General features: G+C 41.2%; 8 protein-coding genes and 2 long non-coding RNA genes across 41 annotated transcripts; 4 read left to right on the top strand and 6 right to left on the bottom strand.

The window, feature by feature from the left end:
- The first annotated feature begins 22619 nt into the window (after window positions 1-22619).
- Window positions 22620-23724, top strand: LOC124111041. The gene is made up of 3 exons (XR_007219582.1): window positions 22620-22687; window positions 22880-22930; window positions 23552-23724. It is a non-coding gene; the product is annotated as an uncharacterized LOC124111041 (long non-coding RNA).
- A 7588-nt stretch (window positions 23725-31312) lies between these two features.
- Window positions 31313-60622, bottom strand: LOC124111074 (monocarboxylate transporter 14-like). 6 transcript variants are annotated; one of them, XM_048390680.1, is made up of 10 exons: window positions 60339-60622; window positions 49120-49422; window positions 38886-38948; window positions 38456-38567; window positions 37057-37118; window positions 35904-36114; window positions 35170-35313; window positions 33799-34614; window positions 32641-32691; window positions 31313-32196 (listed from the first exon to the last, which is right to left on the bottom strand). In XM_048390680.1, the coding sequence occupies exons 6-10, from the start codon at window positions 36100-36102 to the stop codon at window positions 32024-32026; spliced, it is 1383 nt and encodes a 460-aa protein (XP_048246637.1). In that variant the 5' UTR covers window positions 36103-36114; window positions 37057-37118; window positions 38456-38567; window positions 38886-38948; window positions 49120-49422; window positions 60339-60622; the 3' UTR covers window positions 31313-32023. The 6 variants fall into 6 exon arrangements, with proteins under 6 accessions (XP_048246637.1, XP_046326580.2, XP_046326587.2 ...); XM_046470624.2 differs by lacking the exon at window positions 37057-37118 and adding an exon at window positions 36680-36814; XM_046470631.2 differs by lacking the exon at window positions 37057-37118 and adding an exon at window positions 36680-36814 and having other exon boundaries at window positions 38456-38563.
- Window positions 60623-73679: 13057 nt separating this feature from the next.
- Window positions 73680-76933, bottom strand: LOC125377555. 23 transcript variants are annotated; one of them, XR_007219724.1, is made up of 5 exons: window positions 75547-76932; window positions 75047-75456; window positions 74992-75001; window positions 74617-74946; window positions 73680-74301 (listed from the first exon to the last, which is right to left on the bottom strand). It is a non-coding gene; the product is annotated as an uncharacterized LOC125377555 (long non-coding RNA). The 23 variants fall into 23 exon arrangements; XR_007219721.1 differs by having other exon boundaries at window positions 74617-74846; window positions 74947-75456; window positions 75547-76933; XR_007219728.1 differs by having other exon boundaries at window positions 74617-75136; window positions 75182-75456; window positions 75547-76933.
- Window positions 76934-77367: 434 nt separating this feature from the next.
- On the bottom strand, window positions 77368-128726 carry LOC124111075 (cyclic AMP receptor-like protein A). Of its 4 annotated transcripts, XR_007219707.1 has the most exons (16): window positions 128583-128726; window positions 113628-113680; window positions 112719-112773; window positions 112006-112062; window positions 111505-111516; window positions 106545-106605; window positions 105386-105473; window positions 104215-104304; window positions 103235-103270; window positions 100415-100493; window positions 98315-98362; window positions 97669-97751; window positions 97314-97390; window positions 94829-94899; window positions 90273-91653; window positions 83517-90230 (listed from the first exon to the last, which is right to left on the bottom strand). XR_007219707.1 is itself a non-coding variant. In XM_048391361.1 (15 exons), the coding sequence occupies exons 1-15, from the start codon at window positions 128673-128675 to the stop codon at window positions 81026-81028; spliced, it is 990 nt and encodes a 329-aa protein (XP_048247318.1). In that variant the 5' UTR covers window positions 128676-128726; the 3' UTR covers window positions 77368-81025. The 4 variants fall into 4 exon arrangements, 3 of the variants coding, with proteins under 3 accessions (XP_048247318.1, XP_048247316.1, XP_048247317.1); XM_048391361.1 differs by lacking the exons at window positions 83517-90230; window positions 90273-91653 and adding an exon at window positions 77368-81112; XM_048391359.1 differs by having other exon boundaries at window positions 83517-91653.
- A 3050-nt stretch (window positions 128727-131776) lies between these two features.
- On the top strand, window positions 131777-141598 carry LOC124111077 (29 kDa ribonucleoprotein, chloroplastic-like). Its single transcript, XM_046470644.2, has 3 exons — window positions 131777-131952; window positions 136430-136619; window positions 138776-141598. The coding sequence occupies exons 2-3, from the start codon at window positions 136482-136484 to the stop codon at window positions 139790-139792; spliced, it is 1155 nt and encodes a 384-aa protein (XP_046326600.2). The 5' UTR covers window positions 131777-131952; window positions 136430-136481; the 3' UTR covers window positions 139793-141598.
- A 21764-nt stretch (window positions 141599-163362) lies between these two features.
- On the bottom strand, window positions 163363-172830 carry LOC124128809 (reduced folate transporter-like). 2 transcript variants are annotated; one of them, XM_046492283.2, is made up of 6 exons: window positions 172745-172830; window positions 169478-169635; window positions 167496-168474; window positions 166054-166246; window positions 165354-165495; window positions 163363-163568 (listed from the first exon to the last, which is right to left on the bottom strand). In XM_046492283.2, exons 2-6 carry the CDS (start codon window positions 169613-169615, stop codon window positions 163431-163433), a joined length of 1590 nt encoding a protein of 529 aa, XP_046348239.2. In that variant the 5' UTR covers window positions 169616-169635; window positions 172745-172830; the 3' UTR covers window positions 163363-163430. The 2 variants fall into 2 exon arrangements, with proteins under 2 accessions (XP_046348239.2, XP_046348238.2); XM_046492282.2 differs by lacking the exon at window positions 172745-172830 and adding an exon at window positions 172513-172733.
- A 14310-nt stretch (window positions 172831-187140) lies between these two features.
- LOC124111055 (cysteine-rich venom protein Mr30-like) lies at window positions 187141-196167 on the top strand. Its single transcript, XM_046470596.2, has 9 exons — window positions 187141-187251; window positions 188949-188980; window positions 189371-189535; window positions 191167-191257; window positions 191814-191962; window positions 192900-192994; window positions 193995-194083; window positions 194497-194595; window positions 195987-196167. Exons 1-9 carry the CDS (start codon window positions 187188-187190, stop codon window positions 196094-196096), a joined length of 894 nt encoding a protein of 297 aa, XP_046326552.2. The 5' UTR covers window positions 187141-187187; the 3' UTR covers window positions 196097-196167.
- A 29330-nt stretch (window positions 196168-225497) lies between these two features.
- Window positions 225498-232386, bottom strand: LOC124111043 (ankyrin repeat domain-containing protein 50-like). Its single transcript, XM_046470590.2, has 2 exons — window positions 232288-232386; window positions 225498-227704 (listed from the first exon to the last, which is right to left on the bottom strand). Exons 1-2 carry the CDS (start codon window positions 232379-232381, stop codon window positions 226059-226061), a joined length of 1740 nt encoding a protein of 579 aa, XP_046326546.2. The 5' UTR covers window positions 232382-232386; the 3' UTR covers window positions 225498-226058.
- A 4064-nt stretch (window positions 232387-236450) lies between these two features.
- On the top strand, window positions 236451-241511 carry LOC124111056 (metalloreductase STEAP4-like). Its single transcript, XM_046470597.2, has 3 exons — window positions 236451-236660; window positions 237951-238069; window positions 239806-241511. Exon 3 carries the CDS (start codon window positions 239842-239844, stop codon window positions 241243-241245), a length of 1404 nt encoding a protein of 467 aa, XP_046326553.2. The 5' UTR covers window positions 236451-236660; window positions 237951-238069; window positions 239806-239841; the 3' UTR covers window positions 241246-241511.
- An 11293-nt stretch (window positions 241512-252804) lies between these two features.
- On the bottom strand, window positions 252805-262812 carry LOC124111079 (bcl-2-related ovarian killer protein homolog B-like). Its single transcript, XM_046470646.2, has 2 exons — window positions 261963-262812; window positions 252805-254384 (listed from the first exon to the last, which is right to left on the bottom strand). Exons 1-2 carry the CDS (start codon window positions 262605-262607, stop codon window positions 254247-254249), a joined length of 783 nt encoding a protein of 260 aa, XP_046326602.2. The 5' UTR covers window positions 262608-262812; the 3' UTR covers window positions 252805-254246.
- Window positions 262813-265036: the final 2224 nt, after the last annotated feature.

Here is a 265036-nt window from a genome sequence, read left to right as displayed (position 1 = left end):
TAATGAATTGATATTTTAAGGGACATATAGTTACATGTAGTCACATTATCTACTTTCTTTTCAACGCTAAACTCGTGGTACAAGTCAAAATAGGGAATATCATCAGACATCGTTTTTGTCACTGAAGCGTCAAATGTGGAGCGCATTCTAATTATCCGTCATTGAAAACGTTATATCCAGATAATGCTTCATTAATGTGTTTAGTAACGTATTGCGAACACGTGTAGGATGCGATATTATCACAAAACGAACACATTTCTAACTGGTAATTAAATATAATAAACGCTTCATCAACGGTCTACAGTAGTGAATGAAAACACTAGCAAAGCATAAGGAGCCATTGACATATCGTTTTTTATTCGTGAAAAGGATAAACGTCGAAATGTGTGTGACAGTTTGCGTACAGTATATATGATACACATACATGGAAAAATGACTCATAATGAATTTATCACACTCAAGTTATTGTGTGAGTTGGGTTCTACCGCCGCTTCGAAAAGTTTTCTCGTTATATCACGGCGTGTCAGCTTACTGTGGGAGGGAAACCCGAAGTGATGCAGGTCTCGGACGTTTACCACTTCGGTGAAACCCACGAGCACGGGTATGGTGCTGAAAACAAAAAATATAAACGGGACGAAGCGACTCGGCCAACCGTGCCAACCATCCCTCTTGAGATTGTATTCTGTGTATAAAACACTGGTTGATGAAAGTTACATCGATTATGATATGGGGGGGACAATACTTTTACGATACTTTAATCCCCTGGACGGAGCCTTCAATGATGTGAGTTGATAATAGCATCACACCAAATTTAAAAACAAGCATTTAACTATTCACATACATATTTAAAATGTATTATACAGACCGGTTTCTTTCAAGTTATTTAAGATGAGATGCCCGCTGACACGGGAAAAGACATCTCTCAGATTTACGCTTTGATAATGTGAATCCCTTGCGAAGTACCCGTCATGTATCTGTAATATGACGATATGTTTGCCCAGTGCCATATACTACTAATACCTACTATTTTAATGCATAAAATATATTTTGTGTACATACATAGAATCCAAGCACGTAGGTAAGAATGTGACGTACATTATTTGTACGTGAAATTCATCAGAAAAGCGAGATAATTATGTCCTCGTGAAAGTTAATGTTGTGTCTGAAACACTGTGTCTGGACGGGACGCTTGCGAATGTAAGTGTTTGTTACATTTTCAACAAAATTCAGGAATCACGCATATGATATAAAATGACAGCAGGCCTAGTACTGACAGACTGACACACAACTATAGGTACTTTGACAGATGTCAGTGCTGCAGTGTCTCAGTTGTAGATACAACCAACTTCCGCGGGACAGTTAGACTTTTGTACATGCAAAGATACATTGTTTTCGTTAAACGACCTACCCACGAGTTTTGCGTTGAAAAGAAAGTAGATAATGTGAATATATGTAACTATATGTCCCTTAAAATATCAAATCATTATTTATCTCACCACCTTGCACAACCCTTGAAGCTGCATAGACATATCTACTATTAATATTCTTCTGTGCGTGTGTAGGAATGCATATATACACAAAGTAAAAAGTTAAGCACACCCCTATTTCTGAACCATGACAAATGGCAAAAATCATGGCATGGGATGATTGCCCACAGGAGCTGGGCGATACCAATGTCATCGGATAGAACAAACATTTCACAACAAATAAAGAAGATATTGGTGCGTTGTGATTGAAATTTACTGCCAAAAACATCATGGTTAGTAACACAGGTACTGTTTTTGACCTACGACAATACCTAAAAAAGTATGGAGCTGCAGGATTAAGTAAACGAGTAACTTTTGATATGAAAATGTTCCTTAAAGTCTCTACTTGACATGACACGTGAAACAGATCAGTAGCGGGTATAACCGCCACGTGCTCGGATGACGCATTCCACCCTATATCTCATGCCTCCAGTCAGACGTTGGATCTGTTGATGGCTCAACAACAACCACTCCTGATGCAATGCTGCTTACAATTGGCGTAAATCTTGTACAGGAGGATCTCGTTCCTGTATGAGCCGCCCCAGAATATCCCAAACATGTTCAAGGGGGTTCAAATCTGGGCTCATTGCTGGCCAGGGAAGAGTCGTTATGACATTGGCCCTCATGTAATCCACGACTGCATGCGAACGATGCAGGTATTGTCATCCATGTACTGAGGTGGAGTAGGAAGAGGGTGGTTGTCAAAATGAGGAAAGACGACTGGCCTTAAAACGTCCCGGATGTTCTGACCCCCTGTTAGGTTTCCCCTTATGGTGACCAAATCCAACCTGCAGTCATGAAAGATACACCCTCAAACCATTACCGAGCCCCCGTCGTATGCAACAGTCGGTTTAATGTTCCTGGGATGTAGGACGTGTTCCAATTCCCCTAAACTCTAGTTCTTCCATCAGTGACGTGGAGCAGAAAGCGACTTTCGTCTGACCAATGAATGGATCAGTCTCCAAGTTCTCAGATTCCAGTTTTGTCGCACAATACACCATGCTAAACGAGCAGCTTTGTGGTGATCTCTCAACAAGGGACGTTTTATGACTCGTCTAGCTCTCAGTTCTGCTGCTTTCAGCCGGTTCCTGACGGTTCTGGTGCTGAAACGACGATTGGGCAACCACAGCTGTTTCAAACGAGAACTTGTTAAAAAGGGTTCTCGGCGTATGTGAAGAAGATGGTCCCTGTCTTCGCGATGTGTCGTCCCAGGAGGTCTTCCGGATCTGGGACGGTCCTTACATTAGCGATCTGAGCATGTTTCTCGACTTATCGGCATGGTCACACAATGTCATGAAATAACTGATTAAAGCCGAGCTTAAAAAAGCAATTTTAACGTTTGGATATACTGCTTTTAGATATACTAAAGGGTAGCATGCTGCATGGGCATACCACGCATGACTGATTACATCATCTCGAGAAAACATAATTCTTCTCGTAATTATATCTTTCATGATTGTTACAAATATTGGGACCAAACAAAAATGAAATATATCTGGGTGTGCTTAACCTTCTTCGTTGTGTGTATAATATGAAACTGTTATAGATAACGACTTATTTATTCTTTTCAACGTTTCAGGGCTACTTCTTCACCGACAGAAATAGTCAAGATAACTTCCTTAGTCAGTGAACTACACTTCCCACACTAACATGATAGATTTTACTAACAGCCAGTAAATATTTGCTAATTTGACTAGTAGTCGGCCTGTCATAGATTAGTACAATTTACTAATCGGTTAGTAGAGATCCATCTTTCCAAGAATCTTCTTCTCATTATTTACTAAGTGCAATATTATACATATATTATATATAATATGTATTGACTAAGCTTGTAGTGAGTTTTTTTCCCCTGGTAATTAGTCGTGATTTATAACGGGATGTTGTACATGGATACCTATGCCGGTAGTATTGTTTGTGTTTTGAGATGCATCTGTGTCAGTGTGGGTGTAGTGTGGCTACGTTTAAATTTGTTACAGGTAGTTGAGTGACAGTTTTCTTTTCAGTGTTGCCAAGTTTGCGGTGTAATTGAAATGTGTCTGCGTGTGAGGTTTCGGTTTGTCATTTATTGTATTTATTGGGTAGTGATGCATGTAGGATGTTATCTTCTTTGTGAGTTTGTAGGTGTGTAGTCCTTTGTGTAGGGGGGATAGGTAGGGACTTATTTTGAACTGCTTAAGTGTTTCTGGTCTTGTGTGTTTAGGTGTATATGTGTTATAAGTTGGTAAATTGTGTTGTGTTGTGCCCCAGCGCAGTAGTTTAGACTGATTTGGTCACGCCTGCTGGGGTGGGGGTAGAGCTTTAAAGTATTAGTAGATTGTTTAGGTACCAGTTCTTGTCCCCAACGCTATTTTTAGGGCTTTATATTAGATTAAATTTAATATCTTTATGTTTCTGAGTGAGTGTTGAGAACTGGAGCAGCGTTGTCCAGTTTGGCTTGTGTAAGTGTTTAAGCAGTTATGTTTAGCAGTGTGATAAGCCATTGGTCTCTTAGTGTTTTGAATAACCATTGGAATACCAATTTTGATTTAGTACGGGTTGAATTTGTGTTTGAGCTTGTGATATGTATGTAGATGTTGTCCAAAGTGAAATTCATAAGCGCTTTTGTCTGCACATACATTTTGGGAGACTAAGGGAAAATGTCAACAATCACTAAGTTAAAAAGTGACGGCGACAGGATGCTTCCTTGTTGGGTGCCATTGTGTAAAGGGGCTTTGCTACAGAGTGTATTGCTTGAGTTCATATGATCTCACTTTTCATGGTTTGGAGTACAGCTGCTTTGGACCTCATTAATAATGTTGTGTTTGAAAAGTTGGAACTTGAACCTGTTATTAATTATTCTACCATGAATTGGGAAATTACTCAATTCTGATTGGTCAATCAGAGGCTATTTAATCACAATAAACCCCCTCTGATTGAAACAGCTGGTTTGACGGCCGCATCACCGCGGAAGCTAACTACTAAAATAGTATTTAAGTCTTGTCGTTAGGCATTTTTATATAATTATATCTACAATTATAGGTTACAAAATGCAAAGTTGCAGTTACTACAATATTCAAAGGATGTGTGTCAATACATTTCGTGCAGAAAATACGACATAAATCTACAAAGAGAATGTATTTTAAGTTTTTGGGGCAACAGAGAGCTTGGGATTTGACGTTTTTTTCTATATAGGACTTTGACCTTATATCTTTTGCGTCACAATGACTGATATGACGCCATAACGGTGACGCGCGGTGGAGGACGAAAGCTTTGCAAAGCTTGCTTGGTTTTCATTAGGTGTGCCTACCTCATGTTAGTTTCCAAGTTGCCGTGCTAATATGCTTTCAATGCCTGTCATATGTTCGGGTGAAGTATTAACGTGTAAACAAACTGCCTGAGCACCATATTTTGTTTACAGTCTGTTGTCGGTAAATCTGTAATTCACATCGACAACCCACTCAAAACTCTGGACTCAACCCATATGCCGCTTCACTCAATATTTTTACATGCACTAAAGAGTTTGTATTTTATTTAGTCATGGTAGAATGGAGATAAACATACTGTGTTTTCAATGTAGAGCTAAGTTACCTGTAGATTTAACGGTGCTAAGTTAAACGTTTAAAACGTTCGGTTCCATATTCAATTTAGCACGGTTAACCTACAGGTAACCCAGCTCTACATTGAAAACACAGTATGTTTATCTCCTAATTGTTTCCCTATTTTTTACAGATGATGTGTGAGATGGGGCGGTAGGAATCAGGCGGTTAAACCTACAGGTAACCCAGCTCTACATTGAAAACACAGTATGTTTATCTCCTAATTGTTTCCCTATTTTTTACAGATGATGTGTGAGATGGGGCGGTAGGAATCAGGCGGTTAAACCCACAGGTAACCCAGCTCTACATTGAAAACACAGTATGTTTATCTCCTAATTGTTTCCCTATTTTTTACAGATGATGTGTGAGGTGGGGCGGTAGGAATCAGGCGGTTAAACCCACAGGTAACCCAGCTCTACATTGAAAACACAGTATGTTTATCTCCTAATTGTTTCCCTATTTTTACAGATGATGTGTGAGATGGGGCGGTAGGAATCAGGCGGTTAAACCTACAGGTAACCCAGCTCTACATTGAAAACACAGTATGTTTATCTCCTAATTGTTTCCCTATTTTTTACAGATGATGTGTGAGGTGGGGCGGTAGGAATCAGGCGGTTAAACCCACAGGTAACCCAGCTCTACATTGAAAACACAGTATGTTTATCTCCTAATTGTTTCCCTATTTTTTACAGATGATGTGTGAGGTGGGGCGGTAGGAATCAGGCGGTTAAACCCACAGGTAACCCAGCTCTACATTGAAAACACAGTATGTTTATCTCCTAATTGTTTCCCTATTTTTACAGATGATGTGTGAGATGGGGCGGTAGGAATCAGGCGGTTAAACCTACAGGTAACCCAGCTCTACATTGAAAACACAGTATGTTTATCTCCTAATTGTTTCCCTATTTTTTACAGATGATGTGTGAGGTGGGGCGGTAGGAATCAGGCGGTTAAACCCACAGGTAACCCAGCTCTACATTGAAAACACAGTATGTTTATCTCCTAATTGTTTCCCTATTTTTTACAGATGTGTGAGGTGGGGCGGTAGGAATCAGGCGGTTAAACCTACAGGTAACCCAGCTCTACATTGAAAACACAGTATGTTTATCTCCTAATTGTTTCCCTATTTTTTACAGATGATGTGTGAGGTGGGGCGGTAGGAATCAGGCGGTTAAACCCACAGGTAACCCAGCTCTACATTGAAAACACAGTATGTTTATCTCCTAATTGTTTCCCTATTTTTTACAGATGATGTGTGAGGTGGGGCGGTAGGAATCAGGCGGTTAAACCCACAGGTAACCCAGCTCTACATTGAAAACACAGTATGTTTATCTCCTAATTGTTTCCCTATTTTTTACAGATGTGTGAGGTGGGGCGGTAGGAATCAGGCGGTTAAACCTACAGGTAACCCAGCTCTACATTGAAAACACAGTATGTTTATCTCCTAATTGTTTCCCTATTTTTACAGATGATGTGTGAGGTGGGGCGGTAGGAATCAGGCGGTTAAACCCACAGGTAACCCAGCTCTACATTGAAAACACAGTATGTTTATCTCCTAATTGTTTCCCTATTTTTACAGATGATGTGTGAGGTGGGGCGGTAGGAATCAGGCGGTTAAACCTACAGGTAACCCAGCTCTACATTGAAAACACAGTATGTTTATCTCCTAATTGTTTCCCTATTTTTACAGATGATGTGTGAGATGGGGCGGTAGGTATCAGGCTTGAGTTATTTTTGTTGTTGGAATGAGTGAGTGAGGGAGCTGGGTTTAACGCCGCTTTTAACGTTATTCCAGTTATATCACGACGTGTTAACTTGATGTGGGAGGAAAGTGATGAAGGTCTCAGACGTTTACCACTTCGGTGAAACTCACGAGCACCGGTTTGGTGCTGACAAACCTAGAAACATAATCGGGGCGAACCGGAATTCGAACCCACAATAATAGGTTTCTGGCGTACCCATGGGACGCAACTCTGCACAGCGAATCGCGGCGCCTAAGACGACTGGGCCACCCGTGCCCCCGGCTGTTGTGATGCAGCTTGAGGCCGAGGTGTGTATTACGTTTGTGCAGTTTGTGTTAAATGTGTCATTGTTTATGGCGTGTATGTTTGTTGTGTCGACTTTGTTTCATAGTTTGGTGAACAGCTGCTAGTCTACTTTTTGGGGATATTAAATATATATAAATGTTTTTGTTTGTATACGTCAACGCATATTCATACAACTTATATTCTAGCAATGTTGCCATGGATTAATGTGTTCGTATGTGGATAAACGTGACTACCATACAGCGGACGCGAACATCTATACCTCTACAGACGACCAATGTATGAGTAGCATACATGCTGAACAGCGTTGGTTGGTTGTTTGTTTGTTGTTTAACGCCGTACTCAGCAATATCACAGCTATTTGACGGCGGTCTGTAAATAATCGAGTCTAGACCAGACAATCCAGTGATGGACATCACGAGCATCGATCCACGCTGAACATGGTATTGGACGTTGGAGCATGTAAGTATGTGTAGCAGTTGCCGCAGCATTACAGGTAGAGTTCAACAAGTGTGACAGATGTCTCTACTGTTACGTGTCTGCTCCAGATAGATCGGACAATGGGCGGTGTGGTAGCCTAGTTGTTAAAGTGTTTGCGTAACACGTTGAAGACCCGGATTCGATGTCTGGTGTCCCCCGCCGTGATTGTGCCGGAATATTGCTTAATGCGGCGTAAAACAATACGCATTCACTGTCTCACTCTGTTCAGCAAAGAGACATTTCTGAAAACGACCCGCCACATGCGTTTTGCGTTTATTGTAAGTCGTGAATTTGGATAAGGATCTTCACAGCTATCACGTAGTATTACCGTATCCTAATGGATCATTTAATGGCACATATATCAGCGAATGTAATAAATGCTGTTCATTAGACTGATTTTAATAAGCCATTGAAGCCCAGTGTCTGACTGACTGACTGTTTGTTGTTTAACGCCGCACTCAGCAATATTCCAGCTATATGACGGCGGTCTGTAAATAATCGAGTCTGGACCAGACAATCCAGTGATTGACATCATGAGCATCGATCCACGCAGTTGGGATACGATGACATGCATCAAACGCAGTCAACGTGCCTGACCACCCGATCCCGTTAGTCGCCTTTTACAACAAGCAGAGTCGCCTTTTACGGCAAGCACGGGCTGCTGAAGACCTATTCTAACCCGGATCGTCACGGGTCCAGCTATCACGTAGTATTACCGTATCCTTATGGATTATCTAGAGGCACATTCATCAGCGAATGCAATAAATGCGGTTCATTAGACAGATTTCAAAAATACCATTGAAGCCCAAAGTGCGCGTGTTTTGATTTATTTGGGCTATGCAGTTCTAATCTTGCCACCTATTTATCAAATTTACGGTACAGGAATTCTCTTAACACCCTTATTCGTTTTAGACTTGGCCTGAATGATCTAAAAATTAACACAGTGAGATTTTCATCTATTGAGAACTCGATACGATTATGCCCATTTTGTGACATTGTTGTCGAAGATGAATACCATTTCATGTTTATTTGCCCTTTATACGAAAATCTAAGAAACAAGTACTTACCGCAGTGTTCTCTATCTCATGTTAATGCTAAAAGATTGTCTTCATTACTGTCTTGCAAGGATCTTATAACACAACATCAACTGGCTTTGTACATACATAATGCTTTTTTGTTACGAAGTGAATTGTTACCTTGACTTTGTATTTTATAAAATATGTTATGTAACTCCGTTGTATATGGGCCTGTGGCCTTTCATACAATAAAGAATTGAATTGAACTGAATCTTGCCACTGCATTTATTCAATCTTCCATTTCCGTACTGAGGAGGCCACAGGCCTATAGTACATTCAGGGCAGTAGAGTCTATAACATAACATTTTCATTACATAATAAATGTGCATAGACAAATTGTGTAAAAGTAAGTACTTCGAATTGTTTAACCGAGGTCCTTTGTCGACAGATTTTAATGTCTATATGTATTGATGTCTAACTTGACTTAGTCACAATATGGGAATATTGCCGATGTGACTTTAAATCGTAACTCACTCACTCACACTGTTTAACCGAGATTTGAATTCAAAGAAATTTGGATTGACATGGTAATATTCAGGTACATACTTGGCCCTTGATGTTGCATAAAATTGGCATAAAAAGGAAGTGATATTCATCTTAAATGTCATTCCGGGCGCGCAATTGACAAATGCGTCTTCTCTTTTAAAATCTGTGTAAGGCCTAGTTTCATTAAATATATCATGTGAAAACCCGGAATGTTTTTACATTTAAACAAGATGAATATATTCGGGATATAAATCATTTTTCACCATTTTGTAAAAAATACATTTGTTTGATTCAGATACAGATTGAGACCAATTTTGTAAATATATATCTTTTAGCCTTTGTGTGAATGATCTAATGAAATAAGAATGATATTGTATATTTTGTTCACACCATACATAGCCATAACCACCGGAACAAAGCAAAACTTTTACGATTGTTACTCAATTTTTATCAAAGAGTAGCATCATATTATTAGATCCGATGCAGCGACTGGCTTGAAAGCGGAAGGTCGGTGGTTCGATCTCCTGGTTGCTTCATACAGATGTATCTTGTTCTTACTTGCCTGGAGCTCGGCATTAAAGGGGTTAAAACAAGGACTGGTCAGTGTTCGTGTCTGAGTGTGGTATCCAGGTTAAACTCCCGCATTGTATTTCACTGGGCTACATCCAGCAAGTACAAGCAGCCCCCCCCCCCCCCCCCCCCCCCCCCCCGACCGCGTCATACAAAGAGACGTTAAAAGATGGTACTTGTTGTTACCCTGTCTGGCGCTCGGCATTAAGGGGCTAAAACGAGGACTGGTCGGCTCGGAGTCAGTATACTGTGTCTGAGTGTGGTATTCATGTTAAACTGCGGCATGGTATCTCAGTGAGCTAGCACTATAAATCGGCATCAGTCTGGACTAGTACAAGCAGCCACACAAACCCACGTACCCATGTCGCTATATAAGTGCAATAATCTTGGACGTGACGTTAAAACCCCCTTTCACTTCACCTCAACTTACAAGCAGCCACAAGCACACACGTGCATGCACGTTGCTATACAAATGCACTAACGTTTTGACGCGACGTTCAGCGCTTTTATTACGAGTTATGTTCCTTACACCCATTTTGACAAGATACAAAGAGTAAACGTTATACGAGAATTCGCTCGCGCGGTACTGCGTCTACCTCCGACTATACAATGACGATATTGAATATTAAATTTCATGTCTGATGGTGTAAATGTGACTGTGAATATAAACCCGTTTTAAACACAGACACAGCTTATTTTGGTGTCATCCGAGACTGTTATGCCTACAAAAGAGACAGCAAACTTTGCCACTTTGTATCGCAACAAATTTGTTTATTCAACAGCTTTGCGGAATCTGTGAGCGAACAAAATACTTTTATCTGAACAGATATCCGATTGATGTGTATGATTATGTATAGTTTTATGCATTCGATCAATTGTAACTGTGCTCCTTTGGAGGGAGTTTGCTGTTGAAAAAGGCACAAAGAGCCAAACCACCCCAACGTAGATATCAACAATGTTTTGGTTGTTTGTTGTTTAACGCCCAAATAAATAAAACATTGTTAACAGAGTTACAATTGACTAGCTCTAAGTGTAGCGGAGTTATGCCCCCTTTCCTTTGTACATGGACTTTCCTCACTATCGTCCTTTGACGTCATTGAGGAAAATCGATTTTCATTGTTTATTGCAAGCAATTTTTGGTATACGTTTTGGTATTATATTTTTGTATGAAATCGTACTACAGAAAACAGGAGGTTCTAGCGAAATGGAAAGCCTTATCTGACATGTAAATTAGTTATTAGGTTTCCGATTAATAAATAATTCTAAAGTAAACAGAATCAGTGGATGAGTCGAGTTGACAATTGTGTATTGTCTGGAGGCAAGACAATGAGTCGGAGAATATGATAGATCGTATACATTTACTTTAGTGCTGAATATATTCCAGTGCTGACTGTATAGCCTTGGCTTCAGCGGTGAATATGGAGCTATCATCTGGTATTCCATGAATCTTTGATCCAACAACTGTGGCATTAGCAGTTTTACAACAACCCTTGGACTAATCAGTAAACATAGAGCTGGTAAGAATCATATTTGGATCTTAATTGGATTTATTCCTGTAGGAGGACTAATTGGTTTGTTAGTTCTACCTCCGCTTTGACTTGTTGCCAAGGAGGCGTAGACAACAGATGATATGGCGCCATAATATTTAGATCCTAAAAAGCTGCCATGATATGTGGCCTAATTGTGATCCCAAGAGGTGGAACAAGTTTGGGTTAGTTTGAATTCTTCATGAAGGGTGACAAAAGAAAAATATATGCTGGAGTAGACGGATTTGAGTGTAATTTAGTAATATGTTAACATGGGAGTTTAAGAAGGTATTATTTGAGGGAAGGTTCATCCGCCTCCATGCATTAACATAAGACGTCGTTTCGCTGATTCTATATCACAATTTTTCACCGACAGACAATTTCAGGTCCAAGTGGGTTCAACCCTGTCTGACCATTATAATCAGGATCGGGGTATCCCGCAAGGCAGTATTTTGTCTATCACACTATTATGTATCAAAACGTTTTAAGTGATTCAGTTGATGGATCATTTGTTTGTGGATCATTATAATATGTCTTGTCAGGGTAAAAGCATGCATACGATTGAGAGAAAACTGCAATTGTGTCTTAATAAAATACATAAATGTTGGGCTTGTCAAGGACCCAGGACAGGGACATCAGAAAACCCTTCTCCAAGTTTCTGTCTCAGTCTTGGAGCTTTCCGAACTTCTACTGGTAAATCGCCAATGATAATGCTGGGCTTAGGCAGCTGAATATATAAATTCTGATGATTGTCGAAGAGCTCATGAAGGTGGAATATATAAAGCGTAGGGCTGTGTATTGCCCCAAATTTCGTATTGTCATATATTGCCATATATTCCTCTGTACTGCTATATATTGTGAAAGCAAATTTGTTTAGTTCTGTCTACTGTTTAACATTCTTTAACCTCCATATTGAATCACAGTATCCATTGTGCAACCATAACATGTTTAGTTTATTTCAAAATGAAAAAGGGAAAACCAAAACATTCTTTGTTTTTTCATGTTCATGATAATTTTTTGATTAGTTAATAATTCATTGACACTCAAAGTAAGTAAACTCAAAAGAGTCAAAACAAAAATGCCTCTGCCTAAGGCTAATACTGAAAGAACATTCAGTGAAAACTCACAAATGTATTTGTGGCTGACTGGTTGTGCTGTTTGACTCAGTATTGCAAAAACTTAAAATGGCAAATTTAGAAATTTAAAGACAACCAACAAGTTGTGTGTTATGTGTGACTGTCTGTGTGACTCACTGACTGTGATACATGATCACACATCCACAATTTCTTCCTATAAGCTAAACGCATCCTTGATATCACTGAGTCTAGAGCAGTGATAAAGGTAAAAAAATAGACACAACACAATTAGCTGAACAAAAGCTGTGACGATGCATGAAAAAAAAGGTAGGAGAAGAGGACTCTGGTGTTTTGTCTGCAGTGACAGTCTTCTGGCTTCTGTCCACCGAGGTGAGAACATTGCTGGATGGTGCCTACGCATTGAAAACATTGCTGGATGGTGCCTACGCATTGAAAACATTGCTGGATAGTGCCTACGCATTGAAAACATTGCTGGATGGTGCCTACGCATTGAAAACATTGCTGGATGGTGCCTACGCATTGAAAACATTGCTCGTACTCCCCGCGTATTTTACACTGATATAACACTGACATAATGTCGTCAAACGTCGGCCTCGGCGTGTTTGTTGGTGACAACTTCAAAATCTACATGTTCCCTGTCCGCTATTTCTAAACAAATCAAGGTAACAACTAATGGTTTATCAAGAAGCTGTTCGCACAGTTTCATGACAATGACATCGTACGTAAAAAGATTGACAATATCAGTTATTGTGAGCGATTTCATTTGCAAACCAAATGATTGTCAAAATACCGGTATCGCAATACGTAATGGTTTTAGTTTCGTATTGCGGTTTAACTGTATACTGTGCTACCTTGATAAAGAGCACAATGTAAATGCAATATGCAAGTAAAGTCGGACAGCAACAGCTTGGTGAATAGTATGTCGTTAAACAGCACTATGAATTACGTCCTGCCTGACCAGGACAGTAGACCATCCAGTCGCTTTATCACCGGGAGGAGAAAATATATGGTAACAACTGTACTGTCGTCAGTCAAAAATATCATCATCGTCAAGATACATCTCTTTGAGACATTATGCTGACGGTTTAAGGTTTTGGACCAATAAATGAATATCATAAAAAGATCTTTCTAAGTCCTCTGCAATTTCAGTGGATCAAACTGGACGACTGAGGTACGAGGGCTCAATCTGTGACCTCTCACATAAACATGAGAAAGAGAGATTCCTTACACTGTCCTGTGAAGGAGTGACCTCCATCTCCAAAGGATCAAAAGAATTGTACACAGGTACCTCCAAAGGAGAGAGGGTCCTGACTTTTTTATGTCTATTGATTCTTTTTCTTTCTTTCTTTGACAAATGTACACAATGTCTGGTTCCACAGTGGCTGGTTCAGGCTGACTCGCAGTCTGATTGACAATTTGATTCTGAGTTTGTGTCTGAGTATCTGAAGTTGATGTCATACTGGGCTCAGTGATGGTGCTGGTAGTAACGGGCTTACTGACTTGACCCATGTCCTCTCAATAAGGCACATGGTAGATGCAGTTGAAACAGGACGAGAACCTACAGTAGAGTACGCTATGGTCGACGAAGGCTGGGATTGGCTGTCTACCAACTCTTTGGCATCAGCGAAAGAAAGTTTGATTTCACATTATTATTGGGGTTTGCCTGTGACAAACGGGGCAGAACTTGAAGAGGCCACATGTTTTTCACAACAGTTCGCACAATGGAAGTCCCTATCACAATGTATGCCATCATGGTTGCCACCACAACGATGACATGCCATTGAGTTCGTACTGGATATTGAGTCATGGCCTAATTGTTGGCATTTATAACATCGGAGAGGATTGTGAATATAGACCTCAGATATTAGAATATCCAGCTTTTACAGATTGAGGAGGAGTTGAACAAGCACAAGTAAACAATGTGTTCGTTTTGCTGATGACACCATCTTTTTTTGTTGTAAAGCGTTTAACTGATGTGACACATTGACTCTTCTGCTTCAGTTGCAATACTCTGTTCAGACATGTCATACAGGCGATGAGCTCTGTCCCACATAATGCCCTGACAAGAGTTCAGTGTTCTTTGAACAGACACAGTAACCTCAACCTGTGTGCGTGATATTGTTTATATTCACACAAGCTGCAGTCTGTTTCAAGTCTCTTTGTGAAGGACAAAGTTGTACATTCTCATATGTGCATTGGTTTACCTCTTGTTACAAAATTATTCTAATATCTACGTATTATCGAAAAGCGAAACACAAGCGATAGACATGTAATATCTACATTTATATTTATATGGTGCATGAACAGATGTTGTGATACAGTGGTCTCTATTCCGTATGCATAATCTGCATTATATTCTCACATTATAGTGATGTACATGTCAGATACATATACCAGTATATATTTTACCGTATTATCAGTGTAGAGTCTGGGGTAAGTAATGTACGTTATACAAGTATATTATCCTGCTAGTCCTAGGTGTACATTTGTTCACAAAGGGCCCTTTCTCATTATAACTGAGCATCATGAAGTATGATGTAGTGTCTTTGTGTATATACCTTGTAAAAACTGCAGTGTGTAGCACATGTCTTGATGTACTGTTCGTGAACAGCCTTAATCTATCCAATGTATTGACAAATGCGTCTTTGTGTACGGCCTCCAGGTATTTATTTATGTATTTCCTTTGTGCGAGAAGAAGATGGACACGCAAGTGGGTATAAATAAATTACATGCAATAAAACCAAGTATCGGTTACACCCACTTCGGTTGTAACTCCAGATTTGAAGAGGTCATATTAAGATGTCGTATTGGTCATTCTCGTTTTACTCATTAATATTTATTAAAATGTGAGGATCCTCAATTCTGCATCCCTTGTGATGAAAGAATCACGATCAAGCAAGTCCTGCTTGACTGTGTTGATTTTTCCATCACAGGGGATAATTATTTCAGTGTCAAAACAGTTAAGGACCCTTTTAGCAATATTAATTCACGTTTAATCATTAACTTTTTAAAGGTTATAGAACTAATTCACAAATTGTGATGTAAAAAGTCATGTATGTTATCAATCGGTAGTGTATGATTAGTGACTTAGATTGTTCATGGCTAAGCCCTCGACGGGGGTTGAAGTAGCGTAAAATTATTGTCCCCCTGAGAGGGTATGTAAGACCACCTCTTTCAAAGTATTTTTATACCTACCTCTCTTTTAACTGGAGAATATTTGTTTACTTTTAATCTCTGGCTAAACTTGCAACAATCGCCAGTAACTTGGGGAAGTGTAAATCCTGTTGGGGAACCATGTAGGTAGCAGAGGTACCGTAAGTACCCTTGGTCCCTAGTATATTGATTTTGCTGGCGATCTATAGCCCTATTTTTATACCGTGTCCTACCCCAATAATCAGATATTTTTAATGTTCTACAACTAGTTTTGTCTGAGATATATTGCTAGTTATTATACTGTCTTTGGTCGACAGTTTTTATAAATATTGTATAGCGTGTTCGAGTCACATTGTGGATGAAATATTGCCGACGTGATTTTCAATTGAACTCACTCACTCACTTTGTGCAAGGCGTTGTCTGTCTTGGTCCAGGCATTCACGTACAGTCCATGGTAAATATGCATTCGCATAGTGTACATGTAATATTTGTATATACTTGTATCTTGTCCGTATTATAGTTGTATACGAGTAATGCGTTTTTCATGTGTTGACATTTTCCTTGCAAAGAGATACCCAAGTGTCAATGGAATGTATATGTTATAGAAACCTAAGATCAGCCTGGCTATGTTTCCAGGTTTGTCAGTACCATACCTGCGATCATTGATTTCACAACTTACCTCCCTCGTCAAAATATTTCCCATGGCATAACTGGCATGGAATACTGTTCAAAACTGTTATATCAACTATAATGTGTCATGTGAGAGCCTTTGGTTCGAGACTTTCTCGTGCAGTGTCAGGGGTTTGAGAGCATCGCTCTATCTCACTATATATAGAGACGCATGCCTGATTGCGTCGCTCGGTGGTCCATCTGTACCACTAAGTCTCACAGTTCTTCAACCGAATCCTGACCGCTGGATATATTCCGAAGCAACGGTAAGAAACTCTAATCGTTCAAAACATACAAAGGAAAAAATCACCGCTGATTCATTTAGAGTAGGGACTCTTACCTGTGATCTCAAAGGTATATGCAGAAGAATGACAGATTTTGTGACTGCAAAATCCTTCCCGGATCCACACCAGTGGGGATTTTAGAAAGGCCTTTATATCTTCAAGCTTCCTTTATACTAAAAGAAACAGCTCAAGCAACAGTGAAGTGGTTTTCATAGACGCAGCGAAGCAATTAATACTGTTTGGCACTCTTGGTTTCTGAAAGAACGGAACGGCATTGTGGATATTGAGCAACACTTACTTTGAAATATCTGTGGAATGGGAACTAGCACCTAGTCTGGATGATTCAACCTTGAGGTGTGTGCGACAAGGAAGTATGTTCTCTGCTAAACTGTATGTAGTCTAAATCAGTTATCTCCACAGCAAAGAAACGCTCCTTGGTTCTGATCTCCATATCCCAGCACCAACACATGATATCTCACTCATCAGCCCAATCACATCCTATCTCCAATCGGACCCGTGAAGCTCCAAAGTAGAATATGTCTTCAGCAACCCATGCTTGCCGTAAAAGGCGACTAACGGGTTCGGGGGTCACTGACTTGGTTGATGCATGTTATCGATCCCAATTGCGTGGATCGAAGGTCATGATGTTTATCACTGGATTGTCTGGTCCAGACTTGATTATTTACAGACCGCCGTCATATAGCTGGAATATTGCTGAGTGCGTCTTGGCTGAATTACCTTTTTATCCCCCCGGCATATAATGCGGGGGGATATAGCGATCAGCCAGTCTGTCTGTCCGTCCGTCTGTCCGTCCTTTCCTTTTCTGGGGCAGAATTCGAAAACCGATCAGTGTATTTGATCGAAACTTGGCAAAGCTATCAGGCACATACTGAAGTGGTGCCTTTTGAAATTTTGGGATTTTTCTAATTTTTATTTTTTAAAATTTTTATGGAATGAAGTTGGACATAGGCTCAATTGGGGATTGGGTTCGTTTCCGGGGCAGAATTTGAAAACCATTCAGTGTATTTGATCGAAACTTGGCAAAGCTATCAGGCACATACTGAAGTGGTGCCTTTTGATATTTTTCTAATTTTAATTTTTTTTAATTTTATGGAATGAAGTTGGACATAGGCTCAATTGGGGATGGGGTTCGTTTCCGGGGCAGAATTTGAAAACCATTCAGTGTATTTGATCGAAACTTGGCAAAGCTATCAGGCACATACTGAAGTGGTGCCTTTTGATATTTTTCTAATTTTAATTTTTTTTAATTTTATGGAATGAAGTTGGACATAGGCTCAATTGGGGATTGGGTTCGTTTCCGGGGCAGAATTTGAAAACCATTCAGTGTATTTGATCGAAACTTGGCAAAGCTATCAGGCACATACTGAAGTGGTGCCTTTTGATATTTTTCTAATTTTAATTTTTTTTAATTTTATGGAATGAAGTTGGACATAGGCTCAATTGGGGATGGGGTTCGTTTCCGGGGCAGAATTCGAAAAACATTCAGTGTATTTGATCGAAACTTGGCAAAGCTATCAGGCACATACTGAAGTGGTGCCTTTTGATATTTTGGGATTTTCTAATTTTAATTTTTTTTAATTTTTATGGAATGAAGTTGGACATAGACTCAATTGGGGAACGGATTCGATTCCGGGCCAGAATTTTCGAAAACCATTCAGTTGGTTAACAATATATGCTTCTTAAAGAACATTCAACTCTTAACTCATTACATACAGAATTGCACATTTACTAGTGGTTACTTTACAGACAGCTGCCGGGGGGATATGTCATCTTTCTGATGACTCTTGTTTCATTTTGCCAATGCGAGCAGAAATTCCGATTCATATGCTGAAAGAACAGTCCAGCAGGAAGAGAAGCCAAAGTGATGCCTATGGGGATGCCTACTTCTGGCCTGAATGTCTGACGTCTAAATGTCACATAGATTTTATCATTGAGGAAGTCGAGCATCTTTCGTATTGTTTTCTCAGTACACCTCGGGTGGCATTTGCTTTCATTTTTTACAAACTGACCTGAACCTGTATATCTACCGGATATATAACTAAATCTAAGGTCAACACGTTTTGTAACAAAAGCCCCATGGATCAAGGAATGACGTGTTTTATTGAAAAATCAAATGTTTTGACAGAATTGAAAATGGTTCTTTTCTGAGATTGCAAATGTCAAGCAAATCCTTTATTTTTTCTAGAATCTAAATGGTATTCATTCCACTTGTCTCAAACACTTTCTGTGAATATAAATAAAGTTCTTCCCGGATTGTATTAAAGACTATTGTTAATTATTAAGACATGGGTTTGGTCACAGTGTTTATATCAACTATGTATATTTGACATTGTATACATTGTATATTTATCTGCTTTATCCTTGCATTTATCTATTTCTAGTATGCATTACCTTATTTCTTGTTGTGTATTGCGATACGTGGTGAAACACAGATGTTAACCCAAATATCGTATCGCACAGGAGGAAATGTACAAATGGTCGTATGATCAGTCAATTACATTCGAACGCATAGTTTTACTTTCCATGAGAAAAAGGCCCTACAATAGTTCAAACAAGTAACAGGCCCAAAATTATGTAAGTGAACACACGAATATTCCAATTAATAATAGAAAAAAGTCAGGTCGAAAAAGGGGTCGAATCACCCCTTGATGCTCTGCCTGCCTCCAAGAAACTGTCTCATCCCAAAACGTCTCGATCGATCAAACCTATCATGTTCATATATACAACAAGCATGAAGTATAGTATTATGCCATTCGGAAGCTCCACTCGCTAATGGTTCAATATTTACTGCCACTGAAAACAACTGGGGGCACGGGTGACCTAGTCGTCTAAGGCTGTGCAGAGTTGCGTCCCTTTGGCACGCCAGAAACCTATGATTGTGGGTTCGAATCCCGGTTCGCCCCGATTATGTTTCTAGGTTTGTCAGCACCATACCCGTGCTCGTGAGTTTCACCGTGGTAAACGTCTGAGACCTGCATCACTTCGGGCTTTCCTCCCACATCAAGCTGACACGCCACGATACAACTGTAATACTGTTAAAAGCGGCGTTAAACCCAACTCACTCACTAACTCACTGAAAACAACTACAAACATAGATTCTCTAAAATTCTTACATAACAATTATAACATTTAACAGATTCGGAATATTAAGCTTAATGTCTTTTTTCTTCTACAAGCAATACATATTGTATGTATATTTCCAGTAATAACTTAGGATGACGATTACATCAAAGAACATCGACAAAGGCTGGGCTTGGGTCATCCTGGTGAGTAGCTTCTCCTGCTTGTTTTTGAATGGCTTCATGTGCTATTCTGTGGGCGTCATCACCGAAGCATTGCTGGATGTATTTGATTGCGACCTGGCTGTTACTGCTGCCGTTGGATCGGCTGTCATCGGCGTCGAAAGCCTTTCAGGTTGGTATTGGTATACATTTGTATTAAAGGTCAATTTGAGCAGTAAAACGTATCCATTTAATCTGATGTTTAGGATTTACATGAAATAAAGTATCAGCAGACATTCTTAAACATTACACGTTGTGAGCCTTCATCCAAAACAGACCCGTGAAGATTCCGGGGTAGAATAGGTCTTCATCAACCCATGCTTGCCGTAAAAAGTGACTATGCTTGTCGTAAGAGGCGACTAACGGGATCGGGTGGTCAGGCTCGCTGACTTGGTTGATGCATGTCATCGATCCCAATTGCGTGGATCGATGCTCATGATGTCAATCACTGCATTGTCTGGTCCAGACTCAATTATTTACAGACCGCCGTCATATAGATGGAGTGCGGCGTTAAACAACAAACCAACCAACCAATCATCCAAAACAAAGCATGTCAGGTGAAGACTGATAACACGGCCACTCACAATTTTGCAATGCAATGCCTTTGATAATTCTGGAATAAACATAAGCTTGTCTCAGTTAGATAGCGAATATCCATTCGATATATGAATGTATGCATTTGACGAAGTCATGTGTTTCAGGGCCGTTTATCGGAATTGCCATCAACCTTTTAGGCTGTCGTACGTGTACACTATTTGGAGGTTTCGTGGCAATGCTTGGACTGGTTGGGGCATCACTTTCAAGTAACCTGCCATCAACGATGGGGACTCTTGGTATTGTGACAGGCATGTTGTTATGTGTTTAATGATGTCAAAATTATATACCCTGCACATGCAGGCATATGATCTACCACATGTCGTCATTCGATTCAACAGAATAGAATATGTCAACACAGTTTATTTTACTATAATTTAGGGGGGCACGGGTGGCCCAGTCGTCTAAGGCGCCGCGATTCGCTGTGCAGAGTTACGTCCCTTGGGCACGCAAGAAACCTATGATTGTGGGTTCGAATCCCGGTTCGCCCCGATTATGTTTCTAGGTTTGTCAGCACAATACCCGTGCTCGTGGGTTTCACCGAAGTGGTAAACGTCTAAAACCTGCACCACTTCGGGCTTTCCTCCCACAGTAAGCTGACACGCCGCGATATGACTGGAATACTGTTAAAAGCGCCGTTTAACCCAACTCACTCACTACTATAATTTATCTCTATCCCAAATATAGCGAGTAGGTCAGTTTGCATTGACATTGTTTTGAACAGTATACAGCTACATCACAACGTGTAAGCGACATGAGGGAGGTTTACACCTTAGACCCGTGAAGATCCTGGAAAGAATAGGTCTTCAGCAACCCATACTTGCCGTAAAAAGTGACTATGCTTGTCGTAAGAGGCGACTAACGGTCTCGGGTGGTCAGGCTCGCTGATGGATGTCATCGATCCCAATTGCGTGTGTCGATGCTCATGATACCAATCACTGGATTGTCTGGTCCAGACTCGATTATTTACAGACCGCCGTCATATAGCTGGAATATTGCTGCGTGCGGCGTTAAACAACTAACAAACAAACAAACCCTTTCGCGAAACCCATGATGACGGAAATGAGAACTTTCAGACTTCAAAATAGAGGCGGATCTAGGATTTGAACGCCAAAGATACATAACTCTGCAAAGAACCTTGCGGCGTCAATTGTGACCCTAGATACTTGCTGTCATAAACCAATCTGCAATGCACTCAATGTCTCAATGTAATATATCAAAACAAATATCCAATGTGAAAAGACAACCTTTGGTATAGATGTGCTTCGCATCATGATGACAAGTTGGTTTCCCTAGAAATCGCATTTTCTTTCAAACAATAAAACGAAACTATATGTAGACGTTTACTAGGTGGTGTGGCTGCGCTGCAGATGTATCAGTAGACACGAAATTAGATTAGAATATTATGTTAGATCATATTAATTCGTGAAACTTAATTATCTGATTTAAATACATATGCCACGCATCATGTTGGTGCTTCTGAGTTTCCTTACACTGTTAATTTTCTTAGGTATCGGATACGGCTTTGGTTTCTACCAGCGAATGTGATGGTCGGTTTGTATTTTGAGAAACTGCGCCCAATAGCAGCTGGAATAACGATGGCAGGAGCAGGTCTCGGAATGTTTGTTGGTCCGCCTCTCGTTCGCTACCTCATTGACAAGTACAGCCTTCAGGGAGCCTTTCTCGTCCTCGCAGGGATTGCCCTTCATTTCTGTGTATGTGGTTGTCTGATGAGACCTCTTAAAAAGGACAAAAGACTTTCAGGGGAAGCTATAACATGCATATCTTTCAGGAAAAGGTTATTGGATAAAATGAAGACCCGGATGGGTGGCAGATGCTCCTCCGGTGTGTGGAAGAACTATGGCTTTTTGATGTACATCTTCAGCATATACGGATGGAATTGTGCAGAGTCAGCAGTTTTGCTGCATCTTCCAAACTATTGTATACAACAGGGTTCATCAAAACAAGAAGCAGCTTTCTTGTTTACGATTATGGGCGTCACTAACGTGTTATCCAGACTCTTTACTGGGTTCGCGGCCAATGACGAAGGTGTGAGTAGCTTGATTCTCCACATGGGTCTTTTGGGCGTGGCTGCACTGTTCACATCACTCTTCCCTCTGTACTCTCACACATACGGTGGACAGGTCATGTATGTTGCTGCTTTGGGGATGTATATAGGAGGACCAAACACTCTTTTTACACCAATCGTGTTTCAGCTAGTGGATCAAGAGGATCTGGCATTAGCATTTGGAATGGTGTATTTCTCAGTTGGAATTGGATACATGTCTGGCCCTTCTATTGCAGGTAAAGATAAATATACTCCTAGAACATAACGAAGCACCACCCCATCCCCTGTCTTCAGGAAGGGATGAATTATAATCAATTACGCTGCACCACAAACGTTCATGTAACCCAAACTTTGTGACTACAACTTCAATATTAAGTTCAGTTAAATCAAGTATCTTTCAACCAGATAACCTTTGTCTTTCTATTTAGGAGCTATAGTTGATGGTGGAGCAACGTATACAGAAACTTATCTTTTTGCAGGTATGTGAGGTGAGGTGAGGTGAAATTGGGTTTAACGTCGCGTCCAAGATTATTGCACTTATATAGCGACGTGCATGCATTTGTGTGTGTGTCTGCTTGTACTAGAACGGACTGATGCCGATTTTATAGTGCTAGCCCACTGAGATACCATGCCGCAGTTTAACATGAATACCCCACTCAGACACAGTATACTGACTCCGTTTGCAGGTATGTAAACACATACGGCACAAAGTACAGGTTATGTGTAAATGTCTTCCCTTTTTCATCTCCCTCTGTCAAAATATACTCCGCAGTAAGTAACACTCCATTTTGTCATGCAAGCCCCTATCATTTTCCCTGAAGCTATACCATATATCTACTTAAATTGGAATGGCGTGAAACCCATTTCTGGTGTTCCCCCGCTGTGATGTCGCTGAAATATTGCTCAACTCGTAAAACCCAACTCACTCACTGTGATCAAAATGAAAAATAAATGTTACATCTGGACCAAATTTTGCCATGTCAACTGCAAATCTCTATCATTCACGTATCTCTAATTTCGACAATGGTCCAACAATTGTTAACCAACACCGTAATAGTTGCAAATACAGGCCTCCATCTCTGTCGTTGTTTTACTTGCAGCATCTATGTTCCTGCTGTCTAGTGTAATCATTATGGTCATACCACTGGTCCACAACAGGGATGTACACACTGTCTCGACGTTAAACCAGAAGATGTCTGCAACAAAGTTGGCAGAGGAGACTGGGGAGGAAACATGTGTGATGTATGGGTTGACAAGTTCCAGTTGATATTTGTCGATGAGTGAGTGACTATGGTTGTATGCCGCTTTTAACAATATTCCAGCAATATCACGGCGGGGGACACCACAAATGGGCTTCACACATTTACCCATGTGGGGAATCGAACCCGAGACTTCGGCGTGACGAGGGAACGCTTTAACCACTAGACTACCCCACCGCCCCTATATATGTCAATGACTAATATGACTATAATGTGAGTGAAGTGAAAGTCTAAGCGGCAATATTTCAGCCATATTGTGACGAGATAAATATATACATTCACAATAAATATAGTTATACTGTATAAAACATGTCGCCAAAGGACAGTACTATATTATCACAGATTTACGTTAAAATCAATTTGACAGCATATTGACAGAATAAACTAAAAGTGATGGTGTATTATTATTCCTTATTCCTATACTGTCAAATTTATTTTAACTAAAATCTGAAATAATAATGCATAGTTTCATACCCTTGAAGATTCCGGAGTAGAATAGGTTGAAACTTCAGCAACCTATGCTTGCCGTAAAAGGTGACTGCGTTAAACAACAAACGAACCAGTCATACCAGGAAACACTCTGGTACCTTCTCTGTGTGACAAGCAATACGATAATTTGATGTGAATTGAGATGTTTGTCATGAATACTATCGATTGACCCTTTACAAAGGTGGTTATGCCAGTATTACTATGTCAAGCTATCCGAATTATCACCAGACATCAGAGCCTAGGAATTGAGAATCGGGCAAGAGTCGCACGCTTTTCCTATTTCTTTTACGGCCGGAGGACGGTCAAGGCTCTGGTCGAGACTTTAAACTTGAATCAGCCATGTTCTGACCATCCACGTGGTCGTTCGTCACAACACTTACTTTTGCAGATTCGAGCGTTAAATGCGCCGATTATCCCATTGTCTTGTCCTCGACCTCTTATCAGGTCTCAGGCCTTGACGAAGAAGGGCTTCTGGGCAATCTCGCGAGATTCTCTTCGTTGCGAGAGTTTCCGACTTTTAATGGCCTGTTAATAAATGCTATGAAGAAGAGTTAGTGAGTGAATGACTTTTTAGAGTCACATCTAGGAAGAAGATATAAATAGCTTCGTATTACCTTCTTGCTTCTAGAGTATTCCAAGGGTGTACTACACATCATTATTTCTCCATTATGAGATGAAATTAATCTAATTGAATATTGAAATATGAAATATGAGCATGTTTTTACCAGCTTTTATGAATGAAAGCAAACTAATTGTTTTCATGTTTACATCTACGAACAATACTATTTGTTCTCAGGCCAGGCTGGTAATGGCAATGGCTGCCATGAAGTGATCGCTATTGCTCTGAATTACTTTCTTCTTGGGTTTACCACTATACAATTGGACACCATAATATTAAATTACTAACTTGTCCCATTTTAATTCATGTTTGCAGGAGTCTCTGCTAATTTAGGTGTATTAAAGATGTATCAAATATTCTCTCAAACATATCCATTTTTTAATTCCACGTACACAAATACCATATTATCTCTAGAAGATAATATTGCTGAATGGATAGCAGCTTCTCCGGTTCTAAAGGCACATGGAAGACCAGTGTAGGTCCGTCCCATCGTCATGGTCAATAACAGTTCCGGCTGATGCAACTCTTTTGCCTTTGTCTCGCATCCAAACCATCATCACATGGCCAGCTCGGAAGTAATATGTTGCGAGAGTCCGCGTAAAAAACGCCAATACATATTGAAGTCAATCCCGATAAATATTTACATTTACAATAATAATTTCACTGACTACTTATTTAATGACGTTGTGTTGGCCGTTCAAGATATACCCGTGAAGATCCGGGGTACAATAACTCTTCAGCGACCTATGCTTGACCTTAAAGGCGACTATTCTTGTCATTATTTCCCAATGCGTGGATCGATGCTCATGATGTCAATCACTGGATTATCTGGTCCAGACTCGATTATTTACAGACCGCCGTCATATCGCCGGAATAGTGCTGAGTGCGGGGTTAAGCATCACACAAACAAGATATACACACAAGTAGTTTGTGCAAGGTGAGGATCCTCCGTCCTGTGTCCCTTGTGATGAAAGATGAAAGAATCTTGACTGTGTCGATTTTTTCTTCACAAGGGATACCTATTTCAAAGTTTTATCTATAAAGGATCTTTTGAATACAAGTTCTCATTTAGTTGGTTTTTTTGTTGAAAGAAATCGAATTTTGATTTTGATTAATATATTGTTCATAAAATACAGGATATTTTATAATTGGCAGAATAAATGTTATAACTTAGATTGTTAGTGGCTGTATCCTCGAAGGCGGTTGAAGTAGTGTAAAATGATTGTCCACTGGATAGGGTATCTAAGACCAGGTCGTTCAAAGTAGATTTATTCTCATAACGTCCTTTAATCGTAGAATAATGTGTTAATAATAACCCAAATCAGAAGGGATGATGTAAATCCTGCTGGGGTCCATGCAGGTAGCAAAGGTACTGTATTAGTTGGTTGGTTGGTTTGTTGTTTTACGCCGCACTCAGCAATGTTCCAGCTATATGACGACGGTCTGTAAATAATCGAGTCTGGACCAGACAATCCAGTGATTCACATGGTCCCCAGTATGGTGATCTACCTTCAGAGGCTGGCGATCTATAGCCCTTTTTTATCATGTATTGTTATGTATAGTGCTATCCTTTTATGATTCCATAGTCTGGTCAAGACTCGATCATTTACAGACCGCCGTCATGTAGCTCGCACGGTGCTGGGTGCGGCGTTAACCCGCAAACAAACAAAAAACCTATGTGGAAGTGACCATTTCCTCACAGTACTATGAGCTGTTAACCCATCTGGTGAGCCTCATACAACAAGGTTCCAATTGTAATCAAGCAAATTGGCCATTACGCTTTGATTTGAAACAATGAAACATGATACTTTCAGAAATATCCAGGACCCTGTTCAGGTATTCACAACTCTGAAAAGTATATCTGTAAATCCACACATTCGTAAACTATGGTTTAGCGATGATTGCAAACAGGTTAGAAAGTATACGCGAACGGCAGAAACGTATTTCCGCTGACACCCTATAGTTAAATAATGTCAAGGTATGTATCCAAATTCAATTCATGTACACCTGTGTGAAGGTGTGGCATTTGATTCAAAGAAATAAAGGTCAGGGTTATAATTATTTTTCCAGTATTCAACATCTCAAAGATGGTCATGACATGTTAAAAGATAAATCTGACGTCGCAAATTGAATAGGTCAAACTGTAGCTAAACATTCTTCATTAAACAACTACGATCCTAAATACAAAAAACCAGTCAATTTTAATTTTGATAATGGTGAAGATTACAATGAAGTATGTTTTATTGAAGATCATGCCTTCAAACTTCAGAAGCCAAAACTTTTGAGAAATATGTTTCTTCCAAGTTTCGTCACCTTCTGTTTGCACGTGATTCAAGGTATCACAACAAAAATGTTCATGTTCATGTGAAGTCGGATCATCGTAGTCAGCTGCAAGCATAGTCACCTTTTACGGCAAGCATAGTCACCTTTTACGGCAAGCATAGTCACCTTTTACGGCAGCAAGCATAGTCACCTTTTACGGCAAGCATAGTCGCCTTTTACGGCAAGCATAGTCACCTTTTACGGCAAGCATAGTCACCTTTTACGGCAAGCATAGTCACCTTTTACGGCAAGCATAGTCACCTTTTACGGCAAGCATAGTCGCCTTTTACGGCAAGCATAGTCGCCTTTTACGGCAAGCATAGTCGCCTTTTACGGCAAGCATAGTCACCTTTTACGGCAAGCATAGTCGCCTTTTACGGCAAGCATAGTCGCCTTTTACGGCAAGCATTGTCGCCTTTTACGGCAAGCATTGTCACCTTTTACGGCAAGCATAGCCACCTTTTACGGCAAGCATAGTCGCCTTTTACGGCAAGCATAGTCACCTTTTACGGCAAGCATAGTCACCTTTTACGGCAAGCATAGTCGCCTTTTACGGCAAGCATTGTCGCCTTTTACGGCAAGCATAGTCACCTTTTACGGCAAGCATAGTCGCCTTTTACGGCAAGCATAGTCGCCTTTTACGGCAAGCATTGTCACCTTTTACGGCAAGCATAGTCGCCTTTTACGGCAAGCATTGTCGCCTTTTACGGCAAGCATAGTCGCCTTTTACGGCAAGCATAGTCGCCTTTTACGGCAAGCATAGTCACCTTTTTACGGCAAGCATAGTCACCTTTTACGGCAAGCATAGTCACCTTTTACGGCAAGCATAGTCGCCTTTTACGGCAAGCATAGTCACCTTTTACGGCAAGCATAGTCACCTTTTACGGCAAGCATAGTCGCCTTTTACGGCAAGCATAGTCACCTTTTACGGCAAGCATAGTCACCTTTTACGGCAAGCATAGTCGCCTTTTACTGCAAGCATAGTCGCCTTTTACGGCAAGCATAGTCGCCTTTTACGGCAAGCATGGGTTGCAGAAGACGAATTCTACCCGGAATCTTCCCAGACCCCTAATAAAGATGCATTCCATGATTCACTCGTGACACCTGTACTTGAAACATGTCTCCATGGCGATAACATCTATATCCATTCAAGCAAGCGTCCACCTGGTCATGAAGATCGTTTGTCTAGTGATATAGCATCCTATAAACATTTAGGAGTAAGAAGACGCCCATAAGTATGAACATATCAGTAATGTTTTTAAGAAAACTGGTCCTCTGTGTAATTGCTTGAGAAGTTAAGAATAACGCTGGACCAGGAAAATGCTAGAAATAAAGTATTTATCTTATTTTTTGGTAATCGATCATATCTCTAAAATATCGGATTATTGTACACGACAACAGGAAATAGTCTTTGATTTCATCTTGATGCCTTAAGACCAGGACCGCCTCCGTGGTCTAGAGGTAGAGCGTCCGCCCGGAGAGCGGAAGGTCCGGAGTTCGATCCCCGGCCGCGTCATACCAATAGACGTTAAAAGATGGTACTTGTTGTTACCCTATCTGGCGCTCGGCATTATGGGGCTAAAACAAGGAATGGTCGGCTCGGAGTCAGTATACTGTGTCTGCGTTGGGTATTCATGTTAAACTGCGGCATGGTATCCCAGTGAGCTAGCTCTTTAAATCGGCAGCGTCCGGTCTAGTACAAGCAGCCACACACACACCCAAGCATGCACGTCGCTATATAAGTGCAATAATCTTGGACGCGACGTTAAACCCCATTTCACCTCACCTTAAGACCAACATTGGGGTATAAACCATAGTAATTTATGTGTAGAAAGGTCTACAGCCTCTTAAGAACGTAAGAGAAATAAAAAAAACTATGTTTATATTGCAAAAAATAAATGATGAACAATACTGCCTCAAAATATCTATGTAATCTTGTCCCACGTCAGATAGACATCATTACACATAGTATGCATTTACAAGAAATACTTTGCAAGATGTGAGGTGAGGTGAAATGGGGTTTAACGTCGCGTCCAAGATTATTGCACTTATATAGAGACGTGCATGTACGTGTGTGTGTTTGTGTGGCTGCTTGTACTAGTCCGGACTGATGCCGATTTATAGTGCTAGCTCACTGAGATACCATGCCGCAGTTTAACATGAATACCCCACTCAGACACAGTATACTGACTCCGAGCCGACCAGTCCTTGTTTTAACCCCTTAATGCCGAGCGCCAGACAGGGTAACAACAAGTACCATCTTTTAACGTCTTTTGGTATGACGCGGTCGGGGATCGAACCCCGGACCTTCCGCTCTCCGGGCGGACGCTCTACCACTAGACCACGGAGGCGGTCACTTTGCAAGACATCGCTGTGCAGTAAGTCCTTTCTTCCAGATACTTCACGCCTTTTGAATCTGTTCCCAGATGATGTTAAGCATTCTAGTTGGTTGGTTTGTTGTTTTACGCCGCACTCAGCATTATTCCAGCAATATGACTGCGGTCAGTAAACAATCGAGTCTGGCCCAGACAATCCAGTGATTGATATCACGAGCATCGATCCACGCAATTGGGGGTTTTACACATGCTTGGAAAATTGCATATGCTTTCACTAACATTACGGTACTCGTTATTGTCAAATTGTCGATACAAGGGTCATATATCTTATCAACATCATACTCCACTAACTTAAGGATACCTGTGGTACCCGAAAACGACTCGAGAAATTCCTTTTTGCACCTACACATTCGAACCTCGCTTTGTCGAACTCGTGGAGACCTGGAAGCATGTTCAACTGATTAGGAGTTGGAGACAACCAGTACAGTGAAGTTTCAAAAACCAAACATCATGTTTTGAGAGATTGTTACCAAGTCCGGATCCATCACTCGACTTCAAGACATACGGCTCCTGGTGGGGAAGGGGGGACCACTCAGCCGTATTATGTGTCTCACTGTCGCTGTCTGGATCGGACCCGTGAAGATTCCGGGGTAGAATAAGTCTTCAGCAACCCATGCTTGCCGTTAAAGGTGACTATGCTTGTCGTAAAAGGCGACTAACGGGATCGGGTGGTCAGGCTCGCTGACTTGGTTCATGCATGTCATCGTATCCCAAATGCGTCGATTGATGCTCATGATATCGATCACTGGATTGTCTGTTCCAGACTCGATTATTTACAGACCGCCGTCATATAGCTGGAATATTGCTGAGTGCGGCGTTAAACAACAAACAAACAAACAAACAAACAAACCAACCGTCTGGATCGGCATCGTTGTATACTCATGGCCCAACTATAACATGTAATAGTAGATTCACTAACATAATCTTATTCCGTATTACTCATTTCTCACTTTTCACGTGTCAACAATGGTCACGTGACAACACTTCAGCAACTTGCTGCCGATGTGTATTCATCTTTGATATAAGGTGTACTTGTTGCGGCAATGGCAATGAGGTCTATCAATTGTGTGTGATTATACCTTTTGATAATTCCTCCAATAAGCTTCACCTCGATTGATGACAACATGTTTGGTCAATTGCTACATAAACTGCCGGGCAAAAGAGTGAGTGAGTGAGTGAGTGAGTTGGATTTAACGCCGCTTTTAACAATATTCCAGTTATATCACGGCGTGTCAGCTTGATGCGGGAGGAAAGCCCGAAGTGATGCAGGTCTCAGACGTTTACCACTTCGGTGAAACCCACGGGCACGGGTATGGTGCTGACAAACCTAGAAACATAATCGGGGCGAACCGGGATTCGAACCCACAATCCTAGGTTTCTGGCGTGCCCAAGGGACCCAACTCTGCACAGCGAATCGCGGTGCCTTAGACGTCCTATTGTATCCCTTAGGGTCACCCTGTGGAGTCCAACACCCGTGGTCTGACTGATCTTGCCCAGACCCATGTTCTGCCAGTCTGTCTGTAACGTCAAAAACAGTCTGTCGGCGGTTGCACTTGTTCAAGTTGCTTGCAATCTTGAAGCAGATGGCACCCATTTGCCTCATCCATATGTCACCCTCATCTTGTACAGTTAAAAGTTAGATATATTTTATGATTTTGCATTACCGGTGATATTTGGGCAACGATCCAGTGTAATGTATGCCATTATTGCACGTGTATTTTTACGGGTACCCATTAAAAAATGAGTTTGCCAATATATCACTGATGCACGTGCATGTTCCAAAAACTGTTGTGTTTTATTTTGTATCCTTATGCATCCATCTGGAGGTATGTGGCAATGTGAATGTTTGTCGAAAGAGGCTACTAATGGGATCAGGTGGTCAGGCTCGCTGGCCAGTTGCTGGCAGTGGTAGCTCGATGCTCATTATGTCAATCACTGGGTTGTCTGGTCCCTTAACGATTATTCACAGACCGCCGTCATATAGCTGGGATATTGCTCAGTGCGGCGTTAAACAACAAACAAACGTCAAACAATTTGCCTCTGTTCTCAGTCTCTCATCATCACTGAATGTTCTTACCAAACAGGTATCAATATGGCTTTATATTCAGCACTAATATCTAACTTCTGTTCGCAATCACTTTGATATGGCTTCGTCTTCATCACTAGCATCTAGCTTCTGTTCTCAATCACTTCGCCAACCAGATGATATGGTTTCGTCTTCATCACTAGCATCTAGCTTCTGTTCTCAATCACTTTGCCAAACAGGTGATATGGCTTCGTCTTCAGCACTAACATCTAACTTCTGTTCTCAATCACTTCGCCAAACAGGTGATATGGCTTCGTCTTCAGCACTAACATCTAACTTCTGTTCTCAATCACTTCGCCAAACTGGTAATATGGCTTCGTTTAAATCAATAGCATCTAGTTTCTGTCCTCAATCACTCTCACTGGATGGTCTTTCCAAGCAGGTATCAGTATGTCCTTCATCTACGAACTACCACAAGACCCATCCTGTTCTGGCAACCATCTAGACCCCTCATTCACCTCTTCCTCTATATTCACGGAAATGTCTTGGTTCATATTTGAAATCAGTTTGTTGTCCACACTTTGAGCAATTGGAATGAGCATGATCAGCACGCTTGATAGCAGGAACATGGATGCTGGAATTGAGAAAAAGTATGAAGACGTTTAGTCAGAAATCTTGTGATCATTCAGTCAAAAGAGGAAATCAATTTTATAAGATGTTCACGATTTTAAAACAAATGTTTGACTTTTTTTAAATGTCATAAAAATGGAAATGAGTACGTGAAATTTATTCTTCTGAGTTCGAATTCTTTATGAGAAAAACTTACGAGACACTAGGAGCTATCAATGGGGCTGAAAGGGTCATTATCCTGACGACAGCTATAGAAATGTACTGTGGCCAATATACGGATACAGAAATGTACCCCGGCTGGGGCAACTGGACGAGTCCGCTCAACGTTGCGCGAACTGGTAGGTGGAAGACTTAATCACACCAACAACATTCTATTCCAAGCAAACCAAAAACGGTTTCACGGAACGTTGCGTGGATTCGCCCAGCGTTGACCTTAGCCTGTACGTACATGCAAACAAATAGCTTTGTGTATACGTCGCTCCGCTGTCAACTATGGCACCTGGATAAAAAGAAAATGTTATGCCTCAGATGCTGAAGTTGCTTTTTCGCCATGTTTCGGATTTTACGTGCGCTTGTAAGAATCTAACTGCATACAGAGTACTTCAGATAGTCTCATTGTATCTATTGAAATACGTCTTTCCGTCCGTCCATCCGCTTCCCAAAGGGGACAAATTTTCTCAAAAACTATTTAAGTTAGAAAAAAAGAAAATTTATACACTGATGTTACTGGTTTAATCTTAGATGAGTTCGGAAATTGGTGTCTTAAATTATTTTTTACAGAGTTACGGCCCTTGCTCCATTCATTTCAACTTTGTTACACACTACGCGCAATGGTGACAAGTTTTCTCAGAAATTACTAAAATTACATGAATAAAAGTTTGCATGCTTATCTAAGAGATACTTGTCAAGACTGAGTTTGGAAATTGGTCCCGTAAACTATTTCATTCCAGGGTAACAGCCCTTACTCCATGCTTTTCGACTTTCTGCATAGTGTCTGCAATGGGGACTTGTGAAGACAGAGATGGAAAAATGGTGCCATAAATTACTTTTTGTTTCCAGAGAAGGAGCCTTTTGTGTACATTAATTTCACATTTAAGCAATTTGTCTGATGCCTATCTCTTCTTAATGCTTTATAGGACTCTTTTTAAGGTTTATATGAACAAACAGTTCTAATGTGCCCCATTGACCCATGTGGGATGGAGACAACACTTGAAGTGATGTCAGAAACCAATGTTAAGACGTTTGTGTTGAGCTTGGTACAAGTACACTCTCTGAGAGCAGTACTTGTTTCTGTTCTGTGTTTATAGTTCACACACATTAGCCCAAAGTGGCACAATTGTCTTTCAAGCATATCCTAATGCACAGAGGTATACTGTGGGAACAAAGGATTTTCATGAGATTGTTACCTTGCAAGAAATGCCTCGTCTATAAAGAAGAAACCCAAAACTTTGTAAATCGTCAAAGGGCTGACATTGCACCTTTTGCTGCCACTATTTAGAGGCCCCATTACCCACCCTAGCCAATATGTGATAGATAAAGAGTGTTCTTTGGGGGTATACTTGTGGCGATAATATTTCAGCACGATACATCACAAAATAGCCATTACCTGCAACAGGAGGACCAGTCATGTATCCGATTCCAGCAGTGCAGTACACCATCCCAAATCCTAACGCTAGATCCTCTTTATCCAACAACAGAAACAGTATTGGCGTGAAGAGAGTATTTACTCCCCCTATGTACATCCCCGTCGCAGCAGCAAACATAACCTGCCCACTGTACGCGTGAGAGTACAGAGGGAAGAGTGATGTGAAGAGGGACGCCACACCCATTTGTCCCATGTGGAGAATCAAGCTACTCACACGTTCGTCATTGGCCGCGAACCCAGTAAAGAGTCTGGATAACACGTTAGTGACGCCCATAATCGTGAACAAGAAAGCTGCTTCTTGTTTTGATGAACCCTGTTGTATACAATAGTTTGGAAGATGCAACAAAACTGCTGACTCTGCACAATTCCATCCAAAGATGCTGAGGACGTATAACAAGAAGCCATAGTTCTTCCATATCCTAGAGGAACATCTGCCACCCATTCGTTCCTTCGATTTTGTCCACATTTTTGTCAAAAGAAGCATACATGACTGAGATTCTAAACGTTGACTGCTTGTTGATTTTGATTTATTGTGATTTTCTTCCAAGGGTCTCATTAGACATCCGAATATGGAGAAATGAAGGGCAATCCCTGCGACGACAAGTAAGGCTCCCTGAAGGCTGTACATGTCGATGAGGTAGCGAATGACAGGCGGACCAACAAACATCCCGAGACCTGCTCCTGCCATCGTTATTCCAGCTGCTATTGGGCGCAGTTTCTTAAAATACAAACCGACCATCACGTTCCCTGGTAGAAAGCCAAACCCATATCCGATACCTAAAGAAAAGATATTGATTCAAAGTTTACTATGGAACAGGAATATACGAAATCAACCTGGGGTCCTTCAACAAACTATGCATTCTTTGTAGCTTGAATTTCTTGTCTGATCATGTCTGATGATCGAGTGTTTTTTTTTATTTTTACCAAATGTTTCTGGGTTTTTTTTTCATGTGAACAATTTACTTTGTATGTTATGGGTGCCATCGGTGGGACAAGAGCCATTCACCTTTTCGCGAAGATCTGGTAACTCGTATCGTCACAAGATGATAGTGATTCATGAACACATGCTAGGATATAGTCGACACTTATATGTGAATCAACAAAGATGAAGGCGTCAGACATATAGATGACACTTTTCCTTATACAATGAAAACCTTTAAATTCGAACAAAAAGAGCATTGGACAATGGGAGGAATCCTATTCTTATAAAGTAACCAGTAACTATGATTCTAATCCTTCGCCATAACTGAAACATAAAGTAGAAAATGTATAAATAACTCCTCTTGCTAGCTATTTGTCCCATTATACAAAGTAAATGACAAAAGTACATACCACCCACAATGCCAAAGGTACCCATCATTGATGATAGATTCTTTGAAAATGATGCACCTAGGAGTCCAAGCATCGCAATGACACCTCCAAATACTGTACAACTGCGACATCCGAATATATTAATGCCTATGCCAATGAAAGGTCCTGAAACGAATAAAAAAATGTTTAAAATATACATACACACAGGTGCTTACGAAACCCTATTATGTGAAAGAAAAATAGTGTATTCAGACAGGTAGACCTGAAATCGTAGCACATTGGTCTTATCGTCGATTTGACTCCCAGTGTCGCCCAAGTTATGTAATATATAACATATTTATGCTCCAATATTTTTACGAAAGACGTCTGCGACCTGCACCGTACCGTTTTTGGCTTATGGTTGGTAGTAATACTGGTCAAAGAAGAATTAACTCGGCCATGCAACCGCTTGTGATTGATGGGTGATTTCACGTTGGCTACTGTGTTGGTGAGTGAGTGAGTGAGTTGGGTTTAACACCGTAGCGAATAGTGGGACATTAGACGACTGAGTCGCCAGTGCCCCTTACAGAACTGGTATTATTTGTACGCGTTCAGTGCCAACAGTACGGCTTTGTTTTGAAGTATTGGGGAAGTATTCTTCTAATCTTAAATACTGTATGTATTTGGGGAATGTTATGAACAGCTGCGTATATAATGTGATGAGAGCTACATTAATGTCACAGATCTGAAAATAGTATTTGCATGATTGAACTCGCCTAACAAATTTTCGATTCCGATAATAGATGTTCCAACGGCAGCAGTAACAGCAAGATCTCCTTCAAATTCTTCCAGCAATGCTTCAGTGATGACTCCCACAGAATAGCACATGAAGCCATTCAGAAACATACAGAAGAAGCCACAGGTCAGGATGACCCACGCCCAGCCTCCGTCGATGTTCTTCGATGTACTCTCCATACCAAGTTATTGCTGAAAATATGAATACGATTTGTTAACTTGCTGTGTAAAGCCACCCCTAGCAATAACCCAATTGTGTGTCTTTAGATAATTCAGTCATGGCAACAATCCAGAGATGGGATCGATCCACACACATGGTATACGATGGCACGCAATCAATAGGACCACTGTTCTTCTCTATAGTAGATAGATCTATAGGCCCTATCGCCAATTCAGAAAACAAGCAAGACTGAAGACTGTAGTGAAAGTTTATATCAAAGTTCAGTTCATATTTCATAGCGTGTTGATCTCTTACGACAAACCTGATCATGTGGAAGGCGTCTATATTCTTAACCGGAATATCCACGTGATGTCATTGATAAACACGAAGTGTGATAGGTTTTAGAATAGCAATATGTCAAAAGACACATCCCAAATACTACACCATATACGTCAAGGATATCACATAATAACCTGAAGATATGCCAAGAGGCAAATGCTTGCCATTCTAGGTAAGTACTGTGCATATATACGGCCTGTCCTCCATCCTAGAAAAACATAACATGTTCAAGGATTACTCAAAGATAGAAAAACTTACAAGGCTGTGTGGCTCCTCCTTTCAAATACAGATCCATTCGGTGTTATCCAAACATTAGGAAACACTAGGAAGGAGGCAATCCCACATACACTATACGTATCAATGTCCCCAACCAATGTGGTGAAACTTTCTGGCCTGCAGGGAATGGAAACCAAAAAGTAAGTGAGTGAGTGTGATGGGTTAAACGCCGCTTTTAACAGTATTCCAGTTATATCACGGCGTGTCAGCTTAATGTGGGAGGAAAGCCCGAAGTGATGCAGGTCTTAGACGTTTACAACTTCGGTGAAACCCACGAGCACGGGTATGGTGCTGACAAACCTAGAAACATAATCAGGGCGAACCGGGATTCGAACCCACAATCATAGGTACTGACGTACCCAAGGGGCGCAACTCTGCACGGCAAATGCGACGCCTTAGACGACTGGGACCTCCTTGGAATCTGGAATATACGAGGTATAATGTATGGAACAAGCGAACTTTGCACCAGACTAGATAGCACTGATATATTCTTTGTAAGTGAGAATGTCATTTACTGATAGTGTACATAATGATTTTTATGTCTACTGCAAAAGCAGCTGTAGTTATACTACTATAATAAACCTTCTGACCTGTATAATAACCTTTAAAGAGTTACGTTTGGTCTGGGCTGGTTATAATGCTTAGAATTTGTTGTCGGGGAATTAGCGTGGGACCGCATACCTTAAAACAACCAAGAGAAGCATCTATTAGTGGCCAGTCTTTAGTCCGTGTATCTCATCAGTCATTTTTATATCACAATAAAACATAAAGCAAAGTACAACCTAAAGCAATTAAAGTATTCCGAAAACTATGAATTAACAGTTACAGTATAAATCTTTCTGATAATGTATCATACAATAAACAATTGCATTTAACAATGAAACGAAGACATTTTACATTTGGTTGAAAAATAAAATACACGTGATATAGCGCAATTAAGGACAATGTATTGTAATATAAATAAGATGACTCTTCGTAAGACACGTACAATATGTGTTACCAATAACTAAAATAATCTTACATGATCTTTGATGTTTATGAAGAACGTAATGATGAGCTTTACTTTAATACAACCTTACAGTACAAAAATATTAAATATAAAATTGCTAGTTAAATAATATGGCCACATGTTTTATATCTAAACTACCAAAAGTCACATGCCCGACGGCATGTCATTGAATATGTACAATGTAGAGATAAATAGAGCTTAATAACACTGAAATGTAGCAATACATGATCAACTGAATAAAATCAACAAGTGTTATGTGCGCTCACGGGTTTTGCGCGTACAGTATAGTTGCCTCGCTTAATAAGTATTAATATTTCCACCGCGGTGATAATATTTCCACACCGGTGAAAACTATTTACACTGCGGTGGAAATATGATCACGGTCGTGGAAATATGATCACGGTCGTGGAAATATGATCACGGTCGTGGAAATATGATCACTGTCGTGGAAATACTTTTCTGTATTTTCATTTTAGTTTCTGACATTTTCGCTTTTGTTTTTGACATTTTCATTTTTGTTTTTGACATTTTCATTTTAGTTTTGGACCTTTTCGTTTTTGTTTTGGACATTTCCATTTTAGTTTTTGACATTTTCACTTCACATTTCAGCGATTCTATAGCTACTTGAAAGTACATTTTCCATGTTTTAGGTTGTTTTTACATCTGGTTTTTCACATATGTGTGTGACAAATTGTTTTAATTTGCACAAGGCTACGATAAAAGTAAGTGAAATATCAGACTCCATGTACCTTATGGCCACCGCAGGTTTCCAAAAGAAACACCTGATGTAATTCCAGGATATCCCTTCAAAGATATATGGATAGATAGATCAGTGTGCACTTCTTCTCTTGTAGAAACTTCCTAAAACAAAATCAAGGTTTATCTTTAAACATCTCTTCATGACCAGGCTATCACAGTCATTGAGAAGCGGAAATGGGATATGAAGTCGCCAATCTTTAACATGTTACGGCCTGCCAAAAAATATAAACTGGGCGATGAAATAGACAACTTTGTATATAAGTTTTATTCAGAAGACATTTGGGACCAAATTAGTTGAGCAAGGTGCACGCCACCATGATACGTTAGCAGTATGAAAACTGCAGACCAGATTATGACTTTCTAAATACATCGTTATTAGATCCGGTAGTGCATAGGGGTTATGGAAACTTGCTAACTTACACTCAGATAACTTTGCTGATATTGCCAGGCTTGCACGCACAGGATCATCCTCTTTACATCTGTCTGTGCCCAAAAGACATATGCCAATATATTCGCCATGTCACTAAGATGCATACATTTGTCATGACAGACATGTCAATAAGATGCATACATACGTCATGACTGAGACATGTCACTAAGATGCATACATACGTCATGACTGAGACATGTCAATAAGATGCATACATACGTCCTGACTGAGACATGTTACTTAGATGCATACATACGTCATGACTGAGACATGTCAATGAGTTGCATAGATACGTCATGACTGAGACATGCCACTAAGATGCATACATACGTCATGACTGAGATACACCAGTAAGATACATTAATTCGAAATGACAGAGAGATGTCAAAAAGATCCATACACATGACATGCTAGAGATATGTCAATAAAATACATACATGTGTCATGGTAGAGATGTCTCAATATAATACACACACGTGTCATGCTAGAGATATGTCAATACAATACACACACACGTGCCATGGTAGAGATATGTCAAAACAATGCACACACGTGTCATCCTAGAGATATGTCAATACAATACACATACGTGCCATGCTAGAGATCTCAATACAATACACACACGTGCCATGCTGGAGATATGTCAATAAGGTACACACACGTGCCATGCTTGAGATATGACAATACAATACACACATGTGCCATGCTAGAGATATGTCAATACAATACACACACATGCCATCTTAGAGATATGTCAATACAATACACACGTGTGTCATACTAGAGATGTCTCAATACAATATACATACGTGTCATGCTAGAGATATGGCAATACAATACACACACGTGCGCCATTCTAGAGATCTCAATACAATACACACACGTGTGTCATACTAGAGATGTCTCAATATACTATACATACGTGTCATGCTAGAGATATGGCAATACAATACACACACGTGCGCCATGCTACAGATGTCTCAATACAATACACACACGTGCCATGCTGGAGATATGTCAATAAGGTACACACACGTGCCATGCTTGAGATATGACAATACAATATACGAATGTGCCATGCTAGAGATATGTCAATACAATACACACACATGCAATCTTAGAGATATGTCAATACAATACACACGTGTGTCATACTAGAGATGTCTCAATACATTATACATACGTGTCATGCTAGAGATATGGCAATACAATACACACACGTGCGCCATGCTAGAGATCTCAATACAATACACACACGTGCCATGCTGGAGATGTGTCAATACAATACCACCGTGTGTCATACTAGAGATGTCTCAATACACTAATACATACGTGTCATGCTAGAGATATGGCAATACAATACACACACGTGCCATGCTTGAGATATGACAATACAATACACACATGTGCCATGCTAGAGATATGTCAATACAATACACACACATGCAATCTTAGATATATGTCAATACAATACACAAAAACGTGTCATGCTAGAGATATGTCTATACGATTCACACACGTGTCATGCTAGAGATATTTCAATACGATTCACACACGTGTCATGCTGGAGATATGTCAATACGATTCACACACGTGTCATTTTTGAGATATGTCAATACGATTCACACACGTGTCATTTTTGAGATATGTCAATACAATACACACACGTGCGCCATGCTAGAGATCTCAATACAATACACACACGTGCCATGCTGGAGATGTGTCAATACAATACACACGTGTCATTTTTGAGATATGTCAATACGATTCACACACGTGTCATGCTAGAGATATGGCAATACAACACACACACGTGCGCCATGCTAGAGATCTCAATAAGGTACACACACGTGTCATGCTGGAGATGTGTCAATACAATACACGCGTGTGTCATACTAGAGATGTCTCAATACACTAATACATACGTGTCATACTAGAGATGTCTCAATGCAATATACATACGTGTCATGCTAGAGATATGGCAATACAATACACACACGTGTCATGCGAGAGATATGTCAATACAATACACACACGTGCCATGCTTGAGAAAAGGCAATACAATACACAAAAACGTGTCATGTTAGAAATATGGCAACACAATACACAAAAACGTGTCATGCTAGAGATATGTCAATACGATTCACACACGTGTCATGCTAGAGATATGTCAATACGATTCACACACGTGTCATTTTTGAGATATGTCAATACGATTCACACACGTGTCATTTTTGAGATATGTCAATACGATTCACACACGTGTCATGCTAGAGATATGGCAATACAATTCACACACGTGTCATGCTAGAGATATGACCATACGATTCACACACGTGTCATGCTAGAGATATGTCAATACGATTCACACACGTGTCATTTTAGAGATATGTCAATACGATACACACACGTGTCATGCTAGAGATATGTCAATACGATTCACACACGTGTCATGCTGGAGATATTTCAATACGATACACACACGTGTCATGCTAGAGATATGTCAATACAATACACACACGTGTCATGCCAGAGATATGTCAATACGATTCACACACGTGTCATGCTAGAGATATGCCAATACGATACACACACGTGTCATGCTAGAGATATGTCAATACGATTCACACACGTGTCATGCTAGAGATATGACCATACGATTCACACACGTGTCATGCTAGAGATATGGCAATACGATTCACACACGTGTCATTTTAGAGATATGTCAATACAATACACAAAAACGTGTCATGCTAGAGATATGTCTATACGATTCACACACGTGTCATGCTAGAGATATGTCAATACGATTCACACACGTGTCATGCTAGAGATATGTCAATACGATTCACACACGTGTCATTTTTGAGATATGTCAATACGATTCACACACGTGTCATTTTTTAGATATGTCAATACGATTCACACACATGTCATGCTAGAGATATGTCAATACGATTCACACACGTGTCATGCTAGAGATATGACCATACGATTCACACACGTGTCATGCTAGAGATATGGCAATACGATTCACACACGTGTCATTTTAGAGATATGGCAATACAATACACAAAAACGTGTCATGCTAGAGATATGTCTATACGATTCACACACGTGTCATGCTAGAGATATTTCAATACGATTCACACACGTGTCATGCTGGAGATATGTCAATACGATTCACACACGTGTCATTTTTGAGATATGTCAATACGATTCACACACTTGTCATTTTTGAGATATGTCAATACAATACACACACGTGCGCCATGCTAGAGATCTCAATACACACACGTGCCATGCTGGAGATGTGTCAATACAATACACACGTGTCATTTTTGAGATATGTCAATACGATTCACACACGTGTCATGCTAGAGATATGGCAATACAACACACACACGTGCGCCATGCTAGAGATCTGAATAAGGTACACACACGTGCCATGCTGGATATGTGTCAATACAATACACGCGTGTGTCATACTAGAGATGTCTCAATACACTAATACATACGTGTCATACTAGAGATGTCTCAATACAATATACATACGTGTCATGCTAGAGATATGGCAATACAATACACACACGTGTCATGCTAGAGATATGTCAATACAATACACACACGTGCAATGCTTGAGAAAAGGCAATACAATACACACACGTGTCATGTTAGAAATATGGCAACACAATACACAAAAACGTGTCATGCTAGAGATATGTCAATACGATTCACACACGTGTCATGCTAGAGATATGGCAATACGATTCACACACGTGTCATGCTAGAGATATGACCATACGATTCACACACGTGTCATGCTAGAGATATGGCAATACGATTCACACACGTGTCATTTTAGAGATATGTCAATACGATACACACACGTGTCATGCTAGAGATATGTCAATACGATTCACACACGTGTCATGCTAGAGATATGTCAATACGATACACACACGTGTCATGCTAGAGATATGTCAATACAATACACACACGTGTCATGCTAGAGATATGTCAATACAATACACACACGTGTCATGCTAGAGATATGTCAATACGATTCACACACGTGTCATGCTAGAGATATGCCAATACGATACACACACGTGTCATGCTAGAGATATGTCAATACGATTCACACACGTATCATGCTAGAGATATGTCAAATCAATACACACACGTGCCATGCTATAGATATGTCAATACGATTCACACACGTGTCATGCTAGAGATATGTCAAAACAATACACACACGTGCCATGCTAGAGATATGTCAATACGATTCACACACGTGCCATGCTAGAGATATGTCAAAACAAAGCACACACGTGTCATGCTAGAGATATGTCAAAACAATACACACACGTGCCATGCTGGAGATATGTCAATACGATTCACACACGTGCCATGCTAGAGATATGTCAAAACAAAGCACACACGTGTCATGCTAGAGATATGTCAAAACAATACACACACGTGCCATGCTAGAGATATGTCAATAAGATACACACACGTGCCATACTAGAGATATGTCAATACGATTCACACACGTGTCATGGTAGAGATATGTCAAAACAATACACACACGTGCCATGCTGGAGATATGTCAATAAGATACACACGTGCCATACTAGAGATATGTCAAAACAAAGCACACACGTGCCATGCTAGAGATATGTCAATAAGATACACACACGTGCCATGCTGGAGATATGTCAATACGATACACACACGTGCCATACTAGAGATATGTCAATACGATACACACACGTGCCATACTAGAGATATGTCAAAACAATGCACACACGTGCCATGCGAGAAATATGTCAATACGATACACGCATGTGTCATGCTGGAGATATGTCAATACGATACACACACGCGCAATGTTAGGGCTACATCAACATTGGTCATCAATGTCGATGTCTGCCTCGATAACTATAAACACAAGATACTCAAATATCTAGGAAAATACATTTCTAAAGTTTGATGGCTTCAAATACTCTTCACAACACAAAGCTACTATCCTATGGTATAATCACAAAGGAATTAGTTAATTGCCCTAACCTTATCCCTTGTGTAATTATGTGCAATTATATGTACAAGCAACAGAAGTTTTTATATAAAAAATTTAATGTCAACGCTCGAGCACAACCAATCGCCATCATCTGACGAAATAGATTCACCGGGCGCAAAAGGCAAAATAGCTGAGGCAATTACATCACTGGATGGATCACTGAAAATCAGTGAAGACAGCGGGTGTTCGCGAAAAGCGTAAGCACGTCTTTCCCTATCGGTACCAATGTCTTCCATATATGAACAAGGTGATTCAGCACGTTACTTGTATGTTACAATGTGGCAAAGAAAACGACAAAGTTTTATTTGTAATCCTGATCAAATCTCCAGAATGGGTGGGCGGGTGCTACTCACAATCAGAAGCATAGTCTGTATCTCCAGGTAGAATATGCCACGGGTCGTCAAGAATGAAATCAGGTTAATTTGCAGTTCAGAGATTAAAGTCTCCGCATATTATGAATTTGCACATATCCTCAGATATGTATGGAAGCTGTAGAAGTGTATTGTGTAAAATATCTATTCCAATATCTTCTGTGAGTTCCTATGTCAGGGAAACGTATTGGTGTACATATACATGCAAGTAGTGTATGTTCCAAGTACAAATATTGTTCATATAAGTAATTTCAATTGGTTTATCACACTCACTGGAAGAAGTGTTATTTTCAGTGGAGCCACGGTTACACTTATTTAAATCCACTGTTTGAAGATAAGACGCTGATCAACATATCGGATGTTCTGTATCTCCATCCTAGTTCACAGAGAATGGGACAATAAGGTTGCACTTTTATCCTATCCCATTGTCTTTTTCAACAATACAACATGTTTAAACTAAACATACACTTTGCCTTCTAAGCTTACAAACCGATCAGTACCCATGAATATATGGGTAAGAATTGATCCCTGGCTTGCTTGATACGTCATCGTGTCCAGAATATGTAGATGGTTCCTGATTTAGCATGAAGACGGTGAGCCGTATCAATTTGAATGGAATCAGCAGAACCCATCAGTGCTTCTCTTATAAAATCTCTCACTTTCTGCTCGATGTCATCCCACGTTCTTATATATACTGATGGGAATAAATAAGGGAACAGTTAGTTTTAGCGACAGTAAAGTGATAGGCTATCTTTTTTTTTTAGTTTCTTTTTTTAGTTAATATAACATATTTATTGACTGTTGAATGTGTTGCAACTAATACTTGAACCTGACATTCTTAGGCTAGATATAGTTCATGGTTGTACACCCCGGATAGAATTACACGGGGAATAAATTGGACCTGCACGCTCAGTCAGGTGTAACCACTAATACCTTCTGTAAACATCAAGCTGCTGGCAAAGTGAGGGTAACCCCCCCGGCGTACCATCAACTCATCAAAGACCCCAATCAGCTATAATCCCGTTGTTTATATTACTGGCTTCATCGTTTGTTTATGTCACTGACTTCACCGATGATTGTCATCACTACCCTTGTGTGTACATAACAGGCTTCTCCACTCCAGTAAAACAATATCTACTCTACTGTAGAAACATTGCCACCCACTTGTATATATACTTGCCAACCACATTCACTGCTCCTCTATTTCTGAGAGATGGACAGCTACTCGAATGTATATAAACAGAGCAGCCAAGGATAAAAATGAAATCATATCAATATAAGAAAATAGAAATCATATCAATACAAAAACAGAAATGTGAACACCAAACTCACAATAGATTTGTGTACCCTTCTCACACACAGGAGTCCCAAAGAGGAACAGGTCAGCCGAAGTTGCCTAGGCAGAAGGCGACCTCTTAAACACTTAATGCAACAACAACTCAATGCTTGATAGCGGTGTTAGAACCTACACCGAAACGTCGCTCTTAATTGTAATAAAGAAGTTGTTCATCCATAAATTCATATCCTTACGGAGTACGCCAACTTCTAAATGCCAATCAAAGAAGATATAATCATGTACAGCATCGAGTGTACAAATATTCAGACAGATTTTAGTTTTCCACGGAAATAGTTTCAAGACCTATTGTCTCAGCTCTCTGGTTATGGTCACGAAATATATTGAGTGAGTGAGTTAATATTTAAAGTCTAAATATATTGACACATACGTAAAGGCAGTCGTCCCATCCAGTGACATTCACGACGAAACACATACCATTTCTATATTAGTATATCAAGGTACACGTGTTTGTCAATAAAAGAACACTGCAATTTCATCTTTACTATCTGTCCGAGATGAAAAGTAAAAAAAACCGTCAAGAAATGTTAAACGAATGCCCATGCTCACCACAAAACGCAGCCCATTCATACAGGATGAATTTTCCCATGATTTCTAAACAGCAAGCGAGGCGAACCTGTATTCACAATCCTAATACGTCAAACCCAACATTGATATCTTCCTTTTTTCAGCGACCTATGGAACGAGTTGTTTAGGGTTACAGTACCCTGTTTAGAGACAATACATCAGTCACTGAACCACTTTAACGACCTTAGACACGAGAGAGAGAGGTTCGTGTGGTGCGCTGAAGGTAATCAGACCGGAGAGTGTGGCCAGCCGAGCAAACAGTTTTAACCGTTCAGAGTGAGTGATTGAGTGAGATGGGTTTAACGCCGCTTTTAACAGTATTCCAGTTATATCACGGCGTGTCAGCTTAATGTGGGAGGAAAGCCCGAAGTGATGCAGGTCTCAGACGTTTACAACTTCGGTGAAACCCACGAGCACGAGTATGGTGCTGACAAACCTAGAAACATAATCAGGGCGAACCGGGATTCGAACCCACAATCATAGATTTCCGGGGAGCCCAAGGGACGCAACTCTGCACAGCGAATTGCGGCGCCTTAGACGACTGGGCCACCCGTGCCCCCTTAACCGTTCGGACAATAGACATGGTTGAAGTTGTTTCGTATGATCAAATATGTATTTAAATACACATTTGCAAACACGTAAAACCTGATATATTCTTCCTCATATACACTTCTTCAAAACAGAATTGAGAATCATCCCTGTACTCGAGATAATTCATTTTTCAAATTGTATCGTACAGGAATCGAAAAAATATATCTTATATGCTCTGCATGCAGTTTAGTGATCATGATATTATTAAGCATGTCTTTTTGTATTGTACATTGAATATGAATGACAGAAATGAACTATTTGAAATCATTTGTGATGTGATAGATGTCTCTACATTTGCAAGACTATGTAGTGAGGACGATGATATCATCCTGTCTGTACTACTTGGCGGTATGCCTGAGTGTGTTAGCTCTTTATCTCAAAGTCAATGGGGTGATCTTATGGTTATTGTGTCAAGATACTGTAGGAAATGGCTGTATCTGTTACAAAACACTTATAAGAATGCTGGATTGCCATGCATTTTGTAGTTATCATTTCTCATAATATTGTTCAATTGTACTACTGTGCAGCTCTGTAATTATACCTAATATCATATATGATATGTATCTTCAATATCTGGAGGAAATAAAGAATATCTATCTATCTGTGGAAAATATGTTCGAGAAGAGATGCCATGTTCATACAAAATAACCTGGTCATATATATACTGCTACCAGCACAAATGCGGCCATAAGAAACCCAGAATTCCATGCTGTATGGTACTTCCAGAGAAGGAAGCCAAGCATGATAATAGAATGTGTGTTCCTGTGATGAAAGTCTTGTTCAAAGTCCAAGTTTTAAAACTAACAATTTTTACAGGTGACAGATGTGATGTTTCGTCCCTAAACTTTCAGATAACAGTTCGCACAAATATGTCTTCTAGAAATATTCAAAAACGTCCTTTTGGAATATACCCAGTAAATTTCTTGCTTCATCATTTTTCTTCTTCTGTTTCATTATTCCTTCCATATTAACATAGTCGCAGATTGGACACCATTTCTCGTGTTCTACCAATGGATCGTTCGTGGCTTCCCATTCTGTAAAATCATAACGTCTTTCGAGTGAATATTCCTATGGTTGTATGTTTCACGAAGTCGTAGTTTGTCTGTACAAGATAAAGTCAATCAGTACTTGGACACGGGCATGTCTTATGTCAAAGATGATCACGTGATTGAAACGTGGATTCAACTGGTTCGAGATAAACAATCTTTCATAGCCATGTCAGCATCTGTTTTATGTCAATATCAATGTACAGATTATCGCGATGCGTTTTTAAGACAGCTCAATGTATCGACCAGTTAAGTGTGAGTGCGTTTGATTTTACGCCGCTTTTAGCAATATTCCGGCAATATCACGGCGGGGACACCAGAAATGGGCTTCACACATTGTACTCATGTCGGGAATCGAACCCGGGTGTTCGACGTGACGAGCGAACGCTTTAACCACAAGGCTACCCGACCGCCCCTTGACCAGTTAAGGAACCGTGTTGTAAAAATGTTGCAATTAGAACGAGTGTTTAGATGGATGCCAGTATAAGTTTACGAAATTAACCCCCATAATCCCGGCGTGTCCTTTGGTTTGGTTAACCTTAACAAGCATAAGATAAACAGAGAAAACAGTTTCATCTACAAAAGAAGTTGTTCTAGATTTCCTTTATTTGTAATACAGGAGTGAGTGAGTGAATATTGTTTTACGCCGCTGTTAGCAATATTCCAGGAATGTCACGGCGGGGGACACCAGAATTAGGCTTCACACATGTTACCCATAATAGAAGGTTTCACCGCCGTCATATAGCTGGAATATTGCTGAGTGTGGCGTTAAACAACAAACAAACAAACAACAAATCATAATGGGTTTCGAGGGACATTTTATCTTGTCTTCGATCCACACTTAGCTCCACACTTAGTTAATAAATCTGGCAAATATTTGCCCGTTTTCACCATGTGTAAACTTGGATGAACACCTGTAGCGAACTTAAACTTGCTGACCTGCTGTCTGCTGTATAGGTAACCTATACCTAACAAGTATGCTACAAGACGTGCTACTCCATGTATAACTCTGTAATGTCATATACTGAATTGAATAAAAAATATTTTAAAAAAAAGAAAAGTATAATACAAAACAATTGGTGTCCCCGGGAGATAGCTTGTACATTTATGGACTCTGACATCCGTTGCTGTGGATACCGTTTTCTTTTAAATGTCATTCCTCTCATCACATGAAAGATACGAGCACACACGAACTGCATGCCGACTTCTTACCTTTTATTTCTTGTCCAGTTATGTTCAGTTTGGACCTTGCTCCTGTCTCCATAGGTACTCCTGTGCCTTTGTAGTGGGGTGATGTGGGTGAGAGTTGTCAGGCACCTGAGTGCTACTCGGTTGAAACAGTATTTATCAGAAATGTTGGTACGGGTCAAATCAGGTTGAGTTGACGGGATATTCTGCTTCTTTGTCCAGAGTCATTGTTACAATGGCGTTCCTCTTCACTGTCGGCCTGCGGGGTACAGTTACCCTTCTATTAGGGCGTTGGGCTGCTTCGTTATACCCTCTCACGAAGTGGCCCTAGTTTTGAGGATAAATACGCCTGGTAAACAAGCCTACCTGATGTCTTTTGACTGGGGAATTCAATAGGGTCACATAATGATTTCCAGAGCAATCTCACGCGACGCTCTACCTCTCGGAAACACTATTCACATTGTTGTGATAGCGGGTATGTTTAAACATTTGAGAGATGCCTTCATCATGTTTTATTTAGACACCAGGACATCTGCAACAAGCATGCTGTTGTCCCGGGCGTCGAAACAACTTTCATCTTGTATACTGGAAGGAATGCATTTCACATAATGTCCCATCAGGTTAAGTATTACTGATACTATCTGTACTCATATAGAGGTTGCCACACAGTGTAACACCTAACGATGTCCCCATGTACTGGTTTAATGCGTCCTCTTTGTAGTATCTGATAAGCGAACACACACTCCGTCGCAGTGGTGACTCAGCATAACACCACTGCCACAGGTTAATTTGCATATCACGTGACCGAACTTTTCTCTTGTTTGTAAACAAACGCGCTTTTTCAGAAATCAGTATAGAACGGACTAATGCAAGTATTTGGGGGCGCTTTACATATTGTTTTGCATAACTATATATATATATATGCTACTACAACTGCGACAGTGAGTTGCATGACAATATATATTTATGCTTCAAAGTGACCGTGTCGCTTGCTCTCCGTTGGGCTTCGATGACAGCACGTGGAGGCGTACAACCAATGTAAACATAGGATAACTTCGCAAAAACAAGTAGATTTTTACGTATTTGCATACTTTCTCAATGAAAGTTAACCATTCTCTGACATTTGTTTATGAAAATGTGTAGACTTGTCAAACATGAAACGGATGAAAAGCATATGCAATATCTTGAATGGACTGTGAAAGATGTGACGAAACGTCACATGGCGCTGGCCTGTGGCAGAGGTACTATGCTAGCTGGCTGCCGGCCGCATGGAACTCTGGGTAGGAGAGTGAAGCGAACAGAGTCTTTTCACAAACAATTGGCCCTACTAAGATAGGATTAGAAGGGATGGTAAACTTGAATGGTACAGTCGTATCATGTATCTGTTGAGGTGGGGGGTGAGGGTTGGGGAGGGGCCTTATGCATCTGTCTTTTGTCTCTGCCTATTATCCCATATGTTAACAAGTTTCCAACATGCTGGACAAAATGTCAAAGGTTGGTTGGTTGTTTTGTTGATTAACGCCGCACTCAGCAATATTCCAGCTATATGACGGCGGTCTGTAAACTATCGAGTCTGGACCAGGCAATCCAGTGATTAATATCATGAGTATCGATCCACGCCATTGGAATCGATGACATGCATCAACCAAGTCAGCGAGCCTGACCACCCGATCCCGTTAGTCGCCTCTTACGACAAGCATAGTCGCCTTTTACGGCAAGCATTGGTTGCTGAAGACCTATTCTACCCCGGAATCTTCACGGACCTGAGTAACTGGGTCTCAGTAAGTCTTTGCTATTTAAAGTGGTGCTGGTTTTCTGGTTTCTGGTGGCCTAATCTGTGCGCGAAGTGGCAGGTGAACGGTTTTATTGTTTCTGACCATGGCGTCTAATTTCTACACACAGAAACATGGTACTTCCACGTGCTGTTGTCACGTCTCATTGGATCTTTAAATCTCAACCATGATTCCCTCAACGACCGATTGCATCATTGATCTTTAAATAATTGAGTGAGTGAGTGAGTTGGGTTTAACGCCGCTTTTAACAGTATTCCAGTTATATCGCGGCGTGTCAGCTTAATGTGTGAGGAAAGCCCGAAGTGATGCAGGTCTCAGACGGTGAAACCCACGAGCACGGGTATGGTGCTGAAACACCTAGAAACATAATCAGGGCGAACCGGGATTCGAACCCACAATCAAAGGTTTCTGGTGTGCCCAAGGGATGCAACTCTGCACATGTGTCCATTCATAAGGCTGAGTAGATAGTGATGTATTGTCTTTAACAAGATGTATTGAACTGTTACTTAAAGGACTTGTTCAATAAGTCGGTGAAGGGGGAAGATTGGTAATACATAGTTTACCGTATATCACAGTGGGCTTTTGACGTATGGATTGTGAACATAGTTTCGTATCGTCACAGTTGTGTCGAAATCACGGAATATGGGATATCCAATATAAATGATAGGCCTTTCACGGAAAATGCGACCGCCTCCGTGGTCCGTGGTAGAGTGTCCGCCCGGAGAGAGGAAGGTCCGGGGCTCGACCCCCGGCTGCGTCATACCAAAAGACGCTAGAAGATGGTACTTGTTGTTACCCTGTCTGGCGCTCGGCATTCAGAGGCTAAAACAAGGACTGTTCGCCTCGGACTCAGTATGCTGTGTCTGAGTCGGGTATTCATGTTAAACTGCGGCATGGTATCTCAATGGGCTAGCACTATAAATCGGCATCAGTCCGGACTAGTACAAGCAGCCACACACACACGTGCAGGCACGTCGCTGTATAAGTGCAATAATCTTGGACGCGACGTTAAACCCAATTTCACCTCACCTCACCTCATGGAAAATGCCTCTTAATTAAATCAGTACTGGTGAGCATGTTCATTCGTATAGCAATTCCTGAAATCTATGAAATCTGTGTTCGCTTGATGCTACACATGACGTTTTCGTTTCACAGTTAAAAAAACAAGACTATTTTTTACGAACACCGTATGTTTTTACCGAATTGGGCTGAGTTGCTCAAGATTCTCCTTATCCGACTCGAAATGTATTGACATAAAGTCCGGCTTTTGTTGGCGAAGGTTAGGTCTGTTTGCATTCGTCAGTGGGTTTCATAGGGTGGCAGTCCTGGTCGTTTAACAAAGCGGACGGGTTATCAGACGGGAATTTCAGCCATTCCTCTCGGCAGTAATGCACGTTTATATACTTTATCTTATTATTCGTTAAGAATTTGTTTACGACTCATTGCATAAAAACAAGGGTTGCGTTGTTTATCTTGAAGATCTCTGACCTCTGCAAATGTTAACTTGGTCCCCGTGCACACTGTGACAGATTGCTAGCTAGATAACTACCCCTGCTTGCTGGGTACAACAAGTACCATCCTGTAACGTATTTTGGTATAAAGCGGCTAGGGAATCGAACCACAGATCTTCAGCTATCAGAACAGTCGCTCATTCAACTACACCACTCAGGGAGGCGTTTCTGATCAGAAGAGGATCGAAAACATATTTATTGTCCTCGAAAATGCTTGAAAAGATAATTCTGCTACAGACTGTTTTAAACAACCGAAATCGTCTACCACAAATGTTAGGTTGTTACGAGGTGTTTTTAAATAGATTTATTTGATTATATCGATTATACTAGACAGAAATGTGTCTGAACAAACACCTAGTCTTCATACAAAGTCCAAGACCTTATATTCACACTCACACACACACACACACACACACACACACACACACACACACACACACACACACACACACACACACACACACACACTCACACACACTCACACACACCACACTCACACACACACACACTCTCACTCACACACACTCTCACTCACACACACATACACATGGTAGGATTGTGTAATCACTGCAAATGTCGTCTCTGTTAGTCCTAATGACATTCTGTAAGTCAATCTGTTAGCGGTAACGCCTAGAATCGTTGGCCACTTGTCAAGTAGAATAAGATACGGGGATGTATAACAAGGACTGTATTCCTGTTTTACGACTTCAAGCTATTCCTGATGGCATTTTTGAATAGTTCTGTCTTAAACTATGACGTCACTACCTTGTTACTACGTTGCGTGACGTCATAGCACTGAATGAAGTCATCAGTAGGATGTCGCAATACGTTAGAAATTGAGGAAAATGCGGACATTTACAGGTTTTTATCATTTTGATGAACAATATACTCACTAACCTATATGATATGATATTATGATATGTTTTTTAGATCAGCGTTCATTCATATATGGTTAAACTATTTTAAAATGTTAAATACTGTTGATTATAATTAACAAATGTTATATTTGGGATTACACTTTCTTCGTAAAGTACAAATTCTAGTACTTGAAGGGGGTTGAGTTCCATCCGCGATTCGAACCCACACTCTCAGAGTATTAATCATAATGTTGTGCAAACCTAGAAAGATGACTGGTGATTTCCCCGATAGGCCTCAATAGTAAATACCTTTATGTGTAACTATGGTTTGTTTTAACTAAATGTCCCTGGAGCAATATAAATAGAGGTTATCACGCGAGTGTGTTTGGGGATGGTACATACCCTGCATTAGGAATAAACATTGTATTAAGCGAGCCTTGGCGAGCTAAATACATAGTGTTTATTCCTAATACAGAATATCTACCATCCCCAAACACACAAGCGTGATAACCTCTTTATCATATGTCATTCTTAAAATTCTGTGCTTCAAAATCGCTTTCCCTGTCTCACAAACATTACCGAAACATTGCGAGTTTTCCTGGAATGCGCACATTAATATTTATTACGTCACAGGGTAAGTGATGTGTCAGTCGGACAGTGACAGTAGCCAATATAGTTCCAACTGAAATCTGTTTCTTATACAGTGGCGAAGCAACATATACGCAAAACAACAATTGTTTGTAATTGCCTTTCGCGGCAATCCATCGTTCTGCCCGCTAGAGTAACTGCCCTTTGTCAAAGGGAAGCTACTCTACCCCTAGTCTATGAAACGTCACGGCCACGGTCAGACGTTGTTGACAGTCGGTCTGTCCTGTCTTAACGTTAAGAAGTGTAGTCAGATGTACACACAGCGACAAAACGAAACAATTTTAAGGTACCAATACAAACATATTTCAGCCAAATCCAACTATTTTAATTTGTGGAGAAGGTTTCAAGCCGCAGAGGTCTACAGGCACAGATATGACTACTGATCCCGCTTGGCTAGGCCTCGTGCCCTCGCAAAATTATTTCGAAATTTATATCTCCAAAGTTGCCAAAACTTATAAAATGCCTTAGCTACGTCACAGTTAGACACTGATTTTCAGTATATTAGACTGTTGTTTTGATAATGATAGCAGTTATCCCTGTAGTTTATACAGATTCCTGATGGTAAATTCTGACTCGATCGCCGAATGACGAGGGCGACGCCATGTTTGGTTATAAACAGTGAAAGTAGTCCCTACTTGACCTTTGATATTTGCATCTCTATCCGCATATGACCCCAACGGATACCGTTTTTATCCGTTGGCTTTATCCTGCCCATTATATGATAAAACATGATATCCAGAACAGTACCTATCTCTCCTCAGTACATGGATAAGGAATGTCTAATAGAATAGAACGTCATTCTTTCAATTGGAAAGTTAGAGAAACCTAAAGTTTACGACACCTATCTCAGGAAACGTTAAATACTCTGAATTGAAAAAATCATTTCGTAATAGCTATTAAATAGCAATATTAATTATACTTTAATGCAAGACTGTGATCACGATGGAAGATTTCTCTATGTACCTCTTTAGCACAGTATGAGTGAGTGAGTGAGTTAATGTGTGTGTTAAACGCCGCTGTGAACAGTATCCCAGTTATATCACGGCGTGTCAGCTTAATGTGGAAGGAACGCCGGAATTTATGCGGGTCTCGGATGTTTACTACTTTGGTGATCACCCGCTGACAAACCTAGAAACATAATCGAGAAAAATTAACCTCCGCATAAGAAATTGCCTATTCCCGCATTACCTATGAATCATATTGAGAATGTATTTCAAAGCAATGGCCCTGTCATCAGCTGCATTGTCCCACCTGCCAGGAGTTATGCAATGAAGGTCGACGTGACCTGTCAGCTGCATTGTCCCACCTGTCAGGAGTTATGCAATGAAGGTCGACGTGACCTGTCAGCTGCATTGTCCCACCCGTCAGGAGTAATACAACGAAGGTCGACGTGACCTGTCAGCTGCATTGTCACACCCGTCAGGAGTAATACAATGAAGGTCGAGGTGACCTGTCAGCTGCATTGTCCCACCTGCCAGGAGTAACACGTTGGGACGCGGGTTCGGACAATGACAATACTTATCCGAGAAGGATATCCTTTGTACATGTGAAAGTGTTATGAGATTCAACACATAGGATTTTACATACACATCCTCAAAGAAAGTCATTACGTTTAAAAATCAAGACATGTGTAACAATGAACAGAGTCTCCGCATTCAACTGCTTGGTGAAACATGCGACTCAATAGGATAGTATGGCTCACTGGGTTCAAGACGGAATTGCATAGAGACGATGTGCAGAGTTTGTTAGACGCGCCAGAAATCTTTTGTGAGTTCAAATCAGCACCACACCCAAGGCTTTCGCCAAACTGGTAGTCGTTAAAGAGCTGCATCACTTTCAAAGGGACACGGTCTCTCACTTTTTGACCGCTTTCATACCGTTGAGAAAGACCGAGTGGAATAAGTCTAATGGCTTGGAGATCACAGATCTTCCTTACAATTCTAACTCACTGAATACATAAAATCGACAACGACATTGACATAATTATTGTCCGTTTCCGGCTATAGCACACGCATGTGTTTATGAACCACTATCAAATTATTATACCAGGTGTTTGCGAAAAGGTGAGCGTATATTACCCCATGGGTGGCACCCGTCACAAACACATGCAAAGACAAATCAGTTGGTCACATGGACAAAGCACAAGGGAACGCCAACTATACTGAACCGCAAAAGAAACGTCACCCCAAGTACCATTACATGAAAAGTTGTCATTTAGATATCTGGATAATTTTTGTCAAAGTTTCTAAAATTTAACATCACCTTGTCCGGAAAAATGAAATTTTTATGATAAACAAACAAAGCAGTTGGCAATAAAACCGATCGCTCAAACGCATCACGGCAACGGCCATGGTAACCCGATGCACGTGAGTTCCGTGCAAATTGATATGCACATGCGTTCCCCCATTTCTTGCCCTATAAAAATCCACCCAGATCGGATAACATTCATTCGTTATTGAATTGCTACCACACGCCAAAATTGATAAGAAATCAGCGACACCAAGCCCTTGGACGATTGTAAGCTGGACAAACAGCCCGGAAAGCAGCCAATGCATTACAAGTTCACGTAAGGACCATATACAGGCTCCAGCAACGGCACCAGACCACCAACACTCCAGATGACCGACCACGTAGTGGAAGACCAAGGGTCACCACCCGACGTCAGGATCGTCAGTTTGTGCGACAGCATCTTCAAGATCGCTTTGTTACTGCTGCGGAAACTGCTCGACAGACCATGGGGACACACCAGCACATTAGTGAGGACACCGTGCGTCGACAATTGACGAACAGACACCTCCACTCTCACAGGCCACACCGAGGACCCATTTTGACACCACGTCATCGCCGGGACCGTATTCAGTTGGCAACACAGCACCAGCATTGGCGTCACCAGCAGTGGAGAAGAGTCCTCTTCTCAGACGAGAGCCGTTACTGTATCTCAACAGCAGATGGCAGAGAGAGAGAGTCTGGCGACACCGTGAGGAACGTTATTCGGATGCTTGTGTTGTTGAGAGAGACTAGTGGGGTGGTCCGAGCATCATGGTGTGGGATGGAATTGGTCTTGCACAGAGGGTCGGCCCTGTGGTCTTCCAGAACATCGGTCCAGGGAGAGGCATTGGTGTCACAGCAGCTCCGTACATTGATCAAGTCTTGAGACCACACGCCATACCTCATTTGGCACGTCGCCGCAACCACGAGTTTCAGCATGATAACGCCTGTGCCCACACTGCGAGAGCAATAAGAGACTTCCTCCAGCAGAATGGCATCAGAGCCATGCAGTGTCCTGATCTCAGTCCTGATTTAAATCCCACTGAGCACCCGTGGGACGAGATTCAAAGACGGCTGAATGACGTCTGACCAAGGCCGACAGCTGCAGCTAAACTGTGCCTATGGCCTTCATCAACCGCCTCATCCATTCCATGTATCGACGTTGCACGGCAGTCACCAATGCACATGGCGAACACACGAGATACTGACTTGTGATGCCATTTTCAACTTTAAGAACTATTGACACTTTAAGTTCAACCTTGATGGTCAGTTTTGCCAAGCATATCTTGTTTATATGTCTCAAAGTATGTTTACAGTGTTTGGACAAATGAGGTTTCTCATATATCTATCCATGGTGACGTTTCTTTTGCGGTTCAGTATATTTCGGTGTATTCAATACAACATCAGTCACTGTTTTGTACTGTGACCTCTACTGAACTGGAATCACAGCTGTGTCGCAGTCCTAACTAAATAATTCAAAACATACCAGCTCTGACGGAGAGAGATGAAAGCAGTAATATCGCTCTTTACTCACAGTTTCCTTTTAAAAGAGGTTGAGCAAATATTCCCCCTCTAGAGCGTCACAAAAGTAACTTGCACTGAAATGCACCGCATCGTGCACATTGTTCTATACAAAAATTATTCAATAGCATTCATGGTCCGGGAATTCCTTTGAAGGATTCATAGATGCAGTCCCCCCCCCCCCCCCCCCCCCCCACACCCCCCCCCCATGCAGGTACCAGCAGTGGTGCACCTCTCATATATATTACACAGTGACTGGAGTGTAATCGTTATCTTCTTCAAGGAACTACCTGGTAATGTTCCAAACAGCATAAGGAACGTCAGCTTTCGGAGAGGAAACTAAGGCTTACAATGACAATCAGGCTATTTCAGAAAGGAAATGTGTTCACAATGGATGTGGATGAAGATGTCTCGAGTGGCTAACTACCAGGTATGTAAATGACTTTCTGAATTGAAACAACTCAGGATATATACCTGTGTCCTTTTTGTCAAGATGAATTAATGTTAAGATTAATTCGAACTGACTAAGGCGACTATGCTTGTCGTAAGAGGCGACTGACGGGATTGGGTGGCACGCTGACTTGGTTGATGCATGTCACCGTATCCCAATTGTATGGATCGATGTTCATGATGTCAATCACTGGATTGTCTGTTCCAGACGCGATTATTTACAGACGGCCGTCATATAGCTGGAATGCGGCGTAAAACAACAAACAAACTGACCATACCATAACTGTACTATAATTTGTATTGTCTATCTTGGGAGACTGTGTTGGCTATAAGTGTTTAAAATCAACACTGAATGCACTGACTGTATGCCGTAATAGACTGTAACAATCTGCCGATGTGTGTTTATGCTGCAAAAATTAAATGATATGCAATAGTGAGCCAAAATATTTGTGTAATCTTATTACACGTCACGTAGACATAAAACATGAATATTAAGAAATAATATGCATTTACAAGGAATATTTTGCAAGACATAGCTGTGTGGTAAGGCCTTTCTTCCAGGCACTACCCGCTCTTGGAATCTGTTTCTAGCTGGTGTTAAGTATACTATTATGTATGCTGGTGTTACACATGCAATGAAAACTGTGCATGCCTTCACTAAATTGAGGTACTCGATATTATCAAATTGTTCGTGCTCGTTTAAGAATTGGGTGCAGTGATCTTAATAGTCCTATAGTTGAAAGACATACATGTATTTCAAATCTTGCAGCATTTCAGTGCGGTTTTTATGTCACTTTCCCTTTACTGGGGAAATTTATCCTGACTTTCGAAGCTCTATATTCTAGTCTGTTACACAAAGGGTTTTGATCTGAAAACTGTATTGTATTGTAACATGAACTTAACAAGAGATGTTAACTACACCATAATAGTAGTTTTGTATATTCGTGTCTCATTACATAAGTAGCATATGCATATGACTGTTTTTTTTTTGTTAATTGTTGTTTAACGCCGCACTCAGCAATATTCCAGCTATATGACGGCGGTCTGTAAATAATCGAATCTGAACCAGACAATCCAGTGATTGATATCATAAGCATCGATCCACGCAATTGGTATACGATGATATGCATCAATCAAGTCAACGAGCCTGACCACTGGATCCCGTTTGTCGCCTCTTACGACTAGCATGGGATGCATATATATATATATATATATAGAGAGAGAGAGAGAGAGAGAGAGAGGGAGAGAGGGGGGGGGGGAGAGAGAGTAATTGCTAGTTTATAAACAGATGTTAAAATATGTCTAGATTTGGCATTTAACTTATTTCAGTTGATGATTCTGAATAATCAGCGCCATTGTTGATGACATGGCACACGCTGTCTCCCCCAAGGGCATGGACCGAAAAAGATGAATTTTCATCCAAATATCATGCTTGTCAGTGACTCGGGCTTATTGAATTTCATGTATTCATGACCTCCCGATGCAGCTGTTTACAGCTGATAGTGCCAGAGGTGGTAAGCATATTATGTGGTGAGTCAGGTTCACAAGTCGTTGCAATATTTCAATACTGTTCCGACCGCCTCCGTGGTCTAGTGGTAGAGCGTCCGCCCGGAGAGCGCAAGGTCCGGGGTTCGATCCCCGGCCGCGTAATACCAAAAGACGTTTAAAGATGGTACTTGTTGTTACCCTGCCTGGCGCTCGGCATTAAGGGGCTAAAACAAGGACTGGTCGACTCGGAGTCAGTATACTGTGTCGGCGTGGGGTATTCATGTTAAACTGCGGCATGGTATCTCAGTGAACTAGCACTATAAATCGGCACCAGTCCGGACTAGTACAAGCAGCCACACAAACACACACAAAATGCACGTCGCTATATAAGTGCAATAATCTTGGACGCGGCGTTAAACCCCATTTCACCTCACCTCACCACACGTCGTTGCAATATTTTAATACTGTTCCTGCGTCTGACGGAGTAACTGTGAGTGTACAGTAGCCAGCTATACACACAGTTTCTAATACCAGTGCGTAAGACGAGAGCAACCCTATATTGTACGATCTCATCCGCAGTGACACTGCAGTTAAATAAACATTACTACATCTATATAAACATCCTAATGAGGTATTGGGGGTTGTGTTGCCACATTCACATACCATTATTTCCCACACCGTGAAACTGGACAAGAAAGTCTCCTTACCGTGTGTCGGTGGTAGTCAACCTGTTCATTCCGCCATGGTGTGTGCAATACCACTGCACACACGTTGCATAGCGTTGTGTGGGTAAACCGCACACTCTAGGCCATGGGAGAAGATCTGCATATGCATGTGGTGATCGATGAAATCCGCAGAAGATCCGTGTTCGTGTACAGTTTATATTTTCAGTTACCCCATGGCAATGTATGTGTAGCTGGGGGGCAAGCTTGCTTGCTTTCAGGCAAGCGTCGAATGTCTGACTGGGTAACAATTTTTTTTACATAGGATACAGGCGCTGGGCGGTGCAAACGACGACCTTTAGTCTGGAAGGTAATTTAAGGTAGCGACGTTTACTACAATATCTGAAAAAACTATTGGACCTACTCCAGTCACAGTTGGTATGAGATAATTAAACAGTCATACATGACTGGGTATTACATTTAAAGACAATCGGTGCATGAATAAAAAATCTGTCTATTTAGCTGTCACTATATTTCATCTACAACCAGACCTGTTCGTCACGGGTGGAACGAGCATTCATTGTAACAGCCATCTGCATAATGCTACCCCTGCGTCACTGGGCCATATGACGCAGTTGAACCAATCAACTCGAAAGGTTGCACGGGAATCACGCACGCACGAATATGGTGTTAGCGTTGCTTTATGGTTTCGAAGACAATATTTTAATATTTCGCAGATAATTCGAGACTTTCGGGGCTGTTTCGGGTGAAAGAGAATCAAATTCTGAGCCAAGAATTGCACAAAGTGGATAAGATCCGATTACGACATGTACTACAAAGCATGAGCCTGAAATTCGTAGACGATTCCTAGAAATTCTTTGATAAACAATTTCTTTTCTCACGAATCCCACGAACTACAAGAATGTTTGGAAATCAAATAAGATATATTTAAGATTCTTAAGAAATGATTAAGAATATGTACGAATATGTAAGAATTCATATCCGTGGTAATTCGGGCTATTACATGTCGTAGTGAAACAGGTGTATATGTATTGCACCATTCGTGGTCCCACGAAATGCCCTCGTCGTCAGATTCTGAGTCTGTGCTGTCACCTAAATGAACAACAACAGGCTGGACAGTATCTGGTCGGATACAGTCCCTTTTCTAATACTCTTCCTCAACTTTGATAACATGTTGGACACAGTTTGACCAACGTACATCTGTAATTTATCCCATCCCTTTCAAGACAATCTGCTTGACGTCGGCAAGCTTGAAGGTCTTATTTTGCCGTGCGACCATATTTTTCAAATCACCCCAGATTAGTTCGATGGGATTCTAGTCACAATGGTAAGGAGGAAGTCTAAGCACTTCGTGGCCTTTTTTCTCTCAACATGTTGTCAATCAAATAAGAGGGCGGGGTTTTGTTCTGAAGAACCAGTTGGTAGTAGTCAGTTTTTTTGGCTTTCGTGGGCCGAGCAGTGCGGTTGTTGTCCAACCACTGACATGTCTCACCTTTGGTGGAATTTTAGGTTGGACAACGGTTAATAGGATCTCGACAACTTTGATAGGGAGCATTGACCATAACCACCAAGGATTTATCAGGCAGTGCTAGGAGGGGCTGCTCCTCAACAGGAAAACCTGACTATTCATCTCGGTATGGTAGTCTCTGCCATCTGTAGATCTGGATTTGAACACTAGATCACACCCAGGGAGGAAACCTCTGTGGGAGCCTGCATGGAGGACAATCAGGCGCTCCCCTTTACCAGGGGTGTGTTTGTGTGTGTGTGTGTGTGGTGTGTGTGTGTGTGTGTGTGGGGGGGGGGGGGGGGGGGGGGGGATCTTGCGCTGAGACCATTGGTAAGCCGCTGTGTGGCAGGCGTTAACCCAGGTTTCGTATAAAATAGACAGGCTCATAGCCTTCTTCTCGTTTTTTTTAATAGTGCGCAAATAATTGATACGCAAACGAATGATATCTGGTCGTTCACACATTGCTAGTTTCGACCCTTTTGTCTTTTTGTACTGATATCAAAATTTGGAAAGGAGTTTACAAATGGTCCATTTGGAAATATCTAAGTCATGCTATGTAAGCAGAATTCGTTTTAGTTTTCGTGTTGAAATAATTCATTTTCTCGTGTTAACCGCCGAATCACGTCCCTGACAACTTTCTTATCAAAGGAATCTAACTTTAATTTCCTATCCTGTTTTGAGATGCTCCCTAAGGGATGTGCAGGGGAGCATGTGTTTTTATGTGAGTTCAAAATCTTAACTACGGTTTGTTTGGGAAGGTGTAACGCATGAATTGTTCTTTTCGTGTACTTTGAAATGTCAAAGAAGGGCGAACGTCTTTCACTTTCAGCCTTAAAGTATTCAATATTTAAACAACGAAACCTTTCGTATCAGCGGAAAGATTTTTTATTCATGCATCGATTGTCTTTAAATGTAATATCCAGTTATGTATGACTGTTTAATAATCTCATACCAACTTTGACTGGAGTGGGTCCAATATTGTTTTCAGATATTGTAGTAAACGTCGGTACCTTAAATTAACTTCCAGATTTTTTTTATAGAAGCGAACGACCTATTTTGAAAGGAAAATATTAGTGCATGCAAACATGAAACTGGAAGTGAGAAGGAATGGCACTTCAGTTGATGCGATGTACAGTTGAATGCATCTCACCTGTGGAAACTTTCACGAGCAATACTTTGGATGGTAAATCAATATTCGTGTTGTCTTTAATATTCATGCTGTATTAATCCTTACACACACGATATATGAGAAACCTTATTTGTCCAAATACCGTAAACATACTTTGAGACATATTAAAATGATGAAACTTGGCAAAACTGATCATCAAGTTTGAAATTAAAGTGAAAAATGGTCTTAAAGTGAAACACAACATTAGTCTCCGAGAAAATGGCATCACAAGTCAGTATCTCGTGTGTCCGCCATGTGCATTGATGACTGCCGTGTAACGTCGATACATGGAATAGATGAGGCGGTTGGTGAAGGCCATAGGCACTTGAGCCCACACTCAAGACTTGGTCGGACGTCATTCAGCCGTCTTTGAGTCTCGTCTCACAGGTGCACAATGGGATTTAAATCGGGACTGAGGGCAGGCCACTGCATGGATCTGTTGCCATTCTGCTGGAGGAAGTCTTTTGTTGCCCCCGCAGTGTGGGCACGGGCGTTGTCATGCTGAAACTCGTGGTTGCAGCAACGTGCCAAATGAGGTATGGCGTGTGGTCTCAAGACTTGATCAAAGTACGGAGCCGTGCAACGTCGATACATGGAATGGATGAGGCGGTTGATGAAGGCCATAGGCACTTAGGCCCACACTCTGAGGAACGCCTGACGCAGTTCAGCTGCAGTTGTCAGCCTTAGTCGGACGCCATACAGCCGTCTTTGAATCTCGTCTCACAGGTGCCTAATAGGATTTAAATCGGGACTGAGGGCAGGCCATGGTTTGATGCCATTCTGCTTGTTTCTCTCGCAGTGTGGGCACGGGCTAATGCTGAAACTCATGGTTGCGGCGACGTGCCAAATGAGGTATGGCGAAGGGTCTCAAGACTTGATCAATGAACCGAGCTGCTGTGACACCAATGCCTCTCCCTGGACCGATGTTCTGGGAGACCACAGGGCCGACCCTCTGTGCAAGACCAATGCAACCCCACGAGTCTCTCTGAACAACACAAGCATCCGTATAACCTCCCCCGCGGCGTCGCAAGAATCTCTCTCTCTCTCTCTCTCTCTCTCTCTCTCTCTCTCTCTCTCTCTCTCTCTCTCTCTCTCTCTCTCCTCTCCTCTCTCTCTCCTGAAACAAGTATTATACGCTAAGTATAGATTCAGTTACAACCATTTCCTTCAGTTTGCTTTGTTAAGAGAAGGAAAGTTGAAATCAATTTACATTGAAGAAGATCTCCTTTTATAACCGTGCGAAGTTCGTAAAATGTCTAATTATCCGATCATCTCAGTGCATTCTATATGAATACGAACACAACTTCTGGTCTATTGCATTTAGCGACATTTTGATGTATATTCTTACACCCTTTTCAAGCTGTAGTGACTACAACCATGTGATGATAGGTATATATATATATATAGCATTAACAACAACAGGTAATAGATAACAAGTAGCACACAGATAATTGTATGGAGCCAGATGTACAGTAAGAATAACAACAAGCACACATGTAATGTAAGAATTGAAAAGTTGAATAAGCTGATTGATTACTTATTAAGATACAAGCTGATTAACTGTTTTCACTGTTTAAAGTCTGGCATATTCTCCACACTGACCAAGCGAGCCACGAACATCTGCCATAGCGACCTTGACCTTGACAATAAACTTAATCATCTGCAGCATGTCTTCACCAACTTCGCCAAACCAGTTTCCTACCAATCTAGTCAAGAGGACCATCTCCGCCACACCAAAGCCCAAACCAAAATCGACCCGACCACAATCCGCCTCCATCAGGATCACCCTACGCTAAATTGGTAAGTCTTCACATCAAATCAGCAGAATACTTATCCCAAGCAGGCTCGATACCACCTAAAGTGGCTCCTCGTGCCTCCAAACCATTTTCGAAGCTAATGGGCGTTATCCTACCTCTAAAACGCAACCCCTAAAGGTGAGATCTAAGACATTAAAAAAGGTCTGGAAGGTAATTTAAGGTACCGACGTTTACTACAATATCTGAAAAACTATTGGACCTACTCCAGTCAAAGTTGGTATGAGATTATTAAACAGTCATACATAACTGGATATTACATTTAAAGACAATCGGTGCATGAATAAAAAATATGTCTACTTAGCTATCACTTTATTTCATCAACAACCAGACCTGTTCGTCACGGGTGGAACGAGCATTCATTGTAACAGCCATCTGCATAATGCTACCCCTGCGTCACAGGGCCATATGACACAGTTGAACTAATCAACTCAACTCGAAAGGTTGCACGGGAATCACGCACGTTGACACGCCCAACGCTAACACCGTATTCGTGCGTGCGTGATTCCCGTGCACCCTTTCGAGTTGAGTTGATTGGTTCAACTGTCTTTAAATGTAACATCCAGTTATGTATGACTGATTAATAATCTCATACCAACTTTGACTGGAGCCATCAAATATCAACGGGATCGGGTGGCAGGCTTGCTGACTTGGTTGATGCATGTCATCGATCCCAATTGCGTGGATCGATGCTCATGATATTAATCACTGGATTGTCTGGTTCAGACTCGATTATTTACAGACCGCCGTCATATAGCTGGAATATTGCTGAGTGTGGCGTTAAACAACCAACCAACCAACCAACGTTCCAAACGTCAGGACTTCACAAAACTCTGGGAAGCCATAGAAATCCGCCCTCACAAACCTTTTCTTTTGTGTGGCCATTCAACTGCCGCTCTCTCCAATCGGACTTCGAAGCCACATACCGAACAACGATAAATGTTCGCCGGATGTTCTTTTGGACCGTCCGTTTGTTCACCAGGTAAGCGAGTATAGGGGCAACGTGTGAGTGTATACACGGTTTTTATCAGGGCTTCTTTTAGATGCGCAACCCACTCAAAACATTGAATGATCTAATGAAAGTTTATACCAAGGTTTACGGCGATGAGTACGAATTGGGATAAACTGCGTGGCTAACACGTGCATGTCGCTACGTCAGTGCAATAATCTTAAACGCGACGTTAAACTCAATGTACACCTCACAGAAATAGTGCAAGAATCCACCTAAAATAAACTTAAACGCGACGTTAACTCCTATTTAAACTCAACTAGCCTTGAACTTAAAATTGAGTTATAGAGATGACCTTGAGCGAGTGAGTGAGTATGGTTTTACGCCGCTTTTAGCAATATTTCAGCAATATCACGGCGGGGGACACCAGAAATGGGCTTCACACATTGTACCCATGTGGGGAATCGAACCCGGGTCTTCGGCGTGACGAACGAACGCTTTAACCACTAGGCTACCCGACCGCCCCTAGATGACCTTGAAGAGTTGTTATGTGACCCCGAACGATTAAGCAGAACATTTGATTTGAGATAGTCCAAAGCTTCCGGCTGTGTTTCCCGTGCAACACCATATCTTTCTGTCAGTTCAGTGTTCGTTGTTTTCAAGGTCGGGCAGTCAAGCGTGCATCAACAAGTTTAACCCCATGACGTGACAAACCATACATTGACATTATTAATTCAGGTACATCAAGTGTGTTCGAGCTTGAAAGTAAGTGTTGAACGTCGGTAAAGTTTGTGCAGAAACGTCATACAACACTTGTGACAAATGCAGTGAACAGTGTGACGGTTTCTTCTACACATTTATCCTTGTTTAAGAAGTAAAGTTTACTCAGCATCCATGTGTAGTGCAATAAAGCATGGCTTGCCCTGAACTATAAATAAATAATAAAATAGACAAGTTTGCAGCCCTCTTTCGAGACGAGTGCTCAAAAGGGTCCATAGCCATAGGCTGTCAGAAACATATATGGTTTGAGCTTTGATATGTAAGTATTTTCAATGTTCCTGATATCGTATGCAAGTGAGTTCCACAGAACGGGTGCGACATTCTGGAATGCTCTGTCGCCGTAGGTCATGGCTGACCTGGGACCTTTGAGCTGGAGGTGGTCAGCTGGCCGAAGACTGGGTCGCCACTGGTTTAACACGAGGTGAGGTGAAAATGGAGTTTAACGTGGCATGCACGTGTGTGTATGTGGCTGCTTGTACAAGTCCGGACTAATGCCGATTTTACAGTGCCAGACCACTGAGATATCATGTCGTAGTTTGAAATGAATACCCCACTCAGACACAGTATACTAACTCCGAACCGACCATTTCTTAGTTTAGACCATTAATGCCGAGAGCAAGACAGGGTAACAACAAGTACCATCTTTTTGTGGTATGACGCGAACCACGGACCTTCCGTTCTCCGGGCGGACGCTCTACCACAAGGCCACGGAGGCGGTCTTTCAACAGAATAACTTGTACCTGCTTCCATACTTGGCTTAACGCCAACTCACGGGAATTGGTCATCCCTCGCCGCTTTCCGTAACCTGAAAGACTCGTCCCCCTATCGATGAATGTTATAATTGGTCACCACTCGCCGCTTTCCGTAACCTGCAACAAGACTCGTCCCCTAATCGATGAATGTTATGTGCGAAAATACGACAAACCACTCAGGATGCGCGTGTGATTTCAAGTTCTTCGTCAAAGAATCCCTCAGAAACAATTTTTGATTTTACATGTCTTGCATCTAAAAATATACCCAAGACACAGTTAAATGTGTTCAATCATACTGTATAATTCCGCATGTCCCGATGTGCTTTAAATTGCATCTGAAATATATATAATATATGGGGAATATATGTGAACCATTACGCAATTACCGTTTGCGCTAAGACGGAACCCGGTCGCAAAAATGGTCATGAGCTATTCGGCTTGTCCCGGAATAACACGAGTTGGTCACGAAAGACACGCGGGCTGCTACCCGTGACGTCATGACGATCTGAAGGTGCATTCAAATGTCACCTGATTGTGTGGCCGACATGGTCCAACACTCTTCTGATGTTGACGTTTCACGTTACAGGTAAGCTAGCCCCTTGTATATCCATTCTAGATGTACACATAACTGTTTCTGTATCAGTTACATCTATTATATTACTTTATTACTAATCAACTAATGTAACGTCAAGTAAGTAATCAATCGGCTCATACTGGCTTATAATATCGCTCGTCACGACCCCCCCCCACCCCCCCACCCCCCCAATTTCTGGTGTTGATCGTAGAGATATTTTATTAATCGCCCGTTCCACCTAATTGCTGCAACCTTATGCTAAGAGAAAAACTTTTTAAACATTAATCCTCACTGAGAAAAAAGATAGTTTAGGGATTAAAAAGTGACAAATTATTATCCGTTAAGTGTGTGATTATCGAGAATCCCATGTAGCAATAAGTGGGATTCAAATTTATATTTTGTATAATAATTTGCTTCCAACTAATCACGTGACGTCGAGAAGTGTTCCGTTGTGCCGAGCTGGCACTATGCCATGTAACCATAGCCGAGTTCCTGTGTCGTTGGTATTTTTTAGTTGAGGCATTTTCTGTCGTAAAAGTTAAAACTTTGCTTCCACCACTAATGCTCGCAGGCTGTAGGAACCGCATTCCATGAAATGGAGCTCTTGCGAGTTGGTTTCACTGCAGTTTACCGTAACTGACGTGAATCGAAGGCTCCAGGCGTTACGTTGAGTCGCCGTGGGATGTAAATGGCGGAGGAAGAGCTCGATTTGTTTGACTAAACACTGAACAGGTGTACATTTGATTATGAAACTTTTCAAGGATTGTTCATGCCAGTGCATAGCATTTTCCCGAGGCAAGGGAGTTAACTGACTATAAAAGTCCAGTTTCTACCCTTCCCGAACTAGGCTGGTATTACGGAGTTAGAGTTTGGCTGGACTAACGAGTCTATGCATAGTCCAATCAAAATCGCTCAACGAAATCGAAATCCGATTCGTAAACTGTCATGCAGATTTCGGTCGATTGCAGGATTTGCAAAGCATGTGCACCGCCAACTCGTTGTCAACAGATATTTTCAAACTCTTTTCGTGTTTTTAATCAAGGTGCTCACGTGATTTGATGCATTTCGCGATGAAAGACCCGTTTTATCACAATATAGAGCTTGATTATCGAGCAGACTTGGGACCGCCATTTTGTTTGAAGCAAATGCAAGTGATACGAGAGGTGGAATCCCATTGGTCCATAGGAGAGGCTTAGAAGGGACATAACTGGTAATAGCCACTGGTGGCGCTACGATCGAGCCCAGAATTCAGTTAACTCTCTTGCCTCGGGAAGATGGTGCATAGAGACATAAGAGGGATACAGCTCCTTGGGCACCAACGCCCGTCTAGGACGACAATGTAACTATTGTGGCACGGACACAGGGGTTTAAATCACAGGCCCCTGAAGCAGGATAGGGATATTATTGACTCGGACCCATATATATATAAATAGACAAGGTACGTCACTCACCGTCTTAGCCGAAGTTGAAATCGGCTGTACCGTATACATTAATGTAAATGTACGCATGTCATGTTCACAATACCTCCCCACCTCCCTCCACATACATGCCACAAACCTTCATTTGTGCAATGTGTTACCCACATCGGGTGATTTTATCGAAATATTGCCTCAATCGCGGCTGTCGGTTACGGAAGTAAACTAAAGATATCCGCGCTCATTGGCGTGGAGCGCTCTGATTGGTCCGAGCTCCAACCATAACGAACGCACGTGGTGATATTTGCATGGCCTATACACTCTTCAAAAAAAGAAACGCACAGGTAGATTTTTAGTAAATGTATTGTACCTAATAAAGTCGATATATTTAATTCAACATCATAGATACAAATATGAAATTTTGGAGCTCGATAGTCATATGTTGTCGTTGTACAGAGTCATTGAAAACTTCATTGTCATGACGCATGAGGCAATAAGGTTGCGCTGAACTCAGTATCTCGTGTGACCGCCCCGGGCAGCAATCCTCGGCACTGACTGGATAAGTGTACGAATTCTGTATTGCAGAATTCTGCGCGATTCTGCTTGTAACGCGTTGGTCAGTTGTTGGAGTGTCTGCGGCGTGTTCTGACGTTGACGTACACGTCGATCAAGTTCATTCCAGAGGAATTCGATTGGGTTGAGATCTGGAGATATCGACGGCCAGGGCAGATCGTTGATGTTGGCATTATAAAGGTAGTCTACCGTGACATGAGCTGTGTGCGGTGGAGCGTTGCCCTGTTGAAACAGCTCCCTCTGGCGGTCAATGATTGGAAAAAGGTGAGGTTGAAGAATTTGATTCACGTAGCGATTTGCGGTCAAATTTCCCTGAACCACAACCAAGTCAGATCTCGTGGTGTAGGATATGGCCCCCAACACCATGACACTACCGCCACCGAAACTGTCGAATTCACGTACTCAATGTTGGGCAAAACGCTCATTTCGACGACCATAAACACGTTGTCTTCCATCTCGCCAGTGAAGAAGGAAACGTCTTTCATCGCTAAACCACACTCGTCTCCAGTTTCTCAAATTCCAAGGCTGTAAGGTATGGCACCAACGCAAGCGTCGCTGTCGATGGATCTGTTGCAAAACAGGGACGATAACTGGTCTTCTGGGTCGGATTCGCGAAGATGGTTCCTGACAGTCTGTTCCGATATTCTCCTCAAACCAGGAATGCGTCCTGCAGTCTCCGTAGCTGTGGCATTGCGATGACGTAGGTGGAACAGTCGAATGTGGCGATCCTGTGCACGGGTGGTAACTCTTGGTCGGCCGGTTCTCGGACGGTCTGTGGTGGAATTGAACTGTGTGTATCGGTCCGAAAGGCGGCAAATGGTGTTGTGGTGGACGTTGAAGTGGCGTGCAACAGAAGACTGCGATTCCCCTCCTTGGATACGTCCTATGGCGATGTTCCGAACGGCAGCGCCGAGTTTCGGCATTTTCGAACTTGAAAAATGTTAATATTGAATGACAAATTATTGGCTTATGCTTGCCTATTTATATACCACGAGTTACGAATGCCATAACTTTCCTCTATGACATTTAGGAACAAGTGTGAAAACAATGCCGTGTAAGATGCAACGTTTCTTGAATATCAGGCCGGCAAAATTTTCAAATGACATATATCCAAATTAAATACCGGATGTCAGGTTCAATGAACTACATACTACCTGTGCGTTCCCTTTTTCGAAGAGTGTATATAGATAGTTTCTTTTTCAGAACATGAAATCTTTCAAAGTCGCGTGTCATTGTGAATTGTATGCCCTACTGGATAAAAGAGAAAGAAAACGCTTACTCAAGTTGGGGTTATTGCCACGGCTGATTCTGTTCTTGTTATCTGATAATGTATTCTGAGGCATGCGACATAATTCTCTTTTATGACGTTGCAATTATCCTAATAGATGTAAGTTCCTTCCGGACGAGTTGTCTCAAAATCCAAAACACCCTGAAACAACATATCTTACAACACATCTTCCGATGCATATGACAGACGAAATATGATATATAACTTCACACAATCGCGTAAGCAAACCATTATTTTTGTATTTACGTTAATGAAATAAATAATTTGTCTTCATACTTCCTGTTGTCATTGAGCATGTGATGCTCCGGAATTGTGATGGATGAATCTGCGTGGGCCCGGAAGAGAATAATCAGCCGATTATCGATTACATGCCGATATTGAAATTTAATTGGGTGATGGACCAGACAATATCAGTGACACTATAACGCATTTACCGATTCACCACTTTTTTCAAATCCGTGGTGCTGATAAACCGACAATAATTGTCAGGGGATAAATCAGATTCTTGCACACCAAAGGGACCCAAATCTGCAATCTTCGAGGCTCTCCAGAATATTAGCCCAACCTTGCAACCCTTTAAGGTCAAAAATTGTCAAGGCATAAAACTGCAAACATTTTAAGGCAAATGGCAAAACACACATGGCAACCAATGTCGTTTTATTTGATTCAATTCAGAGACAAACTTGTTAACACACACTTGTGTTGAAGACAAAATACCATCATGAATCACAATTTGGAAGAACCTATGAAACATGAAATCTTGGAAATATCGATGGATGTTAGCTACCACTGTCGAAATACATAAAAACAAAACATAATACCTCACATGCTGAAAATATGGCTGTTCCTAATTTCGATATGTGTACAATATGACGCATCCAATTAAAAGAATACACAAGAACAATGAACCAATTAAGATGTTCAGTTATAAATGATGAGGATGAAAAGGTTCTGGAAAACAACATACTAAAAACCCTTGTGTTTTATGAACAATACAAAGTGTTAGCGATTTGTCTTTAGATCCATATTTACAGAAAACGATGTCCTTTCATATTTCAGAAGGGGGCACGGGTGGCCCAGTCGTCTAAGGCGCCGCGATTCGCTGTGCAGAGTTGCGTCCCTTGGGCAAGCCAGAAACCTATGATAGTGGGTTCGAATCCCGGTTCGCCCTGATTATGTTTCTAGGTTTGTCAGCACCATGCCCGTGCTCGTGGGTTTCACCGAAGTGGTAAACGTCTTAGACCTGCATCACTTCGGGCTTTCCTCCCACATCAAGCTGACACGCCGTGATATAACTGGAATACTGTTAAAAGCGGCGTTAAAACCAACTCACTCACTCATATTTCAGAAAGCAGTCATGAGTTTCGCGATGCGATTCGGAAGGATTGACAATAGAGTGAATTCACTGGATATCTTGGATAATACGTTGTCTATAGCTATGTACAAACAATATGTTCATTTTGTTGTTTCCTTTCAGTGGCTTCATTTACATCCATTTTGTCATGTTAATGCCAGTAATACTATGTAGTGTGTCTCAAACCCCACCCGTGTCTCTGCAACCGTCGAGGAGTTCATGCAGACAGAAGACCACAAAAGGGTGGGATATTCCAGAATAAGGGAGTTGGTAACATGCTTATATATATATGCTTATAACGAACTACGGTTATAACGAACAAAAATTAGTTGTCGTTGTTGTTCGTTATAACCGCAGTTTACTGTAGTTTTAACGCCGCTTTGAACAGTATTCCAGTAATATCACAGTATATTATAAGACACTAAAGAACACCGATTGTTTTGTAAGGGACGACCTATCTAAACCTTGAGCCAGGATTGCATAAGGAGCAGTGTTACTTCTTTGTGACTGAATGAGTTACCTGCGTTTAACGCTGCTTTTATTTGTTTCTTTGTTGTTGTTTTTTGTTGCTGTTTAACGTCATACTCAGCAATATTCGAGCTAAATGACGGCGGCCTGTAAATAATCGAGCGCGACCAGGCAATCCAGTGACTGACATCATGAGTATCGATCTACGCGTATGGGATACGATGACATGCATCAACCAAGTCATAGAGCCTGACCACCCGCCTCTTACTTCGTTTTGAACATTATTCCCGTTATATCACAGCTTGTCAGCTTAATGTGGGAGGGAAGCCCTAAGTGATGCAGGTCTCAGACCTTTATCACTTCGGTGAATCCAGACACGGGTATGGTGCTGCCAAACCTGAAACATAATCAGGGCAAAACGGAATACGAACCAACGATCATAGGTTACTGGCGTGCCCAAGGGACGCAACTCTGCACAGCGAATTGCGGCGCCTTAGACGACTGGGCCAGCCGTGCCCCCGGGCGATTTCAGAAGCCTGAATATTTTTTCCCAAAAGATCCTGCTCGGTAGAACGTTTTGCACAGGTCCAGTTATATCATGAATGTATCATAGGTATGAATAACATTTTACACATGGCCTAATATAATTTATATATTGTGAATTCTGGGCCAGGTGGTCTATATTCATGAATACACTTTTTCTTATGTTACTAAGAATGATAATGACAACAACACAGTTTTATTGACATACTACTCATCACAGTGTTGATAATATCAATAGGTTGATTAAAACATTTTTTTACCAGTTGAATCTGATACTAAAATGGCTTCTAAAAAATGAGCAAACTCACTCCAAACAAGCAATTGAGAGACTTGTCGTCCGTGCCAGAGATATGATAACACATACTGCATACAAATATATGACACACAAAATATAATATACATAAATGTAATTTTGTAATAAAAAAAATACCCAACTCTAAATGAAGGATCATTAACACATTATTATAACATTACAACACACGTCCGGTATATGACATACAAAATATAATATATATAAATGTAATATTGTAATAAAAAAATACCCAACTCTAAATGAAGGATCATTAACACATAATTATAACATTCAAACACACGTCCGGTCACCACGTTCCGTACCACATTCGTGAACTGTTGGTCTTCCCCCAATATTTACATGATCTAACGCGGACGTGGTCATTCCGTATCCATGGAGATCGGTACCCATATTTCTTTTGGCGGGCTCGTACACAAATGTGGGACAACTCGTACCCACTCGTACCTAATCAACTGGATGACTCGTACACAAATGTTGGACAACTCGTACCTAATCAACTGGATGACTCGGACACAAATGTGGGACAACTCGTACCTAATCAACTGGATGACTCGTACACAAATGTGGGACAACTCGTACCTAATCAACTGGATGACTCGTACACAAATGTGGGACAACTCGTACCTAATCAACTGGATGACTCGTACACAAATGTGGGACAACTCGTACCTAATCAACTGGATGACTCGGACACAAATGTGGGACAACTCGTACCTAATCAACTGGATGACTCGTACACAAATGTTGGACAACTCGTACCTAATCAACTGGATGACTCGTACACAAATGTTGGACAACTCGTACCCACTTGTACCTAATCAACTGGATGACTCGTACACAAATGTTGGACAACTCGTACCCACTTGTACCTAATCAACTGGATGACTCGTACACAAATGTTGGACAACTCGTACCCACTTGTACCTAATCAACTGGATGACTCGTACACAAATGTTGGACAACTCGTACCCACTTGTACCTAATCAACTGGATGACTCGTACACAAATGTTGGACAACTCGTACCCACTCGTACCTAATCAACTGGATGACTCGTACACAAATGTTGGACAACTCGTACCCACTTGTACCTAATCAACTGGATGACTCGTACACAAATGTTGGACAACTCGTACCTAATCAACTGGATGACTCGTACACAAATGTTGGACAACTCGTACCCACTCGTACCTAATCAACTGGATGACTCGTACACAAATGTTGGACAACTCGTACCTAATCAACTGGATGACTCGTACACAAATGTTGGACAACTCGTACCTAATCAACTGGATGACTCGTACACAAATGTGGGACAACTCGTACCTAATCAACTGGATGACTCGTACACAAATGTGGGACAACTCGTACCCACTCGTGCCTAATCAACTGGATGACTCGTACACAAATGTTGGACAACTCGTACCCACTTGTACCTAATCAACTGGATGACTCGTACACAAATGTTGGACAACTCGTACCCACTCGTACCTAATCAACTGGATGACTCGTACACAAATGTTGGACAACTCGTACCCACTTGTACCTAATCAACTGGATGACTCGTACACAAATGTTGGACAACTCGTACCTAATCAACTGGATGACTCGTACACAAATGTTGGACAACTCGTACCCACTCGTACCTAATCAACTGGATGACTCGTACACAAATGTTGGACAACTCGTACCTAATCAACTGGATGACTCGTACACAAATGTCGGACAACTCGTACCTAATCAACTGGATGACTCGTACACAAATGTTGGACAACTCGTACCTAATCAACTGGATGACTCGTACACAAATGTTGGACAACTCGTACCTAATCAACTGGATGACTCGTACACAAATGTCGGACAACTCGTACCTAATCAACTGGATGACTCGTACACAAATGTGGGACAACTCGTACCCACTCGTACCTAATCAACGGGATGACTCGTACACAAATGTTGGACAACTCGTACCTAATCAACTGGATGACTCGTACACAAATGTTGGACAACTCGTACCTAATCAACTGGATGACTCGTACACAAATGTTGGACAACTCGTACCTAATCAACTGGATGACTCGTACACAAATGTGGGACAACTCGTACCTAATCAACTGGATGACTCGTACACAAATGTCGGACAACTCGTACCTAATCAACTGGATGACTCGTACACAAATGTGGGACAACTCGTACCTAATCAACTGGATGACTCGTACACAAATGTTGGACAACTCGTACCTAATCAACTGGATGACTCGTACCCCCAAAAAGCGAATTTGTACCTTATGAAATTTCACGATTTTAATCATTATTCGATTATATTCCTACCTGTAGCAATGACTGTAGATGATATTGGACACTTAGGGTGCGCGGTATTACCGGTGTATCGGTAAATTGAGGTTCATATTTTTCCTGGATACGTATCACAATATATTTTGGTCATGGTCAGTATATCGGGTGATTTGTAATAGCGACCTTTATCAGGAGTCTCATGTTATACACTTGCCAAATACCTTCGCTGCCCCGAAGCCTGTGTCCAGGGCCCAAGATGGCTGCATGTTTATTTAATGTGTAAACATTGTGTTGTACCACCATCCTTTTGTGTTCTGCTTGTGAATTTCCATCCATACATTGATGTTTCAGATTTTTCTCAATTCAAAATTTAGAATTACACGATATTTCTTGATGCGTATCGCAATACGGCCTTGTGCATTGCAAAATATTGTGATGCACTCTAAACCTTCAATACCCATCCCTATTAGATACCGAATATGTTGTGGTGATCCGGGTGTTATTATGAAACAATCGCTAAAAATCCGGAAAAATTGTTAAATCATTCCAAGCATTAGTAATTCCAATCGCTTCTGGAAAATATCATCTCTATGGTAACACATTGTTTTAACGAATTCAATTATGACAGTGTTTGTTTTGTGTTTCATACAATAGCACATGAGAAGTCCCAATCACCGACTGGGCAAAATTCTTGTTACACCGGCCGACTTCCAAGTGAGTGAGTGAGTGAGTTGGGTTTAACGCCGCTTTTAACAGTATTCCAGTTATATCGTGGCGTGTCAGCTTAATTTTGGAGGAAAGCCCGAAATGATGCAGGTCTAAGACGTTTACCACTTCGGTGAAACCAACGAGCACGGGTATGGTGCTGACAAACCTAGAAACATAATCGGGGCGAACCTGGATTCGAACCCACAATCATAGGTTCCTGGCGTGTCCAGGGGCCGCAACTCTGCACAGCGAATCGCGGCGCGTTAGACGACTGGGCCTACTGTGCGCCCCCTCTCCCCAATAGCTTTAGAGATTGTGACTGCTCGTGTTGCTATTTCCCTTGCAGATACCTGAATGTCCTGAATACGCAGGATAGAATAACAAGCAGTTGTATCTTTAGTGACCTGCCGTGCAAACATAATCAGAATGTGCACCGTGACAAGATTTCCAATCAGGCCCCGGTGCAACGTTCGACTTTTCACATTGAAGGGAGCTGGTTGACCGCCACAAAGCGACCTTCACATTACCACAGGTTTTTTTTCGCGAACACCTCGTATGATTCATAAATAAACACATTCTATTGATGTGGTCGGAGTTGTATATCGGGTTTCGTCTTTTATATTTGCATGTGTTCGTGATGGGTGCAACAGGTGGGGTAGGATAAGCTCACCTTCTTACAAACACTTGTATCATCGTTATTGGATAGTGATTCATAAACACACGCTCGTGATATTGTCGGAATCGTACAATCGACTCCAAATTCTGGTCCACACCCAAACCATATATATCACATATATATATCGCAACTAAGAAACCCTCTGTACATGGTATTATTTACACACAGGTATCACACACTGCAACTGATACAGTAGACGAAATACGACAGAATATACAACCAGTGTGGATTAGAAGCAGTTTCTATTATACTGTTTGATTTTTGCACAATATAGTTCACAATGGTTATGTATTAAGAAAATTAAATAGCATTGAAAGTGTGCTAAATGAGTATTTTTTTTTTTTTTTTTTTTTTGTTATTTAACGCCGCACTCAGTAATATTCCAGCTGTAAATAATCAAGTCTGGACCAGACCATCCAGTGATTAATAACATAAGCATCGATCCGCGCAATTGGGATCGATGACATGCGTCATGTGTTTTGTTTGTTTGTTTATTGTTTAACGCCGCTCTCAGCAATATTCCAGCTATATGACGGCGGTCTTTAAGTAATCGAGTCTGGACCAGACAATCCAGTGATTGACAACATGAGCATCGATCCACGCAATTGGGAGGATCGATGACAGGCATCGACTAAGTCAGCGAGCCTGACCACCCGATCCCGTTAGTCGCCTTTTACGACGAGCATAGTCGCCTTTTACGGCAATCATGCGTTGCTGAAGACCTATTCTACCCCGGATCTTCACGGGTCGCTAAATGAGTATTAACCATACAATATATGATATATTGTAACAAGCAGATTCTGCCATTGCTTACGGAAACCGACCAGAATTATGCACATTGTAAGACAGCAAGCATTAATAATGGAGACCCAGCAGCTGCTAGTTCACTATGGTGGAACGGCTACAGTTGATAATTTTTCATCATGATAACACTCTATTACCCACATGGAAACTAATAAAAGCATCTGTTACTATATATTTCCATAATATAAAATGTATCTTTAAAAGATAAAAAGAACAAACATAACTGACAAACTCCTATCGTCTGTCTTACAGACCCTGATACAAATATATATCAAATACAGCCCATGCAAGTCTATAATGTTTGGCAAGTCTAGATCACTGCAGTATCAGTATCTGAAAATGAAGAGAGTCACTGGGCTCCTTTTTATTATATTTTTATTAAGATAACTGAACAAATGTTTTTTTTATGTACGATATGTTCATTTCAGAGACTAGATTTTAGTCTAAAACTCCTATTAAAATACTGAAGCCGTAACGGATTATGTCATGCACTATTTTGCTACTATTAGAGTGGCAATAGTTGTGTTGTCCCTTCGGTACCTTATCCTTACCCTGTATTCCGCGATTCCGCTGTTGCGGAAGATTTGACACAAGGGCCAACTCGGTGCAGAACTGTACTTAACTTGCAAGAAATCACATGTTTTGGCAGAACCGATACAGAATGTTCTATTTGTCTGCCGCATAACTCATCAGATACGGATCTGAGAGTCGAAAGCTTGTTTTAACATGTAAGCGAATATTTATTTCAATTTGAAGAAAAGTTGACTCTTATAATATCGCTTACCGAACGTGCTTACTGATCGCTAGAATCATTCCAAAAAGCTATTCTACCCGTGGATAGGTGGAACAGGTGCAAAACTATGTAATTCACGAAAACTAAGGTTAAAAGTGTGCACAATTATCAAAATCTGGTTGCAGAATATACGAAAATTAACCGCAGAAGTTTGTATTTTGGGGCTGCAGAATACAGCGGGGACGGACTATTTCAAATGGCTCCTCTGCCTCTGCAACATATATGACCAAGGCCCTGTGACCATCTGGAGGCACATACAGTGTTCTTATACTGCTCACCTAGTATCGATAGTGTCGTATGTACATATTTCCAAATGATACATGGAAGTCCAGGAAACGTTAAAATAAATGATTGTTGCTTAATTGCTTTCCAGGTGTATCCAAAGCCTGCAATAAATCACACATAGTGTAGGTTCACTGTCACAATGTTTAAAACAGAAAATTGTAGGGACATGAAATAAAACAAATATCACAATTTCACACAATGCCACTCTCGAAAACATGTATATGTGTTGTAAAAACCTTTTGCTTTGAAACTCATTTAATATAACCAATAAATAGTGATTTTTAACACAAGATAATGCGTTTCCGTCACGGATTAAATTAATATGCCAGCTGTTTCACGTATTGCATGAACGATAATATCATTAGCATCCTGAAAAGCTGGTTATAATTACGCAATGCAGGGAGCGTGACTGCACACTATTTAGTATCACCAGCAAATGTACATTACACAAGCATATCCAACGTCTGCAAGTTAATTCTACTCCCCTTTCGTACAGTGCAACCCTTTTATCCAGACAGTACTATCCCAACTGAACTTGACCATACTTTTGAATGTCAGGCTTAATGAATTATAGTTATGGAGAATTGTCTTTCATAATGTAAATACATGCACCTAAAAGTAATGGTCCGCTAGGTGGGTATCCAGATTAGCAGAGTGAGGATTTACAGGGGTTAGAAATATCCATAAACTACGTGGTTCAAATAAAAGTAAACAATGCCTCAACATTATTTTGATCACACTGCGTCATAAGACGAATTGTTAGTTTGATTACTTACTGATCCTACGACCCCAAAAATCACATATATGTGGTCAAAGTTCGTCCATAAGCCGAAAAATAAAATTGAATAATTACATGTGTTTGTTATTTTCATTACTTGGATTACAGATCCCCTGACCCACAAATCACATGTGAGAGAGATCCGGGTCAGCTCCAAAGCCAAGCAATATACACGTCCGTATAGTGCCATCCGATAACACATCCTTATCATTCTACCGATATTTAGCTACAAGTATTCTTTGCACATTATTAGGCTATTACCATTGTACCTTCAGTTACTCTTCCTTAATTTCTTTCTTTCATACCTTCCAACAAAATGGTTTTCAATTCTGGCTTCAAATATTCTAATAAAACAGTCATGACGTTTCAGTTCAGTATAACCCTGATTCCATCACCCTCACCCTGCACCACAATAAACTTGAGTTATGTAGGAGACAAGCAGCAGCAGCTTCCATCAGCCTGGGATGTATTCTAAATATACCAGATCATGCTGCTGCACCTGTATGTTTCAATTTGTTTCCATAACAACTCGCTGATGAATAAGCAAACTTATATCAAGTCGAGAGAGCCACCAAAAGTATTAATTAATCAACTAAACATTTATGAAAACAATAACACTGGCTGTAGAATACCGAGTCATTATAAGGTATACAAAATAGATGTCGATGTAAAAAGATTTAGGAAGTCCGGGGCATAAATCTGTCAAGTGTTTTTTGTTGTTGTCTACAATGCTGTTTATAAATTGAAGACCTTGAAAGATTTTGAGTGACACCAAGAATCTGAATGGATGTAGAAACCAGAAGAACAACCTCTTCCCGCATCCCTCCTTCCGTCCCTCCTTCCATCACTCCTTCCATCCCTCCATCCACCTGTCTCTCAGTGATCAGGGGCGGGGTCCTCGGAGGGCTGTGGGTTGTACTCCTGTACAACGGCTCTAGGAGCAAACTTGCCCTGGAGTGCAAGCTGTTTGGGGAAAATAAAACCAGCGTAAGCAACAGAACAGAATAAATACAACTCAAAGGAAGCATTGTGTTTGATATGTGTTTTGTTTGTTTGTTTATTGTTTAACGCCGCTCTCAGCAATATTCCAGCTATATGACGGCGGTCTTAAAGTAATCGAGTCTGGACCAGACAATCCAGTGATTGACAACATGAGCATCGATCCACGCAATTGGGAGGATCGATGACAGGCATCGACTAAGTCAGCGAGCCTGACCACCCGATCCCGTTTGTCGCCTCTTACGACAAGCATGGGTTGCTGAAGACCTATTCTACCCCGGATCTTCACGGGCCGTGTGATCTGTGAATGCAAGGAACAGAACAGAACAGAACAAAACAACTGGGGAAAACATTCATGCAATAAAAATAATAAAAGTAAAGTAACTGCATCAAAGAAACATGAAGATTGTAAGATGAAGACGGGATTAGAACACGAATGGTGGGTTTCATATCAGAGAAATCATGCATGGCACATTCCCAAACAGATAAGCAGCGGTTAAAAAGTTACTGTAAATTAATGCGAAAAATTCGAATGTCCGTTGCTCGTGATGAATTCTGATCAGGGCATATTGGAGTATTTTGTCAAGTTAGGTTCAGTAAAGATGGGTGTAAAGTAAAATAATGACATGCATAAGACATGCTCATAATAAACAATGTAATTGAGTGCTAGATTTAGACAGAGCTTCTCACCACGTTCCAAGTCAAATGCACCTTCCCGAGTCAAGGGCAGATTTCGGTCGACTGCAGGATTTGCAAACGTTTGTTCAGCCAACTGGGCGTCGACAGACATTTCACAAATGTTTTCATGTGTTTAATCCAGGTGCTCAAGTGATTTGATGCACTTGGCGAGGTAAGACCCGTTTTATTACATTAAAGATTTTGATCATCGATCAGGTCGTCTTGACTGTGCGCCGCCATTTTGTTTGAAGCACATGCAATTGAGAGGTGGAATCTGATTGGTCAATAGGAGGGACATAACTCTTAATAGCCACTGGTGGCGCTACGATCGAGCCACGAAATTCCAGCCTAGTTCGGCAAGGGTGAAAACTGGACTTTTAAAGTACTTAACGCCATTGCCCCAGGAAGACTGTTCACTCAAATTGATCCAGCAGTTACAACAGTTGCCAAATGTGTATGGAAACATATGTTTATGGTAATCTTGTCAAATAGTCATATAATTACAAATTACTTGTCATCCACATAGTGAAATTTTCCAGTACAGCACAGATAACACATTTACGTTCAAAGGAATGAGGTAACTCGTGTTACAACTGGAACCTGTACAATCTCAATAGAATATGCGTCATTTGGAATTTCATGCTTTTGATTTCATCAAAGCTAAATCACATGTCAAGCAGTTGATAGCAAATGATGATAGCAAAGATTATTATTTCATCAAACTGCTACTATATCTGATGTCTTGATGTTATCGTTTGCTAAATAAGTTTTGACAGTTCAAAGGTAGGACTGGCAAAGCCATTATAGTGAATAGTGAAAAGGTTTATGACTGACTTGCTATTTCAAAAATGAATAAACGGTTGTTTAGATTGGTTGAAGATTGCAGACAAATGGAAAAGCAGCAACTTCCATCTTACATTCTCACTGTACCAATTACATGAAAGCTGAATATGAAATTTACAAACAAAACAAAATAACTGGCAGAAGAGTATTTGCGTCATGACAGAGAAAACATAACGGTCAGTCATTGTGAGTTCAACTCCATGCGTGGTTGTAGGCAGCTTGGCGCAGTGGTGAGCTGTGACTGGTAGAGCGATGGAGAGCTCAACAAACAGGTCATTGCAATGAGGAGCTTGTATCCTCATAATTCAAAGGGAGACAACTCCCACACAGGACAAACACACAGTGATCTATTGTCTATTTATTGATGGAATGGTTGATGAAAGCAACTGACAAGTCAGAAAGTAGTTGATATTGTGATGATGCTAATATCAATTGTGTAACAAGTCTTGGTGTTTTCGTTGAGCCAACGAACACAGAACCATACAGAAACATTTCAGGTTACATTTCATTGTTTGAGGCTTCGGTTTCATGTTATTTAACGCCACACTCAGCAATATTCCAGCCATATGACGGCGATCTGTTAATAATCCAGTCTGGTCCAGGCAACCCAGTGATTGACATCATGAGCATCGACCAACGCAATTCTAATCGATGACATGCATCAACCAAGTCAGTGAACCTGACCACCTGATCCCGTTAGTCGCCTCTTACGACAAGCATAGTTGCCTTTTACGCTCAAAGTTTTAAACTGGCGTGGTTACATATTGCTCACAATATACTACCCAACCCTTGACAGGGATACTGAGACACACATTTGAGATTTTGCCACAAATGTTGATGAGGGGAGGGGGGGGGGGGGGGGGGGGGGGGGGTAGGGATTTCCATTCAACCAGTGTGGGAGTGTATGAAAGTCATAACTAAGATTATGGATATGTATTTTTTTACATACGGTCTGTCTGCATGAAATATCAGACACAAATACATCGATTCTGGTCATGCACAGATCAACGTTTCTATATACATCACAGGAATTCATTCACTTTTGTATTCATAGTAAACATAACGGTCATGAGCATGACAGACTTTGCTTACATCAAGACATTTCTTTACTAATGACTGACCACTTTGTGATTTAATTACATGTAATTATAGTTCCAAAAATTAAAAGAATTTTATCACTGAAAAAATAATAAATGTTTTTGTTTTTTCTGCACACAACTCATTTTAAAATGCATAATTATGATCAAATTAGCCTGAATCCTGGAAAAAACACTCGACTTGTCATCCTTTTACAAAACACAGAGGACAACAACTTATAAAATTGTATACTTATGTTCATTGTAACTTGAAAGAAAGAGAAGATACTCCAGTCCATGGGAACATTGAACAATTTTCGCGGACTTCCCCAAACAAATAGTTGCATTCAGTTCCAACACTGACACTCAAAATATTCCTATGAAGAGTTGAGTGGTATACATACTACTCACAAGAAGTTAAAAAACACCCATATTTTTCATATGACTATAATCAATCCGTCATGGCTCGTGGGAATTGCAACACAGACTTTCAATTGTGGGTGCTCTTTAACTTGTTTTGAGTAAGTATATCATTGACATACTTTTGTACATCACAAAGCACTGGCATTCTTCTGTATCACTGACAAACATTTGTGACCATGCAATTTCAGGTTGGGTTTCAGGGGCATAGTTCACAGAAGGTCTTGATGAGGCAAACCAGTGAATGATGTCACGAACATCACTCAATGTCACAGTCACACAATAACAGTATAATCAGATGAGAAAACAAAGTTCATCTTCATGATCTCAAAACAAGCATTATGCCAAATACTGAGACCAGTTATATAAAATGAAATTCCAAAAGGCATAATTCATGTAAAAATATTACGGAATGTATTAACATGTATGAATGACTAATTGATAGTTTTTTTTCCTACATCATCTACTTATTCTTCTCTATGACTAATAGTATATATTCTGGCTATCATATAGAAATAAATTATTTAGTTACGCTCAACAGAATCATAGTTTGCACATAGGTATTTTTCGATTCAAACCTATATGAACGGAAAAATGCACAGTCAATCCTTAAATATTCTGGCAATTATACATAAATCAATATGATAAATAGCAAATATACATTTATAATATACATGAATCATAAGCTGTACAATTTCTTATTTTATTTGGTTAAAGCTGGAAACTGCTGTGACATTGCTGTGTGCATCATCAATTGCTCAATACCATATATATTAATGTAACAAATGAATATCCAATACCAATTTATTGAAAAGAATTACTTGAACAAACACATTCATTCAAGCATGTATGGACGGAAAGTAAATTATTCATTTATCACATTGAGAGATGTCCTTCATGGGCCAACTTTTGATGAGTCAGCTTAAAAAGACTCTTGAAAAGCGTATCCACTTATATCCAAAACATTTTTTACCTGATAGGTTTTAGAATCAATTGGGAGTGACTCAATATTGCTTAATGCCGCAGCAGGGACTTCAGCCTCCACTTAGAAGCTCAAGTTTTGTAAGAAACAAATTCAGGTCGCGTGGGACCCTTTCATTATCAAGAGAATCCTTTCATTGGAGAACCTTTCATCTAAAGAACCCTTTCTTCTAGAGAACCCTTTCATTATCATCAAGAAAATCCTTTCTTTTGGAGAACTGTTTCATCTAAAGAACCCTTTCTTCTAGGGAAACCTTTTTATCTAGAGAACCTTTTCATCTGGAGAACCTTTCTTCTAGAGAACCCTTTCATGTAGAGAACCTTTTCATCTGGAGAACCTTTTCATCAAGGGAACCTTTCATCTAGAGAACCCTTTCATGTAGAGAACCCTTTCATCAAGGGAACCTTTCATCTAGAGAACCCTTTCATCTAGAGAACCCTTTCATGTAGAGGACCCTTTCATCCAGAGAACCTTTTCATCTGGAGAACTGTTTTATCAAGAAAACTTTTCATCTGAGAACCTTTTCATCTGGAGAACCCCTTCATCTAGAGAACCCATTCATATGGAGAACCTTTTCATCTAGAGAACCCTTTCATCTAGAGAACCCTTTCATCTAGAGAACCCTTTCATCTGAGAACCGTTTCATCTGGGGAAGCCTTTCATCAGGAGAACCCTTTCATGTAGAGAACCTTTTCATCTGGAGAACCCTTTCATCTAGAGAACCCATTCATCTGGAGAACCCTTTCATCTGAGAACCGTTTCATCTGGGGAAGCCTTTCATCAGGAGAACCCTTTCATGTAGAGAACCTTTTCATCTGGAGAACCCTTTCATCTAGAGAACCCATTCATCTGGAGAACCCTTTCATCTGAGAACCGTTTCATGTAGAGAACCCTTTCATCTAGAGAACCCTTTCATCCGGAGAACCCTTTCATCTAGAGAACCCTTTCATCCAGAGAACCCTTTCATCTAGAGAACCTTTCATCTGAGAACCATTTCATCTAGAGAACCCTTTCATCTGGAGAACCCTTTCATCTAGAGAACCCTTTCATCTAGAGAACCCTTTCATCTAGAGAACCCTTTCATCTGAGAACCGTTTCATCTAGAGAACCCTTTCATGTGGAGAACCCTTTCATCTATAGAACCTTTTCATCCAGAGAACCCTTTCATCTAGAGAACCTTTCATCTGAGAACCGTTTCATCTAGAGAACCGTTTCATCTGGGGAAGCCTTTCATCTGGAGAACCCTTTCATCTAGAGAACCCTTTCGTCTGAGAACCGTTTCATCTGGAGAACCTTTTCATCTGGAGAACCCTTTCATCTCGAGCACCCCTTCATCTAGAGAACCTTTTCATCTAGATACCCTTTCATCCAGAGAACCTTCATCTAGAGAACCTTTTCATCTAGAGAACCCTTTCATCTAGAGAACCCTTTCATCTGAAAACCGTTTCATCTGGAGAACCTTTTCATCTAGAGAACCCCTTCATCTGGAGAACCCTTTCATCTAGAGAACCTTTCATCTGGAGAACCCTTTCATCCAGAGAACCTTTCATCTGGAGAACCTTTAATCTAGAGAACCCTTTCATCTAGAGAACCTTTCATCTGAGAACCCTTTCATCTGGAGAACCTTTCATTTAGAGAACCCTTTAATCTAGAGAACCTTTCATCTCAAGAACCTTTCATCTGGAGAACCTTTAATCTAGTGAACCCTTTCATCTGGAAAACCTTTCCACTGGAGAACCCTTTCATGTAGAGAACCTTTTCATCTGGAGAACCTTTCGTCTGGAGAACCTTTCATCTAGAGAACCCTTTAATCTAAAGAACCTTTCATCTGGAGAACCCTCTTATCTGGAGAACCTTTCAACTGGAGGACCTTTCATCTGGAGAACCTTTAATCTAGTGAACCCTTTCATCTGGATAACCTTTCATTTAGAGAACCCTTTCATCTGGAGAACCTTTCATCTCAAGAACCTTTCATCTGGAGAACCTTTCATCTGGAGAACCCTTTCATCCAGAGAACCTTTCATCTGGAGAACCCTTTCATCCAGAGAACCCTTTCATCTAGAGAACCCTTTCATCTAGAGAACCTTTCATCTGAGAACCTTTTCATCTGGAGAACCCTTTCATCTAGAGAACCCCTTCATCTGGAGAACCTTTTCATCTAGAGAACCTTCATCTGGAGAACCCTTTTCATCCAGAGAACCTTTCATCTGGAGAGGCTTTTCATCTGGAGAACCTTTCGTCTGGAGAACCCTTTCATATAGAGAACCTTTCCATCTGCAGAACCTTTTCATCTGGAGAACCTTTCGTCTGGAGAACCTTTCATCAAGAGAACCTTTCATCTAGAGAACCCTTTAATCTAAAGAACCTTTCATCTGAGGAACCTTTCATCTTGAGAACCCTCTTATCTGGAGAACCTTTCATCTGGATGACCTTTCATCTTGGGGACCTTTCATCTGGAGAACCTTTAATCTAGTGAACCCTTTCATCTGGAGAACCTTTCATTTAGAGAACCCTTTAATCTAGAGAACCTTTCATCTCAAGAACCTTTCATCTCAAGAACCTTTCATCTGGAGAACCTTTAATCTAGTGAACCCTTTCATCTGGAGAACCTTTCATCTGGAGAACCTTTAATCTAGTGAACCCTTTCATCTGGAGAACCTTTCCATCTACTAAAGATTCCCTTTACCACAACACCTATGCAGCATTCACTACAACAAATCATTTAGGCTAAGTCATCAACAACATGTTCAATTCCAGATTGTTTGTAGGCATTCATTGTTTCATTTCTTAGACCTGCAGTGCTAGTTCTTAAAATGTACCCATGGTTTGACAGGGTATAAATGGGCATATATATAACAAAAACAAACTATTTAGGCCATCTTGGGAAGGGTTGGTCACATGACAGCCACCAAATGATTATCTTTTTGGTCCTATCCATCAATCATTTCGCATTTGAATCATAAGTCTGGTCGTAAGAGGTGACTTTATGAGAATTACTGTGAAACTATAGTAGCATCATAAATCATCTGATACTTTCACCTCTAGCATCTGAACAAAAGCTAGATAATAACTGAACAGATGAAAAATTATATCTACAAAACTTGTTTGTTGTTTACGACCACAATATTCCAGCTATATGACTGTGGTCTGTTAATAATTGAGGCAGGACCGGAGCCAACTAGTGATTGACATCATGAGCATCGATCCACACAACTGGGATACGATAACATGCATCAACCTTGTCACCTAGTCTGACCCCCTGATCCATTCAGTCACCTCTTATGACAAGCATGGGTTGCAATGAATCACTGAATTGTCTGGTCAAGATTATTTACAGACTGCTGTCATATAACTGCAATATTAATGAGACTGACATTATGTAATAAACAAACAAAATCATCGTGTCAACACAAGCATATTAATACAAGAAGGAAATTAGTTTCCCATTCAAATGATTGTTTGTTTGGCATCAATTAACTTGAATATACACGATATATTATGGAGTACCTGAGGTAAATTAGCGAAAAACATTTGGCATCTAAAACGGATTTTGTAAAAAATACAATTGTGACCTGTAGTGTATCAATATGGCCTACAAAAAGCAATTTCACTCAGACATCTTGTATCATGATATGTATGGTATTGTGATAAACTTAGTATTTTGATAGACATAGTCTTGTTATGATTGTAGAATAGTGATAAACATAAGGAAGAGAATTTATGGATAACAAAAGGTGGAAACAAATTATGTGTTGGCTTCCCTTGTTAAGTTTCCACCTTTTGTTATCAAATTAGTCTTCTTGTTCTTACACGTACATACATATGCTCTCTGCCTTGTAGCATTCATTCACCTGATGAAGGGGTATGCATATACTCCGAAACGTTGACATCCATAAATTCTCTTCCTTATGTGTATCACTTTTAAATGCCTTTCAAAGAAGTGATAAACATATTTTGATTAACTTGTTAAGATAAACATAGTATTGTGATAAACGTAGTATTATAATTAACGCTGATTGTGACTTCAGAGTTTTATCATCCCGACAATGTTTTGAGCCGTTGAGTATTTGCTCACAAAGTATATTCATATGCATATTCAAAATGTTTCTATTCCAGGGGGTCCAGCTTATTGGCTATTGTTAGGTTTCTGGTTTGCCCAAAGGACACAACTTTGGACAAAGACTTTGCATCTCTTTAGACGACTAAGTCAACCCTGCCCCCAACAGGACAAGAAACGTTAACATCTAACATTACAGTGAATGATACAATGTTGAACCACCAGACACACAATCAAGAAAGTCAATTAAACAGGATTGGTTGTTCTTTTAATAAGTAGGACTGTGCACTAGCAAAAAAATGGTTTTGCAATATATTTTGATACAGGTGTCTGTATTGTGATATATTGTGAGCTTAGTGTTTTACACTGTTTGTACACGCAGATCCTATTTTCTACATACCAAAGTAGATATTATTCAGCATGATCAGTCGCTGCCATTTTGTAGTCATGCATTCAGGGGAGATAACAATGTGAGTGAAAACTTTCGTGTTTCTGTCATTTTGTCAGTTTCGAGGGAAAGACATCATGTATGAATGCATCTCTGTGTTGACCTTAGGTTAAGCGATACAAATGATAACAAAACTTTTTTACCCAATATACTGGAACACTGATTATTGCAATATGCATTACTTGAAACATAGTGCAGTGTACTGGTAACAGTGTGCAGTCCTACAGAGTACAAGGTTATCTGACTTGTACACCGTGCAGTCCTACAGAGTACAAGGTTATCTGACTTGTACACCGTGCAGTCCTACAGAGTACAAGGTTATCTGACTTGTACACCGTGCAGTCCTACAGAGTACAAGGTTATCTGACTTGTACACCATGCAGTCCTACAGAGTACAAGGTTATCTGACTTGTACACCGTGCAGTCCTACAGAGTACAAGGTTATCTGACTTGTACACCGTGCAGTCCTACAGAGTACAAGGTTATCTGACTTGTACCCCGTGCAGTCCTACAGAGTACAAGGTTATCTGACTTGTACACCGTGCAGTCCAACAGAGTACAAGGTTATCTGACTTGTACTCCGTGCAGTCCTACAGAGTACAAGGTTATCTGACTTGTACCCCCCGAGAAGACACAGACTGTTCTCAAGGCTGAACGTCCAGCACACAATGGCCCCACAGCGGTTACCATGGACACTGGATTGGGATATAACATATTCTCAATGTCTTTCAAATAACAAAATTGTTGAGAAGAAGGAGAAGGAGAACTTATGCCAGTGTTCCCGTTGACTTTTGAAACTACCAGTCCACCAGGACTGGCAACTCTAAAAATGACCAGTACCCCCTAATTTCCGTCAGTCTCAACTTTTACCAAATAAAAAAAGTATGAAAATTACCTGGTTTTAATTCTTAATATCATGTTTAATGCAATGACGCCATCTCTGAAGTAACTTTGTTAAATTTACATGTCATTTACATAAAGTTCAGTCACATGTTTCTCTTTTTTTTGGTTAATATTTCGAGCTGAAGTTGCCACAAATGTACAGTTAACCTCGATGCAAAGCGTAATGTGATTTGCTTGCACTAAAAATAGACAAGGGGAATCCGTGATGCTGACAGACATGCTGACTTCATTCGAAACATATACTTATATGAATATAGCCAATGTTTTGTTCAAAAACAAAGATTTGTAAAGGACTGACAGGCACATGAATTACTGGTCCAAGCTTAATTTTACCGGTAAAAGACTGGTATATACCGGTTAAAGGGAACACTGCTTATGCAAATATATAAAATATTGTAATAAGGCCAGACCACGTCAATAAAACAGGATCTTTCACCAACTTACCAAAAATAATATTAACCCTTATGATAGACTCTTACATAATCAAAACATAATCTCAACAAACAATAAACTTGTGATCATGCAGAACAATGCAAAAATATAATATACGAAACTTGTGAGGTGAAATTTATGTCGCATTCAGGATTATTGCACTTATATAGCAACATGTGTGTGTGTGTGTGGCTTCTAGTACTAGTCCGGACTTATACCAGTTTTATAGTGCTAGCCCACTGAGATACCATGCCGCAGTTTAACATGGATACCCCAATGAGACACCATATACTGACTCCAAGCCGACCAGTCCTTGTATTATCCCCTTACTGCATAAAAGGTTACAAGCACCGTCTTTTCATGTGTTTTGGTATGACGCAGACAGGGATCAAACCACCAACCATCCACTCTCCAGACAAACGCTCAATCCACTGGACCACGGAGGCGGTCTATGGCTCTAGTATTAGTCGTTGCTCCTAGCATTGAGAGGGTTAGTATGACAATGTTACATATATTAGTAATGTATTAATGCAGTTTGGAGTAGGAGATGTGCTGGAATCGAGGTGCTTGGGACTCCACGCTGTGACTGGGAGGCGTTTCGGGGGAGCGGTACGCCACGGGGTACTCTCGCACTTCTTGATGATGCAAGTGACTCTGAAACGCCACCTAGTGGTTAGAGAGGAAGGAAAGGGAGATAATTAGCAAGAAGCCATGAGCAGGAAGGTGTATTAGTGCAAACTGAACAAAACCTATTTTAAATATCTCTACACGATTGGTAGACTTTGTGCATCTAGTTTTGATCAGGGGCGAGAAACCATGATTAGTTGGTCAACAAGTGTACTCTGCCCACAGGAGTGAGTGAGTTGGTCAACAAGTGTACTCTGCCCACAGGAGTGAGTGAGTTGGATTTAATGCCGTCTTCAACAGTATTCGAGTTATATCACGACATGTCACCTTGATGTCTCGACATGACATCACTGGTGTAACCCACGAGCAAGCGTAGGGTGTTGTCAATCTAGACACGTAATCAAGACGATTCAGGATACAAACTCACGATAATACATTTCTGGCTTATGTTGCTGGCGAAACAGGAAACATAACCTGTGAGATTTGAAACATACAAATTTGGGCTACACAAGAACAGCTCTGGTCAAACCATTTGAAGAATATTGCTGACTTTGGATGTCTGTGAAAGGTTTGGGTCAGTTTTATGCTACAGAAACACCTCTGCCCATAAGCTAGTGAGATGGGAGAAGATTAGAAAATTAGTATGAACATGTAATAGATATTACACCAATAGACATAAACAAAACTACAAGAATTAGTTCCTTAAACTACAAACTACTTGTTGAAGATTAATATCCAATACAAAAGCCAATCTGCAGAGACACCAACCCTCATTGAAGCTTTGAAGGAATCAGTGGGTTAAAAAGCAGAACAATTTCATGTGAAAGAGAATAATGTTATCGGAACCATTAGTTCCCTGTCCTGTAAAGACCGATTGAGTTTTAACATAACATATTTTAACATAACAACCAATCAGAGACCTCATACGATGGAGTAATGAATACCTTAACACTATGTGAAATGAAAGTATTGCTTTCATTGGTCGACAAGGACTTGCTACAGAATGATTCATGTCACCTGTGCATTGACAATTTGCTCTCTATGAGGTGGAGGAAAAGCGTAAAAGCATAATTCTAGGCTCAAAATCATAATGGTTTGCATTTCTGAATCCAACACACTTGGAGTTCAAAAGTTGGATTAGATGTTTCACTGAATAATTTGAGAATGTGACCTACATTTCCATAGTCATTTAAACAGTTAAATTAATATTCAGCTCAATGCTGTGCTGTTAACATAAGCTTTAGTGTCAGACTTGATATCAACATTGAATCTGCTTTGACATCAAGCTTGTCAGTCACCCATCTTGCAGATGTAGCGGTCATAGAAGACTGGAGTCCTGTGTCCAGGTCAGGATGCCATCTGAGGGATGACTCCACACCCTCCCACACAGACTAGAGTGAGTGAGTGAGTATGGTTTTACGCCGCTTTTAGCAATATTCCAGCAATATCACGGCGGGGGACACCAGAAATGGGCTTCACACATTGTACCCATGTCGGGAATTGAACCCGGGTCTTCGGCGTGATGAGCTAACGCTTTAACCACCAGGCTACACGACCGCCCCCACACAGACTAGACCAGCAGTGTAAGTGACCTACTATGAGATAAGGGACCTTGTGGGTGAAATCTCATTTTGACTTTTTATTATATTTTAAAATTACAGTAACACGAAAATACAATTCACAAGCTTCAATTCATATTTATTACAGAAATACATGACATCACACATGGCTATCTTCACTGAAGTAAGTCGATGTCAAACGTGTTTATGACGTTGGAGCACAATTGTATCCTAGCACCCATATGGTCCCTTTTCTCTTGGTGGCACTGCATTTCAAGCAATGATATATGACAAAACTCAGACACCGTACTTCCCTTCAGTTGTCCCAAACAAGGGCAATATTCTGGGGTCATGCATCTTCCTGAGGCAAGGGAGTTAACTGACTATAAAAGTTCAGTTTCAATCCTTGCTGAACTAGGCTGGAATTATGGAGTTATATTTGGGCTGGACTAACGAGTCAATGCACAGTCCAATCAAAATCACGTAACCAATCAACATCTGGTTTTGTAAACTGCCATGCACAGCATGTGTACCAACAACTTAGCGTCAACAGGTATTTTTCATGTCCTTAATTAAAGGCTCACGTGATTTGATGCACTTCGCGAAGAAAGACCTGTTTCATTACAATATAGATCTTGAGTATCGATCAGATTGTCTTCACAAGGTGACGCCATTTTATTTGAAGCAAATGGAATTGACATGACACACAGAATCTGATTGGTCAATAGGAGGGACATAGAAGGGACATAACTCGTTCGAACCACGATATTCCAGCCTAGTATGGCAAGGGTGGAAACTGGACATTTACAGTCGGTTAACTCCCTTGCCTCAGGAAGATGACCATTCTGTGAAATTGCAAGCCCCTGTGTGTGTTATATCAAATATCTAGTCAACCTTAAGCACGAAGTCCATTCCAGAATCTTTGGCAGCTTGTATGAACCATATCCGAATCACTGTATATGGGTCAGATGTCTTCTTGTCAATAAAAAGACTGTCATGGTTATAGAAAGGAATATGGAGAAAAGCTTGTTCTTCTATTTCAACAACTGGGCACTGTCAGGTGGGTGAGTGGGTGGGTGAGTGAGTGACTGGGTGAGTGAGTGGGTGGGTGGGTGAGTGAGTGGGTGGGTGGGTGAGTGAGTGAGTGGGTGAGTGAATGACCGGTGTTCAATATCACCAACCGCTTCTATCACAGTTGACTTGTATGTTGTAAGGGAGCAGACAAGATAATGATATATAAGACAGTATGTTTTACACCATCAAGTGACCGAGATTATTCTTTGCAACATTTTAAATACAATCATACCAAATATAAGAATTATATCCCAGTGTTGTTATTCGCATTCTTCATATAGTCTCATGTCAGGTAATTCATGTCGGGTAATCAACCATGTCACTGATGAAACAATCCAATTTAGTCACCTCTTAATACAAGCAATAGAATGCTGGGTCACAACCCCTCAATAATTATAGTGCTGATATTGTGATAAGTCTGTGTTATAGAGTTGTAGTTACAGTCATCTTAGCGTTAAGATTCTTTGTCTGGGTCTCGATTGAGGGCATGTCAAGGCAAACCTATCAGATAGACTTTCAGAACATGTGTTGTGTTTGAGAGATCATGAAACATCCTTGTGTTTCAAGCCGAATTTACTCACGCGTATTTGTGCAGGTTTCAACTTGTGTAATGTTTCTTTGTCCATACCGAACACAATAGCATTTAGAGCACCTGCAACAGGAACAACAGAAGACATGAACATCACAATCCGACGTAACAAATGTTATACTGTAAATCTTGAAATTTATGCATGCATGAATTAAATGCGAAAAATGCGAGTGGTCTTTGCTCGCATCAATTAAGTTCGCATTTAGGTCTCCAAAATGACTATCAACAATAAGACGGCCTCGCTGCACACTTTGGATAGCGGAAATACCAACTTGAATGTAAACACAAACACGGTTTATTGAGCAGCAGTTGTAACGTTGTTGACACCTTCTCAGCATGCCAATCAGTGAACTGTTGTTGGGTCAATTATTTTATTGCCTTTGAACTTTCTTAATGCCAGTCAAGGGGGCACGGGTGGCCCAGTCGTCTAAGGCGCCGCGATTCGCTGTGCAGAGTTGCGTCCCTTGGGCACGCCAGAAACCTAGGATTGTGGGTTCGAATCCCGGTTCGCCCCGATTATATTTCTAGGTTTGTCAGCACCATACCCGTACCCGTGGGTTTCTCCGAAGTGGTAAACGTCTGAGACCTGCATCACTTCGGGCTTTCCTCCCACATTAAGCTGACACGCCGGGATATAACTGGAATACTGTTAAAAGCGGTGTTAAACCCAACTCACTCACTCACTCACTAATGCCAGTCAACAGAGTAAACATATAAACTGTGTGTTGTTATTAGGAAAACACTGTATATTGTTTTTACGGAAGTGCTCTACTCAGCGCTATTTGATGTTTGATTGGGTTCAGATAAGGACATGTATCATTCCACTGGGGATGGGGTTGGGGGACTCGCATTGATAATGAAAAGCATTTTGGGCTAGGAGTCAGCAATCGTATTAATATGGAGATGCATTAATTTCCAAATTTGCAGTATTGTGGATAACGCTTTCTTTGTAAAGTACAGATTCTCGTGCTTTGTGTGCTGGCGATTAGGTGCCTCAACTTTCTAAATGACATATTGTTTTCATAGCTTCCGGCCATGGGAGCCATGCCAATTTACACTTATCAGAGGGGTACACAAAGTACATGATCTAGACTACCAGTTGTCAGACTTTCATTTTGTGGAAACCTCGGTGACTGAGTGGGTTAGATCGCTGACTTTGTGTGCTGGCGATTAGGTGCCTCACTCTGTCAGTATGGGTTCAAATAATGGACATGACTCAACCCAAAAAGTACAAGAATCTATACTTTACAAAGAAAATGTCATCTCAAAAATAACATTTGTTACATTTGACAACATTCTAAATGGCATTGTGTGTTCAATGAGTTGAGGTGAAAAGAGGTCTAATGTCATGTTCAAGATTGTTTCGCTTACATAGCGACATGCATCCATGTGTGTGTGTAGCTGCTTATACTAGCCAGGCTTATACTAGTCGTATAGTGCTAACCCACTGGGATACCATGACACGGGTTAATATGGATACCCTACTCCGACACAGTAGACTGGCCCAGAGCTGACCAGCTAGTTTTATACCATTCAAGGCTAGGTACCATCTTCTAACATCTTGCCATATGATGCGGCCAGTGGATTGAAACACTGACATTCTGATCTCCAGGCAGACACTCTATCCACTAGACCACAGAGGCAATAGCGAGTGAATAACATGTCCAAAACCATTTCATTCACATAATGCCAGCTAGTAGTTACAGAAAAAGAATTTAACTCTAAGGATCCAGACCACAATGTTACAATGATCTTATAATGTTTTATAAAACTGTTTCAGTAACTGGTGACACTTTTGAGTGAGTGAGTATGGTTTTACGCCGCTTTTAGCAATGTTCCAGCAATATCACGGCGGGGGTACACCAGAAATGGGCTTCACACATTGTACCCATGTCGGGAATCGAACCCGGGCCTTCGGCGTGACGAGCGAACGCTTAAACCACTAGGCTACCCGACCGCCCCGACACTTTTGAATGAAAAGGGTGAAAATAACTTTATAGGTAACATAATAACATCTGCATGTATGAAGCTTGTTAAGCTACCATGAAAGAGGACCTCACTCATTCCCCAAGTCACAACCTGACAATGGACGTTGGATACTAAACTAAACTGTACGAAGGGGGTGACTGGCTTTATAAACACAGTGATCATAACAATAAACAAAGATGATTTTGGAAGAGTGAGTAGGGTTCAACGACACTATAACAGCTATATTCAAGTTATATCACAGCGTGTAAAGTAAGGTGGGAGGAAAGACCGACGTGATGCAGGTCTTAGACATTTAAGACTTTAGTGAAACTCATGGGTATGACAAACCTATAAACAGAATTTGGCAAACCGAGATTTGAACCAACAATCATAAGTTTCTGTCGTGTCCTAAGGACGCAACTCTGCACAGGGAATGGCGGCGCCTTAGACGACTTGGCCTGCAGTGGTCCCAACTTTTGAAGAATAAAAGAAAAGGAAGGAATACATACCATGCAGTGGAGCTGATATAGACGCCAGCAGGACCAGCGCAAACACATGGTAATGGGGGGATATTGCATTCTGAATCCTGAAACACAAGTTCCAGACACATCAGCATACAGTCATGGCACTGTGCTATATGTGGCTTGACTAGAGAGACTTCACCGTGGGGTATTGATGGACCAAGAGAGTTTGTTTTTTGGTAGTAGATTTGTAAATTGCACTTTTATGTCGTAATGTTTTCGAATTCAATTAACTAGTGACCATTAGCTAATTATGAAGGCCTGGGTTTGAAATTCACATGGTATTGTGTGACACCTTACTTTGATGTTTACCTGTTGACGAGGGTGTGACACTGATGCTTACCTGTTGATGAGGGGGAAGATGGACACGGCCAGGTACACAAAGGGGTAGAACCTCAGTGGTTTGATATCCTCCTTCAGCATTTGCTGAAACACACAGAACAGAACAGCTGTCATCAGACAACGGCGGGAACAGACCACACTGGGTACCCGTGACCCCATCTTCCCGAGGCAAGGGAGTTAACTGACTGTAAATGTCCAGTTTCCATTGCATTCCACCGCCGTCATATAGCTGGAATATTGCTGAGTGCGGCGTTAAACAAGTCAAACAAACAAGAACAAATCAAGGTTAGTGCACTTATATCGCAAATCAGTTTGTACTGAAACTTATGCTGAGTTTATAGTGCTAGCGCACTGAGATACCATGCCGAGTCCGAGCTGATCAGTCCCTTAATGCCGACCACCAGGCAGGGTAACAACAAGTACCATCTTTTATCATCTTTTGGTATGACATGGCCAAACTACTGACCTTCCGCTCTTTGGACAGATGTTCTATCCACTAGACCAAGGAGACAGTTTATGACAAGGACCCCTCAAATTTCGCACTTGAAATTGAAAATTGAATAACAAAAGATTTTTGAAAGGCATTCTCCATGATCATTTGTTTTTTTCTTCAGTTTGTGTTCCTGTTCCTGAGAGGTTGTTCTTACATGTTCTCTCTCTGTGTCAGGATCGTATGTTCCTTCCCAGGTGTTGGCCTGTAATGAAAACAAGTGTTGACAAAAACGTGATGGAAAGTAACATTATCTTCCCTTATTACAGTAAAATATAGATCTACATGCCTCAAGTTTTTATTATACTCATATTGATGAGTGAGTGAGTTTGCTTTAAAGCTATTTTGATGCTTATTATCCAAACAGTTTAACTGACGAAAACATTTACCTACAATACACAACAGTCATGCACTGATTGAACAGTATGTGAGTCAAATCATGCCATGTCAGCTTGATGTGCGAGAAAAGGCTAAAGTGATGCAGCTCTCAGACAAACCTAGAAAGTTAACAGGGCCTAAATGGGTTTTCAAACCCATGATCACAGGTTTCGGATATGCCAAGGGAAACAACTCTGCTTAGGGAATTCAATAGCTATAACCGACTGGGCGACTTGATGTCCTTGAACAACAACCATGTACTGTGTATCACTGACTCTATCAGACTGAAAAATGGCAGGCCCTACTTGCATCTGCGCGCCAAGATGATCGTAACTCCCATAACAATAATCAAAGCGCAGAGATGGGCCCAGAGGGCAGTTTCATTATCTTTTCAACTGTTGATAATGCATATGATTATCAACAAAATGGTTTGGATGACAGTCAACATGGTCACTCTACTAGAAAATGAACTGATCTGAAAACCTAAGCTAACAGTGAGCAATTATTCTTTTACACCAGAGTCAACAATATTCCCACTATCTTGGTGGCCTGTACATAACCGAGCCAGTGTTTGATGGCATGAGCATGCATGCGACAAGATCCTTGAAGATCTTCAGCAACCCATGATGTTGTAAGAGGCGACTATGCTTGTCGTATGAGGCGACTAACGGGATCGGGTGGTCAGGCTCGCTAACTTAGTTAATGCATGTCATCGTATCTCAATTGCGCGGATCGATGCTCATGATATCAGTCACTGGACTGTCTGGTCCAGACTTGTTTATTTACAGACCACCATCATATAGCTAGTATATTGCTTAGTGTGGCGTAAAACAACAACCAAACAAAGCATGCTACAATGACACACAATCAGTCGGGTCAGACATTGTGGCCACCCAATCCTCATTGCAGATGTCTCTTTTTCCTATCTGGACAAATTACCACAGGCATCATTGATCAAGCTTCATAAAATTACTTGCAGTAATATGACGGCAGCCTGTAAATAATCGATTCTGATCCAGGCAATCCAGTGATTGATATTAATGATCTAAATCATTGAGGAACATTGAGACAAAATTAACCAAGGCAATGAACCTGCATGAAGCCAGTGATCGATATTGAGAGCAACGATCAATGTTGTCAGGGTACATCATAGTCACTGAGCCTGACCACCCAATCCATTTAGCAAAGACTGCTGGCAGTGTCCGATATAACTGCCTGCCCACAGGCCTGTGACTGGCAACTTTTCTGTCAGGCTGCATAAAATTTTCCTCCACCTGCCCGAATGTCTTGGAGATAATTTTAAGACTACTTACTTATTCAGTTTTATTATAACTCCTCGAAGATTCTCAAGTAATTGCTTGCATTATTTCTACTGAATCAAGATGCAATTTGTCTCTATTCAATATTTATAATGTCAGAATGCGGGCAGGTAACTTTGAAGATGGGCAGGTAACATTTATGGGTCACATGCCATTCCATGGGTTTTAAAATGTGTTCAAACACTGGCTGCTGGGGACCTATTCCGACCCGGGAACCCCACAGGATTGGCACTATTGAAGAGGGAGTGAGTGAGTGAGTGAGTTGGGTTTAACACTACTTTTAACAGTATTCCAGTTATATCACGGCGTGTCAGCTTAATGTGGGAGGAAAGCCTGAAGTGATGGAGGTCTCAGACATTTACCACTTCGGTGAAATCCACGAGCACGGGTATGGTGCTGACAAACCTAGAAAAATAATCAGTGCAAACCGGGATTCGAACCCACAATCCTAGGTTTCTGGCGTGCCCAAGGGACGCGACTCTGCACAGCAAATAGCGCCTTAGACGGCCGGGCCACCCGTGCCCCCTCACTATTGAAGAACTGGCAGTAGCAGTACTTACCTTTCTGTGGAGCATGACGGAGATGTAGATATAGGCCACAAACAGCAAGGCAATGATGATGAACAGAGGGCCATACCAGCTGAAACACATCAACAATATCATAGGAATCTTGTATGTGTAGGTTTTCTTTGTTTGCTTGTTGTTTAACGCCGCACTCCGCAAATTTCCAGCTACATGACGGCCGTCTGTAAATAATTGAGTCTGGACCAGACAATCCGGTGATTGACATGAGCATCACTCCACTAAATTGGGATACCATGACAAGCATCAACCAAGTCAGCGAGTCTAACCACTTGACATTTTCACTATGGGTTAGAAAAGAAAGTAGTATATCTGATTCTTGTATCTCAATAAAAAAACAACATAAACATGCAGTTCTAGTATATCATTTTAAATAAATAAGTCAACAATAATAACTTCAAAGATCAGTTATTTCATAATAAATACAACAAAAGTTGACAATATCGGTGATGTTGTTTAGCATAATAACGCAAAACAAATCGACACTACTATCACTAAATCAAGAGACAGATGCCAGTGGACATGAACTAATATTTTTTCAGTTTTAAAGAAACATAAATGCAAAATGATATTGCTTGGATGGCAATGAAATTGCTTGCAATTTATTTTAATATTCTACACCTTCTTATTTCTAGTGCTGGGGATTCCTGAACACCAAAGCCCCATATTAGAAAATGTTTTTTATTGCAATTCATGCACATGCATTGGTTACAGAACAAACCCAGTGTGAGCAGGTAAGGGACACAACACTCCCTGACATAATTGAGCTCGATGGCTTCATGCTTAAAATTTATCTGGGTCATTGAACAGTGGTTAGGACGGTACTTGTTTCACCTAACAACCTCATTATAAGAGGGTTTTACTTTTCGAAGGTAAGACTTGTTAGACTTCATGCCAGAGTGAGGTTTTACTTTTTCCTTGTTGGACCTCATCCCAGAGTGAGGTTTTACTTTTTCCTTGTTGGACCTCATCCCAAAGTGGGGTTTTACTTTTTCCTTGTTGGACCTCATCCCAGAGTGAGGTTTTACTTTTTCCTTGTTGGACCTCATCCCAAAGTGAGGTTTTACTTTTTCCTTGTTGGACCTCATCCCAGAGTGAGGTTTTACTTTTTCCTTGTTGGACCTCATCCCAGAGTGAGGTTTTACTTTTTCCTTGTTGGATTTCATTCCAGAGTGAGGTTAATAAACCTCCTACCATGTTTGTGTGACCACGGGGGTTTTCGAAATGGTTGAATTCCCACATAGAACGCACTCGTTTAGATGTCACCCTGCAGTCTGGTTTACAATGATTGTAAACACTCCTGTGAGAGCTACTAATACTTCTATCAAAATAAATTTGTACTTGGTGTTTCAAATGTCTAATGTTCCAAAATCGAAGACAAGAAATGAAAGTTTTCATTATGGATAACAGGAATCTAACCTGCAACCTCGCATATCGTGTTTAGTTTTGTAACTCACTGTTTTCCCACTGAGCAACCGGGGTAGGTGCTGAAAAGTTGTTCAATTTGACATCACATGAGTTCAGTTGGTCCATGCTGCATGTGTTTTTTCTCTCAAATGCTTTGATCGGATTCCTTTTACACCGCAACACACTGTATTGTTTCACCTTTAGGTACCTCGATGTGTTATATTATCCATGTGAGGAGTTGATTTATATGTTGGACAAACCACTTCTCCTGAGGATTGCTTGAGGTTGTAAACTCTGACAGGAGCAATATATACCGAGGCCCACAGCTACAGATAAGCAGGGTATTTGAGTAAAATACCCCCCTCCCAAATATTCAAAACCCAATTACTTTCAATTAACTTTCGTACAGAAACGCATGCATTAAATGAAAAACTCAAATGTATAAAAACAGCACGCGTAAATACCCAATGAACGGAGCTAATTTCCGTAACACAATTACGAGCTAATTACTTTACGAGTCAAACCTATATATTTAGAAGAGTATATACATCTAAAACATTATTTTATTTTTTTTTAAATCTTAAAATGTTCACTAATTTTGGGAAAAAACATTAGATTGCTGAATAGATGAGTGAAAAAGTATTGGTTACCCAATGAAAAATGTAATAACCCAATTAAAATAGAAACCCTAGAGTAAAAACTCAATTGCTCAAAAAGTTATCCGGAGCTCTGGAGGCCCCTAGGTACCTTCCCTCCAGTCAGGGTTTACAATCTCAAGTAATCCCAAGGGAAGGTGCTTTCTCCTTGTCACACTTACAGAAATTTTCAGCAACCTAGCCTCTTGGTATTACAGCCTTTCGAGGAATCATTTTCTATAACTTTGTGTTGGAATTAAATTAGCGTATTTCAGACCTGAGTTCACATACTGTCCAATGTTTGGACAAAATGGTTTAAGAAAAGATCAAAAGCAGGACATTTCTGTTGGAATTGGGAAGAAGCCGTGCACATGTTTAAGGAAGGTATCTTAATTATCTTAAAGTTCAGTTGGAATTTAAAATCTGTGTCTGTTTCTTCTATAAACGAGCATACCCAAACTGAAACAAAACATTTTAGAGTTGTAACAGTGCTGGTTTGCTGAATATGATAGAGGCGTGTAAAAAAAATAAAGTCTGGGCCAGGCAATCCAGTGACTGATATTATGATCAACATCCCATGTTGTTGGCGCACAATGACATGCAATCAAAAACATAAACAAGCCACACCAACGATTCATGAAACTGCCGCTTACAACGAGTGCAGTGTACTCAGACCAAATTCTAACCCGGAATCCCCACAGGGTGACTGATGCTGTGAGCACTGTTTAGTGTTACTATGGCAACAGATATAACTTACATGCCCAGCCTCCATTTCCAGTCTTCGATAATCCAGCTGAAAGGTGAATAAGTGACAAGGTGTTAAATGGAATTGACAGTATTTCAGCCATGTCATGGTGTTACTATGAGAAGATTGTATTTAATATACAAGAGTTGTGATGTATTTCGATGGAACATTAATGACACGCCATTTTGGAATCAGTTTGCTTGTAGTAGATATTCACAGAGAGTTGTCTACCCACAACAGCGGCCTGTAGCTGACACAGTTGTCTACCTACAACAACGGGCCTGAAACTGACACAGTTGTCTACCCACAACAGCTTCCTATAGCTGACACAGTTGTCTCCCCACAACAGCGGCCTGTAGCTGACACAGTTGTCTGCCCACAACAGCGGCCTATAGCTGACACAGTTGTCTACTCACAACAGCGGCCTATAGCTGACACAGTTGTCTACCCACAACAGCTGCCTGTAGCTGACACAGTTGTCTACCCACAACAGCTGCCTGTAGCTGACACAGTTGTCTACCCACAACAGCGGCCTGTAGCTGACACAGTTGTCTACCCACAACAGTTGCCTGTAGCTGACACAGTTGTCTACCCACAACAGCGGCCTGTAGCTGACACAGTTGTCTACTCACAACAGCCGCCTGTAGCTGACACAGTTGTCTACCCACAACAGCGGCCTGTAGCTGACACAGTTGTCTACCCACAACAGCGGCCTGTAGCTGACACAGTTGTCTACCCACAACAGCGGCCTGTAGCTGACACAGTTGTCTACTCACAACAGCAGCCTGTAGCTGACACAGTTGTCTACCCACAACAGCTGCCTGTAGCTGACACAGTTGTCTACCCACAACAGCGGCCTGTAGCTGACACAGTTGTCTACCTACAACAGTTGCCTGTAGCTGACACAGTTGTCTACCCACAACAGCGGCCTGTAGCTGATACAGTTGTCTACCCACAACAGCGGCCTGTAGCTGACACAGTTGTCTACTCACCACCAGGCTCCAGCAGGCCCGTAGCGGTCGTTGATGAAAGGCAAGCAGGACACCACAAATGAAAACACCCAGCACAAAATATGGTAGGCCCTGAAATATAAAAAAAACAAAAAACCTTACACTTAAAGTAAATCATGAAGATGAGGCAACAATCCAATGTAATTGATACCACTACTGCATGTGCATTTTTATGGGTACCAACTAAAAAAGGTGTTTGCCAATATTTCACTGCTGCACGTGAATGTTCCAAAAACAACAGGTTGTGTTTTGTTTCCTTAAGCATCCATTTGGTGGTCTGTGGTAATGTATACTGACTCTGAGCTGACCAGTCCTTGTTTTAGCCCCTGAATGCCGAGAGCAAGGCAGGGTTACAACAAGTGCCATCTTTTAACATCTTTTGGTGTGAAGCAGCTGGGGATCGAACCCTGAACCTTCCGCTCTCTGGGCGGACGCTCTACCACTAGACCACAGAATCAGTGCCATCTCAGCAGGGTGCACTTACTATGAAAAGATCATCTTCTGCAGTGACCAGTGGAAGTTATTTTGATTTGATACCTCTGAGTGACCAATCAGAATAACCCTGACTAATCAGAATAACCCTGCTCAGACTGTCTAATCCTGCTCAGTCTGTCTAACCCTTCCCAGTCTGTCTGACCCTGCTCAGTCTGTCTAACCCTGCTCAGTCTGTCTGACCCTGCTCAGTCTGTCTATCCCTGCCCAGACTGTCTAACCCTGCTCAGTCTGTCTAACCCTGCTCAGTCTGTCTAACCCTGCTCAGTCTGTCTAACCTTGCTCAGTCTGTCTAACCCTGCTCAGTCTGTCTAACCTTGCTCAGTCTGTCTAACCCTGCTCAGTCTGTCTATCCCTGCCCAGACTGTCTAACCCTGCTCAGTCTGTCTAACCCTGCTCAGACTGTCTATCCCTGCTCAGACTGTCTAACCCTGCTCAGTCTGTCTAACCCTGCTCAGTCTGTCTAACCCTGCCAAGTCTGTCTAACCTTTCTCAGTCTGTCTCACCCTGCTCGGTCTGTCTAACCCTGCCCAGTCTGTCTAACCCTGCTCAGACTGTCTAACCTTCTTGGTCAGTCTAACCCTGCAGCTGCTCAGTCTGTCTAACCCTGCTCAGTCTGCGACCTGGTATAGCAGCACACACAACGATGCCAAGCACGTACCACTCAAACCTGTGTGTGGTGGTGGCCCTGATGACGTTCATGTAGAGGTTGAAGGTGATGCAGCCCACCCACAGCAGCACCGTCCAGTCTGGGGAGAGAGAAGGTGTGTGAGTGAGTTGAAAGTCACGTCATCAATATGTCAGCCATTGTGACCAGACTAAATAATGCATTCACTTATTCCACAACCCTCTCATCAAAAGACAACAAGACAAGAAAATAGCCACCATGGGGCACATTAGAATTTTGTTTGTTCATACAGTAGTGGATATAAACTACAAACTCCTATAAAGCCTTAAGAAGAGGGAGGCACTTGGGCCGCTTTATGTCATCAGGAAAAATGATTAAATGTGAAATGAATGCAAACAAAAAGCCTATTCTCCGAAAAGAATAACACTGTCTTGATAAATATCTCTTAGATAAGCTACCAGCAGTAGTTTCTGAGAAATCTTGTCCCCATTGCACACAGTATGCTAGAGACAAAATAACATGGATCAAGGGGAATAACTCTGTAAAAAAAATCCTTGATGGGACCAATCTTTGAACTGTCTTGACGAGTATCTCTTAGATAAGCATGCACACTTTCATTCATTCATTTCATTCTCATTTCTGTGAAAAATTGTACCCATTTCACATAGTATGCAATAATTTGAAAAGCACATAGTGAGTATGGTACCATATACACAGTGAGTATGGTACAATATACACACAGTGAGTATGGTACAATATACACACAGTGAGTATGGTACAATATATACACAGTGAGTATAGTACCATATATACACAGTGAGTATGGTACAATATATACACAGTGAGAATGGTACAATATACACACAGTGAGTATGGTACAATATACACACAGTGAGTATGGTACAATATATACACAGTGAGTATGGTACAATATACACACAGTGAGTATGGTACAATATACACACAGTGAGTATGGTACAATATATACACAGTGAGTATGGTACAGTATACACACAGTGAGTATGGTACAATATATACACAATGAGTATGGTACAATATATACACAGTGAGTATGGTACAATATACACACAGTGAGTATGGTACAATATATACATAGTGAGTACATATCAGTATGATTAGAATAGAGGTTGCAACTGTGAGGTTGTTCTCACAGCAGCCGAACTAAACATACCAAAAAATGTCAGCCACCATCCCAAGAAGTTGCACAGTTTACTGTCAGGGATCATGTCACTCTGAAAATAGAAAAAAGACAGTTAACATGGTTAAGATCAAACTTCAAACATATTCTGTTTCTCCTATGAGAAAAAAATGACATTGACACAAACAGCAAAGAGCTGAAAATTACCATGGTTACTGGTGTTCCAGAAGACTGAAATTTCTTTACAGAGTCTGAGAAAGCAGCAACAGTTGTGTTAGAATTGGTTAATTATTCATTGCACTGGATGTTAGCTGAGCTGTAGGAATGGTCTTACACGGAATACATCTACGCTGAACAGACTTGACACACAATCATCACTGGGATGGGACGATGTCATGTTTTCAGGGAAATGATGGTGAAATATATTCTGCGTTTTGTCAGGACAAGGTGAACACGAGTTTGGGAGGGGCAGTGGTGGCAGGGGCTGTGGTGGCAGGGGCTGATGTGTCAGGGGCTGTGGTGTCAGTGGTGTCAGGGGCAGTGGTGTCAGGGGCAGTGGTGTCAGGGGCAGGGGGGGCAGGGGCTGTGGTGTCAGGGGCTGTGGTGTCAGGGGCTGTGGTGTCAGGGGCTGTGGTGGCAGGGGCAGTGGTGGCAGGGGCAGGGGTGGCAGGTGCATTAGTGGCAGGGGCAGGGGGGGCAGGGGTGGCAGGGGCTGTGGTGGCAGGGGCAGGGGGGGCAGGGGTAGCAGGGGCAGTGGTGGCAGGGGCAGGGGTGGCAGGGGCAGTGGTGGCAGGGGCAGTGGTGGCAGGGGCAGTGGTGGCAGGGGCAGTGGTGGCAGGGGCAGGGGGGGCAGTGGTGGCAGGGGCAGTGGTGGCAGGGGCAGGGGTGGCAGGGGCAGTGGTGGCAGGGGCTGTGGTGGCAGGGGCAGTGGTGGCAGGGGCAGGGGTGGCAGGGGCAGTGGTGGCAGGGGCAGGGGTGGCAGGGGCAGTGGTGGCAGGGGCTGTGGTGGCAGGGGCTGTGGTGGCAGGGGCTGTGGTGGCAGGGGCAGGGGGGGCAGTGGTGGCAGGGGCAGTGGTGGCAGGGGCAGTGGTGGCAGGGGCAGGGGTGGCAGGGGCAGTGGTGGCAGGGGCAGGGGTGGCAGGGGCAGTGGTGGCAGGGGCTGTGGTGGCAGGGGCAGTGGTGGCAGGGGCAGTGGTGGCAGGGGTAGAGGTGGCAGGGGCTGTGGTGGCAGGGGCTGTGGTGGCAGGTGCAGTGGTGGCAGGGGCAGTGGTGGCAGGGGCAGTGGTGGCAGTGGTGTCAGGGGCAGTGGTGTCAGGGGCAGTGGTGGCAGGGGCAGTGGTGGCAGGGGCAGTGGTGGCAGGGGCTGTGGTGGCAGGGGCAGTGGTGGCAGGGGCTGTGGTGGCAGGGGCAGGGGGGGCAGGGGCTGTGGTGGCAGGGGCAGGGGGGGCAGGGGCTGTGGTGGCAGGGGCTGTGGTGGCAGGGGCAGGGGGGGCAGGGGCTGTGGTGGCAGGGGCTGTGGTGGCAGGGGCAGTGGTGGCAGGGGCTGTGGTGGCAGGGGCAGGGGGGGCAGGGGTGGCAGGGGCAGTGGTGGCAGGGGCAGAGGTGGCAGGGGCAGTGGTGGCAGGGGCAGTGGTGGCAGGGGCAGTGGTGGGAGGGGCAGTGGTGGCAGGGGCTGTGGTGGCAGGGGCTGTGGTGGCAGGGGCAGTGGTGGCAGGGGCAGTGGTGGCAGGGGCAGTGGTGGCAGGGGCTGTGGTGGCAGGGGTGGTGGTGGCAGGGGCAGTGGTGGCAGGGGCAGTGGTGGCAGGGGCAGTGGTGGCAGGGGCTGTGGTGGCAGGGGCAGGGGTGGCAGGGGCAGTGGTGGCAGGGGCAGTGGTGGCAGGGGCAGTGGTGGCAGGGGCAGTGGTGGCAGGGGCTGTGGTGGCAGGGGTGGTGGTGGCAGGGGCAGTGGTGGCAGGGGCAGTGGTGGCAGGGGCAGTGGTGGCAGGGGCTGTGGTGGCAGGGGTGGTGGTGGCAGGGGCAGTGGTGGCAGGGGCAGAGGTGGCAGGGGCAGTGGTGGCAGGGGCAGTGGTGGCAGGGGCAGTGGTGGCAGGGGCTGTGGTGGCAGGGGTGGTGGTGGCAGGGGCAGTGGTGGCAGGGGCAGAGGTGGCAGGGGCAGTGGTGGCAGTGGCTGTGGTGGCACGGGCTGTGGTGGCAGGGGCTGATATGTGTGAGTGAGAAACTTGGGGTTTAAAGCTACGTTTTTATATCAGATCTATTACTCTGATGCAATAACTTTTAGCATGAAAATCAGACATCCTCTCAAAGGAGGTCGGTTACGTCAGGTGAATATTGAGCAAACTTTGACTTCCCAAGCTAAATGAAGGATGTCTGGGTATTCTTGAGCCAATTAGCAAACAGTTTGACAAGCACAGGTATGGTGCTGACAAACCTAGAAACATAATGGGGGTGAACCAGGATGGGAGTGTCATTGACCATAACTTCCAGAGTTGCATCCTTCTGCTTCCAGGCACCTATATATTGGGTGTGTGTGTGTGGATGATTGGGGCACGGGGGTTGGTGGATGACTGGGGCACAGCGGGTGGATGCGTCGAGGTGTGGGGCACAGGATGGAGGCTGGATCCAGGTTTGGGGTGGTTGGAGTGAAGTTTGGGGGACATGGGGGTAGATGGTTCAAGGCTTGGGGCACCTGGAGGTGGGTGGAGTGAAGTTTGGGGGACATGGGGGTAGATGGTTCAAGGCTTGGGGCACCTGGAGGTGGGTGGAGTGAAGTTTGGGGGACATGGGGGTAGATGGTTCAAGGCTTGGGGCACCTGGAGGTGGATGGAGTGAAGTTTGGGGGACATGGGGGTAGATGGTTCAAGGCTTGGGGCACCTGGAGGTGGGTGGAGTGAAGTTTGGGGGACATGGGGGTAGATGGTTCAAGGCTTGGGGCACCTGGAGGTGGGTGGAGTGAAGTTTGGGGGACATGGGGGTAGATGGTTCAAGGCTTGGGGCACCTGGAGGTGGGTGGAGTGAAGTTTGGGGGACATGGGGGTAGATGGTTCAAGGCTTGGGGCACCTGGAGGTGGGTGGAGTGAAGTTTGGGGGACATGGGGGTAGATGGTTCAAGGCTTGGGGCACCTGGAGGTGGATGGAGTGAAGTTTGGGGGACATGGGGGTAGATGGTTCAAGGCTTGGGGCACCTGGAGGTGGATGGAGTGAAGTTTGGGGGACATGGGGGTAGATGGTTCAAGGCTTGGGGGACCTGGAGGTGGATGGAGTGAAGTTTGGGGGACATGGGGGTAGATGGTTCAAGGCTTGGGGCACCTGGAGGTGGATGGAGTGAAGTTTGGGGGACATGGGGGTAGATGGTTCAAGGCTTGGGGACCTGGAGGTGGGTGGAGTGAAGTTTGGGGGACATGGGGGTAGATGGTTCAAGGCTTGGGGCACCTGGAGGTGGGTGGAGTGAAGTTTGGGGGACATGGGGGTAGATGGTTCAAGGCTTGGGGCACCTGGAGGTGGATGGAGTGAAGTTTGGGGGACATGGGGGTAGATGGTTCAAGGCTTGGGGCACCTGGAGGTGGATGGAGTGAAGTTTGGGGGACATGGGGGTAGATGGTTCAAGGCTTGGGGCGCCTGGAGGTGGGTGGAGTGAAGTTTGGGGGACATGGGGGTAGATGGTTCAAGGCTTGGGGCACCTGGAGGTGGGTGGAGTGAAGTTTGGGGGACATGGGGGTAGATGGTTCAAGGCTTGGGGGACCTGGAGGTGTGTGGAGTGAAGTTTGGGGGACATGGGGGTAGATGGTTCAAGGCTTGGGGCACCTGGAGGTGGGTGAAGTGAAGTTTGGGGGACATGGGGGTAGATGGTTCAAGGCTTGGGGGACCTAAGGTGGATGGAGTGAAGTTTGGGGGACATGGGGGTGAATGGTTCAGGGCTTGGGGCACCTGGAGGTGGATGGAGTGAAGTTTGGGGGACATGGGGGTAGATGGTTCAAGGCTTGGGGCACCTGGAGGTGGATGGAGTGAAGTTTGGGGGACATGGGGGTAGATGGTTCAAGGCTTGGGGCACCTGGAGGTGGGTGGAGTGAAGTTTGGGGGACATGGGGGTAGATGGTTCAAGGCTTGGGGGACCTAAGGTGGATGGAGTGAAGTTTGGGGGACATGGGGGTAGATGGTTCAAGGCTTGGGGCACCTGGAGGTGGGTGGAGTGAAGTTTGGGGGACATGGGGGTAGATGGTTCAAGGCTTGGGGCACCTGGAGGTGGGTGGAGTGAAGTTTGGGGGACATGGGGGTAGATGGTTCAAGGCTTGGGGCACCTGGAGGTGGATGGAGTGAAGTTTGGGGGACATGGGGGTAGATGGTTCAAGGCTTGGGGGACCTAAGGTGGATGGAGTGAAGTTTGGGGGACATGGGGGTGAATGGTTCAGGGCTTGGGGCACCTGGAGGTGGATGGAGTGAAGTTTGGGGGACATGGGGGTAGATGGTTCAAGGCTTGGGGCACCTGGAGGTGGATGGAGTGAAGTTTGGGGGACATGGGGGTAGATGGTTCAAGGCTTGGGGCACCTGGAGGTGGGTGGAGTGAAGTTTGGGGGACATGGGGGTAGATGGTTCAAGGCTTGGGGCACCTGGAGGTGGGTGGAGTGAAGTTTGGGGGACATGGGGGTAGATGGTTCAAGGCTTGGGGGACCTAAGGTGGATGGAGTGAAGTTTGGGGGACATGGGGGTAGATGGTTCAAGGCTTGGGGCACCTGGAGGTGGGTGGAGTGAAGTTTGGGGGACATGGGGGTAGATGGTTCAAGGCTTGGGGCACCTGGAGGTGGGTGGAGTGAAGTTTGGGGGACATGGGGGTAGATGGTTCAAGGCTTGGGGCACCTGGAGGTGGATGGAGTGAAGTTTGGGGGACATGGGGGTAGATGGTTCAAGGCTTGGGGCACCTGGAGGTGGGTGGAGTGAAGTTTGGGGGACATGGGGGTAGATGGTTCAGGTTGGGGGCACACAATGAACAGCTACAAACCTCTGTGTGTTCCTGAAAGCATCAGAGAGGATGAAGAAGAGACAGATGAGTTAGAGTAGTTAGACATGCATCTAGACTGACATTCCTCAACAAACAGAATTTCTAATCGGTAAAGACCTAAAGAGATGTTGTCTGACAAGTCACAAACTATGCAAGCATCAAACAGCATCAAAATCCAAACCTGATACTGTAAATCTTGAAATTAATGCATCTCAAAGCTAATATGACTGCTGACCGACCCCTAGCCAAAAATGCGACTCAATATTATTGCGACTCCCCCCATCGCTTATTAGCACATAGTAGAGCATTTCCATAAAAACAATTAACAGTTTATATGTTTATTCTGTTGACTGGCATTAAAGAAGTTCAAGGGAAAAAAATAATTGAACCAACAGTTAACTGACTGGTGTGCAGAGAATGTGACTACATCTATTAGACGAATGTCGCACTCTGATATCATTAACTCAGTAAGTTCCAGTGCATGGAGGAGACGCAGCTTACCATGAGATAGGAGATGCTGTCCAACAGCGCACTGATGCTCAGGTACAGGATCAACCTCTGCAACAGAAGAAGACATCTTGGTTAATAAGGGAGGTAACTCATGGGTCCAAAACGCCCACTTTGTGAACCAGGGTATTTTTCCTTGCCTTTGAAAACTGGGAGTCCAAAACTCGCTGCAGATGTTTATATTTTTATGAGAACAAATAAAAGAGTCATGCATGAGTTTTTAGTCAAGCCAATATCAAAATAAATATTTTCAAGCAAAAGCATGTTTATTTCAGGGAGTTTCAAAACGAAAACAATTAACGTTCTTTTGGAAATAGACATACCGTAATCGACGTAATAAGCGCCCACAGCGATATTTGCTGATATATTGGCTAGTGAATAAGCCCAATTAGCATCCCTTCCGATTGATCAATGTACACAAGACTTATTTTTTCGGTATAATACGCACATGTGTTATATGCACCCTTATTTATGGGCAATTAAATTTTGGAAAAATATATCTGTCGTACATAAACATTTCAGGCTGTCACCACAAACCACGAAATTTATCTTTCAACTATGTTTTTTTTCCACCAAAATAATATTGTAATAACAGCCCCCAATTTGTAATTTTGAGAGCGCCCTGGGCGCTTATTACGTCGAATACGGTAATGTGTTTTCAGATTTGTTGGTTTAAGCTTAAACCGGAAATATTCTGATCACAGTACCTGTGTAAACACGATGTATTTCTTAAAGAGCCAGATGACGAAGATCATGAAGACACTGCAGAAAACAAGGAAACCATTAACAGTGATTAACACAGCTACAGGAACAAGCAGTATGCAGGATGAAACATGGCAACTTTCAATTTGGGGACTTATTACTTTTAGGTTGGTTTAAGGAATATTGTTTTGTTCTTAACATTGTTGGTGGTCAATACCAAAAACTGGTCTTCAAATGCACATGTCAGTGGTCTGAACAAACGGTTTTCGACCGACACAAGATGATTGTTTGGCAAAATCCATAAATCACAAAAGATGTGGCCTAACACAGTGCATATAGTTACAATAAAGACATACAATGAAGTTTGTGGTATAAAACAAGGTCAGGTTTTCTCTATTTTATGGAATCAGTGAGATAATTGAATACCATCAAGTGAGCTAGATGACTTTGTAAAACCTGTCCCTATTGATCTTGCTGGCTGAGACGTGATAAAGCGGACCATCCTAAATCCTGTGACAACACAAGAGTTTGTGGTCAAAGACTGACCAGTTGTGATAATTGGTGGACCGTCCAGCAGGAAAGCCATTCATGTCAACACTTAGCACTCTGCTTCTATCATGGCATCTGGATTCAGAGTGAAGAAGCTTGTATAAACAAGATATAGGGACTGACCAGTTAATACTCAGGGGAAGGGATAAGGGGAAATTGGACTCTAGTTGAAGGAAATAAAAAAATGTCCCCACCCTCCTTTTCCCTATCCCAAAGAACAACAAAATGATTTGTCCTCAAAATTTACCCAAAATAACATGCTGAGTTAAATATTAACACATATACTGACAGAATATATCGACCTGGGTGTATCCCCGATACTTGCCTCCAGTTTATGACAGGAGCAAACATGGTAAAGGACTTACCATCCAATAAAGGAGAACGAGGCCACCACTTTCCTCACCAGAACCACAGTATCCTGCACAGAAATCAAATATACATTGTGAGTGAGTGAGTGAGTGAGGGAGGGAGGGAGGGAGGGAGGGAGGGAGTAAACAAGGAAAATATCAAAATTTAAGTACAAAACATACCACATAAATTAATGCAAAACAGATCCACACGACTGGCAACAAACATGGTAACATATTCACAATTTATTTTCAGACCAATATCTCTATGTTTCAGGAATTAATTATAGTAATCACAGGTAAGTGAGACATAGTAACCAAAGGTAAGATAGCTGTAGTAATCACAGGTAAGATAACTGTAGTAATCATAGGTAAGATAGCTGTAGTAATCACAGGCAAGAGAACTGTAGTAATCATAGGTAAGATAGCTGTAGTAATCACAGGTAAGAGAACTGTAGTAATCATAGGTAAGATAGCTGTAGTAATCACAGATAAGAGAACTGTAGTAATCATAGGTAAGATAGCTGTAGTAATCACAGGTAAGAGAACTGTAGTAATCATAGGTAAGATAGCTGTAGTAATCACAGGTAAGAGAACTGTAGTAATCATAGGTAAGATAGCTGTAGTAATCACAGGTAAGATAGTTGTAGTAATCACAGGTAAGAGAACTGTAGTAATCACAGGTAAGATAGCTGTAGTAATCACACCTAAGATAACTGTAGTAATCACAGGTAAGATAGCTGTAGTAATCACAGGTAAGAGAACTGTAGTAATCACAGGTAAGATAGCTGTAGTAATCACAGGTAAGATAACTGTAGGAATCAAAGGTAAGAGAACTGTAGTAATCACAGGTAAGATAACTGTAGGAATCACAGGTAAGATAACTGTAGTAACCAATGGTAAGATAACTGTAGTAATCACAGGTAAGATAACTAGTAATCACAGGTAAGATAACTAGTAATCACAGGTAAGATAACTAGTAATCACAGGTAAGATAGCTGTAGTAATCACAGGTAAGATAACTGTAGGAATCAAAGGTAAGATAGATGTAGTAATCACAGGTAAGATAACTGTAGGAATCACAGGTAAGATAACTGTAGGAATCAAAGGTAAGATAGAGGTAGTAATCACATGTAAGATAACTGTAGGAATCAAAGGTCAGATAGCTGTAGTAATCACAGGTTAGATAACTGTAGGAATCACAGGTAAGATAACTGTAGTAATCACAGGTAAGATAATTAGTAATCACAGGTAAGATAGCTGTAGTAATCACAGGTAAGATAACTGTAGTAATCACAGGTAAGATAGCTGTAGTAACCAAAGGTAAGATAGCTGTAGTAATCACAGGTAAGATAACTGTAGTAATCATGGGTAAGATAACTGTAGTAATCACAGGTAAGATAACTGTAGTAATCACAGGTAAGATAATTGTAGTTATCACAGGTAAGATAACTGTAGTAATCACAGGTAACATAGCTGTAGTAATCACAGGTAACATAACTGTAGTAATTTCCAGTAACTGTATTTATTGTAATGGTATGTTAACAGCAGTAATTACTTGTATGCTTACTCTCGTCTTTAATTACCATGTTTACCAATACCAATGTCCTTGCTTCTGACAAAGCTGACTGCCACACTGCAGAGTTTAATCAATAGCACTTGACTGAACAATTTGTATAAATCCCTTGGGACATGTAAGTTTTTTATGCACCTAATTTTACTTGTAGTAACGACGGGGCCACCACCAGTGATGGTAGCAACAGCTGACACAGCAATAATCACTAACTGAAGTGTTGCCAGACTCCACACAAGTTTCAACTTTTACACCCAATAACCATGTTTGAAATAAGTAGGGTCCCCCGGGGTCTTCTCCTAGAGTCTCTAAGGACCCGATACATTCTTAACTGTTAACACTGGGGTTATGTCAAGGCCCCCTTGATTTTCATGCTTAACTCTGAACAATGAAAAAAATATTTAATTTTTTTTCAAAAAGTAACATTCAAATATCTTTTCCCCATGTTGGGTCCAATCTAATGGGCATTATTAAGCAGTCAGAAGAACGAGGAGTTTACAAACCAGTAATTCTGTTAAAAATTCTGTTTCACGTTTCTTCTAATTTGCATTTCCTCAAGTGGGTCAAATAAGCTCACAGCGTGATATACTGATCAGTAAACAAGATCTGTACTAAACATGCTAGAGGTATGCACTGGAAATTACACGCAGATTGTTACACTGTTTGACTATCAATTTTTTCAGATTTGTACGCAAGCAACTCAAAGTTATTGGAGAACAGTGATTTATTGTGCATTTTATACAACAATGCAGCTTATCTGCAGATCGGTACATAATGGTCAGGACGACATCAATTACCACCAAACTAGCTGTCTACTCAGTGAAGTGTGGCCAGTTATTTCCTTGCTAACAAGTGCACAACTGCCTGGGCTGTGAGATACGCAAACAAATCAATGCTAATTATTCCCCGATTGATTGCATGTCGTGCATGGATGCACATGTTGGAAATCGATTTTAATCATACGCTTTATCACTGTTTGTTTTTTGAGTGCTTGTGATCCATAGCACATTAAGAACATGTTTCTGGGTTGTTTCTGCACTTGAGTTCAACATGCTTGGCTGTGTTTCAGTTGTATACTGAACAACAAACAGATAGGATTATCAGGGCTTGATTAAAGGAACTTGCACCAGTCACATGTTGACATGAAAACCAAGTTGCACCAGACTAAACCAGGCTGCACCAGACTAAACCAGGTTGCACCAGATTAAACCAGGTTGCACCAGACTAAACTAGGCTGCACCCTGGTCCCATAAACTTAACAAAGTTGAAACGTAGATGCATAAACTTGTTTAGATACATACAATCTCAGATCTCTGACGACTCATGATTTTCCATAAATTGTCAAATGTATTGCTGTAAAACGTAATTGGAGTGAGTGAGTATGGTTTGTCGCCACTTTTAACAATATTAAAAGATGCACTTTGTGAAGTAAGACCCGTTTTATTACAAATTAGATCTTGATTATCAATTACATCGTCTTGGCTGAGCACCACCATTTTGTTTGCAGCAAATGCATGTGATATGAGAGGTGGAATCTGATTGTTCAATAGGAGGGACATAGAAAGGTTGGTTGTTGGTTGGTTGTTTAATGCTGCACTCAGCTATATTCCAGCTACATGACAGCGGTCTGTAAATAATCGAGTCAGCGAGCCTTAACCATGTTAACATCCAATCCCGTTAGTCGCCTCTTACGACAAGCATAGTCAACTTTTACGGCAAGCATGGCTTGCTGAAGACCTATTCTATCCCAGATCTTCACGGGTCTTACATAGAAGGGACATAACTCTTATAGCCACAGGTGGTGGTACGATCAAGCCCAGAAATTTCAGCCTGGTTCAGCAAGTGTGGAAACTGGACCTTTACAGTCAGTTAACTCCCTTGCCTCAGGAAGATGAAACTGTTCAGTGATACACAAATCACCTATACAAAGCCATAAGATTAGTTATCACTATATGAGCTGAATTGGGAAATTTCTAATTCTAATTTGGGAGTATTTATTGCCAATTTCTGCAGATTAGGTGGCAAATAGCAGCCTCTGAGCAAGTCTAGATAATCCCTGCAATGGCAGTCTAAGACAGGGGATCTCTCTCCAATACTGCCCAACCAAACTTCAACAGCTTAATGTTTGAGATGCCTTTACTTGTTTGTCATTGTACGATGTAAACTCAGCTGCAGTGAATAATGAACAAACGGATTACCGCATATGACGTAATAAGCGCCCCGCTCTAATAAGCGCCCAGGGCGATATTTGCTAATATATTGGCTGGTGAACAATCCCAATTAGCACCCCTACCGACTGATCAATGTACATAAGACTTATTTATTTGTGAATAATACGCACTCGTGTGTTATATTGCTACCAGACTGCCCCAAAACGTAATTGGAAAATTTTCACATAATCTTGACCATGTTGACATACCCCAAGTTTGATGACATCAAGCCCAAGAAAGCATGACACGTTACACAACACAAGGATCAGTGATGTATTTTGGTAAATTAAGTTTTGAGGTATTGAGTGTGTTCAAAGATCATTGTTGTGTGGAAATATAAAGGTAAGCCATGTTAGTCATACACAAATTTGAATCTTTTTTTACATGCACGAAGGGCATGTAGGCATAAATATTATGTCGAACTATTCAATAATATGTTGCGATGGTGCGAGTTTTACATTGCTAAACTTAGCCATGATGAAGAATAAATACACTACAAAAACATATGCCCAAAAATATTCATGATCCCTAACTTATTTTGTTCAGTATATCATGGCATGTTTGATTAGTGTGGGAGGAAGGCACAAGGCGACCAACCAAGGGTGAATATCAGATGCAAAGCAGCTCCTGGTACGACTACGGGACACGACTCTGCCCAGACAATCGTGAGTGAGTGAGTCAAGTGAGTCAGTGAATATGGTCTTACACCACTTTTAGCAATATTCCGTCAATATCACAGCAGGAAACACCAGAAATGGGCTTCACACATTGTACCGATGTAGGGAATCAAGTGAGTGAGTGAGTGGGTATGGTTTTACGCCGCTTTTAGCAATATTCCAGCAATATCATGGCGGGAGACACCAGAAATGGGCTTCACACATTGTACACATGTCAGGCATCAAACCCGGTCTTTGGTGTGACGAGGGAACGCTTAAACCACTAGGCTACCCGACCAGTAATGCTTTCACAATCAATAATCTTGCCAAGTTTACATTCTTTGCTCTTAAAATGAGGAGCAAGCAGTTGTCCATTATATAAACTATTAATTCTACCACCATATGTATATGGTCTCAGATACCCTTGTACTGATTAGTATTGATATTACTACATGCACTTGTGGCGCAACATGTTTGAATGCTTGAATATATATTGTAAAATGGGCCTGTGGCCTGATTTACTGAAATAAACCACCACTACTCACTAGGCTACCCGACCGCCCCTGTAGGGAATCGAACCTGGGTCTTCTGTGTGACGACCGAATGCTTTAACTACTACCTGGTAGGCTACCCCACCGCCCCTAGAGAATTGTGATGCTCACGGCACAGGATAACCACACATCTTCTTCAACTGATGTTGACCACATAATTAAGGCAAATATAATAGATAAAATTACATGAATTCCGAATCTGCAATTTTTTATTAATAATGTACATTAAGCATGTTAAGAGTGTATCATTGTTTATTTTTCATGTTTGTCCATTTCTTTGCTCAAAAGTACATTTATCGCTGGCTTCTCACAATAAACAAATATCACAAGGTATGCTTGTTCAAAATACAGTATTCCAAAATGGGCCCATCATCCCGAGGCAAGCGTGTCCACTAGCCTATATCAAAGTCTAGTTTCTACCCTTGCCAAAATCACGGCCACTTTTCTTGGCTCGACCCTGGCGCCACCTCGCATAGATCACGAGTTGTGCCCCTTGTAAATGAAAACGTGATGTCCAATCAGATCACTGTAAGGCAGGCAGCGGTAAATTACTTTCATACTAAGGCGTACCAATCATGGGTTTTGATTTTGTGAAACAATCTCTGATTGGACTATCAATATGTGTGATAGTCCAATTATATTTAGCACAGGAAAGTGGGCTTCATGTGGCAAAGGTGGAAACAAGACTTTGATAAAAAAGGCATGTGGATGCTCTTTTCTCGGGAAGATGAAGTGGGCCATTCAGGGCCCAAGAACTGCCTCTGTGGCCTAATGGACAGAGTGTCTGTCTGGAAAATACAAAGTAAGTAGTTCTTCTCCAGCCCCGTCATCCCATCATATGTTAAATGATGGTAATTGTTGTTTCCCTGCCTGGTGTTCGGCATTAACACTAAGGGGCCAAAACAAGGACTGGTCGGCTCCGAGTCAGAATGATGTGTCTGAGTGGGATATTCATGTTAAACTGCGGCATGGTATCTCAGTGGGCTAAAACAAGGACTGGTCGGCTCCGAGTCAGTATGCAGTGTCTGAGTGGGGCATCCATGTTAAATTACAGCATTGTATCTCAGAGGGCCAGCACTGTAAACCAGGTATTAGTCCGGGCTTATTTTAACCGCGCTGTTACAATCTCTCCATGTCCAGGGATTTAACCAGGATTCTTACTAAGTACCCTTGGCAGGCAATTTGGGAAAAAAATTGGTTATTTGCTCAAATTGGTCAAAGGAGTTGACTGACTATAAAAGTCCAGTTTCAACCCTTGCAGAACTAGGCTGGAATCATGGTGTTATATTTTGGCTGGACTAACGAGTCTATGTGCAGTCCAATCAAAATTGCTAAACCAAATCGACATCTCGAGCGTAAAATGCAGTACAGATTTCAGCCGATTGCAGGACTTGCAAAACATGCATACCATAAACTTAGCATCAACATATAGTCTCCAAATCTTTTCAGCTTTTTAATGAAGGTGCTCACGTGATTTGATGCACTTTGTGAAGTAAGACCCGTTTTATTACAAATTAGATCTTGATTATCAATTACATCGTCTTGGCTGAGCACCGCCATTTTGTTTGCAGCAAATGCATGTGATATGAGAGGTGGAATCTGATTGTTCAATAGGAGGGACATAGAAAGGTTGGTTGTTGGTTGGTTGTTTAATGCTGCACTCAGCTATATTCCAGCTACATGACAGCGGTCTGTAAATAATCGAGTCAGCGACCCTTAACCATGTTAACATCCAATCCTGTTAGTCGCCTCTTACGACAAGCATAGTCGCCTTTTACGGCAAGCATGGGTTGCTGAAGACCTATTCTATCCCAGATCTTCACGGGTCTCACATAGAAGGGACATAACTCTTATAGCCACATGTGGTGGTACGATCAAGCCCAGAAATTCCAGCCTGGTTCAGCAAGGGTGGAAACTGGACCTTTACAGTCAGTTAACTCCCTTGCCTCAGGAAGATGAAACTGTTCAGTGATACACAAATCACCAATACAAAGCCATAAGATTAGTTATCACTATATGAACTGAATTGGGAAATTTCTAATTCCAATTTGGGAGTATTTATTGCCAATTTCTGCAGATTAGGTGGCAAATAGCAGCCTCTGAGCAAGTCTAGATAATCCCTGCAATGGCAGTCTAAGACAGGGGATCTCTCTCCAATACTGCCCAACCAAACTTCAACAGCTTAATGTTTGAGATGCCTTTACTTGTTTGTCATTGTACGATGTAAACTCAGCTGCAGTGAATAATGAACAAACAGATTACCGCATTCGACGTAATAAGCGCCCCGCTATAATAAGCACCCATGGCGATATTTGCTGATATATTGGCTAGTGAACAATCCCAATTAGCATGATTAGCACCCCTACCCATTGATCAATGTACACAAGACTTAATTATTTGTGAATAATACGCACTCGTGTGTTATATTGCAATTATGGGCAATTAAATTCTGGAAAATATATCTGTTGTGTGTGATAAGCACATACTTTTCTTTTGTATCATTTCTGGCTGTCAGTAAAAACTACGAAATTTACAATCTTTCAACTCATTTTTTTCTCACCAAAATTATATTCTAATAAGAGCCCCCTATTTCTAATTTTGAGAGCACCCCAGGTGCTTATTACGCTGAATACGGTATGTCTCGCTTGTGACGTGTGTCATTGTTGTGAGCTTAGGAGACAGGTGACACACTTGAGGGAACACATGAACAGAAGATAATTTAAAGTTAACTGAAACACCATTAAAAGCCTAAGAAGGCATGACACATTACAAGTGACAATTGGTGATGGAGTATGATAATAAACTCTAGAGGTATTGAGTGTGCTCAAAGATCTATTAAGTAAGGGTTAGTCAGGCACAAGTAGGAGACACAAATAACAGGTTGCACTTTTAGATAATAGATTGCACGTGAGTATGTTATATATAGCTACATTGTGTCCTGCATAACAGTTTCTTAGTCTGTATGTGAGTGAGTGAGTGAGTGAGTTTGATTTTACGCCGCTTTTAGCAATATTCCAGCAATATCACGGCGGGGGACACCAGAAATGGGCTTCACACATTGTACCCATGTCGGGAATCGAACCCGGGTCTTCAGCGTGACGAGCAAACGCTTTAACCACCAGGCTACCTTAGTCTGTATGTACTTTGGGGACAATAAAACTATATCCGGTGTTTGGTAGTCAGGCGATCAGCGACCATAATCTTATAATAAATTTACTACCATGATTGTGGACCTATTATGATTGATACTAACTCACTGTATACTACCCAGGGAGCCGAGAATGAAAATCGAGAGAAAACTGATCCACTGATCAGAGTAATAATGTTTTTAGTGCTGAAAGCATTCACTTATTATTAGTAGTATAAGTATTATTATTATTATTTATATTTACAGATTAAAATATAAAATGCAGCAAAGAGGGTTTGGGTGATCCTGGCACAGTCAGGCTGGTTAGGCTCATCATCAGCTCAGGGCCCTTGCCCCCTCTACACGCAGCCCAGACAGCGAATGGGACTTCTCTCAGGAAGGGCTGCCTAGTCAAACCCACCCAGAACTTTTCGGAAAAAATTGAAGACTCCCTAACACTACAGCCTTCTGCATTACCCAGATTGTCAGAAGGGCTGTATTCCTGGCAGCAAACCGGGTACCCTCCCGATGTCAGTCAACAGATCGGGAGGTACCAAATCTAAGGCACCGAGAACAATGGGGAGTTGAACAACTTGGTACATGGGTTGGTTGGTTGGTTGGTTTGATGTTTTACGCCGCACTCAGCAATATTCCAGCTATATGACGGCGGTCTGTTAATAATCGAGTCTGGACAAGACAATCGAGTGATTAATATCATGAGCATCGATCCACGCAATTTGGATCGATGACATGTATCAACCAAGTCAACGAGCCTGACCACCCGATCCCGTTAGTCGCCTTTTACGACAAGCATAGTCGCCTTTTATGGCAAGCATGGGTTGCTGAAGACCTATTCTACCCCGGATCTTCACGGGTCTGGTACTTGGGATGCAAACGTGACATTTCGAAAGCAAGGTCTGCATATTTGCCATGTTTTTCCTCAATCTTGTCAATCACATTTCTGTCAAAAGGGACAGAAAATTCAATGATATAAATTATTTCAATGGATTTATCAAAAAGGACAAGATCAGATTTGTTGGCTTATTATTATTATTATTATTAATCCAAAGAATCATTAACACCACCAGAGGGGTATGGATCCCCTCCCCACCCACCCACCCACCCCAGTGTTGATAAAGACTCAACACAAGGCAAAGACCCCACAAATTGCAAGAATAATTGAGGTTACCAGGTAAAATATTCAGATGTTCGAGACAAACGACGGGGGGATTGACACATGTATACAAATTCAAAGAGATGTGCTTATTCCCATGCCAACGGCCAGTGGAACGGACAAGCCTCAGATGGAATACTGTTTTCATTGACTAACCAATATTATTACTATCCCCACCGTGAACTGCCAGAAGTCTGGAACACGTGGAACCGTTACGTCCCGTATGTCTGAGCTATGAATAATGAAACATGGTAAATGTTGAGATCTGAATGGATAAACAGGAATCTTAAGATAGAACACTGCATATCTTCAGTTTTTCGCCCATGTTTTAACAGGAAATTGTCTTTGGGGACTCTCTCAAAACCTGTAGATGAATACAATTTCAATTACGGTATTTATAATTCCATCCCCAATCCAACACACTGGGACTTTACAAAACAACTCTTTCAGAGCTGCTTGATGCATCAGAAAGTACCATGTTTTGATGTAGGAGGGCCATGATATGGAAGTTACAATACGATGCATATCTCAATCCACTGGTCATGATATTTGACACACCAGAACAACAATACAGAGGCCATGAACTTAAATAATATTGCATTTCAGATATATACTTGCAGGGTTAGAAACTGTTTTCGGCCACCATGGCCACTAGCCCTTATAATGATAACATATAGCAAATCACTTAAAAATGGCTAATTTCTACTGGTCCTTATGATACCTTTACCATTGGGCAAGGACTAGTGCCAATTTCTAACGCTGACTTGCAAACAAGAAAACAGCCATATCACTATCCCCCGCCATGGGGCACAAGAGAATTCTGTTTGTTCATGAATATAGTAGTGAATATAAACTATAGAATAAGTCTTATAAAGCCTTAAGAAGAGATAGGCACTTATGTCATCAGAAAAAATTATTAAATGCGAAGTTAAAAAACATAATAGCGATAGGAACTAACACTAGTCCTTGTAATGATAACATATCAAAACCCAGAAAAAAGGGCAAATTTCTACTAAAGTACAGTCAGAAATGCTAGAAAAATGCTTTTTGTCTGTTAAAAAAGAATATCATTTTTCACAGACTATTGTTATTGAAATATCGAGTAACTACCGATCAAGCTACCTGTGGTTTAAAGTATTTCAGTCACAAGGAGTCCCATCGACAAGTTTACAGGAGACAAATTTGAACGAAAACAGGAAGTTCACATTTATTCTAAGTCCAAAGATGGCAGTCTGAAACGGACTATAGAAATATGCGCACGTGACTCCGTTATAATGATAATAATGTATTCTTCATAAAACATCTAATCCACGTACACAATTCATTTGGAGAAAATTCTAGATGTGCATCTTCTAAAATGACAAAATGACGCTGTGTTTGTTTTGTCAACACTACTCCCATGATGCATGTTACATTACACTTGCATAGCCATAACCATGGTACACGATATGGAGTCTGTACTGGGAAATGTATACAAGTTCTTTACACTTTAGAGAGATAGAGGGAAACATGTATTAATTAGACAGGGTGAATTACCGAACTGCCCAAGCTAAGGAGTTTTCAAGCCTATCATGGTCTATGGTATGATAAACAAAACACAACAGGTATAGGCATGATAGGGGTGGTCTCAAAAACAAAACTGGGACGTAAAAGGATATTAGACAGCTTTGATACAGGGGGATCAGGCGTATAGTGTACAAGCTTTATGAGCAGAAGGTAACCCTGACTTGAAGTAAAATTTGGTAGGAATTTAAGATTGCACTAACTATTGCTCTCCAAGAGATGGGATTTTGATACACTGGCGTGGCGATGACCAAGCGGTTTTCAGGGGACGATATTCAATCCTGTCAATGAGGTCACATTATCTCCGGACCATTCATAACTATCACAGTCAGGGCGTCTAGATAATTTACTTTGATAAATCATTCCACTGACTATATGTAGCTATCGGCAGATGGACAAAAAGCACCCATGGTACTATGAGGTGAAGGTAATCGTGGCATTGTTTTGCACGCCTGAACCCATGATATGGGGCTTATTGGATGTGTGCTAGTTTTCAAGGCGAAAAAGAAAACTGGTGATTTTCATAAGGAAATTATAGGAGGTGATGTGTCCATAGACTGGTTGGAACATCAGCTATTGCCACTTTTAAACAACGTCAGTGTCATGGTCATGGATAACGCCAGTTAATATAACGTCCGGGAATCAGATATTGTCGCACCAACCACGGAGGCGACCATACAGGAATATATGACATTGTCGACTTCAGTCAGACATTGTGAGCTCAACCCTGTTGTGCCTATCTTGCAAAGGGTTCGTGGCAAGACATAACACAACATTCAAAAGCACAGATTTATATATGTCATCAGCGGAGATAAAGGCTACCTCAAGAAACCATCTGTAGAACAACAAATACTTCTTGATTCCAAAACCACAACCTTCCAATACTCATCCCGTTTCATAGCTTTTAACTATTCAATCATGTTTCCAAGCAAATATAATGCAATATATATCCTAAATTGCTACCCCATCAACGCACATGTCAATTAAGTACAATAACAGCAATATTTTGAGACAACCCCCAACTCGGTGACATTTGCACCTGGGAGAATGCACGGGACGGTGTGAGGTCATCACCTCGGGACAGGTGTTAGGTGATTACCTCAGGTTATAGGCCATTTTATACATGCATGACAACACACGAATATTTTATAAGTTGATCATCATTTTACCTGTAAAAGTACATTTAAGGGTAATCACAATGCAAGTTAGGACAGGCTAGATTAGCAAATGATTAGGTCAGTTTGCGTTATTTTCACATATGCTCTATTTATAGCCCTATGACTCATATTTATCAAATGAAATCAGAAAAGCATTTTTCTAGCATTTCCGACAGTACTTTAGCCCTCAGGGTACCTTGAACATTGGGCAGTTTGGCAAGGACTACAGGACAAGTGCCAATTTCTAACGTTGCATAACAGACCCCTTCTCTGTGATAAATAACTCAATCTTGGTAAGTATCTCTCGATAGGTAACTTCAGTAGTTTCTGAGAAAACTTGTCCCCCCATTGCACACCCTATGCACTAAATAAAATAACATGGGTCAAGGGGCAAAATTTTGTAAAAAGAATTACAGAACCAATTTTCGAACTCAATATTGACAAGTATCTCTAAGATAAGCTAGCAAACTTTCATTCAAGTAATTTCAGCAGTTTCTGAGAAAACCTGTCCCCATTTCAAGCAGTATGCACAAAGTTGAAACGGTAATAACTCTGTCAAAAAAAAGAATTTACGAAACCTATTTTTGAAAGGATCCAAGATAATGACCAGTAACATCAGCAGTGGAGGACGTAACGTGTACGCGAGACAGCTCTCCCGTCTCGCGTACAAGTGACCACCTGAGAGGGCCTGCGTGACGGCCTGTCAGTGGACCATGGATTTCTGCATGTTGCACAAAAATGTCTCTACAAGCGTTATTTGTGAAAATAATAAAACAAAATTAAGTACAGTTATTGATCATTCTACTAGTTATGGAATGACATGAAAAAAATGTCATAAGAAAAATAATTAACGGTCAAATTGGGAGAAAAATGTGCAAAAATCGAGCAAAATGTTCTGTTTTTGACAGCGATTTTCTCCTATGTACATATTTTTCAGAAACTAACACGTAGTATTTTCTAAAAGCTTATTCATCGTAGAGTTACAAAATATATAAATTATTTCACGCAAACCAACGCACACCCATTTTCCATCGCATTGAAACATGTTTACTTTCTTCGAAACTGTGCGAACCGTCACGCGTACACGTTACGTCTGCGACTGATCAGTGTGTAAAATTTCAATTCTTTGACTAAAAAAGTTTTTTAGTATGTTGAGAAGATTTGTCCCCTTTGAGAACTGGATGGACGGACGGACAAACTCGACTCCTATATCCCCCACCGCACTTCGTGGTGGCGAATAATAATGGCAACAGGCTTGTTAATGTTAATGTCACGGTTAGTAGATTTCTTGTAGGAGTGTTAAAATGGTTGAGGATACCATGGCTACATCGCTGTCAGACATGAATTTGTCTCCAGGTGAAATGGTGTTGGCGCCTAAAGTTTGTAACAAGGAATGAACATTTTGAGGCCACATGTCTTTCAGTGAAATAAACAATCATTTTAGGCCTGAATAATGCTATAGGGGTTGTTGTCATCATCACAGGTACTACAGAAACACATACCCCAGGTAGCTTAATGCATGGACCATATATGGTCTCTGCTTAATGTATACACAAACGCACCCTCGGTTGGCAAAGTGTACAACATCAGAGTCAAGATGAGACTATTTTCACAATACACAAACTCAGTTTCAGTTTGACTTTCAAGTAAATTCTGTTGCATGTTAATTAAACTATGTTTCTGTAGTATCTGTCTCGACAACCCTAACAGCATGAATCAGGAGATAAACACTCTGTGTTTTCAATGTAGAGCTAGGTAACCCATGGTTACCTGTAGATTTAACCGCACTAAATTTAACATTTGAAACCTCATGCTGAGCGTTCAGTTCCAAATTCAATTTAGCGCGGTTAAATCTACAGGTCACCTAGCTCTACATTGAAAACACAGTATGTTTATCTCCATTCTATCATGACTAAATAAAACGTGAACTCTTTGGTGCTTGCAAATATTTTGAGTGAAGCGGCATGGGATGAGTCCAGTGTTTTGAGTGGGTTATCGATCTGAATTACGATTCACCGACAACAGCCTTAAAACTAAATACGGCGCTGTATATTCCCAGGCAGTTTGTTAACACTGTAATACTTCACTTGAACATGTGACAGGCATTGACAGCATATAATCACAGCAACTTGGAAAGCTAACATGAGGTGGCCACCCCTAAAGAAAACTAAGCAAGCTTTGCAAAGCTTTCGTTCTACACCGACTGTCACCATTATGACATCTAGCGCTCATTGTGAAGCAAAAGATATGACAACACAGTCATATGTAGAAAAGCGTCAAATTCCAAACTCTCTTAGTCTGTCTGTTGTCCCCAAAACTTGAAATACACTCTCTTTGTTGATTTCTATTGTTTTTTTTCTGCACAAAATGTATTGCCTCACATCCTTTGAATTATGTAGTAACGGTAACTTTGCAATTTGTAACCTGTAATTGTAGGTATAATTATTTCAATATGCCTACCGACAATGATTGAAAAAAGTTCTTTTCTATGAATAGATCTAATAGCTTCCGCGGTGATTGTGTCAAACCAGCTGTTTTAAACAGAGGGGGTTTATTGTGATTTAATAGCCTCTGATTGACCAATCAGAATCGAGTAATTTCCCAATTCATGGTAGAATGAACTTTAACGCTAACATGAACAGTTCAGACCCATGAGGAACGTAGAAAATACCTATTTATTAATTTGAACAAAATTCTTTATATAGGCCTAATATATGAATAAATAAGCAGGTTGATAAGAAATTCCTCATCAATTTCTGTATTTGTAAATATGTACGCATTCTGTGTACCATCCGTAAATAGAACCTACGCATAAGTCCGTATCATTGCGAAATGTGGGTAGTTATTACGTTGTCAGGTTTTAACTTGATCATCGCCGACTGTATACATGTTCAACATGTTAACGAGAATAAGACAAGATCTATAAAAGGAAGAAATATCTCAATACACTCGTGATACTTACACAATGATCTGGGTTATCAGGGAACATCGGGCAACGATTTAAACTTAGGCTGGACGCATTCATCTCTGAAGCCAGTAACTCCCTAGACGCCATGTTTAGATCTCCCGGAATATTTTGACACTTCCGGGTATACACTCAAAGGGAGGCAACTCTGAAATGAAATCAATATTCATTATGCCTGCGTCAGATTTCTTTTGCGGGGATCGAGTCCCATAGGACTCCATTCAAAATGGACAGACCTCCGCTATTAGTACTAACGTATTCAAATGCGTATATATTCTTTTCGAAGGCAAAGCAACTTGAACTAATGCGACGTTGAGCCAGCATGCTTCTCCTCACTGCTCTGTCGAAGCACGTCTCCCAATAACTCAAAGTACGGGCTAATATAATCAGTCATGAGACTCCGAGTGTAGTTCTACTATCACTCAGCCCATGGCCAATGAAACATGCCTACGCATTTGAATCGAGTGGTACACATTCAAGGTAGTGCTATATCTTCAGAGGCTAGTGCCGTCGTGGTAATTAGGTCCAAAAGGGAAATATATGTGACTTCCTTAGTCATTAGTGTATTAACAAAGAAACACTTCGTTTTGATATTAGACTCGTGTCTAGACACTCCACTCTCAACCAACTCGCCCGACTTACGAGATGTCCAACTTGCAATCGATCAATTTATCTCTCCCTGAATTACGTGATCTGTGATATTCTTGTCCACCATCGCTATGATAAATTGCTTTCAGGATATCGCCGAAAGCCTGCGAATTAATCCAGTAATTATCCCACTAAGTCCATTAATTGGCACCGCGACTGAGGAAATCGCAATTCATTTCCAAAATGTCAAAATTAATCACGGACAGAGGCAGATGATTATTTCCTTCAGTCGAATCATTTTTCGCGATTGGCTTGTTCTGGGGGAGGAACATGCCTTTCAAATCCACAGCATTCCGATTTTGATAGCACTGGAATCGATAAGACGGCCACGTGAATAAGGGGACAACCAAATTCAATATTATTTACGGGACGACAACATTGCTATGAATTTTCAAAGCTGTTTAACTCCTTACATCAGCTGTGATATTTGGAAAATAAACACTACCGGCGATGTCGATGAGCTGCCACTGCATCGCCAGTTCGCACACAATGCCTATATACACTACGTATATACTCTTCTCAACACGACATCAACAGGATCTGACGAGGGAGTAAAACGGGAGCCGATCGAGCATTAGGTGATGGCCTGCCATCCTTTGATCTACGTAATATGACCGTAATTGCTCTCTGCTGAATTATTCAAAATAATTGTCCCTACCAGTTCCCGGGAAATAAACGCTTTATGTCACCCTAGAGTGGCCATGCTCATCTACTTGTACATGGCCGTTAGGCTGCTGTGGGCGACGGGTCTCGCCTCTTCCAGGTCGCTGCGATCCAGACTTAGCAAACACACAGATTTCTGCGGGCGGGTGATATATGTTTGCATGATAAATATGATTGGAATTATGGATAGAGCATATAGACAATTTTACACAATTTGTCCACAGACGGACATGATATTAACTGTCGGGGTAGTTAATGTAGTGACTGATCTCTGATACTCGGGCTGTAATAACAAGGAGGCAAGACAATATTGTTATATGTAAGGCCACAATGTTCTGCTTTTTGTTTTTCGGAATCTCACCATTTCTTACAAAGGATGTTTGTGGACATTTTCTTACCACAGGGAAGTCCTTAAAATTATATTTAGATACGCGTGCACGGACCTTGCCAAAACATACTTAAAAAAATAATGCATGGTTCCAAAATAGACTTTCTCCTGCGAAGAAAGATAAATCTGTCTCTTTAAAATCAGTAATATATTCCGCAAGTCTACGGGGTAATAACATTTGTCCCGGAATATGCAAATGTGCTAGTCTATACAAGTGTAAATTGTCTCTTTTAAAATCGAAAACCTAAAAAGTTGTTGACGAGCTATCTTATCGCCTTCCTTTTCCGCTCTTAAGTCCCTCTTATCCAGTATCCTACCATTCGCTTATCCAATTCCTACCCATCACCTTACTTCACACCCTCTTATCCCTTTCCCTGTATATAATAGCCCTTTAAATCTTATCCAGTTTAAACCTTTTCCCCGTTTCTACCCAACTCTTATCCCGCCCTTAGACCGCTCGTACCTCTAATCCCATACACCCCACCCCCCCCCCCCCACACACACACACACCACACACACCCCTGTTATTCCCCTGTTGTTCTCTTACCCCTCTCTTATCTCCATCTTATGGCCTTCCGTATCCCACTCTCGCCGCTCCCTTACCCAGCTCCTCCCTTACGATAGTCTACCAACATCCCGCTCGTACCCGACTCTCATCGCTCCCTTATCCCGCTCCTCCCTTACGATAGTCTACCAACATCCCGCTCGTACCCGACTCTCATCGCTCCCTTATCCCGCTCCTCCCTTACGATAGTCTACCAACATCCCGCTCGTACCCGACTCTCATCGCTCCCTTATCCCGCTCCTCCCTTACGATAGTCTACCAACATCCCGCTCGTACCCGACTCTCATCGCTCCCTTATCCCGCTCCTTCCTTACGATAGTCTACCAACATCCCGCTCGTACCCCACTCTCGCCGGCCCCTTACCCCGCTCCTCCCTTACGATAGTCTACCAACATCCCGCTCGTACCCCACTCTCATCGCTCCCTTATCCCGCTCCTCCCTTACGATAGTCTACCAATATCCCGCCCCTACCCCACTTTCATCGCTCCCTTATCCCGTTCTTCTCCCACGATAGTCTACCAACATCCCGCTCTCATCGCTCCCTTACCCCGCCCCTCCCCTAGGATAGTCTACCAATATCCCGCCCATACCCCATTCTCATCGCTCCCTTACCCAGCTCCTCCCTCACGATAGTTTACCAATATCCCGCTCGTACCCCACTCTCATCGCTCCCTTATCCCGCCCCTCCCCCAGGATAGTCTACCAATATCCCGCTCATACCCCATTCTTACCCCCTCTTTAATGTCGCTCTTACCCCTCGCTAAAGCCTATCACCCTTGTATTCCATGCCTTACTTTAGACCACCTCCACAAAGCAGCCTGTAGGTCGTCGGCTGTGTTCGGACATGTTGAACCTGATCATAACAGTAAATAGATCGAACTCAGCTGTATGAATGAACCCACACAACAACACAAACACACACGCATACACGGTACCCGTTGCCTTCTCCACACACTGCTTATCGATATACTCGGCGACAACACTGTTGTGGTTGGCGACAAACGGATCGCCGCCATATTGAATATCCACCTTGGACAGGGACATGTGAAAAATTACGTTTGTTTTGTGGGACAGTTAGTGGATAATCGCACACTTTTGACGAGGTATGTGGTCAACATAGATTAGTCCATTCCTGGCCTAGTTTCAAAATGGTCACACTCTTTCTTTTTCTGACTAACGGTAGATAAAATATCGATCTAACTTTAAATAAAACCACAAACGCAAGACCCCTGCAGATAGAGCGACAGCTATTAACAATCAACTCTATCCCCATTGTCAAGTACATGGGTTCTTGAATATGTCCATAAATAAACAAAAACTGGAGTTTTAGTACTTATATGCGCACATGGACAACAAAAAGTCACGTCGATACAATGGTAGGTCATAAGGGCAGCGTATATTAATTGGGTGTTGAATATATAATATGAACATCCTCCTTTAATATCGTTTTATTAGTGACAGAGGTATTATGTACTCTCATATTCCAATCCCCTGGGTACACTCCAATCGAACAATGCGGACAGTAATATCAATAAATTGAAAGTACCCAAACAGCGCCGCAATGTTAATATGTGCGTGTTCGTTTGGATTATCTGCGTGTACGGTCCTCGGCTAACTGAACACAGACATATACTTGAGTAGCTAGGCAGGTGTACGATAGCAGGCATGTCATGAGAAGCACTGATGTGGCATATGGCATTTGTCACCAAAAGTAGCATTTAATTTCCGTTAACATTACAATTATTGATTATATGACTGAACCGATCCAAAAATTTCATTTTCTAAATGATGGCGTTTTTTTACGTCAAGCGTGATACGCCATGACATATTATCAACAAAACTACCTGTCTTAAACACGGTCACCGATCATACAGAAAGTAAAAACTGGTCAAGTTCAACCAATATTGACATTGCAAGCACTTCACGTTCTCGGACACAGCGCTAGTCGCGGTATCCATGAGACAGGGATTGTGTTTTAGACCTGTTTGCTAGTGCTCCGATGAGCGCATTACGCTTGAGTAGCGTTGAAAGCCTTAGATCAATAAAAATCAATTGATATGCCTGAGTGTATTGATCAGTTCGACGGCATGGGACGGAGTTATATACGATGAGGGGCCAAAGGGGTGGGTGAACCTACAGATAATTAGGTTGTGATATTCCCGGCTTTGTGTGAACGCGTTGAGCTATTCCGAGATGGCTAAAAGGTGTCACTGATCCCCTGTCATTACTGTGGTGTTTTTTGAAGTAATGAGTGTAGGTTTTGAATGCTTGTAGCCATCTTCCCGAGGCAAGGAATGTAACTGAATATTTATGTCCAGTTTCCACTTTTATAGTCAGTTAACTCCCTTGCTTCGGGAAGATTGTTTCTAAAACGAGTTTCGATCCTTCCCCTATATGAGCAGCTAAATAGGTCCTCGGGACCCTTAACAATGCTGGGCAGTGAGAACTGGTTGGACTCTGTCATCCCGCCCCGACAGCTTACGATCGTTGCTCATAATGTCAATCACTGGTTTGCAGGATTAAGATTCGATCGAGATATCGCTGACAACCTCAAAGTCATGTGTCATCGTGCCCCGGTAAAGTATACCGTTGCTCATTTTGCTCATGCTGTCGACCACTGTTTTTTTCTCAGGGCTCGTATATATCTCTGGACACAAACCCAACCACCACCCCATGAAAAATCAAAATTGGGCACGAATAACATGACAAAAATACATGCAATACAAATGTAAGTTTTGTTTGTTTGTTTGTTTGTTTGTTGTTTAACGCCGCATTCCGCAATATTCCAGCAATATGACGGCGGTCTGTAAATAATCGAGTCCTGACCAGACAATCCAGTTATTGACATCATGAGCATCGACCCACGTAATTGGCATACGATGACAGCGAGCCTGACCACCCGATCCCGTTAGTCGCCTCTCATTACAAGCATATTCGTCTTTTACGACAAGCATGGGTTGCTGAAGACCTATTCTACCCCGGATCTTCACGGGTCACAAATGTAAGTTAAATATTTGACCATCTGCAGGCTACAGGCTAGAGTGTAGGACGTACCACCTCTGTGTTCGACGCCATACTGTGCCTGTACACAAACAACTAATGCAACTCATCAATGGTCTGTTATAAGCAGGTTAGGTACGTCCATTTGTTAACTTTGGAACACAAAAAGGGACATGGTCGCGTTGGTAAAATAAAAAAATACTATAAAAACAGTTCCAATGCGACAACACAAGACAGTTTGTCGCATTATCGCATTCCAACACTTTGTTTAGTTATAATATTCTCATTTTTTTCTGGGTAATGCCCTGTTCCTACAAACAAACACAAACACAAACAAACAAACAAACAAACAAACAAACAAACAAACACACAGACAAACAATAGTCGCGACTTAACCAAGCCGCTGGGCACCACTTCTTTCCTTTGTTCACACAAGCTCTATTTAACAACAAGTTCTCACGTAAAAACAGAAATGTTCTTAGTCACACACTGGCCATTAATTCCCTTGTCTAGACCAAGGCTTGAAGTAGACCCAAGGGGGAGCGGAGGAAGTCATTAGGACGTGAGTGTCACGGTGTTACTCCTAGACGATTTGCCTTGACCTCTGCTGTATGAGTATTGTCTTCTGGTACATGGACAAACCCAGCAATGATTATAACAGTAGACTCCAATTAGAGCCCCGAACTGAATCCATCTATATCCCAAATGAACAGCCATGGCCAGACCATTTTCGTTAACCAGCCTGCTTAAATATAGGGCACTGGGTGATTGAATACCGCGACTTAGTCCTTTAGTTAGTCCTGCGCCATGACCGTGGAATATATTTATTTTATGAAAAAAACATAATCTAGATATGCATACAAAAGCAAGTCTAGCCAGCTCAAGCTAGCTCTATTCCACAATTGAAATCAGCATAGGGAATTTTATTTCTATTTTTAGAGTCAAGAAGGATATTGTGTAATATAAGATTTCAGAGACTAAATGTTAGTCTATCCTTTAGTCATCACCATGTTATATGAACTCACTAGAATCGTTTTGATAAATATTCCTGTGAACTACACAGTGCCTTGATTCCTGGGCTCCTTCAGATGAAGACAGAACCGTACCTCAAGGCCATCAGTATGGCACCATTAGTATCACGTGGCCACGATACGTGAAATGAATCCCCTTTCTGCACACGTCACCAGAACGCATGTAGCAAATTAAACAATTGACTTGATATTTTAGTACTCTCAGTAGTTACACAAAGATTACATTCAAGCACACGATGTCAACTTAAAATAGTGGTGAGGTGAGGACATAGTGTGTCTACCTTGAGGAGAAATGGTGTTTAACGTCGCGTCCAAGATTATTGCACTTATATAGCGACGTGCATGCACATGTGTGTGTGTGTGTGTGTGTGTGTGTGTGTGTGTGTGTGTGTGTGTGGCTGCTTGTACTAGTCCGGACTGATGCCGATTTATAGTGCTAGCACACTGAGATACCATGCCGCAGTTTAACATGAATACCCCACTCAGACACATTATGCTGACTCCGAGCCGACCAGTCCTTGTTTTAGCCCCTTAATGCCGAGCGCCAGATAGGGTAACAACAAGTACCATCTTTTCGTCTTTTAGTATGACGCGGCCGGGGATCGAAACCTGGACCTTCCGCTCTCCGGGCGGACGCTCTACCTCTAGACCACGGAGGCGGTCACTTAAAATATGTAACTTGATCGTTTAACAAGACAGTACATTGATTTCTACAGTAGTTGCATGTCAATGAACTATTTTTTATCATGTTTATTACTATACACCATTGTTATATGTTAATTACTTGTGCTTTACCCCATATACCTATGCGAGTATGACATATTGTTTATAATGGATAGGTTCAGGATATGTCGGACAAATGAAACACTTGACGAGTCGATAATTGTATCACCTAAACTCTAAACTAAATTGCTGTGTGATGCAATCGTGTTAGTTGAAATCCGCAGTTAAATGAGGCACCATCTGTTCAAAATCCAATTTCCGGATATCTCATACTCAATAACACCTTCAAATATGAAAATATGATATATTTATCGCTCACCTGAATAACCGCATATTACACATTTAATGGAATGTGTGCTGCAATCGTATTTGATGAAATGCGTTGTGAAATGAGACGCCGCCGGTTCCAAATGCAATTTCCGGTATCAAATAATCAATAACACCCGCAAATCTGAAAACACGTAATGTTAATCTCCTGAACCATAGACATTGCCCACCCGTTAAGACCCTCGACGTGAAGCTCAACGCAGGACTATTAAATTACCTTCACGCTCTCGCTATACATGTTGAGGTATGGGCCATGTTGTTATATACCCGACACAGGAGTTTATCAAATCGTTGTAACTAGGGTACTATCATATTATTATGGTCTCTTATCACACCCGTGATGCCACAGCGGTGTCAGTGAGGTCATCACAATGAAGAAAAGTGTTCACTTTCCATGGCGTCCGATCGCGATCTTCAAACCCGACTATGACCACAGGCGGATTTCCCGACTGACCAAAAGCTTGATGACCCCATTGTACAGGGATGTTTCTGATTACAGCCGGCCGACAGTTAAATATTATGGACATCGTCAGCAGCTGAAGACAAAAGCCATGGAGAACAGAATAGTAAGCAACGTATTGCAGAAGAACAGTGACTTCCTGTCCCGCCATCTTGTCCTGTCGCCCACAGTTCTGGAGAAGCTTCAAGAGAATGGCCTGATTAGCGAATACGTCAAGCGGCAGCTGGCGGTGAGTGTGAAAATAATCACCTATAGTCAACCCGAGAGTGATTCTGTAAAATATCATGTTTTTCAAACTCCTTTAACTCGATATATTGTCAAGACGATATACCGTATGGGACGATATGAGTGAGTGAATATGGATTTACGACGCTTTTAGCAATATTCCAGCAATATCACGACGAGAGACACCAGAAATGGGCTTCACACTTTGTACCCACGTGGGCAAACGAACCCGTACCGTCTAAGATGATGTACGATTTCAGATGAGATATAATTCCAGGCAATATATCATTTAAGATGAAATAGATGACGTACCATTTAAGGCGTTATATATATAATTTAAAACGACCTACCATTGAAGGCAATATACTCATTAAGTAAATATATTGTTTAGTACGATATTCCGCTATAGACAATATGTCACTTAAGACGATATACCATTTGAGACGGAATACTGTTCAAGACAATATACCATTTAATATGATGTACCATTTAATAGACCCGTGAAGAGCCGGTTAGAATTGGTCTTCAGCAACCCATGTTTGTCGTAAAGGCGACTATGCTTGTCGTAAGAGGCGACTAACGGGATCGGGTGGTCAGACTTGCTGACTTGGTTGATGCATGTCATCGTATCCCAATTGCGTGGATCGATGCTTATGATATCAGTCACTGGATTGTCTGGTACAGACTAATATTGCTTAGAGCGGAGTTCAGAGACAAACAAACAAAGCCTTGATATGAGATATCATTTAAGATGAAATACCATTGAAGTCGACAAATCATTTCAGGCAATATATGATTTAAGATGGCATAGACGACAAACCGTTTAAGGCGATATATTATTTACAAAATTTAAGACAAAATTCCCTTTGGGCTTTAAGACGATATACTGTTTAAGACAATGCATATATATATAAACTAATGTCCAAAAGAAACGATACCACGTGTTTGAAAGGACATTACAAAAAAACTAAACGATACAGACATTTCAAATTGGTATATGACTTGTGAGTAATGTTTTCACAGTATGTGTACAAAAATTCATTGTAATCAATCCTTTACAATCATGAGGACAGACATGTAAAGAAGCGGGGGGTCCAAAATGAAAATTTAATTTGAACACAGTTGATGAGTCAAGTGTGGAAAATGTCCTAACACACGTCTCAAAGTCACGTTAGTGAGGCCGTCGTTCCTGAAGATGAAAAATCTGCATTCGTCAGAAAACATGACACGTGCCCAGTTCCACCGTTGCCACCGTCGAAGTCGCCTGGCCCATATCCGTCTGTTGAGTCGGTGTTGAGGTGTCAGGAACGCTCCGCGGTAGGGGCGACGTGCTCGGATACCATGTGCCCGCAGTCTCCTGTACACGGTTTGTCGACTTATCACGTGTCCCAGTTCCGTACGTGCCGTTAACGTCGCCGTTACGAAGCGGTTCCGAAGGTGAAGTACCCGGATGTGGCGGTCTTCAATAGGCGTGGTCACCCGCTTCTCGGCCTGTCTGCTGTCCGACCTGTTTGACGCAACCGCTGCATTAACCTGGTGACGGTTATGCGCGCGCATCCTAACCTTCTGGCAACGTCGCGGTGCGTAGCTCCCTGTTGGAGCATTCCTACGGCTCTCTCTCTCTCAATCGCTGTCAAACGTGGCATTTCTTTTGTGTGCTTTTTGTTGCTGTGATCCCAACGTGTCGGGTCAGCATTTTTATACAGAAGATATGCACCTGCATTTCGTGTAACGGGACGGAACGTCTTTTGGGCAAATTGCACGCTTTTTTCTCAATTGATCAAATGTTCCCGGTTTTATCGACCGAATACGTTTGGTTTGGAACGTAGGATACGCAAAAGTACCTTTTCAGACGAAAATTTACTCTTCATAAAAAAATATTTAGAAAAATGTGTGGTATCGTTTCTTTTGGACATTAGTTTATATATATTAAGACGAAGTTCCATAATAAGACGATATACCATGCAATATGACATACCATTTTAGATGACATACCGCTTAACACGATATATCACTTTAGACGATATACCGTTTAAGACGATTACCTAGGCATATTGGTGTTGCTGTTGCGCCAGGGCGACCGTTGTCCAGTGCTTGTGCAATGGTACATTTTCTTTGACATCTTGAAAGTAAAATTTGTCATTATGTATGTAATTTCAGTTCAAGGACACAGATGAACAAGTTCCCTGCCTCATCGAGAGTTTTAGCGACCGCGGTTTATTGACATTCAGAAAGTTTCTGGCAGTTCTTCGAGAAACGGGTCATGGCTGGTTGGTAGACGTTCTGTTGAGGTCACAGGCTCTCAGTTATGAAGAAATCGCAACAACCGATGGGCAAGCTGGACAAGTAGACTTCAGACAGGGGTCAGGTCTTGTAGGCGAAAGGTCAAGGTTACATGGAATGACCCCTGAACATGCCCGGATGAGACTGACGTCAGCACATCTGAGAGGACGGGGAGGGGATGTTGGGGGAGGTTATGGGGATGCAGGGTTGGGTTTGAGAGGGGTTGAAAGGGGAGGACTTGGTGATGAGGGATACCACGGGACAGGTTTTGGATCAGGTGGTTACGAGAGGAGCGGTCTTGTCGGTGGGGGTTTCGAGAGGAGTGGTGTTGGAAGAGAGATGGGTGGATTAGGACTTGGTGGAGGCAGGTTAGCAATTGGGGATCGAACCAGCGGCTATGGATATGATAGATCACAGTTTTCGCTTTTGCAAAATAAAACGCCACCGGCGAATCTTGGGAGTGTTCTTAGTGACAGTAGGCGGGTCGTTGGGAGTGGGAGATTTAGGGGCCAGGTTGCCCCTGGGGCTCTATTCTCCGACGGCATGAGGGACCCACAACGAGGACCCCCCTTAGATATGGCTGGAGTATCGACTGGCGACATTCCCGGTGCCTTATTGAACCTGCACGACCACTTCAGAAACCAGAGCGACACCAACGAGCAGAACCTGACCATCCTGAAGCGAGAGGAGGTGGCCATTAAGGAACTCCTCGACCAGAACAACAGGGAACAGGTCAAGGTCAGACGGAACCAGGGAGCACTGACGGACATCGGACGTCGCCTGGAGGAGATCAACGTCAGGACCAATGAGGTATATGACCCCAATGTCCACAGTCAGATCTCGAGGTATCGTCTGACCCAGCTCAACCAGATACCTTGGTCCAATAGTAGATAACCTGGAGGAGATCAACTCCTGGACCAATGAGGTACATGACCCCAATGTCCACAGTCAGATCTCGAGGTATCGTCTGACCCAGCTGAACCAGATACCTTGGTCGAATAGTAGATAACCTTGACAAGATCAACTCCTGGACCAGCGAGGAACATGACCCCAACGTCCACAGTCAGGTCACAATATTCCCCCCACCAGATACCCTGGTTCAATGAAAGGTATCCTGGTGGTGACAAGTGCCATGTCTTACCAGTAGGGCAGAACATGCTTAGCCTCTTCACGAACACCTGGCGTCATCACTGATGTCCAGTGATCCATACATATTTTTTTACCGCCTCTTACGTCCAATGTAATCTGCTTCAGAGGATAATCGAGACTGGTTATTCTCTGGCGTAGACGTTTTATATTTACATTCTATCAGGAATAGACAGAATTATTGCGGCTGGATTTGTCGAGGACAAGACGTATACTATCCTCTTGCGTCTTCTGTGTTGTGTCAGACACCTTGGATTATCTGTGACAGCAGCATCATCCCCGATGTGGACTTTATCTCAATGTGTAAAGGCCAGTCCCTGCTTTTGTATTTCAGTCTCAAGGATTTATGTGAAGGATTATAAAGAAACTGTTCTCTAATGTGACAATGAATTAATCTTACATATATACTGGCATGTAACAGCTATTACATATACTAAGAATGTTATCCTTAAATTGTTCTAAAAATATGTTTTTGAATTGAAAAAGGCCAAAATATGATAAGAGTCCTTTTCGGTCCAAGAGATATGCATAAGAAATGAGCACAGTCCTATTTAGAGGCAGATTTGTTTTTCAAAAACGATTAGAACATGTCTGAGAATTATCATACCAATATTAAAATGTTTTCCTTAACCTTAAGTTTGACATTTCTAGTGGACCCAAATGTCCATTGTCATACCTCGTGCTACGATATGCTATCGCCGATATTCCTCTAAAACTGTTTTATGTGATATCGGGTAGAGGTGCGGGGTTGGATTGGAGGGGGGGAGTTACATCTGTACCACTGAATATATTCTGGTCCTAAGTGCCTTCAGCTGTGTCATGTGAACTGCCCATTTATCTCAGACGTTCTCCTTCCTTGAAATGTTTATACCGTTACTTTTTACAGTGATACATGTATGTTGAAACGTTAGGGACCGTGATGGACGCAGGCTGTTCAGACATGTTAGTGCTACGTGGAGTATGTACCACTGAATATATTCCGGTTCTAAGTGCCTTCAGGTGTATCTTCTGAACTTCCCATTCATCCTTCCTTGAAATCTGTATACAGTTACTTTTTACCTTTTTTTTTCTTGTACCACTAAGCCCCGACTGTTTAATATTCTGGTGGAGCGTCTGGGCATTTTATTAAACAATTGAAATTGTATCATAATACACTGGAAAAGTATAATTGTGTCTCAGATATTGTATTTCATATTCAGAAACGATGGAAGAAAGATTGGTTGGCTTCCTCTTTCAGAGCATATTCTTTCAGGCCCGTCTCCCGTCCCACAACCTTCCATCCCACACAGATATTAAATAGTCGGTACTTTTTAAGAAGTAGTTATTGTCTTCGTCTTTTTGATTATACCGATTGTGATATACTCCAAAAATACTCAACAAATGGCTGTGATTAAACTCGACCACGACACCGGTTACCAAGCCAAAGTACGTATAGAGCTCATAATATGTGGGGCCCGATTATTCATTCATGATATTCATTGCTTATTCATTTAGTTTATAGACATCAATAGATGTATTATTGACTTTACAAAATATACTCCTTTATATTTTGAATTGTGTCGCTTCTTCGTTTGCAAACAAATCTGAGGATCATGCTGGATAACCGAGATTTACAATTATAATTTACTTGCTTTTGCGTGTGTTTGTGCGGGTGCCTCCGGTGGGGCAGGATACGCTCCCCTGTTCGCGAACACCTGGTATCATCACTATTTGATAATGATTCATAAACAACTGCTCATTGTATAAAGTCGGAATAATACAGTCGACCTGCTTTTAGCAGAGATGACTTATGAATATGGAAATGATAAGGATACTTGATTCTGATTAGCAGGGATGGGGTGTAAAATCCCCATGACAACTATCTGATTAACATAGCTGTTATGACTAACGCAGCATTGCCTATGAATATTTTAAATCTATATCACAGAAACAGACCTCGTATGTTATTCTGACATTCAGCAATTCGTAAAAGTGGTTCAACGCCTCTTTGAACAGAATGTTAGTCACGACGTGTCAGGGGAATGTGGAAAGAAAGTCTAAAGTAATGCAGGGATAAGATATTTAAAGCTGAAACCCAAGACATCGGGTATGGTTCAGTCAAACCTAGAATCAGGACAAAGCGGGATTCGAACCCAATATAATGGCTTTCCGGCACGCTTTGGGGGCGCAGCTCTGCACAGCGATATAAGCCGTACACAACTCAGTAGTCATGGCTCTTAGTCTTGTTCGATATAAAATTGTATGCCTAATATATATTTAAGGCAAGACATATTGACATTCCACGCAAGTTGGATTTAAACTGCCCAAACACTGACTGTCCTGCTACCTCGAAGTTTATAAGGAATGTCACTATAAGGGTTGACATCTACTCAAAATACAGTCGAATCTCGTTGTGTCGAATTCCCGGATGTCTCGAACTCATTTAGGGGTCCCTGCGAATTCCTTCTCGATTTATCATCATTCATACTCGGATCTATCGAAATGGATGTGTCGAATTCCTGGTTGTCTCCAAGGATCCAAATTGAGCTCAAAACTCCCCTGAGAACTCAAAACAGATGAAAAAAACACGTCCCCACACCCGTCAATCTTACCATTTGCCAATATCCAGTTGAACCCAATTAACAAGCACACCAGCAAAGGAGAAAGCCACCACAGTGGCAGCACGTTACTCGAGTGATTTTGCGTGACTGCCTGGCGGTATGGAAAGGGATCGGGGGAAATAAACTAACATGGAGGGTACACAAACTGATGTCACCTGGCGGACAGTTGGACAACGAATGTATCTTACAGCTAACCTAATTGTATTGCAGGCGGCCGTTGGTCTGAAATCGTAATAATACAACAGTTTTGCATTTTTCCACTTCGTTCATATCTTTTCTCATTAATCGAAAAATAGCCGACAGAATTTTTTTAGAGTTATCCCCCCTAGATATACTTCATTCGGAAAATTTCTTAAACATCCGGAGAATAGAGTTATGCATAATGAATTTGAGATAAAAAAAATGGCGGTTGTTATGTTGCAAATGTAGTGACAACAGTTTGGCAATTTGAACGGTCGCCATAAGAAATGTACCTTACCTGCTAGCGGGGTACATTGAAAACAAATAGAATGGGGCTCAGACAATCAGGATCCGACATTCATACATATGGTAAGATAACACAATGGCTCAGTTTCACACGAGACACTAATTAGAAGGTACAGAGCTAAACCGACAATGAACGTTAAGCCATGGATTATGAATCTTCTCTCACCGTAAATAATCTTTATATCAGGCCGTCATGGTATATCTTCTATGTATGGTGGGATCTGGTGATACAAGGATAAGTGCCATCATGTACTCAGTATCATTCCTCCATTTCTTCCATAAGTAGTGTCGTTTGTCGTTTATTTCAGAAGTCTTGAAGCCCATGGTACACCGAGGCCGTTGAAATATTTGTACAAGTATCACTTGTCCAATGTGTTTAGAAAATCTTTACTTGTAGAATGTTCGTATGTCATACAATCATCATCATCAGGATTCGCCGTGATGATATATTGAGCTGATAATATCTCTTTCATACTTATAAGAGGAAGTAAACCAAGAAACAAATTCCAAAATCAAGATTTTCATTAAAGATTATTCCCCCCCCCCCCCGGCTGGCTACGGCACTGTACACACTTGGGGAATGGTTTTATTTTACATTACAGTTCTTTGTAACATTGAAAGATGTACATATAAATATCTCTGTATATATCAGACACATGGTCACATTACGGACCTCTGTAAGTCATGGTTCAATGTCAACGTTGAAGAAAGAGTGATCCTGACATGTTTATATAGCTCCAATAGTCAGTACGGCCACAATAAAGTCTTTCTTCACGAGTTGCAGTAGTAATAACTAGATCTTTACTGTTGGTGCCTGCCATTCCTTGTTACAAGCATTGGGTTCTCCGGCTATCAACGAAATAGCCACCCACAGAGTCATTAATCTTCCGCAAGTCAATACCGCCGCGCCACGCCCCCTCGAGTCGCACGAGAGTCAATGAATGTGAGGCTTGCTCGCTGCTTTTAACAGAATTGCCTTCCAGAGGCCATCCGGACGAATAATTCAATAATTCAAATAGTCAGCAACATTTCGGAAACACTAGAAAAGTTCTTTTTGCCTGTTAAAAAAGGATACAATTTTTCACAGACCGTTGTTATTGAAATATCGAGTAACTACCGATCGAACTACCTGTGGTTTGGAGTATTTCAGGCACAAGGAGTCCTATCAACAAGCGTACTGGAGACGAATTCGAACGAAAACAGGAAGTTCACATTTATTCTCAGTCGAATGATGGCAATCTGAAACGGACTATAGAAATATGCGCACGTGAGTCCTTTATAGTGAGTGAGTGAGTTGGGTTTAACCGCGCTTTTAACATTATTCCAGTTATATCACGGCGTGTCAGCCTTATGTGGTAGGAAAGCCCGAAGTGATGCAGGTCTCGGACGTTTACCACTTCGGTGAAACCCACGAGCACGGGTATGGTGCTGACAAACCTAGAAACATAATCGGGGCGAACCGGGATTCGAACCCACAATCCTAGGTTTCTGGCGTGCCCAAGGGACGCAACTCTGCACAGCGATTCGCGCTTCAGACGACTGGGCCACCCGTGCCCCCGATTCCGTTATAATGATAATAATGTAGTCTTCATAAAACATCTAATCTACACACACAAATCATTTTGAGGAAATTCTAGATGTGCATCTTCTAAAATGACAAAATGACGCTGCGTTTGTTTTGTCAACATTGCTCCCATGATGCATGTTACATTACATTTGCATCGCCAAAACCATGGTACACGATATGGAGTCTGTACTGGGAAATGTATACAAGTTCTTTACACTTTAGAGAGATAGAGGGAAACATTTATTAATTTAGATAGCGTGAATTACCGAACTGCCCAAGCTATTGGGTTTTTAATTCATACCATCAAGTCTACGGTATGATAAATAAAACAAAACAGGTATAGGGGTGGTCTCAAAAACAAAACTGGGACGTAAAAGGATATTAGACAGCTTTGATACAAGGTGATTAGACGTATAGTGTACAAGCTTTATGAGCAGAAGTTAACCCTGACTTGTAGTAGTATTTGGGAGGAATTAAACATACAATTAATGTTAACTGCACTAACTAATGCTCTCCAAGTGATGGGATTTCGATACACTGCGCGTTGCGATGACCGAGCAGTTTTCAGGGGACAATATTCCATCCTGTCTACGAGGTCACATTATCTCGGAACCATTCATAACTATCACAGTCAGGGCGTCAAGATAATTTACCTTGATGAATCATTCCACTGACTACATGTGGCTATCGGCAGATAGACAAAAAAAACACCTATGGTACCATCAGGTAAAGGTAATCGTGTCATTGTTTTGTACGCTGCAACCCATGGTATGGGGCTTTTTGATGGATGTGTGGTAGTTTTCGAGGCGAAAAGGAAAACTGGCGATTTTCATAAGGAAATTATAGGAGGGGATGTGTAGACTGGTTGGAACATCAGCTACTGCCCATTTTAAACAACGTCAGTGTCATTGTCATGGATAACGTCAGTTAATATAACGTCCGGGAATCAGATACTGTCGCCGACACCATGAGTAGTCTGAAGGCGACCATACGGGAATGTATGACATTATCGACTTCAGACCATATGAGACGAAAGTTCAGCTCATGGAGAAAATTCGGCTGAATAGGAACCGACACACAGGACACTGTGAGCTCCACCGTGTTGTGCCCATCTTGGCTAAGTATAAGGGGTTCGTGGCAAGACATAACACAACATTCAAAAGTACAGATTCATATACGTCACCAGCGGAGAGAAATGCTACCTCAAGAAACCATCTGTAGAACAACAAATACTTCTTGATTCCAAAACCGCAACCTCCCAATACTCATCCCATTTCATTGCTATTAACTATTCCATCATGTTTTCAAGCAAATATAATGCAATATATATATACAATTGCTACCCAAATAAACCGCACATGTCAATTAAGTACAATAACAGCAATATTTTGAGACCACCCTCAACTCACATGACTCAGGTGACATTTGCACCTGAGAGAATGCACGGGACGGTGTTAGGTCATCACCTCGGGACAGGTGTTAGATAATTACTTCAGGTAATGGGTCATTTCATACATGCATGACACGAATATTTTCCAAGTTGATCATCATTTTACCTGTAAAAGTACATTTTAAGGTTAATCACTGTGTCAGTTAGGACAGGCTAGATTATGTCAATTTGCGTTATTTTGATATATGCTCTTTTTATAGTCCTGTGGCTCGTATTTATGAAATGAAGCCCAAAAAGCGGTTTTCTAGCATTTCCGACAGTACTTTAAGCACAGTACAGTAAACTACGGTTATAACGAACTCAAAGAGACCACTAATGTTAGTTCGTTATAAATGTAGTTCGTTAAAAGCATATATACAGCACATGGACGGGATCAAAACACATTTCGTTATATCCGTCGTTATAGGCGTGTTCGTTATAGGCGTGTTCGTTATAAAGAGTAGTTTACTGTACATCGCAGACCATGTGTCACAAGCAGGGTGTGTGGTATTGTTACAGCTGAATTTGCTTGTGCACTACGAGACATAAGTTCTAAGTCATAAGATTTTTTTCCCGTGAACTATTACATATTTGTGTGTAACAATTAACTGCGCAGTACCTTATTTGTTTTCGGTTTAGAGAAAGTTACACAGGGATGAGTAATAGTTGGACAAATGTAACCAAACTTTAAAAACAACTTGTCTTTGTCTTACATATGTTTTATGATATGCGTATATATATACGAAACGTAAATAATTATGAAAATGTTTGTTTAAAACATTTCGAACTGTAAATTTAACACTAAACACGCCCTGTCCTAGACTGGTTTACCTGCCCTAGAGCGTTTGCGCTCCTCCCTTGCAGCTGCTAGGAGGCGAAGGGCAGGGTACCAGTCTACCTTTATCCGACCTATTTCTCCATACAGTATTCGCTGCGGTGAACCGCTGACCGATTTCCATGAAGCGGGTCTGTTGGTCGAGAGGGCCGGAGACAGGCCTAAAGCATATCGCTATGCGGGAAACGTTGAGGCATTTCCGTGAAGCGAGGTCTGCCTGTCGTGAGGGTCGGGGACATGCCTGTTGCATATCGCAATGCGGGAAACGTTGACCCAGTTTCCATGTAGCGAGATATTAGCTCTTTTGGGCAGTGTGAATCGTTGACGTGTCAGGCTACAGGATCAAACATATTACCATAAGGGAGGTAACTCTCATACAGAAGTATGGTTCATGGTTAAAAAAACCAAACGCTCTCACAACGTTGCGAGTTTGTATCCACAGATCTACTTCATTTTAAAATAATATTACAACAATGAAGCGAATACTTTGAACTGATTAATGATAAAAAATATACATAACTTTATAACTGTAGGTACATCAATGTCAACAGTATCACCTATACCACTATGGTTGTGTCAACTTAATACTCCATTTTCCTTGAAAACAATAACAATTGTTTTAGGAAGTCATTGTTGTGAAAACAAATCACTAGTTTTGTTTTCATAATATGTTTGTTTTCTACTTTTATAAATATTTAAAATGAAATGTGCCATATTCTCATTTCTCATTCTGAAGGTACCACAAGTAAATGTGTTTTATCTTCTGGGTTACACATGTGCGCTTTATGACAGTATAGGTTCTTGCATCAATAGGTAGGCTTGCTGCAAACTTTCTTAGTGTTGGGTAGCCTAGTGGGTAGCGGTCGGGTAGCCTAGTGGTTAAAGCGTTCGCTCGTCACGCTGAAGACCCGGGTTCGATTCCTGACATGGGTACAATGTGTGAAGCCCATTTCTGGTGTCCCCCGCCGTGATATTGCTGGAATATTGCTAAAAGCGGCGTAAAACAACACTCACTTACTCACTTAGTGTTGATTAAAGTTATCGTGTTCTTCCTTGTGACCTCAACAAGGAGAACAGCGAGAACAGGGCCAGTTCACACACACACACACACACACACACACACACACACACACACACGCACCAACACACACACACACACACACGCACCAACACACACGCACCAACACACACGCACCAACACACACACACACACGCGCCAACACACACACACACACACACACCAACACACGCACCAACACACACACACACATACACACACACACACACACACGACGTCAAACCCCATTTCAGCTCACCTCACTTCACTATCTACCAGAACAGTTTCACGGGTAAGCAAGTTCCCCATCGATTGGCACAGCAGTGTAACAAGTCCCCATACGTTCCTCCCGCGACCTTTAACTGTGTACAGACTGTCGGCGACTGATCCAATGCTGCACATCGCTCCAGCTGGCTTATACAATTACCGCCGGCCAGCCCGAATATAACTCAATCACGAAACTGATATGGAAACATTGAGTGTAGTTGGAGATATTATGGCGCCAGCCTTGTGTTTGGCCACTGATGATTTAGGGTTAAGGTCACCATGGTGTTATCTGGGAGTCAGCACGACTCGGCTGAAGGATGGCGACCTGTGGATTCCAATCAAGGGCGACTTTTTACACCTTAACAGCAGCCTGTACGTCGTTTAGCCCCGTGAAGATCCAGGTCAGAATTGGTTTTCAGCAACCAATGCTTGTCGTAAGTGGCGACTAACGGGATCTGGCATCTTCCGGAGGCAAGTGGATATAAAAGTTTCCACTGCAATTTTGTAGTCAGTTAATGCCCTTGCCTCGGGAAGATGGGATCGGGTGATAAGGCTCGCTGACTTGGTTGATACATGTCGTATCCCAATTGCGAAGACCGATAGATGTCACCGAACTGTCTGGTCCAGACTCGATTATTTACGAACTGCCGGCATGTAGCTTAAATATTGCTGCGTGCGGCGTTGAACCAAATACAAAAAAACAAAGAAACAACAATTGTTTATCCCAGAATGAAGCAATCCTGGTTTCTGACATAATCAACAATATCAGCCTACAACTGATTAATCCTGTGGCGAGGAAGGGAGTGCTGACTGATACCAAACTAGCAATAGGTTTATGACAATCTGTAAAGTCTGGACTGTGTGTGACAACTGCTTTGTGTCATAATCGGCAAAAACTTTATCACAGCAGCGTCTACTCAAGCCTGGGGTGTTTGAGTGCTGCTTTAAGCAATAATCAGCAATATATAGACTCTATCAAAGCGGTCTGCAAACTACATTCAGACATGGAGCATGGGATGTTCGAATAGCCGATGCTTATCTGTAACATGACAGGTTAATTACTGCTGCCTGCGCACTTATAAACTATATGGGGGCACGGGTGGCCCAGTCGTCTAAGGCGCCGGGATTCTCTGTGCAGAGTTGCGTCCCTTGGGCACGCCAGAAACCTATGATTGTGGGTTCGAATCCCAGTTCCCCCCGATTATGTTGCTAGGTTTTTCAGCACCATACCCGTGATCGTGGGTTTCACCGAAGTGGTAAACGTCTGAGACCTGCATCACTTCGGGCTTTCCTCCCACATTAAGCTGACACGCCGTGATATAACTAGAATAATGTTAAAAGCGGCGTTAAACCCAACTCACTCACTCACTATAAACTATGTACCAAACATCTATCTGACCTATAGTAAGAGCTACGATCCACTCCAGTCTGAGTTGATTCAAGAAACACAGCCATCGGTTTAAAACACTGATGCAATTCTTACATCACTGGTCCTAGAGTTTTGGAGAATTTGAAACAAACAAAATATAGTTCAAAGAGATGAGAACAAAGTCAAAGATATCTTAAAAGAAAACACAAACACAATATCTATGATTCCTCGTAAAAAACATCTGGCTGACAGTTTGGCACCTTATTGTTCTTGTTGTTTGTTTGTTGTTTAACGCCGCACTCAGCAATATTCCAGCTACATGATGGCGGTCTGTAAAATAATCGTTTCTGACCAGACATTCAAGTGATTGACATCATGAGCATCGATCCACGCATTTGGGATACGAGCACATGCTTCAACCAAGTCACTGAGACTGACCACCCGATCCCGTTAGTCGCCTCTTACGACAGGCACAGGTCGCTGAAGACGAATTCTAACCCGGATCTTTACGAGTCCACCTTTTAGTAAAAACACATACAAGTCAGCTGGCTGGTCTGCATAAGCATTATGAAGCGAAACGGTTGCTTCACAATTGACCGGATCAGCACTTTGAATCACCATATTGAGGTGGAGATAATTGTATTCCACCAATCATTAATCATTGTAACACGTGAACGTTGAATGAAAGTGAAGGTATGTACGGGGTTTGGGCATATAATGGATAGTGTCATAATACGATAAACCAATTCGATAAACTTGGTATCACGATCCGATAAATGTGCCAATGAGATCACATATTCAAATTTAGGAAGCTCCGTACATAGATGTGGGTGTTACTTCCAAACAAAATTGCATATTTTTCTATAAATGATTAGATGGTAGTTTTCTGATGTGTTAGTGCTTGCAAAAACAGCCATGGCTGCAGATCATTTGGCACTATGTCATAAGTCGGGCGGTTCACTCAGGATTTATATTCCTACGCGTTTTCTAAAGCTACGATAGTGAATTTCAATATATCTTTAACTTCAATTATTTTAAGAACGACATTATAAGAAAAAGAGATTGTTACCCTCGTGTGCTTTCGTATCGTAAATATCAATACATTAGGAATATCAAAAATACGAATTACGCTAGAATAATATTTGTATTCATAATGTTTGATATTTATTTCTATTTCCGAGCCGGTATTTTTTTAATTCTGTTTTCATTTTCATCAATGGTACAGACATGGTATGATGTCATGATGATATTCATAGTCAATATTGATATTTTACATTCACCTTACGAGTGACACAAATAACCACGTGATCAGATATAGGAAAGTTCTACTAGTGTACAATTATATATCTTACATTATTCTATACATAGAAAATCAGATACAATAAGGCCTAAAGCAATATTAACAAAAGCAGATTTATTAATATTATTTTAGAAATATAGACTTTCTGGTTGGGAGTGTATGCATAACTGACCAGAAAGAGTAGAAGTAGTCAGGTTTGCACAATAGAGTTTGTTTGCTTGGTTTGTTGTTTTACGCCGCACTCAGCAATAATCCAGCTATATGACGGCGGTCTGTAAATAATCGAGTCTGGACCAGACAATCCAGTGATTAATATCATTAGCATCGATCCACGCAATTGGGATCGATGACATGCATCAACCAAATGAGCGAGCCTGACCACCCGATCCCGTTAGTCGCCTCTTACGACAAGCATAGTCACCTTGTACGGCCGGCATGGGTTGCTGAAGACCTTTTCTACCCCGGCGTCTTCACGGGTCCAATTATTTGTTTATCTAGTAAAAACATAACATTAACAGCTAAGTTGGTGTACACATCTCAACCTTTTGTGTCGTCGTAGACAAACCCATTAACTTCATAATACTCCGTACATGTGGCTACTGACACGAGTATATCTCAGCTACACATCTAATTTCATCAAGCCATTTGCATCATATGCAGGCAGGTGGTCAAAATAGATTCTCTAATGCCACAAGGTTGCCAGGGAAACAGACCTGCCTTACATTAATGAAGTCAATCATGCTATAGTGGTCGAAGACAATCACATTTGGAACCTTTTGGCCAAGCTCTAATTAGATTAATAATTATTTTCCTACCAATCAGGGCAAATGATTAACTTCGTCAAAAGGTCAGTAAAGTATGGTTATAACGAACTCAAAGGGACCACTATTGTTAGTTCGTTATAACCGTATTTCGTGATAAGCATTTCGACTGTCAGATATCTTGGATCAAGTCACGTGATCACATCATGTTACTTGATAAATAACAATGTATGCGTGTGAGCCAAAACATTACCAGACAACGCCATGCGTGTATTGCCTGATCGTGAGTTATGTTCAATTCGGTGAATATGGACATAAAGACGATGTGGTACAAAAACTTTGCATTTGCCTCACCAGAAATGTCCAACTTTTATGTTTGAATGAAAATTATCAGACATGTCCATAAGGCTCGAAACTTGCCCTTCTTATACGATTGAGCGAGTGACCAAAACTAATTTTATTTACCATTTGGTTTTACTTCTTTTTTTATTATTGGTTTACTTTTTTCTGGAGCATTTACACGGTTTTGAATAACAATACATCCAAAGGAATATAGCATGACAGCTTGGCCAAAGCTTATTAAAGTAATCTCTGTTACAATTAATGACGGAAGCATACCTTGTTTACTTATAAAATTCAGTGGGCTCCTTCTGTATAAATTGGAAAGTTGGTAGGTATTTATTATTTCTAAAGTAGTAAATGATTCGTTTTGACAAAATAATTAGAAGGTTTAAAAGATTCATGTGAACTAGCTTTTGACTAAAAAAATTAATTTCCATAAACATAAATATTTTCATATTCTCAGACAATATAACTACTATTTATTTTCATTCAGTTTAATTTTTATACTCAGTTAATCGCGTGTTATGCACACCAGACCGTCACTCTGGAGCCATTTACAACTCTGCAACAGGAAATACATGTTTGTCTTACACTGTAGAGTTACATAGGAAGTTCGTTCTCTACTGCTTCCGCCAACAATGACTTAAAGAAATGATCTAATATGTTTCCGAAAGGACATAACCACACAAAGTGGATGTGTTCTACATACGAAATATTGTAATATTTACAATGCAATTATATAGCAGGTCATTGAATTTAAAATCTTTTCCTCCCGCCTTCATGTATTTTTTTACATAGAAATCCTTAACAAAACAATTAAAATTAAGGGTACTGCTAACAAACTGAATGTATTTAGATACTCCCAACAACTGTTATCAAGATGACGCCTGCGTAAGAAGATGTAGTAAGAATCTGTACTCTAGGATTGAGCTTTGTAGGCCCTTAATTGCCTCCCGAGAAAACTTTCTTTGAAGATGTTCACTGACATTTATATTGGATTTCTGACTTTGATGCCCCCTGCTAACTTCAACCCTCTTTTGTCAGCATCCGTTTCAGCTCAGTTCATTAAAGGACTCTTGAGATGTTGCAGAGAGAAAAAGAAGAGAGATGACGTTGGCTCCAGGAATCAATACACACATATGTTGTGACTTCGGCCTGGTCAAAACTATTTAGCATTAAATCACGTATGGTATGAATTGTGAGTTTGATAAACATGCCAGTGGGATAACAGTGTGTCAACTTTATGTGGGAGGAAAGCTTGGCCTGGGAGACACGAAAGACATTTAGCGTGCCGTCCATAGATTCAATGGAGGATGAATCACTTAATTCAGTAACTTTTTAGATGTCGCCGACCCCAAAAAGTTAATTGTAAAAACCCTCATCTTCACAGCGAGCCTTCTGAAAGTGAACACAATTTGCAAAGGATTCATAATCATGTTGGTGTTCATATTCAGAGTAAAATGTAACTAGGTGTAAGAAAAGAAACGCAAAAGTGATTTTAGAGTTAGTGAATATGGTTTTACGCCGCTTTTAGCAATATTCCGGCAATATCACGGCGGGGGACACCAGAAATGGGCTTCACACATTGTACCCATGTCAGGAATCGAACCCGGGTCTTCGGCGTGAGTGATTTTAGATGTATATGTCACATAAATAATCAACAGATGGTAATCGATTGTACAGAATTTGCACATTATTCTCATTGTACCAGGTTCCATATGACACACATGGAACAGTAAAAAAAACTTAAGGTGAAGGTCATCTTTTCTCTTGTTTATCTTGTATGACCACCAAAACTGACCGGCAACGTCGTCCCATGGAAACAGTCAGATCCCGGACTGAGGCCTGGGGAATGTTGCCTGCAGTGCCTGTGCCAACTGTCGGGGGTTCTGCGGTAGTTGGTGAGCTGCTTGCAGTCGTTGATCCAGTGTATTCCATAAATGTTCGACTGGATTGAAATCTGGAGACCTGGATGTTGTGACAGATGCTGTCGTCAATCTTGCCGTGTGAAGGTCGGACGTTGTTGCAGCCGACGATGCAGGTCCGTCAAAACGACACCTCGAACTCGTCGTCAAACGCGAATACTTTTAGCGCGTGAACGGTTCCTCGCCGTCTGGGCTGATATCCAACGACATCCGGGTATTGCCGTAGTTGTAGAGGTGGCCGTGGTGGTTCTTTCACGTAAGTGACGTAGCCATTTTAATCTTTCCTGAGCTCTTGTAGCTACAAGTGGTCGACCGGATCTGGGAATGTCACGTGTGTCTAACGGATTGACAGTTTTGTAATGGTGCTTGGTGCTACGTGGAAACATATGGCTATAGTTGAAGATGATTCTTCTGTTTGCAGTCGGCTGATGACGTTGTTGCGTTAGGCTTCCGTCAGTCGTAGCATGTTTTCGCTGTTCACTTGCTGTAAGATTGTGATGGCATGCAAATGAAAGCCCAACATTTTTATAGTTCAATAAGTGATGTTGCACGTGCATATCATGTTGGTGTGTTTCGGCGCCAGGCTCTCACGTAGTTATTCCTAATCCATGCAGAAAGGACTAATTCATTTTTAGCATTAATTTTTGTATGGATGTCAGCAACACTATGTGAGATATTTATGGTTTGACTACTTTTGCGTTTCTTTTTTACAGATATACTTTCAGAGGTGGAAAATATATATTGATTTGAACTGTAAATCCTGTTTATGATTGTATAATCTTTTACTCTTTTATAAACTGCAACGAATGTGACTTGGAAAAGACAAAATTGCAAAGTTTAATTATGACTCATTAGTTTAAGTATTTTGGGTTCCATCCTGGTAATGGTGTTTGATAAGGACTTAATTTCAATTATGTCCTGCGGTGTCAGCTAAATGTGTGTTTAATGTGTGTTATATGGTTATATACACTCCAGTCAGAAAATATCACTACATGGTATAAAATTATGAGTGAGTGAGTATGGTTTTACGCCGCTTTAAGCAATATTCAAGCACAATCTCGAGGGGACACCAGAAATGTGCTTCACACATTGTACCCATGTGGGGATGAAATATTGACGACCCAAACGTATGAAGGTGTTGTATGCCAGTCTATACAGCTGTGTTTTAGACTGGTCATTAGGAGCGAATGGGTAACTAAACGTTTAGAACATTGTACCATGATACAAGTATCATGTCGAGGAGCTATGCATCAATACAATCCCATTAAAATCAGATCTTAGTTCTCGCTACCGCTAAACAAAGATCTGAGGACATCCCGTTACGAGGCACGTCAGACCGACATTGCGCGAACTGTGACTGACCAATGGAATGACCAATCAGAGCAGCGCAACAAGTACCACCTTCAAACATCCTTCGCTATGCTGGCTGACTTGGTCGATGCATGTCATTGTGGGAAGAGCAACAAGTACCACATTCAAACATACTTCGCTATGCTCGCTGACTTGGTCGATGCATGTCATTGTGGGCAGAGCAACAAGTACCACATTCAAACATCCTTCGCTATGCTCGCTGACTTGGTCGATGCATGTCATTGTGGTCACAGCAACAAGTACCACCTTCAAACATACTTCGCTATGCTCGCTGACTTGGTGGATGCATGTCATTGTGGGCAGAGCAACAAGTACCACCTTCAAACATACATCGCTATGCTCGCTGACTTGGTGGATGCATGTCATTGTGGTCACAGCAACAAGTACCACCTTCAAACATACATCGCTATGCTCGCTGACTTGGTCGATGCATGTCATTGTGGGCAGAGCAACAAGTACCACCTTCAAACATACTTCGCTATGCTCGCTGACTTGGTCGATGCATGTCATTGTGGTCACAGCAACAAGTACCACCTTCAAACATACTTCGCTATGCTCGCTGACTTGGTGGATGCATGTCATTGTGGGCAGAGCAACAAGTACCACATTCAAACATCCTTCGCTATGCTCGCTGACTTGGTCGATGCATGTCATTGTGGTCACAGCAACAAGTACCACCTTCAAACATACATCGCTATGCTCGCTGACTTGGTGGATGCATGTCATTGTGGTCACAGCAACAAGTACCACCTTCAAACATACTTCGCTATGCTGGCTGACTTGGTCGATGCATGTCATTGTGGGCAGAGCAACAAGTACAACCTTCAAACATACATCGCTATGCTCGCTGACTTGGTCGATGCATGTCATTGTGGGCAGAGCAACAAGTACCACCTTCAAACATACATCGCTATGCTCGCTGACTTAGTGGATGCATGTCATTTTTGGGCAGAGCAACAAGTACCACCTTCAAATATCTTTCTCTATGCTTGCTGACTTGGTCGATGTATGTCATCGTATCCCAATTGCGTGGATATATGTTCATGATGTCAGTCACTGGACTGTCTGGTCAAGACTTGATTATTTACAGACTGCCACTCAATTGGGATAGGATGACATGCATCAGTGGTTCTGACCACCCGATCCAGTTTATCACCTCTTACAAGTATCAGTTGCCTTTTACGGCATGGGTTGCTGAAGACCTATTCTACCCTAGATCTTCATTGGTGGACAGTGACCAGAGAAGGATAGAAGCACACACATATTCCTCTTCAATGTCAGAGCAAGGGATGTATATTAACACACTGACAACATACAATACGAACAACCTGTAAACAGAGATGACTTTTATTTCAGTGTGCACTTTAGAGTGAGAAAATCAACAAAACAAAATTGAAAAAATAAACAACCAATTACTCAGTATTAGAGAATGGCCGAGTGTTCATTACAAGCTCTGACACCAGTCAGGTGTTGAAGATACAGTGAAACTTGTTTTTCCGGACTGCAAATATTTCACTTTAACCATCCATTTAACAATTGTCTGGATTAACAAATTACTGGTACAAGTAATTAACATTTGTATTTTTCCCTTCATTCCAAACAGTAATTGTCCACAATACAAGGTGTCCTGATAGACAGGGTCCAGACAAACAGATTTTCACTGTGGTCAAAATGAGGGTCACATTCAACATACATCCATATTCATCATATACATTCAACGTCTGCAATCAAGATTGTTTGTTCAGTCGTTTGTAGAACAAAAAAATGTTTTTAGATCTTAATACAATAAATATGATGTACATGTAATTTGATTATTTCAACACCGTATAATTTCACACCTGAAGAGGGACACATTATTGAAAACACTGAAAACGCAAAATAAATATATCACAAAATGGAAGACAGTGTAATCCTAAAACATAAGGTCAAACATGTATGTCTGTGGAATTTATATATCCTCAAATGAAAACGTTTGATATTTGTTCATAGTAAGGGGAGATAATTCAAATTGGTCAATAATATAAGCACAACTTCAATATACAATTATTTACATGAATAGGAATAAAACAGTTTGAGTTTGGCACAAATACACCTTTATTTCTCAAAAATATCCCCAAATTTTGATTTATTCATTAAATAAAAACAAGTTGATCTTAAATATGTTCAATCTCAAAAATCTAGTGAGAACTAAGATCTGATTTTAATGAGATTGAAATATGCACATTGTGGTAACTTTGATCAATGTATATACTCGAAGCTCCTCACAGCGATAGCCCATTCTGGGTGCTGTCTGAACTATTTCGGAGAGGAACGGAAGTGTCCAATGCTTGGATAGAGCCTGTTTAACACATTTGAAGGGAGGAAACTCTGCTTCATCGTGTTTAATAAACAGATGACGGTTTGACTAGTTGTCCTGTTGGCCAGTAGGCTCACGTTTACTTGTCACACATTTGTGTTGTTTACTCAAACACACAATAGGGACTTCCATTTGCACCAAAAACATAGCACTGTAACATGCTTACATAATTATATACAAAACAGTCAGCAATATATACAAGTACATGACAAAATATTGATGACACATTAATGTATGAAGGTGTTGTATGCCAGTCTTTATAGCTGTTGTTTAACGCCGCTCTCAGCAATATTCCAGCTATGTGATGGCGGTCTGTAAATTATCAAGTCTGGACCAGACAATCTAGTGATTGACATCATAAGCATCGACTCATGCAATTGGGATCGATGACATGCATCAACCAAGAAAACGAGCCTGACCACCCGATCCCTTTAGTCGCCTCTTACGACAAGCATAGTCACCTTTTACGGCCAGCATGGGTTGCTGAAGACCTTTTCTACCCGGATCTTCACGGGCATGGTCATCAGGGGTGAATGGGTGACTAAACGTTCAGAACATTGTACTATGATACAAGTCTCATGTAGAACTATGCATCAATACAACATGATACAATTATGTTTAAGGCTGATATGTGTAGGTTATGAAAATTATTGCAAAATACTATTTTTTGCCAGTTTGTACAATACATTCTTTGTTGTTTAACACAGCACTCAACACTATTCCAGCTATGTGACTGCGATCTGAAAATAATCTAACCAGGACCATGCAACCAAGTGATTGACATCATGAGCATCAATCAACCCAATTGGGATACGAACACATGCGTCCGAGCCATAAGTCGCCACTTATCATGCTTATGACAAGCATGGGTTGCTGAAGACCTTATTTCTAACCCCGATCTTCATAGGCAGTATATAAATACATTTAAGTGGTCTGAAGCCAGTTTTCAAACTATAAGCTCAAATCATCTAAACATTGTTTGGTTAGGGGCAAGTGTTGCGTTTTCATGTACAGTTCCATTTATCATATTGCAACCTTACTATCATGATAGTGTGGTCAGGTAGCCCAGTGGTTAAAGCATTCGCTCATCACACCGAAGCCCCGGGTTCGATTCCCGACATCGGTACAATGTGTGAAGCCCATTTCTGGTGTGCCCCGTGATATTGCTGGAATATTGCTAAAAGTGGCATAAAACCATACTCACTCACTACTTTCATGATATGTAATCAAATCAAATCTCAAGTATATCCTTGGTACTAGCGGTCATCACTGAAGATAAAAAGATGGGAAGGAGAATGTTCATCCAGTGTACTAATAAAACATAACATTTCATCAGGGCTCGTAATAATGTTTTAAGCCATTGAGTATTTACTCACAAGATCATTCACATTAGGTATTTAAAACTAGTAGTTTATCTTTGGTATTCAATATATTTTTACTCCCATGAACCCAGTCTTTTGGAAATTTTTAAACCAAAGAGTAGACATTTAAAATAATCATTCTGCTTAAAAGATCTTTCAGGTAACTTCTACCATTCATGTACAGACGCATTCCACCAGTAAATACGGCAAATATCGTCTTATTGTTGATAGTCATTTTGGAGATTGAGTGAGTATGGTTTTACGCCGCTTTTAGCAATATTCCAGCAATATCACGGCGGGGGACACCAGAAATGGGCTTCACACATTGTACACATGTCGGGAATCGAACCCGGGTCTTTGGCGTGATGAGCGAACACTTTATCGCAAGGCTACCCGACCGCCCCTTCATTTTTGAAATATTAATATGAAGTTTAATAAATGCGAAGAAAAACCACTTGAATTTTTTGCATGTAATTCACACTCGCGTTAATTTCAAGACTTCCAGTATAGATGAGTAAAGATATTCGGGTATGCAAGATGAAAATTCTACATTCGGTAATTACGCACAGTGTTGTTATTTAAAAAAATAAATGTATGCAACTCAAAATGAATTGCATTATGGTGATTTATTTTGCATATTTTCTGCATGTGTTTTGTTGCAAACAATGTGTTTTTCCTTTCATCTCATTACCTATTCAGGGTATCAAGGCAACTTGCTGTCCTTATTATCACACAAATGTATTTGTGCTGACAGGAGGGAGTGGGCAGTTCTCTTTGCATAATCTCCTCTTGGGGATGACATGAAAACTCATATTTGGGATCAAACCTGTTAGTGAGTGAGTGAGTTTGGTTTTACGCCGCTTTTAACAGTATTCCAGTTATATCACGGCGTGTCAGCTTAATTTCGGAGGAAAGCCCGAAGTGATGCAGGTCTCAGACATTTACCACTTCGGTGAAACCCACGAGCACGGGTATGGTGCTGACAAACCTAGAAACATAATCGGGGCGAACCGGGATTCGAACCCACAATCATAGGTTTCTGGCGTGCCCAAGGGACGCAACTCTGCACAGCGAATCGCGGCGCCTGAGACGACAGGGCCACTCGTTCCCTCTTAAATCTGTGAGAAGTGGACACCTTAACCTCTGGTCTACCATTACTCACTGTGTGCTGATTTATCAAAATTCACAGCTAAACAATAACATTTGTAAATAAAGGCCATTGTTATGCATTTTTGATTATACATAGATACATTAGTAAACACATTAAACAAAATAATCACCTCTCTGATGTTTAAAATATAAACTAGCCCTTTTAAGGGACATTTACCATTTAACAACATATCTTTGTAAAACTATGAAAATATAAACATCTTTGAAAAAAATAACATACATAACCTCCTCAAAATTGCTTAACCAGTAAACCATGGGCCTTGAGACACACAAAGTAGACATTGTAGCCAACCAATCCTCGTGTTAATTCATCAGCAAGACAAGCATAGTGTGTGTTCAAGTTGAGGGCATTCCTGGGCTCCTTGGGGCCTTCTCTTTGGTATTAGAATGTAGGGACCCCTAAATAGTTTACTTTTAGCCCCTGGACTTTCATACTTCATGTAAACACTATCAGTGAAATGCATGAGAGGCCATGTTCAATCTCATTAAAATCAGATCTTAGTTTTTGGTTCTGCTAAACAAAGATCTGAGGACATCCCATTACGGGTCACGTCAGAACGACCTTTCACGAATTTTGACCGACCAATGAAATGACTGACAAGAAATCAACATAAGCCAATCAGAAGGCAGCTTTCACGAGCTTTACGACACTAGTTTCAAACTGGCGACTAGGCTTCGAAACATATTTTGACGTATTCTTGATTAAAAAAAATAAAACTGAAAAGAAGAACACTCTGGAATGGCTTATAGATGGCCTAGATTGTATGGATATGTTCATAAAACCCGCAACTGTCGTTCAGAATACCCCGTGTTAAATATATCGTGGTTGCATGATTAGAAAACACATTCCGAACGTCACTTTCATGATCTGGTAAGCGATGCTTACAATGATTGGTTGGATGAAAGGTCGTTCTGACGTGACCCTTAATGGGATGTCCTCAGATCTTTGTTTAGCGATAGAGAGAACAAAGATATGATTTTAATGAGATTGGGCCATGTTCGGTTCAGCAGAACCTGACAAAACATGATTATAACAATCATCATGGGCTGGGTTAAAAAACAACAGCAGAGCCAACACAAAAATATTCAATGTGGATTTCAGTTACAATAACGAAAACATGGCGATATATGGAGACAAATATAAATACAGGAGAACATAGCAAATATAGGTTTTACATCTCTTCTCAATTTGAACACAAATACCAGGCGGAAGATCTGTTATAATTTGTATCAACTCAAAACAGAAAAGATCTGAACTTGTGCCAAGTGAACAATTTAATCAGTAAATCAGTGTTGAGGCTTCTATATTCGTCGTATGAGTGAGTGACAGATTCAGATAAGCACATATGATATCTGCATCTTGAAAGTGAATATAATTCGGGAGTTCCGAATGGAAAAAAATAAAGCTGCTCCATTTATATTGTTGTGCATATTTGACAAAACCTGTTGTTTCTGAGCACCACTGCATCCCCACCCAAACTGGTGGACTCTCAAGGTTCTATTTGTGTTGGTTTTCTTTTGCTAGGATCAGAGTTTCCAAAAGGTGGCAGAAAAAGAAGCAGAAGAGAATTACAAAGGTTACATCTGATTGTTCAAGGACCCCCGCGTCATTTGTTTGGGTGGTCAAATTTTGTCATGAACTATGATGGAGTTGTCCTCCATCCTTCACACAGACGTGTATTGAATCTGAGAAAAAGATCTGATCGAATTGAGATGGATACCTCTTTTTGAATAATTCAAAAAATATCACAGGGGTTTGGGCGACCCAAAGAACACACTTCACAATCTTTGCCCATGTTTGGAATGGAACTTGGTTCGTTGTGTGACAACATGAGACGAGGCTTGAAACATCTTTTATCGATGATGAGACATTCAGTTATTTTCAGAACCACAACGATTGGGCCATCTGTGCCACAAGCAGTATGTGACACCATTCTCAATTATTAGTAAGGCTTAAAAAAATAAAAGAATTGGTTCTCGGGCAATGACTTTTGGAAACAGTACTGTCGGGCGGTGTTTTTCTGTTGTTGTTTGTTTAAACTAATATGTAACCAAATAAACAGTTGTGTACCATTAACCTGGTAAAGAGCCTCCTACATAAACAAGCATACAAACTCCTATTGCCGCCATGACCATGACCATAACACGAGATGCACAGTAAAGCAGTGTGCATGTAAAGGGAAGTAACTGCGAGCTATATTGGATCACATTGTTCTTAAGTATTAGGATTTTAATTTTTTTTTAAAAAACATGCGGCAGACTTTATGATGATGCAGGCTGTGCCTGAGAACCAAGTTGCTGTTGTACCAAACGATCTTAGCGCTAAGGTGATCATAACTCCCATACCCTAACAGATTTACGACAGTCGTAGCGCTAAGGTTGTTTTGAACAATGGCACCCAAGACTATTATTTTCGTTAGCCTGACAATACATGAACATAACAATGTGATAACGAAATCAGTTCACCTAGTGAGTGGGTTTGAAAGATTTGAACAAAATAAGTCTTATATGCTTCCAGCTTTGTGAAAAGTGTGAGCAAGGGTCTGGTGCTAGTGTACAAAGAAATCTGTTCAGAGCATACATGAGTGCATATCCAAAACTATGACAAGACAGCCAACTGTGGCACTCTGATGACAAATTAAACCCTGACCCCACCCAAGCCAAAAAGGGTGAAGCAAAATCATATTTCTAAGTGAAATTTATTGAATATAATTTCCCTGATGTCATATTGATAATGCTGACTTAGATAGCAACCATGTAACCCTGGCATTGACACTGGAATGTGCAGACGGGAAACAGGAAAAGTGTTCAATGTCTCAGTTTCCATTGTTAAGATATCACATAACTTTCATATAGACACAGTCACCAACTGCAATATGGACAAGAGACTCTTGTACACGACAAGGGCAGACTTCAAGGTCAAGGTCAGTCTCTCACGAAAGTATCATGGTCAAGGTCAGTCTCTCACTAAAGTATCAAGGTCAGTCTCTCATGAAAGTATCAATGTCAAGGTCAGTCTCTTATGAAAGTATCAAGGTCAAGGTCAGTCTCTCACTAAAGTATCAAGGTCAGTCTCTCACTAAAGTATCAAGGTCAAGGTCAGTCTCTCATGAAAGTATCAAGGTCAAGGTCAGTCTCATGAAAGTATCAAGGTCAAGGTCAGTCTCTCATGAAAGTATCAAGGTAAAGGTCAGTCTGTCACTAAAGTATCAAGGTCGTCTCTAGTCTGGTTCGAGCTGCCACATCTTCTGTGTAGAATGACTCCGTAGATCGACCTGCAGATCATCCCCAGACCAAAGAATCCTATGACGCCTGAGTAAATGGCAAACTGAAAACAGAGACAGTTTGTTGACATATATATACATTTGTACAAACGGTAATAAATAACATGCAAGTGATTCCATGGCATTTGCAGGACTGCATGGCATTACCGTAATACCAGTATGCTGCAATATACTTTTCAAACGATGCGTATTGCAATATTTTTTTGTGGCCTGGTAGATTGGGTACAAATTATATAACAAGTTTCATTATTTATCTGTATCATTTAACATAAAATCTACACAGAAATGTATTCACAAAGGATGTTTCCCTTCAAAATTGATCAACAAAACGGCTGTTACATGGAAGTGATTTCTCTCTCACGTTGTCATCTGCCATTTCCATGACTAGAAAATTGCAGCAACTAACCATGCCGACTTTGAGATCGTAATATTTACTTTAGTAAGTAGAAAATAAGATCTGCATGTACGATCAGTTTCAATCACTGTCAATCACAACAACTCCAATATATCATGATACATATCTCAATATAGATACATGTATCGCAATATATTGCAACATAATGTTTTTGCCAATACACAATCCTTGGCATTTGATTGGTTAACCTAGCAATTTGTTTTGCATTTAAGGTCGCATCAACTGAAAAAAATAAGGCCACGCCTCTAGAAGACTCAAGTATCCTGACTGGTAGATAACAGGATGGGCATGTCTTTGGATGCATTATTGCACTGAATAATGTCACTGAATTTGTATTCTGCCATCACCCACACCGCAGCTTTTCGACGTTGTTGATGTGTTTAACCAATCAATGAAGCCACGACCAACAGTGAGCACTCACATTACACTGCAAGAACTTATGCGTACGATAAAACACATCCGGATGAGGGTTTTAAATCTCATAAAAACCTGAGGGTAAGTGTTTTAGTTCACTTATAAACCGAAAAAAGAAACTTAAACCAACTTATATCAACATTTTTATGTTTCAAAAATACTTTCCATGAAGCTCAGGTAATGGGCGTAAAATATCTGTTGCTGGCGTATGGTACTTGATGGTAGAAGACATTCAAAAAGCATTGGGGTTTATCAGCGCTTCTGTAGCCTAGTGGTACACTCCCTGGGCTACAGATACAAAGTTTGCATGTTCCACGGCAATGTAAAGAAAACATTTGTCTCTTGATTTTACATTTCGTTTCATTGTGTTGACATGCAAAACTAATTTCTAGCAAGTAACGTTCATATGTTACAATATAAACGAGAGTTGAATAATAAAATCCGCGGGATATTATATAAAATTTCCGGGATATTACATAAAATCAGTGACAAGTGTCCTCTATAGAGAAGTAATTACCGGTAAACCAGGATAAATTGAGTTGTGATCTGACAATTGAATCTGTATGACTAGGTATGAGTTCAGTGAGTTACAATTGTGAAGAAAGGGGTAGTGGTAGGTCCGTTACAAGTAGTATAATGGATATGTGCGTGTCCTGTCTCGGCTAACAAGGAGTGAGTGAGTTTGGTTTTACGACGCTTTTAGCAATATTCAAGCAATATCATGCAGGGGACACCAGAAATGGGCTTCCCTCATTGTAACCATGTGTGGAATCGAACCCAGGTCGTTGTTGTTATGAGTGAATGCTTTAGCCATGAGAGTACCCCCCCCGAAGTTCTAGTTTCGAGCTCAATAGCCCATAATAGTACGTGCTGATCTGTGCCAACGGGAGCGTAGTCAATTTCATCGTCATTACCTGCACATGCACAACATGAGCACTCCCTCTCTACCTGTAAGAAACCAAATATATATATCTGAGAGTCAGTGAGGGAAGATGATCACCTGGGATAAGGCCGTGAAGGTGGTATCTCTGTTGATGGCTGCTGCACAGGTGAAGATGAGTATGATGACGCCAGACACCATCATGTTGATGCCAAACACAAACGCAAACCGTTTACCAGTGACAAAAGAAGCCACTCGATACCTGCATGTACAAGACAGAAATTCATGGTAAAAACTCAAATATCAAAAGTATCATTATTATTTCTAGAAACACGCTGGTAAGTGAGAATTATGTGAGTATTGTTTGACACCAGAAATGGGCTACACACATTGTGCACATGTGAGGAATCGAACCCAGGCCTTCAGCGTGACAAGCGAATGCTTTAACCACAAGGCTACCCCACCGCCCCTGTTGGAAAGTGAAATAGGATTTCGGTGGGAAGGTTATCCCTCAGCTCTTTCCTCTTATAACATAGTTTATTGAATTCAATTCCCACATTTACAACAAAGTTATATTCAGTAGACCTACAACTTTAAGACTAGAGTGACAGGGCTCGATTTGTCTATATAAAAAATGCACCAGTGCAACATATTGACAAACGCAACCTAATATCTCAATCTCATTAAAATCAGATCTTAGTTCTCGCTATCGCTAAACATAGATCTGAGGACATCCCATTATGGGTGCAAGTTACCGGTAACTCAAGTTCCTCAAATCGAGCCCTGTGTGAGATTTCAGTTTGTAACCAAGGCAACCTACATAGCTATCGTGATGGTCATCTGGTAGAGGACCCTGAAGGCGATGTACAGCGAGTGCCTCATCCAGATGTTGTCAAGGACGGCCATCAGCGCCACCAGCAGGCTCTGAACCAGCGATGTGCCTCCCAGGAAGAAAGTTTCAAAATTGGACCAATTTACTGTCAGGAAGCTTGTCATCAGGACACATAATATTGCTGAAATAATCATAAAAAAAATAATTAACCAAATTTCATGTTATCACGGAAACCATATGAGTTTCAAAACAGGGCATTCATTTGATAAATGGTTTGATAGTTGATGGAATTGATGGATTGGAATCAAAATAATTAACTGCGCTAAGAGAGGTGAGGAGAGGTGAAATGGGCTTTAACGTTGCTTCCAAGAGTATTGCACTTATATATATGGCCATGTGCATGCACATGTGTGTGTGGTAGCTTGTACTAGTCTGGACTGATGCCGATTTATAGTGCTAGCTCACTGAGATACCGTGTCGCAGTTTAACATGAATTCCCCACTCAGACACAGTATAGCGACTCCACGCCGACCAGTCCTTGTTTTAGCCCCTTAATGCCGAGCACCAGGCAGGGTAACAACAAGTACCATCTTTAATGTCTTTTGGTATGACGTGACCGGGGATCGAACCCCGGACCTTCTGCTCTGTGGGCGGGTGCTCTTCCTCTAGACCACGGAAGGTATAAAGACTTTTTCTTAACTTATTCTTGTTCAGTCACAGCTGTATTTCGAAGCCAACAAAATAAATGTCTGCAGTCAATTTTATCGTACATTCAACAAATATTTGATAATTATGCACACAATTCTACACTTTTTATCTTAGTTTTCGTAGATTTCCTTGTTTTGCACCTATTTGACTTTGCAGCTTAGGGCAGCCATTTTTCTGATAAACTTATCTGGGGCTAGAATAGCTTATTGTAACACACAGCAGTGTGTATAGGGATATATATGTCAGTGCCATGTATAAATAATTTTTTTGTTTCATCGACGTTTGATGTCAAACAAATGTATTTGTATTTGGTATGAATGAGCACCCCTCCCCCTTGTCAAGTTTTCAAGCACCTGGGTCACTTATTACAGTGAATATGGTACTTCACTTGAATTCCAATATGAGATATTACTCGCAATAATTACTGTGAATGTACACATTTCAGTAATAAAACAAAAGTTTGACAATCAGTTGTTAACTTCACTTGAATTCTAGCATGACGTATTACTCACAATAATTACTCCGAATTTACATATTTCAGTAATAAAACAAAAGTTTGACAATCAGTTGTTATTTTTGTTGAAACATCTCTAATATGCCAAAGGGACATAACTCCACACAGAAAACTGCATTGCCTCTAACAACTTGGCCTCCCATGCCCCCACTTACTCCCTTGTATGTCTATAACAGTAAGAGTCTTGTATTCAAACCCATGATCTTACCAATGAGGAGATACACCGATTCCACAGTCGCATCTGTAGAGTTCCGTACTTGGTGCTCCTCTGCCAGAAGGTGAACTGATGCTCCCACGTGAAAGTCTACAATTGTTGCAAGTATCCAAAACACAGACCACAGTATCACAGAAACGTCCGTATAGGTTTCTCTAAACGAATTCACACTTAACATAAACTTCTCCTTTAAATTCTCCTTTTCCTCCAGCTGTTGGGACTCCTCGATTCTAGTCCTGTCCAGACTGGACATGTCCGAACACTCGGACATCATATCACTGTAGGAAAACCCCAGAGAGCTTGTGTCTATGTCATAGAATGTTGGTCCTGCCGTGCAGGGGAGTGCAGACGAGTCCAGACTGCTCCCGGGGAGGTCATAAGTTTTTGGGGCAGAGTTACCTGCCCTTTTTGCATGAGTTGTCTCCCCTTGCAAGTGACCATTTTGAATTGAACAGTTGCCATGGCTACCCCCTGGCGCCAGATTTTGAGTCTGATACATGCCATGACTGGGACTCTGTAGTTCTCGTTCGATTACCTGCTGGAAAGTTGACAGGGAGGCTGATGGGAGAAACACAGAAAACACAAACGCTGAACACATGAATCCAAGTGTTAGACAATTCAACACGAAGTAGTCTGTGTAGAACACCTGCACCAACACCTGTCCTATAGCATACGCAAGCAGTCTTCCCAGAAGCAAAGCTATTCGAGAGAATCCTGCAACCTTGTGGAACTTTTCAGGCTCGGCTACAGCAAAAGCATAGCCGAAGTAAGCAATATCGGTTGTCGAACTGAAGGCTGCTGTGAATATGGATAGTTGTATGACCAGTAGGCTGCGGCCCCATGTGAGGAGAGCTGTGTAGGCTATGAGGGCCAAGATGCCGAGTGATATTGTAGGCTTGTAGAACACCAGGTCTGTGATGAGCAGCACAAGGACCAGCACACAGGGGAAGGAGTAGGCATACACAGGATAGGCCTGGAACAAACATACATATCCATTATACACAGGATAGGCATGGAACAAACATACATATCCATTATATACACGATAGGCCTGGAACAAACATACATATCCATTATACACAGGATAGGCATGGAATAAACATACATATCCATTATACACACGATAGGCCTGGAATAAACATACATATCCATTATACACATGATAGGCATGGAATAAACATTCATATCCATTATACACTGGACAGGCCTGAAATAAACAAACATATCCATTATACACATGATAGGCCTTGAATTAACGTTCATATCCATTATACACAGGGCAGACCTGGAATAAACATCAATATCCACCAAACACAATACAAAACGAGAATAAACATACATATCTATTATACACAGGATAGGCCAGGTACAAACATACATATCCATTATCCACAGGAAGGATAACTCCAGCTGGTCTGGGTGAGATAAATAATACTCACCTCAAACTGTAGCTGGTCTGCGTGAGATACAGAACACTCATCTCAAACTCCAGCTGGTCTGGTTGAGATAATGAACACTCACCTTAAACTCCAGCTGGTGTGGGTGAGATAGATAATACTCACCTCAAACTCCAACTGGTCTGGGTGAGACAAAGAATGCTCACCACAAACTCCAGCAGGTCCTGGGTGAGATAAAAACTGCTCACCTTAAACTCCAGCTGGTCTGAGTGAGATACAGAACACTCACCTTAAATTCCAGCAGGTCCTTAGTGTGATAAAGAATACCCAGCTCAAACTCCAGCTGGTCTGGGTGAGATAAAAACTGCTCACCTTAAACTCCAGCTGATCTGAGTGAGATACAGAACACTCACCTTAAACTCCAGCAGGTCCTTAGTGTGATAAAGAATACCCACCTCAAACTCCAGCTGGTCTGGGTGAGATAAAAAATACTCACCTCAAACTCCAGTTTGCCCTGTATGAGAAAAAGAATGCTTACCTCAAACTCCAGCTGGTCTGGGTGAGATAAAGAACACCTACCTCAAACTCCAGCTGGTCCTGGGTGAGATTGAACGTTGCTGAAGTCAGGTAGGAGTCTCGGAACATTCCAAGGAAGTGTAGCTCCTTCAGGAAGCCAACTCCACACAGGGACACTACAGCCACCTTCCAGGTAACCATGGTGAAGTAGCGTGTCACATCTGTAACATAACACTGCGGTGAGTCAGCAAATGAGAGCTTGCAGCACATGTATCAGATTAAAGATCAAAAGTGTGAGTGGGTGGATATTACAATATGAAAATGTTGAGGTCAAAGGTCAAAAGAGTATTACTGCCATATCAGGTAAAGGGATCAATCATCATGCTGTAAGATTATATGTGTAGCATGTTGACCTTGACCTTGACGATATTCAACCCATGTTTGTTGCAAATGTTTGTAAAATTCCCAAAGAGTTTATGAATTTCCCTATTTATGCTACTTTAGTTACAACTAATGTTATAGCTTTGTAGTGACTTGTATTCAACTGATGACAGGATCAAGGAAGACAACACTTTAATTAGTTTTTCATAACTCTATTGACTGCAATGTTGAACATTATAAAATATCTCTAAAATTGTGAAAATATATTTTTCGGAACATCCTAAATTTCAACAAAATAACATTTATTTATTCCCACTTCGCCTGCCAACAGCACTTAGTTTGGACTCCTAAATGAATACCTGTAGTGTCATGAACGAATTATCGTGACACAAATTGAGTGAGTGAGTTGAGTTTAACACCACTTTGAACAGTATTCCAGTTATATCATAGTGTGTCAGCTTGATATGGGAGGAAAGTCTCGAGAGTTGCATGTCTCAGACGTTTACCACTTTGGTGAATCCAACGAACATGAATAGGGTGCTGACACGCCAAGGAACATAATTGGGGAGAACCGGGATTCAACCCACGATACAAATTGAATCATGAAATCAGTACCAGGACAACATTCCAACATAGGGAAGTGAAATAATCATATTCTTTACGTTAAATCATTAAATCAACAAACAATTCAATCAGCTAAAAGTTGTATTCACCAAACTAAAAGATGTGTATGCAATATCTTAACAACTTAACATTAACAATTTCAAAATGGTCTCGAAATTGGGGAAAAAAAAGAGTTATTTTGTTCAAATTTTGCATTTTTTTAAAGTCCCCATTTTCTTAAATTCAGAGGTCTTTAACAGTGTATGTTATTGAAACTGCAACATCGTTCAACAAAGCATTAACCATGTTCCTCTCTATTATAGGTCCTGATATCCGTGAAATTCAAGTCGACCTGACCAGGCCATCACATTAGTTATACCGTATTTGGCGTAATAAGCGCCCACTGTGATATTTGCTTATATATTTGCGAGTGAACAATACAAATAAGCACCCCTTCCGATTGATCAAAGTACACAAGACTTAAAATATGCACTTGTGTGTTATATGCATCCTTAATTATGGGCAAAAATATTCTGGAAAAATATATCTGTCGTGTATAATATGCACAGACTTTTCTTTTGTATCATTTCAGGCTGTCAGTATAAACCACGTCATTTACGATCTTTCAACTCTGTTTTTTTCCACCAAAATTTTAGTCTAATAAGAGGCCCCTATTTCTAATTTTGAGAGCGCCCTGGGCGCTTATTACGTCAAATACGGTAACTTTTTTAACAAGAAATTGATGAATTGCAGATGTCTTAATTCCAATTTGGGGATTCTAGACATTTGCTGCAGACTTGGGGTTGCATATCGGCCTCTAAGCAGCTCTAGATAAATCCCTGCTCGTATTATTGGTCGTGGAATTCACGATTGGAATTTGAACTGAATAAAAGGGGAAGACAAGGGAGAGACTTTGGTAGGGGGTGGATGGAAAGATAATATTACTGGTATTCAACTACATGGTTTGTTTTGTTTGTTATTTAACGTCGCACTCAGCAATATTCCAGCTATATGACAGTGGTCTGTAAATAATCGAGTCTGGACCAGACAATCCAGTGATTGACATCATGAGCATCGATCCATGCAATTGGGATATGGTGACATGCATCAACCAAGTCAGCGAGCCTGACCACCCGATCCCATTTGTCGCCTCTTATGACAAGCATGGGTTGCTGAAGGGCTATTCTAATTCTACTGTTGGCTAGCCACAATGGCTAGACTGGACCCTTGTGGAATGGTTCATGCCATAAAAGTCCAGCAACCGAACAGTAATTAAGACGGTCCGACCTTGTGTTTATGGCCGCTCATTAACTCAAGATTCACAGCTCACCGTTTTGTTTTATCTCACAATTCATTTCATACATTTGTCAAATTCAACTGAAACCTGGTCCCGTGTCACATGCGTGTTACACTCGCTCCCAACGTGTGTTAGGGGAATGAACTTCTTGGCAGTAGTGTACGAATGAACATGTAGAAACACATGAAAGTAATATTATCAATTTGTTTTAATGTTCAAATTTCATCAAAGATGTTTCTTGAATGAAGCCTAAAATGTGTCGTCAAACACGCATCCTTGCTGTTTTGAGCCCCTAAGAAGTGTTTCTCATTACGTGTCTAATGACAATCGTAATACACTAAGATTGAGTCCTACCTTAGAAAACATTTATTTCTGTTTACAACTGGATAGTTAATCATGATAAAGCCTCATGAGCTATCTTGTTAGTGTCACCTGATTTCGAGCCCATCCATGACAGTCAAGTTCAAAATAGATTCCAGATTCCCAAACCTAGAAATATAAGCGGGGCGAACTGGGATTCAAACCCACAATCATAGGTTTCTGGCGTGCCCAAGGGACGCAACTCTGCACAGCAAATCGACTGGGCGACCCGTGCTCCCCCCGAACAGAGATGAGGCTCGAAAACATGTTATAGGGGATATATATATATTACAAATAACAAATTATAATAAATAAATTTCTAATTGTTACAAATAAAATCTAACCATGCTAACCTAAAATGTTCCAAAATGTAAGATAACATCTAATTTCTAAAATTTCTGGGGGAACATACCCCTAAACCCTCCAAGTGGGCCCTCGTAAAACAAGTTTTGCTTACACTTCAAATTAGCCTAGTTGCGTCACTGGTGATGGATAATGTCAACAAAGATCTAGAACTTCAGGGTGCGATTAGGCCTGCATAGACCCTGACCACCCGATCAAATTGATCGTCGCCTAGTACAACGGACAAGCGTAGGTTGTTGGGGACCTTGTCAATTCAGGACATACTATCCTAACTCGGATTCCACCGAAGATACAAACGTCACTCATCATTAACTGGGTTGACAAACCTCCAACTCTGGCCACAATTCAAGTTGAATGTCTGTTGATGTCGCTTCCTGCTTGTGCACCAGAACACCCGGAAGCGAAATGAAACGAAGGGCAGAGTGACCTCCCCTGGCCATCGGCGCAAATCAGCACTAGTCGAAATAGTTCAGTTCCAAACCGACCCAGTAATACAGTCGAAACGGGACAGTTTTCAATACCTGAACAGTTGGTCTTGTCAAAGCGGAGGAAGTATATCTAAAGTTGTGCGGTATATGTTTTACATTTGATGAATAAAGATAACATGTTGTTGTTTTGAAATCTATTCAATAATAAATCTATGTGGCCTAGATTATCTGTGGTGTCTTTTCATATTTTGGGATTTTTGAAAAATGTATTTTTCAAGTTTCCCTGGCAACGACTTTGAAGGACTGAAAATCACCAAACTTGGCATATAAGTAGGTCTAGTGGTAAACTGCTGGCGCCTTTTCAAAGTTTGGTTTTTTTTGAAAAATGTATTTTTCGAGTTTCCCTGGCAACGACTTTGACTTTGACTGACAATTACCAAACTTGGCACATATCTTGAAAACCGTGCAATATTTCTTCCCCAAACATGGCACTTAAGTAGGTCTAGTGGTAAACTGGCGCTTTTTCATAGTTGGGAATTTTTGAAAAATGTATTTTTCGAGTTTCCCTGGCAACGACTTTGACTTAGACTGAAAATCACCAAACTTGGCACATATCTTGAAAACTGTGCAATATTTCTTCACCAAACTTGGCAGATAAATAGGTCTAGTGGTAAACCGGTTCCTTTTCATAGCTTGGGATTTTTGAAAACATTAGACTTTGCCTTAACTGATGCCTTTTGATAGTTTGGGAGTTTTTACGAATGTTTCCTGAGCAAGAGCATAACTCGGAAACCGTTTACATATTCTACAAAAAAACACCTACGCAGGGTTGTCTGAGAACCGTTACCATAATTACCTAATTGAGATGTATACCACTTGACAAAGGAACTTGGACGAGGTATACGGTGAATTATTGTGAAAACACTATTTACATGTGGCACCCGAACCAGCATACTTCCTCACAGTTTAAACTAGCACGGCTCCCATGACCGAAAGCTATGAACACACAATGCCATTTAGAAAGTGGTCAAATGTAACAAATGTTGTATTTGGGATAACACTTTCTTAGTAAAGTACAGATTCTCGTACTTTTTGGGTTGGGTGGCATTGGAGCCGTGCCAATTTACACTTGTCAGAGGGGTACGTGATCTAGACTACCAGTTGTCAGACTTCCATTTTTGTGGAAGCCTCGGTGGCTGAGTGGGTTAGATCGCTGACTTTGTGTGCTGGCGATTTTGACAGTGACCCAATCCCTAAAAGTACGAGAATCTGTATTTTACTGAGAAAGTGTTGTCCCAAATATAACATTTGTTACATCTCTTTGGTGTAGTTGAAGGCAGTTCATGTACAATGGTTGCACCTCAATACACGCTGATGATGGCATAAAACAAATGAAAAAGTGAATGTGTTACGTCACTGCTTGCTAACAACTGTCAATATATATCGTTGCGATCTGTCAATACCCGAGTATTGACCAGGTATTACCAAAGAAACGCCACAGGGGCACGATAACACGCATTGACCCAGTTCATTCACCGTGCTCACTTCTAGTTATCATCTCACGTACTTGTCGATGCTTAACACATGAACATGCAAGAACAAACATCGATCTTACATGACCAATGTAAGCAGGCAAAACAAAATATAGCAGAGTTTAAAACTGGCTTTACCAGCTTGAGATTGAAAAGTGGAATCTTTCTTTCTTTGGGTGCATTCAAATGCGGCTTGCTTTTAGCAAACGTTTGTGTCATTCTTATAACCCCGCCGTGATATTGCTGGAATATTGCTAAAAGCGGCGTAAAACCATACTCAGTCAGTCAGTCAGTCAGTCATGCTTATATTTAAACACGTAATGGCTGTAAGGAAAGATATGTGGGCTTATAAATAAGTTCATGGAAATGCTGTCGTATGTTATGTTATTGTGCACATACACGGTTACGGGCGAGTCAACTATAGTATTTCTATAGCCAAGAAGTAAATATAAAAAGTCAATGCCAGATTATTCCTGAAATAGTGCTTATGTTAACAGTAAAAGAACAATGTCATGGTCATTTTGTGAAAACAAAAAGGCATTTTAGGCATATCGATCACTTAAGTGTTTTATAAGTTATAGATACAGAGTTGAGAGCAACAGAACATCGGTAAAAGAAAACCAACGACACTTGTCGACCCACAAATGGGTACGGGGCACGGTTGGCCCAGTCGTCTAAGGCGCCGCGATTCGTTGTGCAGAGTTGCGTCCCTTGGGCACGCCAGAAACCTATGATTGTGGGTTCGAATCCCGTTTCGCCCCGATTAGGTTTCTAGGTTAGTCAGCACCATACCCGTGCTCGTGAGTTTCACCGAAGTGGTAAACGTCTGAGACCTGCATCACTTCGGGCTTTCCTCCCACATTAAGCTGACACGCCGTGATATAACTGGAATAATGTTAAAAGCGGCGTTAAACCCAACTCACTCACTCACTCACAAATGGGTACGTTGATGTATAGATGAAAACTTCGGGACTGGATAACATGAAGAACGCACCGTTTGAAGGGTAATCCAGACATAACCTCTCTTCGACCGGCAGTCTTGAAAGCATAATCCTTTCATGTTATATGAATAGCGCCATATCACCAGCGAGAAGTATTCCGCTATTTGTAGTGATGACCAAATATAACTATCACTTGCAAAATTTGCATTAAACAGTAGGGGTATACACTCATATAGGCGTAAGGCAGTTGACAGTTTGAAGCACATCGGATATGTTTCGACAGTTCGATTTTATCTCAAACGATTATTTTAAGTTTTTTTACATAAATATTAATTAATTAATTAAATTACGCATTTATATAGCGCTACTTATCCAGACATACTGCCTGCTCAAGAGCGCTCAGTCGTATGCTCTTTTGAAGAGGATGGTCTTGGGTTTTGATCTAAAGGTGTTGACATCATCAGATCCCCTGACATCAATGGGCAGTGCATTCCATAGAGTTGCACCTGCTTTTCGGGAGGTTCTGTCGCCATACGTTGTTCTGCTGGTTGATGGAACAGCAAGCTGTAGTTTGTTTGCAGATCTCAATGTTCGGCCAGGATGGTAAAGGGCAGTGAGTTCCTGGAGGTATACTGGGGATAGCCCATGGATCGATTTGTAGACAAACATGATCAGCTTGAACACGATCCTGAGTCTCACAGGTATGTGGCATTGATTTCTTTCAGCAAATTTGATTGGCTACGCTACTAGGTCTAACGTACCAATCAGAATGCGAGTTACAAACCAGCCTCAATGTTGGGTTGGCGATATCATTAACATAGTGGCCAGCCCCATTGGTAACGATAGAGTTTGCGAGAAATTCAACGTTGTAAAACTGACACGCAAAATATACCCTCAGAAATCCCTCAGTGGCTTGATTTCTAGGCATTATGAGTTATCTCCCTTACTCATTTCTTTTACCTTATCTCGACATTTGATTGGTTGGTAAAATGAAAAGCAAGGGCAGGTAATTTATGATCGCGAAAAACCTTGCGGATGGGTCCAGAAATATAGAGGATATGTAAAAGATTGGTGTAGGTGGTTTTTGGCTCATATATTTGTGATTTGTGACTTGGGTTACCTCCCTTTTTTTGTTTTCTTCAGGTGGATGGGTGTTATGACATCAACCTGTTGTCATACACATGACCTGTACAAGCACTGTGTGATTCCTGACACCGCTAACTGACGGACCAGCTTATTTCAACACTAATGCAGTGTTGGACAAATGATGTCAACATTGTTGAAATGACAGACTGTACTGTGGAGCAGACACCATGGATACTGGATGTCCTGTCTATTCAGTGATCATGTGACCAAGGACACACAAATGGACAACATGGCCACTCTTTAACTAATCGTCAAGTGATCAAGATACCTATATGTGACACAGTTCTGTATATTGTGGTGACATCTCAATAAGTGAGGTGAGGTGAAATGGGGTTTGACATCACGTCCAAGATTATTGCACTTATATAGCGACATGCATGCGTGTACGTGTGGCTGCTTGCACTGGTCTGGATTGATGCCGATTTATAGTGCTAGCCCACTGAGATACCATGCCACAGTTTAACATGAATACCCCACTCAGACACAGTATACTGACTCCGAGCCGACCACTCCTTGTTTTAGCCCCTTAATGCCGAGCGCCAGACAGGGTAACAACAAGTACCATCTTTTAACATATTTTGGTATACGCGGCCCGGGATCGAACCCCGGACCTTTCACTCTCTAAGCGGACACTCTACCACTAGACCACAGAGGCGGTTTCTCAATAAGTATTTTTAGTCTACGTCCTGATTACTAACTGGTTACTGACAGAGAATAGAAGACAAGGGTGTGCAGATAGGATGTTATATCTTTAGCTGTATAACATGTGCTGTATCACGTGATTAGCAGCAGTGAGAATCGTGGGAGATATTGCGGATCGGAATATCAACTATTAGTTTCATAAACACCATGGAAGGGACACCACGACTTGAAGGCCACATGACAAGGAATGGATAGATGGATCGTTAATATGTCATCTGCCTGAAAATGTGTTACAAGTCTCTCAAAAGCCTCTGAGTATAACAGTCTAAACCCTGAACAAGAATGCCATGTCCTCTACTATGATAAGTGAGTAGGCTGAACCCTGCTTTGAAAAGTGTTTCAGTTACAATAGGGGGCATCTTCCCGAGGCAAGAGAGTTAACAATAGCTCGGTCCAGTTTCCACCCTTGCCGAACTAGGCTGGCATTATGGAGTTACATTTTGGCTGGACTAACGAATTTATGCATAGTCCAATCAAAATCGCGCACCAAAATCGAAATCCGGTTCGTAAACTGTTGTGCAGATTTGATCGATTGCAGGATTTGCAATGTGCACCGCCAACTCGTTGTCAGCAGATATTTTCCAAATCTTTTCATGTTTTTAATCAAGGTGCTCACGTGATTTGATGCATTTCCCGATGTAAGACCTGTTTTATCACAATATAGATCTTGATTATCGATCAGATCGTCCTGACTGGGCGCAACCATTTTGTGTGAAGCAAAAGCAAGTGATACGAGAGGTGGAATCTGATTGGTCCATAGGAGAGGCTTAGAAAGGACATAACTGGTAATAGCCACTGGTGGCGCTACGATCGAGCCCAGTAATTCCAGCCTAGTTCGGCAAGGGTGGAAACTGGACTTTTAAAGTCAGTTAACTCTCTTGCCTCAGGAAGATGAATAGGGGCTGTCAGAGCTTGACATGGGAGAAAATTCCAAAGAGATGTGACTTTTAGTTTTTACCACTTTGGTGAAAGTAGTGAGCGTCGTGCTGATGAGCAAAGGTGTAATCAGGGATTTGAACTCATGATTATAGGATCTTGACACATCTAAGGGACGCAACTCTGAACAGCAAGAGACCAGACCACCTGTTCCGCCTTGAGATAGAGGAAGGTCTTAATTACATATGAGTGGATAATTGTAATTGACTTGGCGTCTGTCTACCCCGATGAGTAGATAAGACAGATGATTGACTGTAGACTGTGATTGGACAGCACTAAGCTTGGCATTCATTTGTCCTTAGTTTCGAATGAAAACAATCAACAGACTATATGAAGTTTGTGTAGTAAACCTGTTCTCACCAAAATTAACATCTACAGATCTTTGTTATACTTTTATTGCTGAAAATATAGTTTCAAGGTGTAGAAATGTCTCCATGTGTATTTACAGTCAGGAAGTGAGTTGGGTTTAAGGCTGCTTTTAACAGTTTTCCAGTTATATCAGGGTATGAAACTCCCAAAAATTTCAGCCAGACCACAGGACTGGCTAGCTGAAATACTTGCCAGCCCTGACCAAAACCTGCCTGCCCACTATAATCATATGTTTCTCAGGATAATTGAATTAAAAATATGAAAACTGATTGCTTGTAGCATAAGCGCATCGCTAAATGTTAGGTTGTCTAAAAGCTAACGGGGTTTCTTTTTGGTTACATGTTATCATTTACTTTACATCTGAATTAATGCTTATCATCGGGAAATATTTAGAATATTTTCACCTATGAAATATAACCGGCCGACCGTTGGGCAGGGGGATTTGAAAATCTCTCAGCCCGAGTTGAAATTAACCCGTCTCGGACGGTCGGGCAGGCAGGTATTTCGAAAGCTGGTTATATCACAGCGTGTCAGCTTTACGTGGGAGGGAAGCCCCAAGTGAGGCTCCCAAGCAGGTCTCTGATGTTTACCACTTTGGTGAAACCCACATGCATGGCATGGGCGGATACAGCTTTTTTGAAAAGGGGGGTGCACAATTAAGATCTATTTATTGTCTTTGGTGGTAATTTATACAGAAATAAAGATTTTTTTCGAAATAAAAAGGGGGGGTGGGGGTTTGGGGGGGGGGGGGACAAACCTAGAAACATAATTGAGGTGAACCAGGATTCGAACTCATGATCGTAGGTCTCTGGCATGCCGAAGGGACACAACTCTGCACTGCGATTGCGGCGCCTCAGGGGACTGGTCATCTTCCCGACGCAAGGGAGATAACTGACTATATAAGTCCAGTTTCCAAAGATCAGTTAACACCTTTGCCCCGGGAAGATGGGGAGTGGTCCACCCCTGTCCCCACATTCGTAAATAAGGAAGCTGCCTGTGCATGCGCACCTGATATGGTACAGAATTGTTCTTCACTTTTTGGCCTTTGCCTGTTGGTGAAAAGTGCGGGACCAAGTAAGACAACAGTAACATGGATGGGTGAATGTTTAATGATTACATTCAACAGACTAAATTTTGACAGTTTGTTTGTTATTTTGTTTGTTCTTCAACGCCGCACTCAGCAATACTCCAGCTCTATGACGGTTGTCTGTAAATCATCGAGTCTGGACCAGACAATCCAGTGATTGACATCATGAGCATCGATCCATGCAATTGGGATACGATGACATACATCAACCAAGTCAGTGTGCCTGACCACCCATCCCTTAGTCGTCCCTTACGGCAAGCATAGTCGCCTTTTACGAAAGCATGGGTTGCTGAAGACCTATTCCACCCCGGATCTTCACGGGTTGTTTGTAACAAAATGTGGGGTATATATGAATGAATGTTTATATGCCAGTCAGTTTGGATGTGAGCCAAACTGCTTTGTTCTTATTCAGTCTCACAGTTCACTTCATTCTTCTGTAGGGGCGGTCGGGTAGCCTAGTGGTTAAAGCGTTCGCTCGTCACGCCGAAGACACGGTTCGATTCCCGACATGGGTACAATGTGTGAAGCCCATTTCTGGTGTCCCCCGCCGTGATATTGCTGGAATATTGCTAAAAGCGGCGTCAAACCATATTCACTCACTCACTCGTTCTTCTGGCTGTATTTGAAACACAACTGTGCAAGAATATAAGTCATCAATACAATAATTTGTATGACATTGTGTTTAAATCAATATTTGTCAAAACACCTATTTACACTGCATTGCATAGTTTCATGGTGATAGTCGTGCTGCACAAATAGAACGGATTACGGCCGCCCAGTCATAATTTGTTTAACATCGCACACCGTAATATTCCAGCTATGTGACGGCAGTCTGTTTATAAACGAGTCTGAAACCAGACAATTCAGTGACCTTCGTAATTCGGTACGATGACCTGATCAACCATGTTGCTGAAGACCAGTTCTTACCTGGATCTTCACGGACCTACCTTGTGTAGCAGTAGCTAGCACTAAGACCTGATTATAATGAGATTGGTCTCAACATCCTGGGCACCCGACACCAATCCCAGAATATTAGAGGGTTGGCCCTACTTAAACCCCTACGGGATTCTGGCGATAAACGCCGTTTTGTCTGAACCAGATCAGATTAATTGATTGCGTGTCTGCTACTACTAGGTTACTGCCTTACTTGGAGGGGATAATGATTGGACCAGTGGGCCATTTCCTTGTGCCAAGTCGCGTCCCTTTGCCAGTGTGCGTTCGAATCTCGGATTAACTGGATTATTACCCCTGATCATTCAGCAGCATCACTAGTGCTGACGGACTCCATGAAAGGGTACCTGGGATAGACCAGGGGCAGCTTTGTGTGTGCGTGTAAAGCTTATATGAGTGAGTGAGTTTTATTTTATTTTACACCGCTTTTAGCAATATTCCAGCAATATCACGGCGGGGGACACCAGAAATGGGCTTCACACATTGTACCCATGTCGGGAATCGAACCCGGGTCTTCGGCGTGACGAGGGAACGCTTTAACCACTAGGCTACCCGACTGCCCGTAAAGCTGATATGACTGCCTGGGAGTCAACTGTCAGCTACCCACGAAATGAACACTGAGGATCATATTCAACGCAAATCCGGGGTTTGTTGTTTTACATTTAACAGTCTACCAGATATCACATCGACCTGTAAGAGATTATTAAGTGGCACAGGGTGGCGGAATGATCAACGTCTCGCACAGTCGGGGGGCCTGAATATCATACTCTCATTCAGCCTGTTCTTCCGACAGGGGGCATTCGGGATTTTTTCTGACTGAATACCTACAGCGGACCTGGCAGTCTGATGTTACGACGGGATTGAGCGAGTTAGTGGTTTTACACTTCTTTTAGCAATATTCCAGCAAACTTCACGGCGAAGGACAACAGAATGGGCTTCACACCTTGTATCCATGTGGGGAATTGAACTTTGTTCTTCGTCTTAACGTTTCAATCACTATGTTACCCCACCGCCTCTCTTACGACAGGAGGTATTTTGGATCGTTTCTGACTGGGAATACCCAGGGTAATTGGCAGTCTGTGATTGTGATTGGGAATACCCACACGGGACCTGGTAGGCTGTTCTCACGACAGGAGGTATTTGGGACGTATTGTGAGCGGGAATACCCACACGGGACATGGTAGGCTGTTCTCGTGACAAGTGGTATTTGGGACGTATTGTGAGCGGGAATACCCACACGGGACATGGCGGGCTGTTCTCTCGACAAGTGGTATTTGGGACGTGTTCTGACCGATTTAACCCACATGGGACCTGGCAGGCTGTTCTCACGACAGGAGGTATTTGGGACGTATTGTGATTGGGAATACCCACACGGGACATGGCGGGCTGTTCTCACAACAGGACGTATTTGGGACGTGTTCTGACCGGGAATACCCACATGAGACCTGGCAGGCTGTTCTCACGACAGGAGGTATTTGGGACGTATTGTGATTGGGAATACCCATATGGGACATGGCGGGCTGTTCTCACGACAGGACGTATTTGGGACGTGTTCTGACCGGGAATACCCACATGGGACCTGGCAGGCTGTTCTCACGACAGGACGTATTTGGGACGTGTTCTGACCGGGAATACCCTCATGGGACCTGGTAGGCTGTTCTCACGACAGAGGTATTTGTGACGTATTGTGACCGATTTAACCCACACGGGACCTGAAAGGCTGTTCTCACGACAGGAGATATTTAGGACGTATTGTAAGCGGGAATACCCACACGGGACATGGCAGGTTGTTCTCACGACAGGAGGTATTTGGTACGTATTGTGACCGATTTAACCCACACGGGACCTGGTAGGCTGTTCTCACGACAGGAGGTATTTGTGACGTATTGTGACCAGGAATACCCACACGGGACCTGGCAGGCTGTTCTCACCAGGACGTTTAAGTACATTCTCAACCTTTCAAAAAGGTGAAACTTCGCGTGGTACCCTCTATGACATAAGATGTATAATCCCTGGTTAAGTTAGTAAGAGAAGTAGGTTGATATTAAGGCAATTTAAAGTTAGCAAACGTCAAACGTTGCATAATCATCAAAGCCCAGGGTCCAGGTCGTACACATTTCAAACAATGTTGTTTGTTTGTCGTTTGACGCCGTACTCAGCAATATTCCAGCTATATGATGACGGTCTGTAAATAATCGAGTCTGGACCAGACAATCCATTGATTGACATCAAGAGCATCGATCTACACAACTGGGATACGATGACATGTATCAACCATGCAAATCAGCGAGCCTGACCACCCGATCTTGCCAGTCGCATCTTACGACAAGCATGGGTTGCTGAAGGTCAATTCTTACTCGTATCTTCACGAAGCGCTTCCACCGTGAGCTGACACGTCGTAATATAACTGAAACAATGACCCAATCACTTTAAACCAAATTAACTGGAACATCTTCAGGTCCCTACTGAAATATTCGTTACATGCAATTTTATCATGGTTTCGGTTATGTGTGGTTGTATCAAGGTGTCGGTAATAAACATGATTTTTTAAGATTATTTCATAGAAAGTCACTATATATGTTTCTGCAGGATTGGAGATTGACACTTGAAAACAGTTCAAGATATGTCATGTATAGATCTTTTAAATCGTTGATTGAACCTGAATCGTATTTAAATGTTATAATATGCAAATCTCTGCGCATAACATATTCAAGATTTCTACTGTTTATGCTGATTTAAGGGAAGCATATATTCCACAGAAATAACAATTATTAGGTTGGCACTATTTGTTTATCATGCACTTTCTCGGCGCAAGAATATTAATATATCGTGAAGTCACTTCGTAAAATAATTGTGTACACCCACTTTGTAACACTGTTTCCACACATGTATTGTATGCAGCACATCCCTATAGCTGTGTTGTACTCACGGTTATTATCTCTTTGTACTCTTGTTTTGTATATGGGCCGGAGACCTTAAGTACAATAAAACCTCTTGATCTTGATCTACTGAAATGGATAATGCTCAATCGGACGAAACCTGTGAAGCGGCGCGGTCTTTTTTTCTTTTTATTCAGTTTACTACAATATAGTGCACATGTATCAACATTAGGTTCACTTGTACTCAATGTAACATGAGACGCAACACGTGTCTAAAGCTACCCACCCATGTGTACTCAAGCTCCAGCCCAGCGCGTCATACCTTCTTTACCTTCCCGTACCATCTCAGCGGTTGTGCAAAAAGGAAGCACCGGGTACAACGAATCGCTGTGCGGAGCTTTTGGAATGCAGTGTGCAGGGAGACAGTGATCTTTTTGCGACCTATTTATATACACGCATTGCTTCAACGATCATTGTTTTGGCTTATTTTAGTGTAACATTAAATTTAAAATTATATTACCGATATTTGTGTTTGAAGCGTATACTATATGACCGGTAATGATTCATCTGTTTACTATTTGTTTGTTGTTTAACGCCGCGCTCAGCAATATTCCAGCTATGACGGCGGTCTGTAAGTAATCGAGCCTGGACCAGACAATCCAGTGATTGACAACATCAGCATCGATCAACACGATTGGGACCGATGACATGCATCCCGTTAGTCCTTCTTACGACAAGCGTAGTCGCCTTTTACGGCAAGCATGGGTTGCTGAAGACCTATTCTACCCCGGATCTTCACGGGATTGTTTGTTTACTAATATGTTTACAAATATCCTGACGTTGTCCCCTTATTGTGAGGGAAATACATTGTGAAAGTGGATGAAAATAAAATGCATGTCGTATGGACAGTGAAACAAAGGAACAAAGGTATATTTCATAACTTGGTCGAATCTGTGCATCTGGGATTCGAACCCACGGTCAGCTGATCCTGGTGCAAACCAAAAGATTCAGAGTCACATAGTGAAAGCCCGTTGATCAAGACGGCACCGTGAAGAGTGAAATCGTCCGGATGAAGGAATCATGTAAAATTGGCACTTTAATTAATTCGACTTGCTAACGGTAATCCTAACAGAAGCAGTTCCCCGATTAAGAAATCATGTAAAAGTGGCACTTTAATTAATTCGACATGCTAACGGTAATCCTAACAGAAGCAGCTCCCCGATTAAGGAATCGTGTAAAAGTGTCACTTTAATTAATTCGACTTGTTGACGGTAATCCTAACAGAAGCAGCTCCCCGATTAAGGAATCGTGTAAAAATGGCACTTTCAATTAATTCGAGTGGTAACGGTAATCACTCGAGAAGCAAGTTCCGGATAAACGGAGTCCAAACTAAGGGGGTTTCACTGTATACAGGAACATATCAACAGTTGACTTGAACCTACACCAAGTACCGACAGCTAGGTACACACACGGGGAACATGCGAAAGTCATCAGAGAGAAAGCCTTTGTGAAGGTTTGTTTGTTTCTTGTTTAATGCCGCACCCAGTAATATCACAACTATCCGAAGGCGGTCTGTTAAACATCGAGTCTGGACCAGACAATCCAGTGATTGTTATCATCCGTTTCTGAAGTCACCTCACGAAAGATACAATGATATGCATTTTTCAATAATGACAGCATTTAACAGGAATAATATAAACTAATGAGTAGATACAAATTAATTTAATAATTGTATCATACACATGATTAAGGAATTTTGAGCGACCCTTTAGATGTCTTACACTACTAGATTTGGCAACTTAAGATAATTTTGTTAAGGGTTCATTTTGCTGTCAGAGAAAAACGGTTCGCAATACAAATTTATGCGTTTCGTGTCCACGTGAGGCACTGTGTCCTGTGATAATTGTTCAGCTGAAGTGATGCTTCATTGTTCATAATAATACGAGACCCGTGAAGACCCGGGGTAGAATAGGTCCTCAGCAACCCATGCTTGCCGTAAAAGGCGACTATGATTGTCGTAAGATGCGACTAACGGGATCGGATGGTCAGGCTCGCTGACTTGGTTGATGCATGTCATCGTTTCCTTATTGCGTGGATCGATGCTCATGATATCAATCACCGGATTGTCTGGTCCAGACTCGATTATTTACAAACAGCCGTCATATAGTTGGAATATTGCTGAGTGCGGGGTAAAACAACACTTCCATAAAATTTTACTGTTGGGTTTATATTACCATTCGTATGATTTTCTTCTTCTTCAGACTATGAATAATATACTGAAAAAAAACTACTGGAAACTCGGAATTCCAAATGTCCTTGTCGCTCCTTAAGAAGAATTACCTCGAATTCTTTCCTAAAAGAAAATACCGTTGTCATTCCACTTCATTACTAACACAAGGAAAAACTTCACCCATTCACAAACTTTAACACTATCATCTGCAGTGGGGAATCCGGGTTAGAATTGATTACCTGGTCGTGGGACGTGACGGTGGATCGGGTGGTCGGTGATGTCGTTGGTTGTGTGTCATCGTGCCCCGACAGCATGGATTGTTGCTCATAATATCAATACTGGTTTGTCTGGTCCAGACTAGATGATTTACAGGCAATCGTCATGTCGCTGGAATATTTCCGAGTGCGGTGCTAAACAAGAAACTTTCAATTTTACTGAGGGACACAAAAACACATCTTGTTAAACAGCGTAACGGATCAAAATGGCAATTTCAATATGGCTACCGTAGTGGCCATCTGATCGATCGATCGATCGATCGATCGAGAGAGAGAGAGAGAGAGAGATTTTATTTTTGTGTCACACGCACAAGCCGTCATGGTAAAAACATTTGGCATAGTATAATTTCAGAACAAAAGCCTTATAAGGCTTAAGGCTTACACATCAAAATACAAGTGTATCCATTGTGAAATAATAATAGTAAATAAATAAATAAATAAATAAATAAATAAATAAATAAATAAATAAATAAATAAATAAATAAATAAATAAATAAATAAATAAATAAATAAATAAATAAATAAATAAATAAATACTAATAAAAATAAAAGTGGTGTTTAACTTTTTTAAAGAAACAATAATAATTGTAGTAATAATGATATTAACTTTTAATAGCTTTGTCTTCTTTTAAACATATTATATAGACATTAAGCTAAACTGTGTTGCAGTGATTCCTCTTGCATAATAAAAATCAATTTGTCTGACCTGCCTAAATTTTAAAAAAATACATCGAATCAAATTTTACGATCCTGTAAATGACATAGCACTTTCTTTTACAGATTAAGAGTGATTTATTTTTTCATGGTCATACATTAAAATATTCTTGTTTTGTTTCACAAGCCTAAACTGGTATGTTTGCAATTGCTTGCACGTTGTAAATATACATATTGACGGGCATTGTATGATATATAGAGCCCCGAACAAGGATATATATATATATATCTGAAGATTGATCTAATTGCTAAAAATATGAACATTGCCTTAGGTAACCTGTTCTAACACAACATTATATACATATGCATATTATTTTTGATCGTTTTATTATTATTCAAAATACTGAAATTATATAGTAGTTAAATTCACACCATCCGCAAGGGGCACTGGTGGCCAAGTCGTCTAAGGCGCAAAAACACAATCACACAACCATTAAGTTATCACATGCCGGATCACACAAAAACACTCGCTGAAACAATATGCAGGTTTATTTATCACCTGCCATATCTACACCAGAGGGCAATATAAGGACAGAGGAATGTGTTGTTGTCACAACGTTGACAAAGACGAGGAAGACAATGATGAAGTTCACTTTGCTGCCGCTGCTGGTGTTTCTTGGGTCTGTGATGGTAGAGGGAGAAGGTGAGTGGTACATTTACTTCCTCGTTGTTAGACGTGGCTTGACTCACCCATCACCATCTTAATTGCCGCAATTCTCCTTGTGAAAAGCCCACATGGAATCTGTTTCGGCGGATAATATTTTATAATATACAGTGCAACCTCTTTAGGAAGCGGGCCCTTTCATATGTATGTCCGGGGGCACAGGTTGCCCAGTCGTCTAAGGCGCCGCGATTCGCTGTGCCGAGTTGCGTCCCTTTGACATGCCAGAAGCCAAATATGTTTCTAGGTTTGTCAGCACCATACCCGTGCTGGTGGGTTTCACCGAAGTGGTAAACGTCTGAAACCTGCATCACTTCGGGCTTTCCTCCCACACTAAGCTGACACGCCGCGATATAACTGGAATATTGTTAAAAGTGGCATTAAACTCAACTCACTCACTCACTCACTCATATATAATGTCCAGTAATATGAAGTTCGATATGCCGATATTTGACCATCCTGTTGATCCTGATTCTACCCGGGGCAATACAGATACATCGTATTGATGATTCTTAGAGATAGTCGAGTTCGAGTGAAAGAAGGATATATATATATGTTTAAAACTATAACTATTTTCTGTGTAGTTGGGGTATTCACCCAGTGATGAAATAATAACCCAAAAAGGAGCCTCTCGGGTATATATCAAACATTATAACAACAGGCATATGTCTCGTAACTAAAAGGTAACAAGTAACGTTTATGTTAAAAATGTCAGTCTGTCAGGTTATTCACGTGGTGCGTTGTTTCTGATTATTCATGGCCGCCTCCGTGGTCTTGTGGTAGAGCGTCCGCCCGGAGAGCGGAAGGTCCGGGGTTCGATGCCCGGCCGCGTCATACCAAAAGACGTTAAAAGATGGTACTTGTTGTTACCCTGTCTGGCGCTCGGCATTAAGGGGCTAAAACAAGGACTGGTCGGCTCGGAGTCAGTATACTGTCTGAGTGGGGTATTCATGTTAAACTGCGGCATGGTATCTCAGTGAGCTAGCACTATAAATCGGCATCAGTCCGGACTAGTACAAGCTTAAGCAGCCACACAAACACACACACGTGCATGCACGTCGCTATATAAGTGCAATAATCTTGGACGCGACGTTAAACCCAATTTCACCTCACCTCACCTCTGATTATTCATTTGCGCAATCTGAGGGCAATGGATATTTTCATAATTAATGTTAATTTAATAAGCGTGTATGTAAAGCCATATTATCTGTTTACTACAAACAATATCGTTGTAGCTTACGTCGTTTCGGAGCTAAATATATATTTCATAAACAATTTGCATCAACTAATTTCTTGCTTCAGACAAATATTTTCACGCGAAAAAATCTTTTATTTCGCACCATATCAGTACACTACTGGCAATAAGGAAGCGACCATTTGATATTTATGACAACAGAAAATACTGGAAAAGATATGTCATAGCTTGGTCATTTCAGCAAAATTTATTAGTCGCCAGTCCGCTTAAAGTTTCGCCCTAATGGCGAGTTTTCCGGACTGATGAGAATTCGCTGGATAATGTACCTTGTCTTGGAGGATTTATTGACGCAAACTAAAGTTTTTATATCAAATTTGTATCTAAATAAAGCTAAAATTGACAACAACTAATAAATGAGTTAATATTGTATCATATAGCAAGATATAGAAAACTTAATAAAAACTCATATATTCTTTTTATTCAGGGTCTTCAGATCATACCTTTGTGGTGAAGTCGGTAAGTGGCGGAAAATATGAGTGAGTGAGGGAGTGAATGAGGGAGTGAATGAGGGAGGAATGGAGAGAGTTAATGTGTCGTGTATACTCCACGTTGAACAATATTTCAGTCATAGCTCAATTTCGGTGAAACCCACTAGCATGGATATAGTGCTGACACGGTAAATTAATATTGGGTGAATAGGTTTGTAAATATACGATCAGCGGATCCTGTCAAAAACAAGGGACACAACTTTACAGAGTAAAGGCGATGCCTACGCCAATGTCTAAATTACAAAAGTCAACACATCAGTTTTCACATGGTACTTATTACGAGGCTTAGATTGGAAAAGCTCAGTCGAGCCTGCAGCAGACTCCGCCATTACCCCAAACCTCTGTCTGCCCCGAACAGGACTGCGACTCTGCCTACCTCGCCATTCACGCTAACTACACTCTGTGTCTGGTGGACATAGGGACGGATGCCCCACTGTCAGCCGCGGACAAACAAGCCATCGTGGACAAGCACAACACATACAGAAGTAACGTGTCACCGACTGCCACCAATATGGTCAAACTGGTGAGTAGTTAGAACACTGTGTGTAAGGTCATGCAAGGTCATCAGGCTGCCGTGAATTATTTCATCTTACATTGTGCCTTATATTGCTATATATACGCGATAAATCGCAAAGAACAATGAAGAACGAAGCGTGGTTTATTTCACGATAAAACATTGTATCGTGACTGGAGATTCGAACATGCGCTCGCAACTTGATGACGACGTAAATTGGACGACGTTATTTTTGAGAAGGAAGTGTCTAGAGTGGGTTGTTCCCCTTAGATGTAGCTGGACAGCGCTGATAAACGCGATGGCCGAACGCATCTTAAAGTAGGAGATATGACAATCGGTATTGGAAGAAAAGGGACAGATAATCGAGGTGAAAATTGTGAGAATATGCGTAAGATACGACTAACGGGATCCGGTGGTCATCGTATCCCAATTGCTTGGATCGATGTTCATGATGTCAGTCTCTGGATTCTCTGGTCCAAACTCGATTATTTTCAGACCGCCGTCATATAACTTGAATATTGCTGACTGCGGCGTTAAACAACACACACACACACACACACACACACACACACACACACACACACACACACACACACACACACACACACACACACACACACACACACACACACACACACACACACACACACACACACACAAACAAACAAACAAACAAACAAAGTTATATCACGGCGTGTAAGCTTAATGGTGCTGACAAACCTAGTAACATAATCGAGGCGATCTGGGATTCAAACCCACAATCATAGGTTTCTGGCGTGCCCAAGGGACGCAACTCTGCACAGCGAATCGCGGCGCCTTAGACGACTGGGCCACCCGTGGCCCCTGTTGTGATCATGATCACACATGTGTCATCACTAACATAATATACATAATTCCTTTACCTGTTGAGATGAGGATCACACGTGTTTCATCTCTAACATAATATACATGATTCCTTTACCTGTTGTGATCAGAATCACTCGTGTTTCATCACTAACATAATATACATAATTCCTTTACCTGTTGTGATCACTCACACTCGTGTTTCATCACAAACATAATATACATAATTCCTTTACCTGTTGTGATCACTCACACTCGTGTTTCATCACTAACATAATATACATAATTCCTTTACCTGTTATGATCACTCACACTTGTGTTTCATCACTAACATAATATACATGATTCCTTTACCTGTTGTGATCACTCACACTCGTGTTTCATCACTAACATAATATACATAATTCCTTTACCTGTTGTGATCACTCACACTCGTGTTTCAACACTAACATAATATACATTATTCCTTTACCTGTTGTGATCACTCACACTCGTGTTTCATCACTAACATAATATACATAATTCCTTTACCTGTTATGATCACTCACACTTGTGTTTCATCACTAACATAATATACATGATTCCTTTACCTGTTGTGATCACTCACACTCGTGTTTCATCACTAACATAATATACATAATTCCTTTACCTGTTATGATCACTCACACTTGTGTTTCATCACTAACATAATATACATGATTCCTTTACCTGTTGTGATCACTCACACTCGTGTTTCATCACAAACATAATATACATGATTCCTTTACCTGTTATGATCACCCACACTCGTGCTGCAGGTGTGGGATGATAACATAGCAGGATATGCAGCCAAGTGGGCTCGACAGTGCTACGTGGGCCATGACGATTATGAGGCAAGATCCCTTCCAAGTAAGTGTTGAACATATGTCTGCAGCCTATGATCACTCGAGGGCATACGTGTTTTGTGTTCCTCATCTGGATGGTCAGATTCAGTGAGGGTGGTCGGTCAGTTACTGGCCCTTACTCAGTCAGCAACATGCAATGAGGGTTGTAACAAAAAGTAAACGAACTGTGCAACTTTAGCAGTGTGCAAGCTATGTGATCCCAAGGGACATCAGAAATAGTCTTCTGTCAGCGTCCTCATGACAACCCCACCACGAATAATCGCAATTACAGAGATTGTTGGTAATGATAGTATTTTCTGTACTTACATCGAAGGAATTTCCCGATGTCTTAGTGTGACGTCATACCCATGTGTCCTCACCCACCCAATTCCCAAACACCCACCCACCCTGACATACCCTGACAGCAGGAATAGGTGCTCATGACATCGACCACAGGGTTATGTGTCCTTTGCCAGCCTGTAGCTCATCGGCCTCACTCACTCACTCACTCACTCAAATACCCACCCACCAACCCATCGACCCACTCACGCACTCACTCACTCACTCACGTCTTTTTCTAGCCATGCCCGGAGTGGACATTGGGCAGAATGTAGCTGGTGGCTACGACAGCGTCATGAAGGCGTTAGAAGACTGGCATGAGGAGGTTGACGACTTTGAACACGGCGTCGGAAACAAAACAGTGGGCGCGGTTGTCGGCCATTACACCCAGGTAATCAGACTATGATTTATTGCGGCGTTAAACAATATTAACTCACTCACGCTGGGGATCATTACATGTCATATATCAGTGTTGTAAAATGTATACGATAGTCTTGGGTTTTTTTCCAATATAATTAAAATCAGATCTTTGTTCTCGCTACCGCTAAACAAAGATCTGAGGACATCCCGTTACTGGTCACATCAGAACGACCTTTCATCCGACCAATCAGAGCGTCGCTTAGAATTACCAGAACGGGAAAGTGACAGTCGGAATATGTTTTCTAATCATGCACCCTTGAGGTACACGGGGTACTCCGAATGTCAGTTCGGTCACAATCATCGTATTTCTCTCTCTTCAATGGGATAATGATTTGAAACAGAAGACGTCCCATATTCTGTGGGGAGTGCTCTATATAACATCGTCAATCTAGTAGACATTCCAGAATGTTCTCAAGTTCAGTTTTTAAATTTTGAATCCATATTTTTCAAAGCGTAGCGTGGAATGAAAATCGCCAATTTGAATCTTGTGCCGAATAGCTCGAGAAAGCTGTTTTCAGAAGTCCGACTTCGTGTTCGTCATATCATTGGTCGGTCAAAGTTCGCGAAAGGTCGTTGTGACAAGATGTGACCAATGAAGATCAGGGTTAGCATAGGTCTTCAGCAACCCATGCTTGTGGTGAAGGTGACTATGCTTGTCGTAAGCGGCGACTAACAGGATCGGGTGGTCAGGCTGACTTGGTTGATACATGTCATCGTATCTCAATTGCGTGGATCGATGCTCACTGGATTGTCTGGTCCACACTCGATAATTTACAGACCGCCGTCATATAGCTCGAACATTGCTGAGTGCGGCGTTAAACAACAAACAAACAGATAGATCTTTCTCTGGTACCGAGGACAGAGATATGATTTTAATGAGATTGTGTATTTATCTATTCTGTGTTTAGCTTGTAGGGTTCAGAGCCATCCGCATCGGATGTGGGGAAGCCACGTGTACAGGAGCGAAATATAGTCGTTTTCAAGTGTGCAACTACGCGATTGGGTGAGTTATTATTACAACTTTTGTTTGTTTGTTGGTTAACTCCGCACTCAGCAATATTCCAGCTATATGACGGCGGTCTGTAAATAATCGAGTCTTGACCAGACAATCTAGTGATTGACATCATGAGCATCGATCCACGCAATTGGGATACGATGACATGCATCAACCAAGTCAGCGATCCTGACCACCCGATCCCATTAGTCGCCTCTTACGACAAGCATAGTCGCCATTTACGGCAAGCATGGGTTGCTGAAGACCTATTCTACCCCGACGTTACCAATCTACAACCCACCACCAGGTCACCCCCATTAGTTGTAGAAGTAGTAGTAGTAGTGGTAGTAGTAGCAGCAGCAGCAGCAGCGGCAACAGAAGTAGTGAGGTGAGGTGAGGTGAAATTCGGTTTAACGTCGCGTCCAAGATTATTGCACTTATATAGCGACGTGCATGCACGTGTATGTGTGTGTGTGGCTGCTTGTACTAGTCCGGACTGATGCCGATTTATAGTGCTAGCTCACTGAGATACCATGCAGCAGTTTAACATGAATACCCCACTCAGACACAGTATACTGACTCCGAGCCGACCAGTCCTTGTTTTAGCCCCTTAATGCCGAGCGCCAGACAGGGTAACAACAAGTACCATCTTTTAACGTCTTTTGTATGACGCGGCCCGGGATCGAACCCTGGACCTTCCGCTCTCCGGGCGGACGCTCTACCACAAGACCACGGAGGCGGTCCAACAACAGAAGTAGTAGTAGTAATAGTAGTAGTAGTAGCAGTAGTGGTAGTAGCAGCAGCAGCAGCAGCAACAGTAGTAGTAGTAATAGTAGTAGAGGTAGTAGTAGTAGTAGTAGTAGTAGTAGGAGTAGTAGTAGCAGTAGTGGTAGTAGCAGCAGCAGCAGGAGCAACAACAGTAGTAGTAGTAGTAGTAGTAGCTGTAGTATAAACCGTGAAAGATGCAACAATGATATCACACAGGTGTAACATGATAACTTTGTTGCAGTCAACAGACGCAAGACGTCAAGACTCCATATGAGAAGGGAACTTCGTGCAGTAACTGTCCCGCGGACAAGTGCTCCAACAACCTCTGTGGTGAGTGTCTGTTTTCTCTCCACCGTTACCACAACACACAGGGACGATACACGCATTTGTACAAATGACAAGAGACAGGAGAAACATGGCTTAGGACAAATCAAAAATTACAATTTCAACAACGACTGTATATATCTTTAACATACCGCACATAGTCGTAGAAATATATTTAAAGATGGTAAGTAGTGGTTGCATGTATTTGGAATTATTTATTTACGTGTATACGGTAAACACATTCGTTTAATGTGAACATACATTTTGTTGATCCTATTCAATTAGACGACAGAATCTCACGTGACAAGCATAGATCAATGGGACAGATTATGTCACAGAATCCCATGTGACATGGATAGAGTACGTCTACCATGCATCTCAAATGTATCTACAAATTAAAAACTCAAGTCAATTTTCAGATTGCGGAGACAAGCTGTGTCTGAATGGCGGCTCCTTGGACACCAGCACCTGCTCGTGCACGTGCACCGGCATCTGGACAGGAGACACGTGCACTGAAAGTACGGATATTCATTTATATTAGAATAATTAAAGTTAACATTGTGATAGAAAAACCCTACTCGAATCCAGAATAGTTTATTTGAACTAGACTGTAATACTTATGCTAATACTTATGCTAATACTATAAGACAGTCCAACATTCGGAGAATGTGAATACTCCCCAACACTGCAGCCTTCTGCATTACCCAGATTGTCAGCAGGGCTGTATTCCTGGTAGCAAACCCGGGTACTCTCCCAATGTCAGTCAACAGATTGGGAGGTACCAAATCTAAGGCAGCGAGAAGAATGGTGAGTCGGACAACTTGGTACATGGGATGCAAGTGTGACATTTATCGAAAGCGAGGTCCGCATATTTGCCATGTTTTTCCTGAATCTTGTCAATCACATTGGTGTCAAAAGGGACAGAAAATTTAATATTAGATATGATATTATTGGATTCATCAAAAAGGACAAGATGAGGTTGAAATTTGTATTTATCATTTTCCATGACGCCTTCTACATATTCCGGGTCTTACCATGGATGGAAATCTGTGTCAAAACCACAAGCATGACGAAGACACCATCTTGTCGCTTAAGAGACTGTGTTTGTGCCAAAGCTGGACATTCACTGACAATGTGTTGGACAGTCTCATGAAATTCATTACATATATCTACATTTCATATTTGAATTTTGCTGCAAAATCAAACATTGACGGTTTCGAGTGGGAAGTGACTGGTCCTGAGCAGCAAACAGAAAGCCTTCTGTTTCACTTGTCTGGCCAGCCGACTTCACCCAAGCGAAGGACTCTGCAGGGTTGCTGATCTTCTCAACACACTGCACACTATTAGTAGTAGTAGTAGTAGTAGTAGTAGTAGTAGTATGTGTAACAGCAGCAGAGCAGCGACGTACATGCACGTGTGTGTGACTGCTTGTACTAGTCCTGACTAATGCCAATTTATAGTGCTAGCCCACTGAGATACCATGCTGCAGTTTAACAGGAATTCCCCACTTAGATACAGCATACTGACTCGGAGCCGACCAGTCCTTGTTTTACCCTCATTATTCCAAGCGACAGGCAGGGTAACAATAAGCACCATATATTAACGTCGTTTGGTATGACGCAGCCAGGTGATCGACCCACCGCTCTCCGGGCAGACCATCTACCCACTGGACCATGGAGACGTAGTAATAGCAGCAGCAGCAGTCGTACTATATAGTAGTATCAACATTATTACTGTTATTATAATCATCATTATTATGAACGTTATTGTCATTGTGTAAATTGGGTACAATGTGTGAAGCCCATTTCTGGTGTCCCCCGCCGTGATATTGCTGGAATATTGCTAAACGCGGCGTAAAACCATACTCACTCATTGTTTAAATAATATTCATCACTTTGTTTCACAACAGAGGCATGTGGAGCCGAGACGTCCTGGTGTAAAAATGTGCCGTCGAAGCAGTGGTGTAAGGATTTCGCCAACATCCCCGTGGATTGCCCGAGGTTCTGTGGTGTGTGCTGAATGTTGGATGCCGCTACCCAATGATCGCATACAGAATAGTTGAACTGTTACGCTGATTGACTCAGAATAAAGGCAATCTGTCAAGATGTTTGTTTCATGTGTATTTCTCTATAGTCATGTAATATGAAATGGGAAATAGTTAATGACGCAGGCTGTTAGTTTTTCGTCTTAAAAAAGTGGCTCTGCTCGTAACCACGGTTACATAGGTCTACCCTCAAAAGGGGGTGGATCTAAAAATATATACTTTTAGTTTTGCGTTCTACGCTTTTATGACTTTTGCAATTCGTTTCGAAGAGTGGAAAGCACCAAGTTGCATACTTGTAAGACAATCAGTGTTTTACCAAGTTGTATATTTGTAAGACCGTCAGTGTTTCACCAAGTTGCATACTTGTAGGACAATCAGTGTTTCACCAAGTTGCATACTAGTAAGACCGTCAGTGTTTCACCAAGTTGTATACTTGTAAGACCGTCAGTGTTTCACCAAGTTGCATACTTGTAAGACCGTCAGTGTTTCACCAAGTTGCATACTTGTAAGACAATCAGTGTTTCACCAAGTTGTATACTTGTAAACTGGGCCCTCTTGCACAAGGCGATCTTAGCACTACGACTATCGTAAGGCTATGTTAAAGTATAGGAGTTACGATCATCGTAGCGCTAAGATCGTTTTGTGCAAGTGGGCCCTTAACCACTTTTGGCTTTTCCTCCCACATCAAGCTGTCATGCTGTGAGATAACTGGCATGTCTGGGACACGGGTGGCCCAGTCGTCTAAGGCGCCGCGATTCGCTGTGCAGAGTTGCGTCCCTTGGGCACGCCAGAAACCTATGGGATTGCCTAAAAGTCGGGCCAAGAAAAGTCGGGCCGGGCCGGGTCAGCGGGTAATACTAAAAGTGGATTGCAGAATAATAAAACGAAACGTGCAAATCTAGGCAGACCGCAAATGTCCACAAACGTATAGTTTGAATCAAAATGCATCTTCAACAATGTAATAAACTGACTACATACCATAGAATAGTCAGTGTCTTGACTGTGTGTTTTCTTTGATGAGAAAGTTTCTCACCGACCTTAGCGTGTAGGGGTGTGATGTCCAGGGCAGGAAACGACAGTGTTTTGACTACTCTTCTTTCATTAATTAACGTGGTGGACATCCCTAATTAACCTTTACTAATTCATGTTAAACAAACACAGGATGTTTTCTGGAAGTGGATATTCGCGAATGTCACAGGGCTGACACGACACGTGTTAAAAACTGTGCTAGCACTTCTAAAGTTCCTAACATTCTTTATATCTAAAGACTAGTATTATATGTAATTATATACCACTTTATTGTCTCATATTGCGGTAGTTAAAGAAAACACAGTGCTCAAAGTGAAGCCCTTTTCACTCTACATTCTCAACATAGTCTCTATCAAAAGTGTTTGGCTCGTGTTGGGTCCGACTTGGCCCGGGCTGTCAAAATCAACTTTAAACACACGGATGTATCATCAAATGTATATATATCTATAGACTACTATTATATCTACCTATATACCACTTTATAATGTCACAGTACGTCGTATTAAGAGAAAACTGGTCCCTTAAAGTCAAACACTTTTACTGTATTTTCTTAAGAAAATCTCTGTCAGAAGTGTTGGGTCCGACTTGGCCCGGGCTGTCAAAATCAACTTGTACACACAGATGTAACATAAAATGTGTTTCCATTTGTAGCTAAGTATTATATCTACCTATGTACCACTTTATAATGTCACAGTACATCGTATTTAAAGAAAAAAAGGTGTTCAAAGTGAAGCCCTTTTCCCTCTACATTCTCAACATAGTCTCTATCAAAAGTGTTTGGCTTGTGTTGGGTCCGACTTGGCCCGGGCTGTCCAAATCAACTTTATACACTCAGATGTATCAACAAATGTATTTACATCTGTAGCTTAATATTTTATCTAACTACATGCCACTTTATAATGTCACAGTACATCGTATTTAAAGAAAACAAGGTGCTCAAAGGGAAGCCCTTTTCCCTCTACATTCTCAACATCGTCTCCATCAGAAATGTTTTGTCTGTGTTGGGTCCGACTTGGCCCGGGCTGTCCAAATCAACTTAAAGGTCACAGATGTAACATCAAATGTGTTTACATCTATAGGCAAGTATTATGTCTAACTAAATACCACTTTATAGTGTCTCAGATCGCGGTATTTAAAGAAAACAAGGAGCTCAAAGTGAAGCTCCTGTGTGTAATCGGTTTAATTGTATGATATACATTGTAGACAGACAGACAATAACTTATTAATGTCTCACTTCTGTACATACATAAAACAGCTTTGTTCAAATAAACATTGATAGAATGTACAGAACCATTCAATAGATTTATGAGAGATTATTAACAGAATATCCCACTGCTAAGTATATGATAAATTGTTGAATTAACATTAGATAAGGTGGTTTTTCAATACATCTTAGACTGGTGAGTCGTCTGCTCGATGATAACCAGCCTACTCATATTTTAACCCTGTTTCCCATTGTTGGAAAGTGTGTCGTCTGCTACCCCAGCTGGAGCCTTCTGGTAAAAAATAATCACAAGCTGTCAATATACAATACAGTATAATAAATCAAGATGGCAGTTAACATGTAACGATTAAGTATGTCTACGCAACTTAAAGATATGTACAATATGTAGATATATGTATCTTTAATTTGCTTAGAAATACTTAATCTTTACATGAAAACCGCCATCTTGATGTATTAATCTGTTTTGTATATTGAAAGCTGGTGATTGAGCCGTGATTGCTGCCTAGGACGGTCACACGAGAGTTCAGCGCACCCTTGTGGCCTTATGTGACATGACAATGAACAGTTTTCAATATCTTTGTACAACGACAACGTGTGACTATCGGACTCCAAAATTTCATATTTGTATCTATGATATTGAATTAAATATATTGACTTTATTAGGTTCAATAAATTTACTAACAAATCTACCTATTGCGCATTGAGCGATTATCTCCTTTAACTGTATGCGTAGTATAGAGCTTTATCACGCGTGACCTTGCAATGCTGTACATTGTATCTTGTTCAAGCTGTATCACTGAGAGTGAGTGATTATCTCCCTTACCCGAATAGCTCTTTTGCGCACTATCTTTGCAATGTATCGTATGTTATTCAGGCAGCCAGCAAATGGTTCCAGGGAGGAATTAAGGTCAAGGATGTAACGCGCACTCAGTCGTTCTCCCTTCACACTGCTATTGCAAATTATTGTTCAACGCGATTAAATACCAGGCATGACTTTGTTCAATAAACAACACATGTAAAACAACGGGTTTGATATCAGATATTTGTAATAAGTTGTCTTCACAATCACATGTATGGTGCTTGCTGTGCAGATTTGAGCACAGTTTCAAGTAGTTCACTGTATGTAAAATATGATTCCTACCGTTTCATTATGGTTCTGCATGGTTTATTGTATTGACAGTTGTTTTAACTTCCTGCAGAGATTATACACCCGTATAAGTTCTTTGCTTCTAGATACATTGGAAATCAATATGTTGGCCCTTAGTTTGCAATTGTTCTTCTGAAAAATAATTCGGTTGCATGATATAGTCACGATGTTTGGCTTGAACATTGTAACATTCTTCTAAACATACTTCAAATTTAAGCCGGAAGTAATCACAACACAAACCCAGTTAACCAAACGGCTCCGTACACAAGAGTAGCGAGTGAGTGAGTTGGATTTAACGCCGCATTGAATAGTATAATTCCAGTTATATCACGGCGTGTCAGCTTGATGTGGAAGGAAAGCCCGAAGTGATGCAGGTATTAGACGTTCACAACTTTGGTGAAACCCATGAGCACGGGTACAGTGCTGACAACATAATCGGGGCGAACCGGGATTCGAACACACTGTCATAGGTTTCTAGCGTGCCCAAGGGACACCACTCTGCATAGCGAATTGCAGCGCATAAGGCGACTTTGGCCAACCGTGGCCCCGTACACAACTGTAGCAAACTATCATACAACAAAGATGTTGAAGATGAGATATGTATTGCATAACATTCCATGAAGAAACAGTGGCAATATTACACTATCACAAACTACAAAATATAATGCACAATAAGTGCAAAGCACATAAGTACATTCAACATACAGAGAAGGCACATTATAACAAGTTTATTTTAAAACAAGTGTATTATACTGTGGAATAATTGTGGAAACAATATGAGAATTGAGCCAAACACTTCTGATAGAGTCTATGTTGAGAATGTAGAGGGAAAAGTGCTTCACTTTGAGCTCCTTATTCTCTTTAAATACCGCTATCTGTGACATTATAAAGTGGTATATAGGTAGATATAATACTACTCTATAGATGCAAACACATTTGATTATTCATCTGTGTGTTTAAAGTTGATTTTGACCACCGGGCCAAGTCGGAACGAACACTTCTGACAAAGATTTTCTTAAGAAAATACAGTACAAGTGTTTGACTTGAACGGATCAGTTTTCTTTCAATGCGATGCACTGTGACACTATAAAGTGGTATATAGGTAGATATAATACTACTCTATAGATGTAAATACATTTGATGATACATCTGTGTGTTTAAAGTTGGTATTGACAGCCCGGGCCAAGTCGGACCGAACACTTGTGAGACTGTTGAGAGTATAGGGTGAAGAGGTCTACTTTAACCAACGTGTCTGCTTTAAATACGATGAACAGTGACATTATTAAGTGGTTTTTACATAATACATGACATAAATTTCAGTACGCGCTCGGTATCCATAGGAGTCGGGCCAGGACGCGAATACACACGCACTTGGGACGAGATGAGGTCATACTGCGAACGAATTGGTTGGGTTAAGAATTAGTTAGAACTAGCTTGGACGTATTGTGAACGAGGTAGAACGAGGTTAAACTGGTTAAGAACGGGTTCGGAACGGCTACGGACGTCCTCGAACAGCTTCGAAACGTTGTCGAATGAGGTGAACAGGCTTTTTTACACGATCTGAACTGGATACAAACGGACTGGCTAAGAACGAGATAGACGTATTGAGGACTGCTTATGAACCAACTAGCATCGTATTTAATGCCAAACTACGCGTTCTACCGCGACCACAGCCCGTTCTAGTATTTTGTTTAGAATGGGGTAGAACGGGATATAACTACTTTGGTGTGATGGTAGCATTACCTTTCGGCTCCATTGTCTGTACTCTCTTAAAGTTGACACTGACACCGCATCAAACCCCGCGGTAGACTGGACACAGTTATGTGCTCACCGATTAGATAACCCCTACCGACAGGGTGGGGATGGTGGTTCAAAGCGAAACAGACAACCCTGTCTGTTGTCTAAAAAATGCTGGGCGGAGCCTCTGATCTTTCCTCTAACCAGGCATGAAGTAGGAGTAAACGGTGATCAGGATGGCCTGGAAATGAACAAGATTCTTTCTTGTTGCATATCAAGGTACCAATTCATCGATCACGGGGTTTTCTTATGTATATGTGCCCAGTGTATCCACAATTAACTAGTTGGGATGTTTCATATCTACAAACATGTATATGCGTCAGTGTGTTTTATCAACACATGTATAATGCTTATTCACGTGCCAGACTGAAATTGAACATTATGATAGCGTCAGCAGGGATAATAGAGGTCATAAGACGTGGCATATGAAGATCATACATAAATATGTTTAAGTTACATAGGCAGCAGGCTAGATTATTTACAGCAATACAGTTCGATTATTGTGTTCCAAAAAAAACCCGTTGATTTTTAGCACACTTATTTTTGTGTATTAAACAAACTGTGGACTTTGAAGACATTTTCGCGTATTGTAATAACATCAAGGTAAAAACATATCTTTCTCTGAAATCCACGGGTATAGTTGCTGTCAAACATAAGAACGTAATCAGGGCGGCCAGCTATGACTTGTCATGTGCCTTGAAGTGAGTTTAAACATGTCAAAAGCGATTGGCCCTACAATATAGATTCATTTACTCCAACGTTCTAACTATCAATCGTCTTAACAGGACAATAATGCTTGTTATATATCGACGACCAGTCTCTATGTCTTAAGTTGTGAATGGGTAACTGCGGTCTAAATTTATCAACTTATTCATCTATTGTTGCAAACTTGACTGATTTGTTTACACGATAGAAATTCTAATTGATCATGCACTACTGAGGCAGTCAAGCACATGTATAAGAAATATAAAAGCAGCCATGGTACATGTAGTCCCAAAAGCTGGCAATTATTTCGCCGCAATATAACTGAAAAAATGCTGATGTGACGTCACATATACATTGACCCACACACAATATATTTTTCCAGAGAGTGTAGCACAATTTTATCAAAGTTTTATTTACAATTTGAAAAACTATAATAATATGAATATTAAAATTCATAATCACTTTTCAAGTTTACTAAAATGTCACCAGTTGGAAGATGTCACAGATAAACAAGGATTCTTACTAAGTTTGATCGTCACAGGTTTATCCCCAATTTGCCAGCACAATGCAGATGATTAACAGTTACTGTGAGTGATCATGGTTTTACGCAGCTTTTAGCAGTTACTGTGTTTGTACAAGCACAGAAGTCATGCCAAAACGCTCACAGTAGTTAGTGAGTAAACTCAACTGAGTATCCATCACAACCTTTGAAAGCTAACCTGTCAATAAACTCAGTTCACTGAAATTTAAAAAAATAAGGCACTTGCAGTGACCAATTAACACGTAATCAGTGAGATAGTATAGAAATACTAGGAACGCTAAACAAATTCATTGTAAATAGACAAATGCACCTGTGAATGGTCAAGGGTTTACATACCGAGTGAAACAAAGACGAGGTGCCAGCCTACATTGGAAATGCTGTATGCTGCATGTCCAGCCTGCATCAACCCCCCCAGTGATCTTTTCGCGATTCCGAGCCTTGCGCATAACCATTGTCATGACCTGGTTGAGTGACTTCCTTTCATCAACGTGAAAGGATTACCCACAGAGAAAGAAAGGATTAAAATCCTAAAGATATCCTATCCAAATGGTATAAGTACTCACAACCAATTTCTTCTAATAGTAACTATCACCTTTGGTATCCCCAACAATACTCACCATGGTCATTGGGCAAATGTAAAAATCACAAACCCTAACGAGATTCTGTCTACATGGTCACAGAGTCTATTACATGGTCTCTGATGGTCACACTCGGTGATTGTGAAGATCAAAAATTCTATCAACAGTGAGACAAAATGGTTGTCCATATTCATTTCCAATATCCTCTTAGAATTAGTGATAAATGTTAAGTCCCACACAAAACTTTCTCTTAATAATTCTACAAAATACCAAACAGAAAGTGGGGTGTGTGAAAATGGGACATATTCCTACGTGAAATAATAAGACATAAGCAGTGATGACTATTCTATCATAGTTGTACTATCTAAAGCATAAATTTGGCGAACGAAAAAAGTTATATTTGCAGTCACCCTCAATGACTCATGTGGGCAAAACTTAAAACGAATATGTTCGCAATCCACGAACAATCACTTCATTAATGGCGAGCATTTACCAACCCGCGACTATCGTGTCAACTCGGGGATTCCCCTAGCAATAAACTCGCTTCTAAACTCACTACTGTTCTACTGTCGGGTAGCCACAATGGCTAGACTGGACCCTCGTGGAATGGTTCATGTCATAAAAGTCCAGCAACCGAACACTAATTAAGACGGGCCGACCTTGTGTTTATGGTCTGGTGAACACAGGTCAATGGCCGCTCATTAACTCATGATTCACATCTCACTGTTTTGATTTATCTCACAATCCATTTGATATATTTTCCAACTTCAACTGAAACCCGGTCCCGTGGCACACGCGTGTTACACGCGTTCTCAACGCGTGTTAGGGGAATGAACTTCTAGGCAGTAGTGTACAAAGGGATTAGACCATTAATAGTAGTAGAGAATAAACATGTACCGCATTCGACGTAATAAGAGCCCCGCTCTAATAAGCGCCCACGGCGGTATTTGCTAATATGTTGGCAAGTGAACAATCCGTATTAGCACCCTTCCGATTGATCAATGTTCTCAAGACCTATTTATTCGCGTACAATACACGCTCGTGTGTTATATGCACCCTTAATTATGGGCAATTCAATTCTAGAAAAATATATCTGTTGTACATAAACATTTCAGGCTGTCAGCATAAACCACGAAATTTATCTTTCAACTCTGTTTTTTTCACCAAAATAACATTCTGATGAGATCCCCCTATTTTGAGAGCGCCCTGGGCGCTTATTTCGTCGAATACAGTATATAGAAAAAGTATATAGCAAACAATGCTCACAAGCCTGAGAAGACCCTGACAAAGCATTATGCACAGCACACCTTACACTTGTGGAGTGAGTGAGTGAGTGAGTTTGGTTTTACGCCGCTTTTAGCAATATTCCAGCAACACTGGTATTTCATAGTGATTCCTAAACACACGCTTATGAAAGTCGGACTCCTACAACTGACTCTTAAGATGATGGATATGTTTTTGTATCTGTTATTTATATATTGGTACTGCCTTTACATGACACAATTGTATTCATTCTCTGCCATTGCATTTATCTGACATTTGTAACCTAATACCACTGAACCTTAACATGCTTAAGACGATACTTTTTTACACACTGAAATGCAGGGAACAGCCACCGACCAAAGAATTTGTATTTCTTTGTCAATACTTCTGTAAGGGTCGTAGCTGAGCGATGGATGCACCACGTTGGCTAAATGCATTGTAATGTCGCCGCATACACAACACAGACACCTGAATGACACAATGTCTGTGTGCTGATTACTTAATGCTTGTCAAAGGCAAACACCACTCTACAGAATATGGATTCTCAAGGAATTGATTATACCCGTGAAGATCCGGGGTAGAATAGATCCACCCATGCTTGCCGTCACAGGCGACTATACTTGTCGTTAGAGGCGACTTACGGGATCGGGTGGTCAGGCTCGCTGACTTGGTTGATGCATGTCATCGATATCGTATCCAAATTGCGTGGATAGATGCTCATGATATCAAACACTGGATTATCTGGTCCAGACTCGATTATTTACAGATCGCCGTCAAAGAGCTGGAATATTGCTGAGTGAAGCATTAAACAACACACAAACAAACAAACAAACAAACAAACAAAGAATTGATTAATGAACAACAACAATGCTGTACACCAACTGATGCATCGATATTATTATTTAACATTCATGTGAGAAAGCAAATGCACGTTTCCATTTAATAAAGTGATAATCGCAGGAATGAGTATTGACCTCTTGTTATATTATTACATTGTTGATGGCATTGTGCAATACATCCCACATGCGTCTACGCGTAAGCTTTCAACGATGAAATTATTATTTTCAGCTGTTAAGAATAACATCATTTCACATCATCTATCAATGATCAAGTTAATGATTTTTACGACTTAGTTAATAACGAAATAAACTGAACAAAACATTTATCTCAAATTGTGATAGGGGTACAGTGGTATTTCATAATTTTGACATGACCGTATCTTGCGCGATCAACTTGGTGAGTGTTTGTGTTCGGTATAACGCCAAACAGTATTTCAGTAACAGCACGGTGTGTCAACGTGGTTGGAGAGGAAAGCAGCATCTCTTCGGCGTTTTTCACTTTGGTTAAATCCACGAGCATGGGCATGGGTGATGACAGACCTAGAAACATAAACAGTGCGAACTGAGATTCCATCCCACGATCATAAAGACTCGATCTAAGTATATGATAAAACACGTCCGAGGGTTGTTATGATATTTAAAACCCGCATCCCGAGGGATTTTCCGAGGGTATTAAATATCATAACAACCCGAGGGGAAGTGTTTTATCTTACTTTTGTAGCACGGGTTGCGAGCGGTACCTTTAATCTTACCCGTGCTGTATCATAGTAGCAAGAGCACGGTTTGTTAAAGATTATTACAGTTGGCTGATGCCAAGATCAGCAAGCCCCGCCTACTAGCTTGAGAAATTTCAAACTTACATTAATGTGTCTTTTGTGTTGTACACAGTGTCCAAGAGTAATAACGTAAATAAACAACAAAAAAACAATAGCAATGTTTATTACTTTATTAAAAGATTACAATGTAACTGATAAAACATAAAAACAACTGGACACAGAACACATTTTGCTAAATTCGGAAAATTAATAGTTGAAATTTCTAAAGTGCCTTTGAAAATTTACACTTGATTTAACAATTAGATTAAAAGTTAAAAACGGTTCGAAGGCAGAAAGAATGTGACGTCATATTTAACGTCATATTATACGACACCAAATTTTACACGAACTCGTGCAATTTTGGAATGACCGTCGCAACCCGTGCTACAAGTCACTTACAACACATCCACCTACTCGTTGTTTGGGCAGTAAGAGCACGGATTGGCTTGTCATTTGATTGATCGACAAAAGAACCGAGCGGTGGAGCTCCGAGGTGATCCTTTTGTCTGTCAATCAAATGACAAGCCAATCCGTGCTCTTACTGCCCAAACAACTCGTCTTGGTGTGTTGTAACTATAACATAAACCGAAAAAAGAAACTTAAGACAACATTTATCAACATTTTAATGTTTCAAACATACTTTCTACGAACCTTAGGAAACGGGCGTAAAATATCTGTTGCTGGCGTTCGGATCTTGAAAAGGACATTCTAAAAGGCAGAGCAGCTTATCAACACCTCTGTAATCTAGTGGTACAATCACTGGGCTACAGATATGAAGGTTGCGAGTTCGATCCTCGGAAACATAAAGATAACATTTGTCAAATGATTTTACATTTCATTACATGTTACAATCTGAATGGAAGTTATATCAATGAAATTCCCAGTACCTTATATAAAATCCCTGGGATATTTTAACACATTATACTGCAAATATGACTTGTGCTTCTGTGTCGGTCTCCCACCCCTGCACGCATTACCTCTGTCGGCCTGACGTGGGTTGTTTCCGTGAAGGTCGAGTCACCTCTGTATTTGCACGTGAAGCGTACGTATCACGTATAGGCGCAGACGACAGTTTACCACCTTTATAGAAATAATGTTTACTTGGGTATTTCTCTTTGCATTGTTTTATTTCTTGTCTCTGGTTCACCGTCAGATCGTTTGCTATACCGTAGCCTCTGGACTTAAGAGAACCTCTCAAGTTCAGAGTCTGTATTTTATCGTCCCAATTAACCATTTTTGCAATAACTGGGCGTGGTTTATGGGACGTCATGCGTCCTATCTTGTGTGCCCTCTCGATATCCCTCAGTGTTAATAGTTCATTGTTATCAGTTCTGGCAGAGTTCAGAGCATCCAAAGTTTTATTTTTGCAAACAGACTAAGATTCATTTGCGCTCTCAGGGATACCATAGATAATAATGTTGTTCCTTCTGCTACGTCTCTCAAGATCCCCTATGCGTGAATCAATAGCACCAAAACCATTATGGATCTCATCAACATTATCATTAACAGCATCAATATCCAACCTCATGATGTTATTTTCTTCTTTGGTCTCCTTGAGTTGTGACGTCATCACGTAACAAGTGAATGTCGTTCCTCATTGAACTGATCTCGTTTGTTAGTTTATCCTCCGAATCTTTTATTTGCTGAATGATTGCTGATTTCATGTCTTCTAGATCTTTATTTAATGGCCCAGGGTTAAACTCTATATCTCCTGACAGATATATAAGAGTACATGCACATGGATTACACATCCAACTGTCTCGAGAGTAGTCTGTTTTTTCAAATTTAATCAAATGGGGGTGATTGTACTTACGTATATGAAAGTTTATTCTGGTGTCAAACATACTCAGTTAAGAACACACGTAGCTTGCGTTGTTTGGTCATACCTGCAATGGTCATACCACTGTGCAAAGTAGTATCCGATATGCCATGTCTGTTCCTGGCGTCCATTGCGATGTTGATCGATACGGTTGCATTTTTTCAGTCCGTTCTTGCTGAAGACATCCGATCCGGGCTCTCCATATATTAATCGGAACACCCATGCTTACTGAGTAGGATTTTGTCACTTATATACCTTCCTTTCAAATCCTTTTCTTCGATGTTTGTGGGAGCTATGATAACAACAACCGCTTCCAACGGGAGGTAACTCTCTTTCTTTATTTACAGATGGATCCAAGGATGGTGACGCAGTTGCTGGTCACTGGATCAAGAACAATGTCTTCACGACTGCCAACTGACAGTTCCACACTCACAGCATAGAATTTTCCATCACAAGGAATCAATATTGCAAAGTTTCCACCCATTTTCACGAAAATGTACAATTTCAAATTTAACCTGTCGCTTAGCCACTAGCCGTATATTTTGCATTAAATTAACTTGACAGAGAAAGTAAATGTTGGGAATGGTATTGGGAAAGATATTACACTGACATTTTGGTTGCTTTCCAAACCATATTTTTGCAGCATCTGTCATAATAGCAACATTTTAGTATAATGTGATTGTCGATTTTAATATCAATCATGAAACGATTGTGATTGGTTAAATGTCCTTATGTTTAAGCAAGTTATTCTTGGTTTTTCAGTAACTCTGATATATCATGCAATAGAATGCCAAATTTCACAGAGCTATCTTATTTAATGACGAAGTTATGCTTGTTAAAAACGTGTCGCCAGTTTTCAGGTAAGCTACGTTACTTTATTTCTGTTTGAAACAGCAACTGTCATTTTGAGATATAAAAACAATATAATTGTTCATAAGACATCACGAATACACACGTTGGTGAGCCAAAGTGGTGACAGGCATCCGGTTATATGTATAAGCACTTTATGTCACGAAAATAGCACAATTTTTGAGAGTTGAGTTAAGCTTGTAAGCTACGTTACTGCCGATACATAAAAACTGGTCTCCCGATTATGGTACAGGGATTATGCTCATGTTGCCTAAGTGCTGTCTGCTTGTCAAAGTGAGAAACAAGATTGTAAATATATTCCACGTGTGTTGAGGGTGTTTTATAGATCGAGATGTAAGCTACGTGATGTAAGCTACGTGATGTAAGCTACGTGACATCTTGAAATAAAAAAGGGAGTTAATTACAGGAACATTAAGTCTACACTTTATGCCAACACTGAGAAGGCATCAGTGCTAATTCCCACCAATCAGCAGTTGTTCCCCTTGTTTACCACATGTTTCCAGTCAAAACAGGTGATTTCAAGACAGGAAAAAACTGTGTACGTTTTTACAGATTTTCTGAATTAAAAAGGTGTGAATATGTATATATTTTTCTTTTGAAAGATTAATTGGTCAGAATTTACATAAAATCAAGCATTATTGAAATATAAATCACTTGCCTTTTTTACGTTTTTTAGTGTTATAAGTGCATGGCAGTGATGATATGTTTGTTGCTTGAATAAATAATACTAATGTTTTGAAGGCCATTGACATCAAAATTCACATGATCTAAAAGGAAATCAATAAATTTGTTGATCAAGTTTTCTCTCCAGATAAATAATTTTCCCATAGTGTTTCAGTATATACAGTTTTTTATAATGTTTGCTGCTTATTACTGGTGGTAACGTAGCTTACACATTTTCTGTGAAGAACATATTTTTTACCTGATCTGTGTCATTATGTGTTTGTTGGTGGACATTTTCACACCCTAGGTGCCAGATGTAATGATGACAGTTTACATTGAAGAGTAAATACTTAGTCTATCCTTGTTAGTCTTGCTGAAATCACAATATTCATGAAGGTAACGTAGATTACAATTTATGTAACGTAGATTACTATAATCATATCAGAGCAGTTTCTGATGTTGTATTTAACTGTAAGCGTTAGTTTGACTATCGAGGTACAAAGTTTTTCCAGAATGTATGAACAAAAATATCATCCATGTTATTTAAACACCACGATGTAGTTTATTTTATTGAATATTCTTAATTCAAATTAAAAATCAGGAAGATTTTCCTTGATATTATTAGATTTTGTTTTTTTAAAAGGTTTTCACTTTAAAACTTCTTTATGTTTCTTAAGAAGACAATAACAAGAAATGATTACATACCTGAATCATTGTTACAAGTCTGGAAGCTCCATTGTAAATTTGTTTGTTTGTTTGTATAGTATTATGTAATCTACGTGACTGAATAAGTATTTGTTATCTTGCAAAAATGTATTACTTTATTGTTTAGATTTTCTGTCATGTTATTCTTTGTTGATGAACGTATAGATACATACGGTCATAGGTTGACTTTGTTTTCCTGAATATTAAGGCATGTAGAAATCATTAACAGGTTTTGTTGAAAACAACCGTCTAAAAATCACTTTATTGTTTAAAGGTCAGCTCCATCATTGTTAAACAAGATTGGCATACCTTACTTGTGAACAATTAATAACGTGATAGTTTTCTACAAAGTCATAATGATAAACAGGAAAACAGAATTGCAATAACTTAACATTTACATTATTTTATAGACATATGGTGGTCACGTAGATTACATCCTGCTTTATGGGTTAGTGGCATAAATAGTTAATAACTTTGTTATTGGCAAAGCTTGAGTGCCAAAATTTTATATACTTGTTTTTTAATGTTCGTTCTACGAATAAAATATCATTTCATGGTGAAAGCTGAGACTTTAATTTTTCAAGTTTCCAAACTGTAATTGTACATTCTTCGTGAGAATGGGTGATAAAATCATTTGATTCTTGCTTTTTGAAAACGAAATCAAGCTGTGAAACATGCGTTTTGTTATTAATAAAGGATCTTTTAATATTAGTAGAATATACCGGATAACTAACATTGTTAGCGGCTGTACCTCGAAGGTTGCAGTAGTGTAAAAGGATTGTCCCCCGGAGATGGTACTATGTCCACGTCATTCACAGTATATTTATTACTGATTTGTTGATCAAGTTTTCTCTCTCGATGAATAAGTTTCCAGTATTGATTCAGTATACACAGACGAAGACGCGGGGTAGAACAGGTCCTCTGCAACCCATAAAGACTCGATTATTTACAGATCGCCGTCATACAGCTGGAATATTGCTGTGTTCGGCATTATACAACAAACAAACAAACAAACAAACAAACAATACTTTATAAAACAGCGTGAAACCGACCATTTAATATTCTTTGAGGGGATTTTTGTTTGAGACAGTTTAGTCAGATCCCTCAAACCCGCCCCAAGTAATATCAAATGATTGGCTCCTTTTGCATTTACACACATGTGGATGAGATATTCAATCGAATTATCAAACAAAACAAAATTATAATAATCAGCTTGTTTTGGAAGTCATCTGCATCGCATCTATTTTACGAACAATCAACTTATCTCTCGAACAATTACCGTTATGTCAAAATACATAACATTTGATATTTTCCACACGTCTCAGCCGCGAAAACAAATCTAGTGTTTAATTTGAACTTCATTCCATCAGATGTTCTCTTCCAAAACCTCGTCAAGCCAGATATAAACAACAAACACACAATCTGGCTTCCCCTGTGGCACACGCCGAGGCATTTACTCTGCATGAAATGTCCTTTTACAAACACCAGTGGCGTCACTAGCCTTGATCCATATGATCTCAGAACCACGCCAGTCACCGACACTGTAACATCTTACTGTAACATACATGCATGTACCAGGTACCATCCATGCTTTGCGGTTCAGAACCATACTCGTCACTGTGACGACATTTGTCTTGCAGCAAGACTGCCAACACCTGACAACAGAAAATGTTCATAACCATAACGCACAGGACAAACATAAAATAAACAGACCGCACTGTAACGGCGACACCACAGGAGAGATTGAACTACCCGGGCTTTACAATTCCTATATATACCCCTCACGGTCGCGCCCTCTACCGGGAATAACCTCCCTTTATATCTGGCTTTACCTTCAAGAGAAATCAATTTCAGTCTAATTCACTCTGTTCAACCGAATGAAATTTCATTTCTCTTCCAAAACCTCGTCAAGCCAGATATAAACAACAAACACACAATCTGGCTTCCCCTGTGGCACACGCCGAGGCATTTACTTTGCATGAGAAACAAAGAAAGGGAATACAGGAAAACAACTTATATTACAAACCAAACGATTTGGACACACTTAATCTGGCTTTAACACTGTCTTTGATATACCCATCTTTGGCATTCTCGCTCTTCCAGCGCCCGTGTCTCTTAAAAAGACGGTCAGGTACACCATTGTTTGCTGCCGCTGTAGCACCACCCGACCTCAAACTGTGGAAGCCATATCTTGACACATCACTGACAAAAGGGGACAAAGTTACACGAAATATTTCACGGAGTCTTGTATAAGTCAGTGGCTTGTTATCTTTCCTCAGCACATATTTACCATTAACAGGACTTAGTGCTCTGAACACATATTCCTGAGAATCCTCGGCAATCTCTGCCATCGTTAGATAACGTTGTAAGTGCATAACAGGACATAGCAGTGAATCGGATACACCTATGACTACCCATGCACCATCTCGGTACACGTCCGTCTTGGACTGTTCAATAAATATAGACATATAATGTTCAAAAAACATGATATCTGAACGTGCAATGTGCAATAATTCAACTGATCGAAGAAAACCTGCAAAAGCAACTAAAATCATTGCAGCAACTCTGCTGTCTTTTAAACATCTCTCACATTCGAGAGACGATACCATACAACTAAGTTGCTATATTGTTATCGGTTCCTTTTTGTGTACTGGTTTAGCCAATCTCCGCTTACCAGCCTCCAATACATTTCGTACCAGTGTATTATCTGTGGGACTGCATAACCCAACAAGAACATGAGCATATCGAATGCTGTAAAAAGCTGTATTGACAGGAGAAATACTTTCACAACTTTGTATTAAAGATAACAAATAAAGTGCGCAGTGCATAGGAGCAATTGGCAATAAAGTCGGCAAACCATGAGAATCTGCCCAATCAGAAAATCTCTTGAATCCCAAGTTGTATGATCTCACTGTAGAGGCAGATCTAGCCTCATTTAATAATATGCTCAAACCTTGTACGTTCGGTTTTAAACTTTCTGGGAGGGTAGATATAACATCATGATATACACTGTCTAACACATCTGAAACAGAAGAAAGCATTTCAATAACCGAAATCGATTTTCAACGCTAACATTGAAAAGTTTAAATCTGTTTCACCAAATAAACCTCCCCCAATACGACTGGGAACGTAAGCTTCTTTGCAAGACGGCAAATAAACAAAGTCTCTTCTTTGAAAAATGTACCTTGTTTGCATAGCAAAGGCCAGAAACTTGCCGAGTACCACTGAGGTACAACCAACGTACCCTTTGCTCTGTTTTTCCGCATATGGCACAACACACGCGAGACCAGATACACTGGTGGTACTATCCAGTTCACCTCATTACTCCAATCTGAAGTAAAAGTATCCACATTCTCAGAATTAGGGTTCCAGTACCTAGAATCGAAACGGTTTATCTTCTTGTTGTAGTAAGAAGCAAAACGATCTATTGAATGTGGTCCCCATGTTTCATCGAGTACATAAAAAACATAGTCTGCAACTGCCCAGTCATCTCTATCAGTGAGCTTGCTCAGAAAATCGGCTTGATCATTTTGTTCTCGGGGAACCCAGTCTACTTCCAAACGTATACAGGATCTCAAACACAACTGCCAGATAACCAATGCAAGATTTTGTAAATGTGTCTTCATGCTACCCTTTTTATTCAACAGACCTGTCAACTTCTTCTCGACATGTAGATAACTGCTGTAGAATATTATCAAGTTTCTTGTTAATATCTTCAGATAGCTCCATAACAAAATGGCGATAGAACACGTGGCAAAGTAAATAACGATATAAACAGACCGCACTGTAACGGCGACACCACAGGAGAGATTGAACTACCCGGGCTTTACAATTCCTATATATACCCCTCACGGTTGCGCCCTCTACCGGGAATAACCTCCCTTTATATCTGGCTTTACCTTCAAGAGAAATCAATTTCAGTCTAATTCACTCTGTTCAACCGAATGAAATTTCATAATTATTCTGCGGTACACCGAACAACGTAAGAAGAGCCTGGCGGCAGGAAACGGTTCTGTATACTGGAGCATGCTATAACGGTAAAGCTGGATACCCATTAACAGTAATGTCTCTGACCAAGTAAAGGTAATTTGAGATTTTGTAATTTGTCTGCTTGATCGATCTCTTCACGTTCATGCCAGCCATAGGCACAATGCAGCGGAGATAAACATTTCACAACATCCCAACGACGGATTTACTTGACAGAATTATAAACATAATCACAATACATTTTATCTTGTGTGTGTTATGTGAGTTGAATATTCAAGGAAATATATATGGCCTCAGATGGCGAGTGTTCTTTGTGTTATAATTCCGTTCGTCTATCTGTCCGTAAGTCAGTCTGTAATATTTTTTGTCCGGACCATATCTCCGAAACTAATAGGTATTCTTTCATGACACTTTACACACACTAAGACCCGGTTGACAACCGGTGCCTGCTTGTTATTTAGGGATTTTATATATATATTTGTTTTCCGTTTCCACGGAAACAAGTTTGACATTGACTCTGTTCATTGTGTTGTGTTTGTCGCGACCATATATCCGAAACTGCTTGGGTCTTCATTCATAAAACTTTGCACACACTGGGTGTCAACTGGTGCCTTTTGCTTTTTAGGGACTGATATGATTTTATTTGTCCATTTTCATGGCAACAAGTTTGACTTTGACTCAATTCACAGAGATGTATTTTCCAGAGCATATCTTCACATCTACTGGTTTTCTTCGGTACTCACACACAATGACCAACTTGTAAATTGTAGATAACTATTCACCAGTATGGGTAATCACAGTAACAGAAGGGAAATGTTTAGTGTAAACATTTATATCTATATTTCTGTTAAGCTGCAATACATGAGATTTCATACGTTTAATGTGAAAACGATCTTCAGTAACTTTTGATAACTACAACTGGTAATGCAACCGATTACAGCATACACATACGCATAAGCATGTACTAACTCATATCTTTGCCAAAAAGGACCTGACATACAAAGTTCCCAATCCCAATCCCATGGTATTGTTTTTAATAGGTCGATAACTACTTTTGGATACGGACAGATTAGATAGGAGTACACTCACCAAGTTGAACAGATCATACTTGTAGGACTGGCGGTAACAATCAGATGATTTTTCTTTTAGAGTTTGTGTTGCATAAAAAAAGCAAGTGTTTGTTTGCTGCCTGACGCAAACACACGAATATATCGTCTGTATTCACTGAAATAAGAGAACAGGTCACAATTTTGAAAGAAAGAGCGAATGAGAGAAGACATTAATATACAATATGTATTTCACTTCCCCTTCACGTTGGAGGACAAGCCGACGTTCTGCAGGTCTTAGACATTCATCACTTGGGCAAAGCTCACTAACAGTCGTATGGTGTCGACAAACCAAGAAACAGGTTAAATTTAAGATTCGAACCCTCAAGGACGCTATAGTGGTGCCTTGAACGTCTGGGCCGCCCGATCACATTGCAACATATGAAAATTTAATGGCATACCTACAGACCAAACGCCTTTAGAATTAATTTACAGACATTAAAACATTGACCATTTAGAAAACAAAACCGGTGGGAATATGTATTGCTTAAAACGTTGAAAACGTTCAAATGTATTCGATACGGCAATACCTTGAAATGTATGTCCGTATTATATGACATAAATCTCTGTTGGATGTTGTACAGGTATGTTAAAAAAATATTAGAACCAATTTGTATGATAAGTTCTTTAATAGTATGTAGATATATTGTAATACAGTAAACAGTTAACTCAAAGTAGCATAACACATTTAAATATACGTTCACCAGCACATGGCAGCTCAACTTGACCAACTATCCCGTCGCCAGTCACGTGATAGCGACAACATTTGAGGTTCATAAGAACGAGAAGGAAATCACTGTGCATTCGTTTGCGTCAGGCAAGTCTACATACTACCGCGCGACATATATTGAATCACTTACTTACAGTTTTGCATGAAAGCATAATATCTATAAAAAGTATATAACACTTTTAAATATTGCATCCACATTTGGATAACACATGTATCTATAAAGCAACATAATTATGTTGGTGTGCATACATTTTTGTACCTTGTGGAGATTCTGGTTGGAATTGATATTCAGCTAACCATTCTGGACAGGCTCGCTGACTTGGTTGATGCATGTCATCGTATCCCAATTTCGCTGATCGATGCTCGTGATGAGTGTCTCTGGACTTTCTGGTCCAGACTCGATTATTTACAAACATCATAGAACTGGAATATTGCTGAGTGCAGTGTTCAACTACAAACAAACACACATTCGAATAAGCAAATGTTTGTAACTTGACGAAAAAGTATGTGAAGTGACATTTACTTAAAGATATCAAACGGTGCCAATGCGTCATGAAACGACGTTACAGTACAGGACGTCATGGGACTATTCAAATTCACCTGTGCGTCAATTTCATTTTTACTGAGATGCTGAACTGCATTATTTCATATCGACTTAAGAAAATAGCAAGGGAAATATGTTCTGTTCAATGACCATTTCCAATCCACGTATCTCAGTCAGACTGAAATATGTCCCGTTCAATGATCATATCCAATCCACGTATTTAAGTTAGACTCACAAGTACTCGTTATGTTTCTTTGTAAACTGCTGGACCCAGTCGGAGACGGCGAGAACTGCAGCACAATGACAACATACGTGATGATGGTCCCGGCCAACTGAAACACACAATGACGACATACACGTTGATAGTCCCGGCCAACTGAAAGACACAATGACAACATACGTGATGATGGTCCCAGTCAACTGAAACACACAATGACAACATACACGTTGATAGTCCCAGTCAACTGAAACACACAATGACAACGTACGTGATGATAGTCTCCGGCCAACTGAAACACACAATGACAACGTACGTGATGATAGTCCCAGTCAACTGAAACACACAATGACAACGTACGTGATGATAGTCCCGGCCAACTGAAACACACAATGACAACGTACGTGATGATAGTCACAGTCAACTGAAACACACAATGACAACATACACGTTGATAGTCTCCGGCCAACTGAAACACACAATGACAACGTACGTGATGATAGTCCCGGCCAACTGAAACACACAATGACAACGTACGTGATGATGGTCCCAGTCAACTGAAACACACAATGACAACATACGTGATGATGGTCCCAGTCAACTGAAACACACAATGACAACGTACGTGATGATAGTCCCAGCCAACTGAAACACACAATGACAACGTACGTGATGATGGTCCCAGTCAACTGAAACACACAATGACAACGTACGTGATGATAGTCCCGGCCATCTGAAACAAACAATGACAACGTACTTGATTACAGTCCCAGTCAACTGAAACACACAATGACAACGTACGTGATTACAGTCCCAGTCAACTGAAACACACAATGACAACATACGTGATGATAGTCCCGGCCAACTGAAACACACAATGACAACATACACGTTGATAGTCCCGGCCAACTGAAAGACACAATAACAACGTACGTGATGATGGTCCCAGTCAACTGAAACACACAATGACAACGTACGTGATGATAGTCCCGGCCAACTGAAACACACAATGACAACGTACGTGATGATAGTCCCCGCCAACTGAAAGACACAATGACAACGTACGTGATGGTAGTCCCAGTCAACTGAAACACACAATGACAACGTACGTGATGATAGTCCCAGTAAACTGAAACACACAATGACAACGTACGTGATGATAGTCCCGGCCAACTGAAAGACACAATGACAACGTACGTGATGATGGTCCCAGTCAACTGAAACACACAATGACAACGTACGTGATGATAGTCCCGGCCAACTGAAACACACAATGTGAACATACGTGATGATAGTCCACAGCCACAACAGAGAAAAGTGATTGGACAATAACAAACATGAAGTTTCCACTAAACTTGTACTCTGACTTCACCCAGGTCAAATGGAACGCATTTTATACCCAAAGCCACAACAAAGAAACGTGATTGAACAGTGATATTTGTGATGGAGTGTTATTGGATCACTCATTTTTGAGATAGTCTAGATGTCAAACGGATGCAAAAAGAAATTATAATGCATGTTGTGATCTGTTGTTACTTTTCGTCCTGAACCTTCTCTGGACAGCAGTAATGAAACTAACCCATAAAGATCCGGTTTAAAATTGATCTTCATCAACACATGCTGGTTGAAAGTGGTGACTAACGGTGTCGGGTGGTAAGACTCGGTGACGCGGTTGATGCAGGTCATCGTATCTCAATTGCGTAGATCGATGCTCATGTCAGTCACTGGATGGTCTGGTCCAGGCTCGATAATTTGCAGACCGCCGTCATATAGCTAGAATTGGAATACTGCTGAGTGTGGCGTTAATCAACAAACAAAAACGAATGCAATACTATAAATCGTGAAATTATCCAAAAGAATGCGACCGCTGTCCCCTAGCAAAAAAATGGGACTCAATATGAATGCGAAAGAAAATGTCCTCTTCAGGTTCACAGGAGAATCCTCACCTTAATCCAACCAGTAGAGGTTTGTATATATAGCCACATAACAGGTTTGTATATGCATGGTGTATATGGAGTATATGGTGGACATGTGCCAGTCATATACGTTCATGACAACCACATAGGTGCTTCATTCGTGTTGAGTGGATCTTGGTAGTCGTATGAGCATTTAGAATTACGCTGTGTTTTATTTCGTTGTATTGTATTTTCGGTTTGTTGTAACAATTTTGTTACACATTGTTTGAAAAGTTATATGAAATGTGACAGAAGCATAGATATTAATACTACATTTCTCCCCATTGGTGTCCCTTCATTTCTTTTACTTTTCTATCAGATTTATCTTTATAATTAATATCCACCATCTTTTCTAAATCTATATTAAAATCTATTCACAAAAGCTTAACATTTGTCTCAGACCAGTCCAAATTCGATTTCTTACAGAGCTTATATCTGGATCTCTGTTTTGATCCTTTCCCTATTAAACTTGTTTTCTCAGCATTAACCTAAGTAATTTAGTATATTTAAAACTGCATATATGCCCTTTTCTATTCTATCTAAGGTTACTGTAGTTCCATCTGCAAATTGTGCTAAAACATATTATTACCCATTCTCAAAATATCGTTCTTAATCAGAAGTGCTAATATTTCAGCACACAATATATGGTGACACTGGATCTCCTTGACCGCTCTAGTAACCGTTAAAAAATGAACGAGCAAATTCATTTACAAGGACACTCGACTCTATGTCGTTAAAGAAATACTGATCCATTTCTGTATACTTGGCCCGAAATTGAAATTTGTCAATACATTTAGAATAAATTTTCTATCAACAGTATCAAAAGTCTTTCAATGGCAGTATCCAAAGCTTTCTCAAAATCTATAAGTAGTAAAAAACCTGGTATGATTCTGAATAGCCAATGCCTTTCTTTTTTAGATAAATACTATAGTTTTCTCGTGGTGAATATCAATGTCATATCACAGCATCCTTAACCCGCTTGTTTCATTAAAGACGTCCAACAAAACACTATTTTTGTTCATGTTAAACTGCGGAATGTTATCGGAGATTCCACCCAAGCAATATCTCCCGTGGAAGCTCTTTTTGGATGATACCCTTACAGAGTCTTGGTTAAAAGCCTAATTATGAAACTGAGGAGGGCCTGTTAATAAGCAGATATATTTCTTGTTTTGTTTTTTATAAGAAATAAAAGGTGTAAAGCAAGCACTATCATCTAATATAAGTTTAAAGTATATAATGTCTCCACTAGCGCTTCAATTTCCATCTTCGAACAAATTGACACAGGTTAAATGGGATGAAAATTTACTCATGGCGTGCAAGAGTATTGCTCTTATATAGCGACGTGCATACACGTGTCTGTGGCAGCTTGGAGTAGTCATGACTAATGCCAAGTTCATAGTGCTAGCTCACTGAGATACCATGCTGCAGTTGAACATGAAAACCCTATTATGCACAGTATGCTGACTCAAAGCAAACCAGTCCTTTTTTTAGCACCTTAATGTTACGCGTTAGGCAGGGTAACAACAAGTACAATCTCATAGCGTCTTTTAATATGACACGTCTGGGAATCGAACCCTGGGCCTTCCGCTTTTCGGGCGGACGGTCTAACACCTGACCACGGAGGCGGTCTCAATTGGTTGTCGATATTGCTGAAATATGACGTTAAATTTTAACTCACTCACTCACTCAATTGGTTGTTATTGTATAAATCTTCAACTACTCGATTATTTTAATCGTTATCAGAGCAATTTAGGCACCAATCGCGTATCTTATTATAGTTAGAATAATAAAAAAATTCTAAAAGGTGAAATGTAAGAAGAGCGACATCAACATGTATGGATTTCTCAAGCAGTTGTCATTAGAATGATGCCTTTTCAATGAAAAGAAAACTTTAGATGCGTTGCATCAGCACAGGAGCAAACTCTTTTTTCATCAGATTATACAAAATATTTCCCCAAAATATTCATCAACACTGATATGATAAAATAAATATGAACAATTTCCTTTCCTGTGTTACATATTAGAGCATGTTTTCGACAAATATGCGATTACCCATACATACTTTACTTGATAAACAATGTCTTTCCACAGTAAATGTGTGCAGTAGCCTATACGGACCGAAACAATGTCAAGCCGCATTCCGCTTGTGATGAACCAACACGATGACACTCTCCCTCTCATTATTATCGTAAACTTTCAAACGAATTATGCCAGGATAAGAATTTATGAATAACCAACTTCTTTATTACAACTAAGAGCGACGTTTCGGTGTAGGTGCTAACACCGTTATCAAGCAAGTGAAATACGCAGTATGGTTGACAAGTATATATACAGGTAGGAGGCAATGTTTGTACAGTAGAGTAGATATCAGATGTAGTTACACTGGAGTGGAGAAGCCTGTTATGTACACACAAAGGTAGTGTCAACGGGCTTGTGTTGACGGGGAATTAGCTCTTGGGGGAATAAAGGACAAAATCGACATCACTGTCCCGGAACGCTTTATGCACAACATGTAAACAATAAACAACAATTGCACAATGAGCGGAATACCTGTTCTGACAACACAAACACAGCGATGAGCGGACCTTCCAGCTCCGGCGTATAAGAGGTGAGCGGAGCTCCAGCTCACCTCAGGGCGTTTCCTACGAGCAGCATATCCTACTCGAGGTCGTCCCTATGCCAGCACTAGGAATACCAAGCCTGACTAACCCCGTAGTAGTGTGAGTGAGTGAGTGAGTAGTTAACGTCACATCGGCAATATTTCAGCCATATCGTGACGAGAAGTTAGACATTAATAATACATATATTTAAACTTTATAAAAACCTGTCATCGAAGGACAGTACGATAACTAGCATATCACAGATTAGATTTAAAACTAGTTGAGGAACATTTAAAAGCAGAAAGAATTAACCACACAATATAAAAATGGGCTAGAGATCGTCAGTAACTCTAAAGGGAGAACACCATACTAGGGAACACCGTAGTAACTGTGTAATGGTAGCACATATATAGTAATGAACAACAATGGACAGACAAAGAGACAACGACGTTGCTTTGGACATTGGACATGTGGGCGTGATTAACCAACACAGTTCATGGGATGATCAATTAGGGCAATAAATGCCATACTATAAAAAGCAGTAGTTAAAGGGAAGTGATATGGTAGTCCAGGCTGACTGACAGTCAAAATACAATGAAATGTTGGTGAGGATTAACAACGGGGATTAGTGTCTTATAAATAATGACAATTAAGTTACGGAGACATATACATGTCATGGCTACAGGGTAATTAGCCTTTGCAATCAAATGTACTTTAGACAATGGGTGTCGTAAATCAGTCGCTATGACAACTTCCCTCCGGTACGTGAAGCTTGGACCCCAAGCTTACATGAGTCCAAATTGATATGTGTGAACTTTTTCGCCAACGAAAACAACCTTGCAAATGTGAACAAAATCAGTTACATGAAATCCTTATGCAACAAATATATCTATGCAATGACAGTATGAAAGTGATCATCTAGCCATTTTTATTTAGTGCCAGTTTGAAAACTAACGAGGTGATCTTTGTAATGTGCAATTTCACTACAATGTAATTAATGCTTTGCACAGATTCAATAAATATATCACTGAAGGTTCTTTGAATTCTTTGAATTCAGTCTAGTTTGGCAGTGCGACTCAGTACCGAATAATGATAATGAGTGATGTCATAAAAAGTACAAATTAAACATCTCAGCAAATATTTCGCATAAAGAAATTTGAAACCAGGAGTCTAGCTTTACCGCGTGACTCAAACGGTACTTGTGGGTACTATTGCCCTTTTAAGTACAATGGGTGCTCTTCCCGTGTCTTTGACGGAGCTTGCCCAGATATTGTGGGTGCGATGCCCAAGAAAAAAAATCCTTAATTCCGACATCAAAACTCTGAAATGCTGAATACTGCTGTGCTGTTAATTACTTTTTTTCGTTTTTTTTTTATAAATTTTTATTCAGTCATATACCGAGAATACATATGGACTCGGAAAGCAATACAGCTTTATGAATACAGGTACTTCTCAAAAGGATGTGGTACAGAGGAGGCCTAAGGCATAATCCACATCATGGTACAGATGAAGGCATAATCCACATCATGGAACAGATGAAGGCATATTTATGTATACAATTAAGAAGATGCAGTATTTATGGTACATCAAATTATGTTGCAAACATCAAGTGAATAAGTTATTTTACAGTTTGAGTAAACAAAGCCCATTTTCTATTAAAGGCAGAGAAGTCGTTATTTCTACGTGCAATATGATATTCAACGTCATAGATACTTCTTATTGTGTTCTTAAAAGCAACAAAGTCAACCTTTTCATTCTTAATACACTGGACAAAGATAAATCCTTTAGCAGCTACAATCAAATGGTTAAATAATACATCAGAGGTACCAAAGAGGATCTCGTTGTCAGTTATAAGGATTTTTCTATGCAAGATATGAGTCAAGTAAATACAGAAATCTGACCAGAAATTCTTAACAACATGACATTCAATATGAACATGAAAAACATTTTCTTTGTGAGTATGACACATAGAACACTCATCGTTATCAATAAGTTTCAATTTTAATAACTCACGTTTAGTAAATATTACTTTATGAATAAATCTAAACTGGAAATCCCTGAGTTTTGTGTCCCTTAACCCATGGCAATATACACTGAATATTTGATTCCATGGAAAAGAACATCCCAGCTGATTTTCCAATTTCAAACAAGATTTAGGGAGAGGGAGGGAATTCCCTATCAGTTTATTATAAAACACTTTTGTTCCTTTCATAGAACGTGTAAGATCATAAATCCAAGGAGATACTGTGAGATTAGAAGAGGAATGTAGATTTTTATCAATATTTTGTCTCCAACTTCTTGGAATATTACAAAACATACGGTTATAGTCGAGAAAAGTTCCTTTAAGATCATAAAGTTGTTGTAAACGTGGGAAAGGGATCCATCCGTTTTCATCATACAAGTCTTTTATCGTAACTATACCTTTTTTAAACCAGTCATTAAAAATTGATACTGGTTCTCTAAAATAATGGTTTAACCATATGTGTTGGGAAGCAATTTCTGCTTTTTCTAAGTCTTCAAAGTCATATGAATGCATAAAGTCACTCCAGGCTATAAGGGTATCTTTCCAGAAAGGATTTACAATTTCCCAATTCTTGTGCAAACTGGCACCTAAAGTGTAGATATGAGCCAGCTGAAAACCAGCAAGGTCATAATTAATGTTTTTTTCGCAATATCTTTTTAAACATGAAATTTTTAAAGATTATATAAATTTGGGTAAATCAGTCATTTCCAATCCACCTTGACTGTAATTCCTTTTCAAATAATCCCTCTTAATCTTATCTCTTTTGCCACTCCAAATAAAGTTAATTACTTAATACTGACATACAATAAACATATGTGTGGGGGTGGCTCACCCAAGAATATCCCTAATCTGAATTCAAAGTCCTAGACAATACATTCAATTTTGTACCAAACTGTGCACATTAATAACTTGTAACACGTGACAAATTTTGTCGTTTAGATTTTTGAAATTACGAGTCGAGCTTTAAGATGACTCGATAACCCTTACAGCTTAGGTTTGTCTGGGCCCTAACTGCAACTATATGTCTGGCATGGCCTGGAGACATTTCAAAGATTCCCTACACAATAACTTCAAGATCTAGCTTGACTAAAGATGTAATTTGGAGTATATTGCACATATACAAAACTGAATATTGTAAAGACACATTTTGGCATTAATATACTGGCAATGATTAAACATACCTGCTTGCACTATTCAACAGTCACACAATATATATCCTTGATTGAATCCATGTAAGTAAACACAAATTAGGTACAGGAAAGGACAGACTAAGAAGTCTGTCATACCCGATAGCTCCACCAAATTAACAACGCGTGTCGATCTGACATTGATTAATGAACAATTTGCATACTCGTATATGCAAGGGGCTGAGGTATGGTTCTCAGTAGGAAGCGACAACTTGGAGACGATGGCTTGCGGTATATACAGTTTTACTTTATACATGTCGATATATACATACAAAAGACACTATGTGCCAGGTCAGCACATAGTGGTAGTGGTTGTTGTCTAGGTGCCCCGGAGCACCCAGCCTAACCCTAGCTAGGCTAAGGGTAAGACTTTCCTTTTCTCCTCTCTGGACCAAGGCTCTGGACCTCACCTGACATTTAGTAAGTAATAAATATAAATGTAAACAGTAAATCATCAGTGACATACTTGCACATCTCGTTCAGGATGGCAGACGGTCGATGTACACAAAAATGGGGATTAACAAAAAGGATTAGCATCCTATAAATAACAGCAATTAAGTGTTTCAAGGCATAAAGATGTCATGGCTACAGGGCAATTAGCCTTTGCAATCAAATGTACTTCAGACAATGGGTGTCGTAAATCAGACGCTATGACAGTAGTAATGACTATCATCGGTGAAGTCAGTGACATAAACAAATAATTGAATCCAGTAATATAAACAACAGGAATATGGCTGATTGGGGTCTTTGATGAGTTGATGGTACACAGGGGGTATGTAATAGCCTTGGTCACGGTTGATTGAAGGTTGGAGTCTTTTGATGTTGATGGCTTCTTGTAGTTTTCTGATTTTGAAATCTTGGAGGTTGGTGGTGAGGGCTTTGACTTTTTTACCAACCTGGTGAAGATACAGGTGGTAAGATACTAAATCCGTACGTCACAAGTGTGTCGTACAAGGTTGACCTTGTTTTATTTGTTTTGATTGGATAACCGTGACCTCTGTCACACCGGGACTACTCTTTTTTCATTCATAAAAAATCGCGAGACGTCATTCATTTTGCAACTTAAAGGCAGAACTGAAGCAATCTCATGTGACCGAGGGATATTAAACTAAACAAGAAAGTCACACGCATCAAATGTGGTTTGCATCCTATATTAGTTATGCATTGAGCTTCCACAGACATTATATGTAATCGAGCTATATCCATTTACAATGTACGACAACCGTTCAATAGATAGGGTCCCAATGAGAAATCAGTTTAACCTATCTGGACAGATATCTAGACTTACTTGGGATGATCCGGTTGTGCCATCAGTGTCCTCTTTGAAGGGTATAATTTCGTGGCATTGTTTTGGGAGTTATTTGTTCACGACTGCACAACCACATCACTCAAAGTGAACATTTCTAACAAATCATTCGAAAACCCCGTAGAAGTGTGCCTGATTTCTGATTATGTGGCCCTAAATATCCCAAAGGTGAACAATAACATTTCCTATCTCTAGCGTACAACGCTGAGATCACGTTGAAATGGTCTGCGAGTGACGAGCGACCGTTTCAACCAATAGCCTACCCCACCGCCCTCGTAGCACTACTTTAAGATCGTCTTGAGCAAGTGGGACCTGTTCGTCCCTTCATGTTACTGTGACCGTCGTATGGCACAAGATCACACAGTGATCTGTGGCGCCAAAGTCTTGCTATCATGCCTGCTGTTTCCCCACACCTGTTTCTGGCATTAGGGTCAACTTCACCAGAACAGAGGACATGCTTCACTGTCTCCACGTTCCCTCCACGACAGGCCAGATGAAGAATGTTGTCACCATCACGACTCGCCAGTGACAGATCAGCTCCTGCAGACACAAGTATCCAAAATGCTTGTTTATGTCCCTTCACAGCCGCGCACATAACTGGTGTCATCCCGTCACGTCTTTTGCAGTTGACGTACATCTGTCCTGAGAGGATATGCCTCAGAATTTCTACATTTCCGCCTAGGCAGGCAGCATGAAGAATGGTGTTACCTTCATCACTTATTGATGACAGATCAACTCCTTTTTTCACAAGGACCATATATATCTCCTTATGTCCCTCCTCTGCTGTGAACATAGCGGGTGTCATTCCGCCATGTCCTCTACTGTTGGCGTCCACCACGTTCTGTGAGAGGACATACTTCACTATGTCCACGTGTCCTCCACAACAGGCCAGATGTAGGATGTTGTTGCGGTGTTCACTTACCAGTGACAGATCAACTCCTTTCTTCACAAGTAATTCCAAGATATCTCTATGTCCTTCAAATGCTGCCCACACAACAGGTGTCCTCCCGTACCGTCCTCTATTGTTAATAGCTTGCATGTCCTGTGAGAGGACATACTGCAATATCTCAGTATGTCCTTCATCGCACGCCAGGTTCAGGATGTTGTCCCCAAAGTTATCGACTAGTGTCATATCAGCCCCTTTACTTACAAGTAACTTTACCATTTCAAGTTGTCCCTTGCAAACTGCCTGCATCACGGGAGTCCTCCCATCACATCCTCTGACATTGATGTCCACGCTTAAATGAGAGAGGACAAGCTTAACTATCTCCGTCTCTGATCCCTTACAGGCCAAACTGAAGATATTGCCATCCAGTGTTAGATCGGCGCCTCGGTTCACAAGAAGGTTAAACATTGCCGTGTGTCCATGCCGTGCTGCCCACGAAACCGGTGTTCTACCTTTTCGTCCTCTACTATTAATGTCTATTGGCTGTGAGAGGACATATTTCATGATCTCATAATGTCCCCCATCACATGCCAGATGAAGGATGTTGTCACCTCTGTTGTCTACTAAGGATACATCTGCCCCTTTACTCACAAGTAACTCCACCATCTCCCTACATCCAGACCCAACTGCCGTCATAAGCGGTGTCTTCCCGCAATATCCCTTACCGTTGACGCAACCAGTGGTATATGTGAGAACAAGTTTCATTATATCAAGATGTCCTCCATCACATGCCCGATGAAGGATATTGTCTCCGACCACATCCACTACTGACAGATCAGCTCCTCTCTCCACAAGAAGCTCCACCACCTGATGATGTCCCTGCCATGCTGCCTTCAATATCGGCGTCTCATTGTTCGAACCTCTACTGTTGATGTCCACTGTGCCCTCTGCCAAGATGCGTCTCACCCAACTCAGGTTTCCATTGGTGCAGGCGTAATGGAGGATGGTGTCTCCTCGGGTCTCCTGGTGTGAATGATCATCTGCTGCTGCAACCGAAATATTTAATCTCCATTTATTATAACCATTTTCATCTTCTTGTCATAAATGTGGATACTAATGCTTTTAGAAATCGTTGTGAAGTTTATCGCATATGCGCACATTTATTATCATTAACTCATTATCTTTCGAAACATTAGTTATTGCCCACACATATTTGTCTTTGCTTTCCTTGATCAAATCAGACCCCAGGTGATCAACCATTCAATACGACCGATAAGATTGGTGTCACATTAAAATTTGACATTTCCAGTGGATCAAAAAGGATCCGATGCTGCGCCAGCACTTTGACAGTTAATGAATTTGCGTCCACACTGATAAATATAATCATTCGAACACGTTTATCTGAACAGTGTTTTAGGGAACCGACCATTAAATATGCTTTGTGAGTCAGATATGGTTGGGTGTAGTTGGCCCTGTTTGAGTCACACTAGTACCATTCAAGTGCATCAAGACATGCACTTTTCTTCTCCGAAGGAGGAGCAAAACAATCTTTGTAAAACATTTTTTGGTCCAGCATTTTCGGTAATCATTAAGTTTGCTGAAAACAATTCCCTACCCCAGAATATCAAACAGTCGGCCCCTGATCATATGTATACACCAGTAACATTATTCTAATATAACACGTATCCGTTTCTGTTGAATCACGTGCCCCGTAGAAGGGATCCCCGTACTGTATCTATCTCCGTGTTTCCATTTGTTCGTGCCATTTGGCTGTGGAGAGAATTGTTAAATTTAGAAAATATCTGCGTCACTGTTTCAAGAATTTCACATCTTTGTACAAGGTTCTTTTGCGAGCAGCTCCAAGGTTGTTGGCATGACAGGGCAGGGGCGCAGGATTTTAAAGTACGACAATGTCATAACCTATTTTATTTAAAAGAAACAGTTTACCTTTCTCCTGTTCAATGTTACTAACTCTTCATGTCTCACAAGATGTTTCAAAACGGAAAATGTTCAGAGAAGTGCAGCTTAAACAAAAAAACAAGTCTTGTTCTTCAAGTTGACGATTTTATTTTCTGCCACTCTGCTCTTAGGCCACAAACTTTACATTAATGTTCATTATTAATTAATCTTGTTCAATAAACTAAATTGAAATGACCATCCCGATATCATAATATGACATGACCATTTGCGTGTTTATATTTTAACTAAGTACGAGTGTTTTGACATTTCCTATGGTTTCTTTATCCATAAATATTATCAGTCAAGTCATTAATTCGCGACCATTAATCGTGATAATCATCACCCGTCTGACGCGAACATTGACTGATTAATTATGTCAGGTGTTTAATTTAGTTACTGATGTAGGAATAATCTTTTAATGCAGATAGCGCAGTAAGAATATCCAATTGCTACAAATGGACAAGTTACAGGAATTATTCCGTTGCTCGGACCCTCTAATTCGTCAAAAGCTTGTCATGTCTGTTCACAATAAAACAAATTGTATTTTTCGATTTTTAACTGAGGGGCAAAGAAATGCCACCAAATAGATATTGATCGTCGGTTTTCAACAAATTTGATAAACAGCACGAAAACAATTGGGAACACATAGCTGGAATGCAACTTACCTATTCCCTGTGAACATGTGCACGTGCTTCACGTGATTTGCGAGAAAAGTGAATTTAATCACTAAAAAATGCAAAATGTGCGCAAAGTTACCCTAATGAAATTCTGGTATAAAACTTGAGTTCTCTCATCACATGAAACTGTTTAAAACAACGAACATGTCTCGACTAAACGCAGAGCAGAGGGAGAGACATCGGTATGTTGCAAATGGGAGCGCCGCAGGATCACGTTGCCAGGATCATCGGCTGCTTCATATGCACCATCGCCAGACTTGTCACACGTCACAGGCAAACTGGCAGTATTGCAGACAGACCGAGGAGTGGAAGACCCAAGGTCACGACCCCACAGGAAGACCGGTATTTACGCGTGCTTCACCTAAAGTCCAGATTCCTAACGTCATCATCCGCAAACAGCCTTGGACATCCAGTCAGCAGAAGGACCGTTTCTAGACCTTGCAGGGCATGACTTTAACGTTTCTACACCCGCGTCACAGACTGAGATAGGCCAGGACTGTATAGCAGTGGCAGGAAAAATTAGCGAATAGTGCTCTTCAGCGACGAGAGTAGGTGCCAGCTCTTCAAGTCTGATGGGCGGGTTCGAATCTACCGACGACGTGGTGAACGGACCAACCAAGTGTTGCGTCCAAGAAGTAGAGCCGTATGGTGGTGGTGGTAGTGTCATGGTCTGGGGTGGCACTGCGGGGACCAGAAGACATATCTGGTCATCAGCAACGGAAATCTCAGTATACGTCACACAGCTAGCGACTTTCTGAACGCCAACAACGTGACCGTATTACAGTGGCCAGCCAGATCACTGGAACTGTCGCCCGTAGAGCACCTCTAGGACCAGCTTGGTCGCATTTTTTGGAAACGACGAGGGATCCCTTGACAACTGCCCTGCAGGAAGAATGGCGTTGGATCCCTTATCAGGATGTCAGGAGACTTGTGTACTCAGTTCGACGTCGTGTTAGGGCCTGCATCATTGCTCGAGGGTTCACATTCAATATTGAGCCATGTGTGTAGCACGGGACTTTAAAAGTGATCGACTTCGATTCTGCGGGTGTGATCGAATACTGGACAGTGGACCCAGCACGATAAACGTGTCTGCAGAACTTTAAGTACATGGTGTTTGATCTTGTCATTTCCAAATACCGTTTTTGAATAATTTTTTTTATAATAAAACAACTGTCAACTAAATTCTGCGTCTGTTTTGTTTTAGAAAATGTCTTTTGCTCGTTATTTTAGCATAATCAGTTATCAATGGATATATAGTAAATTTTGACTTGAAGATATATACCTTTGGTTCATTTACTAATTATTCTCTTTTATGTTACAGATTATCAAGTGGGTGAATCTCAACTGCAACCGTAAGTTTAGTACGTGTCAAGGTGACCTTTTGGCTCGGTGTCCACTGGCCGTCTGCTTGGCGTTTTCATTATGGCCGCCATACAGGATGAACATCTATATTTCTATATGTATTACTTCTGTTGTAAGAGCAGAATAATGATGGTTTTGCAACCTATTTGTGGCAATCCTGATGATCCATACCAATATTACCATAACAACATCTATAATCGTTTGTTTTTTGGCGCATTTTCATGTAAACTATGTACTTAATTATTGTAGTATAAACTAAGATGGTTCAGGACATGTGATCATGACATATTCTTAAAACTTCGAAAACAACATTAAAAAAAAAATTCTTCTGGCACAGCCGCCATGATCCAGTGAAGGTTAGATATTTAATCCTGACTGTCTGATGTAGCATCAACGTAGTAGGAAGTATCATGACCGGGACAGCGTAATATCAGGTCATGACACGTAATGTTATGGAGCTGTTGACAGTAATCGTTCAAAATACTCCACTCCATCTCTTACAAACAAACCATGGGTGTTTTTGCGACGTACGGAGACAGAACCCTATCACTTAGTGGCGGCTGCCGTCATTATCCACCGTTACTAAATTTACTGATGAGAGAGTAGAGTTGAACATCGCCTTGAATAGTATCTCAGTCATATCATAACGTGTCATCTTGATATGAGAGTGATGCAAGTGAGTGAGTGAGTGAGTTTGGTTTAACGCCATTTTTAACAGTATTCCAGTTATATCACGGCGTGTCAGCTTAATGTGGGAGGAAAGCCCAAAGTGATGCAGGCCTCAGGCGTTTTCCACTTCGGTTAAACCCACGAGCATGGGTATGGTGCTGACAAACCTAGAAACATAATCGGGGCGAACCGGGATTCAAACCCACAATCATAGGTTTCTGGCGTGCCCAAGGGACGCAACTCTGCACAGCGAATCGCAAGTGATGCAAGTCTTAATATACCTTCTTGGTTAAACCCAAGAACACGGATATGGTGCTGATAAACCTAGATGAATAATCAAGGTGAACCAGGGTTCGAAAAACGATCAAAGGCTTCCGAACTAAGGTACTCAACCGGCACAGCCTATGTCGACTGTTAGATGACGAGGCCACCCCTCTGATGCAGGATTCCTCTGTGCGAATACTCAAAGGTCTTGCAGGGGCTGTTGACATACCTGCATTGTGACCGATCAATCACTTAACTTGGCCGCTAGTTCGCTCTGATATTGACATCTCACGTTTCTGCAGCTTTTTGGCTTTTTAGTACTTCACCAAATACCACAAATTATAGTTGTGGAATATGAAGCTGCCGATTCGAACGCCAACTCCACTAAACAAGAATGGCTAACGTGCAAGGGTTCTGTTCCACAAATCATACAGTTTCATATTGATTCATTAACTCGTACACTCATGACACAGACGGAAACGTACACTAGACTACGCCTTGGTAAATGTTCAATCTTATGATTTTGGAAATGTATTTGTCGCTTTTTTCATCATATGTTTTACCTTGGAATCTGATTCGGGAGAAAATTGAGACTGGTTGCTCGATGGCGACGATATTGTGAATTAACATAGCCAAACCACATACACTGGTCCCTTCAAGAGCCAGTACAATATATTTCTATGTGCACATGTACTTACCAACATCTACTGATGCGGGATATTGTGCCGTCGTCTTACTAATTCCGTACGCTTGGTGAAACGAGCTTCTCACCTTCTGTACAATTGCTCCCATGTCACAGCCCTTTCACTTTAACCATTGAGCGATATTTCAATAGCGTTCTTTATAAAGAAGGTTATCGCGTCAATCAGATAACACCTACACGTCCATAAATGCGCACTTACCAGACTGATAGCTTGATGATCGTAAAGGTAAGGGATTAAAAATAAAACTACGTTGTCCACGTCATGGGATTTTTTTCTGTGAATATTATCATGACATTAATCAAAGATAGCATTGTAGTATATATACGTATTCGTATTGGATGGCTTTTGTGTAAAGAAAACAATTTCCCTTAATTCAATAACTTATCATATGTGACCTGCGTGCAGTCGTACCCGATAGCATTGATCGTTGTTCATGCTATCAACCAATGTTGGGTCGTGTCTTTATTCTTTTCAAGTCGGCGTATATAGTTTGAAAATAGGCTTAAAACAACATTGAATTGCTCACTCAGAGGGGCGGTGGGGTAGCCTAATGGTTGAAACGTTCACTCGTCACGCGAGACCACGGTTCAATTTCCATGGGAACAATGTGTGAAGCCCATTTCTGGTGTCCCCCGCCGTGATATTTCTAGAATATTGTGAAAAGCGGCGTGAAACAATACTCACTCACAACGTCGACACACATCAGATTTCTGTAAATGTAACGGAAACATACGGCTTTATACTTTTGTGTAAACCTTAAAATGAAAGTATTCACTTGAAACAAAACAGGGACGATAACTAGTCTTCTGGGTTGTATTCCAGCCTCGCGAAGATGATTCCTGACAGTCTGGTCCCATAACTCCTCCAACAGGAATGCGTCCTGCAGTCTCCGTAGCTGTGGCATTGCGATGACGTAGGTGGAACCGTCGAATGAAGCGATCCTGTGCAGTGGTGGTAACTCTTGGTCGGCCGGTTCTTGGACAGTCTGCAGTGGAATTGAACTGTGTGTATCGGTCCCAAAGGCAGCAAATGGTGCTGTGGTTGACGTTGAAGATTTCCCTGTTTGGATACGTCCTATGGCGACGTTCCGATCGGCAAAGCGGAGTTTCGGCATTTTTAACTTGAAAAATGTTGACAATTGAATGACAAATTATTGGCTGATGCTTGCCTTTTTATAGCCACTACCACGAATGCCATAACTTGAACGTACATTTTGTTTTACTGTTTACTGTTACATTTTCGAACAAGTGTGAAAACAATGCCGTTTGAGACATTGCAAATCGACAGTGGCTGCGTTTTAAAGCCTCGTTTGTCGAATATCAGGCTACCAACATTTTCCAATAACATATATCCAATTTATATACCGGATTTTTTGTGTAGTCAGGTTCCACAAAGAACATGATACATGTGCGTTTCTTTTTTTGAAGAGTGTATATTAAGCCTTGGTCACCGTAAATGTATCAGTTGTTTGTTTGTTGTTTAACGCCGCTCTCTTCAATATTTTAGCTATATGACGGCGGTCTGTACATAATCGAGTCTGGACCAGACAATCCAGTAATTAGTCTCATGAGCGTCAAACCAGGTCAGCGAGCCTGACCTGCGATCCCGTTACTCGCCTCTTACGACAAGCATAGGTTGCTAAACGTCTAATTCTAACCCGTATCTTCACGGGTGGGAATGTATCAATAACTTATCCACATCATTCTGGGGTGGGTTTGTAGATAATTCCGTTGTCTTGCCCAAGTCAAAGGGTATGTCAATGGTTTATACCAAATCGTTGAATAGGGCTTCATTCACAATACATTTTTATAAATGGTGTTCTTTCATGGAGCCATCTCAAAATGCAACAAATCATGAGTGGAACAGGTCAAAGGTCGAATGATTGAATAAGATACGCAATTCTGAGTTGACCTCTAGTTTTCAGAGAATGCGCACCAACTGTGCATGTCACGCATATCGAACAATATTTTTTTGTAAACTCCAACATGAGCAAGTAAATAAACAACATTAGTGTTTACCCAGAAACTGTTCATTACGCAATTTGATTTTATTTGTTTGTTTTTAACGCCGCACTCAGCAATATTCCAGCTACATATGTCTGCAAATAATCGAGTCAGGACCAGACCATCCAGTGATTGACATCATGAGCATCGATCCACGCAGTTGGGATACGATGACATGCATCAACTAAGTCAGCGAGCCTGACTACCCGATCCCGTTAATGCCTCTTACGACAACCATTGTTTGCTGAAACCTATTCTACCCTGGCTCGTCACGGACCTTGTATGGCCAGCATGCAACGTCAAAATGAATAGAATGAAACATGTAGTTAACTGAGCCACCACGAATGAACGTTAAACGACAGATTGATGGTTTTGTCAGTGGCAATATTCGATGTTTTACATGGAACACGTGTGATAAACGTGCTTAGCAACTGTTCAGCCGTCGAGGGCGGTTCACTGGACACACTGAACTTCCTGAAATCTGTTGAGAAAAAGAAAATTGTCCCAGCCCTTCTTTCGGATTTTTTTCTGCATGTTTTGAAGCAGCCATCGGAAAATAACTTTGTCTCTGCCGAAATGCCAAACCGTCGGTGTCGGAGAAGAGGAATTCAGTTATGCTGGGACGTTACATGACTGCAAAACCAGATATTTATTATTATTTAAACTATGAGCCTTATTTTTTATATTAAAAGAAAACATCTTGCAGCAGTCAATTTCTTTCTTTCTCTTCAGTCTGAAGCATTTTTTTTCAATAGGAGACTATTGGGGATAAAATCCCAGAATCATTATTAATTTGATATTGAGGATGGAGGCGGGGGTAGCAGCATATCACATTCCACAGAAGCCTACTTGGCTCCTACATTGCTTAAACGCCATTGTTTTGATAACCATACAGTAAAATAATTTCCAGAACTCTATTCTGAAGGTGAGAACTGAGAAAAGGCATGTGAAATGTGCTCATTTGTCAATGATAAGCTGCTAATACTTGCCTACGTTGACGGGCCTAATAAGCAAACATAGCCCTGATCAAAATGAGAATAATTTGTTTTCTATCTCTCCGTTTTCTTTAAACGAAAAGCTACCAAATAACACGTATGTACAATCTATAGAATAACATGACACATTTTGCATAGAATACATATTTCAACGGTAAGTAAATATTTAGTTGTTGATTTCATAAGGTTTCTTACATTTCGCCGTGGCAGAAGACAACATTCAACGGCCTGCGGTTCGAATCCGTCTGGTGTAACATTTGTAATGAAACCGATCTAAAATCAAGGGGGGAAAGAAGACAGGGAGACTATTAAGATCCTGCATTGCCAACTTGTTTTTAATTGATAATTAAGTCAGTTTAGTTCGAGGTCGAAGACAATGACGCTTTGCATGAAATATAATAGAATAGAATATTTAACTTTATCAACAAACTAGATAATATGAATATTTGTAACCTCCTTCAAGTGAAGGTTTACAGAATGAGACAAGGTACCGGTGTAGCAGGCTAGCTATAAGTGTAGGAGAAATCATGTCTCCGAGGGATTTACTAGAGATTGTAAACCCTCACATGAGGGACGTTCCCGAATGTGAGGGTTTACAATCTCTAGTAATCTCGAAGAGACATGGTTCGTCCAACTTTTAAACCGACTCATCGCATAGACAACGTTTTTAATTAAATAACTGTAATAAAAACTCTCAAATGCATAACCTGTATCGGAGATGAAATATCGCCTACAGTCGTGAACTCGGTTCATTGAAACCAGCGACCTCAGCACGTGGGTTTCGCAACGGTGCGAAATTTGCAGTGCGTCTCGCAATGGCACGAAATCTGCACGTGCGTCTCGTAGGCTGTTCGTAGTTTTTGTTCTATCAAGGGTTTACAATGATTGTAAGCCCTCCTATGAGGTGTTACCACAATTTCAAAAACTCCATATCGAGTTACACAAACAGCCAGTAGGTTTATAACTAATTATCTGCCCACAAAACCCGGTCTGTATGTTGATCGAGAAGGGCTCCTGACTGCCACTCAAATCTCACACAGACGCTCGCTGTTTCATTCCAAAAGTCGCATGCTGTATCAGATAAGCAGTAAATAAGACACAACACATCTGAGTCAGGGGGCTGGTATGCGTCTCTGTGTGGCACAACGGCCGGCTGGCTGCATTTACAACCGTGACAAGCACGAAGGAAGATCCACGGCTTGCCGCACGAGGAGGCTGCACGTGGAATTCGAGTTGAAACTGACATCACGTTCTCAATCTGCACGAGGCTAGGTACTAGAAGTGAAACGTGTTACACGTGCGATCCGAGCTCCCGCTCACATCAAGTGCTGCACGAGCTACTGCAAGTGACATAACTTGCTGTCTCAAGGTACAGTTACGATATACGTTAACACCTGTTATGCTAACAGTAACATTGTGGAGGCGGTGAGGTGAAATGGTTTTCACGTCGCGTTCAAGGTTATGGCACTTATATATAGCGACGTGCATGCACGTGTGTTTGTGACTGCTTGTACTAGTTCCGACTAATGGCGATTTTATAGTTTGTTTGTTCGTTTGTTGTTTAAAGCCGCACTCAGCAATATTCCAGCTATATGACGGCGGTCTGTAATGAATCGAGTCTGGGCCAGACCATCCAGTGATTGACATCATGAGCATCGATCCACGCAATTGGGATACGATGACATGCATCAACCAAGTCATTGAGCCTGACCACACGATCCCGTTAGTCGCCTCTTACGACAAGCATGTCTATAAACACACCACCATTCATTTCCTTATGATAATCACCAGTTTTCCTTTTCGCCTTGAAAACTAGCTCACATCCATCATTAAGCCCCACCCACAGGTTCCGGCATGCAAAGCAATGACACGATTACATGATGGTACCATGGGCGCTTGCCGTCCATCTGACGGTAACCATATGAAGTCAGTGGAATGATTCTTATTCACCCAGGATTCATCAAGGTACATGCTCTGGAAGCCCCGACTCCGGTTGTCATGAATGTTGCGGAGATAATGTGACCACAGAGACAGGATGGAACATTTTCTGAAAACTGCTCGGACAAAGCCATCTGTAGTGTATCGACATCCCATCTCGTGGAGGGCAATAATTAATATTGCCCGGGAAACATTCATTGTGTCATTAATTTTCTCCCGAATTCTACTGCAGATCACGGGTAATTCATTAAGGTTGTACACTGTACGCCTAATCACCCCTGTATCAAAGCTGTCTGATATCCTTTTACGTCCCGGTTATGTTTTTGAGACGACCCCTGCCTTCGTTGTTTTCTTTATCATACCGTTGACGTGTTGGTATGAAAGCCCCACAGCTTCGACAGTTCGGTAATACGCCCTATCTAAACTAATGAATGTTTTCCCTCTGACTTTCTGATGTTTAAATAAATTGTCTCCATTTCTTACGACAGACTCCATGTTGTGTACAGTGGCTAAGGACGTGTTATGCAACATGCATCATGGGAGCAGTGGTGAAACAAATGCAGAGTCATGTTGTTATTTTATAGGATGCACATCTAGAATCTTCTCCATATGATTTGTTTTGTGTGTGTGAATTAGATGTTTTACGAAGACTGCATTCTTCTTCTTATTATTGTTCTTTTTATTATTATCATAACGGAATTACATATGCATATTTCTACAGTTCGTTTCAGATTTCCCTCACTGAACTTCGAATAACCTGAACTTGCTGTTTTCGTTCGAATTTTCCTCCTGGAAATTTGTGGATAGGACTCCTTGTAACTGAAATACCTCAAACCACAGGTAGGTAGATGGGTCGTTACTTGATATTTCAAAAGCAACAGTCTTGGGAAAATTCTATCATTTTTAAACGGGCAATTTATTTCCTAGCATTTCCGACAGTACTTTACCACGACATTCAGCTTATATAGAAAACCAACAGCCTTGACAGTGCTATATCAACTGCCATCAACTCGAACAGTTTTGGTTTCGTTAAATATCTCAGAATATATTCATCACACAAAATTATACATTGATACAAATCCTAAAATAGCCTAAAAAGCTAACATTAGCAGAAAAGTACACAAGATTGAATTAATTATAATATTTTTTTCACGCTGAAAAACGCCTAGATATCGACTCATCCGGTATCGCCCCAGATGAAAGCAAAACTAATGATTAGAATGTCGTGTATAAATACTTTAACGATTATGGCCCAGAAGTCCTTTTATGAGTTAAATTCTTTCAAAATATTATTGATTATCGCTAAAAACTTGCTCGGGTGAAATCACATTTGTACTGTCAAGCATACCCGTGAAGATCCGGGTTAGAATTGGTCTTCAGCAACTAAGGTTCGCGGACTTGGTTGATACACGTCATCGTATCCCAAATGCGTAGATCGATGCTCACTGTATCAATCAATCGATTGTCTGGTCCAGACTCGATTATTTACAGACCGCCATCATATAGCTGGAATATTGCTGAGTGCGGTTTTATACAACCAACAAACAGACAATATATATTACGGGGGTTAAAGATTGGGGTCTGGCTGTACCCGGCTATTGCCGTTTTGGAAGTGTAAGTTAAATGGCGAAAACTACCCGTATGTTTCTTACTCCGCCATTTTTATTGTCTCGTCAACAACAAATACTTAACAACAATCACATCCACCCCAGTGATCAACACCTCAACTTTTACATCAGTCAAATCGTCCGTTACCAATGCTTGCCGTGAAAAGCGACTATGCTTGTCGTTAGAGGCGACTATCGGGATCGGGTAGTCAGGCTCGCTGACATGGTTGATGCATGTCATCGATCCCAATTGCGTAGATCGATGCTCATGATATTAATCACTGGATTGTCTGGTACAGATTATATACGGACCGCCGTCATACAGCTGGAATATTGCTGAGCGCGGCGTTAAACATCAAACCAACCAACCAACATCAGTCATATGCTCAACAACAGATACTCACAAACAATCATACACCCCAGTACGCCTGTACCATTAATGTGACAACAATCAAATGTTCAACGACAAATACCCAACAACGACTCCATGCACTCCAGTAATCAACACCACTGCCATAACAAGAATCAAATGTTCAACAACATATACTCACAAGCAATCACATACACTCCAGTACGCCTACACCAATACTATGGCAACAATCATATGTTCAACGACAAATATTCAATTACATTTCAATATGTAACAACTACAACTGTTCAATAACAACAAAATCACATACTCAACAACAATTAAATTCAAAACAACAACAATCAAATGCAAAATACATCTACCACAACAATACCAACTCAAATCAACAAACAACACTGTAATTAAACTTATCATAACAGAACAAGAAGCTCTTCTAAGATCTGCGTCACTTTGGGCTTTCCACCCAGAATGAGCAGACATGCCGTGACATAAATGGATTACCATTAAACGCGGCCTTGAACCCAATTCCCTCACTCACAAACTCACAGATTCAAAATCACACGGTCATATGAAATAACCTGTTTCTCTACCTTTTCCAGACCATACCAAACAGTGACGTCGTCAAAGACAAGAGGATGGATATGGAACAACACATTTCCAGGAGAATTGGCGTCATCGGAACAGGCACCTACGGCAGAGCTCTTGCCAAACGATTGGTCCACTCTGGGTATGACGCCATCATCGGCAGCAGAAAACCAGCGTGCCGGATATTGTCGGAATATGACGAATGCCTTTGTGACGTTCAGCTCACCACAATCACAGAATGTGTGACTCTGTGTGAGGTGGTCTTCGTGGCTCTTCACTCAGAACATTTCGCAGACACACTGTCACCTCTCACAGAAATATTCACCGACAAAATAACCATCGACGTGTCAAACAGAGACAGTCCTTCCAACAAGACATCCAACGCGGAGCTCCTTCAGTCTCTGTTGCCAACAGCAATCGTCGTCAAGGCCTTCAACACCACCTCTGCCTCCGTCATGGACAACTACATCGCCGGCGGAAGAAGAAAGATTTTCATTGCCAGCAATGACGTCATTGCACGAGACAGAGTGAGTAACCTTGCACGTGACATGGGCTTTGGGCCAGTTGACCTCGGCGAGTTGACGTCATCGCGGAGAATGGAGACGTACGTCACGCGTCTGTTCCCTGAATGGAAAATGCCAGTGCTTGTTACCTGTGTCATATTCGGTATTTGGTGTCTGTACACAATATATGATTATTATATTGTGTACACGTACAGTTATGATCAATTATTTTTGACAGTTCTCAACATGCCCATCTGTACGACGGCCATTACACTAATGGCCTTGATCTACATGCCCGGATGTTTAGCTGCCTTCATGCAAATGACGTACGGGACAAAACACAAACCGTTCCCGAAATGGATGGATGCCTGGTTGAAGTCAAGAAAACAGCTTGGACTTCTTTGTTTCATCTTGATATTGGCCCATGTTCTAATGTCAATCATGCTGATTTCACCGGCAAATTACGGCTCGTGGTTTCATTCAACCGCCATCACAATACCAGCGAATCTTACACACGACCTTCACCTTCCTATGAAGACAGTGATGATATGGAAGGGCGAGGCCGCTAGTCTTGCCGGTATCGTGGCGTTCATCCTGCTCTGTCTCCTAGCAACCACCACGCTGCCATCAGTCAGTGATTCTTTGAACTGGCGGGAGTGGCGGTTCATCCAGTCATCACTGGGGTTTACAATGTTGTGTATGTCAGCAGGTCACGTGTTGATCATGGGTATTCCTGGTTGGATGGACGCGGGATTTCCAAAAGTGTTGACATTTTTCAGCTTCCTGAGTTTAATACTTCCGGCCTCTGTTGTTCTTATGAAACTGATACTCTTCCTACCATGTGTTGATAGATATGTGTCCAAAATACGGAAAGGATGGGAACGAAATACGCGAAGACTCCATACCAACACAGGATCGACGGATGAACGACATTGTGAGGATGGCATGTGACGTAAGAAGCACATCGTCACTACTTTCCCCTTTCCGTAATCAGACAGAAGTGAGTGAGTGAGTTGGGTTTAACGCCGCTTTTAACAGTATTCCAGTTATATCACGTCTGGGTCTAACCAATGGTTAGTGTGGTTGTTATTGTGTTAGAGTAGCTACTGGCAATACTGTACGTTATTGGTGCTTTTTTTCTATTCTAGGGTCAGTCTGATGGTGGTGGTGAAATGGGTTTAACGTCGCGTACAAGATTATTGCACGTATATACCGACGTGCATGGACGTGTGTGTTTGTGTGTGTGTCTGCTTGTACTAGTCCGGACTAATGCCGATTTATAGTGCTAGCCCAATGAGACACCATGCCACAGTTTAACATGGATTCCCCACTCAAACACAGTATAACCGACCAGTACCTTTTTAGCCCCTTAATGCCGAGCGCCAGACAGGCAAGCACCATCTTTTGACGTCTTTTGGTATGACGCGACCGGGGATCTAACTCTGGACCTTTCACTCTCCGGGATGACGGTCTTCCACTAGACCACGGAGGCGGTAGGTTCCGTCTGTGAGCTTATGACTGTTGGGAAGTGATTGGAACTGTGATGACAAATTAAGTCCCGATCAAGTTCTTTGCCATAAACATGCATGTGGTTTCGACGTGTCATCATGTGGGGACTCCTGGTTTGAAACTGGCTCAATTAAACCAGTGTTGTAATAGTCGTCTGAAATGGATGTTTGCGGCGTGGGACGCTAATGATGCTTCAATCCCCCGTTTGCCTCTTTCAGATAACATGATTCAAAGGCCGCCGTGATATAGCCTGAATATCAGTAACAGCGGTGACAGAAACTAGACGCGAGTATTAAAGACAAGTAGACTACTATATGTTTTGATGTTTTACTAGGATAATTAGATTTTTATTCAGTAAGTTTCAACCAGATCTATATATGCCACAGTATGTAGACGGGAATAAACCGTCAATTATTGTCTTGATCAGCTGGTTGAAATATAATATTCCATGACAAAAATACTCAAATCAATTCAGTGTTATTGGCTGTTGCTCCCCCCCCCCCCCCCCCCCTGCGAAAGAGAAACAAGCGATTTATCCGACCAATGAGCGCTGAGATCACATCGCACAGACAGCAATGTTTCTCGCTTGAAACAGTGAACAACATAACATTGCGGACGCATGTCACTAGCGGGCTAAAAATAGACACACCTTAGCGCCACGCCGCATCTTTGCCCGTGTTTTCCCGTGTGGTGGAGGAATGGGCCGTTATGTATTGATAACTGATACTGGTAGGGATGAACAGCACACACGAGCAGCTAACAAAAAAAACAAAAAACAAAAAAACCCAACAAAACAGCAGTGTCAGTGGTCAAAACAATTCAAAAACGTAACAAAACATGTTTTCGAATTGTGTTTATCACAAGTATTTTGTGATTGAAGCGGACGTAGAAGTTACCTTTTCACACTGTGTCTGTTGAACACTCAAATGTTGAAATATCATGAAACAACGCCTTTGACTGTCTTATTTTTTACTATTATGTATAACAACGAGATTAAAATCCCTTTGATGGTAGTTTTATCGTGAGAGGATACTTATATATACATCTACTTAATTAGGCAAGCATTGTGTCTTTTTCTGACTGCCAACAGCAAAGTAGGTCAAATGCAAGTTTGTAAAAAAGGTATCTTAACTAGCGTTTATTTGTTGACCATTGCGTACAAAAAGGTATGAAAAACAATTAAAATACCCATTCAACTTGTATCACTACATTACTATTACTATATATGGCACAATTACCATAAAATTAATGGACAGGCGAAAATGGCCACTGTTACGGAATCATTCCAACAAATCCAACAACAAAATGATTTATTGTAGTAAGTGCAATTGCTTTACGACAAATAAAAATAAATATGTATTCCAGGTCCTAAAATACAACTGGACGCTGCTCTCGACCATCACAAACTTGTGACATGTGACTACAGACGGTGAGCTGGTCAACTCGCGACCCGCCACACGGACAGCGGCAGGCTACAGATGTTTGAAGGGCACGTGAAGCTGGTGTTCCTTATAATTCAAACTTAAACATAAACACAGTTAACGATCTGTGTGGAACAGTCCATATTGATAGGTAGAAGGCAGGGGATTAGTGGTCCAGTCATGCATATCCTATGTTGTTATAACAAATGGCCTGTATGTAGATCCACTCCAGGGTGGGTGTAGGGGATGGGTCGCCTGTCTCGTAGTCAGGTGTTGAGGAGGAGAGCTCTGTACGTCGCCGCTCCCAGAGTGTCAGTGTATGGAGCTGTGACGCAAACTGTAAACTTGTTAATGTGACATATCCACAACAGTCTAATACAATGATAGTGAAAGAGGCGGACGTAGAAGTAAATTGTTCATGTGTTGTTTGTTGAGTACGACCATGTAACAAGCTTAGCTAAAGGTGACAAGCTAGACACAATCTTGTCATCCGTCAACTTGTAAGTAATGCCTATCAAACAATTTAGCTAAAGGTGCTATTTTTCTAAATGACTGGTTTCTGATGTGTATCTAGGATCATTTTGCATCCACACATGAGTATTGTTACAATTATTAAAATATAGTACCTGATCAGTTTATGATACATTTCACACATTTCTGGGAAATGTCACAATAAACATCTGAGTAAAAAGTTGCTTCAAAATCATGAATATATTGGAATATTTTTCTTCCTCTCCGTAAAATAACCATTTCAAATACACACATGAATAGGGTCTGAATGAGATTATTGCAGCTGTACCTCAAATAGCTTACATATGACGTCATGGAAGCAATGTAATAAAACTGTACGAAGCGGACATATAATATATCACGTAACATGTTGGTACTTCTGTTCAAGAATGTAATTAATATGAATATTCTGTGTCTTATTATAATGTGTCCTGTTGTGTGTGAAAAAAAACCATTTGAATCCCCCATAAAAGCGTTTTTTTTCAATTCATCTGCGCTAATAATTTCCAGTGTACATTCCTGCAGCGACATACAATCCGAACACAACACTTTCTATAACAGAAATAGTTTAAACATCTTGGCTTGATTGTGTGCATTTACATTGCTTCCACCTCCAACAATGTGGTTTGCAGACATGTAGTGTCATTCTTCTTCTCCATTTCATGTTGTTCTCTCTCGTAGGTTTCACCTTATTATTACTGGGCATTGCAGGGGATTTTGTAACAGTTCGTTTTATCCGTTCGATCGCTCCATCTGTGTTCTACTGTTTATATCGTGTGCAAGAGATAATTTACAGGACTAAGCACATTAATTCATGTATCAATAAGTAATGACTCCTGTCTTCGTATCCCCCGTTTCTTGTATTCTCTAGGCATAGGGTTAGTCTTCTGGTTATAGCGTTCACTTGGTTCGTCACACCGAACAACCTGGCTCAGTTCCCCACATGGCCATGTTCCTTGACCGTGAAACCAAGCCGAAGGTAGATTTCCTGGTGATGTCACTTTCAGTAACGATTCAACCATGTGTGTAGAGATGTGTTCCACGATGTGTGTAGATATGTGTTCCACGATATGTGTAGACATGTGTTCCCACGATGTGTGTAGAGATGTGTTCCCACGATGTGTGTAGACATGTGTTCAACGGTGTGTGTAGACATGTGTGCCACGATGTATGTAGACATGTGTTCCACGATGTGTGTGGACATGTGTTCCACGATATGTGTGGACATGTGTTCCACGGTGTGTGTAGACATATGTTCCACGGTGTGTGTAGACATATGTTCCACAGTGTGTGTAGACATGTGTTCCACGATGTGTGTGGACATGTGTTCCACGATGTGTGTAGACATGTGTTCCACGATGTGTGTAGACATGTGTTCCACGATGTGTGTAGACATGTGTTCCACGATGTGTGTAGACATGTGTTCCACGATGTGTGTAGAGATGTGTTCCCACGATGTGTGTAGAGATGTGTTCCCACGATGTGTGTAGACATGTGTTCCACGATGTGTGTAGACATGTGTTCCACGATGTGTGTAGACATATGTTCCACGATGTGTGTAGACATGTGTTCCACGATATCTGTAGACATGTGTTCCACCATGTGTGTAGACATGTGTTCCACGATGTGTGTAGACATATGTTCCACGGTGTGTGTAGACATGTGTGTACCACGATGTGTGTAGACATGTGTTCCACGATGTGTGTAGACATGTGTTCCACGGTGTGTGTAGACATGTGTTCCACGGTGTGTGTAGACATGTGTTCCACGATGTGTGTAGACATGTGTTCCACGATGTGTGTAGACATATGTTCCACAGTGTGTGTAGACATGTGTTCCACGGTGTGTGTAGACATGTGTTCCACGATGTGTGTAGACATATGTTCCACGATGTGTGTAGACATGTGTTCCACGATGTGTGTAGACATGTGTTCCACAGTGTGTGTAGACATGTGTTCCATGGTGTGTGTAGACATGTGTTCCAGGATGTGTGTAGACATATGTTCCACAGTGTGTGTAGACATGTGTTCCACGATGTGTGTGGACATGTGTTCCACGATGTGTGTAGACATGTGTTCCACGATGTGTGTAGACATGTGTTCCACGATGTGTGTAGACATATGTTCCACGGTGTGTGTAGACATGTGTTCCACGATGTGTGTAGACATGTTCCACGGTGTGTGTGGACATGTGTTCCACGATGTGTGTAGACATATGTTCCACAGTGTGTGTAGACATGTGTTCCACGATGTGTGTAGACATGTGTTCCACGATGTGTGTAGACATGTGTTCCACGATGTGTGTAGACATGTGTTCCACGATGTGTGTAGACATGTGTTCCACGGTGTGTGTAGACATGTGTTCCACGATGTGTGTAGACATGTGTTCCACGATGTGTGTAGACATATGTTCCACAGTGTGTGTAGACATGTGTTCCACGGTGTGCGTAGACATGTGTTCCACGGTGTGTGTAGAGATGTGTTCCACAGTGTGTGTAGACATGTGTTCCACGGTGTGTGTAGACATGTGTTCCACGATGTGTGTAGACATGTGTTCCACGATGTGTGTAGACATATGTTCCACAGTGTGTGTAGACATGTGTTCCACGGTGTGTGTAGACATGTGTTCCACGGTGTGTGTAGAGATGTGTTCCACGATGTGTGTAGACATGTGTTCCACGATGTGTGTAGACATGTGTTCCACGATGTGTGTAGAGATGTGTTCCACGATGTGTGTAGAGATGTGTTCCACGATGTGTGTAGAGATGTGTTCCACGATGTGTGTAGAAATGTGTTCCACGATGTGTGTAGACATGTGTTCCACGATGTGTGTAGACATATGTTCCACGGTGTGTGTAGACATGTGTTCCACGATGTGTGTAGACATGTGTTCCACGGTGTGTGTGGACATGTGTTCCACGATATGTGTGGACATGTGTTCCACGGTGTGTGTAGACATATGTTCCACGGTGTGTGTAGACATGTGTGTACCACGGTGTGTGTAGACATGTGTTCCACGGTGTGTGTGGACATGTGTTCCACGACGTGTGTGGACATGTGTTCCACGGTGTGTGTAGACATGTGTTCCACGATGTGTGTGGACATGTGTTCCACGATATGTGTGGACATGTGTTCCACGGTGTGTGTAGACATGTGTTCCACGGTGTGTGTAGACATATGTTCCACGGTGTGTGTAGACATGTGTGTACCACGATGTGTGTAGACATGTGTTCCACGATGTGTGTAGACATGTGTTCCACGATGTGTGTAGAGATGTGTTCCCACGGTGTGTGTAGACATGTGTTCCACGGTGTGTGTGGACATGTGTTCCATGATATGTGTGGACATGTGTTCCACGATGTGTGTAGACATGTGTTCCACGAGTTGTGTAGACATGTGTTCCACGGTGTGTGTAGACATATGTTCCACGGTGTGTGTAGACATGTGTGTACCACGGTGTGTGTAGACATGTGTTCCACGGTGTGTGTAGACATGTGTTCCACGATGTGTGTAGAGATGTGTTCCCACGATGTGTGTAGACATGTGTTCCACGACGTGTGTAGGCATGTGTTCCACGGTGTGTGTAGACATGTGTTCCACGGTGTGTGTGGACATGTGTTCCACGATATGTGTGGACATGTGTTCCACGGTGTGTGTAGACATATGTTCCACGGTGTGTGTAGACATGTGTGTACCACGGTGTGTGTAGACATGTGTTCCACGGTGTGTGTGGACATGTGTTCCACGACGTGTGTGGACATGTGTTCCACGGTGTGTGTAGACATGTGTTCCACGATGTGTGTGGACATGTGTTCCACGATATGTGTGGACATGTGTTCCACGGTGTGTGTAGACATGTGTTCCACGGTGTGTGTAGACATGTGTTCCACGGTGTGTGTGGACATGTGTTCCATGATATGTGTGGACATGTGTTCCACGGTGTGTGTAGACATGTGTTCCATGATGTGTGTAGACATGTGTGTACCACGGTGTGTGTAGACATGTGTTCCACGGTGTGTGTGGACATGTGTTCCACGACGTGTGTGGACATATGTTCCACGGTGTGTGTAGACATATGTTCCACGGTGTGTGTAGACATATGTTCCACAGTGTGTGTAGACATGTGTTCCACGATGTGTGTAGACATGTGTTCCACGATGTGTGTGGACATGTGTTCCACGGTGTGTGTGGACATGTGTTCCACGATGTGTGTAGAGATGTTTTCCACGGTGTGTGTAGACATGTGTTCCACGGTGTGTGTAGACATGTGTTCCACGATGTGTGTGGACATGTGTTCCACGGTGTGTGTAGACATATGTTCCACGATGTGTGTAGACATGTGTTCCACGATGTGTGTAGACATGTGTTCCCACGATGTGTGTAGACATGTGTTCCACGATGTGTGTAGAGATGTGTTCCCACGATGTGTGTAGACATGTGTTCCACGATGTGTGTAGACATGTGTTCCACGATGTGTGTAGACATGTGTTCCACGATGTGTGTAGAGATGTGTTCCCACGATGTGTGTAGACATGTGTTCCACGGTGTGTGTGGACATGTGTTCCACGATATGTGTAGACATGTGTTCCACGATGTGTGTAGAGATGTGTTCCCACGATGTGTGTAGACATGTGTTCCACGAGTTGTGTAGACATGTTTTCCACGATGTGTGTAGAGATCGAGAGTCACCCACTTCCTCTTCCACGCTGACCTATTCTGCTGCAGTCTCCTCTTCTCCTATCAAAGTTGATACTGGATGCCAAACGGCTATTAACTGGATCTCTGACGAGCAGACCATGTTGTATGAAGTTCATACTGACAACACCAATACATCATCAGCAGCTTAACAAACTGACCTGTTCAAAGAACCTCTGCCAGAATCTATTTCTGAACTATGTAAAAAAAAAGAAATAAAACAACAAAAGAAGAAAGAAGCCAACAACAAAAGAAGAAAGAAGCCAAGGCCCTCAAACATATTGCGTAGAGGGCCTTCTCCCACCCACGATCTCCAATTCAACCCCAAACAGAGCTCCCCCAATGTAACCCAATGGAATTGTAGAGGATTTCGGTAAAATTTAATGATCTTCAATTCAAGATTTTGAACCATTGGCATTTTGTTTACAAGAACTTTTCCTTAAAATTACTGATAAATTTGATTTAAGACGATTCACTATTGCTTTTCCCCTCCCGTTGGCAAAGCAACTGAGGGATCTTCTGTTATGGTGAGGCAGGGCGTCATTGACACTCATGTTCCTCTCAATACCCATCTGCAGGCTGTTGCAGTTGTTTCACATTAAATATGGTTTTTACTTTGTGTTCTCTGTATGTGCCCTCATCGTACTATCTCCGACAACCTGATCTTCAGGCACTGGATGACCAACCCCCTTAGCCCTGTGTTATCATGGGAGATTTCTATGGCCCTTAACCCACTTTGGGGAAGTAGTGTCGCCCAAACAAAGGGAAATTACTTGATGACTTTTTCTTAAATAAAGGTGTATGCATTTTTAGTGATGGTTCTCAGCGTATCAACATCCTGCAACTGGAACCTTCTCGTCTGGATTTGTCAGTTGTGGATTCTAATTTACTTAATGAATTTGAATGGTCAGTCCACGATGACCTCTGTGGAAGTGACCATTTTCCTACCATTTTACAACCTCCGACACCATCTGATATTCCTCAATCATCAAGGTGGAATTTTACTAGGGCAAACTGGGCTTTACTAAAGTCTAACCAACTTAAACCTGATGTTTATATTGATGTTCCCGATCCTAAAAAAATATTCTCCACTAAAATTAATGAGACAGCTGATGAATGTATTCCGGGGTCCTCCTCAAATCCTCACGTACATAAACCATGGTTCAGCAATGATTGCATACTTACTAGGAAGGTGAACTATATTTCCGTCACCATACTATGGTCCACAATTTGAATAAATTTAAAGGGTTCTTAAAAATGGGAATGAATTATCAACTGATACTTCTGATTTTGTTAATACACTCGTTGACACTCTTCCTCCTCGAACTATGTCCTTAAATTCCAAAGAAAAGAAACCAAACATTTTAATTCAGATAATGGGGAAGATTACAATAAAATATTTTTCATTCATGAGCTCAATACTGCCCAGGGGCAAGTACATGATACTGCAACAGGGTCTTATAATATATGTTATAACATCTTAAAACATTTACCGCAATCATGTTTAGAAACCCTTTGTTGAAATTTGGACGTCAGGAGATTTTTCTTCTTCATGGCGGAAAGCTATAATTGTTCCTATACCAACACCTGGACGTGCTGAGCACACTGATCCTTTCAATTATCGACCTATTTTATTGACCAGCTGTGATTGCAAAACTATTGAACAAATGATAATAGATTAACATGGTACTTGGAATCAAATGATTTAATAACCAATATTCAATGTGGTTTTCGTAAAAATCGCAGTACCATTGACCATTTAGTGCTAGTGAAGTCATTCGTTAAGAATGCAATTATGCAAACAACATGCAGTGTCTATCTTTTTTGATTTAAAAAAAGCATGTCCTGCTTGACTGTATTGATTTTTTCACCACAAGGGATACCTATTTCCAAGTTTCGTCTATATAGGATGTTTTTTTTAAATAAGTTCTCATTTACTTTTGTTTTTTTAACGAAATTGAATTGGTCCATAAATTTTGATTAATATGTTGTGTATAAAATACAGGGTTTGTTGTAATTAGCAGAATAAATGTGATAACTGAGATTGTTAGTGGCTGTATCCTCGAAGGGGATTGAAGTAGCGTAAAATAATTGTCCCCTGGGGAGGGTATATAAGACCACGTGATTTAAAGTAGATGTATCATTACGAGAGGGTATATAAGACTACGTGATTTAAAGTAGATGTATCCTTACGAGAGGGTATATAAGACCACGTGATTTAAAGTAGATGTATCCTTACGAGAGGGTATATGAGACCACGTGATTTAAAGTTTAAAGTATCCTTACGATGACCTTCAGTTCTTAGAATATGTTGTTTTAATGTTAGGCGAAATGTGTTAATAATCGACAACCCCTGAAGGGATTAGGTAAATCCTGCTGGGGTCCATGCACGTAGCAAAAGTACTGTACGTTCCCATGTCCCAAGTACGGTGATCTTCAGTGGCTGGTGATCTTTAGCCCGTTTTTATGATTCCTTAGTAGTTTTAAATCTTTTTTTTCTGTGATAAGTCTAGTTATTTTGGCAGGTTTTCATATAAGTATCAATGTATTTATTATGTTTAACCCTTGATAGTCACGAGATGGCTGAACTACTCAAAAGAAGTTAAGGATCACCCGATTCTTTCATAATGGTAAAGTTAGTCTGTCATGACATGAGAGATTAACTATAGTAAATATAAAAGAATCAGGTGATCCTTAACTTCTTTTGAGTAGTATATTACCGGTGCGACTTAAAATGTTAACTCACTCACTACAGTAACTACATCATTTTTTAGTCTCGTGTCAATTACTAGTAATCAAAAACAGCACACAAAATGATAGATTGCGATTTTCGTCAACATTTTTCTGTTCCACAGACACAGCATGAACACATCAGCTTGACTGAACAGTTTCAGCACACCTGCTAGGCGGGGATGCTGTCACGCCATGTGTTTTGAATGGGACAAGTATTTGTGAATGCTGTGGTATCCCCGCGAGTTTGTCAGCAAGCATGTTATGGTTACAAGATCAGTTTCTAATTTATGTGTTTACAAATGTCCTATCTGAGAGAATGTAGGTTATTGTACGGTGGTCGTCAGAAACATTTACATGTGACATGTTTCCGAACTCAGATCAAGTACGTAAACACAAACCCGGGGAAATATATTAGTTTGGAATTTTATATTATTATAAAATGTTCCAGAATTCACACTAGCTTATATGCTTTGTGAAGGGAGTATGTCGATGAAAACATGTAGGTTTAATACCATCAACGCATCTTCAGATCATTATCTTCTCAGATGTAAATTAGAACAAGCACATTAAATTACCTGTATCATGTCGATTTTGAATTAGGGCATGTATATACAATCTATTTTCGGTTAATTTGATTGGCTTAGAAGGAAACACAATTTCTGTTCATAAGTTCACGAATCCAATAATGTTGCTCGACCCGTGAAGAATCCGGGGTAGAATTGGTCTTCAGCAACCCATACTTGCCGTAAAAGGCGACTAACGGGATCGGGTGGTCAGGCTCACTGACTTGGTTGATACATGTCATCGATCCCAATTGTGTGGATCGATGTTCATGATGTCAATCACTGGATTGTCTGGTCAAGACTCGATTATTTTACAGACCGCTGTCATATAGCTGGAATATTGCTGAGTGCGGCGTTAAACAACAAACAAACAACACAATAGTGTTGCACAGCCTACATTCGAGCTACTTTTGTTGCCAAGCTTTCTCGCTCATTCTCTTCCTCACGTGGCAAGCCACAAGATTCGTGACAATTAAGAAAACAAATTACATGTAGGTTATATTGTTCTCCTCTACTTGACGGGTTAAAGCTGGCTCGAACTGACCAACTGCTCACAGCTCCTCGTCACGTGGGTGCGCCTCGCGCCCCACACTCCATTCCCTCGAGGCAGTTTGGTTTCCTCTGTCTCCTGTCGATCCATGGGGCCTGCTGGTTACTGATGGACGCGATGTGAATGTCTTTCTCATTATGCTAGTTTTACTTTCTTTTGAGGGGACGTGTTTCTGATTCTGTTTCTGTAAATAGAACTGATCTGCACATCATCGTATTGATGTTTACGTTGTTGGGGAATCCCCGCATATTGAAACGCCATAATGATAATAATAAGTCAATTTATGATGGGGGGCATGGGTGGCCCAGTCGTCTAAGGCGCCGCGATTCGCTGTGCAGAGTTGCGTCCCTTGGGTTCGAATCCCGGTTCGTCCCGATTATGTTTCTAGGTTTGTCACATCATACCCGTGCTCGTGGGTTTCACCGAAGTGGTAAACGTCTGAAACCTGCATGACTTCGGGCTTTCTTCCCACATTACGCTGACACGCCGTGATATAACCGCAATACTGCTAAAAGCGACGTTACACCCATCTCACTCACTCATGTATGATGCACCAGATTCCATTCACCAAGGTGGAATTGCGCTACAAACGTTGTCGTAGGTTATTCCACAGCTTCGGCGAGGGGATGGATGCACATGCATGCGTATAATAATGATTGCACGGATCATCTATTTGTGAGAGGCGACAAAACGGATCGGACTTGGTTGATGGCATATCATCGAATCCCATTTGCGCGGACGGATGTTTAGAATAACAACCACTGGATTGTCTGATCCAGACTCGAAAGCCAGTTAATATCTTTTTCTCATTACATGTTACAATCCTGACTGGGCAAGAAGGGAGAAGTTTACAATTAGTTTGCATGTTTAAAATAATGTAAGTAAACATTGACATATTGTACCACGCGGCCGATTCTGACCATGCAGTGTGGAATAATTCCGTTTTACCCCAAAAGTGTTAGATAGCTTTACGTGCTGGATATCCTGAAAGAATGTTGTAAAATAATTGTTTGTTGTTTCGTTGTTTCTTGTTTAACGCTGCATTCGGAAATATTCCAGATTTATGACGCCTGTCTGTATATAATCGAGTCTGGACCAGACAATCTAATGATTGGCATCATGAGCAACAAAGAACACAAACTGTACATACAATATTGCGCTGAATACATTCAAGTGTGAGTATGAAACCTGTTCAGGGACAGTGCTGCTCAACAAGTATTCACCATACTCGCTAAGCATCGGAACATAAGAGGGACCATCTTTCTCCACCGCAACATATTGGTTGTGTTTTGAATATCAAGCAACGCCAGCATAACATGAAGCTATTGGTCATTAACTAGGACATACGTTTATACGCTGTCCTGGCAATTTGGAAACAAAACACTCAACATTCAACAAATATCCAGGGTCTCACAGCAGAGGAAACCACAAATTGTCTTCGCACGTTCTACTCATGGGGAATCGAACCCCGCACCCACGCACGCACACACACACAAACACGGAAAATATGGTCCCGTGCTATGATATTTTCATTATAATGTTTTTCAGAAGCAGATACTGGTCGAGTACAGCTGGTCACCGATGTCGCAAATGGCACCGCCAACCCGCCATTTACATTTAGTCTTTCATAAGGACATTGTCCAATGTCATTACCAAGTTTGAAAAGTCTTTTTAGACCATTCTGAATGACAGTCAATGTCCACGAAAATGAACTAATTTGAACTCGTTATACCTCTCCCGGGGATGGTGAATCGGGCAGACGATGTCAATGACCTGGTGAATTCTCTTACGCACAATCATGCTCTATTCCTCCGGTAACTTGACATGGAAAGACACCTGATTACGTCGGACGTGACTCCTATAACCACGCAACCTGAATGTCTGCACTCAGTGATGTCGGCTTACATTCTGGCATAGTACATTTCGCAACACGTTAGCCGTTCTCATTCAAACAAGGGGCGTTGTCCGACTGTCACCTGAGCTCTACGATGCAGGACATGGTGACTGTGACGACGCCGACGACGGCCCCGACGACGGCCCCGATGATGCCGATGAGTAAGGTGGGGCTAATGACATCCTTGTTCTCTTTGAAGGCGTTGTCGAGGCCCTTCTGGAAAGGAAACGTAGCAAGGATTATTTTTTGTTGATAAAGGTTGTTTTTTTATAATATCCAACGATAAATGTATGGAATAACATATTTGTTTACCGCCAAACCCATCGTTCGTGCTCACCACCACCCACAGGTTTGTTCAAATCGTGTGTCGGCTTCACGGATGGCCGAGTCGTCTTAGGTGCCGCACTTCCCTGTGGAAAGTTGCGTCCTTTGAGAACGCCAGAAACCTATGAATGTAAGTTCGAATCCCGGTTCGACCCGATTATATTTCTAGATTTGTCAGTAACATACTCGTGATGGTGGGTTTCCTCTAAGTGGTAAACCTCTGAGAGTTTGGGCAAGTCTCTCAGATCAAGCTGACACGCCCTGATATAACTGGAATACAGTTAAAGGCGGCGTTAAACTCAACTCACTCAGATTTTGTCGTTACTCTATTATGTTTTGTTCCACGTGGTATGTAAGCGTTATTGCTGACCTCGTCATAAATCAGAATTGACACTCTTTCATGCAATGACGCATAAGCCTTCAGCGGTATATTCTTAAAGACTATTACGTCATATACATACACACAATGAACTTCTGATTGATCGAATTTATTCATCATGGAGCCATAGCCCCAGGAAATACTCAAGTAAAGTACGTGAACAAACTGACACACATTTGGGCGTACGTAATAGATTGGTACAAATATCGGGATTGCGGTTGATTTACAGCACGTTTGTTCCCGACAGGGCTCTGTTCCACAAAGCTATTGTAACAACAAGACGATCACCCATTCTTCAACATAGACGTGGCATTTAGATTGCTCAGATATTAACCACAAGGCTCACACGTCTGACAAGCATTTGGATTGCAAGGTGTTTGATTGACGTGTGTCTCGCGGTGACTGTCACCTGACACTCGAGCGGTGTGTTTACATGACCTGTCAATCACTCACACACTATCGATGTCTATTTCACTACAAATCAAGTGCTTGATTCCCCGAACAGTATGGGTATATGCAGATTCGATTTGTATGAAATTGAGTAAGAAACCACGTGTTTAAGATCAACTGAAGCGCAACTTTGCTATTTGTGAAGCAGCTTTGGGACATCGACCTCTACATTGTCACGCTGACCACGCCACTATAAAAATGAGAGGCAAAAGAAAGTATCCGAGTTTGTTGTTATGTACAGTAAACTACGGTTATATCGAACTCAAAGTGACTGTCTCCGGGTCGTACAACCAGCCTAGGCACTTTCCCTCTCTCCATTCGTGACCAACTCGTGTTATTCAGGGACAAGGCGAATAGCGACTCGTGGCCCTTTTTGCGACCGGGTTCCGTCTTAGCGCAAACGGGCATACGTAAATCAATTGTCAACTCGTTGCGTAATGGTTCACATATATTTCCCCATATATATATATATATATATATATACACACACACACACACACACACACACACACACACACACACACACACACACACACATACATACATACATACACACACACACACACACACACACACACACACATATATATATATATATATATATATATATATATATATATATATTTCAGATGCAATTTAAAGCACATCTGGACATGCACAACTATACAGTATGAATGAACACACTAACTGTGTCTTTGGTATAGTTTTAGATGCAAGACATATGTACAATCAAAAAAATATTTCTGAGGGATTCTTTGAGGAAGAACTTGAAATCATACGCGCATTCAAATTGGTTTGTCCTATTTTCGCACACAACATTCATCGATAGGGGAACGAGTCTTCTTGCAGGTTACGGAAAGGGGCGAGTGGTGACGAATGCCCCCTCTCTTCATTGCCCGGCGTCGTCACCGTTCGGCAAACTCCGGCGGTCTCCGTTGTCTTTACGTTCCTTGTTAATAAGGGACCCGTAAATTTTATTCTTTAGCGGTTTAATGGCACCCTTTTATCATGTATTGATTTGATATATGTTTGCTACCTTACTCATTAATGGTGCCGTTCGGTAGCTCATGTTAAGCGCTTTATTTTGGTACTTACATCTTTATTGATTTAGTAGTAAGTTGGCAATTCGGGTTTTCCCTATATCAGATGACACACTTTTTCTATGGCATCCCCGGGATGACGAAGACAGGTTGTTCTCTACGAGGTCCGCGCACTACTACTTTAACTACTGAGTGGCCATTCGACACTCAGGTTTCGTTCGTAAGTAATAATGGGGGCAATTCAATGCTGGTACTGACTTACTCTGGTTGTATTGAGCTAAACGTATTGGCTACGTATTTTCATACTCCGTTTTTTCTAATAATCCGTGGACAACCAACTTTCGCGCGATTATCGAGTTTCGGTTAAATACCTATTTACGATAGGGAGTCAAGTTACTCTTTTGATCAAGTACCTTTTTAATGATTGTGAGTCTAGATATTCCGTAGGTCAAGTACCCTTTTTTCGGAAGATTAGGACTTCCATGCCTCCAATGTGACTGAGTTTTGAGTGAGTGAGTGAGTTGGGTTTAACGCCGTTTTTGACAGTATTCCAGTGTTATATCGCGGCGTGTCAGCTTAATATGGGAGGAAGGTCCGAAGTGATGCAAGTCTCAGACGTTTACCACTTCGGTGAAATCCGCGAGCACGGGTATGGTGACAAACGAAGAAACATAATCGGAGCGAACCGGGATTCGAACCCACAATAAGAGGTTTCTGGCGTTCCGAAGGGACGGAACTCTGCACAGCGAATCGCGGCGCCTCAGGCGACTGGGCCACCCGTCCCTCCGACTGAGTCTTGAGTCTATTAGACTAGTTTCATATTCAGGCATTTCCGTCTATATCATTGTACAAAAGACTTATTTTAGCGATAGGCCCTCTGTGTTTATTTCTCCATTTTTAACCCATTCAAGGTTATTCACTTATTAGAGTGTTAAGTTTTTTTAACTCTCAAGCGTTCATTGGTCACAACCGACTTGTCAATATCTTGTCAAAGTGTTCATCTAGCTACATTCTTTGTTTTAATGTTATACAGTTGCTAAGCTAATCAACTTGTATATTTGTTCTGGTTTGATCCTTGTTATTGTCATTTATCCTCACAACCAGCTGACGATAATAAACACGTGAACGTATCACCATGTTTTCATTATTAATTTTTGTTTGTTTGATGACACCATGGTCTCTGGAGCACAGCTCCTTCAGGGACCACGAATTTTAGTTCCTTATAAGCTTTACGACTGAATTTCCTTACTTGCATTCTAAGACAGAATATATCCACCTCTATATTTTTAGCATAATCACTGGTTTGCTATTGTTTATTGAGGACACCTTATCAGTACTTCATGCAGTTGGTCATTTGTCTTCAATTGTTTACTACCTTTTTTAAAGATGGGCATTATGGTGTTATTCCATCAGATCAGTTCTACATTCGTATGTGAACTTCTACAATGTATTGCTCTGAGGTATTCTTATCAGTTGTTTTGCTGATCGGTACCATTATATATTAATCTACATTTTTAATTGGACATTATAGAAATTAATGTTTACATGAGGACACAGCAGGAAACTATACAGGGAACTACGGTTATAACAAACTCAAAGGGACCACTAATGTTAGTTCGTAATAAGCATATATACAACATATGGTCGGGACAAAAAAACAATTCGTTATATCCGTCAGTTCGTTATATAAGCTTGTTCGTTATAAACGAAGTTCACTGTACATAATATTCGTCGTGGCTACAGCGCATTCATAAAGCGAATATCTACGGGTCGTTGAGCGGGTCATGCTGGAAAACGATTTGCATTTTTTCTATAAAGAGTGATTATCACGCTCGGCCTCATTCCCTAATATGTAAAATATACTTGGGCTTACATATATGGCATCAAGTCTTGGCGTTCGGTGTGAAGTAATACCTTGCGAGAAAAGTGTCAAAAGAACAACACTTGTCGCCATGGGGAACGGACACCTACACGTCTGTGTCACATGAAACGTTAACACTTGACAGTTGGCGAGATAAGTCTGTATGCATATGCTGCTTCACCATGGTTACCTGAGTATCGTGATATTATATAATATATCTGCAAGGAGAGAGAAATAAGATAAGAATAGAATTGGTTGTGACATATACACAGAAACAGATTAAGGTGTTCTGCCGTTAGCCCGAAAACTAAAACAAGTATAACGACAGCGTCATGCTTTCCAGTAGTGTCAGTTTATGACAATTTGTGACATTTTCGGCTGGTACATGCTAACCAACATTTGTTTGATAGTTTCAAGTAGCACGTTTCTGTGAACTCATCAATATTCCAGCTATGCGACGCCGGTCTCTAAATAACTGGAGGCTGGACGAGACAATCCAGTGATTGACATCATGAGCATCGATCTTCGCAATACGATGACATGAACAAACCATACCAACGAGCCTGAACACCCGATCCCGATAGTTAATTGATAGTTGATCTATAATTTTCATATCCATGCAGGTTCCAAACCATTTGCGTTCGGGTTTCGTTGTTTCTTTTTCCTCGGCTGGGGCACGGGTGGCCAAGTCGTCTGAGGCGCCAAGATTCGCTGTGCAGAGTTGCGTTCCTTGGTCACGCCAGAAACCTATGATTGTGGGTTCGAATTCCGGTTCGCCCCGATTATGTTTCTAGGTTTGTCAGCACCATACCCGTTGGTTTCACCGAAGTGGTAAACGTCTGAGACCTGCATCACTTCGGGCTTTCCCCCCACATTAAGATGACATGCCGCGATATAACTGGAACAATGTTAAAATCGGCGTTAAACCAACCCACTCACTAACTCTTTTCTTCATTACATTTGTTCGTTGTTGTTTAACGCCGCACTCAGCAATACCCCAGCAGTGTGGCGGCAGTCTGTTAATATTCTAATCTGTATCAAAGCATCAAGTGATTGACATCAAGCTCATCGATCTACGCAATTCGGATATCATGACATGCATCAAATAAGTATGTGAACCTGACAACCCGATTACGTTAGTAAGCTCTTACGACAAGCATGGGTTACTGATGATCAATTCTAACCCAAATCTTCACGGAGTGCTCGTACGTGAGTGAGTAAATTGCGAAGCGTTCAAGAGAAGCCATGTTTTATTGACAATTTTTGTCTTTTCCCTAGATCGTGAGTGGAGTTGTGCCACGCCCAACAAAACGAGGACATCGCGTGTACGGTCGACTCAATATCTGTCACCATGTGTCACGGCGGGGTTGATTGACGGGCGGGTTTATCAGGCAGATTAAGTCTAGAAATATGAAAGAAATGGGTGATCTTTAACTTCTTTGGACAGATTTTCGTTTTACGCCACTTTTAACAATGTTCATATGACGGTTGGGAAACCAGGCAACAATTTCAAATACTGTCAATAATCTGAATTGAACCGGACCTTAGGCGAGGAACCAATGTTTTATTTATTTTTCAACTGATTATATGTTTGTTTGTTGTTTAACGCCGCACTCAGCAATATTCCAGCTACATGACAGCGGTCCGTAAATAATCGAATCTTGACCTGACATTTCCATGATTGACATCATGAGCATCGATCTACGCAGTTGGGATACGATGACATGCATCAACCAAGTCAGCGAGCCTGCTCACCCGATCCCGTAAGTCGCCTCTCACGATAAGCATGGGTTGCTGAAGACCTATTCTAACCCGGATCTTCAAGGTTCTCAAAGGCGCATAGGGGCGGTTGCCTGATGATAAAAGCTGTCACTTAAGGCCCATTTCCTATATAGGCAGAATGTATAAAGGCCATTTCTAGTGTTCCTCGTCTTGATATTGCTGGGGGGCACGGGTGGCCCAGTCGCCTAAGGCGCCGCGATTCGCTATGCAGAGTTGCGTCCCTTGGGCACGCCAGAAACCTATGATTGTGGGTTCGAATCCCGGTTCGCCCCGATTATGTTTCTAGGTTTGTCAGCACCATACCCGTGCTCGTGGGTTTCACCGAAGTGGTAATCGTCTGAGACGTGCATCACTTCGGACCTTCTTCCCACATTAAGCTGACACGCCGCGATATAACTGTAATACTTTTAAAAGCGGCGTTAAACCCAACTCACTCACTCACTCACTCACTTGATATTGCTGGATTATTGATAAAAACGGCGTATAACCAACACACTCACATTCACAACGAGGCGTTTAACCTTACTCACTTATCTGTAAGGTTGTTATGTGAAGGAACACCGGATGGTATACAAATGGTCTGCGTTTTGCACATCCGTTGATATTCTCCAACCCGGGAATCAGTGACTGCAACCACTGACAGCATTATGACCAAGGTCGATGAAGGACAACTGTCACATTGACAACGCATGTACGGATAACGATTTCATATACGTTAAAAGCAGCTCAAACATGCAGTCATGTCAGACTGCCCAAGTCCAGGCTTTATTCTGCATATATACTGGCTAACTGCTTTGGGCTTTTTGCTTCTTGATCGTAATATGCCCAGGAATTAATAGCATTGTCTTCACTGATTGCCCTTCTCTATGTGCAGCCCGCTATCAACGGTCAATAGTACAACGCTTTCATGGCTTTGATTCCACTTGTCGTGGATGAAAAATAATAGTAATAGCATTTGCATCGTGAATACGAATACGAATTGTTTCAGTTGTTGTCATTGAGCACAATTTTTGCTTTATGCTGATTGGCTGCTTCGTTTCAGTTGTTCCATTTTTTGCGACTACCTATAAAAACCTGACGTCATATGAACGCATTGCAGCAAAGCATTAAGATGACGTAATTCATTGTACACGACCCACCGAGCCACACTTGAGATAAGGAATCTCTCTCTCTCTCTCTCTCTCTCTCTCTCTCTCTCTCTCTCAACCGCACCACATGATGCTAAACGCCACAACTAGTCCTTGTAGGATTTCTGCTGGTGAAACATTCATAATTCGTTTTCATTAACCAATAGCATGCTAGTTTTTGATATACACAGAACACGCAGGCTTGCGTTGTCCTCGAGGCACAAGCTGTAAGCTATATTTAGTAGGCAGTGAACGTATTTACCACGTCGGGATTATTATGTACAGTCTGCTGCCATGCATATAGCTGACATATCGAGTGTGGCGTTAAACAACAAACAAAACACTGCATGTATTTACGAATTCGATACTGTCACACGAAGTACGAGGTGCCAGCCAACAACAGTGACCTCAAATGCTATCTGTGTCACTCAGTACTGACATGGAACGAAAACAGTCGCACTAGGTATGAGTCCCAGCATCTGATATTCTAGCAAATAATAAATATTACTATTATTTTTTAATAACTTTCTGTAAACAACGTCTTAAATTACCTTAAACAAAGATAAAAACAAATGCTAAAAAAATAAACACAGTTTTAAAACGTTTCCACATGCTTTTAGAACACATGGTAATACACCATCAGGGACCAAGAAAACATACCTCGGATGTTTCATATAATTGATGACGTATCGAAATCAAGGACTGATCCAAGTCTACACTAAACCCACACCCGTTCGATCTTGTTTCTAAATTGTCTGTTATTATCTAAGAAATCACTGAAAAGAAAGTGATGAATGGCGCAATAATTTAGTTCAGAAAGTTCCGACCTACCCATCCACCTTGTTTTACAAGCCATTCCACGAGGTGCATGACGACGAATCCTCCAACCGTGTCGACTACGTCGTTGACGAAATCAGGGTGTCCTTGTTGAACGCACTCCTCGGCAAACGAACTGCTTATCGCGAACATTGACACAATTTTACCCCAAGTAATGGAATCACGGAACAGAATGTCCAACACGTCGTTCAGAGTTGCTTTCACAATACTTGTACTACTCATAGTTCTTCCAATCTTCCTTGAAACGTCCGTATAAACTCGAGGGTACATTTTCTCCAGCACTTCTCCCGCGTTGATATAACTTTCCGACAACACTGAATTATAGCCCACAAACGTTAATTTCTTTGTCATATCTTTTTCTGACAGTCGGTGATATGTGTAATCCTTGCATATGTGCTTAGCCTGTTCCATCACAGACATGGACGTTGACTGTGGCAGCCGTAGTTCCGAGCTTGTCTCCATTCCAAACGATTCCATAACAAATGACAAAACTTTTTTCACGTAGTTTGTCAAGCAGACGACAATCCACGCAGTTACGTCTGCGCCTGCGCGTGTACTGTCGTCTGCTTTGACAGCTGTCATCACATTCGTCCTCTGTCGCCGGCTGGCGGAAAATCGAGCACGATCGTCGACTGCCATGATGGACAGGGCCTGCTTGTATAATCGTCTTACGTGTACTTATTCAATCTTACTCGCATAATTCGCATTCAACAATATGATCTATACTGCGTGAACGATAAGATTAGCAGGTCGTTATTAGTCTGAATACTCCATATCAGCCCCGTACCGTAGGTTGTATTTTCGACCCGAAATATTGAGGTTATCGATATAGCTACGGATAGTACATTGCACAGATATGGCGTGCCCTGGGTTGTGAGTAAACACGTTTGTATTGTTCGATCGTGAGTTACGCATAACGTGCCATGATGTCGCTTCACACACTATTGATCAGAAGCAAGCTCATACACAGAAATGAAAATAAAGATATTGATTAGTAATTGAGATATATAAATAGATCTGTATATGTGTAACAGGAACTATGTAATCAAAACTATCACTAATCTCTGAATATTCGGGAGTATGTCTACTGCTTAATCCTCTCTGGGATTATAACACATTGACTAAAACGTTCAGGGTTCATATAGCGTCACTGCCATAGTGATATTTTTGATGATAATCCCGGAAATAACATATTATGACAATGTGCTAGCTCTATGTTTGTTTGTTTATTTGTTTTTAGTTGTCGCCGCAGAGTCGACTATTTACAAACCGCCGTCATATATCTGGAATATTTCTAAGTGTGACGTTAAACATTAAATATGCAAACAATCATTACGTTTTGAGACACATCCTGCTATTTAAAGATTTGACGCTACTGTGTATAAAACTAAAATGGACAAAACCCCTACCGTATTCATAAGAAATCTGTCAAAAACAGAGTCGATTGTACAATTCCTATTATATCAAGAACATGCGTTAGCGAATAACTATGATAATACCTGTAGTTCGCGAAAACGTTTTGCCTCTCCTTCCCCATCGGTGGCACCCGTCACAAACACATGCAAAGGCAAGTCAATTGTTCACCTGGAATAACATTGAATCGGACATAATTTCTGTCACTGATGCGTCAAATTTGGAAATGTCCTCCTTATGTCTACCACAAACTCTTTTGACCGCCTCCGTGGTCTAGTAGTAGAGCGTCCGCCCGGAGAGCGGAAGGTCCGGGGTTTGATCCCCGACCGCGTCATACCAAAAGACGTTAAAAGATGGCACTTGTTGTTACCCTGTCTGGCGCTCGGCATTAAGGGGCTAAAACAAGGACTGGTCGGCTCGGAGTCAGTATACTTTGTCTGAGTGGGGTATTCATGTTAAACTGCGGCATAGTATCTCAGTGAGCTAGCACTATAAATCGGCATCAGTCCGGACTAGTACAAGCAGCCACACACACACACACACACACGTGCATGCACGACGTTATATAAGTGCAATAATCTTGGACGCGACGTTAAACCCCATTTCACCTCACCTCACCTCACAAACTCTCTGAAAGCTTTACTGAAGTCTTGCATGTTGTAATCTTGATCAAACAACTTCTGAGCAAGAGTTGTATGATGCTCTTTAAATCTTGGTAGAAATAGCATCATTTGTACCATAAACATTATAGTGAAATGTTGACATCAAAGGCTGAAGCTGCAGAAGATGTGTGCCAAGACCTGTTATATTATCGACTCGTCCCGTGTCTAAACTGACAGTGACACTCAACAGCAAACTACAAATTTACCTTTGTGTCTTTTGGACACATCTTTATAACCACCTTTCAATGACCGGCCAACTGATCAGTGATACTGACACTTGTAATCGCAACAGGTTCATTGACGACTTCACGTATATCGTGTTGGTCATATTGACGTCCTGTAGCTGAATGTCATTGTGAGGGACTCACTGAGGTAGTTCTCAACATAACCGAAGGCCTGTTCTACCCCGGATCTTCACGGGTCAAACCACAGTAGCATAATTGATGGGGGTCTACTTTGCCATAACAATATCATGAAACTGCGACGATGTATTTATGGTTGATGACATGATGAGACCTGTCACATCAGTGCTTGACAACATATGACATATACGCTGATTCTTCTTCTTGGATACGAATTAAGGAATGGATATTTGTATGTCCAGATAATTACATGGCCCACATTTGCTTGGGGCACGGGTGGCCACGTCGTATAAGGCGTCGCTGCAATCGAAACTCAGTTCACCCCGATTATGTTTCAAGGTGTGTCAGCACCATACCCTTGTTCGTAGATTTCACCAAAGCGGTAAACGTCTAAGACCTGCATCACTTTCCTGTCACATGAAGCTGAGACGCCGTGATGTAACTGCAATACTGTACAATGCGGCGTTTTAAACTCAACTGACTCACTTGAGAAGGACTGGATCATATGTTTCCGGGCACTACAGTTTGCAAGCCGCTTTTCAATAGTGACGTTCGCCACACTGACAATGTTTTTCATGAAGGAGCAAAGTTGTTTCTGTCTACAGGATGTCACTGGAACCATGCATAGTCA

Source organism: Haliotis rufescens, unplaced genomic scaffold (assembly GCF_023055435.1).
Source record: "Haliotis rufescens isolate VD_foot unplaced genomic scaffold, xgHalRufe1.0.p SCAF_9, whole genome shotgun sequence".
NCBI classification, from domain to species: domain Eukaryota; kingdom Metazoa; phylum Mollusca; class Gastropoda; order Lepetellida; family Haliotidae; genus Haliotis; species Haliotis rufescens.
This window is presented reverse-complemented; position numbering and strand designations above follow the sequence as displayed.

What these genes read in the sequence shown, in the direction of transcription:
- LOC124111074 (XM_048390680.1), bottom strand. Translation starts at nt 36,102, where the DNA reads ATGGAGAGTACATCGAAGAACATCGACGGAGGCTGGGCGTGGGTCATC. An exon ending in CGGAATCGAAAATTTGTTAG is followed by an intron (nt 35,314 to 35,903) that starts GCGAGTTCAATC and finishes TATTCGTTTCAG; the next exon opens with GACCTTTCATTGGCATAGGC. An exon ending in ACAAAGCTATTTGTTTGCAT is followed by an intron (nt 32,197 to 32,640) that starts GTACGTACAGGC and finishes TCTCAATTCCAG; the next exon opens with CATCCATGTTCCTGCTATCA.
- LOC124111075 (XM_048391359.1), bottom strand. Translation starts at nt 128,675, where the DNA reads ATGGCGTCTAGGGAGTTACTGGCTTCAGAGATGAATGCGTCCAGCCTA. An exon ending in TCGTTCTCCTTTATTGGATG is followed by an intron (nt 112,774 to 113,627) that starts GTAAGTCCTTTA and finishes TGTTTTCTGCAG; the next exon opens with TGTCTTCATGATCTTCGTCA. An exon ending in ACCACACACAGGTTTGAGTG is followed by an intron (nt 104,305 to 105,385) that starts GTACGTGCTTGG and finishes TTTATATTTCAG; the next exon opens with GGCCTACCATATTTTGTGCT.
- LOC124111077 (XM_046470644.2), top strand. Translation starts at nt 136,482, where the DNA reads ATGGAGAACAGAATAGTAAGCAACGTATTGCAGAAGAACAGTGACTTC. An exon ending in ACGTCAAGCGGCAGCTGGCG is followed by an intron (nt 136,620 to 138,775) that starts GTGAGTGTGAAA and finishes ATGTAATTTCAG; the next exon opens with TTCAAGGACACAGATGAACA.
- LOC124128809 (XM_046492283.2), bottom strand. Translation starts at nt 169,615, where the DNA reads ATGGTTACCTGGAAGGTGGCTGTAGTGTCCCTGTGTGGAGTTGGCTTC. An exon ending in AGGACCAGCTGGAGTTTGAG is followed by an intron (nt 168,475 to 169,477) that starts GTAGGTGTTCTT and finishes TGTTTGTTCCAG; the next exon opens with GCCTATCCTGTGTATGCCTA. An exon ending in CCTTCACGGCCTTATCCCAG is followed by an intron (nt 163,569 to 165,353) that starts GTGATCATCTTC and finishes CTCTGTTTTCAG; the next exon opens with TTTGCCATTTACTCAGGCGT.
- LOC124111055 (XM_046470596.2), top strand. Translation starts at nt 187,188, where the DNA reads ATGATGAAGTTCACTTTGCTGCCGCTGCTGGTGTTTCTTGGGTCTGTG. An exon ending in TGTGATGGTAGAGGGAGAAG is followed by an intron (nt 187,252 to 188,948) that starts GTGAGTGGTACA and finishes CTTTTTATTCAG; the next exon opens with GGTCTTCAGATCATACCTTT. An exon ending in GTGTGCAACTACGCGATTGG is followed by an intron (nt 192,995 to 193,994) that starts GTGAGTTATTAT and finishes ACTTTGTTGCAG; the next exon opens with TCAACAGACGCAAGACGTCA.
- LOC124111043 (XM_046470590.2), bottom strand. Translation starts at nt 232,381, where the DNA reads ATGGGAGCAATTGTACAGAAGGTGAGAAGCTCGTTTCACCAAGCGTAC. An exon ending in TCCCGCATCAGTAGATGTTG is followed by an intron (nt 227,705 to 232,287) that starts GTAAGTACATGT and finishes TTTCGGTTGCAG; the next exon opens with CAGCAGATGATCATTCACAC.
- LOC124111056 (XM_046470597.2), top strand. Translation starts at nt 239,842, where the DNA reads ATGGATATGGAACAACACATTTCCAGGAGAATTGGCGTCATCGGAACA.
- LOC124111079 (XM_046470646.2), bottom strand. Translation starts at nt 262,607, where the DNA reads ATGGCAGTCGACGATCGTGCTCGATTTTCCGCCAGCCGGCGACAGAGG. An exon ending in TTGTAAAACAAGGTGGATGG is followed by an intron (nt 254,385 to 261,962) that starts GTAGGTCGGAAC and finishes TTTCCTTTCCAG; the next exon opens with AAGGGCCTCGACAACGCCTT.